The sequence below is a fragment of the Dendropsophus ebraccatus genome, chromosome 9, assembly GCF_027789765.1.
Source record: "Dendropsophus ebraccatus isolate aDenEbr1 chromosome 9, aDenEbr1.pat, whole genome shotgun sequence".
Taxonomy (NCBI): Eukaryota; Metazoa; Chordata; class Amphibia; order Anura; family Hylidae; genus Dendropsophus; species Dendropsophus ebraccatus.
Window position 1 is genome coordinate 74162286 of NC_091462.1, and position 230251 is coordinate 74392536.

The following is a 230251-nucleotide window of genomic DNA, read 5'->3' on the forward strand; positions in this document are numbered from 1 at the left end:
ATTAAATTCTTTTATTCGGCATCTGAATGCTGCCCATGAGTTGATAGAATTTACGCTGGAGATACATAATACCACAGTTCAATATTTGGATGTTGAGTTGACAATACAGAATGGCCAAATAGATACTAAACTGTACACTAAAGAAATGGATAGGAATAACCTTTTGCACAGAACTAGTCACCATGCCCCCATGACGTTTAGGGGGATTCCAAGAAGTCAGCTTATGCAAGTGAAACGTATCTGTAAAGATGAGACAACATGTGAAATGCAAGGGGTTAAGATGGTGCAGAAGTTCTGTGCGAGAGGTTATAACAAGAGTGAAGTAAAGAAAACATGGGAAGAGGTTAAGGTAATACCAAGACAGGAACTAATGAAGACACGAGAAAAAGATAAAAAAGAGGGACAAATAATGTTTCAATCTAAATATGACAAACACTCTAGAATGGTGAGAAAAACTATTCTGAAATACTGGAGTATGTTGAAACATGATGATAAATATGGTAAACTGTTTGGGGAACCACCAATGTTTGTATACAAAAAAGGACAATCAATAGCTAATATGGTAGTTAAATCTGACATAAAAGGGCCGCAAAAGACTAGACAAATGAAATTAAGAAGCTGTCGCAAAGGGACCTTTGCGTGTCTGTCCTGCCAGAACTGTAATGGGATTATTAGAGGAGACAGTGTTAATCACCCTCAAAAAGGGAATAAAATCATGATTAAAGGCATGTATACATGTAGGACGACTAACGTTGTCTACATGTTGCGATGTCCATGCGGGCGTGTGTACGTAGGGCAGACTACGAGAGAAATTAGACTGAGATTAAATGAGCATAAGTCTGCCATACGTACATATGCACAAAAACCACAAAAAAACGAGGGATCGGAGGATACTAAAAAATTCGGGGAGACGTCAGTGGCACGTCATTTCCACGAATTTAATCATAAGGTTTATGATCTTAAATGGCTCATACTGGAGGAAGTACATGGGATGAACAAAACGGAGATAAAAAAGAAATTGTTGCAGAAAGAGACATACTGGATATACCTGCTAGAAAGTTTGTACCCGAAAGGGTTAAACGAGATGTGTAATTTTGCCGTATTTTTGTGAGTGGGGTGTATATACCATCTTATATTGCCTATGAGGACGTTTAAATAATGGTGACTTATACTATAGTGAAAGAAAGAGTTTTTATTAAAAGTGTAGTAGTCACCTTTATTAGTGTATAACTTCTAATTTTTATATTTGATTGTTTTTAGAGTAAATGATATGCAAATGATCTACTAGTATAAATTGGTGAAGGGTGCACTACTGGACTATGCTTGAAAAAGGGGGCGGACCCCGAAACGTAGCAGCACGCTCAGTCGTCATCATACTATCTGAAGAGAGTGAGAGTCTCAGAGGAGGAATGGAGCCGGCCAGAGACTTGGCATGAACATCTGAAACTCCTGAATCCTGCGCACTGTGGTGATTTATTTTGTTATATTTTTGTATAGGAAGATTTGTTATATCGCATAAGCAAAAAGAAAAAAAGAAAAAAAGTAAAGTAAGGAAATTTCTGAAGATTTAAGTGTCCTGATTACTTTATTTTCACTGTTGGATTGACCAAGGGAAGGCGACTTGGTATAGGACTGTGCACACACAGTGCGATTAGGCACATGATTTTTTAGTTTTTGTGAGTATTCAAAATTGGACACTAAAAATGAAAAAAATTAATTTTTCTAATAATATGTTTGTTTAGTTTGAAATTTCTCAATTTCACGAGGAACAGGAGAGAAAAAGCAGGGTCTCCTGAGTATAACGGTACCCCATATGTGGGTATAAACCACTGTATGGGCACACAGCAGGGCTCAGAAGGGAAGGAGCTTCATTTTGCTGGAGCAAAACCGCAGCTAGTATCAGTTATTAGAATAGCGCAGTTGCTAACATTTTTTTACAGGTATTCTGGGGAGGTGACGGGCAATCTGGGGGTGTTTACTTGCTATCTGGGGTGGTGACAGGCAGTCTGGGGTGGTGACGGGCAATCTGGGGTGATACGAGCAGTCTGTGGCAATCTGGTGTGTTTACTGGCTATCTGGGGTGGAGACAGACAATCTGGGGGTGTTTATTGGCTATCTGGGGTGGTGACAGGCAATCTAGGGGGGTCACAGTCAATCTGGGGTGGTGATGGGCAATCTGGAGTGGTAAACTGGAGTGGTTATAAGTAATCTGGGGTGGTTACAGGTAATCCGGGGCACTTTTGTGGTGATTTATGGTGACTGGATAAAAAGTGCCGGCAGCATTTGGAACAAGTGATCAGTGGTATATAGTATATACTGCTAATCACTTGTACCAGGACCACATTGGGTAGTCCTTGATCATTGCCCCATGCTCTCCGCCACCTCTGGTGGTGGAGAGAATGGGGCTTTAATCTTTTTTAGGACTCCATCCCTGTGAACACAAGAGTTAATCCGGGGGGGCAGGGGGGACATGTATTCATCTCCTCATAATGTGGATTCGCGGTGAGAGGAGATGAAAGCGTGCAGTGGCGACGGCAATGCCATTTTCCCACGGCCGCCTTTATACTGTTAATAACGGCAATTGCTGGTGCGGGGGCGAGCCAGGACTGAACCCACACTCTGCCCCAACCCCTCAGCCACCGGAGGTAGGGGCTGCGGCCTTACTGGTGCTGCTGCACCAATCTGTGCCATCACGGCTGGATTAGAGGGGGGGCACAAGGGGCACTTGCCCCTGGGCCTCCACCACTAGGGGGCCCCCACCAGCTGGAACCCGGAAGGGGAGTTCCGGAGCTTTTTTTTTTTTTCTCGGGCGGTTTGGGGGGGGGGGCTCAGGGGAGTGATGGGTCGGCCGGGGGATCAGGCAGGTACAGAGGCAGGCTAAAAAGGTCTCCCCCATGCAGGGCCGGTGTGAGCTTGCGGTACAGACAGCCCGGAAGCTCACAGTGCAGCCCCGCGATGCCCGAACCTCTCTCCTGTTTGGCAGCGGCGTGATGACGTCACACGCACGCTGCTGAGCAGGGAAGTTCGGGCATCGCGGGGCTGCACTGTGAGCTTCCGGCCTGTCTGTACCGGAAGCTCACGCCGGCCCTGCATGGGGGAGACCTTTTCAGCCTGCCGCCCTGCTGATCCCCCGGCTGGTCCCCCTGCCACCCAGCTGATCCCTCAGCCCCCCGACCGCTCCCTCTTCCCTCCCTGCCTGTCACCTCAGCTGCCCCCACCCATCCTCTCCCCCTGCCACCCCAGCTTACACCGATCTTCTCCCCTAGCCCCCCGATCTTCTGCCCCTGCAACCCCAGCCGCCCCCCATCTTCTCCCCGTGCAACCCCAGCCGCCCTCCCATCTTTTCCCCCTGCAACCCCAGCCGCCCTCCCATCTTTTCCCCCTGCAACCCCAGCCGCCCCCCATCTTCTCCCCCTGCAACCTCAGCCGCCCTCCCATCTTCTCCCCCTGCAACCCCAGCTGCCCTCCCATCTTCTCCCCCTGCAACCCCAGCCGCCCTCCCATCTTCTCCCCCTGCAACCCCAGCCGCCCTCCCATCTTCTCCCCCTGCAACCCCAGCCACCCTCCCATCTTCTCCCCCTGCAACCCCAGCCGCCCTCCCATCTTCTCCCCCTGCAACCCCAGCCGCCCTCCCATCTTCTCCCCCTGCAACCCCAGCTGCCCTCCCATCTTCTCCCCCTGCAGCCCCAGCTGCCCTCCCATCTTCTTCCCCTGCAACCCCAGCTGCCCTCCCATCTTCTCCCCCTGCAACCCCAGCCGCCCTCCCATCTTCTCCCCCTGCAACCCCAGCTGCCCTCCCATCTTCTCCCCTGCAGCCCCAGCTGCCCTCCCATCTTCTTCCCCTGCAACCCCAGCTGCCCTCCCATCTTCTCCCCCTGCAACCCCAGCCGCCCCCCATCTCCCCCTGCAACCCCAGCCGCCCCCCATCTTCTCCCCCTGCAACCCCAGCTGCCCTCCCATCTTCTCCCCCTGTTGCCCCAGCTGTTCCCCAGGTTCTCCCCCTCCCCCAGTTGCCCCAGCTGCTCTTCCTGCCCCTCAGCTTCTCCCCCTGCCACCCCAGCTGCCCTCCCATCTTCTCCCCCTGTCACCGCAGCTTCTCCCCCTCCCCCTGCCACCCCAGCTGCCCTCCCATCTTCTCCCCCTGTCACCCCAGCTGCTCCCCCTGTTCCCCAGGTTCTCCCCCTACCCCGGTCGCCCCAGCTGCTCCCCCTGTTCCCTAGGTTCTCCCCCTCCCCCGGTCGCCCCAGCTGCTCTCCCTGCCCCCCAGCTTCTTCCCCTCCCCCTGTTGCCCCAGCTGCTATCCCTGTCTCCCTTCCCCAGTCACCCCCAGCTGCCTCCCTTCCCCAGTCACCCCCAGCTGCCTCCCTTCCCCAGTCACCCCCAGCTGCCCGCCTGCAGATGAGTTGTGGTCGGAGAAGTCTTCATGATGCTGCTCCAGATGGAGAAGAAAGCGACCCCAGCCGCTCCCATCTTCTCCCCCTGCAACCCCAGCCGCCCCCCATCTCCCCCTGCAACCCCAGCCGCCCCCCATCTTCTCCCCCTGAAACGCCAGCTGCCCTCCCATCTTCTCCCCCTGTTGCCCCAGCTGCTCCCCCTGTTCCCCAGGTTCTCCCCCTCCCCCAGTCGCCCCAGCTGCTCTCCCTGCCCCTCAGCTTCTCCCCCTGCCACCCCAGCTGCCCTCCCATCTTCTCCCCCTGTCACCGCAGCTTCTCCCCCTCCCCCTGCCACCCCAGCTGCCCTCCCATCTTCTCCCCCTGTCACCCCAGCTGCTCCCCCTGTTCCCCAGGTTCTCCCCCTACCCCATTCGCCCCAGCTGCTCCCCCTGTTCCCCAGGTTCTCCCCCTCCCCAGGTCGCCCCAGCTGCTCTCCCTGCCCCCCAGCTTCTTCCCCTCCCCCTGTTGCCCCAGCTGCTATCCCTGTCTCCCTTCCCCAGTCACCCCCAGCTGCCTCCCTTCCCCAGTCACCCCCAGCTGCCTCCCTTCCCCAGTCACCCTCAGCTGCCCGCCTGCAGATGAGTTGTGGTCGGAGAAGTCTTCATGATGCTGCTCCAGATGGAGAAGAAAGCGACCCCAGCCGCTCCCATCTTCTCCCCCTGCAACCCCAGCCGCCCCCCATCTCCCCCTGCAAACCCAGCCGCCCCCCATCTTCTCCCCCTGCAACCCCAGCTGCCCTCCCATCTTCTCCCCCTGTTGCCCCAGCTGCTCCCCCTGTTCCCCAGGTTCTCCCCCTCCCCCAGTCGCCCCAGCTGCTCTCCCTGCCCCTCAGCTTCTCCCCCTGCCACCCCAGCTGCCCTCCCATCTTCTCCCCCTGTCACTGCAGCTTCTCCCCCTCCCCCTGCCACCCCAGCTGCCCTCCCATCTTCTCCCCCTGTCACCCCAGCTGCTCCCCCTGTTCCCCAGGTTCTCCCCCTACCCCATTCGCCCCAGCTGCTCCCCCTGTTCCCCAGGTTCTCCCCCTCCCCCGGTCGCCCCAGCTGCTATCCCTGTCTCCCTTCCCCAGTCACCCCCAGCTGCCTCCCTTCCCCAGTCACCCCCAGCTGCCTCCCTTCCCCAGTCACCCTCAGCTGCCCGCCTGCAAATGAGTTGTGGTCGGAGAAGTCTTCATGATGCTGCTCCAGATGGAGAAGAAAGCGAAGTGTGAGCGACGGCAATAGGAGAAGACATCACCTGTGAGTCATTAGTAACTGCACTATAATTACTTCTATAGTGTGCAGAGCCTGTGTACCATTGGGGTCTTAATGGGTCAGTGCATCGTTTGCGGTAGTGTACTGACACAGCCCCGGGGTCACTACAGTACACTAGCGCAAATTTTTAAACTAGGACCCAACTACAAGAGCTGCAGGCACTACAACTCCCAGCGTATGCTGAGGGCTGCAGACTGTCAGTAAATGCTGGGAGTTGTAGTGCCTGCAGCTGTTGTAGTTGGGTCCTGGGTGCATTATACACTGGATGCTTTGTGGGAGATCAGAATACAGAGATCTGTGGGGGCTCAGTGCAGGGAAGTGACCCTAGAACATCACTAATATGGATAGGGGGAGATATTTTTGTTCTATCCCCTATTAGTGATGTTCTGGGGTCACTTCCCTACACTGAGCCCCCACAGATCTATGTATTCTTATATGTCACAAAGCATCCAATGTATGATGCACCTAGGACCCAACTACAACAGCTGCAGGCACTACAACTCCCAGCATGTACTGACAGTCTGCAGCCCTCAGGATATGCTGGGAGTTGTAGTACAGCAGTACAATCCTCTCATAACTGTAGACAGATTTATCGCTGGACCTTCAGGGCTGATGGTAGTCACCCACAGACTGCAGCCACCAGGACACTCTGCACACAGTGATTTATTCAGAGACTACAACTCCCAGCATACCCTGAGTTTTAGTTCGACTGAAAATGTTATTTACAAGGGATTTGTCACAGATACGGATGAATCCAGGAAAGGAGCGGGTCAGCATGTTGTGTCTCACTGGTTCTATACTGGTGGGCCCCAGGTGCCCCAGTCCGACACTGGACAGAACCAGTCCCCAAATTAAGTCCCCGGCCTCCTTCCTTCCTCCATCACGTCTGTTTGATGAGAAGAGCTGGCATCAAGCAAAGCGGCACCCCAGTACCTAGTACTACTGCCAGCCGGGGGGTGCCGCTCAGTAGTACTGGGTGCTGGAGTGCGGGCCTCCAGCACCCAGTATACACCATGCAGGTAACCTGTCAGTGCCGAGGGGAAGGGCCTCAGCATGCAAAGTGCATAGGGCAGCATGAACTCTAAATACAGGCCTGGGTGTAGGGTTAACTGTGTGTTGACACATCTCCCGCCCGGCAGGCTCCTCAGACTTCCCCCTGATAGAGGCTTCCTGGAAGGTCCCGAACAACACTCTCCTGCTGCGACCCCCCTCCTCCCCTCTGACCTCACTGAGGAGAGGACAGCGCGCCGACGGGACCTCAAGTGGTAGGAAACCTGATTTCTCCAGCTGCAGCAGGGAGGTGACGTCACAGAGCCTGCTGGACGATCTGTCACAGCGGCTGCCAGGCTGAAGGAACCAGGAGAGAAGAGAGAAGACCCATCCCCCGCCCAGATCAGGTGAGTATGAGTGAATGGGGTATATTTACTATGGAGGACATTACAGCAGGGGTATATACTATGGGGGACATTACAGCAGGTGTATATACTATGGAGGACATTACAGCAGGGGTATATACTATGGAGGACATTACAGCAGGGGTATATATAACATGGAGGACATTACAGCAGGGGTATATATACTATGGGGACATTACAGCAGGTGGTATATACTATGGAGGACATTACAGCAGGTGTATATACTATGGAGGACATTACAGCAGGGGTATATATAATATGGAGGACATTACAGCAGGGGTATATATACTATGGGGGACATTACAGCAGGTGGTATATACTATGGGGGGCATTACAGCAAGGGTATATATACTATGGAGGACATTACAGCAGGTGTATATACTATGGAGGACATTACAGCAGGGGTATATATACTATGGAGGACATTACAGCAGGGGAATATATACTATGGAGGACATTACAGCAGGTGGTATATACTATGGGGGGCATTACAGCAGGGGTATATATACTATGTATGGGGACACATATCAGAGCAGGAGGTATATACTATGTATGGGGACACATATAAGAGCAGGAGGTATATACTATGTATGGGGACACATATCAGAGCAGGGGTATATACTATGTATGGGGTCACATATCAGAGCAGGTGGTATATACTATGGAGGACATTACAGCAGGGGTATATATACTATGGAGGACATTACAGCATGGGGTATATACTATGTATGGGGACACATATCAGAGCAGGGGGTATATACTATGTATGGGGACATTACAGCAGGGGGCATATACTGTACTATGTATGGGGTCACATATCAGAGCAGGGGGCATATACTATGGGGGCACATTCGAGAAGGTGGTATATACTATGGAGGCACATTAGAGCAGGGGGCATATTCTATGGGGGCACATTAGAGCAGGGGGTATATACTATGTATGGGGACACATATCAGAGCAGGGGGCATATACTATGTAAGGGGACATTACAGCAGGGGGCATATACTATGGGGGCACATATCAGAGCAGGGGGTATATACTATGTATGGAGACACATATCAGAACAGGGGTATATACTATGTATGGGGACACATATCAGAGCATGGGCCATATACTATGGAGGCACATTACAGCAGGGGGTATATACTATGGGGGCACATTACAGCAGGGGGCACAGCAGGGCTGGACATTATTACTATATGATGACACAGCAGGGGGCAATATTACTATAGGTGGGCACAACATGAGAACTTTATTACTATACGGAGGCACAACAGGAGATATTATTACTATATGTGGGCACAGGGGACATTATTACTATATGGGGGCACAGCAGAGGATGCTACATACAGGGGACAACCCACACACTCATTAAGAAAAAAGGGAAGGAAATTGAAGGAAATATGCGGAGCCTGAGATGTTTGTCTTGCAGGTTGTGAAGAGAAGAATTGTAGCTGCAAGAAATCATCCTGGAGGTCCAGGCCAGATGGAGAGGAAAAGGAAAGTGACACCTGAGATCAAAGAAGACGTCACCTGTGAGTCACTGAATTACATGTTTTTTCTTTGTTTTTTTTTGTAGAAAACTATTTGGTAGGGGGCCCTGAAGTGAAAAGGGAAATATTGCTCTTTGCCATAATACACACGCTGCTTTTTAATAGCAGAGTTTTACTGTATCAGCTGAAATTGTGGCAAAACTGCATGAGATAATAATTCTGTAGTCTGTGTGCAGCATATGGTATATACTGTATACAGTCTGTGTGCAGCATGTGGTATATACTGTATATAGTCTGTGTGCAGCATATGATATATAGCCTGTGTGCAGCATGTGGTATATACTGTATATAGTCTGTGTGCAGCATATAGTATATACTGTATATAGTCTGTGTGCAGCATATGGTATATACTGTATATACTCTGGGTGCAGCATATGGTATATACTGTATATAGCCTGTGTACAGCATATGGTATATACTGTATATGGTCTGTGTGCAGCATATAGTATATACTGTATATACTCTGGGTGCAGCATATGGTATATACTGTATATAGCCTGTGTACAGCATATGGTATATACTGTATATTGTCTGTATGCAGCATATAGTATATACTGTATATAGTCTGTGTGCAGCATATGGTATATACTATATATAGTCTGTGTGCAGCATATGGTATATACTGTATATATAGCCTGTGTGCAGCATATGGTATATACTGTATATAGTCTGTGTGCAGCATATGGTATGTACTGTATATAGTCTGTGTGCAGCATATGGTATATACTGTATATAGCCTGTGTGCAGCATATGGTATATACTGTATATAGTCTGTGTGCAGCATATGGTATATACTGTATATAGTCTGTGTGCAGCATATGGTATGTTCTGTATATAGTCTGTGTGCAGCATATGGTATGTACTGTATATAGTCTGTGTGCAGCATATGGTATGTACTGTATATAGTCTGTGTGCAGCATATGGTATGTACTGTATATAGTCTGTGTGCAGCATATGATATACAGTATAGCCTGAGAGCAGTGGATGATATATAGCCTGTGTGCAGCATATGATATATAGCCTGAGAGCAGTGTATGGTATATAGCCTGTGTGCAGCATATGGTGTATATCCTATGTATGTCATATGCTGCACACAGGCTATATATGCCATATCATGGGCTGCACACAGCTGTGTATTTTAATCCTTATGGTACGTTCACATGTACCATATCCGCTATATATTTTACACAGCCTTTAAGTACTTTCTGGTCGCTCCTTACTGCTTCAGGTAGTGTACATGGTTGGGAACTGCAGATGGGGCTTAGACTTGCATGTCCAGGTTCCTTCAGCGATTCACATCTGCATATGCTGCTGTGGGGGCTAACACAGGGGGCAGGAGAGCACAGAAAGTACTGAAGTGCTATGTTCTCGCATTATGTATTATTAACATAAACACAAAGTGGGAAAACACCCCAAGTGGGAATACACCCCTCCCCGTCCTGTCTCTAGGGCCTGGCATCTTCCTCTGGACTGCAGCCTGTAGTGACCATCACATGCAAAACAGAGGGGGATGCTGAGCCACACAGCCAGGAGTGAGGAGGGGTAGGTGCTAAGTCTGCTACAGTAAGTAGCCACCTGTATAGATTGCTGTATGGGATATATTTGGGGGAAAAAAATGGGGGACCCCCCAACAAAATTTTTGCCCAGGGCCTCCACCAACCTTAATCCGGCCCTGTGTGCCATCTGATGGCAGCAGAATAGAGCCTATTAGTGACCGCCGTAAAAATCCATATCAGCGGTCACTAATAACACATGTATATTACAATAATACATGTATTCTCTGGGTCACTACGGTTACGGCGATACCAAATTTGTATAGTTTTTTTTTTTTTTAACTATTACCGCTTTGGCTCAATAGAAACTATATCCCTAACAAAAACCCACAAAAACTGTCGCCACATTGCAAGATCCATAGCGTTATCTTCCTCGCGACAGAGCTGGTTTTTGGCTCATTTTTTGCGGGAAGATGTGTTGTTTCTATTGATACCAAGTTTTACATATATATGACTTTTTGATCTCTTTTATGACGTATTTTCTAAAGTAGATTGATAAAATACAGCAATTCTGGTGTTTTAAATTTTTTTTTTTACAGCGTGTGTCGTGCAATATAATAATTGATATAGTTTAATAGATTGGTTTGTTACGGACATGGCGATACCAAACATGTATATGATTTGTGTTTTTGAGCTTTTTTATGTAACGGTTTGTTGTATATGGGGAATGTAATGCATTTTTACTATTGTGTTTTGGTGCACTTTGTTTTTTTACTTTTACACTAGTGTAATACTTTGATCACTGATACAATACACTGCCCTACTACTGTAGTGCAGTGTATTGTATTATGTTAGCATCCTGCTGACAGGCAGTCGGCACAGCCATGCCTGTCAGCAGGATGGCATATCCATTGTGAGCCCGGGGGCCTTCATTAGGCCCCCTGGATTACCATGGAGACATTGGGGGACCGGACGGCACGACAGGGCATAGCGATCATGTGAGTATGCCCATGGCGCCCACCGAAACCTGTTAAATGCAGCTGTCATGATTTGACAGAGGCATTTAACGGGTTAAACTACCCAGAGTGGAGGATCCTCTGCTCCGAGTAGTTTCAGGGAGGGATCAGCTGTCACAATGATACATACATCATAAAAAGGCGTATGTATCGGAATAAAGGCCATTAGCGACCGCCGTAAAAATACGTATGGGCGGTCACTAAGGGTTTAAATATAATTTAGTATTTTAATGTAAAAGATGTTTACATGCTGCTAGGACTACTACAGTTTGTGCGGCTACCTGCACATAGTGATTACTGACAGTTCTTTATGTATAATTTTGTACATAAGGATAGAAAAATACCACCAAAATATTTGTGCAATTTGACTTTAGTCTCTCGGTCATGGATGCTCTAGGCCCCTCCTCTTTGACACCACATCACCTAAATAAAAGACATTTTTATGCAAAAAAAAAATGGCACCAGGAGAAAAATGAACCCCAGGACAGGACATGGATTGACCAGGACTACGCAATGTACCAGCGGTTTGGGGGGTGTCAGGGTGGCTACATATTCTTTTACAGTTAGGATATTTTTTCTTCTTTTGGACACAGATTAGACCCATTCAATAGGGTTAATCGGTGCTCTTTCCCATGCAATATGCTTAGTATAAGTGACATGTCACTTAATTTGGCATATCTGGAAATACATGCTGCAGTTCACAGTATAAACTGCAGTTTATATCTCGATGAAAACAATAGCACTTGTGTTACATGTATTGTGTGGCACATATTTTAGCACTTAAAGCGGCACTATCATCAGTTTCTGCTGATGTGCCCCAGAAGTTCTTTACCTGATGACTGCAGGGCTGTGAATCATTCTTTTCTTCTCCCCCGCATTCTGTAGATAGCTCCTAATTGCCCCTATACTAATAATCAGGGGCTTACACACATAACCAAAGAAATTTTACAAATAATCTAGAAATATAACAAATCCTTTATTTACATATACATCATATACAAAATATTAAAAACTCGACAATTTCATGGGGAATGACACAGATAACACCAAGGCCAGAGGGGGAGAAAGATCTCAGTGTGGTAAAGCAAATGAAAATATATTTAGGTGCTATAATATATGTGCCAATACAGCACTGGTTTAGCTGGTCATTCTATGTACGTGTGTTTTTGTTCAACACCACTATTAGTTTGTTCTCAGTGACCACCAGATGGCAGCGTTACAATTGGCACATATATTATAGCACCTAAATATATTTTAATTTGCTTTACCCCCTTAATTTATCTTTCTCCCCCTCTGGCCTTTGTGTTATCTGTGTCATTCCCCATGAAATATAGCTATATCATAAAAATGAAAGTCCGTCTGTCCCCTATAGACTTCCAAACGCCTCAACCGTTTGACCCCAAATTTGGCCCACAGATACATAGGGTGCCCAGGAAGGTTGGAGCGAAGGTCCCGTCCTTACCAGATATACAGTAGGGGAGGGGGAAGAGCGACCCATAGAGATGAATGGGAGAATCTCCACACTGCACACACAGGTGATATAATTAGTGCTGCAGCTGTGCCCAGCAGAAATGGCAGTTGAAAGCCTCAGCAACCAATAGGATTACTACTTTAATTTCAAAGGGAGCTAAAATTTGATTGGTTGCTAGGGCCAGCTACATCACAACATATCCACAGAAATAAACAAAGTGACAGTGTACAGTGTATTTACAGTAAGGGGCTTACCTGCCGGGTGGTGGTGTTGGGGAATGGGGGCTACCTAATTATAATAAGCTGCAGGTTTTCTGCACACACACCTTATTTATGGTCTGCAGTCAGCAGGGGTGGGTGACCCCACCAAACTATACACTACAGGTATACAGGACCTCCACCAACCATATACTACAGGTATACAGGACCCCCAAACTATACCCTACAGGTATACAGGACCTCCACTAACATTGTCAATGTTGTATATAACCAGGCTCAGCATAACACTACCAATGTTGTACATAACCAGGCTGTATATAACACAGCCAATGTTGTATATAACCAGGCTCAGTATAACACTGTTAATGTTGTATACCAGGCCGTATACTGTATAACACTGCCAATGTTGCATATAACCAGGCTTTTTATTACACTGACAATGTTGCATAAAACCAGGCTGTAAAAAACACTGACAATGTTGCATATAAACAGGCTCTGTATATAAAACTGCCAATTTTGTATATAACCAGGCTCTGTATACAGTCTGATCACATGGTATCTCAGTTTGGCTATTAGGTATTTAGGATGTTTAAAGTTTTTAGTTTATTTCTAATGTCTACAATTTACAGAAACAGTGCAGAACTGTCGGGCATATAGTGTATAAAGGTGTATATAGGGCGCCTGGCGATTTCCCTTTGAACAAAAAAAAACAAGGTCACAAATTTGCCTTCTCGGCGACCTTGGAACAAATCTAATTAACACACTGACACTTTATACCCGGGCAGCGCTGGGTACACTTTCTAGTATATAATATTTGCATTAGGGGATATGGGGATTATGTGTATATTTCACTTTTTTTTTTTCACTTGATTTTACTGTCCCAATAAATGCACAAAATTCATCATATGTTGTACAGCAATATGCAACCTAGAAAAGCAATAATTGTGGAATTAACAAGCATTGTCTTCCTGAGAAATGTAAAATTCTGAATTTCTAAATGAAAACAAATTAATACTTTCCTTGTAAAGCACCCTAGTGCTAGTAATGGAGTCTAATAATAGAAGCGAGTATACTGTACAGATGGATGAAAACACTTAAGTTATAGGTTTACACCTTGGTGAAGGCGTAAATTATAGTAAATGGTGCGTACGGGTAGAATACAGGTAGGGTAGGATCAATGCAGTGCCCCTTCCCGTGCACTTGCAAAACAGGGAGAAAGCCTTCCACATGTGAACATAGCTTAAAGTGCAATTTCAGCAAAAACATAAAAAATTCTTATAAATTTAGGTCTTGAATAGAGATTTTACAGTACAGGCCGAGCAAATTGCTTTGTTATCTGCTTATTAACCGGCTGCCTTTGAAGTCCATGCCACTCCGCCCTAGGTGCCTGAAAAAGCTGGATCCTTTCCTGGGAGAAGTTTCCCAGGACTAGATTCAGCTTTTCCAGGCACTCGAAGTCAAGCGGCATGTACTTCAGAGGCAGCCGGCTGATAAGCAGATAAAGCTAACAAATCGATTTGCTCCGCCTGTACTGTAAATTCGCTCATCTCTAGTCTTGAGCCATTTAGGAAAAATGCTATTGGCTTCATGTTTAACTCCTTAAGGACGGAGCCCAAAATGGCCTTAAGGACCGGACCAATTTTCAGGAATATGACCTGTGTCACTTTATCCGTTAAGAACTTCGGGATGCTTTTACCTATCCGGCTGATTCTGAGATTGTTTTCTCGTGACATGTTGTACTTTATATTTCTGGTAAATTGGAGTCAATACTTACAGCCTATCTTTATGAAAAAAAACCAAAATAATGTGAAAAATTGCATTTTTCTAACTTTTAAATTTTCTGCTTGTAAGGAAAATGGTTATGCCACATAAATTAAATATTAAATAGCATTGGCAACATGTCTACTTTATGTTGGCAGCATTTATTAAACTTGCCTTCAATTTTTTAAGACAATAGAAAGCTTCAAAGTTTAGCAGTATTTTTCCAAATTTTCACAAGAATTTCAAAATCAGATTTTACAAGGGACCAGTTCACGTTTGAAGTGGATTTGAGGAGGCTGTATATTATGAAGCCCCACAAAGCACCCCATTTCAGAAACTGCACCCCCCAAACTGTGCAAAATCAAATACAGAAAGTTTTTTAACCCTTTAGGTGAGTCACAGAAATAAAAGCTAAGGGGGAGATTTATCAAAGGGTGTAAAATTTAGACTGGTGCAAACTGCCCACAGCAACCAATCACAGCTCAGCTTTCCTTTCAGCACTGCCTAAAGCTGAGCTGTGATTGGTTGCTGTGGGCAGTTTGCACCAGTCTAAATTTTACACCCTTTGATAAATCTCCCCCTAAGTGTGTAAGAAAATTGAAAATTTCAATTTTCTTTGCAGAAATTATATTGTGATCCAATATCTTTCATAATAGAAAACCTATTTCCAGAAAAATGCACCACAATTTGTATTGTCCCGTTTCTGCAGTTTATAGAAATATATGATATGTGGCCCTATTGCGCTATTTGACTGAACCACAAGCCTCAGATGTAAGGAAGCGCCTAGTGAATTTTGAAGCCTCCATTACAATTGGCAAATTTTCAAAGTACCACTTCTGGTTGGCGGAGGCTCTGGGGTGCCAAAACAAACACCTCTAAAGTGACACCATTTAGGAAACTGCACCCCTCCAGGAATGTAACAAGGGTTATAGTGAGCATATGGACCCCACTGGTGACAGGCAGAATTGCAGAACAATGTGACATGAAAATGAAAAATGTTATTTTTTACACTAAAATGTTGGTGTAACTTAGAATTTTTTGTGTTCACAAGGGGTTAAAAGAAAAAAATAAAGTACCCCATATGTGGACACAAAGTGCATAGCCGGCGCACGGAAAGCCTCCAAAGGGAAGGAGCGCAATTTGGATTTTGGAAGCTGGATTTGGCCAGAATGGAGGACAAAGGCCACGTCAGGTTTGCAGAGCCCCCGAACGGCCAAAACATTGTAAACCCCCCACAAGTGACCCCATTATGGAAACTAAACCCCTCAAGGAATGTAACAAGTAGTATAGTGAGCACATGGACCCCACTGGGGACAGACACAAATGTGGAACAATGTGCCGTGAAAATGAAAAACTAAATTTTTTTACACTAAAACGTTGGTGTAACTTAGAATTTTTCATGTTCACAAGGGGTTAAAAAAAAATAAACCCCTAATCATGTAGAGCAATTTCCTCTGATTACAGGAGTACCCCACATGTGGACACAAAGTGCAAAGCAGACGCATGGAAAGCCTCCAAATGGAAGGAGCGCAATTTGGATTTTGGAAGCTGAGGAAGCTGGGCAGAGGACACTATATCACCACCGATCCAGGGGAGAGAGTGGCAGGAGGGGGTGACAGGACGGAGGGTAGAGGGTGAAAGGACGGAGTGGAGAAGGACGGCAGGACGGAGTGGAGAAGGACGGCAGGACGGAGTGGAGAAGGACGGCAGGACGGAGAAGAGAGGGGATAGGTTGGCAGGAGATGGGAGAGGGTGGCAGAAAAAAGGAAAGGGTGACAGGAGAGGGGCGGCAGGATGGAGGGGAGAGGGTGGCAGCAGAGAGGGGAAAGGGTGACAGGAGAGGCAAGAGGGGCTGCAGGACAGAGGTGAGAGGGTAGCAGCGGAGAGGCAGGCAACGGAGAGGGGATAGGTTGGCGGGAGATGGGAGAGGGTGGCAAGAGGAGAAGGTGGCAGGACAGAGGAGAGGGTGGCAAGAGAGGAGAGGGTGGCAGGACAGAGGGTGGCATGACAGAGTAGAGGGTGGCAAGAGAGGGGAGCGGGTGGCATAAGGGGCGGCAGGATGGAGGGAGAGGGTGACAGGATGACAGAGGGAAGCAGGATGACAGAGGGGCACAGGGGAGCAGGATGACAGAGGGGCGCAGGGGAGCAGGATGACAGAGGGGCACAGGGGAGCAGGATGACAGAGGGGCGCAGGGGAGCAGGATGACAGAGGGGCGCAGGGGAGCAGGATGACAGAGGGGCGCAGGGGAGCAGGATGACAGAGGGGCGCAGGGGAGCAGGATGACAGAGGGGCGCAGGGGAGCAGGATGACAGAGGGAAGCAGGATGACAGAGGGGTGCAGGGGAGCAGGGTGGATGGTGATGGGCGCAGGGGAGCAGCTTGGATGGTGATGGGCGCAGGGGAGCAGCGTGGATGGTGATGGGCGCAGGGGAGCAGCGTGGATGGTGATGGGCGCAGGGGAGCAGCGTGGATGGTGATGGGCGCAGGGGAGCAGCGTGGATGGTGATGGGCGCAGGGGAGCAGCGTGGATGGTGATGGGCGCAGGGGAGCAGCGTGGATGGTGATGGGCGCAGGGGAGCAGCGTGGATGGTGATGGGCGCAGGGGAGCAGCGTGGATGGTGATGGGCGCAGGGGAGCAGCGTGGATGGTGATGGGCGCAGGGGAGCAGCGTGGATGGTGATGGGCGCAGGGGAGCAGCGTGGATGGTGATGGGCGCAGGGGAGCAGCGTGGATGGTGATGGGCGCAGGGGAGCAGCGTGGATGGTGATGGGCGCAGGGGAGCAGCGTGGATGGTGATGGGCGCAGGGGAGCAGCGTGGATGGTGATGGGCGCAGGGGAGCAGCGTGGATGGTGATGGGCGCAGGGGAGCAGCGTGGATGGTGATGGGCGCAGGGGAGCAGCGTGGATGGTGATGGGCGCAGGGGAGCAGCGTGGATGGTGATGGGCGCAGGGGAGCAGCGTGGATGGTGATGGGCGCAGGGTGCATGTGATGGGCGCAGGGTGCATGGTGATGGGCGCAGGGGAGCAGGGTGCATGGTGATGGGCGCAGGGGAGCAGGGTGCATGGTGATGGGCGCAGGGGAGCAGGGTGCATGTGATGGGCGCAGGGTGGATGGTGAGGGGGATCCTAATGCCGAGGGGGGAGGGGGGAGGCAGAAGAAATGCGCTGGCGGCACGGGAGTGGCATGGGGGCAGCACGGGGATGGCGGGAACAGTTACCGGGTAATGTAATTCATGGATCGGCGAGCAGTGAGGGATCAATGAATCACATTGCCCGGTTCACCCGAGATTGGTCGGCCGGAGGCAATAAGCCAATCCGGGCGATCGGGCACCCGCAGATCGGCAACTCACCCCCTCCAGGCATGATGCTGATTGGCGGTGTCACGGACACCGCCAATCACAGCAGAATTCCAGGTCAGCAGCATCACATGACCCGGAATTCACATGCATAGCTGTGATTGGCTGTCCAGAACTGGGCAGCCAATCATGGCGATCGGTGTCATTGGGGGGGGGGGGGGGGGGGGACTTCCCCCTCTGTGTGAAGGGAAGATGGCCTGCTGTAGAAAACAGCAGCCATCCTCCTGCGATCGCCATGTGACGTCACGCGGCAATCGTTTAAAGGACCCGCCGGTACGTCATGGGTCCTTAAGTGACAGGGATCCATGATGTACCGGTACGTCATGGGTCCTGAAGAGGTTAAAGATACCCAATATTTGCTCGCCTGGCAACCAGAATGTTCTTCCACCCAGTTTTCCTAGACTCCTGTATGAAACATAGACACAACCCTGTCCCTTAACTGGAATTTTTACAACTGTGACTGGATAACACCGCCATACCAGACCTTACCAATACCGACACACTGTGACTGGATAACACCGCCATACCAGACCTTACCATTACCGACACACTGTGACTGGATAACACCGCCATACCAGACCTAACCAATACCGCCTTACTGTGACTGGATAACGCTGCCATACCAGACCTGACCAATACCGCCTTACTGTCACTGGATAACACTGTGATAACAGACATGATCAATACCGCCATACTGTGACTGAATAACACCGCCATACCAGACCTGACCAATACCGACACACTGTGACTGGATAACACCGCCATACCAGACCTGACCAATACTGCCTTACTGTGACTGGATAACACTGTCATACCAGACCTGATCAATACCGCCATACTGTGACTGGATAACACTGCTATACCAGACCTGACCAATACCGCCATACCCCCCCTCGAAAAGACAACAGATTTTCTGGCAAGTCTGAACGGGAGGTGGGAGACAAGAAATATAAAAAAAAATAAAGTTGTTTCCTTCCCCCCTGCTCCCTGGTACTGCCCTTCTGCAAGGTGCTGCCCTAGGCACCAGACCATGGGTGCCTAATGGTAAATACGACCCTGCAGGTATACAGGATCCCACCACCTATATACTACAGGTATACAAGACCTCCACCAACTATACATTACAGGAATACAGCACCTTCACCAACTATATACTACAGGTATACAGGACCCCCGAACTATACAGTACAGGTATATAGGACTTCCCAAACTATACAGTACAGGTATACAGCCCCCTACCAACTATACACTACTGGTATACAGGACCCCCCTCAACTATACACTACAGGTATACAGTCCCCCCCACACACCCCAACTATACACTACAGATATACGGGACCCCTAAAAACTATACACTTTAGGTATACAAACTATGCACTACAGGTATACACTAATTCCACTGATTAACTCAGATGAAATAATACCTTTTAAAAGACTGCAGTTTCCTGTTAAGCACCATTTGCAATGACAATAAACAAGGCCCAAGGCCGATCACTGCAGGTGGCGCATAAATCTGGATTCTGCATGTTTCTGCATGGACAATTGCATGTTGCTGCTCCAGAGTTTTATCAGGTAAAAATCTTTATGTCTATGCACCTGGCAATAGCACTGCCAATGTTGTATATAACCAGGCTCTTTATATAACACTGCCAATGTTGTATATAACCAGGCTCTTTATATAACACTGAAAATGTTGCATATAACCAGGTTGTATATAACACTGCCAATGTTGTATATAACACTGCCAATGTTGTATATAACCAGGCTGTATATAACACTGCCAATGTTGTATATAACCAGGTTGTATATAACACTGCCAATGTTGTATATAACCAGGCTCTGTATATAACACTGCCAATAATGTATATAACCAAGCTCTGTATACAGTCTGATCACATGACATCTCAGTTTGGCTATTAGGTATTTAGGATGTTTAAAGTTTTTAGTTTATTTCTGATGTGCATAAGCTACAATTTACATAAATAGTGCAGAACTGTCAGGTATGAAGGGCTACTGGCGATTTCTCCTTAAACAAAAAAAACAAAGACATAGATTGGCCTCCTGGGCACCTTACAACAAATCTAATTAACACACTGACACTTTATACCCGGGCAGCGCCAGGTACATTTTCTAGTATATAATTATTTCAGGAAAATGCTGTAATGTAATAACATAAAACTTTTCATAGCGTTTTTACACAAGACCATTTTAATTTAACAAAACACACACAGAAATAATACATAAAGGGGAAGGGTCAGTCTCTCCATCGGTGGCCACACTGTGGATTGCAACACTTGTAAAATGTAGTCATTGGCTCATCGGCTGATCTGGTCTGGATCTGCATGAAATAAGCCCTGGGATGCTCGCACTTCGGACAGGTTTCTGAAATGAAGAGAGCATAAACAAATCACATGACAAACAAAAAAATGTCAATCCTAATTTGATGTAGTCTTTATGCTAGGGTTTATTATACATACATATATATGTATGCATGTATAGTACTGAAGTACGGTCATAAGTGGCCACTGGCTCTATGGCACTGTGTTACTGGCCATGAAAAAGTCAGTCTATTACCTGCAGGTCACTATTCAGCAGGACGGTAAACAGCAATTCATGGTCATGTGATCTATTCACATTATTTATACAGGTGGCCTGCAATCCCATAGTTGCCAAAAATCTAGCAGCGAGACCCCATTCAACTGTATGAGTAAAGGGGTTGCGTGGTAGGGAGTGTGACACAGTGATTCCTGGTTGTGTGATTTCCAATCGCCATGGAGCTGCAGCCTTAGGGTATGTGCACACTACAGAATCCCGGCGGATCACTCGCCACAGATTCCGCAGCTTGCCACCGCTTGCATCTCGGCTGGCCCCATTGGCTCCATTCTATGCACAGGTAGAACAGGTTTATTCTCTGGACGGACGGCGGAATCCATCCATGCATAGAATGGAGTCTATGGCACAGACAGAGATGCGCACAGCTGAGAGCGGGAGCGAGCTAAGGAATCAGTGGTGGGTAATCTGCTCGGATTCCTCAGTGTGAACATACCCTGGAGTGTTTTCACATCCCTCTTCACAATGTGTGTGGCTGCTCAGCTGCAGGTGTGGTCTTCTCATGTGATCAGAAATAATATATAAACATCTCTTACCAGCAGTAGAGTCCACATTCTCCCATGCTGCTGAGCCTCCAAGTACATCATCAACCTCCTTGAGTTTTGGATATTTTCTGCTAGTTACCTAAAAGGGAAACACAAAACACCTAAGACTAATCTGGCAGTATATCACTTGTGACTTTTTCACCCCTTTGATACTTGCACTGTCTACTTTAGGCTTTGTTATAATTGCGCAAAACTTATCAAATTGTCACAGGACATGTGAATCTGGGGATTTTGTGTCATGCACTTTCTCAGTCACCCACTGAGTGACGCTACATAAGGCACATATATTGGCCAAGATTTATTTATCTGACACATTTAAGCAGAGAACAACAAATTACAGCCCAGCTTCTGTTTCTCAGAATGGGCTGTGATTGCTTGCTATATGGCTGGTTTATGTCTCAAAGATAGATAAATATGGGTCAATGAGTTAAAAAAAAAAAAAAAACAGTAAAATTTTGAAAAGCTATACAAACATACATATCACTGTACTCAGACTGACCTGTAGAATAAAGATGTCATGTCAGTTTTACCGTAAAGTGCATTACGTAAACAGGGAACACCCCAAAATTTGCAGAACTATATTATTTTTCCAATTTCACCCCATAAATGATATTTGGGGGTTCTGTCATACAAAAAAGATGTAAGCGTAAAAACTACGAATAAACGTAAACGCAAAATGAAAATTGTCACTGTCCTTAATATCATTTTGGGGTTAAAAAGTAAATAAAATTCCAGTTACAAAATAAAACAAAAACTATTAAAGTGTGGCATTATTATTATCCAGTAAACACTGTAAAAAATCTTATGTGGTGACAGCTTTATTTATTTTTTTATAGTTTTTCTATTTTGTCCAACTAGTAAAACAAAACACTTAACAAAATCTTTACATTTGGTATTGCTAGATTTGTACGGTTATATATTGTTATTTTTTACTCCATATTGAACAGTATCATTTTCCCATCTCAACTAATATAGTAATACGGTGCTTGTAGGGTAACCCACCCCCCCCCCCCCCCCCCCCCCCTCAACTGTGATCCCTTCATACAACATTTCTGACAGTCTGGATGGATACAAATAGTGGACCAGTGATGCAGGACATTGGCACATATAATGTATGTATAAGCCCCTGCACACTGCCTGTCTGCACGCTAGTTCTGGGGCAGTCAGGACAGTGCTCCAGACAGAGCGGGGCCCACAGTAGTCACTTACTAGCTGTAGGGACTGTTGCCAGGCAACAGAAGATCCAGGAAATAGCTGCCTAGCAAACACAGCGAAAACGCATGGCATTAATGGACAGCCAGAAGGGAGAACTCTGGAGTGTCCCTCTAAATAACACGCACGTAAGGTACAAGGTTATATTTCACACCGATAGACAACATACCTTGCGATTAATATTGTGCACATAGGGGCAGGTATTGCAGGCGAACCTATAGCACTTCTGCCCCTCCTCCACAATCAGCACATTGCCACAAGTTGGGCAAAACAGCAGCATGCTCACGCTGCAGATCAGAAGCCGGTGACACTTCCGCCAGTAGGTCGCACGTTGTGACGTACTTCCGCCAGCAGGTCAGCACGCTCCAGTCACGAGATGGATTAGACAGTTCAGGTGTTCACGTGTTTCCGCCCTCAGGTCACGCTTAGGAATGTGCTTCCCTGGTGGCTGTTGTGCTCGATACGAAGCCCTTACTGTGTGAGTGAGCTGAGAGTGTGTACTGGGGCAGAGGATTGGTTGGATATCACGGGTTGTGTATTGTACGGTAGGGGGCGCCCGGCTGCAATGCCCCGAGCGTATTGACCACTCTCAATGCTTTACCATCATTGTACTATGTGCGTCTTATCTCCCAGCAGCCCTTGCACCTGCACCCTGCTCCTCTCTTTGTACATCCTGAGTCACCCAGGTACATCTGCTCCTCCTGCTCCTTCATTTTCATTGTCTCCTCTGCCAACCCTTCATCCTCCTGCCTACTGCAGCCTCTACTAACCTCTTTATCTTTCTTAGGGTATGTGCACACTACAGAATCCACACGGATTATCTCCAGCGCATTCTTTGCACACTCCCGCTTGAAGTTCCGCCCGTCCCATAGGCTCCATGACAGTTCTTTGGGCGGACAGCGGAATCTGCCTGCGCATAGAATGGAGCCTATGGGACGGCTGTAACTTCAATCGGGAGAGCGAGGGGGCGAGCGACTGAATCTGCTGGAAGTTATCCGCACAGATTCCGTACATTCCGTCACCACCCACCTTCCTTTCCCCAGCAGTTCTGTACAGGGGGTGAGGCTTGGTGATGCTGCTGCTGGAGGACAGAAGGAGAGCAGGCACGCGGCCCCAGGACTGTCACTGACTTGTCCTCAGTGACAGCCCCAGACCGTCCTTTCCTAGCTTTGTCTCTACCAGTCTCATCCTTTCTGCTTCAGCACTTTAAAGGGGTTATCCAGTGCTACAAAAACATGGCCACTTTCTTTCAGAGACAACACGACTCTTGTCTCCAGTTCAGGTGCGGATTGCAATTAAGCTCCATTCACTTCAATGGAACTGAGCAGAAAAACCCCGCCCAAGCTGGAGACAAGAGCGGTGCTGTCTCTGGAAGAAAGTGGCCATGTTTTTGTAGCACTGGATAACCCCTTTAACCCTGGCTGCAAGGAGAGATGTATCTGGCTCCGAGGGGAGGTATATGGCAGCAAGGGGACATGTCTGGCTGCAAGGGGGCATCCCTGGCTAGCGGCATATCCAACTCCATGGGTTATACCTGTTTGCAAGAGGCATATTTAGCTGCAGGGGACATACCTAGCTAGGGGCATATCTGGCTTTAGTGGACATTCCTGGCATAAAGAGACATATCTGATTGTGGGACCATACATAGCAGAAAGGGGCATATCTGGCTGCAAGAGGCATATCTGACTCCAGGGGACATATTTGGCTGTAAGGGGGCATACCTGGCTTGAGGTATATCCAGTTTCAGGGGGCATACCTGGCTAGGGGATCATCTGGCTGCAGTGAACATACCTGGCAACAAGGGGCATATCTGGCTGCAGTGGGCATACTTGGTTTTATGTTTCAAAACTGGCTACAAGATCTGGGTCCTACAGATTTACATTGTTATGGAGGTATCTGATGTGGGAATCAACTGCAGACAGAGACTTTATACAGATCCTATGGCTGCAGTGTGATCTTGGCCTTATTAAGGCAACGTTTCTAATCGGGGTACCTTGGAGGTACTTAACTTAAAACACTGGGTTACAGTAAGCCTGCGGTTTCTGAAATAAGATAAAATCCTTTACCTTGTATGGACAATGCCCATCTGCCCTGTCTGAGGCCTCATGGCTGGACATAGTATGCCCCCCCCCCCCCCACCCCATCTTGTTCAGGCTGTTACTAGAGACAGATTTACCCAGTTGACAGGCTGTGGATAACAGATTGTGGGGAAGGGAGACACCTAGTGGCCAAGACTAGACAGCTGCTTTGCTGGAAAAAGGAGTAATTTTGACAAATGAAGTGATTTGCAATGTGATATGTTAGCAATCACATAGGATATCAAATGAAGCAAAGTTGTTTAAAATGACAGTGACCATTTAAGGTGGATGAACAGCTCAGAAGAAGACAGAACATGAATCAGCCAATACATGTTATGTAGGAGAAGTAATATCCCCATGGGTGAGTGAACAGAACATACACAGCAGTCGTCTTCATCTACTTGAAACCTTGTAGTTGACTAACTGGTTTCTGGAATGTAATAGGCCTCGTAGGACATAGGATCTAAGATGATAGAATACGACCACCAAGTCTGGTCAGGCAGTGGCTTGTGGCAGATCCTCTATATTGAATAAGAAACGGGTTGATATTTTTCTTTAATAGTTTTTCCTAGGAAATGGACGTAAACATAAAAGAAGAGTATGAGACAGGAGATGGAATTAAAGAGGAGGATGCAGAGGAGGAGCTGCCACATGCAGAAGTTGTAGACATATTCCAGGAAGGGCTTGCAATGTTAGTCCAGGACCCACTATTATGTGACCTACCTATACAGGTAAGGAATCAACAGTCTGGATGTCTGACAAAGCACAGTACTCCTTCCTAGTAGGTGCCCTTCTAAAGGAGTTAAAATGCTGGTTTCACACATGGCAGTTTTTTTTTTTTTTTTTTACCAAAACCAAAAGTGGATTTAAAGTAATGGGTAAAATAAAGGAAGCGCTTATATGTCTCTTACGTGCCGAATCCACTTCTGGCTTTTGCTCAAAAACTGCAGTGGCTAACAGTTTTCAACAAACTGCAGTGTATGAAACCAGCATTATACAACCCAGTATAGAGCCATTGTAGAGGCCTGTACAGCTCAGAGTCTCCGCACTCTCAGCTTTCATGCCTGCAGTTACATATGTGCATTGGCAGTTGCATTTCCTATCATTTTTCCTTCCTAAGGCCTTCACATTTTTGGTTTGTAAAAACACCCTGGTTTTTGTGCATTTTCTATGAGGCATCGGTTTATATGCATTTTTAAAAAAATAGAAGTCTAAGAGAATCTATCTTTCTGACAAAAAAGTGTTCATAATATATGTAATTTCCAGTGTATTTCCTGGTCTGTGATTTCTCCTTACTTATTATTGCAGGTTACATTAGAAGAAATAAATTCACAAATTGCTCTGGAGTTTGGTCAGGCAATGACGGTCCGAGTTTGTAAGGCTGATGGGGAAGTAATGCGTAAGTGCTGTACATGATGCAGAAAAAGATTCTGTGAAGTACACTTTAACTTTCCTAATTTTGAGGTAGAAATATAGCCAGGTTTCTTGTCTTTTTATTGTTTGCAGAAAGAAAAAAATATATATCTCGCAGTTTAAAGATTTACCACTAGAGGGCAGTCCAGTAATACTGTCATCAATATCTCACATCCACGTATTGCATAGAAATTATCATCAGTTTGTGTATGAGGCTTTTGCAGTGTGAGATGAAGCTGAGATATATAATATACACAATCTACACAGATATTACACTTTACAATCTAGTGGGCAGTTGCGTACCTCCTTATCACAGCCATTTTGTATTATTCACTTACATTTTTTTCCTTCTGTACCTCCAAAGATCTGAAGTGTTTTTATTTTTACAACAACAGAGCATAAAAAAATAAAACGGATTCTAGGGGACAGAATGCTTTGTGTTTATTGGGAGCATTTTGGAGTAGAATAGGATTTTTGATCTTTTTCTCTTCCTTTTCTTTTGCAGTTTAATGCCACTCAAAAAATCACTGGCATAATCAATAACATTATGGGGGAAACTTATATTTTTCAGCTTTTTCCTACTTTTCTTCCCCAGCTTGCACTTCCTCCTGACTTTTTAAATTAAGAAAAAACTATTAAATTGTCTCATGTTGTATGATGAATTTGCAGTTTTTTCAATCTCCTTCTTCCTTCTTTCTCCTTCTTTCTTCTCCTCCTTCCTTCTTATTTTTGCAAAATGGGCTTGTGTAAAAGTTGTAAAAAACAAGCCCTGATAAATTTTCTGCTATATTTTGATTTTTTTTTTTTTACCTTTTCACAGTTGTCAATACCAAATGTTTTCAAATAATCGAAACTGAAAACAAACAAACAAAAAAAAAAACTATTTTGTGAGATTTGATTTTAAACAATTTCTAAACATTTCTTTTTTTCTAGTCTTTTTGGGGAATTTGTAGGTGCAATGTTCCGATTGCTTGTACACTACAGTAGGTTTTCATTCTGTGATCAAATATTAATGCAGGCTGTAATAATAGATCTATCATGGCCGCCATGTCAGCTAATTGGCACCTTGTAGTTGTATTGTCTTGTCATGTCTTTGAAAGGCATCACAGCGACATAACTTCAAGGGGCCAACTGTTATTGACTGTGGTATTGGACCAGCTTTGGTATGAAGTCTGTCGAGTGGTGGCTGTTAGCCATAGGTGGAAGCCAGCACCTGCAGGGTATGGATGTGATGACTTTCTTAGTACAATACAGTGGAATATGTCAGCACAATTTGAATGAATAAATAATGTAATCATATATGAATCTGCTCTAATGTCTAGGGTGTTTATCCCCCAGTTTATGGGATCTTACACATGTGATATACATTAGAGGCTTATAAAACAGTATGGCTTGTTGATGTAATAACTCTCCAGAGAATAATGTATGTACAGAAGGGACTGCACTGTAGTTGTATTGGTACAGTCTGTAGCAGTTTACTTTCTTGTGGATGATGCCATATTCTGTACTGTAGTCTGGCGCCATCTGTTGGTAGATGAGTGTAATTCTGATGCGATATCTCCTATATATTATATTAAGCTGATACATCATTTATTCTTTTCTTCAGCTGTTGTGGTTGTCCAGAATGCTACGGTTATGGATTTAAAAAGAGCCATTCAGCGATATATTCAGCTAAAGCACCAGAGGGAGGGAGGAATACAGCATATTAGCTGGTGAGCCATCTATACGGTGTTAGTGAGGCCGTCCTCAGATATGTAATGTCTTAACACAGGTTTCCCTATCGTCCCATTGGCATCACAACATATGGGGTATTATCGCCCCTGCGAGCCCCTGGGACGAAGGAATTTTAATGAAAAAAATAAGTAAGAGCTTTTATTCCCCTCCTCCAGGAAGTATAATAAGCCCCACCTCCCCACACACCTCAGTCTTTTTTTACTTCGTTTCTGAAAGCCCTATGGGACTCTCTCCCTCCTCCCTTATTTCAATTTTTGTTCTAGGTACCGGTGGATTCAGGGTGCCAGAAGACTCACGGTAGGATCCAGCATCAGGCCGGTAACAGGGGTCCCGGATTTCGCATCCGGATGACCATTACATTTCATTAGATCATCTTTTAAAACTTTGGAACGCAAAGTGCGTTCCATTGCGGCGGCACGTCATTTCCGGTTCCGGTTTGTGGAACGCATGACGCTTTGCGTGTCAGCGCTGCGTCACTTCCGGTTTCCGGGTTCAGCTCGTGGTGCGCGCCTTCGCCACTGCAGAGCTGTATTTAGAGGGGCCAGAGCCCATCAGAGCAGGTCTGATCTAGGTTAGATCTTGGGTGCTGTAGCCCAGCTTCTGTTATCAGGATCAAATACAGTGCAATTCGGCTTGCCCTTCCTACACTAAAGTAAGTACTCTGCTGCCACCTAGTGGTTTTGTTTTGAATTACTGTCTGTTATTCCCTATAGACTAGGTCTATTGGAACTCATGATATACTCTTCCTTAGATGTCTGGAATGGAGACTAGTCCATCCAGTAAGAGATCTGGAAAAAGGAAACATTTTGCTTGTGCGGATTGTGAGACTCCGTTGCCGGACGGATATGAATACCGTATGAAGACCATCGATTTAGATAAGATTATTCCATTTTTTTCTTATTATAAGTTTATATATATATATATATTATATATATATATATATATATATATATATATATAGATACATATATTGCAGTTCGCTGTGAGTCTTGCAGACCTAAACCTAAGACTAATGATGAACCTGACGTCCAGGACGTCGTCATATGGGTCAAGGAATATGTGCAGAAATCTCTGGCTGCTAAGCAGGTGGTTCAGCCTAGCTCTAAGAAGAGGAGTAAGCGAAGCATATCTCCTTCCACTTCTCAGCCTGTGAGTATAATTTTTCTCTGGCTGAGAAATACAGTATCTCAGTTATACTGATATCTATATTATTCTACCCTAGGGGTCGGTATTCTCTATAACCCAGCAAGAAAAATCCTCCTCCTCTTCCGAGTCTTCTTCTACATCTGAAGATGAGAAAGAACTATTTCAGGGTATAAACCCACACACCGTATATGCAGCGTATTTACTGCTGCGATACGCAGCAAACTCGCAGCAAAATCGCAGCAGATTAGATCTAAATAACTGAACACAGCATCAAATCTGTACCAACAAATCTGCTGCGTATTTGTTGCATATCTGCTGCATATACGGTGTGTGGGTTTATACCCTAAAGGATACTTTACGACCGATAGGATCTATAAGTTAAGAAAGGCGGTACAGGCAGAGATCCATCCAGAAGAGTTAGAGGAAGGTCAGTCCTCCAGCAAAAAGCCTAGGGCTTTTCATGTTGGAGAGACATCAATGAGCATGTTGCAAACAGAATGGAAAAAAACGGAAAAAGCTCCGGTCCTGAGCAAGAGGTTCAAAACCTTATATGTCCTCAAGGAGGAACAGTGTAAGGAGTGGTTGGAACCTCCAAAAGTCGATACAGCCATTGCCAAGCTATCTAAGCGCACGGTTTTACCTGCGGAGGATGGCTCAAACTTAAAGGAGCCTATGGATAGAAGGGTCGAGGTGGCCTTTAAGAGATCTTATAGCCCAAGGGGCAGTTTCCATATCCTCATTTGAGGTTTCTAGAAGCCTCAGACGTTGGCTGGCTAAAGTCCAAGAAAACTTGGAATCTGGGGTAAGCAGGGATAAGATTCTTCGCTCCTTTAAGAAAGTAAATATGGCCATAGATTTTCTCTGCAATGCAGCATCGCAAGGGACAAGGCTGGCCTCTAAGTCGATGGCGCTCTCTACCCCAGGTAGGAGAGCATTATGGTTGAGGCCCTGGTTCGGTTGATGGTCCTATTTCGGTTACAAGGGATAAAGATCATCCCATACCTCGACGACTGGTTGATTATGGCTCAGACTCAGAATCTTCTGAATCATCAGTTGAATTATGTCCAGGACATACTTCAACAGTTAGGTTGGCTCATCAACCACGAAAAATCGGACCTAGTCCCATCCAGAACCAAGGTGTTCCTGGGATATCTAATAGATTCTGCACAAATGAAACTATTTCTTTCAACGCCCAGGGTGGAACGTATCCAGGCAGGTGCTCAATTTCTTATTCCTCCTCGTCAGGTCTCCATAAGAACCTTAATGAGATTCCTAGCACTCCTCTCTTCAGCAGCGGATGCAGTTCCTTGGGCAATGTGGCACATGAGATTCCTACAGACAGAAGTCCTATCTGTATGGAATCGGAGACTGGAGGACCTGGACACAGTCCATGCCCTGTCTACACGAACAAGACAGTCCCTGATGTGGTGGAGGCAAGTCAAACATGGAGTTTTGATTTCAGAGCCACACTGGATCACCATAACAACGGATGCTTCAGGCACAGGATGGGGAGCCCACCTATTAGACATGACAGTTTCTGGAGTATGGAGCCCGCTAGAGTCCAGTCTTCCTTCAAACGTGAGAGAGCTGAGAGCAATTTATCTTGCTCTTCTTCATTTGTCTCTGAGTATAATGCACAAAGCTGTAAAAATCAGGACGGACAATGTTGCCTGCGTTGCTTACCTGAACAAGCAGGGAGGTACCAAATCCCCCTTACTTCTCAAGGAAGTGGAGAAGATTTTCACATGGGCAGAAACCAGGGTGACCAGGCTATATGCCATTCACATCAGGGGTATACACAACACTCTGGCGGATCGACTAAGTCGAGGACTTACGGTCCCAGGAGAGTGTTCACTCAGATAACACTCAGATGGGGACTCCCTCAAATCGATCTTATGGCATCAGCAAGCAATGCCAAACTGACAAGGTTTTACTCTCTGTATACGTCGACCTGACCATAGTCGATGCGATGACCATACCGTGGACATTCCAACTAGCCTTGATACCCAGGGTTCTGACGAAAATTCGGTTGGATCAAGCGACAGTAATAATTGTGACACCCTTCTGGCCGAAGAGGTCATGGTTCACACTGCTCATGAATATGAGCAGAGGAGAATTTTGGAAGCTCCCTCTGTATCCAGATCTGATATCCCAGGGACATCAACTGTGCAGGGATCTAGCCAGCCTCAGCTTAACAGCTTGAAAGCTAGAAGGGCCATACTAAATACAGGTTTCTCTGAGAAAGTTTTGCAGACTCTTTCTCATGCTCATAGCAGTGCTACAAATAAATCCTACCTCCGAATTTGGAAGATTTTTCAGAACTGGTGTTCCTCTAAGGAGATTGATCCAATTAAACCATCTACTCCACAGTTATTAGAATTCCTGCAGGAGGGATTCGATAAAGGTCTTAGACCCAGTTCTATTAAGGTGCAGATTGCTGCTTTATCCACTCACCTAAATTGGCGTCTCTTTCAGATACTGGAAATAAAAAACTTTGTTAAGGCCTTGACCAGACTAAGACCTAATATAGTGAGACAGGTAGACACTTGGGACTTGTCCCTGGTGTTGACACGTTTATGCCTTCCGCCTTTTGAGCCACTGGAGGAAACAGACTTCAAGTCTCTTTCATTTAAGGTTGCCTTTTTGTTGGCAATTACTTCTGCCAAGAGGGTAGGGGAGCTCCAAGCGTTTGGCTCTGCCCCTCCTTATGTTATATTTTCTCAAGATAAGGTCATTCTGAAGTTTCTTCCAGGGTTCCTTCCTAAAGTGGCGTCTCACTCCAACATTAACCAGTTGGTAGTTCTTCCTGTCTTCTCTCCTACGTCTTCTACTGAAGAGGATTTAGATCTCTCGTTGTTGGACGTTTCCAGGTCTATCAGAATATACCTGGATAGAGTAAGTCCATTCCGTAAGGAAGAAAATTTTTTAATTCTTTTTTCTGGGAAGATCAAGGGTAAAAAAGCCTCTAAACCTACAATATTACGCTGGATTTGCGACTCTATTGCCCTGGCCTATACTTCGGCTGAGTTATCTCCACCTGAGTTCACTAGAGCTCATTCAACTAGGGCAGTAGCTTCTAGTTGGGCAGAACGGACATCTGTACCCTTTGAGGACATATGCCAGGCGGCATCCTGGTCTTCAATATCTACCTTTGTTAACCACTATAGGTTGGAATCTATATGTTCAGCAAGAACTATATTTGCTAAGGCTGTACTCTCTGCTGCTGTTATTGTTAACCCACCCAATGAGGAACATGCGTGCTAGTTCCCCATATGTTGTGATGCCAATGGGACGATAGGGAAGTGAAAATTATTATGTTACATTTTTTTTCCCCTAAGACCCATTGGCATCACAAGACACCCGCCCTGTTTTTGTTGTATTCGTTATAATTTGACTGAGGTGTGTGGGGAGGTGGGGCTTATTATACTTCCTGGAGGAGGGAAATAAAAGCGCTTACTTATTTTTTTCATTAAAATTCCTTCGTCCCAGGGGCTCGCAGGGGCGATAATACCCCATATGTTGTGATGCCAATGGGTCTTAGGGAAAACAAATTAACATAATAATTTTCACTTTTCTGATGTCTAGGAAATATGTCTGGAAAACCTACCAATTGTCCTTTTCTGGAGAGAAGCTCGATAATGATGAAAAGTGTCTTCGAGAGTAAGTAGTGGGCTATCTTTGTGTGTTATACGTATTGACACAAAAACGCTGTTATCAGAATAGAATGTAATAATGATATATGTAAGTGATCACAATATTAGAATTGACAAGATATGTTAATTTGGGAAAACCATTGAATGGAGGTCACATGTAGCCTAAATACAAGGTATGGTTGGCATGGGGTCATTTAGCTTCTGAATGGCATTGTGCAGCACATTTGTGCCCAGATGTTATAGCTGTAGGTCCTGCACACTCATAATTACTGAAGCTGCTGATTCCATAAATGCTGGATCAGTAATAAATCTGGTGTAACAATATGGTGGATATATTCCTGGTAAACCCTTGCTGTATGTGGCCCAATAGGAAGCCTTCCATGAGAGACAATGTATGTGTTTGCAGGATGTCCGGTTCATATTGCCAGATCATCACATCCACAGTTTCGCTCCACAGCAAAGACAGCATTGGAGCGCTCACCATGAGGCCTCCATACTGAAACCCGACAGTCAGTGGCACAGCTATAGGGGTTGCCCGCTGGGCTGCCTCTCTGTTCTCAGCTGTGTTAATGGCAGCAGATTCGGGAGAACTGTCTGCACTGTAAGCCTGCAGGCTGCTTAACGCTGCAGTGTTGGGTCCTGATTCCTACTCCCCTCTGCTGTCCGTGCGGAGGGGGAGGGGCGGGAGAGCATGGTCCGGCACCAGGAGGAAGAGGGAGGCATGGAGCTTCTGAGAAAGTGAAGTTTCCTCATAATAAATAAGTGTCTGTGCTGTGTGTGTGCGCGCTCGCTATCTGCTGTGTGTGTGTGTGTGTGTGTGGGGGGGCAAGCTAAAATTTTGCACCAGGGCCCATCAGCCTGTAGCTACGCCCCTGCCGACAGTCCTACTGACACCAAGCTAAACTGTGTATCAGGAGGCTGGCTATAGCCAGTATAGAAGAAGCCTGTGTTTCCCCATGTGAGACAGCAATTTTGATCTGACCACCAAATCATTTCCCTGCTGTCTTCCTGTACAGCAAGTTTGGATAGGAAAGCAGTGGTGGGATTGGTTGCTGTGTCTGCTGTACTTCATTTAGGTGTCCATTGTTATACTTATCATGGAAATACATGATGTCTTTTAGGTATGGTATTAAAAACCGAGATGAAGTGGTGTTTGTGAAGAAACTGAAAAAGAAGTGATCTGGTAAGTGTCATATCCAGCTAATTTAAAGATGAGAGTTATTCTGTAACTAAACTTTTTACATAGGCCGATAATTGTCCGGCTCTAATGCTCACTGCCAATAATCTGCTGGCGAATGAAAAATCACTAGTTCAACAGCTCCTCACATCTTTTGCACAGCCATTAAAATCATTGCTAGTTGGACGCTCATCTTCCTCAGGTTGTATGTGATAGCACAGGAGAGGTGCTGTTTCTGAAAGAGAGTGGCCATGTATTTCCAAGCCTGGTTAATCCCTTTAATGGGCCGCATGAATGATCCAGCACTTGTTTGTGTGGCCTTGCTGCACATGGATTGAGTTTTGTATAGGCTCCGCATTGGGATATGTTCTTCCAAAGTGGTGGTGTTGCCTGCCAATTCAGTGGAATGCATACAGTTGCCCATTATCAACTAGTCGGATTACCCATTTGCCCATTATTAACTAGCTAGATTTCTGTACAGAAAGTAGTTATAATAAATTGTTTCAACCAGATAGTAACCAAATATATGGGTGACTATATAAAGTGAAGCCAAAATTATGCCATCCTATCTAAAAGCAGGATATAGGAGTAAGCTGTCAGTCATCCTGTTTGGGTGGGGCAACTTGAACTCCCGCTGTCTCTCCTAGGAATTCTAGTTACAAGTACAGTGGTACCTCGGTTCTGGAACATAATCAGTTCTGGAAAACTGTTCCAGAACCAAGCTGTAAGTTCCCATAGGGAACAAGAGCACCTCGCCCACAGAGTGTAAAGACTAGCAGTAAGTAATGCTGCATGTTGCACCACTACCTACTGTGAAGTGCGGGGATTCCCGCTCCATTTTCCGCTGCAACAGTGAGAGAGGCTGGAGCGGACGGCTATTTAAACTTGCCGCCCTGTTCAGGCTCCTCTCAGCTGCGGGGGACACTCTGTAAAGTGGATTTCCCTCATTATGATGGGATTCCATGCTTCCTTTTTTCCTGTAGGTGAGAGGCGCAGGGCAGCAAGTTTAAATAGCCGCCTGCTCCTGTCTCTCTCTGGGGGAACCCCCTGTTAAGAAGCCCGCACTGCTCCCTGTCAGCACTGACCTGTCTCCCCAGCACCCACTCACCAACTTCTTAGCCGCTTGCTTCTGCTGCCTCTGCAGATTCTCCATCACCCTGCAGAGGCGGCAGGGAGCAGTGGAAACGAGCGGCTAAAAAGTTGGTGAGTGGAGCGGCCGGTGCAACAGCAAGGGTGTTGGGGGGGGGGGGATCTGGGGAGACAGGTCAGTGCTGAGAGGGAGCAGGGGGAAGATGATAAGGGAGGAGGTTTCCCCAGAGAGGCAGGAGCAGGCCGCTATTTAAACTTGCTGCTCTGCTCCTCTCAGCTGCGGGAAATACCCTGTAAAGAAGCAGGAATCCCATCATAATGAGGGGAATCTCCCTTTACAGGGAGGAGCAGAAGCACAGGGGCAAGTGCCTCTCTCACTGTTGCGGGGAACAAGAATCCCTGCTCTTGTTCCCGAACACCTCTTAGTGTCTGCTGAACATTAGTTCAGCTGACCGTTATCCCCCCTGATTTTGTTCTGATACCGACAAAACTTGAGGGGGAAATTTAGTTTGAATACCGAATGGTTTGAACACTGAGGTATTACTGTATATTAATAACTGCCTTGCTGTACTGTTTCTTTGTAAGTAGACTAAAGGAAACTTCTGCAATGTGAAGTCTCAGGAAAACTAACTAGCTGTTGTCTTCTGACAGACTCCTTCATGTGTGAACAGCATCCAGTGATGAAACCATTGATGGATGTCCGGCCATAAACATTGCTGATGTCTGCTGGCAGATCAATCACAACTGATTCTTATTTATTTTATGGTTTTTTTTTATAGTTATATGTAATCTTGTAATAAAAATGCTGAAAATATTTAGTCATTTGATTTTGGAGGTTTCCTACTAGGGCTCTGTGTAAAATTATGAGATTATGGGTTAAACACCAGATGAGAAATCAGGCACTAAGGAGTATATAAACTGGACTGTATCGGAAAGACTGGGGGAGAGCTGCTTTGCATATCTTCCTAAAATTCCTTGTGGAGTATGAAAGGTCTATAAGTTACTATATGTCTTTATTACATTCTCCTCAAAGAGAAACATTATCCCTTTCCTCCTATCAGGTTTGTGAAAAGGAAAAACAAGAAAAATAAGTCAGATGAAGTGTCAAAATTAAATAATTTTATTTATTACAAAACATTACATGACTACAATAAATACCAGTAACAGAGCAATAACATTACAAAACCCATTTATTCCAGTTCACTTCAGAAGGGAAGATCCCACCCAGCCTCAGCGTGCAGTCCATGCTAGGTTCATAAAATACGGTTAAGTCCTCGGATATTTTGCTGTGTTTAAACACTTGAGGGATTGTAGACTTTGAGAAGAGAGAAGCTTTGGTTGGTTTTTCAATGTAGCTCTTTTTTATACAGCCTATATGTTCCAGGACCTAAAGAAACAAAACATGTCTGTTGTACACTAACTCTCAATACTATTTACTAAACTGCAAAGGTGGCAGATTGGTAAAAGTTATATAATCTGCAGATGTGCATCAAATGACATGTTAAAAGCAGGTTTTAAAGGTGAAGGTCCAGGAATTCAGAGTAACTGAGGAAACAAACAGGTACAGTGCAGGATGATGCCTTGGTGTGGTTATTTCCTCAGTTACCCTAAATGCGTGGACCTCCTCCCATTAAACCTGCTTTCTATTGCTTCTCTGGTCTAACCAAACCAAGCAATGGAAAAAGTAACATTCATTCCTGTCACACAGACTTCAAAAGTTTTGATTAATTGGGATCTGGGTGTTATGTCAGCATCACCTAACCATCAGTGGGCGTCCTAAGTGCACTGCTGTGCCTCCACTCGGCTCACTGTGTAAGGGCACCATAGGACTTGCTGCAAAAGTTAGGTTTTGCAGTAAGTCAAAGCATCTAATGATCGGTAGGGATCTAAACAACCAGATCCAATCAAAACATTGCAGAGAGTGAAATTTGGCTTTGTTTAGAAGTATTATAAAGAGTGAATGGAGTGCTGGTGCAGCACACATGCTGATTTTTAGAGAACCCCCTTTCCATTAGCTGCATCTTTCTAGCTACAAACGTAGGCCATACCAGCACTTCCCCAATGCTACAAACTGTTTAAGTGAAAGAGCTGCGTGATATAATGGATCTAGTGGGGCGCTACTTGTCTGAGATAGCAAGTTCAAGCAAACTGCAAAAATAGTAGAATGACAGTGCACTCACCACTTGTCCTTTTATTGTATCAATGTGTAGAAAACATCAAAAATTTGCAAGCCACAAGGACGCCGAACACCTCACTGGTTTGAACACATTTTTTAATGTTTTATTCACGTTGATATAATAAAAAGACTACAAGTGGTGAGTGCACTGTCTTTTTACTATTTTTGCATCTTCCTAACTACTACTTGTTTATAGGGAGTCTATCAATTGGGGAATTTCACAGCTGAAAATAAGAGGAAGTGGTGGGAATGAGCAGACCCCCCTACATCACAGATGCAAAACTACAATTCCCATTGTGCTGCCTGGACAAAGTTTGGCTGTTCAGGCATGATGGGATTTGTAGTTTTGCAGCAGCTGGAGGACTGCAAGTTTTACATCTGTGCCCTTTATTATACAGAGAAATGTGCTGTAAAAAAGTCTGTGAGAAGGAAGAAACAGGAAACATTGTTGTATTCTTATTACCTGCAATAACTCAAGTATGATGACAGGCTGCAGCACATCATTGTAATGCTGGATCAGGCTCTGCTGTGTAATCCCTGGTTTGGTCATTACTTGGTACAAAACAGCCTCCAGCATGCCTTTGCACACTGGTTTATTCAGACTTCCATCTACAATCCTCCATGGCCTTCCAAGAAAGCAACAATCCGAATCCCTAGGAGGAAAAAAAAGATTTCTAAGGGTAGCTTCACACGTACCGTATCGCTGTGTGTTTGGTGCGATTTTTACATGTGAGTTTTGATTTTCACTTGAAAATCATGTGAAAATTTAAACTCGCATGTAAAAATCGCACCAAACACAGCGATAAAAACGCAGCGATACGGTACGTGTGAAGCTACCCTTAATCCATCCCTGTTGTTATGGAATTGACACCAGGTAAAGGGTTAATTTTTCTTTATTAAAAGAAATGGGCAATTTATGGCAGGTAGCTTATACTACTATACATGATGCAAAGCCAGCATACACTCTAGGCCATATACCACTTACCTCTCATTTAATATCCCCATAGACTCTCCTAAAAGAAAGAAGTTAAATATTAGAACAACTTTAAATAGTCACTCTTATTTCAAACATCTTCCCTCCATGTTATATGTGACTTCTATAATATATAAATCACTCTATTTACCAGAAATCACTCCTTATCCCCAACAAAAAAAAAGTCCTAAAGTCTTGGCCACTTGTCTCCCTTCCCTGGATTCTGCTGTTCTCTGTAAATTCTGTTTCTAGCAGAGAGACCAATGCCGAACACAAGATGTAGAGATGGGGCTTAGAAAGTCCAATGTGTAGGAGAGCGCTTGACCAGGAATGTGACCAGAAGCTGAGCTGCAGTAACCAGGCAGAACTTTACATAGTGAACAGAGGCAACTGCTTCCAACCCCATTAACGGCTTGGATTTAACTGCAGCGGCCTGCAGAACAGCTGTTGGTGGAGGCGTTGGGTGTCCGCATGCGCTAATTAGATATTGATGGTCCTTTTTGTGGATTTATGCAATAGGAAAACCCCTATAATTTCACACGCTACAAATGATAGCAGTAATGCAGTTCAAAATAATTCAGATATTTAATTGGTACTCTGTGAATTTGTCTTTTCAAATCAACAGGAACTATCCAGAGCAGGAGAGGTTTTCTATGGGGATTTGCTACTGCTCTAGACAGTTCCTGCCACAAGCAGATAAGGCAGCAGAGAGCACTGTGTCAGACTGGAAAAAAATAAACACCAATACCTGCAGGACATACAGCAGCTGATGAGTCCTGGAAGACTGGAGATTTTTAAATAGAAGTAAATTACAAATCTATATAACTTTCTCACACCAACTGATTTGAAAAGAAAGCTTTTTCACTTGTGTACCCCTTTAAGGGTGCGTTCACACATACAGGATCTGCAGCAGATTTGATGGCCCAGAGTTACTTTGCATTGAATCTGCAACTTCAAATCTGCACCATCAAATCTGCTGCAGATCCTGTCCATGTGAACGCACCCTTAATATGCTGGTATCCCATTATAGCACAGGCATCTGGGGAGCAACAGAATTCTACTTTCTTACCTGTATTTATTTTTGAAGTGAAGATGTCACTGTCAGAAACTCTTGGTCCTACAGGAACCACAGTCTTTTCGGCATCATTTGAGTTTTCAGAATCCACAATCTCAAGAAGTGCTTTCTTTCTTGGCAGCTCAGAAACACTTATATCACTATTAACCTGGTCATCAGAGGCTTGCTGTGCCATTTCTAAGCAGTCAGCATCTTTACCAATAAGGGCTTTGTCTTGTTCTTTTAAGCTGTATGAATGCAGAACCCAGGGATCAGCGTTGCTTGTGGCTACCAGTCTAACACAGGCTCCTCCAACTTGTAGCACTTGTCTGTATGTTAGAAGGTCCTAAGAGAAAGAAAGGTCTTATTAGGACAACCTTTGTCCATATACCCACTTGGGGACCCCCACTCCTATTTAAACCTTTGAGCTGTGAGTTTTGTGTAAAAGGGCTGTACATTAAGAAAGGCTCCCTGTATATCTCTATTCTTTCTCACTAAGTTAGGGGCTTGTGGACCCCCACCACAGATTTGGACACTATTTTTTTTCTAAGCCCTCTGGTTCCTTAGCATGATTCAGTTAATCTGGATGCCCAATATGGCCCAGAACACCAATGGGGTGGTCACCACTGCTCTTTCTTGGCGACCACCCTCTTTGCTGTCTAGTTTCGCATATTGGATGGAGAAACTAATGTCACCAATACCTAGGGAACAGGAGCGCTGAGAACAAAATAAAAAGCAGCAGCTCTGCATAGAAGAATGGAGCGCTGGCACCTACCTGCACGTACTGCTGTAAAGATTTTGTCCTTCCATTTTCTACATCTTCATATTTAATAAATCTTTCTCCAAGATCTAACATTTTCATCCCAAGATTTGAACTGGCTTCGACTGCAGAAAAGATTTCCAGTGCAGAGTCCACATCATCTGGGGTGTACCCATGGCTCTTGGTGCACTGGCTTATGAAGGTGCTGATGTTCTGATCTTTGGTGTTTACAAGCTCCGTGAACAGAGGAGGAAGGGAAGGCATTTCCGCAAGAAAATCACTAAGGGAACCTAGAAAGAATGGATCAGTGATTGATCAGAAACAGATACATGACTGATACCTGTCACCCCCATTTGCATTTTGACTGCTCTCCACAGGTGTAAAGGGTAAATGTTACAGCTTTCATTACTTATTTTATATCACGCCTCATGGTGCTTGTTCTGGTAAAAAGTAGTTTTTATCACCTGTGGATTGGTTTATGTGGGCGGGGCCTAGCACCCTATGTGCCACATCACTCCGCCCCTATCGCCACTTAGCCCCGCCTCATCCGTGACGTCATTGCTGCATAGGCCCCATCCCCTCAGCGGCCATTGGTGTGGGACAATCCAGCGGGGTGGGGCCTAGAGCTTTAGGCTGGCCTTTCCAATGGCTGCTGAGGGGACGGGGCCTATGCGGTGATGACGTTACGGTGTTAGCGATGTGGCACATAGGGCGCAAGGCCCTACCCACATATACCAATTCACAGGTGATAAAAACAACTTTTTACCAGAACAAGCACCATGAGGCATGATATAAAATAAGTAATGAAAGCTGTAACATTTACCCTTTACACCTGTGGAGAGCAGTGAAAATGCAAATAGGGGGTGACAGTGTCACTTTTAAGTGTTACTGTCATTTGTAATACCTTCTGGCATGTCAGACATGTTAAATGTTATTGATTGTACCCGAGACCTGTGGTGATCCTGCTATACAGGAGATCCATACTTCTGTCTAGCATAATTTTCTGGGTGAAGAGCGTGCCATTTTGACACTTGTGGTGGTGGCAGTAACTCGAGCATGGAATAGTGTTTGTCTCTGTCATGCAGGCTGCATGACCCGTTCCTGATATGATTCCACTCCTATCTGACGTCCTAATGGGCTGTCAGCAGTTCAGGTAGGTAAAAACTACTGATTTCCTTAAGCTGGGTTCACACTACGTTTTTGCAATGAAAAACTGATGAAAAAAACGGATCCGTTTTTTTTTTTTGTTTTTTTTTAACGGATCAGTTATGATCCATTTTTTTAAATGGAAAACCGGTTAAAAACAAATGCACACCGTCATCAGTTATTCATCCGTTTTTTGCAAAAGACAAATTGCAAAAACGTAGTGTGTACCCAGCTTTAACATGTTTATGGAATGGTAGGTTTGGGTCATCTTCAACTTGAATTAAAAGGACAGCTTAGCATTCAAGTTTACGGTCTAGTTCATGGGTCTCCAAACTGCGGCCCTCCAGTTGTTGCAAAACTACATTTCCTATCATGCCTGGACAGCAAAATCCAAAGCTTTAGCTGTCCAGGCATGATGGGAGTTTTAGTTTTGCAACAGCTGGAGGGCCGCAGTTTGGAGACCCATGGTCTAGTTTATTAAGGTATCCCACAACATAGCCCAATCATACTGAAAATTAACCCCATAATTTTTTTGTAGACGTATCTGGATGCCACTTGAGTGAATAATATGCCCCCAGAAACAGAATATTCCAGATTGTATCATTTTCCAATTTAAAATTAAAATACCATAACAGAAAGATACAAATGGTTAAGATACAGCATAATGGAAGCTGACTAATTCCAAATAAATAAGCATATTGTGTGTCTGGGTTAAATCCTTGTTTCCATGAGTTTAATTGGAAGTCTTGCTATGTGTCAGCAATGTGAGATCATCACTGACTCACTCCATTTGCCTCACACAGTTTCATCATTAAACTGCTCAGGTAAGATTACATGCATTACCTGTTTTATGAACGCTCTACTTTATTTAATTTAACACAGACTATGTCAGGACTTATGTTAAATCTGTAAACATAACCGATTTGGACTGCATTGTAGTTCACTTACTAGAACAATTTAACCTTCCACTTTGAGGGGTATCCCTTAGCTTCAGACGCACTTGACAGGAGTTGACGACCACATTGTCATTCGGGTTCAGATTCCTTGAGCTGACTATTCCTGGGGCGCAGTAACCTCTCATCAGCAGATAGTTCGTATGAGATGCCTGACGTGCTTTCACTTCTATCTTCCGCTTGTTTCCTAAACTGTCGTCATCTTCGTCATCAAAATCTTCATCGTCTAGTCCATCTTTTCCAAGGCTGCAGCAAAATAGGATTAAAGAATTAAATAAGATAACAGAAAAGTAACGTAAAACGCAGGATACAACATTATTACATATGCATTCCTATGAAGGTCAAATATTCCACAGTATTTGGTAATCTGGAAGTTAGATTCTTCTAACTCTGGATTAAAGGAATTTTAGCAGAGATGTGTTTAGTTCCAGGTCTACTAAGATGGACATCAGTTACCTTTTCATAACTTCATTCTCAACCAAAGTGCTGTCCACCACTACAATCTGGTCAGGGATTTTCACATGGACAGATAAATATCCCAGAAGCAAGAGAGAGAGCATGGTTACACAATGGCCACCCGGTCCATCCAAAGGAAATACCAGCGCGTCTGTTGCACACTCATTGTTTTGCTCGCCAAAGCAGAACACGTCTTTTTGATCAGAAAAGCCACAAACTTTCAACTTTTCCAAAAACTGGAAAGATTCTGTACAAATTGTAGATGGAAAGCGCCAAGTGAAAAGCCTATGGGAAGAGGGAAGGCTTTGATAAGCTGTAAACCATTCACTGAATACAATGAGCTGGCAGGAGATTACTGGAAATCTTACCTGTAGTATCCCTGGGATAACTGGTAGGACATTGGCACAAAAGGTAACGCACGATTTTTCTTTGGTCCTAATGTATGATTTCCACGACGTCGGTTTACCAATCGTCTCTTCTGAAATTCCCGAAAAGCCTTTCCTAGAATGTCATCACGATACTGTCTGTATATCCGAAATGTCTACAAGAGGAGAAAATTGTCAAATAAAATCTAATGACTGTGGAATCTCTTGGCGCTCTACAAATAAATATTATTGTTATTATGACTAGAGATGAGCAAACCGGGTTCGGGTCCATCCGAACCCGAACGATCGGCATTTGATTAGCGGGGGCTGCTGAACTTGGATAAAGCTCTAAGGTTGTCTGGAAAACATGGACACAGCCAATGACTATATCCATGTTTTCCACATAGCCTTAGGGCTTTATCCAACTTCAGCAGCCACCGCTAATCAAATGCCGAACGATCGGGTTTAGATGGACTCGAGCATACTGGAGGTTTGCTCATCTCTAATTATGACCCTTTTAACTTTATGCAGTGGGACCCCCACCAATCCCGAGAACGGAGATGCAATTGTCCCACCCCTGCACAGCCACAGTGGCCTGAGCTCCATTCACCCTCTATTGGGGTTCCAAACATTTCAAACTAATATGTAAAGCTAAACTGGCCCAAAATGGCCTTAAGGACAGTGACAATTTACACTTTTTTACGTTTTTTCAGAAACAGGTGTACTTTGTAATGCAGCCTTTCAATCTACCATATAGTTAATGACAGAACCCTCAAAATATTTGGGACAGATTATGCAAAGTCCGGGGGGGGGGAGGGAGGAGTCCGTGTTTATGTAATGCACTTTACAATAAAACTGACATGATATCTTTATTCTATAGGTCAGACTGAACACAGTGATATAAAGTTTACAGCTTTTCTAATGTTTTACTATTGTTATTAACAGTAAAACTTTATTTTTGCAAGTAGGTATATTTAAAATGGCCCTATTGTAACTTCTATTGCATTTTATTTTTTCACCTATGGGGCTGTATGGGGTGTCATTTTTTGGGCCATGATCTCTAGTTTTTATTAGTACCATATTTGTTAACCAGAGATGTAATAGAGCGGACGATTCCACATATAATATGTTTATTTATTTTATTACTTTTATGTGTTTTATTTATAAAATGGGAAAGGTGGTTTCCATCACCAAGGGGCTAAATGGCCCAGGAGAATGGCAGGAGCAGAGGTGCGCAAGCCCTCCAATAGAGATACTGTGGGATTGGACTTGAAAAGGGGAGAAATCCCAGTCTTTCCTTTAAGACCTGTTCCGTGTTTATAGCCTGTTCCTGGCTTTGGCTTCAAAAATCTGTCAGATAAATCTCTCTATGTAAAGGCAGTCTAACTCATCAAACAGATGGTACTAGCAGTTTGGTGGGGTGGGTTGGTGGATACAGAGTCGCTTTAATGCTTGCTGTTCTCCATTTTACTCTTAAGTCGGTGGTCATGCCTTTTTTGTAAATGACATTTGCCTTAGATAAATTAGCGCGCAGCAGTGCACGAAGGTTGTGTGTACAGCTGCTGGCCAATCAGCATTCATCTTCCTTGGGCCAGTCTGTGCAGAGCAGAGGGACAACTGACATCCCTTCCTGCATTTGGTCTCTTTTTTTCTGTTACAAAAGACCAAATGGCCTTAGTGATGGAGCCTCAGCTGCATTTTCCAGCAAGTGAGACATCTAGGGGGAGATTTATGAAAGGGTGTAAATATACACCTGGTGTAAACTGCCTACAGCAACCAATCACAGCTCAGCTTTTAGCTCTGGTAAAATATAAGAGGAGCTGTGATTGGTTGCTGTGGGCAGTTTACACCAGGTGTATATTTACACCCTTTCATAAATCTCCCCCTTCCCCCAGTGTCAATTTTATAGCATTGTTTTTTATATAGAAAACAAGCAAAAAACATTAAAAATAGTAAATTGCAAAAGATGTAGTATATCGACTCGCCTGCAGATTTATTATTATTTACTGGTAATGACAGTGCCTGGTTAAATGACAACAGAACGTACTGTACTTACTTGTAGAGATCGACAGGACTTCATCTGCATATCAGAAAGTGCCAGCGTGCTCAATATGAGGTTCTGTAACACTAACACCTGAATATCATCCACACTTTACAGACACGAGAAAAAAAAAAAGTGTCTCAGAATGGCTTACAATGAAAGGAGGATCAATTAATAGACATTAAAGGGTACCTGCTGTTAGAACTTTCAAAATCTAAATCCGAAGATTTAAAACAAAGCTATATCTACTTGTATCCTGGTCTAGTCTCCTGAAGGCAGTTTTTTAGCCTTGTGCTGGTTGGAAAAAAACCCCCCACAAAACACTAAACACGTGAAGTCCCGGCCAGTACAATGTAGCAAGGCTCAATACGTCCATCAATCAAATGACTGCCTTCTCTGTGAACGATCAGATGACCTGGACTTCCTGTGTTTAGTCTTTTTTCGTTTCCAACCAGCAGAAGACTAAAAGCTGCCTTTAGGAGACAGGAATTTGATACAAGTAAGTACAGCTTTATTCTAACCCTTTCCCGCAGAAGAACCTAACTGCTGCGGTTGGGGGGTGCAGAGAGGGGTCGTGCTGCGCCTGCTAAATGCAGCTGTCAATCCTGATGTCTAGTGTGTGTGGGGGGGAATCAACCTCCCCCCCACCATGTGATTGTGGAGCGGCCGTCCCTTCATCTTACCCCACTGGGCCTCAGCGTCGCAATGATGCTGATCCCTGCTTGGTAATGGATTGCAGTGGGCTTTTTTTAGCAGCCCAAAGCAATCCAGCAACGATCTAATCGATCAGTGCTGTTTAAGTATAGTGCACTGTTCTCTATAAAAGTCCCCCAGAGGGACTAAAATTTCAAGTATTAAAAAATAAGTTTTTTCATTAATAAAAAATCCCATGATAAAAGTTTAATTCATTTTTATACATAAAAATAAATAAACAAACATATTTGGTATCGCCGCGTGCATAATCATCCAAACTATTCAATTATTGCATTCCTGATCTTGCACGGTAAAAAGCATAAGGGCAAAAACCCGCCAAAACGCAAAATTGCTGATTTTTGTCACATCAAATCCGGAAAAATTGTAAAAATAAGTGATCAAAAAGTCACATATATGCTAACAAGGTACCAATAAAAAATACAGATCATGGCACAAAAAATTATACCTCACTCAGCCCCATAGACCAAAAAATAACAGCGTTATAAGGATGGTACACATGGAACACATTCACGTTTTTGGGGGGGGGGGTTTTAGTTTTTTTTTTTTTTTTTTTAATGATTTTTTTTAAAAAGCCGTGAGATAAAATAAAAATCATATATAAGTTTCCTATCATTGTAATCGTACTGACTTGAGGAACATAGATAATATGTCAGTTTTACCGTAGGGCGAATGGCGTAAACACAACACCTCCCTAAAATTAAAAAAAATAAATTTCAATTTCCCTGCGCAAATATTTCTTTCTAGTTTCACAGCATATTTAATAAAAAAAAAAAAGTGTTGTTGCAAAGTATAATTGGTGTTGCAAAAAATAAGGGCTCATGTGGATCTGTAGAAGAAAAAAATGCACGCGCTATGGCCTTTTAAACATTAGGAAGAAAAAAGAGCAACAAAGAAAATGACCCTGGTCCTGAAGGGCTTAAAGCATGATAAAAAAAAACTCAAAACATAATGAATGTAAATAGCAAACTTGCTTTATATCACATCCCCTGTTAATTTTGAAAGTTATAACGACAGTGACAAGTTAAAGAACACAACAAAGCAAATCTGTAATAAAATGTGTAGATGGCTTCTTCCCTTTCTCTCAGAGGTACAGGCCTTATGCCCGCCGTGATGTCACTAGCCTTCCTCTTGTGGCAGAATGACTTGGTTTCAGGGGCACTAGAAGGAACTGATAAGAGGAAACAAAACTGTACAGACATTTATGGCAATACCTGTTGATGATCTCCAAGCCCTTTTCTTGGTTCGATTCATCGCCAACAGCCAAGACGCGAAACCTGCCAAATAAAGATTGTGTTACTGATACGGATAAGTTTTGATGAATAACTCTGAGACATAAGAACTGAGACCTAGAAATGTACGCAGCTTCATTTATATACTAAAAGCAGCTTATGGGGAGCATATACAGCAGTTATGTAGAAGGGCTGGAAGCCAGTAAGATTGATGGTCCTGTTGTCAGTCATACCCGCAGAAGCCTACAATTGAAGCATTGCTGGAGAGGGTTCTCTTTACTTCTATTTAATTGTTTCAATGTCTTTTTGTTATTTTGAAGCCATAATAAATATGTAACTGCTTAATCTATAAGCCCCATCTCATAGAGCTTATGGCCCTGAACTAGTCACAATATACAGTGCATAGGAATAGCACATTACACTCTTAAAGAAAGACCTGAGCAATATGGCCTAAAATTAAAATCTCAATTTTTTTTCAATCTTAAGGACAATTCTTGGTTTTAATCTATTTTTTTTAAAGAAAGCTAAAAGCAAACCAAACCACACCACATTTCTGCACCCTCAGCTTTTTATCAATATACAGTATATTGATCATCACTAGAGATGACCTGAAGCGCTCATCAAGCGAAGCGAATCGCTTCATTTGATCGGCGCTCTGCTGATCACGCCGCCGGGCTTCCCGCACTGCTCCGCTCCCTGTCACTACTCCCAGGACGCGGGAAAAAGCTGGATTCAATCTTGTGAAACTTCTAATAATTTCCCAGGATTAGATCAAGCTTTTCCCTGGCACCCGGAGTGGTGCAGCAGAGATGGGCCCAGAGATCCTATACTTGCTGAGGTTCCATATATTTATGTTTTATTGTGTTTTTATAAAGATTTTAATGTATTCATTTACTACAATACATTTTTGCAGTTAACAACAGCATTATAACAGACTGTTTTAGTATTTATAAGCAAAGATGATGTAATCCAAGCTCTTACCTTTTAAACAGCTCATTGACAGTATCTGGGATTTCATACATCGGGTCCCCCCCAGCAGAGCTGAATTTTAACTTCAACCTGTCCACAAATTCTTTAAACTCAGCAGCACAAACCTTTGTGATAGAAAGAACTGGAATTAACAAGGGAGGATCATGTGTGATCTTTCGCACCCTCATGTACAGAATAGACAGATGCTTACAATATATAGGAGATTACGTATTCTAATGGGTAAAATGGGCATCAGAATATTGATAAGTTAACTATATGCAATTTAGCTCTCCGGCAGCAAGAGAGCTTACTCTAAGAGTCGTATTAGATGGCCTAATGCCTCTGTAAGCGAGCACCAATCTGTCTATTACACAGCTCGATAATCGTTTAGTAAGTGCTGCATGGACATTGTTTGCGATATCTGTGCAGCCCTTGCCATTAAATTGTATACATTACCTGGCCTTGGTTCTGGAGTTCTTCTGTCCTTGGCTGTGGCCGTAGCTTCAGAGTGGGTGTCTAAACTGTAAGGCTGTAAGGCTGCTTAGCCAATCACTGGCCGGGACCACCGCAGCCAGTGATTGGCTGAGCAGCCCGTCAGTTCAGACACCCACAGCCACTGATTGGCTGAGTGGGGTGTCAGGGAGCTGGGAGCCCGAGAAGCAAGCCAGGTAATGAATTAAGGGAAAGGGCTTTACATACTTGTAGCGGAATGAAAAAATCTGCTGCGTATGTAAAGCCATAGAAAATGACAAGAATCACTACTGCAGTGGATTTAGCCGCTGAACTTGCAGTGTGAAATCTGCTGCGATGTGTGTGTGTGTGTGTGTGTGTGTGTGTGTGAAACCTGCCTTAAATACATTGTTATCAGCCACACACCTCCTGTTAGAAAGAGAGATGTAAAGCCGATAATGAGTCAGTTATCGGATAAATGAGCATTCCTAATGATAGATGCTCTGTATTTTCATATAATTTCGGACAGGATCTGGCGGCCTATTATGCAACCCCCTGTGCATCTTTACACGTCACGACAGAATATTTGGCATGTCATCCCAAGAATCATTTAGTTTACATGCTGTAAAATATCTGATTTCTGAACACTGACTCCATGATCAGGATGCACACCACTCCTGTACATCCACATAATTCTTACCTTAGGATCCTCATAGTTTTCTTTTCTGTTCATAAACTCTTCACAAAGTCCTTTATCCTGGTACACCTCTGCCAGGCACACTCTACAACAATATACATTACATGTGTCACTTATGTACGCAACCTGGTTCTGTAGTTCTAGTAGTAATGTGTATTAGATTCTATAGACATCTACTGCCATCTAGGCTGCTACACATAAAAATAAAGTCCTAAGATTAATTTGAGCATATGGCCACGTTAGAGGATGAGATAATAAAAACAGATTGCACCAAAAATCTGGTGCAATCTGTGCCCTAGCCTTACAATTTTAATGTGTCATGTTTGCACCTTGCTTTATAAGAGGGTGTGGAATGGGGTCTGGACTGAATGTGCCACTCTCTAGGCAGTGAAGGCACCTGTGCTGCTTGATCCCAGATAGGCAAGTTTGACAGGTTTGCAAAGAAGTAAGACAACTACTGCTCAAGGCTTTAAACGGGAACAGATTTTATATGAAAAAAATGTATTGCCTACTTTATGCGCAGTATTACACTGCCCTATATACTGGGCAAGTGAGCTCTGATCTACTAGATCAGCACTTGCATACAGAGCCTATTATATGGCTTAATTATTGTACAGTTAGGGATGTCTGTCCAGCCATTGCTTTAACCCCTTAAGGTCAAAGTCAATTTTCGTTTTTGCTCTTTTGCTTTTTCCATTTTATTTTTAAAAGTCCATAGCGCTTGCATTTTTTCACCTAGAGACTTATATGAGCGTTTATTTTTTGCTAAACCAATTGTACTTTGCAATGACAGGCATTATTTTTCCATAAAATATGCTGCGAAACCAGAAAAAAATCATTTGCGCTGTCAAATTGAAAAACAAAAAACTAATTTGTTTTGATTTCGGGAAGTTTTGCATTTACGCCGTTCGCCCTATGGTAAAACTGACTTGTTATGCATGTTCCTTAATTCGTTACTTGTACAACGATATGTAACATGTATAACTTTTATATTATGTGATGGCTTTTAAAAAATTCAAACCATTGTTAACAAATATATGTTCCTTAAAATCGCTCTATTCCCATGCTTACATCGCTTTTATCCTTTGGTCTATGGGGCTGTGTCAGGTGTCATTTTTTGCGCCATGATGTGTTCTTTCTATCGGTACCTTGATTGCGCATATACGACTTTTTGATCACTTTTTATTACATTTTTTCTGGATTTGATGCGACCAAAAATGCGCAATTTTGCACTTTGGGATTTTTTTCCGCTGACGCCGTTTACCGTACGAGATCAGGAATGTGATTAATAGTTCGGGCGATTACGTGCGCGGCGATACCAAATATGGTTATTTATTTGTTTATTTATTCATTTATATTTATAAAATGGGAAAAGGGGGGTGATTTGGACTTTTATTAGGGGAGGGGATTTTTTATTAATAAAAACCCTTTACATTAACTAGAAGTCCCCCTGGGGGACTTCTATATACACAGCACTGATCTCTCAGAGATCAATGCTGTGTATATACACAGTAAAGATCGATTAGATCGGTCATAGATTGGTATGGACTGCTGCAGGCCACAGCAATCTATTGCCGAGTCTGGATCAGCGTCATTGTGACGCTGAGGCCCGGCACGGGCAGAAGAACGGGGGGAGATCCGTCCCACTAGACACCAGGGATATTGTGTATAAAGCCCTTCAATGCAGCTGTCAGGTTTAACAGCTGCATTGAAGTGTTTAATTAGCCGGCGCGGCAACGGGACCCGCGCTGGCTAATAGAGGCACTGCCCGGCTGCAGATTGCAGCCGGGAGCGGTGCCGTTCAGAACGGGGTCCTGGCGGGACCCCGCTCTGAACACCCCCCGCGGCACCATGACGTACCAGGTACGTCATGGGTCGCTAAGGGGTTAAAGGTGTAAAATAATAAAGATATACTTACCTGCCCATGTTCCCTCTGTGTCCCTCAGCCTTGTCTGTGGGATTCCCCGGTCACTGCAGCTCACTTCTGGTCCCAATCACTGACCGAGACACTGAATCTGATGGGCTAGGAAGTGCCAGAAACAAGCCAGGAGGACACCGGGGAATATTGGCAGTAGGGCTGGGCGATTAATCGAATTAATACGATTAATTCGCCCAGAAGGTTAGAATCGATTAGATTTTTTGTGAAAATCGTAAATTCGATTTTCACAAAAAATCATTGCGGGCAGAGAAGGGCAGAGAAGTGCGGAGAGTCAGTCGGGCGGGCGGACGGGAGGTGCAGGTGCCGGGCGGGAGATGGAGGGCGGGCAGCACTGCGTGGAGGTGCCGGCCGGGCATGAGGTGCAGGTTACGGCCGGCGGGAAGTGAGGGGGCGGCGCTGCGTGGAGGTGCCGGGCGGGCGGGAAGTGCGACGAGGTGCAGGTCGGTCGGCAGTCCCCCAGAGCCGCGACCGACCTTCCCCAGCTGTACACATAGCGTTCCGTTCCCCTACCGGCCACACATGCAGGTCCCGGTCTCTGCAGGAGGCTGCAGGGACTGTAGTGGTGATAGCGTCGCTGCCATTACTGGAGCTGTACAGCAGGATCTTCACCCCTGATCCCGCTGTACAGCTCCAGTAATGGCAGCGACGCTATCACCACTACAGTCCCTGCAGCCTCCTGCAGAGACCGGGACCTGCATGTGTGGCCGGGGTGAGGGGAGGAGGGCTATGTGTACTCCTTTCCCAATCATTCCCAGCTGCCCCAGCCCCCCTCCATCTCCCCCAGCCCCCCTCCATCTCCCCCAGCCCCCCTCCATCTCCCCCAGTCGCCCTCCATCACCCCCAGTCGCCCTCCATCACCCCCAGTCCCCCTTCAGTCACCCCCAGTCGCCCTCCATCACCCCCACTCCTCCTTCAGTCACCCCCAGTCGCCCTCCATCACCCCCACTCCTCCTTCAGTCACCCCCACTCCTCCTCCATCACCCCCACTCCTCCTTCAGTCACCCCCAGTCCCCCTCCATCACCCCCAGTCGCCCTCCATCACCCCCACTCCTCCTTCAGTCACCCCCAGTCGCCCTCCATCACCCCCACTCCTCCTTCAGTCACCCCCAGTCGCCCTCCATCACCCCCACTCCTCCTTCAGTCACCCCCAGTCGCCCTCCATCACCCCCACTCCTCCTTCAGTCACCCCCAGTCGCCCTCCATCACCCCCACTCCTCCTTCAGTAACCCCCAGTCCCCCTCCATCACCCCCAGTCACCCCCAGTCCCCCTCCATCACCCCAGTCACCCCCAGTCCCCCTCCGTCCCCCCCAGTCGCCCTCCGTCACCCCCAGTCGCCCTCCGTCACCCCCTAGCTGCCCATCTATACCTGTACTACTACACCCCTCATCTGTACCTGTACTACTACTACACCCCTTATCTATACCTGTACTACTACTACACCCCTCATCTATACCTGTACTACCACACCCCTCATCTATACCTGTACTACTACCACACCCCTCATCTATACCTGTACTACTACTACACCCCTCATCTATACCTGTACTACTACTACACCCCTCATCTATACCTGTACTACTACTACACCCCTCATCTATACCTGTACTACTACTACACCCCTCATCTGTACCTGTACTACTACTACACCCCTCATCTGTACCTGTACTACTACACCCCTCATCTATACCTGTACTACTACTACACCCCTCATCTGTACCTGTACTACTACACCCCTCATCTATACCTGTACTACTACTACACCCCTCATCTGTACCTGTACTACTACACCCCTCATCTATACCTGTACTACTACCACACCCCTCATCTATACCTGTACTACCACACCCCTCATCTATACCTGTACTACTACACCCATCATCTTTACCTGTACTACTACTACTACACCCCTCATCTATACCTGTACTACCACACCCCTCATCTATACCTGTACTACTACAGCCCTCATCTCTACCTGTACTACTACACCCCTCATCTTTACCTGTACTACTACTACACCCCTCATCTATACCTGTACTACTACTACACCCCTCATCTGTACCTGTACTACTACTACTACACTCCTCATCTATACCTGTACTACTACTACTACTACATCCCTCATCTGTACCTGTACTACTACACCCCTCATCTTTACCTGTACTACTACACTCCTCATCTATACCTGTACTACTACTACTACTACATCCCTCATCTGTACCTGTACTACTACACCCCTCATCTTTACCTGTACTACTACTACTACACCCCTTATCCACTATACCTCCACTACTAAACACACAAAGAAGATCTCCTATACTATATGGGGGCCCAGAATGGCACACAGGGAGCTTGTCTACTACAGGGGAGCACTGTTACAGTGAGAAGCAATACAGTTGTCTCAAATGTCATTAAAATAGTATCTGATGCTGCAAGGACAAAACTATTCTGTTTATTTAGCAAAAAGGAAAAAAAAAAAAAAATCGAGATTTAAATCGAGAATCGTCCAAAATTTTTTAAAAAATCGAGATTTTATTTTTTGGCCATATCGCCCAGCTCTAATTGGCAGGCAAGTATATTATTATATAACAAGTATATTATAGTATTATTTCCTTTAGCCTTGCATCACAAATATTACAAATAGCTATCCGTGGCTGACGATTTTTAGACATTGGTGAGAATTAGTCTGATTCGGCATATAATTGCTCCGTGTAGTAGTGATTTCTTACAATATGCTCAGAATCCTGCCACCTATATGTCAGATTGGATCACCAAGCTCATCCAGGATATACATGTATCTTGGAAAGGGAGCCATGTATTGCAGCAAACAGTAACTGCACGGTTAAGGTTTACTTGTGGTGACTGTGGTGAAATGAAATTCGATCAGTGGAATAAGTGCAAAGGCTGTGGTTATGGCCTTCCAAACAAACAATGCTATTAAAGGAGAAGTCCAGCGAAAATTTTTATTAAAGTATTGTATTGCCCCCCCCCCCAAAAAAAAAAGTTATACAAATTACCAATATACACTTATTACGGGAAATGCTTATAAAGTGCTTTTTTTTCCTGCAGTTACTACTGCATCAAGGCTTCACTTTCTGGATAAAATGGTGATGTCACAATCTGACTCCCAGAGCTGTGCGGGCTGTGGCTGCTGGAGAGGATGATGGCAGAGGGATGCTCAGTGTTCCTTCCAGTGCCCTGTGTCCCTCAGTGTCCCCCTGCCATCATCCTCTCCAGCAGCCACAGCCGCACAGCTCTGGGAGTCAGGTCGTGACATCACTAAGTTATCCAGGAAGTGAAGACTTGATGCAGTAATAAGTGTATATTGGTAATTTGTATTACTTTTGTGGGGCAATACAGTACTTTAATAAATTTTTTTGCCAGACTTCTCCTTTAATGTAGCGGTAAAATTTGGACGAGTGATCACTTATCAGCCTAGCAGGCTCAAGATTTGTACAAGGGAGATGAAGGAATTAATGATAACTTACTTGTAGTTCAGATAGGTCTGTGGGTTTTTGATAATGTATCGAGCTCTCCTTCCAATGGAGTGTGAGGTTTTGTCCAGTGACTCGTCCATGCAGGCATGCATGATATCTCGAACAACTTGCCACGGAACAAAAGGTCTGTTCACCTAAACAAAAAAACATATATAGAGAATACATGACACTGCTTGTGCAGCTGTGGATGTACTTTAGTTTATCCTTCTCTTACCTTTCTGTTTAGAATGTTACTGGCTATACGGCACAGCATTAGTAATCCATCTTCCTGTGAAGTCCAGGCTACTCGCAGGCGGGTCATTCTTTGTAGCGCGCTCTGATCAGCTTCATCATGATATCGGTTTCTTTTGATCTTCTCTACATTTATATCCTCTACAAAAATAGCATTTTAACATATTAACATCTTAACATGGAAATAATGAATGCTGGTTTTGGTGCAGACACAAAACACAGTAAAAACCGTGTAGAGACAAGAATAAGCACCTTGCGAGACATACAGGGTGAATCAAAAAGGATGGTGCAACAATATGGACGCAATATTTATAATTGTGACACAAATTTACTAAGATGAAAAGACCATATACCAAGATCTATATACCAAAAACTTCTAAGGAATTTCTAGTGATGACATGGAAGATAAATAGGAGGTAGTTCAGTTTTGTCCAGACACATATCCAGCATATCCTTGGAGGTGGACTCCACTTTTTCAGTGAGACATTGTCTCAGGTCGTTCCGATCCTGCAGCTGTGGGGTAGAGGGGCAGATAAACCTTGATTTGCCCCAACAGAAAGAAGCTGCATGGTGTTAGAGCTAGAGATCTAGGAGGTTGGCACAACAATATTGAATGGTTGTTTACAGTGCAGCCAATCCAACATTCCAGTAGAGTTACATCTAAATATTTGAGAACATCCAAATGGAAATATGGAGGTGCACCTTCCTGTTGTGAGACTATGTTTGGCAGAACGTCCTCTATCTGTGGCTTAAGTCATTCTTTTTACATGACCAGATAAGAGTGGTCAGTGACGGGGCGTGGCCTGCAGCCGGAGCGGATGGTCCTGTGAGAGAAGAGCTCCCGGCCCATAGAAGCTACAATAAGCGACTAAGGACCCGTAAGCCGAAACGAACGGCACCAATCGGTACCGGAACCCCTTCTGGATCATGGCAGCACTTCGCAGGGGCAAAAGAACTTTTCTACCCCGCAAAATGACAGAGTTTTTCTCCTCCTCAGCAATCCAAGATGGCGCCCGCGACACTGCAGGAAGAAGCGCCGGCGGCTCAGAAGCCACACAGACACAGTCTTCAGCTCCCCCGGGTAAGAGCTGGGGGCCAGACACTAATAGATTTTCCCCACTTTATTCTTTGGGGACTGAGGGGAACTCAGAGGACACTGAGGAAGCACGGGCTTCCAGCCATATTGCGGACAGAGAACAACAGGGAGATGCTGCGTGCTGTGAATCAGCAGACTCTCCCCCTCCTCTGCAGGCCCTGCCAAACAGAGACCTCGCTTCTCTCATGCAGTTGAGGAACAAATTGATATGCCTATAGACTGCTTTAAATCTATACAGCCTCTATCCGAGCCACTAACCCACGCAGCTATGATTGATTTGCTTTCTATGCTGAACACCACTATTCAGCAAAGCTTTACCAATGCGGTTAACCCCCTCCGTGCCAATGTAAATCATCTGGAGGAAAGAATACACCACACTGAGAATAAGATGACTGAGATGATTTTAATTCATAATGATATGGTGGACTCTCATTCTGACTTAGCTGAGGAAGTACAACTTCTGAGAAACAAAATCAACGACATGGAGGACAGATCCAGGCGTAATAACCTGAAGATAAGAGGCATACCTGAATCTGTATCTCCAGACGAACTGTCACAATTTGTTCGGCGCTTTATTAAAGAGGTTCTCCCTGACTCTACCAATAGAGACTTGATCATAGACCGAGCACACAGGGTGCCTCGCCCACGTCACCTCACCTCTGATGTGCCTTGAGACACTTTGGTTCGGGTCCATTTCTATCATATTAAAGAGGCTATGTTACAAGCCACAAGAAAGAGAGACTCAGTTCCAGACAAATATAAAGACCTCAGTGTCTTTGCAGATTTACCCTACAATGGAGACGCTCACTAATCCCCATAACCTCCACATTGAGAGCTGAGCGCATCATCTACAGATGGGGTTACCCAAACAAACTGATTGTTTCCAGAAACGGATCGACTTCCATTATTCAAACTCCAGAGGATGGTTTTGAATTGCTACATTCTTGGAACCTGTTAACAGAACCTTCAGTATCTCAACTAGCTCCTAAACCGCAGATGATTCGTCCAGACTGGGAAACCGTCACACGTCGCAAGGGTCGAGGCGGCAAGACTTAAAAGGGCCACTCCACAGGATCATCCAAAGTTTTCTTCACTTCGGTCTAGACCAGACTTTGTGCCCCACACCTATTTGGGTGTTGGTGTTAACCCGAATATTCCCCCTTTCCCGTTTCTGCCTTGTAGGCCTATTACAGCCTGATTTATGTTCCTGTCTCTCTCTCTTTGTTTTTTGTTTTGTTTGTTTTTATTTTGCAGGCAGCATCTCCAGCTTATGTCTCGCATATTACTTACCTGGTCGCTGAATACGTGGTGTAGATGGCGGGCAACCTGCTTTGTACTCTTTCAGGAGGGTAATACCACCATTAGCTTACTGTTTGAAATTTTGTTATGGTTTTAAAGTTTGTATCTTATAATGTACGTGGGCCCAACACCCCTAGAAGGCGATCATACCTTTGGTCTGAGGTTTCTAAGCTCAAATGCGATATTCTATTTGTTCAGGAATCTCATATTCGAGCACAGGATGCCTTCAGAATCAAACACTCAGCTTTCCCTATTATTGCCCACTCCCATTTTAATGCTAAAAGTAGAGGAGTGTTTGTAGCCTTTAGGAACTCAATTGCTGTTACAATAGACCACCAAATAACTGACAAGGCTGGGAGATACCTGATCCTCATCTGCACAATTAACAATGTCCAATACACATTGGTCAATGTATACGCTCCTACTAGTGGCCAAATTAACTTTTTCTGGAAGGTTCTCAGGATAGTGCAGCGACACCAGAAGGGCCTCCTAATTATCGGTGGCGACTTCAATGTATCACCCGACCTTCAGAGAGATGTATCGAATCCGCCTACCCGCTCCCGACCTTCTCTAGACCACTCCCTCTGGCAGGAGGATCTATATGATGTGTGGCGAGCCCAACACGCACTAGAAAGGGATTACACTTATTATTCCCCTGGATTTAATTCTTATTCTAGAATTGATCTGTTTATTACTAACCTTCCCACCTTACTATTGGTTACAAACTCTACAATTCTCACACGCACGTGGTCAGACCACGCTCCTATATCCATAAATATTTCAGAACATAGTAATGCACCCAAAACGTTTCTGTGGAGGTGTAATGCATCTCTCATTTCAAACAACCCTCATAAATCTGAAGTGGAGGAAGGGTTATCGGAATACTTTAATACCAACGCCTCTCCTGACATCTCTCCGGAAACCCTATGGAATGCCCATAAGGCAGTTGTTCGAGGTATCCTCATAAAATTGGGCACACAAGTTAAAAAAGCTCGCCAGAAAGTGATCACTTCTCTCCTAGCCGACATTAACAAAGTGGAGAGTATCCACAAACGCTGTCAGACTGCTTCCATTACTATGGAACTCAGGTCGTTAAGACTCCGCCTGAGAGAGGCATTGCTATCGGATTATGAATATAAACTACGTAAACTCAAGAGTGTATACTACGCACATGGGGACAAAGCAGGTAAAGTGCTCGCAAAGAAGCTCAAAGCCCAACATACAAAATTTCGTATCCCTTTCCTGATTGATCCTATATCCCAGGGGAAATTGGTAACTCCAGCAGATATAGCTGACTCTTTCCGAGCATTTTACTCGAAACTCTACCCCCAAATCTCAGGTATTAAAATTGGAAATAAAATGCATACCATATCATTATATGCCGATGATGTTATACTTTCACTGAGCAACCCTGCCGTCTCCCTAAACCGGGCCCTCCGCCTGCTAAGGTCCTTTGGGGCCCTTTCCTACTACAAACTAAATGAGTCCAAATCTGAAATTTTACCATTTCACATTTCCTCCCCTGAATTGATCTCTCTTAAAGCCAAGTTCCCCTTAGATTGGAAACATGACTCACTTAGATACCTTGGCACCAACATTACCGCTCAACCTTCTCTACTCTTTCAGAAAAATTTCCTTCCTTTGTTGACAGAGCTTCAGACATTAACAACGCAATTTTCTAAAACAGAGACATCTTGGATGGGCCGTGTTGCGGCGTTCAAGATGCTTCTACTCCCTAAACTTCTATTTTTGTTTCAGACCCTCCCTATTGTGATTCCCCAATCATTCTTTAAATCTATTCGCAAATTGATCTCCACCTATATTTGGGCTAATCGCCCCCCCAGGATAAAATATTCTGTTTTGGTTAAGCCACCTGATTTAGGCGGGTTAGGGGTCCCTGACCCCTTCTTTCATTATTCAGCTACCCTCCTCTCCCAGCTCCGCCACTGGTGGAATGATCAATCTTTGGCGAACTGGGTGATTATAGAAAGATCATATGTCCAAGGTAGTCTACAAGATTTCCTTTTTGCAGTAGTGTTGGATCCTGGGGTCGCTCCCGGATGCCTCCCACCGCCTATGGTTGCTAGTTTGAAGTGCTGGAAGCTCTGTCACACAAATAAAGGTTCCTCTCATACCCCCTCTTCTTTACACTTTCCTATTACAGCTTTTACTTCTCTTTTGCATACAGCAGCCAGATCAGTCCTAGAGACCTGGAGGGACTTGGGCATCACCAATTCTGCCTTCCTATTTGATGGGCCTGTTTTGAAAGATTTCACTTCTCTGAGAGACCAGTTTCAACTGCCAGCTCATGACTTTTATGTATACTTACAAATACGCCACTTTTCCACTAAATCTGATTCCGTACTGTTCTGGGATTCTTATTTGCCCCTACTGCTGAGTAGGAAACAAAAAGGTCTAAAACCATTCTATGGTCATGTTGGTGACCTTAAATTCTTCAACAAGGACTCTTACGTCATCAAATGGGAAGTGGCATTACAGACCACATATACATCCGAAGAGTGGACGCAGGCATTTCGTTGGTCTCTCAGATCTGTGATAAGCATTCCACAAAGAGAAAATGTAGTAAAGTGCCGTTTACATTGGTATTTTACGCCTCAAAGGTTGAGCGTGATGTACCCATCATCAGACCCCAGTTGCTGGAGACATTGTGGCCAACCTGGCACATTATTTCACATACTTTGGGAATGCCCTTTGCTCCGCCTGTTCTGGAGCCAGGTGTCAGATTTAATTACTTTACTCTTTGGAGTACAAATAGCCCTATCCCCGGAACAAGCCTTACTATATCTCAGACTACCTCAGATCCCCTCACGTCACAGGCCTCTATTCTGTAAAGTTCTAACTGTAGCCCGCTTATTGATCACTAGAAAGTGGAAATCACAAACTCCTCCTCTAGCTATGGATGTAATCGCGGAACTTAGATTAGTCCATGCCATGGAATTATATATAGCCCAGGGTAGAGGCACTGTGAGTTCGTTCTCCGTGCAGTGGGAACCCTGGACTAATAGCAAGTATTACACCCCCCCCCTGACTCTGGATGTTGCTATGCCTGATGTATCCCCTCTTGTCCCCCCCCCCCCACCCCCCTTTTCTCCCACCCCCTCCCTCCTCCCTCTCTCCTCCCCCCCCCCCGATTCTACACCCTTTTGCTTATAGAAGTCATATATCTTTCAAGTGATATCGGTTAACACTTTTATTGCTGATTCTGTAATTTGATTGTTTCTGGAGATGCTGCCCTGCCTGCTGTTTAGGTTACTCTTTGTGCCATGTTGGCCTCTAGGTTTTGTTACCTTGGTTACAGTTGATATTTCCACATTGCTACATGCTACCAATCTGGATCACCTTGACGGAACCATATAGCCTTACCTACACCACTACCTGGATTTATACATTCAATTGAATCGTCCCATTTGCAGGGGGGCATCTTGACCTGGACTGTGCTGGTCCTTGGACTATATACGTACCTCTGATCTGATACTTGGTGATCCATGTTACCCTCCCCCTTTATGTTTATGATCTTCCATAACATGTACCAATGTCCTTGCTTTTGATTTGTTATACTTTACCTTTGTCTGTGTAATAACTTTCCTTTATATGAAAAAATTCTCTTCAATAAAACTTTTGAAACATAAGAGTGGTCAGTGACAGCAAAAACAAAGGGACCAAATACTTTGCACCTGTTCTTTGCACAGAACAAAATTACTTTGGTTGAATCTTCCTGTTTTTTGTAAACCCCAAATTCTATCGGGCCGCCCAGCCAATCACTGGCTGTGGCCCCTGGCTTCTTTCTTATGAATACAGCCGTTGGTACGGCACATGACCTGTGCCTCTATTCATTCCTATGGAGCCACCGGAAAGAGATGAGTGCTATACTTGGCTCTCTCCTGTGGCTCTAGTCATTCTCTATGGAGCTGCCAGAAAGAGCCCAGTACAGCACTCTGCTCATTCCAGCGGCTCAATATGAATGGAGCGTGGGTCACATGTTGTACCCGTGGCTGTATGTTTAACAAAGAAGTTTGGGGCTGATCTGGAGATCATTGTGCTGTGACTGCTTGGTATGGGCAGCTAAGCCAGTTCTGCTTAGATTTTCAGCCTTTGAACGTTTACCGCTGATATTTTCCCCCAACCTTTTAGAATCACCCTGTATATTAAAATAATACAAGCAAATCCTTTAATCTGTTCTTCAATGTCACAAATACCCCGATGAACACTAAGGAGGCTCTCTCTAGGTGGCTGTCCTCTTCCCTCCAAAGCACTGTCCTATGTGTCCTGTCCTAGAGTAATTACAGAAATGCACTTTTATACAAAGCTGTGGGTTTTCGGCCTCTCTCTCACTTGTTTCTGTGCTTCAAACTCACAACAAACGACAAAACATGGAACCTGAAAACATGGTATGTGTGAATGTTTCCTACTTTTTTATGGGAATCATTACTGAGGTGGTTATATTTGAAGTCATTTTCACCATACTTACTTTTCATCTTCTTTGCTTTCGGTTTTTTCGGCTCAGTTTCTTTCTTTGGCCTTTTTCGCTTCTGGCATCTTCCCCCTTGAACTCGCATGTTACGGTTTGCTGTGGTTTCCTTTACCACCTGAACCAGCTCTCCGGTCTCTGACATAGATATATCTGCAAAGACTTTCTTCTGGTCACCTAAAAGCCACAATGATAGTTTCCATTACCTAGGAAGCTCTATCTATCGCTCTCTCTCATCCGGTGTACGATCTCCTAAATATGATCCCTTCCCCCGCAATCTCAAGAATGTGGATTCCAAAATCCTGCTCCATTCATTCTCTATGGTGTTGGATTTCAGGGTCCCGGTTCTTAAGATCATGGAGGGGCAACAGTTGGACCTCCCGCATTCTTTTAGTTATGCGCTATTCTGTGGATAGAGCATCACTTGTCCAGATAGGAACACTTCGAATCCTATTGATATAGTATAATATATATTGCTTTTTATTATATTTCTATACCATTGCTCCCAGTGTAATCTATCCTATATCATTATTGCGGGCATAAGCCTATACTAGTATACAGACACCGGCATTTTGTAGAGTCATGATCTGAATGCAATAAATAAAGCTTTTTTTTTACTAAAACTGGAAAGGCCCTTTAAGATGATCATGAAATAGGAGTGAAGTATTTTACCTCTTGAGCCCAAGGGTAGTGTATGCTTGTTTACAAAGGTCTGAAGTCTCATAGTAAGGCCGTCTTTTGCCGATGAATTCTATGAAAGAAAAAAAATACAATGTTCTCCAAAATTGTGCGTCTGTTCATCACATATAAGCAGGAATAAAATGTATGAATTCAAAGCTCTAGGGAAACCAAACTAACCTTCCTACTGTTAATAATATAGCTAATCCAAATCCAATTTCTCTTTAGATGACTGTAAAAACTGGAGTCAAGGCCTCCAGCTCCTAATCCATCTCCAGGAATGGTTCCATCATCCACCACTTCCCTGCTGCCGCTGCAAAGGGAAATACTCGGAATTAGAAACAACCCATACACCTGCTCAGTTCTGTATTCAACACAAAGACCAATCCGCTTTGCACTAAAAGGTTTTAAAAGAAATCAAATTAAAGATTTTGGGCACCCAAAGCTACCAACCACCACTGCGAATGCCAAGGATGCAGACTCTTCATACTATGTACCCAGAGCTTTGTGCACCAAGGGAGAGATTTATTAAGAGCGGAATAGGAGTATGCCGGTCTTAAATAAAACCTCACCCACATTTACTATGTGTACGCCTCTTCGAGCAGGTGTAAATTTTGGCATGGCTTACGCCTGTTTTCATGCATAAAACTTCATAAATTATTAAGCCACCAAGCATGTAGTCAGACTGCCACCATCCTCCTACCAGTCAGCCAGGCTTGACTGGCACCCTGAGCGCTGTGTACATCATTCACTTAGTCAATCTACCCTGAGTGGCTCTGCTCAAATGTTTACTTCTTGGATGCCGGAATTAAACATTATTTTGAAAAGGTCTCCTCACAGCAGACTACCAGACATGATGCCCGAACACTGTTCACACAACTTAAAGGGATTGGCCACTTTATAGTAAAATTGTTCAGGGTACAGTATTAATTCTACTCACTGCCCTTACTGACAGCAGCTCTTTGTGTACCTCATAGAGCTAAAATTAAACTCCCCTCCTCCAGGCTTTGCTGCCCTGCTCTGTGGTGTTTCTGTGCATAAGATGGCTGACATGGAGGAGCATGTGATCATGCCCCACCCCCAGCATGCTCCATAGACATATACAGGTGGTGGACAATAAGGGGCAGGGTATGGTCACATGCTTCTCCATGTCGGCTATTTTATGGACAGACTCACCACAGAGCAAGCCTGGAGGAGGGGAGTCTGATGTTAGCTCTATGAGGTACACAGGGAGCTGCTGTTAGTATATACAGTAAGTACACTTACTAATACTGTACACTGAACTATCTTACAATAAAGTGGTCAACCCCTTTAAAGGATGTGACCGGTTCCCTTAAATAAATGTAAATAATTTTTTTCTCTATAATTCTGCAAAGTGTAAGTGCTCATCCTGGTATGAAGGGGGAGTGCAGTAAAAGTGACACTGTCACCCCCTATTTGCATTTTGACTGCTCTCCACAGGTGTAAAGGGTAAATGTTACAGCTTTCATTACTTATTTTATATCACACCTCATGGTGCTTGTTCTGATAAAAAGTCGCTTTTATCACCTGTGGATTGGTATATGTGGGTGGGGCCTTGCGGCCTTTGTGCCACATTGCTCAGCCCCTAACACCACTTAGTCCCGATCCGTGACATCGCCACATAGGCCCCGCCCCCTCAGCAGCCATCGGAAGGGCCAGCCTAAAACGCTAGGGACAATCTAGGGGGTGGGGCCTAGTGCTTTAGACTGGCCCTTCCAATGGCTGCTGAGGGGTGGGGCCTATGTGGCAATGACGTCACTGATGGGGGCGGAGAGTTGTACACATGCTATTGACTCTAAAAGACGGGTATAGCAACAAAAGTAGAAAATAAAGCCATACGGGACACTCTCCAGGATGTTACATTTCCGCTCAAGATTCTGTCTGTCTTCCTGTTCTGTCTCCATCTCTTGTCCCAATACACTTTCATCTTGGGAATTTGTCTTCTTTGCACGAGGACATCGAACGACACCTGAAACCAAGTGTAATATAAAGCAATGGTCATTACAAAGACAGACTGACATTTCTAGGTGCCTATTACTACGGAGAACATCGCTTACCTAGGGGTGTATTCAGACATACAAACTGCAGATCAAACCAGAAATTCTCCACATCTTGAAAACTTTCAAAACTATAGGAGCGCTTCTCAAAAGGATGACTCGCCTGTGCTATATTGTAGTGAGGCTCACAAGCCGTTGTGTCCACAATGGTTGCATTTCTCCTCACATACACAAATGCCTAAGGGAGAAGAATACACAACAGCTTTAAGCAACTTACTTCAAGTAATGTAATTTTAAAAACAAATTTGACCTTAAAGGGTTATTCTGGAGGTTTATTTTTTATTTTTTATCTGTGTTTACGGTGGAGTTACACAGATAGAAAGTCTATACTCGCCTTCTATTCCCGCACTGTTACCACAGTTGTGGTGTCTGTCCCTGCTGAACAGTACTTCCTTGTATTGGTAAACAACGGACAGGTCCTTCGGCTGGCAAAAGGAAGTACTGCACAGCAGGGAACACCACCATGACAGCAGTAGCTGCAGGGGAGCGTATAGGATTTTTTTTTCTCTATCTAGGCTATGTTCACACTACGTATATTTGAGGCTGTATGTTTGAGGCTGTATAGCAACCAAAACAAGGAGTGGATTGAAAACACAGAAAGGCTCTGTTCACATAATGTTGTAGTTGAGTGGATGGCTGTCATTTAATGGCAAATATGTGCTGTTATTTTAAAACAACGGCTATTGTATTGAAATAATGAAAGTTATTTACCGTTATATGGCAGCCATCCACTCAATTTCAACATTGTGTGAACAGATCCTTTCTGTGTTATCAATCCACTCCTGGTTTTGGTTGCTATGAGGACCTGACATGAGGACCAAATACAGCCTCAAATATACATAGTGTGAACCCAGCCTTAAAGTGTACCTGTAGTTGAATTTTTCTTTTTTTGTGCAGAAATCAATAGTACAGGCGATTTTAAGAAACTTTCAAATTGGGTTTATTAGCTGAAAAATGCATTTTTATCATGAGAAAGCAGTTTGAAGCTTTCCCACCAAAGCAGGACAACAAAGAGTTAATTTACAGCTACATCACATGGCTATCTCCTCTGACGTCAGCACTGACCTCTGAATAGAGGCTTTCACACAGGTCCCCTGTGTAATCCTTTGTTCTCTGCTGCCCACTAATCTCCCTCCTTCCTCCTCCCCTCTCCATAAAACAGACAGGGGCACGTCTGATGCAACAAGACTAGAGATGAGCGAACCAGGTCGAGTCCATCGGAACCTGAACGTTCGGCATTTGATTAGCTGGGGCTGCTGAACTTGGATAAAGCTCTAAGGTTGTCTGGAAAACATGGATATAGCCAATGACTATATCCATGACTCCCACATAGCCTTAGGGCTTTATCCAACTTCAGCAGCCACCGCTAATCAAATGCTGAAAGCTCTGGTTCGGATACACGAGGTTCGCTCATCTCTAAGCAAGACGTGATTTCCTGATAATGAGCAGTGAATGGGGGGGGGGGGGGGGGGTTAACCTGGGAAAAGTCTTTTTAAATGCAGAAAATGCCATATTTTCCTAATAAACCCAACTACAGAGTTTTTTTTAAAGTGCCTGGACTACTGATTTCTGCAAAAAAAAAAAAAAAAATATATATATATATAATAATAATAATAATAATAATAATACAACAGTAACACTTTAAGCATGACAAATACCCCACAAATACCCCTTGAAATAGGACCTTATAGCTCTCCTGAGATATTTTCATCTTGAGTTTAAACCTAACATTGTGCCATTTCTTCGGGAAACATATGAATTAAATGACTGGAAGTTACCCTTGTCTAAAGGGTGTCTGAAAGTGTCAATTTAGGGTCTGATCACATTGGATATATGGCATACATTCACTGTACACATTGGCAAACTGAAGGAAGCCTATGCTGATGTATTCTACTAGTCACTTCTTTCAGTTTATTTCTGTAATTGAACACTGTAATTTTGAGGGAGTCCAAAGTGCAGATGGCAATAAGTTCTGCAATATGTCTGCAGTTTGTGCTCTGACACTAAGTGAATGTAGTCACTAGTAGACTACGTTGAGTCCACTGAAATGAATAGTCAGGGCTGGGGTACAACGCATACATAAATGGAGGTAATTTACCATAAAAACAAACCACATTAAAATGGATAGTATTTTTTAGCTTATGATACCCTTGGGTCTCATACCTCTCTGTATGTCTCTTCTCAGATGATTTACATCTTTCAATATGTCTACACTTTGTACAAGATACAAACATGTTGTAGAACACTTATTGTCCATACTAATGACTAGTAATGTATACATTTTTGGATCCAGCATAGCATTTAGTCCCTACTTTATGAAATGGGATTACCCATGTAACACAACGTGATAGCATATAGCTAGGTTATTCCATAATTTTAGAGCTAGTGAAGGGACTAACCAATCATGTCAATGTCTATGGGAAGCCTAGGAACTTGTGCCATTAGCTAAGGTCATCTAGCCCAGAAGACATGGAAATACAAAGCATCTACAAATAAACAGGAATAGTAATTCTATCATACCTGATCTTTGTCTTGAAATTTTTCAGTTGGGCCGAATTGTAGTAGACCCATACAACTTAATTTCTGTAGCCCTTGAAATACAGAAAAAACGTATCTCCTAAACAATAAAAAAAAGGTGTCAACTATAAGAAAAGAAGGCAAGACAGTCGTTTGAGTACATTAGTTCTGCATATAATTGCATATTCATTGTATTACGGGAAGTTTGCCTGCAGAATCTTATATGGGTAACTGTTTATTGGGTTCTTGCATAGATTCAACATATATAACAAGCAGCCAAAACAGTAAGGGGAGTTTGTAGATCCCCAATAACATCTGCATGGAAAAAGATGGTAACAAATAGCGGACAAGTTGGTTAGGCAGCATGGACATATGGTAGGTGAGAGTCCAGTGGTAACGTATAGTTTAGCAGTATTAGCTGGATTGGCTAATTCCCTTGACAAGCAAGGGTTGATCTGTTAGGTTATGGTGTCAGCCGCATTTTCAGGTGGCAAAGTTCCAGAAAACCAACAAGGCCCTCAAGTATATATCAACAAATGAATTTTTAAATATATTGAAAGAAGTAGGAGAAAGAAAGAGAGGGACAGAAGAAAAGAGGGAAGGGAAGATGAAGGAGAAGGGGAACTGAAGAAGAGGTGAGAGCGCATTGTGGAGTTAGGCTATGTGGAGTTAGGCTAGCTAATTAGAAAAGAAGAGTGCCAGTTTTGTGGTTGATCTGCGGAATTGTTGGGCATATGTCTCCCCAATGTGTTAGTTCTTTTTGTGATAAAATATCTAGAGGTGAGAACGTTAAATACCTTGGCCATATGTAAGCATATACCTTTTATACAGCAGCTGTTGTCGCATGGATCGGGGCAGGTATCTGATTAAAGTGTGTTTTCTAATGGGATCATTTAGATAGTCCTCAAGGTCATCAACCTGAACAATATACAGAATATCATTACAATAAAACACGACACACAAGTAGGGGTAATGCACAGCCAAATCAAGGGTGCTCATTATGTAGCATACAAAACAACAGTACTATAACATACAAGAAAGGACAGATGTATGCTATAACACACTATAGGCACACCACTATTCAGTCAGATAAAGTAATATAAACTTTATTAACAATATAAAGTACAAAAACAAAACACAACCCTATACAGACCCTACATTAAAAACATTTAAAAACATATACAATTCAATGGGGATCCACTCAAAATATATGGGATGCCTAAGACACCACTCAGCTCAATAGAATTAGAGCCACACTCTACCAGTAAATTATTGCTGTAAAATACAGCCAAATGAAGTATAGATATCAAAGTGCCAAGTGCAACAGTGCAAAGATGTCAAATGTAATACGGGTATGCATATACAGCTAAAGTGCACACAAGGAAACAAATCACCAAGTAGAGCGTGGTCTGCTGAGTGGGTCCAAAAAGCACCCTACGCGTTACGTCCCGTGACCGGAACTTCGTCAGGGGTACATACCAGTTGTACAGGGTTGCTTATATATCCAAAATAATAAACATCATTATGTAAACCTGTGGAATAGTTTATCAAACTTACAGGTGAAGGGGAGGGAATCATCCGGAGCTCCGCACACATCCAAAATGGCGCCTACAGCGTTCTTGATTCATTACTGCGCCTGCGCCAGAGCTGAAGTTACAACCCAGTTTTACAAAAGGCCGCAGTGCGCATGAATGTGCTGTTATGCCATGAACAAATATGGCCGCTAAAGTTACTTGTATCCTATGCGCATGCGCAGCCCGCGTCACTGGGGGCGTCCACAAGTATTAATCACCGGAGTGGTTGCCGTACTCTCACTATTATTAAAGCCTATGTACTCTTACCATACATAAGTTACAAGATGTATATGTGATTAGAGATAAGTGCTACAAATCATTTACCAAGGCGACAGGAGCAACAGATCCCCAATACCTGCTTTAGGAAATTTAGTGGAACAATGCTACAACACTGCTCATATACAAAAAATATAGCCACTGTGAAATCCATTGGTTATAAAAGTAAGTGATGATGGTACTACGTACTTGTACCTGGTACATACAAAGTGAGATGCAATTAACACCGTGAACATTAGTGAACCCATCCTAATAGTGAAAGAATATATAAACAACCTTATCCCAAAATTACTAAGAACGGCGAGTGCATAATTAAGCTCAACGCATATATAAGTCAATTAGCCTGGAGAAATACCCAAAAATGTACCACTATGTTCAACTTCGTGTGACGCTTTATCCCCCCTAAAAATCATATGCCGCATGCTCACTCTATGGTTCTTGAGTCATATAAACAACCTTATCACCAAAACTACTACGCCGATCATAGTAGTTTTGGTGATAAGGTTGTTTATATGACTCAAGAACCATAGAGTGAGCATGCGGCATATGATTTTTAGGGGGGATAAAGCGTCACACGAAGTTGAACATAGTGGTACATTTTTGGGTATTTCTCCAGGCTAATTGACTTATATATGCGTTGAGCTTAATTATGCACTCGCCGTTCTTAGTAATTTTGGGATAAGGTTGTTTATATATTCTTTCACTATTAGGATGGGTTCACTAATGTTCACGGTGTTAATTGCATCTCACTTTGCATGTACCAGGTACAAGTACGTAGTACCATCATCACTTACTTTTATAACCAATGGATTTCACAGTGGCTATATTTTTTGTATATGAGCAGTGTTGTAGCATTGTTCCACTAAATTTCCTAAGGCAGGTATTGGGGATCTGTTGCTCTTGTCGCCTTGGTAAATGATTTGTAGCACTTATCTCTAATCACATATACATCTTGTAACTTATGTATGGTAAGAGTACATAGGCTTTAATAATAGTGAGAGTACGGCAACCACTCCGGTGATTAATACTTGTGGACGCCCCCAGTGACGCGGGCTGCGCATGCGCATAGGATACAAGTAACTTTAGCGGCCATATTTGTTCATGGCATAACAGCACATTCATACGCACTGCTGCCTTTTGTAAAACTGGGTTGTAACTTCAGCTCTGGCGCAGGCGCAGTAATGGATCAAGAACGCTGTAGGCGCCATTTTGGATGTGTGCGGAGCTCCGGATGATTCCCTCCCCTTCACCTGTAAGTTTGATAAACTATTCCACAGGTTTACATAATGATGTTTATTATTTTGGATATATAAGCAACCCTGTACAACTGGTATGTACCCCTGACGAAGTTCCGGTCACGGGACGTAACGCGTAGGGTGCTTTTTGGACCCACTCAGCAGACCACGCTCTACTTGGTGATTTGTTTCCTTGTGTGCACTTTAGCTGTATATGCATACCCGTATTACATTTGACATCTTTGCACTGTTGCACTTGGCACTTTGATATCTATACTTCATTTGGCTGTATTTTACAGCAATAATTTACTGGTAGAGTGTGGCTCTAATTATATTGAGCTGAGTGGTGTCTTAGGGATCCCATATATTTTGAGTGGATCCCCATTGAATTGTATATGTTTTTAAATGTTTTTAACCCTTAGACGACCCTGGACGTAGGGTTACGTCATGGAAGTCTGTCCCCAGACGACCCATGACGTAACCTTACGTCCTGGGTGTTTTTCCCGCTATGAAGCGCGCTCCGGAGCGGAGCGCGCTTCATAGCAGGTGGGGGCCGGCTGCAATCAGCAGCCGGGACCTCACCGGTAATGACACGCTGCAGCGATCGCGCTGCCGCGTGTCATTAACCCCTTAAACGCCGCGATCGCGGCGCGACCGCGGCGTTTAAGTGTAAGTGACAGGGGGAGTCCCCTGTCACTTACCGATCGGGACCCCCGCAGTGTGACTGCGGGGGTCCCGATCGTTGAAACGGACTGCCGGAGGTCTCTCACCTGCCTCCGTGTGGTCCGATCGGCGATCTGCTGCACTGAGCCTGCACAGGCAGGCTCAATGAGCAGAGCGCCGATAACACTGATCAATGCTATGCCTATGGCATAGCACTCATCAGTGTAGAAATCAAAGTAATGTATGTACAAGTCCCCCAAAGGGACTTCAAATGTGTAAAAAAAAAAAAGTTCAAAACACTATTACACTACCCCAAAACCCCTCCCCCAATAAAAGTCTAAATCACCCCCCTTTACCATTATATAAATAAAACATATAAAAATGAATAAATAGATAAACATATAATATACCGTAGCGTGCGTAATTGTCCGATCTATTAAAATATAACAAGCGTCATTGCGACCGGTAAACGGCGTACACGAAAAGAGGGGAAAAAGTACGCAGATTACCGATTTTATGTTACATTATATATTTAAAAAAATCAATAAAAAGTGATCAAAACGTCCGATCTTCACAAATATGGTATTAATAAAAACTAGAGATCATGGCGGAAAAAATGACACCCCATACAGCCCCGTAGGTGAAAAAATAAAACTGTTATAAGCGTCTCAATGTGCCCATTTTATTAATATTTAATTGCCAAAAAAAAGGATTTCATAAAAAAATACATATATAACATTAGGGAATCTGTGTAACCTGCATGTGGTTGTGTTCGGACTGACCTATAGAATAATAGTGTCATGTCGCTGTTACCATATAGTGCATTACGTAGACACAGGAACCCCCCAAACGTTACCATATTGCATTCTTATTTACGATTTCACCTATTTATATCTTCATAAATAATATATTTGGAATTCCATCATACATGTTATGGTAAAATGAATGACGCCATTACAAAGTACAACTATTCCTGTAAAAAACAAGCACTTACATGGCTTGTAGATAGAAAACTGAAAGTGCTGGAGCTCTTAGAAGGGGAGGAGGGAAAAACGAAAGCACTAAGATCAAAATTTGCGCGGTCCACTGGGTCATTTTGGGCCTGGTCCTCAAAGGGTTAATGTAGGGTCTGTATAGGGTTGTGTTTTGTTTTTGTACTTTATATTGTTAATAAAGTTTATATTACTTTATCTGACTGAATAGTGGTGTGCCTATAGTGTGTTATAGCATACATCTGTCCTTTCTTGTATGTTATATTACAATAAAACACAGCAGAAGTAAAATTAGAACTGATGTACAATATGATTATTTTATATTACCGCCTCCTTGCAGATCACCTAAATAGTAAAGGAATATTAATCTTTATTTATATATCCTGCAGCACTTTACAATACAGAGGGTCCAAGTACAGACCATCAGACAGGACATATTAACAAAACGATAAGTAAAGGGAGGCATAAGAGGAGCGAGGACCCTGCTTACAAGACTTGAAAGTAGGAATGATGCAAGTGGAGCGAGGGATTACTATTTACAAGAGCTTACAATCTATGAGGAAGCTTAGGTGACCCAAGAGGTAATAAGTGCTTGTTTGTAGAATTAACCGATCATCTTTTATACTAACCAGGCTTAGACATATAAAATTGTAGCCAGTATCGGTGTATAGAAAGACGTGAAGTGTATTACAGGGCGCAAGGAGTAAAGGGAATCTGTAAGCAATATATCATGCATTGAGCTCAAGTGTCAAGGGCACCCCCATTCTCCACAGAGGTGGGGCCCACTTCTATCAGACATCTGCAGCATATCCTAAGATGTGCTACCAGTTTACTGGTATTTAAAGCATAACTGTCATATATTTTTTTTATTGCAGAAAACAGTAGTATAGGCAATTTTCAGAAACTCTATAATAGTTTTTATTAGGCAAAAAAGCCTCTTTCTGTACTCAAAAAGCAATTTCCAAGCCTCACCCCCTAACTTCTTATCTGTGCATTATCAGGCAAACACGTCTTCATTACAGAGAAGCCAGTGAAGACGGGCTCTGCTGTCTCCATTATATCCCTATGGAGGGGGGAGGGGCCGAGGGACATGAGTGAGCAGGAAGAGGAGACATAAAGGTCAGCTGTTTGTAGACTGTCTGGGCACCTAAAACGCTGGATTCAGGGGTCAGAAAGGTCAGTGCTTATCTAGGAACTTGCTGAGAGAAGATTGCAGGGTGTTGTGCTATGCAGGACTGCTCCGTGCTCACTCCCTCCTCTCAGCCCCTCCTCTCTCCATAGACACATAGGGGGCGATTTATCAAACATTGTGTAAAGTGAAATTGGCTCAGTAGCCCATATCAACCAATCAGATTCCACCTTTTTCCAAAGAGTCTGTGAGGAATGAAAAGTGGAATCTGATTGGTTGCTAGGGACAACTGAGCCAGTTTCACTTTACACCATGTTTGATAAATCTCCCCCATAATGTACACAGAAATCCTGCTTCATCTGCAGTGAGGGGAGTGCTAGAAAAACAGGTTTTTTAGTACATTTTTGGTACATAAAACCTATTACAGAGTTTCTTAAAATGACTTGTACTATGGATATTTATTGTTTTCAGAAAAATTACCCTGAAATGACAGTTACACTTTAATATGTTTATAGAAGTGTGACAGGCTTTTTTAAAGAAATTGTAAAAGACTGGCATTTGAGTGTGGATTATGGCTGCCACAGTCAGATCACTTGGATCTATGTAACCAGACTTACATCTCTGCTGGGTTCTATGGTGATTTAGGTTTGGTTCAGTTTGGTTGCTGCAGCCATAATATAAGTACAAGAAGGCAGCTATATTATAGTTGTATGCAGGCCCCCCTTAGTGCCTCTATATTGTGATAGGAAATCGGTTTACCTTGTAGCTGACTTGAACTATTTGAATAAAGATGGAAAGTGGCAGACAAAGGAGGATATCACTAACAAGAACCCAACCTGGTCCATATTCAGAGTGTATTGTGGCGGGTGGAACACACCTCACCCATGACTCTTTATCCACATAGACTAAAAAAGATGAAGCACAATGAAACAAGTTATTAGCTGCAGAGGTATAGCACAAGAAACACTGCTCCAACACAGGAAAGAATGGAACAGAGGTAAGACAATGCTGCTACTCAATACCTATTTCTGTGCTCTGTTCTGTTCCTTGGTCCGACATGTACTGTGACAATTCATCAGCCTTACTTCGGTGTCTTTTAGGACCCCCACCTGAGGTGCTCTCTATCGGGCACCCATCTGGGGGTATGCTATTCTTACATTCGGCGGTGGATTCAGTGATTGTATCATCATTCGTTTTGGGCTGCTGTTGTGTTTTGTAGCATGGATGACCATAGACTATATACCACAAAAACATGTGGGTTACTTTTAAGCGTGGCATTTTAGGCAGATACCCAAGTGTGCGGCCAAGTCCAGGGACTGTTAAAGAAAAAAAAACCAAAAACACAAGAATGTTACTGCTCTAAATGAATGAAAGAAACAACAAGACCCTAAATTGTAAGTAGAAAAATTAAAGGTATCATCTCCCAGAACAGACATGTAGCACAGGCAGTTGAGGCCAACCCACTCCAATGTGGTCACTTCAAATTCGGCTTGACTCCATATGAGATCTGAACATTATATTCAGTGTCACACGCTACTGATCCCTCCAATATGATAAACAGCAGACATGGAAATGTCCGAATACGAGCCAGAAGCACAGTCTGTAAAATGCTAGCTACAGAATGCTTATAAAATCATTACTATAGCACCTCATACAATACTAACGACCCTATAGTACTAATTAGGATGTCGCATGCCAGTATATCTCCATACAAAGTCCTTGTATAGTGCTGCTATCCCTGATAAAGGCTCGGGTAGGCTGAAATCCAACATGCTCCACTCTACCCCCTCCCAACACCCATCATCTGCCATCAGTCTAATTATCCCCCACCACATACTAGATACACTTAAAATACACACATTAAAGAGTATCTGTAAATAAAAATAACTTTTGACATGTCATCAGGCATATGAAAAGTTTTTGGTCATGTGAGACTGTAAATCTATGAAGCTTCATTGTCAGAATTAGTGAGCGCTTGGGGAGCAGATGGCATGGGTGCTATGCTCTTTCCCCATTTCCTGATCACAGTGAGACCAGCCGTGGTCAATAACTTTTGACATGTTAAAAGTTAATTGTAATGACAGGTACTCTTTAATATTATTCCTTATACTGCCCTATTACATGATTCCTTACTTGGGCATTTTGTTTACACAGGTCATATACATGATCTTAAAAGATAATGCACTAAACCTTCTGTCGAACAGGTTTTGCCGCAGAATTATACAATAAGAATATCACCAGCAAATGACATGTTGTCTATGAAGGAAAAAAAAAAAAAAAAAAAACTAAACTTAAAAGCGTACCTATGACAGGATGGTAGTTCTTTAATTGTGTCACCTCCATGGGATCAGTTGGTTTCAGTGGATGCTCTGAAGAGTTACTCTGAGATGCACCATGGTGTTTTTCTTTGTGCTTCTCTTTAGATGGATCATCTGCGTCTGTCTTTCCAGGTGCAGACTGTCCTTGAGGTGAGCGTGTCCTGTACAATGTCCCAGAGAAAATAACACACACACCATGTAAATAGCAAAGTAATGTGTCCAAGAAAAGAAAAAAAAATACTTTTGACATGTAACAAGTTTCTAAAGAATTTATCACCTGTTATTAGTAATTATAAAGAAACAATTTTTCTCCATTCCATATAACTATGTATATTTTCTAGTTGTTTACATAAGTATGGAGGGTGGTATAGAAATCTCACATAAATGACTTATGTAATGGAATTGGATACATTTTTATCCACCTACCTTTCCTGAAATACGTTTGCTCCTCATGATATGACTTACCGATTCCCTGAAGTAGAATTTGAAATGCGAAAGCGAATTTGTTCAATGGCGCTTTTCACTAAAGGATCCTTTGGATTGATTGATGGATGCACAACGAACTCCACCTGTCAATCAGTTTTTAGTTATTACCGCACAAAATGTGAAGATGGTCGAACACATTATATCAGCAAGGCAATGTCTTCTTTATGTTTTAGCTGAAATGAATACTAGAAATAGAACTCTCTCTGTGGTATCCAAAGTGTCAATGTGCACAACGTGTCAGTGATAGCTTATACTTTTTGCAAGTCTGATACGGCTTTAAACCCCTGACTTAAATGAAATCTTTAAGCAATATGTTGTTGTAGATTCTCCTGAGGATTAACAATGGATCTGAAGCAAAAGTCACAATTACAAAACCATTGACTTTTTTCAGTTTTGTATAATCCACAGGAAATTTCCACACCAATTTCCACACCAGTTCTATGTGGCTATAAGAATCTGTATATTGAACAGTGTTTCAATTAGGTATATTAGGTTAGCTTACTACTACTACTACAACTACTATCTAACAAAAAACAGCACTTGTCATGGTAGACTCAAGCCATTGCAATGAAAATGTATATCTGACAATGTTCCCTGCCTGAATCCACTATTTTATGGGGGTGATAGAGGCCAAAAGACGTTTTTGTGTGGATCAGTATCTTATACGTCAGTATATGAAGCTTGTAAAGAAAACACTTTAGGATAAGCAGAACTGGTGGACATACTATAGGTGATTCCAAAGAGAAAAGTAAAAAAAAATACCTTTTTACTGATCCCATCTTGCACTACCACTGTATGGTACAGTCTAACAAGCCCTTCCTGGGAAAGCCTCTGGACCAATCTCCGGATGGATTTTTTGCAGCATTTTGTAGAAACTCCTTCCTGTTTCTCCTGTTCCACGATCATTTTCTGAAGACTACAGACAGAAGACTGAAGCTTAGGAGATTTTATTTACCTTCATCTGCTCTAAGTATTTGCTGAAAAGACAGTCTAACACCAGGCCTTGAGAAAGCACCAGAGGGCGTGAAACGGTTGTAGGCAAGGAGGGAGCAGTCTCTATGTTCCTACTTAGTGTGTTTGATATGAAATAAAGATGTTTTCTACGGAGAAACCCGATGGAGATTTCTCTTTTTTTAATACAGTCTAACCCCAAACCTCAGGCCCCAACCTGTGCCCATCCCCAACAGTGATAGTTGCTATCCCTGATAGTTGTATCTATCACACCCAACTACAGCATCTTTCAGTACTAAGCCCAAACTGTATTTTCACATCCAGTGTGTTTCTGCACCAAAATCTACAACTGTAGATAATGTTAATTTTGTTGTTACACAAGAATTCCGGCGGGGCAACAAATATTTACTTCGGGCAGGGGTTGTAGGGACATAAGAACCTATATTTATCGCTCCCCACTCCCGTGTTGCACCGCATCCTGCTCCAGGAGCACCCGCCGACACTCTCCAGCTCTTCCACGTCACGACCCAGTTAATGGATACCGTGCTCAGTCGGTCAGTGACTGGACCCGCTGCAGTCACTCATTGGTTAATGGGGCATTCATGAGCCGGGTCAGGCATTTTCCTGAGTTGTGACGTTATCAGAACTCGGGGAAGATGTCTTCCAACGGGGGTCCCCGACATTTTGGCATTGCGATTTGCGGGCACTGGGAAAGGCAAGTAGTTGTTCCTTACAATGTTCCCCCTGCCAGATTAAAAAACAACAAAAAAAAAAAAAACAGACTTCTAATGAAATCCACAGTTGCGAACTTGCAGAAACTGTGGGCGGTATTAAATTTTCATGGCTTCATGCTTCCCATCAATTTTAAACAGAATAGATAATGTTATGTAAGTGCTTTGTAAAGGACACTCTTTATAACAATGCTCTGTACAGTTGGGTAATATTCTCGTTTCAGTCACTTTCCGTTTTTGCAGTATCCACAAGAGGTTTACACTACCAGATAACTTAACTGCTTTATTCCTGAAAATCCCAAAGAACAAAGAGAATAAAACATGTGACTTTACGTGAACAAGCTCTCCACTAAACGCAGATTCTTCACAGCTTCCACTATTATGTTTCTTCTTTTCAAGAGACGATAGGTTTCACGGGATCTCTCCAGTGTTCCAGACTTAGATTTTTTACCTTTTGTCTCTTCCTTATCCTAAGATTGAGACATAAAAGTAAATTACTTAAAGTGTAACTGTCATTCAAAATTGTTTTGCAGAAATCAACAGTACTATCGATTTTAAAAAACTCTGTAAAAGGTTTCTGTGCTCAAAAAGCTGTTTTGCAGATCCCCCTCACTTCTTATCTGCTCATTGTCAAGCAAAGTCACCTTGATTACAGAGCAGCAAAGTAAAGATGGGTTTTCAGAGTCCATTACAACCTATAGGGGGAATGGGGGATGAGTCAGCAGGAAGAAGAGAGAACCAGCCTGTGCAGTTTGGAGACTATCTGGGCACATAAATTGCTACATTCACAGGTCAGACTGCTCAGTGCTGGTCTGAAAACTTGATGAGATTAAATTTCAGGATGTTGTGCTGTGCTGGCTCCTATACACATGCTGTTTCCTTCATCTCCCCGCTCACTCACCCGCCTCGACCCCTCTATATACCATAATGGCTGTAAAACCTTTTGAGTACAGAAGGAAATACTTTTGCTTAATAAAATTATCACAGAGTTTCTTGTACTATTGGTTTCTGCAAAGTGACAGTTAAATGGCAGTAAAGGCAATATTACATGGCACGATTCTGAAGAGGAAGCAAGCACCAAACTGTAAGGTCAGCACTCACTTCCTCTTCGTTTACGCGCAGACAGCAAGTGTGTGGAGGGCTGTCAGGAGCTGCCCATAGATCGTCCAGATTAAAGGCCCATTAAAGAGAGCGGCGGTGTGATGTGCAGCAGACTGTCACTGTCAGGATTTTTCAACCTGAAGAAAGACCATGATCAGCTGACATTGTGCATGTCGGCCGATCGTGGTCTTTTAACAGGAGTTATTACATTAAGTGATTATCTGCCGAAACGGCCTGTAATCAGCCAAGTATGCTGATAATTGTTTGGTGTAATAGGGCCCTTACACTTTATTTATTGTGCAAAGAATTTGAGGGGAAAAAAAAGAGAAGGTCATCCCAATCATGTGGATGACACCATGGGACAGCACACAGGTATGTCACTGTATGACATTGGATAAATAAAGAAACTGTTAATTAAAGTATGTGAATCAAGGATATTCACTACCCCCCCCTCTCCTCCTGTAATTAATTGGATCAGTTGAAGCTCACAGTCACAGAGACTCAGTGCAATCTAAACTTTTGACATAGCTGGACAACATGCAACTAAAGTCCCTGGGACCTTTTCGTAATAATCTGTCATGTCTGTGTACATGAGGACTTGGAGTATTTCTTTCCATTATATGATCAGAAGTAACAGCAGCACCAGCCGTGTATATGGGTAAGATTCTACAGCAGCAGAAAAATAGTAAAAAACATTACCAAGGATGGTCGTTGAGAAAGTTGCATAATTTTACATTAAGGAAACAAAAAAAGTTTTAAAGTATCACTCAAGTCTTAGACTGTCATTTTAATAGAAGAAAGAAAATGTAAAAATTAAGAAGTATGAAACAAAAAAAATAGGAAAAAATGGCAAAAAGACTTACTATGACTTCCTCAATCACAGAGACCTCATCGTCATCCTCATCAGCAGACTGCACAGAGAATGCCGACAGATTGGATTCTAATTGGAAACCGTCCAGACTACAATCATTTTCAGACACCGGCAATTTGTCTACATCCACGGAAAAAGTGCGTTTCATATGAATTCTGGACAGACCTACAAGGACAACATATATCATAAATACCTAGATTCTCTCTCTTTTTTTATGTCTGTTATATATGGAGACTTACTTTGATAAGAACCAGACACAATGGCCCACAGTTACTAAAAGTCTCTTTACTAAGGGCCAGTTCACATGGAGTAAAACTGGCGGGATTCCGCGGCAGAACTCTCCGCCACAAAATCCCACCAGTCTTACTTCGTGTGAGTTGGCCCTAAAGGTGCAAACTTAGACAAGACAATCATAAAATGTGCCAGATTTATCAGGCTGTATGATAATTCTGTCCCACTTAAAGGGTGGTGTCATGAAGAAAACTGCATTATATTAAATATAACATATTTTAAATGTATCGTTTGAGAGCTATAGACTCACTAATCCCCCATGTGTTGCTTTGTTTGATAACCTGTTGCCTTCGGTTATGACCCGCAGGGCATCTACTTTCTTAGGTCACTCATACATAGGTTTAATTGCAGCCAGATGATTGGTCCCATTAATACTGGCAGCTGGTCTCCACTTCACATGCAAGGGATTGTGGATGTGTCTTCATTGGTACATGGCAACAGCAGGGTCATAGTTCAGAGAGGAAACCAGGAAGAAATCAGATGCACATTTACCTTTAAAGGGAAGCAGCGGAGTGCTTGTGGTGGCAGCACCACCCAGAAATGAACAGCCTTCTGTTTCAGGCTGTTCATTGCTTTTTACTTCTTCCCAGTCATCCTCTGAGGTCTGAGGTTCCTCGGATGGCTTGTTTTCAGGAGATACTTTTTTCTCATTTCTAGCACTTTGAAGAGGTACCAAGTTAAGCATGGACAATTTCTCACTTTTTGCTTTTTCCTCCAGAAACTGTTTGCGTAACTCACTTTCCTCAACAAATACATGGGAAATAAACTTTGTTGTCCTTTGACGCCCCTCATCCTCCATGAAACCCTAAAAGGGACAGTAAAATAAAATAAAAAAAAAAAAAAAAATATATATATATATTTGGGTACAAGGAGGCATTACTGTTTAGACATGCACATCAGGTGGTAATATAGAAACTATGGGCAGTATTTCCTCTTATTATCTTAGGATAGATATATGTATACACCAGGCATGTTTAACCCCTTAGCGACCCATGACGAATTTGATACGTCATGGTGCCGCTGGGGTAGTTCAGAGAGGGGTCCCGCCGGGACCCTGCTCTGAACAGCGCCGCTCCCGGCTGATATCTGCAGCCAGGGAGCGCCTCTCGTAGCCGACACGGGTCTCGTTGCCACGCCGGCTAATTAAGCCTTTAAATGCAGCTGTCAAACCTGACAGCTGCATTTAGAGGCTTTGCGCCGCACGTCCCTGGTGTCTAGTGGGTCGGATCTCCCCCCCGATCCTTCTGCCCGTGCCGGGCCTCAGCGTTGCAATGACGCTGATCCCGTCTCGGCAATACATTGCACTGGCCTGCAGCAGGCCAAAGCAATGTATCACCGATCTCACTGATCATTGCTGTGTACATACAAGTCCCCCAGGGGGAATTCTAGTTAACGTAAAAAAGTAAAAATGTTTTTTTTATTAATAAAAAATCCCCTCCCCTAATAAAAGTCAGAATCACCCCCCTTTTCCCATTTTATAAATAAACATATTTGGTATCGCCGCGCACTTAATCGCCTGAATTATTAATTTATCACATTCCTGATCTCGCACGGTAAACTGTCAGCGCAAAAAAAAAAAAAAAAAAAAAGTGCAAACTTGCGCATTTTTGGTTGCATCAAATCCAGAAAAAATGTAATAAAAAGCGATCAAAAAGTCGCATGTGCGCAATCAAGGTACCGATAGAAAGAACATATCATGGCGCAAAAAATTACACCTCAATCAGCCCCATAGACCAAAGGATAAAAGCGCTATAAGCCTGGGAATAGAGCGATTTTAAGGAACATATATTTGTTAATGGTTTGAATTTTTTACAAGCCATCAGATAAAAGAAAAGTTATACATGTTACATATCGTTGTAATCGTAATGACTTGAGGAACATCTATAAGAAGTCAGTTTTACCCCAGGGCGAACGGCGTAAACACAAAACTCCCTGAAATGAAAACGAATTCCTTTTTTTTTTTTCAATTAGACAGCGCAAATGATTTTTTTCCGTTTTCACAGCATATTTTATGGTAAAATAAAGTCTGTCATTGCAAACTACAATTGGTGTTGCAAAAAATAAGGGCTCATGTGGGTCTCTAGGTGAAAAAATGCAAGTGCTATAGACTTTTAAACAAAGTGGAAAAAGCAAAAGCGCAAAAACTTTGGCTTTGACCTTAAGGGGTTAAACTCTGTTATTGTAGATTTACCAACCACATCTGATAGTTTGTTCCAAGCATCTACTACTCTTTCATTAAAGTAATACTTTCTCGCGTTGCTTCTGATCTTTCCCCCCTAACTAATCTCTCACTGTGTCCTCTTGTTCTTGAGTTCAGTTTTTTTCTAAAAACACTTCCCTCCTGAACCTTATTTAGTCCTTTAACATATTTAAAGGTTTAAAGACAATACAGATTCAAGTCTTTCCTGATTTGTTTTATGTCTGACACCCTCCACCATTTTTGTAGCTCATCTTTTCGGCCATTCTATTCTATCAATATCCTTTTGTAGGTGAGGTCTCCAGAATTGGACACAGTATTCCAGATGTGGTCTCACTGGAGCCCACTAGACACTGATGCATGTGCAGGAAAACAATCATTCTATTGCCATGGCTGGCACCACGTATGTGCTATTTATTGCCCCCTTAAGGACCAGGCTAATTGTCACTTTTGCGTTTTTTCCTCCTTTCCTTCTAAGACCCATAACACTTATTTTTCCACTTTTTTTTCCACCTTTTCCATCATTTATGGGGTGGATTTGGGACGAAAAATGCGATTCCACAACTTTTTTTGGGGGGTTCCATGTTTATGTAATGCACTTTATGGTAAAAAAGAGGATTTTTTTGTACTCACCGTAAAATCCCTTTCTTGTGGCTTCATTGGGGGACACAGCACCAGTGGGTATAGGCTACTGCCACTAGGAGGCGACACTAGACAGAAGAAGAAGTGACTCCGCCTGGCAGGCTATACCCCTCCTACAGGCACCAGGCTAACTCAGTTTAGTCACAAGCAGTAGAAAATAGTAACAAAAAACAGGCAAAAAAACAGACTGGTCCCGGGAACGAAAACCCCAAGAACAGAACAAGCCCCGGGAGCACAACCTCAAACAGGGTGGGAGCTGTGTCCCCCAATGAAGCCACAAGAAAGGGATTTTACGGTGAGTACAAAAAAATCCTCTTTTCTTGTGCCTGTCATTGGGGGACACAGCACCAGTGGGACGTACAAAAGCAGTCCCAGAGGGTGGGGAAAGAAGATTACAATCCCCATGCGGCCCGCCTAACGCACAGCGGCCTGTAGAACCTTGCGGCCCAGACTGGCGTCAGAGGAAGCCAGGATATGGACCTGATAAAACTTTGAAAAAGTGTGGACTGAAGACCAGGTGGCGGCCTTGCAGACCTGGGACACTGAAGCCTGATGGCGGACCGCCCAAGAGGCCCCCACAGCCCGAGTAGAATGAGCGGTGACCCGAAAGGGAGGAGCCCTGCCACGAACGCGGTAGGCCTCTGCGATGGCTGCCTTGATCCAACCCGACGGGACCACAAACAAGGAATCCGAGCGGCGAAAGGAAGCAGTGACGGACAAGTAGATCCGTATGGCCCGGACAAGGTCCAAACAATGCAGGGACCGTTCCCTAGGATGGGAGGGCGCAGGGCAAAAAGAGGGGAGAATGATGTCCTCATTAAGGTGGAATGCAGACACGACCTTCGGCAGGAAGGAAGGAAGAGGACGAAGCACCACCTTGTCCTCGTGAAGGACCAGATAAGGGGAGCGACAAGAGAGCGCTGCCAGTTCAGACACCCTACGGATGGAGGTAATCGCCACCAGGAAGGCGACTTTCCAAGAAAGGAAACAAAGAGACACCTCACAAAGAGGCTCAAAGGGAGGACCTTGTAGAACCTCGAGGACTAAATTAAGATCCCAGGGCTCTAAAGGCTGTCGAAAAGGAGGGGCCAAATGGACCACCCCCTGAAGAAAGGTCTTCACCTGAGGGCGGAAAGCCAGAGCCCGCTGAAAAAGAACAGACAGGGCGGAAATCTGCGAACGCAAGGTGGAATGACTGAGGCCTTTATCCAGCCCGGATTGTAAAAAGGAAAGAATCTTGGGCGTGGAACACACCAAGGGGTGAAAATTATTCTGTTCGCACCAAGAAAAGAAGGCCTTCCACACGCGATGGTAGATCCGAGCTGACTGAGGCTTACGGGCCTTAAGCATGGTTTGGATGACTGGTTCCGAGAACCCACGAAACCTCAATACCGCGGCTTCAACAGCCACGCCGTTAAACTCAGCTGAGGTAAATTGGGGTGGAATATTGGCCCTTGTGAAAGGAGGTCGGCCCGCAGGGGAAGTCGCCAGGGGGCGTCGGCCAGGAGGTGCACTACGTCGGCGTACCAGGATCGGCGCGGCCAGTCTGGAGCGACAAGAATGGCGGAAACGCCGAGTGCCTTGAAGCGCTTCAGGACTCGTGGGAGAATGGGCAGAGGAGGAAAGGCGTAAACCAGGGAGAACTGCTCCCATGGGGTCACCAAGGCGTCGACCGCGAACGCGCAAGGATCCCGGGCTCGAGTCACATAGATGGGGAGTTTGTGGTTCAGCCTGGAGGCGAAGAGATCTACGTCTGGGAATCCCCACCGCCGGCAGATTTGAAGAAACACCTCGGGATGTAGAGCCCATTCGCCCTGATCCAGTCTTTCGCGGCAGAGGTAGTCCGCCGCCCAGTTGTCCACCCCGGGAATGTGGACTGCCGAGAGGGCTGGAACAAAACGCTCCGCCCAATGGAGAATGCGAGCGGCCTCGGTCATGACAGAGCGGCTCCTGGTGCCGCCTTGACGGTTCAGATAAGCAACGGCGGTGACGTTGTCGGTCTGAACACGGACCGGGTAACCCCTCAGGAGATCGGTCCACTGAGACAGGGCGAGAAAGATGGCCCGGAGCTCCAGGATATTGATGTGAAGCCGAGCCTCCATCGGCGACCAAGAGCCCTGAGCTGTGTGGCTCCCGAAGACAGCCCCCCACCCGGACAGGCTGGCATCCGTAGAGACGACCAGCCAATTGAGGGGGAGGAACGAGCGGCCGAGGAGGACCACCGGAGACGTCAACCACCAAAGAAGCTCCCTGCGAACAGCAGGGGACAGGAGGATCTTCTTGTGGAGAGACAGAGGGGACCTGTCCCATTGAGACAGAATCGCCCGCTGCAGAGGGCGCGAATGAAACTGAGCGAAGGGGATCGCCTCGAAGGAGGAGACCATCTTGCCCAGGACTCGCATGCAAAGGCGAATCGAACAGGGGGCGCCCGAGCGGAGCAGAGAGACTGCCGAGCGCAGGGAGGCAACTTTGTTGGGAGGAAGGAGGACACGGGCCGTCTCGGTGTTGAATAGCATCCCGAGAAACTCCATAGAGCGGGAGGGAAGTAGGGAAGATTTTCGGTAATTGATCACCCAACCGAAATTGGTCAAGAGATCGAGTGTGATCTGGAGGCTGGACAAAGTGTCCTGTTTGGAGCGGCCCTTTACCAAGAGGTCGTCCAGGTATGGCAGGACAGCCACCCCCTTTGACCGAAGCAGAGCCATCAAAGGTGCAAGGATCTTTGTAAAGACCCGAGGCGCCGTGGCGAGCCCGAAGGGCAGGGCAACGAACTGGAAATGTCCAGAACCGACGGCGAAACGTAGGAAACGTTGATGACTGGCTGCGATGGGAACATGCAGATAGGCGTCGCGGATGTCTATAGATGCAAGAAATTCGTCCTGCTCTAGAGACGCGACCACCGACCGCAAGGATTCCATGCGGAACCGCCGAAGGCGAACGAACCTGTTCAGCCGTTTCAAATCCAGGATAGGACGGACCGAGCCGTCCTTTTTGGGGACTGTGAACAGATTGGAATAGAATCCCTGGAAATGCTCGGAGGAAGGAACTGGGACCACAACTCCTTGAGCTAGGAGATTCTGAACCGCCCGAAAAAGCTCGGAAAGCCGCGCCGAAGAGCGTGGGAGATTTGACGGGAAAAAGCGAGGAGGCGGCATGGACGCGAACTCGATTTTGTATCCTGAAGACACCACCTCCCGTACCCACACATCGGGCACATGGGCGAGCCAAATCTCCTTGAAGGAGAGCAGACGACCCCCTACTTGAGGGAGAGACCCGACAGGGAAAGGACCATCAGGAAGAAGACTTGGGGGCAGGACCTTTAGAAGGGCGAGAACGGGGCTGCCAGGAGGGGCGGGGTTTGAAAGAGGGCTTCCTAGAAGGAGCTGGAGGCGCATCCTTAGCCGGGCGACGACGCGCCGGAGGCTCAAAGGAGCGGAAACGGCTGGAACGCCTGTGAGGCTGAGGGCGCCGGGACCGGTTTTGAGGGAGCAAGGAACTCTTCCCCCCTGTAGCGTCCGAGATTATTTTATCAAGCCGCTCCCCGAAAAGTCTGTTCCCTGCAAAGGGAAGAGAGGTCAGAGCCTTCTTGGAGGCGGCATCAGCTGACCAGCATTTTAACCAAACAGATCGTCGGATGGCTACAGAGTTAGCCAGGGACCGCGCAGACAAACGAGCAGCTTCCTGAGAAGCGTCGCACAAGTATTTGGACGCATGCAGAATCTGCGAGGCCAGAGGCAGGAGATCCTCGCGCGGGGTGTCCAGGGAGAGGTCATGGACTAACTGCCTGGCCCAAGAGGAACAAGCCTTGCTGACCCAGGATGCAGCAAAGGTAGGACGTAGGGCCGAACCGGCCGCAATAAAGACAGACTTCGAAAAAGCGTCGATTTTCTTGTCGACTGGGTCAGTGAGTGAAGCACCATCTGCCAGAGGCAGAGTAGTTGACTTGGAAAGTCGAGAAACCGGAGGGTCCACAGAGGGGGGCACTGTCCATGTAGTGACCAAGTCAGGGGAGAAGGGAAACAAGGCCTCGGCACGCTTAGAGGATGGAATCCGCCGGTCAGGGTGATTCCACTCCTTTGCTAGAAGATCTTCAAAATCCTTATGGTTGGGGAAAACCAAAGGCTGTCGCTTATGGCGACTGAAAGAGACTTCACTCCTGGAAGTAGAAGGGGACTCTTCTGCAATATGTAAGGTGTCCCGCACTGCACGGATCAAGGCCTGCACTGCAGAGGCCAGCTGATCCTCCCTGTCGGACTCTGAGGCAGAGTCAGAGGGGTCCCCCGAGGTGGCGGAGAGGGGTCGCTGGGAAGCGGAACCGCCTGCAGTGGATCTGTCCGGAGAAGGGTCTGAGGAACACCTAGAAGGTGACCGTGAGACAGAGAGTCTAGATCTCCTAGAAGGTGACCGTGAGACAGAGAGTCTAGATCTCTTATGAGACCGTCCTCTGGAAGGCGAGTCAGGAGATACCCTGGAGGGTCCCGCCGCTGGAGGCGCTTGGGAAGGCAACCGCTCAATGGCATGGATCATGACCTGGGACAGCTTAGAGAGGTCACCGATCGCCTGGGACAGGGATCTAGCCCACTCAGGGGAGGCTGCATCTGAACCTGCAGGGGAGGTCTCCTGGGAGGTGGCACTAGGGTTAAGGCATAGCAGACAGAGGGGGCCAGGCTGACCGCAGGGGAACTTTTTATTGCAGCGAGCACACGCAAAGTGTGTCGCCACAGCCACAGGAGCGAGCTGCCTAGGGGGGTCGTCCCGGGGACCAGACATGGTAGCTAGGGCTGGTAGCCTGGAGAGTGGAGGAGGGGAATATCACCCACTGGGTGAGCCTACCCGACCCTGGAGCTGCTGCCGCACTGGATGCTGGAGCTGCACTGGATGCTGGAGCACGCTGGATGCTGTGGATTCTGAGCTGCTGCTGCTGTGCACATGGAGCTGAGGCTGCTGTACTGGCAGGCAGAGAGAACAGCAGGTGGCCACAAGCTGCTGCGCTGCAGAGACGAGAGGAGGAAGGGAGGGGGCACAGGAAGGAGCAGGTGGGGGCTACAGGAGTAGCCAATAAGAGCGGCGGGAAGGGTCGAAAACGGGCGGGCGCTCCGCCCCCGTGACGTCACTCGTGTGCGCCGATGCGGCCTAGCTCCGGCAGAAGCCGGGGGCTAAATTTATGGGCAGGCCGGCGGCAGCAAGACGGCGGCGCGGAGCGCTGAAGAACGCGGCCGCCGGCAGAAAGGAAGGGAGAAGAGCCCGGTAAACCACCCGGTCGCCCCTATGGAGCTGCTGCATGCGGGCAGGAGCTCCAGAGACTCCCTCCACCCCCTCTCCCTGAAGAAAGAGGCCCGCACAGACCATCTTGCCCAGGGCCTCTGAGAGGGAGGCAGGGAGGGAGAGAGGCAGGGAGGGAGAGAGACAGGAGGGGAGTAATTAGGTGCCCTGGTAGGATGACCCCCCCAGATTCCAAAGAGGGCTAAGGACAGGAATACTCACCTGTCCGGCGTCTTCAGGTGCGCGCAGGGTCACCCCTTCGGTCACCTCGCACCTTTGTGGGGGACCGGTATCCTGCCGCAGGGAGCGGGCGTTGGGGGACGGGTGACCGGCGCAGGGAAAAGAAACTTTCCATGCACCCTCAGGGGGAACTGCGTCTGATGTGGCAGCCCACGCCGACGGTCCCCCTGATAACCTAAAAGATAAGAAAAAGAAATAAAAAATGGAGGTGCATGCACCTGTGTCTACCTCCTACGGACACTAGACTAAAACTGAGTTAGCCTGGTGCCTGTAGGAGGGGTATAGCCTGCCAGGCGAAGTCACTTCTTCTTCTGTCTAGTGTCGCCTCCTAGTGGCAGTAGCCTATACCCACTGGTGCTGTGTCCCCCAATGACAGGCACAAGAAATGACATTTTTTCTTTATTGTATAGGTCAGTCTGACCACAGCGATATGCATGTTTACTAGGTTTTCTAATGTTTTACTATTTTTATTAGAAGTAAAACTTTTTTTTTTGTAAAATAGGTGTATAGGTGTATTGTTAAACACCAGGAGCTGCATATCAAACTTTCTAGAAGAATAGGAAACCTTACAAAAATGGGGAAAAGGAAATAAAGAATAATAGAAATAACAAAACAAGAGCACAAATCTAACCTTAATAAGCATATATCGCTCTAGTAAACGGCACAGCATTCTGGCTTCCAGCTTCCCTACATTCAATGCTACTTTGATTTCTCTTTGGGAAATTCCTTTGGTTCCTCGATTTTCAACTGCAAGAAACACAGACACAAAAATGCAAGATTTGAGGGCAAGGCATTCCGCAGGACATAAGAAATCTAGGACACAGTAACAGAAAGTAGTGTCTTTATATAGAATTCCGAAGGACAGCTTTACGGTCTTCTGTCACATAATCTCTGTCTCTTCTGTTGCCAGGCAAGCTGTAATCACACTAATTACACCAATCAGGGAGCTCCTGGCCAAGGGGTGGGTAAACAACAGAACAGTGACAGCCTTCTGAGCAGTATAGGGGAAAGCAAACACAGTTTTTAACTTTCTCCCTCTTTCTCATCTATATAGATAGATATTTTGCTTACATTGTAAAGCAGAAGCAGATTGAGCCGAATACTTGGCAGTCGGCTCTGAGGTGCAAATGATTCTGGGAAATGTAGTTTCCCAGCCGGCGCCATCTTGGATATAGGCTGGGTTTTAGAAAAACTTTTGCGTCAGGAGCAGCGGCAGCTAGAAAGATGGGAGAAGGCTCAAAATACTCAGGGTGACTTGGTGGGTAATGGTGAGTTTACACTGACAGATTTATGAAGCCAAAGCTAGGAATGGTTTCAAAAAGAGGAGAAATCTAAATCTTTTCTTTATGACCTGTTCTTTGTTCCTGACTTTGGTTTCAAAAATCTGTCAGATAAATCTGTCTGCGTAAATACACCTTAGGACCAGCTAGGTTTGGCAGAATTTTTTTTTTTTTTAGCTCTTGGGCGCAATACGCTCTTAAATAGATTAACTGCAGATATAAAAAAAAATGTAATATTCCTAAGCTGAGCACTGATTTCCAGGGCCAACAGATATAGACACTTCTCTATTACTCTACTTGGCCTCGACAGGAATATCATTAAAATATGGATTCAAACTATTCATGATACATACTGAGTTCATAGGTCTGCGTTAACATATCCTTCTCATAAATAATATCTACTGGAAGAGACGTTTTGACATCTTCTTCATCTTCATCATCCTCATCATCACCTTTTTTCTTATATTCTTTGATAAGCTTTGCACATCGGACCATTATATCGGTACCTGTTAAAACACACGCATGACATAATATTTAATGTTTTGTGATGTTTTAACAGTGTCTCACCAACTTTCCAGAAAGTTTGTGCGAGCGGTGCAACACAGGTAAAAAGACACACATTTTCCATATAAACACATACACACCTCTCTTAGTCTTGCGGTGTTCTGCAAGTGGCTGAATCTCATGTAATGGTAAGGTGACTATTTTCACAATTCCAGCATTTGCCATGTAATGATAAAGCCTCTTGAAAAATCGCTCAGGCACGCCCTTAAATTGAACAATGAGAACAATGTATAAATTAAATTGCTTACTTACACATAGATATAACATTTGGATAAAATAATTTTTAATCCTGCAGATACAAACGTTAGGAAATGTCTTTGATAGCAACTCCCCGATATACAAGGGTGAGTCAATATTTATCTTCAATGCAATTGCCTTTGGGACATAGCTCTCAGATCCCCAGGCGAGTCCTCCTTGACCAGCAGGCCCGGTTGCCGCAAAGCCTGGCTGCTGTGGCCCTAAATTGGCTCAGCATTCCAGACTTCTGGACTACTATGAAAGAAAAGAAGGGCGCTGGTTTGGCTTCAGGTGACTTTATAAGTCAAATGATTTAAAATACATTCATATGAACTGCAGTCAGTAGTCACATCAGATCAGACTATTATACGCAGATTGGTTGAGGCTGGTGTAGATGCACCCAAAAAAAAAAAAAGAGAGAGAAGGAGACAGCACATCCAAAGCTATTGGGTGGTTTAAAGGGAACCATTCACCCCCTGGCCCCAGGCAGAAACTGACATACAGTGACATAAAGGTCAATATACTTACCACATCGCTCCCGGTCCCGTCCCGAATCCCGTTGTTGACACGGAGAAATTGGCGATTCTTCTTCTCGCGCCCATTATGGTAATGAGCGCCGCCGGGTCCGAAGTCCAGCCTTCTCCCCGCCTCCGACACTTGATTGACGCCGGGTCCTCTTCCTCCTCGTCTTCTTTCTTCTCGCCGGATCCCGCGCAGGCGCCGTGACAGTCGTTTTCGGCGCATGCGCAGTTCACAATTGAAGCCGCTCCGCAGCTTCACTGTTTACTGCGCGTGCGCCGAATGCCTCGAACACGTATCCTGTTTACCGCGCAGGCGCAGAGAGGTGATGAGACCATCGCAACGGCGCCTGCGCGGGAATTCGTCAGAAGACTGAAGACGTCAATCAAGTTCCAGGAGGCGTGGATGGGCGGCGACGAGAAGAGGACCTCATGAATAAGTTGGACTCGTCCGTCGTTTCCTATGGACGTTGGACTCATCTCAGCTCATTACCATAATGGGCGGGAGAAGAAGAATCGGCGATTTCTCCGTGTCAACAACGGGATCCGGGACGGGACCGGGAGCGATGTGGTAAGTATATTGACCTTTATGTCACTGTATGTCAGTTTCTGCCGGGGGCCACGGGGTGAATGGTTCCCTTTAATATCACACCAGTGCGCGACGTTTCGGCATATGTCAGCCTTTTTCAAGCATATGTCAAAAAATGGTGTTACCAAACAATAGATGGATAAATGCAATATTATTGAATCTGCAATATGGAAAGTATTCCTCTATATACATTACCAGTTCTTCTCGAAGGTTCAGCAATGTTTCCATTTGATTTGGATGTTCACTCAACATTTGTGAGACTCTCTCAGATAGCAAGTCATACTTATTTCTTCTAAGGTTGTAAAAAGAAGAAAAATAAGATAATAAGGAAAAACCTGATAAGTATTTATAGATAAGCAATTTAACATTCGGTCTAAATTAAAATTGAAAAGACACTTTGCACCAGAGAATAAAAATCCATTTTTCTCAATCATGGTATAGATATAAGACACATTATAAATAATTGTTTTCAAATCAACTGGTTGAAGAAAGTTATACAGATTTGTAAGTTAATTTTATTTTAAAAAAATGCAAACCTTCTAGTACTTATCAGCTGCTGTATGTCCTGCAAGAAGTTCTTTCCAGCCTTACACAGTGCTCTCTGCTACATCTCTGTCTGTGTTAGGAACTGTCCAGAGCAGGAGAAGTTTTCTATGGGGATTTGCTACTGCTATGGACAGTTCCTGACACAGATAGAGGTGGCAGCAGAGAGTACTGTGACAGACTGGAAGGAATACAGTTCTTCCTGCGGGACATACAGCAGCTGATAAGTACTGGGAAACTTCATATTTTCTTTCCCCACTATAGTACCCCTTTAACACGTACATATAACCACCATTCCGGCAGCTATCACCTAGTGCCCATGATAATCTGTCTGTAGTGCTTATATGTGAAATTTTAGTGAACCATACATTTAGGAATAGCAGAGGGAGCTGTGGTTAGCACTGTGGATGAAGGACACCTGCTGTCCATGTGTTGAGATATACACCATGCAGCTTTGTGCCTCGAATACCCCTTTGACCCATGTCAACAGACCTCTCACTAGCCAGCAAAAACTCTGCTCTGCACTGATGAGGGGCAAAAACCCCAAAACAGCTGTCTGCAGATGGGAAATCATTCCTTTTGGAGAGATTGTTTGGCTTGGAACAAAAATCCCCAAACAATGTTCTAAGACTGCTTGATTGAGTGAGACTTGACTTGAAGGGGTGCTTAAGACTTTGCTTAAAGGGATGTAAGAGCTATTTTGCATATCCTTTCTTCCCAGAATTCTCAGTGGAGCAGCAATGGACTGTAAGTCTCCACACATCTTTATGACGAGCTCTCCTTAAGGAGAGGTTAGTACCCCTTTGACCCTCTATAAACACAGTCACCCAAGATAGGCACAACCCTAAGCTGACTAGTGGTGGAGTCCTGACGTGCTTCTTTTGTTATTTGTTCTTTGGCTGCTTTCACACTGCATTTTTGTGTAGATTTAGGGGGAAGATTTACGAAGATCGGCGTACAAGTATGCAGGTCTTATATTAGGCCCCACCCCCCTTTCTACCCGGCAGAATACACAAAGAGGCGCACGCCTCTTAGTGAATCCGGCAAGCTCGGCAACCGAACCTGCGCCCGGCGTACAAAATCGACACCTGCTTCCAACAGGCGTAAATGATTATAAATGAGGCGCTGGGGGAGGCCACGCCTTCTCCCTGGTGTAAGCCTGTGGTGTACGCTTCGTAAATTCCTTCCTTAATGTTTGTTTTATACTGTTGAAAGGACAGAGACAGGTTAAACGTATGCTGCCCCATAGAATTAAAAGGGCTATAACAGTGTACATTCCTGTTTTGTATAGTTCAGGCTACAACATATTGTTTCTGAATTAGAAATAATGATAACATACCTGTCGACATGAAATCGCTTTAACAGCAAAAGCAGTGAATGCTGCTGACTTCCATTGGGAAGCTTTACCAAATAGGTCTGCATTGTGATAAGGCCATTCTTATCCAGCACACGTCTAAGGTAATGGATCTTCCTTGCATCCATTCTGAAATATATAAGAAAGCAAAGTAAATACTATATTGTAGAAGTATTTTAACTTAGGGTATGTTCACACTGAGCAAATACGGCGGAATTCCACGGCGGTGTGAATTAGAGGGCGCGCGCTCCTCTGCTGCCGCCGCTCAAGGAGGTAACACGTCACTTCTTTGAACGGAGAGCGACGGCTGCGGAGGAGTGTGCGCTCTCCCATTGAGATGATATGACACACTGAGGCACTGTTACTGTGTGAACACCCTTACTGTATACTGCGTGTGAATAAAATGGTTACGAATGACAACAAAATGTAAGTAAACAGTTTAGGATCTTCTATCCAGACACAAAATAAAAAATGACATATAAATCTCCCATATTACAATAAAAAAATAAGTCACCTACTTGTATATACCCTGCAGGTCCTTCTGAATTTCTCCTTGCCATCGTGATCTTCCGACTTTCTCGAGGATACAGTAGGAATAGTCTGGTAGCTTTAATGAAGGATCGACTTCCCATCCGATGAGAGCGCGATAGCGCAGGGACTGAGAGCCGACGATTACAAGCTTCTCGCCCCATCTGAAAGCAAGAAACAGATAGATCACCCTTGTAGCTAGATGCAATGTAGCCAGATATGCCGGCTTTAGAAAGAAAGGCCTTCTCTGTTGTATGTCTGCTGTGTGGCAGAATGGAGGTTGGTTTGTGTATTAGAGTGTAGGCTCTTAGGACTGGGGTATTGTAGTGTACATTAGATTGCAAGCTCGTCGGGGCAGTCATATTAGCCTGTAAACTCTTTAGAGGAGGGCCTGTAAGAGTCAGTAAACTCTTAGGAGCAGAGATTGGATTTTACATCAGATTGTAAGCTCTGAGGGCAGGACATGTACTGTATACTAGATTGTAAGCTCTGTGAGTAGGACATGAACTGTATATTAGATTGTAAGCTCTGTGAGTAGGACATGTACTGTATACTAGATTGTAAGCTCTGTGAGCAGGACATGTACTGTATATTAGATTGTAAGCTCTGTGAGCAGGACATGTACTGTATACTAGATTGTAAGCTCTGTGAGCAGGACATGTACTGTATATTAGATTGTAAGCTCTGTGAGCAGGATATGTACTGTATATTAGATTGTAAGCTCTGTGGGCAGGACATGTACTGTATACTAGATTGTAAGCTCTGTGAGCAGGACATGTACTGTATACTAGATTGTAAGCTCTGTGAGCAGGACATGTACTGTATACTAGATTGTAAGCTCTGTGAGCAGGACATGAACTGTATATTAGATTGTAAGCTCTGTGAGCAGGACATGAACTGTATACTAGATTGTAAGCTCTGTGAGCAGGACATGTACTATATACTAGATTGTAAGCTTTGTGAGTAGGACATGTACTGTATATTAGATTGTAAGCTCTGTGAGCAGGACATGTACTGTATATTAGATTGTAAGCTCTGTGAGTAGGACATGTACTGTATATTAGATTGTAAGCTCTGTGAGCAGGACATGTACTATATATTAGATTGTACATCTTAAGAACCAGACAGATTGTAAGCTCTTAGGAGCAAGCCATGTATTTCTACAGAGACAACATATTTTGCAGCATTAATGTCTCTTTCTTTTGTTACAGGGTGGAGTCTCCTGATCCAGAGCTATACAGCTGTATGCAGCAGGCTAGTTGTGATCCAGAGAGATATCCAATCGTCATTTCTGGGGTCAGGAAGGAATCCCCCCCCCCCCCCCCCCCGAGGTAGAACTCTCCGGGGGTTTTCTTCACCCTCCTTTTGATCTTTAGGTCCTGTGACTCTCAGATCAGGGCAATAGTGGACGAGTGAGAATGACTGCGGCACATTCTGTGGACTCCACCAGACCTGACCTGAGAGTCACCGGATCAGCTAACTTTGCGGGCTGTATGTACAGGGGACGGAGGGTACAGGGGGATGTTTAGGAAGCATGCTGGCTGATGTACCAGCACGTTTCCTTAGCTTTATGGACAATTTTTGCGTGATTGGTTCCCTTTAAATTTTTATCTATAGAAAAAGTTTTCCATGAATACTACTGACTGATCTCAGATATCAGCTGGGCATCAAAAAGAAATTATCAGCAGGTTAGAAGAATATAACCTGCTGATATGTCCCTAGAGCACATGGGGTGCTGAGAATCCAACCTCGATTCTCAGTGCAGCTTTAATTTTTTTTCTGGTCTTAATGCATGTAATGGGTTAAACTGCCAGGACTGGCGGCATTTAGAGAGGGAGCCCAGCTGTCATGCGAACCCATTTAACACAGCAGCCTCGCTGAAGAAGCCTTATGGTGCGTTTACACGGAATGATTATTGTTCGAATTTTCGCAATAACGATTGCATTTGAGCGATTACGGTTCTGTGTAAACACAGCGAACGATCAAGCGACGAGCAAGAAATCGTTCATTGTGATCTTTCAACATGTTTTCAAATCCTCGTTGGCTAAAAATTCGCAGATTGCTTCGTGTAAACAGTCTTTTAAAGATTTACCCTATGTGTGAGATGGGCTTAAGCGATCTTATAAACGATCGCAATAACAATTTTTCTAACGATTTATTTTTCTAAACGCTGATAGTTAGAAAAACCAAATCGCTGCTCCAAAATCGCTAAACGATCGATTGGGCGAATTATTGCTCCGTGTAAACGCAGCATTTGTGTTTTTATGTCTGCCACTGATAGTCACTAACGAGTCACTAACGGGTTAATCAGAAGATTAACCAAGACTGGGGCACATGTAGGCCAGTCTTAAATCCCTGCTGACATTTCCCATGGCAGAGGAACACCTTTCAATATAGTATAGTATAGTTGGTGGAATCTACAACAGGTCTGAGCTGGTTCACATTTTTACCATTGTAAGTCACAAGATGACCCCCTCTATGCCTTGCCATGCCCCTGCACTCGCACACAGGATGAGCAGGGCGCACAATGGCAAGATTCCTGTGCAATCTGACTGGTTTGCGCATAAATCTGCTACTTTCTGCTGCTTGTACACTGGGTACACTGGTGACACACACAAGGGGTGGAGAGGGCCCCAAATACAAACCTTGTACAAAACCTGTAGGGACTCTTACACTGGGGAGCGGTAGGCTTGCCTGAATTGGTGGTGCAGATACATGGCCCCATTGCATCCATATACCTTCTCCTTATAGGCAGATACATGCCCCCTTGCTGCTATATATATCTTGTAGGTAGGTACATTTACTCTTGCAGCCACCTTTGCAGCCGGACTGGAAAGGCATAAAGTGAGTTGCAGTTTTGCAATAGCTGTAGAGCCACATCATGGGTAACACTGGCCTAAAGTATTATTTGGGGGCGATCTAAAGCACAATATGCATTACTGGATCTAACAATTGACTTCATGTCTTTACGGACAGTTTCTCCTTTCACATTAGGGTGCTCAGCTATGTGTAGGTCCACACAGCCTCAGTCTCACCCTAAATTATCACAGTCAATTAAAAAAAAATGTAAAGAACTCCCCATCTCTCTCCTTGTTGCAGAAAACGGGTTCAATAGACTTTCTATAGAACTCCTTCTCCTGCAGCGATAATATAGACAGGGAGAGAAGTGCTCAGCTGGGTGCTTTCCCTGCTCTTTCTGGAGATCATTACTCAGTACCCAGACCTTGACCCCTCAAGAGTTTTGACACATCTCAAGGACATTTTAAAATTCATGTCTGATGTCCTTTCACCATGTTCTAGGATTGTGTGATCTGATACTCACCTGCCAATGGCTTCTTCACATGTGATAGACTCATCTTGTATAATGGCAGAAACTAAAATTCGTTGCTGAAAATACTGGCATGAGCCCTGAATTCCATGTTTATTGTCAGCCACTAAGTGAAATGGATATATGTCTTCAGAGGTTGATTCTCCATCGACACTGACGGTACCTGGATCGTCCCCCTCATACCTGAAAGAGCCACATGCAGGAAAATACAACCAATATTAATAACAATGTCTTGTCAGGATGTTTATAAACACTGAGAACTTACTATGTCTATGTGAAATATAGGGAAGACATGCTAGGAATCCATAGAAACTGGACAAGGAGAGGTTTTTAGGAGATTCCAGACTCTATAGTTACAGTATTTCTCGCTTTATTAGACACACCTGATGATAAGACGCACCTAGGTTTTAGAGGAGGAAAAATAGGAAAAAGCTGTTCGGTGCCACACTACACAGTGAAGGGAGTCTGTCTCCATTCATAGTGTAGCAGTGATGATATTTAACTGCAGCTCAGCCCCCATTCAAGTGAATAGGAGCTGAGCTGCAGTTACAGCTGTATATTGCTATGGGCGAAATGTATCAGGTTGTTCTGGGAGCAGTGGTGCAAGGGAGTTAGCCCTCAATGAGCTGTAAAAGTGTATAGGTCATTGAATGTTAACTCCCTGGCATCACTACTCCCCGAACACTGCTTGTGCTTGCTAGCTTACTAGAGAGTGAGGGTGGGAGGTAGGAGGTGTTCGGAGAGACCCCCATGGGCAGGCATTATAGGCAAAAAAAAAATGACTGCACAGATATGAGATATACAAGTGTCAGCTGAAGCAGCAGCTGCTGTCAGATCATTGCAGCCGCTGCAGAACATCCACTCACCCACTGCGATGATCTGTCAGAGGCTGATTCAGCCAACACTTGTTCTTTCTCATGCTGCCAGTGAAGGCTGGAGGAGTCTTCACTAGGCTGGGGCAGGCCGACGGGCATGTCCCCAGCGGAGGGGGGGGGGGGGGGGGTGCAGGGGGAAAAGTGCGTCTTATAAAGCGTAAAATACGGTAAGTATCATGCGAAAACTTGGTGATAACCAATGCAACCATGTTTATAGCTCTGTGGCAAAGAGAGGTGAAGCAGCTGTAAATGCCAACCAATCAGATCACTGCTTTCTTTTCCTGAAGTACAATCTAATTGGTTGCTATAACCAGCTGCACCACCAGGAGTCATGTATAAAGAGTGGAAATTATAAGTATGATAAAGGGGTGTATTGCAAAATTGCAAACACTGAATTTTCTTAAAGAGACTGTACCACCAGGCCCAGGCTGAAGCACTGGAGGCGGGCTGACCCACCCTTAGTGGGAAGAAACCCCGCCCCTCCATGACGTGACTCCATTAGAATCAATGGAACCCTATCATAGAGGTACTAGGGTTTCCTCCCACTAAGGGTGGGTCGGCCCGCCTCCAGTGCTTCAGCCTGGGCCTGGTGGTACAGTCACTTTAAGAAGGAAGTGGGAGAAAGAAGTCATCTGGAAGGCCATGCCCCATTTTTGCAGTCAGACTAAAAAGTTATACTAAAAGTTAGGAGAAACATCTAAACATAATGGGGGAGATTTATCAAACATGGTGTAAAGTGAAACTGGCTCAGTTGCCCCAAGCAACCAGATTCCACTTTTTATTCCTCAAAGATTGTTTGGAAAATGAAAAGTGGAATCTGATTGGTTGCTAGGGGCAACTGAGCCAGTTTCACTTTATACCATGTTTGATAAATCTCCCCCATTGGGTTCATTCTAAGCATTTATTTAAACCAACAAAGAAAATCACTTTTATGCTGCCTGAACCATTAGTCATCAGGGTTGGTCCTGTAGCTTCTCCCCACCATGCTGGCATTAAGTGACCTCACCCTGTTTGGGTATAGGGTGAGATATATCAATTAAAACTGGTAAGTTGGGGAGAAGCCACCACAGATCACTCCAATGACTGGTGGTTTAGGCAGCATGAAAGTGACAACAGGTTCCCTTTAACGCATTCCTGTCACTACAATTAACTTTTGACATGTCGAAAGTTATTGCTCACAACGGGTCTCACTGCTCATCAGAGAGACCTGCTCTGATCAGGAGATATAGGCATCAAGAGATTGCAGCAGCTCGATTCACTCCCCGGCCAGCCACCCATTCCATCAATATTTTTCAGTGTAAGTCTATGAGAAAATATTGACAGAATGAGCAGCTGTCTGGGGAATGGCTCAGGCTGCCGCTATCTCTCCATGGCTATATCTCCTGATCAGAGTGGGTCTCAGTAGTGAGACCAGCTGTGATCAATAATTTTATTTGTAGTGACAGTTCCCATTAAAGTACTGATACCAGATTAGAGAAATAACTGCATGGAATCCAGACTGACCAACCCCCTCCCCTTGTGTTAGATCACTGAACGTCAGGCTGGGTTTTTTTTTTTACATTATTTGGCTCAGTAGTTTTGGTATAAGAGAATGGACAGGAACCATAAAGATGGTCATGCACATATGCCCATAGTGGAGTCTGACACCTATAAACTTTCCATAGGACAGCTGACATGTTAGATCAGAGGGCGGGCTAGGTGAGCTAGGGACGGGAGCACTACCCCATTACAGTCTATGGCAGTGATCACCAACATGTGGCTCTCCAGCTGCTGCAAAACTACAATTCCCAGCATGCCTGGATAGACCTCCCCTCCATACCACTTAGCACGGTTATTATGGCATGCTGGGAGTTGTAGTTTTATAACTGCTGTAGAACACAGACATAAGGTTATATAATACCAAGCTATGGACTGATGATGTCACCTGACTGCCCGAGCCTACAGCCAATCATAGAGAGGAATCACAAGGAATCCAGAAAGATTTCAGCTCCTGCAGTACAGGCTGCCTCTGGTACACATCCCTTGTGCACAGCCATGTGACTACTATAATGCAGCCGGACAGGTGTGAGGGACGAGCTGGGGACTGACCTGTTACTGATCACTAGAGGGCGCCTCTCTTTGGGGAGCTGGTAAAAGTGCAGCTCAGGATGGCACACAAGCGCCTGCCATAGAAACTGCTTAGTGGCAGCATCAAGTGTAAGGGGGAAAGCAGGAACCCGAGCCTGAAGCCGCAGCCACAGAGCCGGGAGAGTGATCCCGTCCAGGCCTTCCAGGGCCACCTCATCCAGCACGGCCTCCAGCACTTCCATGGCTCTGTCAGTCTCCGCTGAGATGCATGGGAAAGGCGCTGGCACTACTGTCCAGCCAGCGGTGATCTCCCCCTCATTGGTCAACAACTCAAACTAGCCGAACAGAGAGACACGTTACGGTTCGGACAACAGAGGCCGCAGTACTAAGCTGTATCATTGTCCTCATGGTACGAGCCATTTTGTTGAGGACAAGTATTCGTAGCGAAATAGAAGCTAGGCTCCACAATCATGGCCGATAACGTAGCGCTAACCTCCAGGAATCATAGACGTCTAGAGCCTCAGCGATTGGAACTGACGTTTACGTGCACCTCTGATCATCTGAGCGGCCATTGGTTGCTGTAAAGAAGGCAACATCGTGATTGGTTGTAACAAAGTCCGCTCCGTCCCGGTCAGAGAGGAGCTGATTGGCTGCCGTGAACCCCGAGCCTTATTGGCTGTTTGCAGCTAGGTAACCGGAGAAAACATTTGGGCACAAATAATTCGGTGTTGATGTGTGACAGCGGCGGGTGCGGTCCTCTGTATCATGCACAGTAAGTGATGGGCTGGAGGGCTGCGCCTCTATATGTGTCCCGGGTACCGGGGAGGGGCTGCACTAACTGACACTAAGTCCCTCAAAGTGTCAGGAAATCCATAGAGGTCAGTAGACTCCTCAGCCGGTGCCCCTGCCTGCAATTTACCGGACTTTCCCAGGTCCTGTGATCCCGGCAGCACAGGCAGTGTAATGCAGGAGGAGTACTAGAACTTAGAGATGTTATAGGGGAATATAGGGAGGTGATAGAAGGGGAACAGGGAGAGCGTGCAGCATCTGCCTACATTATAGCGGATTACACACCGCATCTGCCTACATAATAGCGGATTACACACTGCATCTGTTTACATTATAGCGGATTACACACTGCATCTGCCTACATTATAGCGGATTACACACTGCATCTGCTTATATTATAGCGGATTACACACTGCATCTGCTTATATTATAGCGGATTACACACTGCATCTGCTTACATTATAGCGGATTACACACTGCATCTGCTTATATTATAGCGGATTACACACTGCATCTGCTTACATTATAGCGGATTACACACTGCATCTGCTTACATTATAGCGGATTACACACTGCATCTGCTTACATTATAGCGGATTACACACTGCATCTGCTTATATTATAGCGGATTACACACTGCATCTGCTTATATTATAGCGGATTACACACTGCATCTGCCTACATTATAGCGGATTACACACTGCATCTGCTTACATTATAGCGGATTACACACTGCATCTGCTTACATTATAGCGGATTACACACTGCATCTGCTTACATTATAGCGGATTACACACTGCATCTGCCTACATTATAGCGGATTACACACTGCATCTGCCTACATTATAGCGGATTACACACTGCATCTGCTTACATTATAGCGGATTACACACTGCATCTGCTTACATTATAGCGGATTACACACTGCATCTGCCAGATAAACGAGTGCAAAGGCTCTGCCATACATTGCTCTCCCCCGTACGTTGTCCTGTCCCATAGGTTGTCCTCCCCCGTACGTTGACCTGTCCCATAGGTTGTCCTTCCCCGTACGTTGTCCTCTCCCCCGTACGTTGTCCTCTCCCATACGTTGTCCTGTCTCATAGGTTGTCCCCTCCCGTACGTTGTCCTCCCCCGTACGTTGTCCTGTCCCATAGGTTGTCCTCCCCCGTACGTTGTCCTGCCCCGTACATTGTCCTGCCCCGTACGTTGTCCTGCCCCGTACGTTGTCCTGCCCCGTACGTTGTCCTGCCCCGTACGTTGTCCTGCCCCGTACGTTGTCCTGTCCCATAGGTTGTCCTCCCCCGTACGTTGTCCTGCCCCGTACGTTGTCCTGCCCCGTACGTTGTCCTGCCCCGTACGTTGTCCTGCCCCGTACGTTGTCCTGCCCCGTACGTTGTCCTGCCCCGTACGTTGTCCTGTCCCATAGGTTGTCCTCCCCCGTACGTTGTCCTGCCCCGTACGTTGTCCTCTCCCCCGTACGTTGTCCTGTCTCATAGGTTGTCCTCTCCCGTACGTTGTCCTGCCCCGTACGTTGTCCTCTCCCCCGTACGTTGTCCTGTCCCATAGGTTGTCCTCCCCCGTACGTTGTCCTGTCCCATAGGTTGTCCTGTCCCGTACGTTGTCCTGTCCCATAGGTTGTCCTGTCCCGTACGTTGTCCTGTCCCATAGGTTGTCCTCCCCCGTACGTTGTCCTGTCCCGTACGTTGTCCTGTCTCATAGGTTGTCCCCTCCCGTACGTTGTCCTCCCCCGTACGTTGTCCTGTCCCATAGGTTGTCCTCCCCCGTACGTTGTCCTGCCCCGTACATTGTCCTGCCCCGTACGTTGTCCTGCCCCGTACGTTGTCCTGCCCCGTACGTTGTCCTGCCCCGTACGTTGTCCTGCCCCGTACGTTGTCCTGTCCCATAGGTTGTCCTCCCCCGTACGTTGTCCTGCCCCGTACGTTGTCCTGCCCCGTACGTTGTCCTGCCCCGTACGTTGTCCTGCCCCGTACGTTGTCCTGCCCCGTACGTTGTCCTGCCCCGTACGTTGTCCTGCCCCGTACGTTGTCCTGTCCCATAGGTTGTCCTCCCCCGTACGTTGTCCTGCCCCGTACGTTGTCCTCTCCCCCGTACGTTGTCCTGTCTCATAGGTTGTCCTCTCCCGTACGTTGTCCTGCCCCGTACGTTGTCCTCTCCCCCGTACGTTGTCCTGTCCCATAGGTTGTCCTCCCCCGTACGTTGTCCTGTCCCATAGGTTGTCCTGTCCCGTACGTTGTCCTGTCCCATAGGTTGTCCTGTCCCGTACGTTGTCCTGTCCCATAGGTTGTCCTCCCCCGTACGTTGTCCTGTCCCGTACGTTGTCCTGTCTCATAGGTTGTCCCCTCCCGTACGTTGTCCTCCCCCGTACGTTGTCCTGTCCCATAGGTTGTCCTCCCCCGTACGTTGTCCTGCCCCGTACGTTGTCCTGCCCCGTACGTTGTCCTGCCCCGTACGTTGTCCTGCCCCGTACGTTGTCCTGCCCCGTACGTTGTCCTGTCCCATAGGTTGTCCTCCCCCGTACATTGTCCTGCCCCGTACGTTGTCCTGCCCCGTACGTTGTCCTGCCCCGTACATTGTCATGCCCCGTACGTTGTCCTGCCCCGTACGTTGTCCTGCCCCGTACGTTGTCCTGCCCCGTACGTTGTCCTGTCCCATAGGTTGTCCTCCCCCGTACGTTGTCCTGCCCCGTACGTTGTCCTCTCCCCCGTACGTTGTCCTGTCTCATAGGTTGTCCTCTCCCGTACGTTGTCCTGCCCCGTACGTTGTCCTCTCCCCCGTACGTTGTCCTGTCCCATAGGTTGTCCTCCCCCGTACGTTGTCCTGTCCCATAGGTTGTCCTGTCCCGTACGTTGTCCTGTCCCATAGGTTGTCCTGTCCCGTACGTTGTCCTGTCCCGTAGGTTGTCCTCCCCCGTACGTTGTCCTGTCCCGTACGTTGTCCTGTCCCGTACGTTGTCCTGTCCCGTACGTTGTCCTGTCCCGTACGTTGTCCTGCCCCGTACGTTGTCCTGCCCCGTACGTTGTCCTGCCCCGTACGTTGTCCTGTCCCATAGGTTGTCCTGTCCCGTACGTTGTCCTCTCCCGTACGTTGTCCTGTCCCATAGGTTGTCCTCTCCCATACGTTGTCCTGTCCCATACATTGTTCGCCCATATGTTGTCCTTCACCATACATTGGTCTACTACAGTTTCATCAAAGTGTGTAAAAAAAAAAGTAGCGTGTAACCTGCCCACATTAACCAATCTCAGCTCAACTTTCACATTACCAGAGCCAACAGCTGAGCTGTGATTGGTTGCTGTGGGCACTTTACACTATTGTCTATCTTACACACTCGTATAGATTGTGTACGGTGCCTTGACCCCTCCTGACCTCGTGCTGCTCACAATATGCAGTATCCGTGCGTCCGAAGCTGTCAGCTGAGCGTCCAGGAGAGGAGATGTGATGGCCCGGACACAGACTTGTATATACTGCTTGATCACTGGATTAGGATCAGCCGGCGCCTGATATCTTGTGACAAGTAACACTATACCACATAGTGGCCACAACCTGGTCAGCTGTCAGATAATTTGTTGACCTCTACATTTGCCAGAGGTGGGTAAACAGGGTCACTTGAGTATCTTTGACCACAGTCAGATTGTTGAGGCCTGAAGGTACAATGCCAGTATTTCTAAAATAGCTGCAATTGTTGGCTGTCCCCAAACCATGACATCAAGCAGGTTTAAATACCAGACAAACCATGGACAGTCATGTTGGGCTATATGAGATGTCAGTGGACCCTGGACATATGGCAGATGGTTGTGTGGAGTGCGGAGTCCTGTTTTCTGCCGAACCGAATGAAGGCCGACTCTGCATCTGTTGTAAGCAGCATAAAATCTTACCCTGTGGGTGCACTGTCAGCGTTTACCCAGCCTGTGATGGTAGAGTCATAGTCTGGGGAGTGTTTTCCTGGCATACTCTCAGACCATTGGTCATCCTATCATTATCCTTGAATTCTGAACACAGTTGGGACCTGTCAGCTGACCATCTGCTCTTATATTATATGTGCTCGGTGCTATCATCTGGCTCCGATCACTAGGGAGTGGTTGCAGAATGGCGGCAATGAATTCTCCACACCTTCTAGGCTACAAACTCACCGGACTGTAACCCCATTGAAGATGTTTTGGAAATGCTGGAATGGATGTCTATAGGCCAAGACGTACCCACCTGTTATTTAGTAGATGTTCCTAATGCAGTGATTGTTCAGTATATAGAGTATATGGTGCTGATGCAACAGATTTGTCCAGGGTCGGACTGGGACTGAAAATCAGCCCTGGCACTCACACCCCTCCAGCCCACATACCATATCACACTTAGGTCCTTAGGTTGTTCTTAGGTTGTGTTGTGTTGTATTGCAGCTCAGTTCCATTGACGGGAATGGTGCAAAGTCTATTTATCTATCTATCTATCTCCTATCTATCTATCTATCTATCTATCTCTCTATATCCTATCTATCTATCTATCTATCTATCTATCTATCTATCTATCTATCTATATCCTATCTATCTATCTCCTATCTATCTATATCCTATCTATCTATCTCCTATCTATCTATCTCTCTATATCCTATCTATCTATCTATCTATCTATCTATCTATCTATCTATCTCCTATCTATCTATATCCTATCTATCTATCTATCTATCTATCTATCTATCTATCTATCTATCTATCTATCTCCTATCTATCTATCTATCTATCTATCTATCTATCTATCTATCTCCTATCTATCTATATCCTATCTATCTAAACAGCAGAATGGAGTGCACTCACAGAAAAAGTGATTGGAGTGCCAACAATGGAGACTGGAACCACGTCCCCTATTCAAACAAATCCAAGAATTCGCAGCGCTTCCATATGGTGAAAAAACTTGTGGTATTTTATTTAAAAAAATCATCAGCTAGTGCAACATTTCTGTCTCATCATGAGACCTTTCTCAAGAATGCTTGAGAAAGGTCTTATGATGAGATAGAAATGTTGCACTAGCTGATGATTATTTGAAATAAAATACCACAAGTTTTTTCACCATATGGAAGCACTGCGAATTCTTGGATTTATCTATCTATCTATCTATCTATCTATCTATCTATCTATCTATCTCCTATCTATTATGCAACAACAGGCTACAGCAGCAATCAGAGGTGTAAGTAGGGTCCTAGGAAAATAGTAGGGCACTGGTAAGACAATTTTCTATGCATGATAATACTGTATATCTCTAAATAGCTGTCATAGTTACCAACTAACACCAGTATACAGGAAGCGAATATCATCATTATACATATTACCGCCATACTGTTACTGACCAATCCTTTATAAAGGGACTGATACTACCATTATTACAGTATACAAGTCACAGACAATATCTCAACACTGTGACCACCACCATCATCACAACAACATGACTAATACCACTATGCTGTCACTGAAGAAAATCCACTACGTGAACACAAGTATTACCAATAAAATGAATATACACAGGACAAATAATACCATGACCACCGCCGTCATCACCATACAGTGACTGGATAATACTGCTGTACTGTCTATTAATAATATTCCCTTTATAGCACCAGTATATAAAATACAATATTCTACCTCAGCAGGATTTGGGTTAATGTGAACCTAAACTTACTGTAAGGTCACTCATCTCTAGCCGTGACCACATAGAGGTAAAGATCCAGCTATACAATGGATCTACAGGCCTTAAGAGTGTGTTCACACATATAGGATCTGCAGCAGATTTCATGCTGCAGATATCTTTGTTACTCAATGACGGAACCCAGCATCAAATCTGCTGCAGATCCTGTACGTGTGAATGCACCCAAAAAGTGATTATGCATGATTGTGCAGTTGCATCTAGTGACTTACAGGAGGCGTCTTCCTACATGAATCATAAGTGACGTTCTTGGTAGTCAAAGTTGTCTGTTTTTTCCTTTTCTTTCCATCTGGCTCAGCCCATCATGAAGATTTCTTGAGCCATGACTCTTCTCCCCAGAATCTGCGAGACAAACACTTTAGGCTCCATGCTCCAGCACCATCCTAACCTTATACCTCATCATAAACCTATATTCCCCATTGCTTTACACAGTAACAGTGCCCCCTCTGATCTCCCACATAAGCAGTCAGGCCCAATATGTGCCTCCAGATAGTAGTCAAGCAGCTCCGTGTGCCTATATAGTATTAGACCCTCTGTGCTATGTCATTATATAGGCAACTTCAATGCTCCCCTATAGTAGGCTCCCCTGAGCAGCAGTCCCCATATACCATAGGTCCCACTGAGCAGAACTTATATATAGCAGAGGTCCCCATGTGCAGCCCATAAATAATATAGCCCCCCACACATAATATAGATGCCCTGTGCAGTCCCACATAATATAGCCCTTTCCCCTGTGTAGCCCACAAAGTATATCCTACCTTTGTAGCCCCTACATAGTATAGGTCCCTGTGTAGCCAGCCCCCACATAGCATAACCCCAATATATTACCCCCTCCCCATGAAGCCCCGCACATAGTATAGGTCCCTGTGTAGCCAGCCCCCACATAGCATAGCCCCAAAATATTACCCCCCATGTAGCCTCCCACATAGTATAGGTCCCTGTGTAGCCAGCCCCCACATAGCATAGCCCGAATATATTACCCCCTCCCCATGTAGCCCCCCACATAGTATAGGTCCCTGTGTAGCCAGCCCCCACATAGCATAGCCCCAATATATTACCCCACCATGTAGCCCCCCACATAGTATTGGTCCCTGTGTAGCCAGCCCCCACATAGCATAGCCCCAAAATATTATTCCCGCCCCGGTGTAGCCCCCCACATAGTATAGGTCCCTTTGTAGCCAGCCCCCACGTAGTATAACCGCAACCTATTATTCCCGCCCCCTGGAGCCCCCCACATAGTATAGGTCCCTGTGTAACCAGCCCCCACATAGTATAGCCCCCAAGATATTACCCCCCCCCCCCGTAGGCCCCACATAGTATAGGTCCCTGTGTAGTCAGCCCCCACATAGTATAGCCCCCCAACATATTATCCCCCCCCGTGTAGGCCCCCACATAGTATAGGTCCCTGTGTAGTCAGCCCCCACATTGTATAGCCCCCCCAACATATTATTCCCCCCCCCCCCCGTGTAGGCCCCCACATAGTATAGGTCCCTGTGTAGTCAGCCTCCACATAGTATAGCCCCAACATATTACCCCCTTCCCATGTAGCCCCCCACATAAGATAGGTCCTTGTGTAGCCGGCCCTTACATAGCATAGCCCCAATATATTACCCCCCCCCATGTAGTATAGGTCCCTGTGTAGCCAGCCCCCACATAGTATAGCCCCAACATATTACCCCCTTCCCATGTAGCCCCGCACATAGTATAGGTCCTTGTGTAGCCAGCCCTTACATAGCATAGCCCCAATATATTACCCCCCCCCCCACATAGTATAGGTCCCTGTGTAGCCAGCCCTCACATAGAATAGCCCCCAACATATTATCCCCCCCCTGTGTAGCCCCCCACCATAGTATAGGTCCCTGTGTAGTCATCCCCCACATAGTATAGCCCCAACATATTATCCCCCCCCCCCATGCAGCCCCCCCCCATAGTAAATGTGGCCTTCTGTACAGCCCCCACATTGTAAAAAAAAAAACAACAAAAGTATACTCACCTCGGATCCAGCAGATTCTTCCTGGTCCTCTCTGGTCCGGTGCCGTTAGCTGCTTACATATTCCGTCATCAGCAGCCCGATGCAGACCGGCCCCGGAGTCTCCCAGCTCCAGCCCCGCGGCGCCTGCACCTCTCCTATCTACTGCACGTCGGCGGACGTGTGACGTCATCCATTACTGCCGGCCACAGAGCAGTAGATGAGGGTGCAGGCGCCGCAGGGCTGGAGCTGGGAGACTCCGGGGCCGGTCTGCATCGGGCTGCTGATGACGGAATATGTAAGCAGCTAACAGCAGCAGATGCAGAGCGGACGCACCAATTCCTTGACCTGTGCGACGGCGGCGGCCGGTAGGGCTAGCGGAGGGGGGTTGGTCGGCGGCCCTCGGATTGATAATCTGAGCAGCCCAGCGGGCATTTGCCCGGCCTGCCAGATTATCAGTCCGGGCCTGGATTTGTCCTTCCCTTTACTCCTAAAGGCCAGTGTTAGGGCGATATTACATGGGATGATTATCGTTTGAAAAATTGTTAGATCGTTCAGATTTAGATGATAATCGTTTAGTGTAATAGCAGGCAAGGATTGGTTATGCTTGGCTATTGGGTGTTGTGTTTTGTATTTTTATATATAATATTTGTATATGATTGCAGGTAAATCAATGGGAAATGATAAAAGAAAGCAATTCAAGTCCAAGCCAAACAGTGTGGTAAGTGATTATCATCAGCAATTCTAACCTGCTGCTAGATTCCAATAGGTCAGAGGATGGGGAGTGGGGCCTTTCCTTCATATAGAAGGTCTGCTGCTCCATGAATGGTAACAGTCGGTAATGTAGTTCAGTGAGAACAACTCCATATGAGTACTCATAATGGCTGTCTGCAGTGACATTACTCTCTGCCACTGCTCACTTCACAGCACTGTTGTGAATATTCATAGGGGGGTGCTGCAGGATCGGTGCACTCTGCCTGTTTGTGGCCCCACAATTTCTGATGGCGGGCTTGCAATGATCCTAAGCTGCAACACCAGAAAAAGACTAGTTATAGGTGAAGATACCTATGTAAGAACATTGCTATGGTATTCTAAACTCATACAACTGCTGTGTAGAGGCATTCATTGTAAGGCATCTGTACCCAGTAAGTGGCTTGCTATTTATTGGGGTTACAACATAACACCACCTGATTTGTCTTTTTTTTTTTTTTTTTTTCAGAATGAATTGACAAACCAAATAGATTTTGATGAGAAACATGACGAGTATTTGATTTACCTGCAACAAAAGAACAGGTAACTTCAGATATTATCTAAATCAGTGGACATCTATTGCCTCTTTATTATTGTCTATTATTTGGGATGAGCTTTTTGACACAATTTAGAATGGAGAATGCTGGGCTGGGCTGGGGTGATTTTTGACAGAGTACTGGGGAGGGGGAGGATGAAAAAAGTAACATGGTCTCACCTCCCCCACTGCAGTGCTGATGCCGGTATCCTGCAGCTCCAGTCCGCCCGTCCCCAGTCATGGAGTGGGGATGGGCAGCATGGTGGCTCAGTGGTTAGCACTGTAACCTTGCAGTATTAAACCTGGGAAGTGACCTGCCAGGCCCGCTCAGCCAGTCAGCGGTCGAGGAGTTACCTTGGTTTGTTACGGCTGCTGACCAGTAGCCCTGGTACGTCATGTCCCAGGTTTCCTTCTCTTACCAGGAAGTGACCGGGGGACCTAAGCTGCGGGATAGCACCATCAGTGCTGCAGCGGGGAAGGAGAGAGCATTGTTACTTCTTTCATCCTCCCCTTCCCTGGCACTCTGCAAAAAATACTAAAAATATTTTTTCTGAGCTCTACTATTGTAATTTTTTAACCAAAAATGACCCTGTTTCCCTGAAAATGAGTTATCCTCAGAAAATAGGGAATAGTGGAGGACTTCATCAAAATAAGGCATTCCCTGCAAGTAAGACCCCCACTGCCACCATGCCGCTAAAGGGAGGGAGGTGGTGGGTTGTCTGGTTATGCTGGTTTGTGATGACAACTACTATATATATATATATATATATATATATATATATATATATATATATATATATATATATAAAACCACTTATAATAAATGTTCATTTTTTTCCTGAAAATAAGACATAGGGCATTTTGGGAGAAAAAATGTATACAGTATAAGACAAGGGGAAACACAGTATTGAAGGCTTTGACCGTTTCACCACTTCGAAGTTGGTTTATAGTGAACTTTGATGTGGTCATACATTCGCTTAGAAGTTTCTGCAGGAGAAAAGGCAGTGCGACAGGGTGATTACTGGTCACACAGCCAAGAATCCCCATGTAGAACAGAGTTATTATAGAACAGCTCACGCAGCTTGGTCATGTAGGAAGTTCTGGCTGAGATGGCGACCTCATTGAAAGTACAGAAAAACATGTATTTTCCAAAAGGTCAACACAAGATCACATGACCCTAGGAAAGGATTTTGGGAAACTTCATGTAGAAGAGAACAACTGAATGAGGTAGCACTAGCTTAATTATGTATATTGCCTGACTAGCTGAAATAAAGAGTAATGAAAGAAATTGCAGGAATGTTACTTTAAAGGGGTTATCCAGGTTTAGATAAAAAAAACACAGCTACGTGTGTGTGGTTATTACAATTAGGCTTCATTCACTTCGGTCGAGCTAAACTGCAAAACCACACCCAAACTGAGGACAGGAGAGGTGCTGTTTCTGGACGAAAGCTGCCATGTATTTAGCATAGTAACGGTAAAGCGGTCTGACATAATTTCTATCTTTAGGGCTTTGAATAGCTCCAGGACAAAGGATCCTACACAAGTTAAGCTGGAACATCTGGAGCAGGGATTTTCTCTGTACATAAATGGAGCAAATGCTGATTTGAAGAAACAGTACAGCACCCAGGATTTAGCCAGAGGAGGCTTTAAGACACCCAAAGTCAAAGGTGAGATATTACCATGTACTCGCTTGATACATGTACTTGCTTCATAATCAGACCAGTACACTGAGCCATACTAAGGGCGCCCGAATTAACAGTGTTGTATTTATTATGAAGACTTGATATATTGATTGGATATAATGTACATTTATCATTATCTCTGTTCTGTCTGTGTGAGATCACCTGCACTGGCAAATAGGACAGTTCTAAAACTCTGTATATACTAAGGAATTGATGTGCATGTGATTCCCTTATGTAAGAGAATGCCATGTCTTTAATGGCTCCTCTGGGGATGAAGTCTCCTTTCCTGGGTACAGTCTTTACCACACAATTCATTGTCACACAATTTCCCTGTAATCCTGGCTACTCATTGCTATATTCCTCACTCTTATATCATTGTGTATAGCTGCCTGATTTGATTGTTCAAAAAAGTGAAAAGATTGGGTGTCAGATCTGTGAACACTGAGTGAGATGAAGATGAATAGAATTTTTTATTTATATGTGTTTTATGTCTTCATTTTAATATGCTTTAAAAAAAAAAAAAAAAAAAAATTATTCAAATATTTTTATGCATTTTATATTGGTAGATGATGGGTTTGCTGTTCTTCCTGGGAGGAGGAATCATACTGCTCCTGGCAAGATTCAAAGGAAAGTATGGACACAGGTATGATTTCAGATATTAATACATGTTATTACTGGTAGTATTATTGTTGGATATCATTCAGTACAACAAGTGTAATTATCCCTGTCATTGTAAAACAACTTTTGACATGTTACAGAGACATATTGTGATCAGAGTGTTCAGTGCCTCCATCGATCCCTAGATTTAGCTGGAAGCTGCATGAGGCTGGACACTTCCATCCTCGTCTCCTTGTCATGTCAATCTCCCATCCAAAGTTTTCCTATAATGACAGGGACACCTTAAAGGTGAATTACCATCTAAACTAACATAATTATACTTGTAGGGCTCGTCAATTTTTTTTTTTGAGGACTTTTATAGCAAAGGGGTGGCTGGCAACCTAGACAATGAGCTGTCAACAATGGGAGGGAATGTGAACTGTGCCAAGTTCACACAGAGTTTCGTGTGTAGAGCAAAAGTCACTTTCTCCCGCCCCCCCGACAGAGTGACATCACTGCAGAGCGTCCCCTCAGTATTCATAAGGAAGTGCAGTGCGGCGTCCCTGGCACAGTGGGAACCTAATTACAGGTTAGAGTTATCTAACCTCCTGTTAGTTTCCCTTTAAATATGATACAAATGATATCCCATACATGCATATATTCATATTTGTATATGTGTTTGATTCATTTAATAAAGAATGTGTATGTATATACATATGTAGACTACTGAATTATGTATTGGTAAGGTATATTTTTTGAGATATATTTATTTATAATTGTAGAGCTCCATAAACATTAAATCTGAAACTGGATCACGACTGCATATTGGCCCGAATGTGAAGTACTCTGAGGATTTTGAGACAGATGAGGATGAAGTTAATGATGAAGAGGGTGTGAAGTCTGGACAGCATTATGAGAGGGTAGAGGAAATTTATCACAGATTGTGTATTATTGATTTTTTTACCACTCCAACATTACTTTTTATTTTCTATAATAATGTGTCATAGAAAATGAATTATTCCGTGTATACGGCTTAGAATGCCAGATTAGCTCCAGCGAATATGTGCCAATCTTCTGATATGAGCGGGCATCACCACCTGACCTGCTTCAAAAAGTAGTATGGAAGAAACATGGCCCTAGGACACGAGGTTTTTGTCCATCTTGACAAGATAGAATCACATAGCTGCTGCAGGGTCCCCCCACCCGCAGATTAGATGTGGACGTAACAGGATACACATTGCCTGCAGTAGGTGCGGCATTTCAAGAGAACTTTCGTCACATTGATAAATTTCACCAAATTGGTAAATTGTAAATTAGACCAGTAGCCAAGGTATTTCTTTTTAGTAGTGCAAACATATGCCAGGGAAGTGAGAGAAAAGTGAAACTTTTAGCAGCATTACTATAATATAAAATACATACTCTCCTTTTAATGGACCGCGCTTCAGCACAGCTGCTCCATGCTCTGACGGTATATAATAGAGTGGTACCTCAGTTCTCAAACTACTCGGAACGCAAACAGTATTTTCAAGGAAAGTTTGCTTTGGTTCTCAAACTCTTGCTCGAATCTCAAACACTTTTCGGGCAACAAGTTTTAAAGTACAGTAATACTGCGGTATTCAAACGAAAATTTAGCTGGAAGTAATGTTCAGAATTTAAACTTTGCTTGCTCTCTTCCATACTGTACTGTATAAGGTTGCTGGAGTGCATATACAGTACAGTAGTAGTACAGTCAGTGCACCACCATCTTCCATACTGTACTGTATAAGGTTGCTGGAGTGCATATACAGTACAGTAGTAGTACAGTTAGTGCACCACCATTTCCCATACTTTATACTTTTTACAATGTATTGTACAGTATATAGTGCTGTTCTGTAATGCCCTGTACAGTATAGTGCTGTTCTTGACTGTAGAGATTACATTGGGCACTTTTCAATGTAATATATGGGTACTGTAGGTAATTATTGGAGGGTGCTGGAACCAATTAAACACATTTACATTATTTCTTATGGAAAAAACACTGCTCGGTTCTTAAACTGCCTTCCTGAACCAATTAAGTTCAGGCCACTGTATATGGTGTTTTTTTTTTTCTTTAGTTAAGTGATTATCTAATTTACCATTTTTGTAGACTTTTACAGATTTGGATGGAAATAGCAAAGAAGGAAAAAAGAAGAGACTGCTATTAGATGCTTTTGATGTTAAGGTATGTTGCTTTGTATATCTATAATGTATTTTTTTTTTTTTTTTTTTTGCTAGTCCCTTCTGTTCATCAACTATTATTTTATCTACTGAGGGCCTAGACAGCCATAGGGCCCTACATGGGTGATGGCAGTGCAGGTCCAGTGAAGAGGCAGCTGTTCCTTTTTAAAGGGAACCAATCAGAAGAATTGTGTTCATATGGTTTCCAGCTGCACAGCATAGATCTACTCTGCAGCTCCCTGAGGCTATCCGTTGTATCTGCAGCAGTAGTCACGGCTCTCTGCCTGCCAGCTCTTAGTGTGTGGATGATTGGAAGGCACGGAGACCCGTTAGTGGCCTCTCTACTTGTCAATCATCCCTGAACTGAGCCCTGACAGGCAGAGAGCCATGACTAGTCACCCACAGTGGCTCCAGTTGACGCCCCTCTCCCGTCCATCATTTTCCACAAAGTTATATATCAATCTGCTCAGTTCTTCCTGCTCTATAATATTATGGCGATAGATTAGATATCATTGTCTTGGTGACAGGTTCCCTTTAAAAAATATATTGGACATGTATGTCTCTACTGTGTTATGGCACTGAGCATGATCTGTCATAAAGCTCTCATTGATTTTAATGGGGTGTGTGTATTTTATTTTTTCTTAGATTAGTAAATCAGTGTGGTTTTCATGTCAAACTACACATGTTTTTTGCCCATGTTCATGAACCTTAAGTTTGTTTCAAGAAAGTTTCTATGTCATTTGGGAGAAAACAGAAAGTTGTGGTTTCTTGGGTCAGCATTAGAATAGTCCCATATGTACCACACTTCTGGGAGAATAAGCAGAAGCAGGATTGTGTGGTCCTTTGGCTGGGTAGCAGAACACAGGAGAAGGGGGTTAGGTATCGTTCTAAAAAGGATGTGTTTTTCAGTTGTGGGCATTACTATACAGTACAGTGGTACCTTGGTTTAAGAGTAACTTGGATTAAGAGCGTTTTGCAAGAAGAGCTCACAGTTCTTCAAAATTGTAACTTTATTTAATAGCATTGCTTTGGTTTAAGAGCTCCCTGCACTGGGTAAGAGCGGGAGTGGGGGAGGGGCATAGCCTGCACAGGGTGGTCTACAGCACTGTACTCTGACCCAGGAAGTCTCCTTCACCTTCCAAATCGTATAAGATCAACTTCAGGCTGGGGCTTGCATCAGGGGACAGGACTGTGGAGGTAATCTCTTCATAGCTGTAACCCCTCTCTCCCCAGAAAGTGCTGCTCATTCCTTCATACTCCCTGCAGTCTCTGTCAGCCCCTGTGTTTCCTATCCTCTCTATTCCTGATATGTTGTGCCTGCACTCACACTCAGCTATACACACTGCTGCTATAATCTGCCCGCACTTAAACTCTTACACTGCTGTATATAAGGTTTCTGTCTCTGTGATCCTGCACAGTTCTGTGATTCTCACTTTCTGGGTCCATGCTGAACTGAGCAGCCTTGATTCTCTTTTCTAGCCTGTTGTACTACGCTACTGCATTATAAACATCTTCAGTTCAATCCAATATATACAAACTGCTGCTGTGTTATCAGATTTAGGCACTTACTATACATTATACTCCACACACTATACTGTACAGTAATTTATAATATCACATATTCAGCTATTTGTCATTGTTTGTTTCATCTGGTCTACATGTTATTCAGAAAAAAAAAAATATTTTGGGCGTGTGAAACCAATTGTCTGCAGATCAGTGATTTCTTAAGGGAAAATTTGCTTTGGTTCAAGAGTGGATTTGGATTACAAGCAGGGTCCTGTAACAAATTATACTCGTAATCCAAAGCACCACTGTATTTGTTTCATTTGTTTAACCTGTTACTCAGAATTTAAAAAAAAATCATTATTTTTGAGGTGTGGAAACAATTTTCTGCATTTCTATGATTCCTTATGGGAAAATTTGCTTTGGTTTAAGGCTTCGTTCCCACTGAGCAAAACTAGCGGAATTCCGCGGCGGACAATGCCGTTAGCCTCCCTCTCATAATGGGAGTTTATGGGAGGCGCACGCTCCTTCTCTGTCCGCGCTGAAGAATAAACATTCCGCTAGTTTTGCTCAGTGGGAACGGGGCCTAAGAGTGATTTGGATTCCAAGCACGGTCCCGGAACGAATTATGCTCTTAACCCAGGGCACCACTGTATATCACATACACACTTGTGTTCTTTGCTGTGCTATTCTCTACCTATTTACTATATACTTTACTGCAGAAAGGGGAACTAACAGCAGTTTAGACTGTAGAGCATGGGACGCTGGGAATGGAAGTAATTTTCATACCTTTCTGCTCCATTTTTGCCACTCCTTCATGTTAATCAGTATGTAAATTAGACTGGTACACTGGGGGCAGGGCTTGGTGAACCCTACTCTTGTTTTGAACGTAACTCGTCATTGTTTAGGACATTTCCACAGCAACCCAAACTTGTGTCGCACAACGAGGTTAAAAGTATATAAGTATATCAGATCTAGAGTACTTTGGCGTCTATAGGAGGGTCATTTTCCTTGCTGCCTTTGTAATATAAGCGGTATGTTTATGTGGATTGGCAATTTGGTGTAAGTGCCGATGGCATACTATATAATACCTGTTTATTATAGTGTAATTTGCACATGCTCTAGAGGAGCGGTCCAGACTGAGATTATGTGTTCCCCGATGGCAAGCTGCAGTATACCCTGCTGCTGGAAGCCCCTGAACCAGCTATTACCATAGAAGAACTGCAATAAAATACTTATTACCTCTGCAGCAAATAACTGGCCTCTGTGTTCCTCCACAGCGGAGAGATGCAGCCAGTCTTTATTAACTCAGCAGGTTCTAATAGGAATTTCAAGTGTGGAAAACAATGTTTTGTGTTTATTTCTAGAAATGGTAAATTATAACCAGTAGAGGGAGCTGATGAACCACATAGCACTTGTCATAAATGGTCAGAAGGATTATGTATATACATTTATTACATCTATAGTCTACATTACAGTCAGCAAGAAAACAATGGCTTTATGAGGCCACATTAATGCCACCAGAAATAAATCACCCATTTACCATTTATTGTATCGGCAGGCCTTGCGAGAAAGCCTGGAACAGAGTTTACGTCTACAACATGGCAGCAATGAGAGTTCTGCTGATGAGTCGGATTCCATTGAAGAAGAAATTGAAGATGAAACTCAAGAAGAACCCAAAGCTTTAACCTCTATGAAGTCAAGGCCTTTTGATGCTGAACGTAAACTCCTGCTTCCTGGGGACTTAGTTGTACTAGAAATTAATGGTAATGGTATAAAACTTCCTTTTGATCAAAGATGGGCAGATTGTGATTGAAATCCCACTAAAAAGAGCTGTCACATACGGAGTGTATTACAGGGAATCTGTCATTCCCTTTCACTCACTAATCACAGCGTGCGTTAGGGATTACTAGCATGCCCTGATCTGTGGGCACTTACTGCTTTTTGCTTGTATAAAAGTATACAAATTGCCTGGCCCACAAGCAGAAATTCACAGATCTACAGGTATACTGTATTTATGCCCTGCGCTCACATACTCCCTAAATCCTTTCCTGTCAGGTATTCCAGAACTAAGTGTTCTGCTGGCACAATGAGTCGCTTGGTCGCTGAATTTTATAGACATCTAGACATCATGGGGAGAATATTTCCCCCCCCACACGTCTTCAGGTTGGTGTGGAGTTCACAAGGCACTGCTCGTCTTAAGAAGCTGGTGGGCTTGCAAAGAAGGGGCAAGACCCTAAGTGACACCAGATTTATAAATATCAACATTTTAATCAAATAGAACAAAGCTGTTTAAACTGACATTGACCGTTCAAGACTAGACCTATTTCTAGTACAAGCAGGTTCGAAGGCTATAATATTTCTACTTGTTACGTCCAAATATTTTTTTCCATGATCCATAGGGAATTTCATATTAGTATTTTTTTATTTTGTGGTATGATGGGGAAAAATAAAGTGTCTGCTTTTCACATATTTTTTAAATGGCACAAACTTAACACTGCAGTGATGCATAAATATTCATGAAGAGGGATGGGCAAGCGGGGTGGATCAGTGCACTGCTCCCAGCTGTAGTACTGCTCCCAGTGCCCCAAACCGCCTACTTTACATATTTTAACAGAGGCATTTACCATCACTGTATCAATCGACCTGTTTTTTATTTTTTATTATTTTCATGATGATTATTAGCCCCATGGTGCTTGTTTAAGTAAAAAGTGATCTTTTATCAACTGCAGATTGTGCTAAGTGGGCGAGGCTTCATGGCAACAGGGCCACTTATCCCCATACACAGCGCCACCTTCCACGATGTCATAGGCGCATAGTCCCCGCCCCCTCGTCGACCATTGGAACAGGCTGGCCTAAAGGTCTAGGCCCCACCCCCTCTAGGTCGGCCCATACCAATTGTCGTCGAGGGGGTGGGGCCTTTGTACCGACAATGTGACAGAGGGGCGCCCACTTAACACAATCTGCAGTTGATAAAAGATCACTTTTTACTTGAACAAGCACCATGACGTATGATATAAAATAAGGTATGAAAACTGCCAAATTTACCCTTTACACCTGTGTAGAGAAGTCAGAATGCAAAAAGGGGGTGACAGTGTCACTTTAAAGCAATATTATGAATCCATTTCAACCTAGATTAATGTATAGACATTTAATGCAATGTAAATTGATAAGGCATAAATTGACACATGGAAATGCTACAAAAATACATTATGTGCTGAGGTCCCTTAGTCCTGGCCAGATTCTTTTATGTCAGTGTTTTCATCATGTAATATATAGTTTCTTTTGTGCTGTTCATAAGGCTTTCTTCTTACACTGAGATGTCATATGTATATTAGAAGCCTATTATGAGGCCGCCCTGAGCCGCTATAATCTCTACATATTTAGCTGAGAATCTCAACTCCTGACCTTTTTCTCCTTCAGCGAAGTGTGGGTACCAATGCAGTCTAGCATAGCCCTTCTTAAAGAGCACCGTCATTTTATCTTCGACCTCTGACATTCTCTGAATATCTTTCATTTTGCTCTCACTGAAACCTTCTTAGAAAAAATTACTTTAATAGTAACCTGCACACGTTTACAGTTCAGATCCAGCCCTTGGACTAGTTGACACTGTCACATCATTATGTCACATTATTTCTCTCATTGCCGACTGTACCTGACTAATTGGGTTTTGTTAAGCAAAATAAATGGCTTACTGACTCGCATTATTTTTAACAGATTCTTCATTTATCTTTGTACAACCTTTTTTTTTTATTTTTTTCTCTAGCTGTTGAAAAGAAGGATGGGAGAGTTTTGTCTGCAAAGCGGAGAGACAGTGCTGACCTTTATATTCCTATGAAGCCTGTGATGGTGAAAAGTAAAACGCAGAGAAGCTCGCCAAGACCAGAAGAGCAATGCACACCACGTACGACATACACAATTGTTTTCTAGTACATAGTAGTTGATATAGAAAATGTGTAATGTGAATCATTCATACATAAGGACATGTAGTGCATTTGCTGTGTATTGTCTGGCCGGTCGTGCCTAGATCACCAGATTTTATTAGTAATCAGAAGCAGATGACTGCAGTAAAAAGAGTAACAAACATTGATTGAGTGTAGTGCTTACTATATAGTGGTGAATGCTGTATGTATAGTTGAGTATGGGTTATTTCCCTTTGTCACTGTGTGTTTAATAGTTTACTGTTACGGTGCCTGTTAGATGAAGCAAACCTCACTATTTAAGTGGGAGCATCTGATTTAGACTAACCGCAGATAGTAAGGGAAGCGTGGAGAAGAAGGATCCAGCATGTTTTTTATGTCTGTTGACATGCACAGACCATATTTTACCAACATGATTATCAGTATGTCATCTAGACACCACAGAAGCTATTTTTTTTTAATACTTTTATTCAAATCCCTTTGTATCTTAATGACCTGATGATTGCAGGCAGCCTTGCTGAAGCCCACTGCAGAGATATCTGTGGCTCTCACTCACGGCTTCCTATAACGCATAATTACTGATCCATTTTGTCCTGAACTACAGTGGTTTGCAATAATTTAGAATTTCAACAAAAAGGTGTTTGTTTGTTTTTTTTGCAGTATTTCAATTCAAAAAGTGACCTTATATATTCTATAGAGTCATTACTTACAGAGTAAACTTTTTCAAGTGTTTATTTCTGTTAAAGTTGATGATTATGGATTACAGCCAAGAAAAAAACAAAAGTCAGTATTTCAGAAAATTTTAATAATTAACCCAAAACACCTGCAGTGGCTTCCTAAGTGTTATAAAAGGTCCCTTAGTCTGGTTCAGAATGCAACACAATCATGGGAAAGACTGCTGACTTAATAGATGTCGAGAAGGCAGTCATTAACACTCCACAAGGAGGGTAAGCCACAAAAGTTCATTGCTAAAGAAGCTGGCTGTTCTCAGAGTGCTGTATCAAAGCATATTAATAGAAAGTTGAGTGGAAGGAAAGAGTGTGGTAGATAAAGGTGCACAAGCAACCGGGAGAACCGCAGTCTTAACAGGATTGTAACAAAAATGTCATTCAAACATTTGGGAGAGATTCACAAAGAGTGGACTACTGCTGGAGTAAGTGCTTCAAAAGCCACCACATCCAGACGTCTGCAGGACATGGGCTACAAGTGTTGCATTCCATGTGTCACTCCTGACCAATAAACAACGCCAGAAGCTTCTTATCTGGGCCAAGGAAAAGAAGAACTGGACTGTTGATCAGTGGTCCAAGGTGCTGATTTCAGATTAAAGTAAATTTTGCATTTCATTTGGAAATCAAGGTCCCAGAGTCTGGAGGAAGAGTAGAGAGGCTGTACACAATCCAAGCTGCTTGAGGTCTACTGTGAAGTTTCCACAATCAGTGATGGTTTGGGGAGCCATGTTATCTGCTGGTGTAGGTTCACTGTGTTTCATCAACACCAAAGTCAACGCTGCCGTCTACCAGGACATTTTAGAGCACTTCATGCTTCCCTGTGCTAAAAAGATTTTTGGAGATGGAATTTTCATCTTCCAGCAGGATTTAGCACCTGTCCACACTGCCAAAAGTACCAATACCTGGTTTACTAACCACAGCATCACTGTGCTTGATTGGCCAGCAAACTCGCCAGACCTTAACCCCATAGAGAATTTATGGGGTACTGTCAAGAGGAAGATGAAAGACACCAGATCCAACAATGCAGACGAGCTGAAGGACGCTATCAAAGCAACCTGGGCTTCAATAACACCTCTGCAGTGCCATCAGCTGATCACCTCCTTGCCACATTGCTGCATTGATGCCGTCATTCATGCAAAAGGTGCCCCGACCAAGTATTGGGGGCATTTACTGTACAGACTTTTCATTTAGTTGACATTTCCGTTTTAAAAACATTTTTTTCAGTTGGTTTTATATAATAATCTAGTTTTCTGAAATACTGACTTTTGAGTTTTTCTTGGCTGTAATATATAATCATTAACTTTAACAGAAATAAACGCTTGAAAAAGTTCACTCTGTATATAATGACTCTACAGAATTTATGAGGTCACTTTTTGGATTGAATAACCGGGAAAAATTTTTTTTGTTGATATTCTAATTTATTGCAAACCACTGTACTTTGGCATCTGAGTAAGAAATCTTTCCTTAACTGAATGTTGTGCTATCCAGCAGATGGAGTACAACTTAATCCATTTATACCAGTTATTACCATAGTCGAATCTTTGAGCAGTTTTCTATGCTGGCTGTAAAGGCTTCAGGTCTGGCCACTGCTGTGTTCTGGAGAACCCCTGATGGGGCTCCTGTGAACCGTGGTTTGCAAACACAGGCTTGATGCTCCAGAGGCAGCATAAAGGAGAACATCATTAAAGGGTTAGATTTCAAAGAATGGGAGAGCGGGCTAACTACTACTAGCGTATATGCCATTCTCCTGTATACTGTATAAATGCAATGGAATTGTAACATTTGAAAGAAGAGATTTGCATCCAAATAATGATATCTCCTGTTTGTTAGGACCCTCTAGTCGGAAGGAGAGACCACTATCTGCAACAAGAAAACACATTGCAGAAAGTAAAGATCCTGAGCATTCAGCGTCTCAGGTTATGAATGCTATGCAATTGGAGAATGAGGCTGTTGCCAGAGCAAGTAGCAGACTTGAGGTAAGATCCATGCCAGCTTTTGCAGTGAGCCATTTATAATGTTAGTCTTAAAATGTGTAAAAAATAAATAAATAAATTGTTGGAACTATTTGAAATTTTGGCATACAATGGCCCCAACAAAAGCTATAGCATTAACAGTCAGTGCCCCCTCAAGTGTTCTCTTCTTAAGGACAATAAGGGAGGAAATGCTTAATGTGCATATACTGAAGATATGTAATGGGGCAGTAAAGTCTGTGCATTTCATTCAGATGAGTGTCTAATTCTTGCTAATGCAGAGGTGCAGACTATGGTATTGTAGTACATGCTCAGCCACCTACTCATATAACAAGGATGCTTTTTTTTTCTACAGATATATTTGGACACCTATAACTTAGATGTTAGAGTACAGGAAACTGATTGTCAAAATTGTGACTTAATGTCACTTTCGTATAACTTTCAAAATCTAAATCAACAATAGATGTGATATAAAGCAAGTTTGCCATTTACATTTATTATTTTTTTCTTTTTAGTGATCATGGCACTTCCTGTTTTCTGCCTCTTTTTTTCTAAGAAGAAAGGAAACAGTCAGGAAAACAGGAAGTCCTGTGTATCCCAGGACATCTGAGCGCTCACAGAGAGAAGGCAGTCATGTGCCTTTTTTAGGCACAGATGGGCCCGATCGGCATAAAAATATTTGCAAATGGTCTATTTGCGAATATTTTTTTTCACCAGTGGGGTGGAGAGGGGGCGTTACTGGGGCTGCGGCAGCACGCAGAGGGGGTGCGGCCTCTGTGTGCCCCACATTTATATTTTTTCCAGTGAACCCTACGCCAGCTCTGAGTTGGCGTAGGTTTTAAAATTTTTGCACATACGGGCTCCGTGTGCTCGGGATTTATGTAAAGGCAGTGCGCCTCTACATAGATCCCCTGAGCTCCGGAGCGGCACAAGTCTGTCTTCAGGAAAATCTGCCTTCAGGAGACTGGACCTGGATTTCTGGGACGTATAGCTTACTAAAGTTTTACAGCATGATAACAACAACAAAAAAAATTGATTTTGAAAGTTATAACGATAGTGACACTTTAAAGGGAACCATTCACCCCGTGGCCCCCGGCAGAAAGTGACATACAGTGACATAAAGGTCAATATACTTACCACATCGCTCCCGGTCCCGTCCCGGATCCCGTTGTTGACACAGAGAAATCGACGATTCTTCTTCTCGCGCCCATTATGGTAATGAGCGCCGCCGGGTCCGAAGTCCAGCCTTCTCCCCGCCTCCGACACTTGATTGACGCCGGGTCCTCTTCCTTCTCGTCTTCTTTCTTCTCGCCGGATCCCACACAGGCGCCGTGTCAGTCGTTTTCGGCGTATGCGCAGTTCACAATTGAAGCCGCTCTGCAGCTTCACTGTTTACTGCGCGTGCGCCGATTGGCTCGAACACGTATCCTGTTTACTGCGCAGGCGCAGAAGAGGTGACAAGGCCATCGCAACGGCGCCTGCGCGGGAATTCGTCTGAAGACTGAAGACGTCAATCAAGTTCCAGGAGGCGTGGATGGGCGGCGACGAGAAGAGGACCTCATGAATAAGTTGGACTCGTTCGTCGTTTCCTATGGACGTTGGACTCCTCTCAGCTCATTACCATAATGGGCGGGAGAAAAAGAATCAGCGATTTCTCCGTGTCAACAACGGGATCCGGGACGGGACCGGGAGCGATGTGGTAAGTATATTGACCTTTATGTCACTGTATGTCAGTTTCTGCCGGGGGCCACGTGGTGAATGGTTCCCTTTAATGGAATCCAGCACTTTTTTTTATTTAAAAACTAATTGCAGAATTATTTTACTTCACATACTATATGCAGTGCACTAAATATATGTAAAGGTCTCCATGCCCTTTAAAGCCAGGACCATAAAAAGTACATTCACTAGGCACAAACATTTTGCTGCACTATAATGTCAGCAAAAGACAGGACCTTGATCTTTTTTTTGTCCATACTTCAGATCAGTGAGCTGTATATCTCTTCCTTGGTCATTTCTAGTTTTATGATGCCTTAAATTCTTTCTCTAGTGTCCTGCTCTTTTAACCTTCACAGCATCCTGACACATCTTCCCATGGTGGTACTGTACTATGGTAACATGGCTGTCTGTTGAAATTACAACAGATTACAAGCAATTCAGGCCTTGCTTCATTCTCTGGACTAATCATCAAGTCTCTGAATCAGTGCTGATTAGGCCCCTTTCACACATCAGCTAAATCTGCCCGGATTTGTGGACCCTCAAATGTGGGCAGATGTGCACTATTCATGTCTATGGCCCCATACACATATCTATATGTTGGTGCTGGGATAGGATCCCCTGTCTTGAATGAAGGGGTCAGTGCCCTATCAGATGCACATTTGTGGTCCTGCACATATCTGTGGGCTACCGGCAGGACAGTGAATGTGTGAATGTGGCCTTAGAAAATTTTCACCTATATAGTTTACGCTAAAGTGCTGCAACATTAGGCTGTTTTCACATGGAGTAAAACTGGCGAAATTTCGCGCCAGCCTCCGTGTCACACTGGCCGTCTATGGGAGGCTTGCCTGCCTTCTTTCTCTGCTCGGAAGAATTGACAAGTCAATTCTTCCGTGCGAAGAGAGGAGGCGTGCAAGCCTCCCATACACGGCCAGTATGACATGGAGGCTGGCGGGATTGGAATTCCACCAGTTTTACTCCATGTGAACTGGCCCTAAAGCAGGAAAAAAAATGCACCAGCTGCTGCCATTAAGAAAGGTGGACAAATCCCATAACCTGGCAAATTAGCAAAAAAAAAAAAATCGAGCCATGGAAATTTCATGTGACAGTCTTTGTTATGTATTACTACTAGAATCAGCATAATTTGGCATCTGATAAATCATGGAAAAAAAATCATAATTTTTTTCATTCCATATGAATGGCCAGTATGGACCCAGACACTTACAGTAGGTGTTTTATTATGCTCTGTCCAACATGAAACCAAAAAACAACCAAGTGTATAAGACCTTATCTTCAACGCCCTGCCTAAACCATAAGCAGTCATAGAGAAGGATGCAAAATATATCCCTGGCTTATTTGAATTGCACGACTAGCAGTGACAAGAAAAAAAAATCCATATACTTGTAAATTCAGAACATATTTCTTCTATTTTAACAGTCTTCATCAACTTCGCAAGAGAAGAAAGGCGTTGTCTCTGAAGCTATTAAAAGTATCAACCTTATGGAGTTAAGGTAGAAGCTCGATTCTGTCGTTTCTAAAATTGATTTTTTTTATGATTTTTCATAAAGTTACCATTGTATGAAAGAAGCTACATTTACTTTTTCTGTACGGGTAATTTTGATGGTTTTGCAAAAAATATAATTTTTATAGCCGTGGCTGCCTTTTCCCCAGCACAACCAATTGCCATGTTCACTTAGTCTCTTGGTAAATACACCTTGCCAGTAAAGCTCCTGAAAAATATAAGAGCTCCTGGTAAAAGAATGGAAGTAATTGCAAGTTATTTCGACTGCAGCACTGTATTAAATATAGTCTAGTAAAACTGCTCTCCTCTTATTACCAAAAACTGCTGCTTTTTCCCTAAAAGGTTTCAGAGCTGACTGGTGTACAATGTCCTGAAATGAAGGAAGCAAAATTGCTTCAGTTCAAGGAGAAAGACATCCCCAACTATCCCTAAATTGGTCCCCTACTATTGGATTTATAATGAACTTCCCATGGAACCCCCACTTATGAGACATTGGGGGACATTTATTATTTATTATTTACTTGTACCCTGTACTTAAATGAAGCTGTGCCCCCATTGGCGTCTGCCTCTTATTGAGTCTGGCGGGACCTGTGAATGTCGCAGGGTAGACGCAGAAATCTACTCCTTCACCCCCACCCCGAGCAGGGTCCCTGCATTCTCAGACACCACTCTTTATCAGACTTAGAAGGGTAGCCAAGTGAATTGGGTTGTTAAAGGGAACTAGGGTCCCTTTTCTTGTAAAGTCCCAGCAGTCGGAAACCCATAAATCAGGTAGTTACGTCCTTTGGTCAGCTAAAAAGTTAAACTCTTAGGGTCCATTTACACAGAAAGATTATCTGCCAAAGATTTGAAGCCGAAGCCAGAAACTGGAAACTTGTATCCTACATTTCTAATGTAACTATCCTCTTCTTTTCCCTGAAACTTTCTCCATTTTCCCCTGATTTACATTCTGTTTACTTCATAAAACATCTCTATCACAGCACTGCCCTGTGTGCGGTGTTCCTCCTATTAGGGAAACCGTTTTCAAAGCTTCTGGCAAACTGAAGGCTATACAGTATAAGTTAGAGGACTATACCATTTTATTTTCCTAGCTATAAGGCCATCGGAGCACATTGTCTCTTATTCCTAGGAGACCTTTTGTTTGAATGTGACTGGATTTTTTTCCCTTAGACTCGAGCACAGTCTTCTCACTCCTAGTCCCCATGCATTCCATCAGTTACATCTATTTGGATATGGAATGTAAATGCACAGCAGTGAAGGTTTATTTGCCATTCATGGTCTGTGGTAGACTTTATAGGCCCTATGGGCGCTCTGATGGCATCTGTTACTTATATAAGAGGTAAAGATCATTCTGAGGCAACTAAACAGAATATTTGCACAATAGCAAAGACTCCGGGACTTACTGTATGTTTCCAGTTAAAGTGATTTTAAATACTTCAAAATTGTTTTCGAAAGCTTTACGTTCAGTAAGATCAGTCATATAGTAATGGGGTTGTTCGGAAGCCTAACATTTGAATCGGTGTGTGGTAAAAATGAAAACTTATGAATACTTGCCTGCTCAGAACCCTTAAGCTGCCATTCCAACAGCTCCTAGTTTCTGCTGTTCTTTGCTGCTTAGAGTACCTGTCATGAAAAATGACATCAGACATGTCAAAAGTTATTGACCCTTTGTTATTTGGAGATATAGCCAGGGAGAGAATGCAGTATTTCTGTAAAAGCCAATTCCAACAATGTAAGTCTATGGGGATCCATTGTCGGCATTAGTGGCCGGCAAGGGAGTGGATGGTGCTGCTGACATGCTCTCTCCCCAGCTATATGTCCTGATCAACAGTGAGACCTGCTGTGATCAATAATTTCTGACATGTCACAAGAATCAAAAAGCAGAGGGGGATTTGGGCATGTAAGTATGTCATGTTCATCTTCTTCTTTCTTCTCTTAAATACACTGTCTGTAACTGAAGTTTTCTTCAGCCAGTCTCACATGTAGTTGCATGGTTGAGTTTCTGGTGTTTGTCTCTTACTTGCCTGTATTCTCAACATGTGGTTATGACTTCTTTTCTACTTTTTGTAGTCTCAGGAGGAATTGTGTTTGACATGCTGGGCAGCAGACTGCATCATCAGAGCTGTCTCTCAGTATCTGTGTTGTATTTTTTAATTACAGTGAGTATTTGCAGTATTCCCTCAAAGTGTCACTGTCGTTAAAAAAATTTTTTGCAGAAATCAATAGTACAGGCGATTTTCAGAAACTTTGTAAATGGGTTTATTAGCCGAAAAATGCATTTTTATCATGAAAAAGCAGTTTGACGCTCTCCCCCTTGTCTTCATTGTTCTCTATGAAGAGGGGGAGGGGTGGAGGGAGATAAGGCACCAAAACAGGACAATAAAGAGTTGATTTACACAGGGCCGGCGTCAGCACCCGGCTAAGTAGGGCAAATGCCGGGGCCCCCAGCTCCTCTAGGGGCCCACTCCCGTTTGTTACTACATTTTTTTTGTTAGTAAAAAAGAAAAAAAAGTGTAGTAACAAAGGGGACTGGGCCCCTAGAGGCCGCATGTGACAGTTAGGGGCCCGCCGATCCATACTGGGGCCCCCGAGCACCTGTCTTCCATCACAAATCTTCCCTACAGCCGAGTAGGAAAGAGGACCTTTGAGTCTGAAGGACCTTTGATGATGTCACGGGTCATGTGATCGGACACATGACCTGATAGAGGGTAGGCTCTGCAAACTAAGTGTCCTGTATGTGCTGGTTCTTCTACTTGTTTTGTGTATAGAGGTCCTGCTGTAATATATCTATATCTATTACAGCAGGATATATATATGTTACAGCAGGACCTCTATACACAAAACAAGTAGATATCTGTATCTATCTATCTATCTATCTATCTATCTATTTCCCTATCTCCTATCTTCTATCTATCTATCTATCTATCTATCTCCTATCTATCTATCTTCTATCTATCTATCTATCTATCTATCTATCTATCTCCTATCTATCATCTATCTATCTATCTATCTATCTATCTATCTATCTATCTCCTATCTATCTATCTATCTATCTATCTATCTCCTATCTATCTATCTATCTATCTATCTCCTATCTATCTCCTATCTATCTATCTATCTATCTATCTATCTATCTATCTATCTATCTATCTATCATCTATCTATCTATCTATTTCCCTATCTCCTATCTTCTATCTATCTCCTATCTATCTATCTATCTATCTATCTCCTATCTATCTATCTATCTATCTATCTATCTATCTATTTCCCTATCTCCTATCTCCTATCTATCTATCTATCTATCTATCTATCTATCTCCTATCTATCTATCTATCTATCTATCTATCTATCTATTTCCCTATCTCCTATCTATCATATGAACATGGTGAGACCTCTAGTTCTCCTATTTTCAGGCCCTGCAGTGATATACAGATATATATATATATATATACACACACACACTGTATATCACTGCAGGGCCTGTATATAGGAGAACTAGAGGTCTCACCATGTTCATATTATAAATAAATATATATATATATATATATATATATATATATATAATATGCTGGTGCTGCTAGTTCTCTAGTATACAGCTCCTGCTCTGTGTGTGTGTGTATGTATATACACACACACACACACACACACACACACACACACACAGAAGGAGCTGTATACTAGAGAACTAGCAGCACCAGCATGATATATATATATAATCCTGTGACTGGGTCTGACTCCTCCAGAGTCCTGACTACTGCAGAGATCAGGAGATACAGGAGGAGAAAGATATGCAGCAGCCGCATGTTTCTTCTGCTGCAAATCTTTCCTCGCCTGTCTCTCCATGATTTGCTCCTCAAAGGGGCCCGCCGAGGCTCTGTCGCCCAAGGGCCCACAAAAAGCTGGAGCCGGCCCTGGATTTACAGCTACATCACCAGGCTCTCTTCTCTGATGTCAGCACTGACCTCTCTGACCTCTGAATAGGGGCTTTCAGCGGCTCCCTGCTGTGTAATCCTTTGTTCTCTTCTCTCTGCTGCCGACTAATCTCCCTCTTCCCTCCTCCCCTCTCCATAGGTTACATAGGGCCCGACTGATGTAAAAGAGTCAAGATTTCCTGATAATGAGCAATGAATAAGAGAGAGGGGGGGTGGCTGGAAAAAGTCTTTTTGAATGCAGATAATGGCATATTTGCCTAATAAACCCAATTACAAAGTTTCTTAAAAGCACCTGTACTTGATTACTGCAAAAAAAAATTTACGACAGTGACACTTTAACACTTAGTAATAAGTGGAGAGGAATCTCATGCCTGATCACAGCATTAGAACAAAAGTAGTTGGATTACATAATAATGGAAAAAAAAATAACAATATGACATGAGTATGATTTATGCACGTTAAATGTAAACCCCATTCTTTATACCCAACAGCTTTTGACTGATGTAATTGTTAGATATGTGATGTAGTTTTTCACTATCTTACCTTACTTTAACGCCATACAATACAGAACAATGCAAACTAGACTTTTTCTGTATGGCACCCAACAAAGAAAAGAAAATGTATTGCCAAAATATTTTACTCTCATGGAATTAGTGACTAATGGATGTTTAATTGAATATTGGTCTTCTTATTTAGCCAGCAGAAGAAATTATTGAAGGTTCTCCAGAATATTGATAATGAGCCAGTTTCCAGGATTGATCCAAAGGTAGGCAATGAGAGCTAGTGGATGGGCAGTGCATGTGCATGTCATATATTAATGGGGAATGGTCTTATTGAAGTGCAATGAAACACATCTCCACAAATGTGCTGTCACACATTACCATGCAAAAAGGGACATCTGTGGAAAAATCTGCATCTTAAGCTCTGGGATATGTATTTTTTTCTTTTTTTTTTTTTTTGGACATATCTTGGAGAGACATCTGTATATGGCTTTCTTCATATTTCTGCTCTGCAAGTACAACCTTCGGCTGGGTTCACACTACGTACATTTCAGGCAGTATTTGGTCCGCAAGTCAGGTCCTCATAGCAACCAAAACCAGGAGTGGATTGAAAACACAGAAAGGCTCTGTTCACATAATGTTGTAATTGAGTAAATGGCCGCCATATAACAGTAAATAACTGTCATTATTTTAATATAACAGCCGTTGTTTTAAAATAACAGCAAATATTTGCCACTAAATGACGGCCATCCACTCAATTTTAACATTATGTGAACATAGCCTTTCTGTGTTTTCAATCCACTCCTGGTTTTGGTTGCTATACAGCCTCAAAAATACAGCCTCAAATATACGTAGTGTGAACCCAGCCTTCATCTGTAATGTTTCATTGTCCGGGAGCTAGTGGTGTTTGGTGGATGTAGGTTGTTTGCCATACACTGCGCACACTAAAAACAGGAGATCCTGCAGTTCTTTGTCTAGGTACACACCCTAGGAAGCAGAAGCAGCATGAAAGACCTTAAGGAACACTAGTCAACAGTCTAAACCAGTATTTGTCAACTCCAGCTGTCAAATTACCCCAACAGGATCATTATATTCAGGACTGGAATTCAGAAACACTGGTCTGAACTGGGGTGACATCTGCTACTTGCAGTAACTCCTGTGTAAACTATTTGTAGTTTGTCTGATCTGATCTTGTATTGGTAGCTTGTAATATTATCTTAGAGTGAGGTGCAGGTCAGTTTTGTAACGCCAGAGAGAACTGAGCTGTTTTTTGTGATGGTTGAGTGTTTGTTTGTGTGTGTGTAGCGTAGCCTGATAATAGGAGAGAGAAACATTGTTGTCTGATAAGATATATTATATTTGCTTGTTCCCTTGCTCTACAAAAAGTCCCCACCAATCTCTAAAATAAGCAATGAGTAGCACAAGGCTGTGCACTTCACTCCCTGGCTTGCACACTTTTCCGACTCGCTGCACAAGATGGGCTCCAGAGCCTTACAATAGGGCTCATTTTGTGTTATGAGACAGAGACTGGAGTGAAGTACATAAATGCGTGCTTCTCCCAGCTCATTTTACAGATCGGTGTGGGTCTAAACGCTGACAAGTGTTTGACGTGTTTCTGCAACATTTGACAATGGTAAAGTCCAAGAGCACAACTGGATCCCTATGTAGGCACTGTTTTAGATGCCCACTGGAAAAACCCCAATCCCAGAGTGTGGGTAACAAAGCTGGAATATCAAAACTATAACAGCATCCAACCTTGGTGAATCTTCAAGTCTTTATTGTGCACTCAAGCATAGATATGATGTTTCGACTCTCCATGAGTCTCCTGACAAGTCGAAACGTTGTATCTATGGTTGACTGCACAATAAAGACTTTAAGATTCACCAAGGTAACCTGTGGGGGAAATGTAGTTTTGTCAGAATGGTCAATCACAGAGCAGTTCTGTGTGATGGATATAGAAAGCGGATCCGTGCTAGGACCCCCTAAATCAGGGGCAGGGAACCTTGGCTCTCCAGCTGTGGCAAAACTACAACTCCCATCATGCCTGGACAGCCAAAGTTTTAGCTTTGGCTGTCCAGGCATGATGGGAGTTGCAGCTTTGCAACAGCTGGAGAGCCAAGGTTCCCTTCCCCTGCCCTAAATCTATATTGTCCTTAAAAGATGTATGGAGAAGGCTTGTGTTCATGAGCTAAGTCCTTTACACTGTCTCACTTGTTGTTAAAGAAGGATAAAGCCTCTTCTTCTAAATTCATTATATTAAGTTGTAGGAGCTGTCTTGTTTGTCGACTCTTCCTAATAAAAAAAAATATATGTATTACATAAAAGGATACATAAAGCATGTGTTGAGTTATGCACATAAAAAAAGCTATTTCTTTTTCAGAAAACTTCTATGTTCAAGATTAACATTTTTATTTGCTCAAAAGGTAGAATTAATATTGAACATTGCCATGTGGGGGTTTCCAGACGAATTGGTTCTGTGATATGAGTGCTGTATAACCAATGGCTTGTCAGGTTTCTGGTGTGAAAAAGGGGGGAAAAGACCATTTTTCACCTGAAATGAATTGTCATCCCTTTTAGTTAGTGTTATACTTGGCTGCAGTTTGACTAATGGTTGCCCAGCAGTTGCTGACTGGTTATTATACAGCAAGGGCTTTTTCTGATAGCAATTCTCATAAAAGTATGAAAACATCCAGCCCGGAATAGAATATGCTGACAGCCACTTCTGCCTTTATGGTACTAGAGACTAATGGAGATTCAGTGTGTTCGGAATCACACAGGCAGAATGTGCTCTGCCCCAGAGGTATACCCAAAGGACAGTGGCATTGCAAAGCAAAGGTCAATGTTATAAATACAGAGCATACATATTCATTATTCCGTGAACATTCAGCAGAGTAGGCAGGATTTTATGCCTTGCGATGGGAGAAATGCTGTGAGTAAATAAAGGCTCAGGACAATACTATAAATGACAAATGCAATAAAATATGGGAAGACGCAATCACCATTTAGTCCTGTCGTGCATGCAAATATGCTTTCTATGATTAGAAGAGATTTCCCATAGAAATGGCTTGTAGATTGTCCTTCTAAGCCAAAATGGCCGAGACACGGTAACATATTTATTTACGACTTTGTAAAACGTGTCTTGTTTCATAATTTGAAACTTATAATAAAATCTGTTTAGAAAAAAAAAAGGCCTAAATGGCCAAGACATTACTGGTATTTGTCAGATTGTTAAAGGGTTATCCTGAGATTTTCGTCTATTTAAAGGCATAACTCTTAACAAAGTATATTGGTATTCTGTGTCTATAGCTCCTAGTCCGCTGACCCCACTGACAGGCGCTTAGCTAGGATTAATAGAGCCCCATAGCAAAAAAATATACAGGGCCCATGGATCCTGTATGCCCACCTCCCATTCATGGCCAGTTCCCGAACACAAACAATAACGCACATACAGTATATACACACACAGAGGCACCATTAACATGTATATAGATCCACCACTGACATACATAGATTTACACTGGAATGTGATCACCCTAGTGCAGATGTGTACACCATGAACAGATCGTACCAGGGAAATCATCTCCCAAGTATAATAAGAACTATTAATCCAGATCTAATATCTGCTGCAGAACATCTTTGTGAACAGATCTGTTCACATCTTTGTGAAGAGATCTGTCAGTCACCAGATTGTTGGAATGAGAGGCAGTATAAGCTGGGAAGCATTTTCTTTTAGTGGTGGGTTCTCTTATAAGAGCCCAGCATTAAAGGGGTAGTGCGGCGGTAAAAAATTATTCACAGAATAACACACATTACAAGGTTATACAACTTTGTAATGTATGTTATGTCTGTGAATGGCCCCCTTCCCCGTGTCATCAGCCGCTGAGCCGCGATTGGCCGAGCACAGTTATGCTCAGCCAATCGCGGCTGAGCAGCTGATGACGCTGCCGGCACTCGGGAAGATCGGAGGTGTTCGGGCCGGCCGCCCGAAGATGACGTTTGGCACAAGATGGCGGACGCGTGTCGGCACGGATCAGGTATGTATAATGCATTACACTTCCGGGTACACGGGTGGGGGTGGTGGGACACGGGAAAGGAGGCCATTCACAGACATAACATACATTACAAAGTTGTATAACTTTGTAATGTGTGTTATTCTGTGAATAATTTTTTACCGCTGCACTACCCCTTTAATAGAAGCTGTTGCAGAACATCTTTGGAAGCAAACCTGTCAATCACTTGACACACTGCTGACATACACAAACACACACATATACACCAGTGTTACAAACACTACACACACACACACATATATACACCACTGTCACAGACAATACTGACATACACACACACAAGACACATAGATAGCTAGTAGGTAGTAGATACACACACTGACATATACATATATACCCACAGATACATACACTCACTGACACATACATATATACCCACTGATACATACATACACACTGACATATACACACATACATACATACATACACACACAGACATATAAATATATACCCACAGATACATACTCACACTCACTGACACATATACATAGACACAGCGATTACAGCTCCCAGGCTTCCCCATCCTCCTACTGTAGTCGGGCTGATCTTCACAGAGAAGTATTTAGGACCTTTGGGTCATCTGATAAGTCCTTCATCCCTCTCCGAGTGTACAGGACCTTGGCAGGTCCTGCTTCTCTGTTCCTCTTCTGTTGTTTAGCCGTTTCACTCTGCACTACAGTGAGCAGGCTGAAAAGTACGGTGGCAGGTCCCACTCCCTCTCCGGAACCCTGGGAAGGGTATGCTGTCAGTGGCATACCATGGAGGCAGAGCAGGCTTTCCCGGGCCCCTTTATTGCACGGCCCCATAGCAGTCGCCTTCTCTGCTTCATGGTAGCTACGCCACTGCCCACTGAAGTGCGTACTAATACAGTCCACAGAAGGTTTTCCCGGACTCCCCTAGAGCTGTATCCAACTTCTCCAGCCTCCAGGGGTCAAATGCCGAGTGTTCAAGTTCAGCCAAGCCAAAGTGTTCGACAAGTTCGCTCATCACTACTGCAGGATAATCGGCTAAACTACATGAATGGATGTCTTTTTTTCAGCTTTACAAGCTATGTAACAATGTTAGCTTTCAATAGCTTTTCATGATATGCAGGTAAAAAAGAAAAAAAAACCTATGGCACTTACCAGCTCCTATGTGTAAAACACAATCTTTATTATTCCATTAAAATATGGTAGCAGGTCGGGTGATGTAGTTCCCAGACAGATGGGGCAACGGCTGTTTCATGGTGTGTGCCACTTTTCATGATATACCTGGATGCCATTACAGCCATTGGGTGATTCCTGTGTTAAAGGGGTTGTCCAGTCAATACATTTACAGGCTAGCTCAGTAATCACTGACTGGCTGGGTTGTCTACACCTGACTCCTGCACTGACCAGCTGTTCAGTGCCCACATTACACAGTGAATGGGGCTGGAAGCACTTGTCTCTGTTCACTATGTAGCAGTAGCAGTAGCAGTGACCTGTAGCTACTGTTCAAAGCAATGGCAGCTGAGCTGCAGTAACCAGTTCCGGCCACTACAAAGTGAACAGAGTCAATTGTGTTCACTGTGTAGTGTGGGCTGTGAACAGCTGATTGGGGTAGGTGTCAGGTGTCGGTACCCCTCCAATCAGTGGCCAATGAGCTTTCCTGTAGATATCTTGTGACTTAAGTCTGTATTGGGGGGGGGGATCTAGAAAATAGAAAATTTCTGTTCCCTGTACAGAAATCTCCTCTGAGATCTCCCATTGTGATGTGGCTGATGTACAGTATTACATGGCGAACATGCAGATGTAACACATAGATTGCATCCTCCTGAGTGCCATAGCAACTCTTTATTAGAGGCTTTCAGCTGATGCTTATGGGCCTCCCTCCCTGCAATTTCCGTTCGCTCCTATATGATATATGAAAAGTTAACATCTGACAACCCATTTAAAGCATTGTACAATAAGCAGCAGCTTCAAATACATAGAACAACGCTGCGCTTAAAGGCTGCTGGTAAGCTTAACATTGTGCTGGGATTTCTTGCTTTGAGTAAGAATTGCTAATTTCTTCTTTTATTGTTTTGGTGATTTATTTATAGGGATGGTGCAATGGTGGGCAAAATGTTCTATTGATAAAGTAAGAAAAAAAAATAGCATGAAGCGAAGTTTAACTCACATCATTACAGGGGAAAAAAAATATGTATATATTATCATAATTGGCATACACTATATTTATCAAAATGCGTACCTGGAATACGCCACGGAAAAGGGGTAGATTTCTTCCCCATGCCTGTGCCAGGTGCAGAGCCAGCCATCTGTCAGGTAAACTGTGAACGGGCTTTATTTAAAGGGAACCTGTCACCCTGGGAGAGCGGGCCAAACCCACCCTATCCCTAGATAGAGCCCCTAATACTTACCTCCTCTTGCCAGTCCCGCTCCTGATGCCGGTCACGCTCCCAATGCCAGTCCTGCTGCCCGGAAATCCCTACTGCCCTTCTGCGCACTCGTTATGCAAATGAGCAGAGATGAGTCTGTTGCCCATAGGAAAACACTCATCTCTGCTCATTTGCATAATGAGCGCGCGGGGGAGTGGCAGCGATTTCCAGGCAAAGGGACCAGGACCGGCAGGAGGTGGTAAGTATGGAGGCTCTATCCAGGGGTGGGGTGGGTTTGGCCTGCTCTCCCAGGGTGACAGATCCCTTTTTAAGACTGGCATACTTGTCTGCCAGTCTTGATAAATGTTCCCCATTGTGTATAACCTTTTCCCTTGCTAAATGTTAATAGTACTTTGTTTTACCTGCTTTAGGTCTCTTCACCACCAGCAGAGAAAGACGCCATATACATCACAGTCGAAATTCTATCTAACTGGGGAAATCCTCATAGTGTGGGATTGACTGAGATTCAGTTCTTCAATCTGAAAGATCAAAAAATATATGTTTCGCCTCATGATGTGGATATAAGAAATGCAGATTTTCCTGGAGACCTTCATTGTTTGGTTAATGGAAAATTTCAGGTATTGGTTAATTAATGGTACATACTAAATAACCATCATCTTCATGTTCTTATTATTGGTTGATTCATGTCCAAGGCAGGCAACACTTTAATCTTTAAAGAAAACTAACACATTAGAAGACTCTAACCTGCCTATATGTTCCCATAGTGAACAGGACACTGAGAATGAAAGTCATTTTCTTACCTTCATCCTCTGTCATTTAAAAAAAAATCTTTATGTTAATCAATATGTAAAGTAAGCGGTTTGGGCACTGGAGGCAGGACTACTACCCTCAGTGCTCTGATCTGTCCCTCCTTATGAATATCCATCTGGCACTCCGCAGTAATGAGTGCCGGAGTGACGTCAGCGGGGCGGATTGCTGCTCTGAGGGTGGTAGTACCAGAGTTAGAAAACTATGGGAGGAATTTATCTTTTTTTTTTGTAGACTTATTGTTATTTTGCACTGTACAGTTGTGGCAAAAGACTTAAAACCTTGCCTTAATACACAAGTTGCAGTGATCTTGTATGATTTTTTTTTTTATATCCTAACAAAAATAACTGCTATTTGATTAGTAAATGTTTGTTTAGGCAGTATATATACAAGAAAAGAATACAAAAAACATACACAAAAACAGTACACCATGTTCACCATGTCCCCCATACCTAGGCCACTTTACCAATGTACACTGCTTTCAACTATCCAGTGTTCTTTCTCACTGCTTGCTAACATGGTCTCCAAGGCTAGTTTTTATGATAAAGCTTGGAGCAGGGATAAAGGGAACCTTGGGCCTTCAAGCTGATGTAAAACTACGATTCCCATCATTCCTGGGTAGCTAAAGCCATATCATTGGTGGCCTAGGCATGATGGGAATTGTAGTTTTGCATCAGCTGAAGGGCCAAAAGTTCCCCATCTCTGGCTTAGAACAAGGTTAAGAGTAGCTGCACACACATATAACATTGTCTGTATTTGTTGCCATTAATGTTCCTGGCACCTCTATTAATATCACTGTTTGTTTCAATACAAAACCCTTATTTGCTTTTATGTGTTTGTGTTTTATTTCTGGTATAAGTGCTTTCTCCATGTAAAATACTGCACAGAACCCAACTTGGCTCAAAATGTCTTGATACTTGTCTTCTTCAGACCACAAAGGAATGCTACATGTGGATGTGCCCATTCCACCCTCCTGTACAGCTTTACTTTGTGATACGAAATCCTTCTAGGTCATGTGATTTTGACATATGCAAGATAAAGATCTGGAATTATAACAAGACGCTCAGTGTAAGTAGTCTCAGCTTATTATCTTATTCGCTGACCTGCCTTTCCTTCATGTACTACCAGAAATAACACTCTAAGTAAACCGCTAGTTTAATGCAATATTTTTAGACCTTAGAATTAGATTGTGAACAGCTGCAAATTTTGAAGAAAAGGGTAAGTAAATTCAGATTATTTATTACAAAGCTTTTAGCTTTTTTTTTCAACTAATATCTTAAAAATTAAAAAAGGTTCTAAGTGATAGCTTTTCTATTAGCTTTCTGGTTATCTTCCATTTTCACTCCATAGTCCTAAATAATCAGGATCAGCTTTTCACTAATACTATGGGGGACATTTATCAAACTAGTGTAAAGTAGAATTGTCAATCACTCAGATTCCACCTTTCATTTTCCTAAGAGTCTGTGAGGAATGAAAGGTGGAATCTGATTGGTTGCTAGGGGCAACTAAGACAATACTACTTTACACCGGTTTGATAAATCTCCCACTATATATGTAAGGGCTAATGTATTCTGAGCATTTTATGTATACTGGCTTCTCTATATATAGGGGGAGATTTATGAAACTGGTGTAAAGTAGAATTGATTGGTTGCTAGGGGCAAATAAGACAGATTCCACCTTTCATTCCTCACAGATTCTTTGAAAAATGAAAGGTGGAATCTGATTGGTTGCTAGGGGCAGCTAAGACAATTCTACTTTACACCAGTTCCATAAATCTCCCCCATAGAGTTTAAAATTGCTCTGATGTGATCATGAGCAAAATCACTAAATTGTGAATTGTTCAAGAACAATATGTAAAGGTTTTCAGATAGTGGAACATTAAACAAACGCATGGACTAAACATGATGCCAACACTGTGTGATGATTATAGGATGATGGAAATAAGCAGAGGGTTGTTAGACTTGTACAGGCAAATAAACTGCAACAGGCACATAAAGTATGGGGCTTATATATATATATATATATATATATATATATATATATATATATATATATATATATATAATATATATATATATATATATATATATATATATATATACATACAGCGACTCAGTGACCCACTTGCCAGGTCAATCTGCAAAGCTCCCAGCAAACTTGTCAAACACCTCTGTAGGCCCCAGTTCACTGGAATAGATGCCAAAAGTGAATCCTGTATGTTAGTTACTATGCTTTTATATCCAAAGGCACCCAGTAAAAATGGATACAATGCAATTCTTTTAGTACTTTACATAGATCAAACTATTGCTGACTAAAATAGCAGATGTGTTACCCTAATATATTATAGTATACAGTAATAAATCTAGCAGAATGTAGGTGTGATCCAAGCTAAGTTAAAAAAAAAATCTCTATGGAGAGAGAAAATAATATAAGTAAATATGATAAAAGCTCTTGATCAAATGGATTACACCCAATGGTTTGTCATTCAGTACCCCCCTATTATAATATTTAGAGATTCTGTGATGACTTTCAAAGGACTGGTACAATGCAAATGTAGTGCCCACCTTGTGAAAGGGTTCCAGGTCTTACCCAGGTAATTATAAACCAATAAGCTTAATGTCTATAGGGAGGAAACTGTTTGGGGAGCCTTCAAAGGGGTAGTCTGTCCGGGACCCCTTTTTCAGCAATGCCCAGGGAGGGGTGTGCGTCAAAACAATAACGTCCAATAACATCCACTTACCTCCCCGGCTCCAGCGCTGTCACCCGCATTCCGCCACTCTGGTTCCTCTGGCGATGTCTGGCCCCTTCCTGGTCTTGAGAAGGGACTTTAGATGTGACCTAGCAGGACTGCTCAGCCTTTCAGAAAAGGTGGGACAACACTACTGCTGCTGAATGGCTAAGTGAACCTGCTATGTCACATCTCAAGACCAGGAAACTGCTGGACACCGGGGGACCAGACCGAGTTGTTTGGCCGAATTAACCCCTTTTAAAAGGAAATCTGTCACGTCTTAAACACCAAATAGGCCTAGAACACCACCACCACATTGCACCTGTTAAAGCTTGTAAGTGCCAGGGTGGCATGTCAGAGCCACAGGCCTGCCCTGCAACACCTCCCCTTTTGTACTCACTGCCCAGCGCTTCCCAGCCTTGTTGATTATCAAGTAAGACAGTGAAGTCGTCAGGGAATCTGGGCAGATCACTGTAACACACGACCATTGTATCACATGGCAAACAAACGGCACACACTGTAAAATCCCTGCTTTTCAATCAGCAAGTCCGAGGGTGAACTTGGCTGCATGCAGGAGAGACGTTGCAGAGTGGGCCAAAGGCTCTAACATGCCACCTTGGCGTATACAAGCTCAAAGGTTCCTATGCAATTTATTCAGCAGGTGCAATGTGATGGTATTCTTGACCTTTTTATTATTGTAAAGTTCCCTTATGTGTCTACATACAAGAGTATCAATCAGAAAATAGTATTACAAATGATAGCCAGTATGGTTATTACTAAGAACAGAAGTTGCCAAACCAACCAATGTGGATATTTTGTGTTTGTCTGGGGAAAAGTGTTATTTTTTGTTTGTTTGCTTTTTACATGGAAATGCCCAGCCTATTCCAGTATTTGAGCCATTACTGCTCAGTCAATCACTGGTGGGAGCCAGGGCACTGCTAGAGCTAGTGATTGGCTAAGCTGTAATGTTTTGTGCTGACCCCAGCAGAGGTAACAAATAAGAGATAATAAATGTTTTTCTATACAATCCCTTTAAGGTCTATGGAGAGAATTTATCAAGCAGCACCTGGCATACTTCAGAAATAAAAGGCATACATTTTTGCAAAGCCAAGAGGTTTGCGAAAAATTCTTTGTCTTTTTCTAAAAGTGCACCCTGTGCGCCTGATAGGGGGATGCAGGGAGAAGGTCTGATTTTTCCTAATTCACTCCTGCTAGCACGTGTAGCTCATAGCTGGGTATTTGTGCGACCGCCCGACAGCAGCTTTTGAGTTGCTGGACTTACCGAGAAACATGTGCCTTTTAGTAAATCCAATGTGGAGCATAGGGGGCAGGTCTTGATAAATCCCCCCCCCATGGGTTTAGAAAATGTAGTTTGTAACTAGATTGAGAACTGTACAGAGGATGGGATTAGCAGCACTGTTTCTACTTTTCCTTATGCGCCAAGCTTTGTAGTAGAGTACAGCCTATGGACGATGTGCATAAATTACAAACTTGGACACTAATGGGGGAATTTGTCATCTCTATTGTGCTATAAAATTGGCTAATCCTGCGTTTCTTCATGTCGGCTTAAAGGAGAAGTCCGGTGAAAATTTTTATTGAAGTATTGTATTGCCCCCCAAAAGTTATGCAAATCCCCAATATACATTTATTACAGGAAATGCTTGTAAAGTGTTTTTTCCCTGCACTTACTACTGCATCAAGGCTTCACTTCCTGTATAAAATGGTGATGTCACGACCCGACTCCCAAAGCTGTGCGGGCTGTGGCTGCTGGAAAGGATAATGGCAGGGGGATGCTCAGTGTCCCTCCAGTGCCCTGTGTCCCTCAGTGTCCCCCTGCCATCATCCTCTCCAGCAGCCACAGCCAGCACAGCTTTGGGAGTCGGGTCGTGACATCACCATTTTATCCAGGAAGTGAAGCCTTGATTCAGTAGTAAGTGCAGGGGAAAAACACTTTACAAGCATTTCCCGTAATAAGTGTATATTGGTGATTTGTATAACTTTTGTGGGACAATACCATACTTTAATAAAAAATTTTGCCAGACTTCTGCTTTAATTTGTAACATTTATAAATTGTTCTATAGTAGCATTTTACTTATGTAAACTGTACTAATCATTTACTTACCAGACCACTCTGGGACAGCACCGTTATAGCAAATGTGTAGGTCTGGGTGCACATGATGTCCTGAAAGATAAGACCACCCCAAGATGTGCAAAAATTCACTGTCAATTAGTTTCAACAGTATCCTAGCATGCCATCCTATTCCAATGCTGAAACTACATTAATTTTTGCACATCTTGGAGTGCTGCCCCCTTTCTTGATTTGTGTGCTAATAATTAACTCAATTTTAGCAGGAGGTCCAGGGGTGCGGTTTTGTTGGGGTAGCACTTTAAGCCTTAGTTTACCAACTAGCATACCCATATCTATTTGAGTACACACATAATCCAACATAGCTACAGCAAATACATCATATGTTTAGTGTACATTACAGTACAGATAGTAAATCCACGTCCATCCAGCATACACTTGGCAAATAAGGTTCAATGTGGATAAATGTAAAGTAATGCATCTTGTTAGTAATATCCTGCACCCATCAGATGTCCTAGGGGAAGAAAAACTGGGAGGATCACTGGTAGATTAGGACTTGGGTATACTCATAGATAATATAAGCAACTGAATAACATTGCGTGCCATTCTGTAGTCTAAGGGGCCTATTCCAGGGAGTGATAATCGGTCCGATTCAGCCTATTATCGCTCGGTGGAATAGAGAAACGATCAGCCGATGATCGTGTCATCAGCTGATCGTTTATTTAGGCCCAAACCTAAAATCATCGCTTTGTGCAATAGCAGTGCGCGGCGGGCGACCGTCGATTTGAGAAGCACCATACATTACCTAGCAGGGCTTCTCCTCCACTCCTTCTTCCTCCCCGGGTCCCGCAGCACAGCATCAGCTTCTGTGCTGCCTGACTGAGCTGTCAGACCGCTCAGCCAATCACTGGCCAGGACCGCCACGGCCAGTGATTGGCTGAGCGGTCTGACAGCTCAGTCAGGGTGCTCCGGAGTTGATCACGCCGCCGCGGGACCCGGGGAGAAAGACCGAGTGAAGGAGAAGCCCTGCTAGGTAATGTATGCTGCAAGGGCTGCAAGGACATAGGTAACGATGTCCCTGCAGCCCTCGCTAACGATTGTTGGGTCGTGGAACAGGCCCAGTAAACGAGCGCCAATCTAGTTGATTGGCGCTCGTTTACATTGTTGATTGGGCCCGGCTCAGCCCGTGGAATAGGACCCTAAAGCCAGCAGGATATTGTCATGTATTAAAACAGGCATGGACTCTCAGAAGAGGGATATGATATTACTGCTTTATGGTGCGTTCACACCTACAGGATCTGCAGCTGATTTTCTGCAGCAGATTTCATTTAAATAACTGAACACAGCATCAAATCTGCTGCAGATCCTGTAGGTGTGAACGCACCCTTAGGGTACAAACACACATAGCGTATACGCAGCAGATTTGATGCTGTGTTCAGTTATTAAGATCTAATCTGCTGCCTATCTGCTGCGTATCGCATTAGTAAATACGCAGCGTATACGGTGTGTGTGTGTGTGTGTGTTTGTACCCTTATAAAGCTTTGTGTGACCTCATCTGCATAGTTCTGTTCAGTTCTGGGCCCCAATTCATAGAAAGGATGTCCTGAAGATTAAAAAGGATACAAACACATACAACCAAACCAAAGGGGAAGGGAGCATCTCAAAGTAAAGAGTAAAACATGTAGTTTCTTTAGTTTTTAAAAATCTGAAAAGATATGGGGCACTTTCTCCACCTTCTCTATCATGAGAACAGTGAATCTGTGGAACACAGCAAAAGCAGTGAAGGGCTTCGCAACAGGCCTAAGGCCCTATTACACAAAGCGATTATTGTCCTTATTTGGCCGACTATCGTCTATTACGACCAATAGTTGCTTTGTGTAATGAAAGGCAGCGATCAGCCGGCATGAACGATGTCTGACCGATGATGTCTTTGAACGATGATGTCTTTCCTTGTCTTTCAACATGGTGGAGGGCAACAATCGATCCGTGTGATAAAGCGATGGCAGCAGACTGCCGCTGTCTCCGATGGCCCTCCACACACACACACACACACGCACGCGCGAGCAGGCAGTACGGAGCAAGCGATCGCTGACCTGACAGGTCCTCCCGGAGATCGCCGGTTTATTAAGGGCTTTAGACAAGTTCTTAGACCAAAATAATGTTAACTGTTAAATGTTAATAATTGCCACTTGAGATTGGGGCAATTTTTATTTTCTTAGACCAAAATAATGTTAACTGTTAAATGTTAATAATTGCCACTTGAGATTGGGGCAATTTTTATTTCCTTTTTAGGCCATGTTCACACATTATTTCTGTTAGTATTTTTCAACCAAAACCAGGAGTTTATTGAAAACACAGAATGGCTATGTTCACACACTGTTGAAATTAAGTAAAAAGGTTATCATTTAACGGGAAACAGCCATTGTTTGCCGTTAAATGATGGCCATCTTTCTGTGTTTTCAAAAAAACTCCTGGTTTTGGTTGAAAAATACTGACAGAAATACTAAGTGTGAACATAGCCTTAGGGTGGATTGTTTCATGCCTAAGGATTTGTTCACGCTGAGTAAATCAAGCGGAATTCTGCAACAAAACCGCCATTCGCAGTGTGCCATAGCTTCTCTATGGGAGAGCGGCGGCATCTGAGAAGCACACACTCCTATAGACAGGCTATGGCACACTAAGGGTACTATTACACCAACAGATCTGACGAAAGATTATCTGCCAAAGATTTGAAGCCAAACCCAGGAACAGACTATAATCTGAGAACAGGTCATAAAGAAAAGACTGGATTTCTTCTCTTTTCAAATCCACTCCTGGGTTTGGCTTCAAATCTTTGGCAGATAATCTGTCGTCAGATCTGTTGGTGTAATAGTACCCTAAGACAGGCGGGATTCTGCAGCGGAAAGTTCTGCCACGGAATTCCGCCTGATTTACTCAGTGTGAACATACTCTTATGGAGGAACCAAGTTTCGAAGTTTACCTATACACCTTCACTCACATTCTCTCCCATAACCTAGCTGAACTTGGTGGACATAGGACTTTTATTTCCTATAATTATGCTCTCAACCAGAAGGCAGAACTAGAGTGTTTAATGTTCTGAACATGGGAGCACAGATCAGTGATATAGCATTTTTCAAGACAAGCAATATTATAAATGCACGAAGGTAAATGGGGATAATTACAGCAAAACACTCAATGTTCATTGTACACTAACTTACACTAATGCCTTAGTAAATAGTCCTGAGAACAAAGCTGGCACTTAAGCTGGTAACATGCCAGGTTCTTGTTCTGTTTAGAGAAATAAATGCTATTTGCAGTCATGATCTTGGATAAGAAATAAACACAGACTCTGCAGGGAAAACAAGTGAAAGAAAACAGACTTATTTTTTGTAAAAGCAGGTGGTAAATAACGAATATGTTCATTAGTTGGACGCTCATAATCACTTACGGCCATTATTCTGTACTGTGTGTGCACTGCCAGCCAATTTCCCATTGACTTCAATATAGCACATTGTTATATTGAAAATATTGCTGTATTTTTACCCAAAAATTGCGGCCGTATTTAAGTATTATTTTACGGCATATGATCATAGTCTGAATGTTAAAGCACTGTTATGGCTTATTTGCAAAAATGAAAAATAACATTTAGGCTATGTTCACATAATGTACCGACAACGGCCGTGAAGTGGCACTCAGAAACAACGGTTGTTGTATTGAGTGTCAAACAACGGCTGTAAATAACTGACATATCAATTATTTGAACGGCCATTGTTCAGTACATTGGACCTCAATGCAACACATTTCTCTATGAACAGAACAGCCATTGTTTTAAGTGAAAACGTCCGTCCATGTCATAAAATGTACATTGGGTGAGCATAGCCTTAGTGTGTACACCCTGCAACTATCTCAGTAGTAACCCTGGTCTTCAACTCCTCTAGCAGAACCACAAGCAGGCACAAAAATAGAAAAGAAAGCAAGACTTAGCATAAAACAAAAACACAGAAACCAAGTAGATAAACTGATCCTATAGCAGTAACTTTACAATACAGAACAGGCTGCACATGAAAGTACAAAGAACCAAGTGAAGACACAAGGACAAAACTAGACTAGAAAGAGGCAAAAACCACAAAACATTGTAAATAAATGCACAGAGGATATGCTATATTTTGCATTATACTACAAAAGCCAGACACATGCCAGGAGGATAGATTTCGTAGATTTTATTTTCTGCCTTTCAAGGAAGTTAAAATTCACCAAATTTATTAGGAAGTGTTAGTCATTTTTAGGAAATTCAGAACAGCATTCCAAATACTTCCTTTACTTCGTTGGAAAAATCTTTCAGCCTTAATAAAAGTGATCCAGTGATCTAAAACATACACCAAAATCAGACTAAAAATGAATAAAGGGGTATTCCACTATGTTGCTGCCCATTGTGAGACAAAAAATTCCTTCTATACTTATCTATTATCTTATATTATCTATTATCTATTCAGTCTACTTCCCCCAGTTCTGAGCTGGTGGTTTCTGCTAAAGACGCAAAAATCTGTGTGTGAACCTTTCTCTCTGTCTTCCCCTCCTCCCCCCCTCCCTTCTGAGACAGCTGGTGTAAATAAGTCCCTGACTGGCTTCATCTGTAACATTTTAGCTTCTTTGTAATGCTTTGAGAATTAATCACAGTGAGTTCATTAGCAACTTGACCTCAGAATTACAGCATTACAAGGAATCTACAATATTGCACATAAAGCCAGTAAGGGACTTGTTTACATCACCTATCTCAGAAGGGAAGCGCTCCATAGTGTAATTCAGACAGGGCTGAAGTGGTGAAAGTAAGCACATAGAACTCTCACCTGGGCAGGTTGTGCTGATGTAAGGCACAACTCTTACTGATAGCATGTGAATGAACCGCAGCCACTCCCGACTAATCCCCACAGTGATTAAAGACAGTCAGTATCCTCCTCCACTCCAAGGCGGGTAAAACAGGCGCAGGTCCAAGGGGTAATAGCGATATAAAATATCATAAAATTTATTTAAAGAATTATGCCAGCGACACAACGCGTTTCGAGACCGGTCCGGTCTCTTTATCAAGTGTCTTTTATGATATTTTATATCACTATTACCTCTTGGACCTGCGCCTGTTTTACCCGCCTTGGAGTGGAGGAGGATACTGACAGACTTGAGTACCGGCCGGATGATCTGTCCGGCCGCAGAGCTCTGATTCTCCGGCCGCTCGCTTCATAGTGTGAACTGACAAGGTTTCCTACGGCCGCAATTCATTGAATGTCGGTTATTTGCGGGGCCGCATGGGATCCCGGACGGAGCGTATACGATGTGTATACGCTCCGTCCGGGATCCCATTGAAACTAAGGCATTGTTCCACCCCGCAAACGTGTAAACAGTTGGAAAAAAATGAGCATGTTCATTATTTGGATGGTTAGAAATTATGGCCATTTATTCAGTGAACACTACTGGCCACATTATAGTTGTTAACAATACAGGCTACTGCTGCAGCAGTAGCTTTAGTAGGCAGAAAAAAGTTTTATTCTGCCATGCAAGACGGGGGGGGGGGGGTGGGGGGGGGGCAACTAGGTGATTAGTCGCCCCGTCTCCCTGTCTTGTGGCCGGTACATGCCACATCTGCTGCAGTAGCTCTGTACAGTGCTTGAGGGAACCGATATCAGCACAATCAAGCTGATTTTGTTCCCTTTAAGACATCGAATAAAACAAGTGACATAGTTTGGATGGTGGTGTAAGATTGAGGCTTTAAATCATACGTTCATTTAGAGTGGCACTTTAGCTATACATGTTTTAACATGTTATTGCATACAGTCTAATTAATTTAAATGGGAAAACCCAAATGCAGTGGTGAGAATGCAGGCACTCGCTCTCTTATAATACAGACTTTCATGCTCTTTTTATTTTTTTAATATCTAGAAATTTCTTTCATCTTTCATTAAATCATTGAGGTCGAATTTTTGCTGGTGTGTAGGTGATCAAATACGTATTTCATTCAATAAAATACTAATTGCTTAAAAATAAAAATGTAATTTTTCTAGAATTTATTTTAAAGATTCTGTCTCTCACAGTTGAAGTGGACTTACAATAAAAATTACAGACATTCCCATTCTCATTTTTCCCCACTGTATCTTGCTCTAGAATTACAAAGTGGGTACGTGTGTGGTCTGGATCCCATAAGCCCCAAGTCATCTTGTCAACAATCTGGTGATCGATGATCTAGTATGACGGAGGTGCAGTACTGCAAGAGTCCATGAAGTGTCACACCTCTTTTTCATTGTTCTGATGGGTTGCAATTGTGGGGTCTGAACTGATAACTCATTGCTGTCACAGTCAGGGGATTGTAACAATGCTGGTGGGTTGCTAAACTAAAGAATAAGGCTATGTCTATAGCACCCACCCTCCTGGGGTCCCAACAGAGGTTTCCCTCGTTTAGATGCTCCCAGGACTTATGGTAGGGCAGAGTAGGAAAACCACTAATAATCTTGCAAGAAATAGATTCAAGCTTGTTTTTTTTTTTTGTATGATAATGACATGGGGGTGTCAATCTACCATGCATGATAATCAATGTCTTGGGCCTCACAACCTGAAAGTGTTCCATTTCATTCTCCTTTGTTCCTCGCTTTTATTGTAGAGCTAATAACACAGTGACGAACGCTATTCACCAGGAAGGCTATAGACAAGATGAGAATAGTCTCTACTTTTTGACAATGGAACATTCCCCTGTTTCTGTATATTAAATATAAAAATTGACATACAGCAAGAATCCCCTTACGCCTTGGAGATGCATTAGTAGCTAACACCGTTTAGTGGAGGATCACAATCCTGACATTTTCTGCTGCTTTCTTCTATAGTTCTGTGCAAATATTTCATACTGAAAATACATTAGGTTTTTCCTTTAGTCTGTATTCCAAAGGAAATGTATTATGTAAATGTATGTATTTCAGGAAGAAAAAGGGTTCATTTATCCAACTGATTTTTTTTTCCTGCTTTCATTGGAGCTTATTAAAAGGAAGATTTAAGATAATGCCACACACAGTCTTTCATTTTGTGGATTTATTATTACAGATTTATCTTGAATTCTTCTACTAATCTTGACTTAGGTATTTAGATGTTCCACATCACAAAGATAAGCACAAGGAATATATGAAAGCTTAAAAGAATCTTTTATCTAGCAATCTCTTACATGCACAATTTTATCTAGATTTACATAGCTTTGACTCTTAAAATTAACAATCAGTCCCATTTATTATTAGTTAATGTATTATTATGTGAGAACAGGTCTACATTAATAAAGTATTGTCAGTTTCTTACCTAGTTATGCATGGCTGCTGTTTTATACAATAAAATATTTTAGCACAGTGTAGCTATCGGCCTGTAGTAGCTAAGTGCATGGCTGTTGTATTTTTCATTATGCTGAAGATACTGCTGTGAATGGGCTGCTACTTTCCAGAAGCCCCCTTTGCTCTGCTGGATAGTTGGATGTGCCCTCCTAATCCTAAACATTGGACTAACATGATTAAAAGCTGTCCTCTGAAAGATTAGTTCCACCCATAATCCTAAGTATTCATTATTATTTATTTTAAAGCACCATTAACCATTAGGACATTTTTCTTTGAGCACAAACTGTGAGATTCTCACATTATGGTGCATCGGTGATGTCCTTATATTACATCTGAGTGGACATCAGTTAGTATTGCATCTTTGGCAGTCTAAATTGTGGCTATGGCTTTCACTAGTGAAATCAGTTGTGTGCTGGACTAATGCACTGGCTGCAGTCTGGTTAATGTCTCGGATGAGCAGAGGGTGGAAGCTGCTCACGTTGTAGTGTAACTGTGGTAGAGTATGGCTGGTTGTAAGCTTTTGGTGAGTAGGTGGGTTGTGGACAGCTTTGTCTTCCTAGTCTAGGTGTTAGATGATTAGAGCATGTAATAGAATTTTTGTTATACGGTTATACGGAGCTATAATCTGCCAAATCATTCTAATTTGGTCAGATATTTTTCTGTGTAATAAAGACAATGATCAGCTGAGGAACTGACCGTCGTCTGATTGTCGTCTTTGAACATGTTTAAAAATCTTTGGCCGCTGGTAGGCATGAGCGAATTTACAGTAGGAATAAAGCGAAGCGCTTTGTTCCTATCTGTATTCCACTCAGCGGGCTGCGGGACTTTGAAGTGTGCTCCTCTTCATGCTGCTTCTCCCCAGGTGCTGGAAAAAAGATGTATCCAGTCCTGGCAAACTGGGAGAAGTTTCCCAGGATGGGATACATCTTTTCCTAGCACCTGTGGAGGAGTAGCACGGAGCAGAGCACACTTTAAAGCCCGCAACCTGATGAGCAGAATGCCAGTGGGAACAAAGCACTTTACTTCGTTCCTACTGTAAATTCGCCGATGTCTAGCCGCTGGCCACACATTGCTACCTGTAATAGTGATGTGCAGATGATCGCTGAGAAATGTGTAAAGTAAATTAGTAAACTTTATACTTACCTCTTTACTCCCCGGTACCTTCTAGCTTCTCCCTGCCGTCCACAGCTGCTGCTAGCCACATCTGAAGCCATCTGTGCAGTTACAGCCGGCTCAGCCAATCACTAGCCATGGTACTGTCTCTTTTTGGCCAGTGATTGGCTGAGCAGTCTGTCACTCAAGAGACAGCTCCAGCAGTGCCAGCTGCAGCTGGGGGGAGAAGCTAGAAAGAAACTGGGGAGTGTGGAGAGGTATATACTTTAATATTTACTATATACAGTAAGGGCTGCACAAACAACTTGCTTTGCGGGGTTGGCGGTCACTGACCGACACAGTGTTATTTTTAGAGTAGGGACTCAAGTGGGCCAGAAGACCTGCACGCGTTACATGAGGCAATGTGGTTTTATTAAATTATATACCAACATTATGGCATTGTTTTTTAAATATAACCGAGAGGCATAAGTGTTAACCATGGGTGTGAGGTGCAGCCACTCCTCTTTCTCTAGGCTGCACGAACATCGCCAACTATGTCCATGCAGCTCTTGCTTTATGATCATCAAACTGTATAAGAGCCAGTTCACATGAAGTAAAACTGACAGAATTCCGCAACGGAACTCTCTGCCACAGAATCCCGCCAGACAATTCTTTGAGCGGAGAGGCGCAGAGATTGGAGGTGCACGAGCCCTCCCAAAGACAGCCTGTATGACACTGTATGAGTCTGGCGGGATTATATGGCGGAGAGTTCCATTGCGGAATTCCGCCAGTATTACTCCCTTTGAACTGGCCCTAATGGGCTCAGTAAGTGAGCATCGATCTAGCAGATCACTGCACACTTACATTAAATGTCTGGCCGGCTAATATGGTCCTTAGAAAAAAGGGTAGAGGACAGTATAAGGTGCACATATTGTTAAAGGGATATTGAGACTACTAAAAATAGTACTGTGAATAACACGGAAGTAGTATAGTTTATTTTTTAAAAATCCAATCTTTTTTATTTAGTCTTAAAGTGTCACTGTCGTTAAAATTTTTATTGCAGAAATCAATAGTCCAGGCGATTTTAAGAAACTTTGTAATTGGGTTTATTAGCCGAAAAATGCATTTTTATCATGAAAAAGCAGTATGAAGCTCTCCCCCTGTCTTCATGGTTTTCCTATGGAGAGAGAAAGTAAAGGCAGCAAAAACAGGACAACAAAGAGTTAATTTACATTCTCATCATGGGCTCTCTCCTTTGACAGGCACCATGGAGCTATCTGACCACTAATTAGGGCTCTGAATAGCTCCTCCACTGTGCAATCCTTTGTTCTCAGCTCTCAGCTGCTGCTAATCTCACTCCTTCCCCCTCCCCCCTCCCCTCTTCATAGACCAGACAGGATTCGACTGATGAAAGAGATGAAAAAACAGTCGAGATTTCCTGATTCTGAGGAGTGGACAGCAGAAAGGAGAGGAGGGGGGGACCTGGGAAAAGGCTTTTTACATGCAGATAATGGCAGATTTGGCTAATAAACCCAATTACAAAGTTTCTTAAAATCGCCTGGACTATTGATTTCTGCAAAAAAAATTTTAACAGTGAAACATTTTTAGCTTTATGCTTTACATTAGAAGAAAGCATCTCCATATCCTCCTGCCTGACTGTACCTCCATTCCTTGTCACTTCTCTTTAGACCTGTCCTACTGGTTTCACATACAAGGTTAGCGGTATTGCTAGGAAAAACTCTCCCCTTGGATATTGTGGCATTTTGTTATTTTTCTGATATAGTTGTAATATGGGTATAGTAGTTGTATGCTACAATTTGTACAAGTATATTGTTAACTGTTAACATTAAAACTAAAATTATTTCCTTTTTTCAGGATCTGGACATTGGTGTGAAGCATGTGAAGATCTATAAGAATGAAACGTTGGTGTTTGATGGTATTTTAGAGAAAGGGTGTGGTAATCCAGTGTTTGACTATAGCAACACTATTGACTTACTAAGAGGGCAGATGAAGACCGCCACCCCACCTCCTCTCAGCCCTCAGAAAGATCAAAGAGATGAAGTTGATGGTGGCCGCAATAAGAACACGTATGATCAGATATTGTCTCAGTCCAGGTCATTTGGGTTACCAGAGAATTCTAACCCAGGAAGTTCTTCGAAACCAAAGGAATTTCATTTAGCTGAGGATTTAAAAATGATGGCACCAAACAAATCTATAACATATGAGAGAGCTAGAGAACATGGAAACACTTTATGCCGAGAATTGGACGACTCCTGCAGGGATGAAAATAGGTCTACTAATGAACTTCTTCAATTGCCTGTTAACTCCAAACTACTTTCAAGTACAGAAAGCAACACATCTATTGAACTGTCTCATTCTCTATCAGATTCTGATGATCTAACAATAAAAGAGCAGCTGGAAAAGCTTACTGGCAGAAAGCTTAGTAATTCAGCTAGTAAAACCCCTCACTGGTTAGAAGCTTCTTCCAACCTTCAACAGAAGAACTATGTCCAAGCTTCTGAAAAGCCTCTCTACATTTCCACGCATTCTATCAATAAAGACTCTTTAAGGAATGAAAATAACACTGCTAATGACCAGTTCATTGAAGAATTTCTTAGAAATCCCAGTATAGGCTCAAGGATTCCAAGTAGATATGACAATAGGTCAGACTCTTCAACGTTACCGACAAGGAACGTATATGATGATTTAGAAAGCTTTGGCACAAAGATTATTTCAGATCAAAAACGTCCAATCAGTGGAAGGCGGGAGGTGTTAAGATCTAAGGAGAGGGAATTGGAAAGTGAAAAACCACAGGATCTGAGCCTTCCATTGATGAGTAAGTAATAACATGGCTATTGACTACAAATTTGTCTAGAAAAACATGTAGAAAAAGGAAAGCACCAACATAGAATTTTTGATGACAGCATTTAGAGGAAACCACACTGGTATGAGGTGGCTAGTGACTGAATGATTTTACCAGTAATACCAGCATAATTTTCCATCCATTTGGCCCACCAACATGTGACAGCCACTATGCTAGAACATAACTTGTCCTGGTTCATGTTTTAGTTAATTGATTGTTGTGGATTCAGCAGATGAAACTCATGATAATGGTAAAATGAGTAGCTATGCAATATTTGTTTGTACTTTCCTAATTTCTGGCACATATTGCCACATATTGGGCAGCCTATTGTTTTCCACTCTCAGACACAATTTTTGCTGAGGCTGTCCGATGTGGTTTAAGGAATAGGGGGCCAAACCCTTTTGTCTAGCCCATTTGGTGCCTTAAAAACATGTCAGTGCTAAAAAAAAGACAGTGAGGGTAAATTTTAGTCATTTTTAAACTTAATGGGGGAGATTTATCAAACATATGGGAAGATCAAACATGGTGTAAAGTGAAACTGGCTTAATTTCCCCTAGCAAATCAGATTCCACCTTTCATTCCTCATAGACTCTTTGGAAAATGAAAGGTGGAATATGATTGGTTGCTAGGGGAAACTGAGCCAATTCTACTTTACACCGTGTTGTAAATTGTTTATTGTTTATTTATTTGTATAGCGCACACAGATTCCGCAGCGCTTCACCTATCTGTATGTCTTTGTAAAGTAGAATTGTCTTAGTTGCCCCTGGCAACCAATCAGATTTCACTTTACATTTCTCACAGATTCTTTGGAAAATGAAAGTGGAATCTGATTGGTTGCTAGGGGCAATTAAGCCAGTTTTACTTTACACCTCTTTGATAAATCTCCCCCGATGTGACCAAAAGGTCCTTTTATACGTACAGATAATTTAACAGATTTTGTTTTCTTTTAAACAATAGGCATTTAGACAAGGAGATAAATCACTATGAAAAGTCATTAATGCAATTGTAATTACCATCTTAAATATGATTGCAATTGTGTTGTTATATATACTGTGAATGATATTAATTGTGTTTGTATATATATATATATTGTGAACAATAATTGTTTACACTGAAAGACTTGAGAACGATTAACATTCATCTTGAGGTCAGCTCAAAAGATGCAATCAACGCATCTGAACAAATTTTCATTTGTACTTTGGTTGTTGCCGCATTTACATCAGATTATCGCTTAGATTCTAACATTTTTTTGCACAGTGATCAGCCTGTGTATAAGCTGCTTAAAGGGGTAGTGTGGTGCTAAGAAATTATTCACAAAATAACACACATTACAAAGTTATACAACTGTAATGTCTGTGAATGGCCCCCTTCCCCTGTTCCCCGACCCCGCCCGCGTACCCGGAAGTGTAGTGCAGTATACATACCTGATCCATGTCGACCGACCCCATCTGTAATCTTGCCAAAGACGTCATCTTCGGGAGGCCGGCCGACCCGCTCCTGCCATCCCTCATGCCGGCCCCCCTCTGCCGCATCATAACTGTGCTCAGCTGCGATTGGCTGAGCACAGTTATGCTCAGCCATTCACGGCTGAGCACCGTTATGACGCGTAGCTATAGCACGTAGATATAGACGTTTATATATTATATAGACTGCATTACGGATGTGCATCCATAGTTGCCATAATGTATGGACCTATTCATAGATGAAAAGGTATAGCATATAGCAATTTCCTTTAACAGATGATGACACTTAGAGAGATGAGATGCTCTGAGTAGTTGCTCTCTGACCTGTCTGGTAGTTAAGGGGCCCGAATAATAGACTTTCATCTTAAAATTCTCTAATAGGCTATATATATGCATAATCTTTGGCTTAGTGTTTTTGTTGAAACAAGGTTTTCTAATGTCAACTTTTATTACCAGGTAGACAAGGGGGTATTAAAACAAGGCCTAGGTGGAACAGTGACCAGGAGAATAACTTGATGGAGTCATGGACGTCTTTAATAAAATTTAATCAGTCACACCGGGGTCGGATCTCTAATATGAATTTTGAAGGAGATATTTTTGATGAATTTTTACATCAACAAAAGTTTGCAAAACAAAATACAACTGTTAAAAAGGAACAAGTGCATGAAATGCCTAAATTGGCTGAACACAACATGGTGGAAAATGACGGAAATGATGGAAATGACTTTGAGATACCAGTTTTGCCATATGGCCAACATTTGTGCATTCATATTTCTTCTACTTGGGGTGACAGACACTATGTTGGGCTCAATGGAATAGAAATCTTTTCATCCACAGGCAACCCTGTGCAGATCTCAACGATTGACGCAGATCCCCCAAACATAAATATTCTACCAGCATATGGCAAAGACCCTAGAGTGGTAACAAATCTGATTGATGGGGTGAACAAGACGCAGGATGACATGCATGTTTGGCTTGCACCATTTACTCCTGGAAAGATGCACTTGATTTACTTAGACTTTACATCCCCCTGTAAAGTGGCAATGATCAGAATTTGGAATTATAACAAATCGAGAATCCATTCATTCCGCGGCGTAAAGGACATTGAAATTCTTTTAGATCACACGGTCATTTTTAAAGGAGAAATTGCCAAGGCGTCTGGTACACTTACTGGATGTAAGTAGATATTTAGCTTCCTTAAATACCACCTTGTAATATTTAAATGACCTACTATTTTATGAACATTTCTTTATTCCACCTTCTCTCTCTTTTTATTTTTTATTTTTTAATAAAAGTTTTCGTGTGACTTTATTTTCAGGACCATAAATGTTTTAAAATGAAGGTATAGCATCGATGAGGTTTACCTGTATTGTTACCTAATCTATATCTATATTTCTTTAGCAACTTTCTTTACCGTTTTTATTTATTTTTAGTTCATTGCTTGTAAAGTTTTATTTGCTGTCAAAGCTGACAATACTTTGCTCTTGACTGATCTGTTGTAATTATTATGTGTCTCTTAGTACTGTAAGTACATAATGGGATACTGTGGTGAAAATTACAGCCATGAGAAGAGGTAGCAGCAGCAACTACCTATTGATAGCTATGTAGCTGAATATATTTCCCACTGAGCATACTAAAAAGAAATTATAAGTAAAATTACAAAAAAGGTGGTAAAGATAAGATGATAGACAGTATATATGCTGCGTATATACATTATATGTAGGTAGGGGTTTATTGTATTGCTGTAAACTATAAAAGCTGCAGACATGAAATTGTCATGTAAAGTATGTCAGCTAAAAGCATTTATTATGTATATACTGTTTTGGTGATATATATTAGATCAGCTATTGGGTTCTTCACTCAATTGAAAAGTTTGGACCCCTCTTTTTTTTTTTTAAACAGAAAAGATTGTCGGCAGAAACAGGCCACTTATTCCATCTAGTCTGCCCGTTTAGTAATTACTTTCTTATTATCTTAGGATAGATATATGTTTACCCCAGGCATGTTTACTTTCAGTTATTGTAGATTTACCAACCACATTTGTACTCATTCAGTAAAGTAATATTTCCTTGTGTTCTTTCGATTCTTTCCCCCAACTAACTTCAGAATTTGTCCCCTTGTTCTTGTGTTGTTTTTGATTAAAAACACTTCCCTCTTGAATCCTATTTAGTCCTTTAAGATTTTTAAAGATTTTGATCCTGTGCCCCCTTACCCTTCTTTCCTCCAGACTACAAAGATTTAGATCCTTGAGTCTTTCCTGATATGTTTTATGCCTGACCCCCTCCACCATTTTTGTATCTCATCTTTTTACCTGTTCTATTTTATCAATATCCTTTTTTAAGTGAGGTCTCCAGAACTGGACACAGTATTCCAGATGCGGTCTTACTAGAGCTCTATACAGCGGGATCACAATCTCCCTCTTCCTACTGGTTATACCTCTAGCTATACACCCCAGCATACGATTTTCTTTTTCCACCGCCTGGTTGCACTGGTGACTCATTTTAACCCCTTAACGACCGCGGGCGTAAATGTACGCCCTGGCAGCCCGTGCCTTAATGCACAGGTGGTAACCTTTATTCAGTAGTGGGAAGATCAGTTCCCAAACTATCTTCCCACTAACTCCGAAGATGGGGGGGCATCTGGGGGCTGGATTCGGGTGTCCCTTCCTTCACACACTGCGAAATGGCGAAGGATAACCCTTCTTGCATTCCGCAGCTGGCACCTGCGGGCGGACTGATGCGGGCGCGGGCGTCTTCGCCCATGTCATAGACTCCATGTTATGCACGGGCGGATTCTGTCGTCCGTCCAAAAAATGTACACGTTCATTCTTTGGACGGAAGGCGGAATCTGCCCGTGCATAGAATGGAGTCTATGACACAAGCAGAGACGTGCATCCACATCAGTCCGCCAGCGGGTCTGCCGGATTTCGAGGGCTATGTTGCATTTAAAAGTCCCCTGTGTTGCCAAGACAGTTGAAACCCCACAAAAGTGACCCAATTATGGAAACTACACCCCACAATGTGTAGTAGAATGTAACAATGGGTGAAGTGAGGATATGTACCCCACTGGTGACGGCCACAAATGTGGAACAATGTGGAGTGAAAATTAACTATTACATTTTTTACACTATAATGTTGGTCTAGCCTTGAATTTTTCATTTTCACAAGGGGTTAAAAGAAAAAAAAACAAAAATGTGTAGAGCAATTTCCCCCGAGTACGTAAATACCCCACATGTGGACATAAAGAGCCATGTGAGTACAGGGCAAGCCTCCGAAGGGTATAGCGCCATTTGGATTTGGGAGGCTGGATTTGGCCAGAATGGATGATGAACGCCATGTCACATTTACAGAGCCCTTGTGCTGCCAAGACAGTAGAAACCCCCCAAGTGACCCCATTCTGGAAACTACACCACTTAAGGAATCTAACAAGGTGCAGTGAGAATATGGACCCCTTGACTACGGGCACATTTGTGCCGTGAAAGTAAAAAATAGAAAATTTTCATTTTCACGTCACTTTATTCCACATTTTTTCCCCTCACCAGTGGGGTCCATATGCTCACTGCACTCCTTGTTAGATTCCTTGGGGGGTGTAGTTTCCAGAATGGGGTCACTTGTGGGGGGTTTACACTGTTTTGACAGCACAAGGGCTTTGTAAATTAGACATCGCCCTTGAAATCCATTCCAGTGAAATTCAGCTTCCAAAAGCCAATTGGCGCTCCTTCCCTTTGGAGGCTTGTCCTGCGCCCGCTTGGCACTTTATGTCCACATGTGGAGTATTACCGTACTTTGAAGAAACTGCACTACACGTTTGGTGTTTTTTTTTTCTTTTATCCCCTTGTAAAATGAAAAATTGAAGGCTAGAACAATGTTTTAGTGTCAACATTTTTTTTTTCTTTTTCACGCTACATTGTTCTGAAAATCTGTGAAGCACCTGTGGGGTCCAGATGCTCACCGCACCCCTTGTTACATTCCTTGAGGGGTGTAGTTTTCTAAATAGTGTCCCTTTAGGGCTGTTTTTTATGTTTTGGCACCCCAGAGCCTCTGCCAACCTGAAGAGGTACAGTCAAAAATGACCAAATATAACTGAGGCATTGAAATTCACTAGGCGCTCCTTTGTATCTGAGGCTTGTGGTTGCATCAAATAGCGCAATAAGGCCACATATGGGGTATTTCTATAAACTGTAGAAACGGGGCAATAAATGTTGGGGTGCATTTCTCTGATAATAGGTTTAGAATTATGAAAAATATTGGATTACAATAAAATCTCTGCACAGAAAATTACAATTTTTAAATTTCTTACACACTTAGCTTTTATTTCTGTGACTCCCCTGAAGGGTTAAAAAACTTTCTGGATGTGATTTTGCAGAGTTGGGGGGGTTGTTGGTGCAGTTTCTGAAATGGGGTGCTTTGTGGGGCTTTCTAACATACAGGCCCCTCAATACACTTTATGGCTGCGTTCACACTACGTATATTTCAGTCAGTATTGTCGCCATTATTTCAATATAACAGCCGTTGTTCTAAAATAACAGCAAATATTTGCCATTAAATGACGGCCATCCACTCAATTTCAACATTGTATGAACAGAGCCTTTCTGTGGTTTTAATCCACTCCTGGTTTTGGTTGCAATACTGACTGAAATATACTGACTGAAATATACATATACTGACTGAAATATACGTAGTGTGAACGCAGCCTCATGAGGCTGGGTTCACACTACGTATATATCAGTCAGTATTGTGGTCCTCATATTGCAACCAAAACCTGGAGTGGATTAAAAACACAGAAAGGATCTGTTCACACAATGTTGTAATTGAGTGGATGGCCGTCATTTAATGGCAAATATTTGCTGTTATTTTAAAACAACGGCTGTTATATTGAAATAATGGCAGTTATTTACTGTTATATGGCGGCCATCCACTCAATTTCAACATTGTGTGAACAGATCCTTTCTGTGTTTTTAATCCACTCCTGGTTTTGGTTGCAATATGAGGACCACAATACTGACTGAAATATACGTAGTGTGAACCCAGCCTTAACCTGAACAGGTGCCTAAAAATATCTGATTTTGAAATTTTACGGAAAATTGCTCCTAATGTTTTAAGCTTTCTATTGTCTAAAAAAATGAAAGATAGTTTAATAAATGCTGCCAATATAAAGTAGACATATTGCTTATGCTATTTAAAATATAACTCATGTGGCATAACGGATGGCGCCGTCTTATCCCTTTGTCAGATTAAAGAGGATGTACCTGGTGGTACATCCTCTTTAAGGCCATTTTAGACTCCGTCCTTAAGAGGTTAAGGCTGGCAGAAATCACTACCCCTAAATCCTTCTCTTCTAAAGTCTTTGATAATAGACTTAGAGGATTCCTCCTCCAAAGTGCATTGTTTTACATTTGGAAACATTGAACTGCAGATTCCACTTTAGAAAACATATCTAGTAAAGCTAAACCATTTTCTAAATTACTGACACCTCCAGAATTATAAACCCTATTTCACACTTTTGTGTCATCAGCAAACAGACAAACCTTACCTACCAAACCTTCTCCTATGTCACTTACAAACTTATTAAAAAGAATATGACCCAGAACAGACCCCACCACTTGTATTCAGTCTCTGCTCAGAATAGACACCATTAACAACAACATATTGATATCTATCCTTTATCCAACTACAAATACACTGAACTATCCAGGGATTAAAGTGAATGTACCATAAGGTACATCGCTTTAGGATTTTTACATGAATTGACTGGGGCTGTTGTGCAGATGCCAGTGGTGCTGTTCTTTGAACTGCGGCCCGGTTCCTATGCATAGCGCTGGTCTATTCCCGGGCACCGGCCTGAAGCACTGGAGGCGAAATCAATATGTATGCTGCACTGGGATAGGGACCAGTATTGATACCTCTTTTCCCCGCTATTCAGAAACTAATGCCAAATACAATCATGGTTTTGCATACATATAACGGCTTTCCAGCTTTCCTGTAGTATCTTTTTTCCTCTTATATTATTGTTATTTTTCCTTTTATTTCTAGCGGCAGAACAGTTTGGGGACACAATTTTGTTCACGACTGACGATGACATACTGCAGGCCATGTCTGTGTATGATGAAACATTTGATGAGGATTTTGAGAGCACAGATCTCCAGATGGATGAAGAAATAGTCAAAACGCGCCCAAGGACGGCAGACAGCGGCGAGGAGGAGAGACCTTATACACAGGCTGGCTCCAGTGAAAAATTACAGGTAATGATATAATACAAATAGTTTTCTGTAATATGAAACGTGATGAGAACTGAATGTGCCTGGAGAAACTAGTAAATAATATTGTGCCTACAATTGGCATCCCCATGTGTCTGACACGTCTAAATAACCACTTCTAGAAGGGGCACCTTTGTTTCTGAAAGACTTTTCAATGTGAACCGATCAGACTGTGTATAAAATATCCTAATTTCTCCAATACATAGATGCATAAATCCTTTTCATGTTATTGTTTTATGTGTTAATTTCCTTTTACTGGTGAATATGAAGATTTAGGTTATGTATTGGACTTTTGGCCTGATTATGCCCTCCTTCAGGCCAAAAATAATAAAAAAATATGTATTAATACTATAATATAAACCATTATCATTAGTGTTAATCTTTATTTGTAAAGTAGTAGCAGATTACACAATAAAGTATGTTGTGTGACAAATAGACTTCAGCACAGTTCATGCAAACATATTATACAAGAGGATGAGTGAGCTATTATCCTGAATAGAGATGAGTGAATCTCGAGCACACTTTGATTTGTCTGAACCTCTGCATGTGCAATCTGAATACCAGTAGCTGCAGAAGAATACCTGGATACAGCTATAGGACTCCCAAAGGCCGCATCCAACTTCTTCAGCCACTAGTAATTGAATGCCACATGCTCTGGTCGGACGGATCACAGTGTGCTCAAGCTCAATCCTGAACTAGTCATGTATGCCAACCATCATTGATAGAATTTGGTCAGCAAGTACTGTGAGTTTTGACTGTATACACCAGAAGCTAAGATCAAACTCTTCTTTTTTTTTTTGTTCTGTCAGACAGCATTGGGTCAGACAGGATGGATTTTACTTTATGTTCTTTTGCCCCAAAAAGCAGCCACAAAGGTTTCTGGCTTTCATCTTTCCCTACTTGGTTTCAGTCATCTTAATTAAGTGCACAATCTACCACCGATCTGTATTGACTTTGGACTAAACTCCCAGTGTGGGTAGTGGTGGCCCAGTAACCAGGAGACACTGGTGTGAGGTTCTGAGGAGTCAGCTAGAAGCAAGTCCAGGTACAGGCCAAGGTTGTGAGTAGGCAGTGTGGTAGCTTAGTCAGAGACGGGTAGAATAGCTGCAGCAGGCGGCTCAGGGTTGTGGTCAATAGAGATGAGTGCAACTCGAGCATGCTCAAATCTCATTGTTCAGGATTTAAATTCTGGTGGATGCAGATGCAGCCCTAGGAAGTCAGTGAAACATGAATACAGTATGACCTATGGCTGTATCCATATTTTCCAGACTCCCTAGGGCTGCATCTAACTTCTTCAGCCACCAGTATTCAAATGCTGAACGATGAGATTTGAGCATGCTCGAGTTGCACTCACTAGTAATCAGCAGACTGGGTAGAGGTAGAGATAAAATCAGTAAGCTAGCTGTGGTCAAACACTGTAGTGAAGCCACATGCAAACAGTTTCACAGGAACACTAAGGAACCTTTGCTCAAGCAATGGTGGAATAAGTGTGACTTCTTTAAAGTGACTGTACCACCAGGCCCAGGCAGAAGCACTGGAGGCGGGCCAACCCACTCTTAGTGGGAGGAGACCCTAGCCCCTCTATGATAGGGTTCCATTGATTCTAATGGAGTCACGTCATGGAGGGGCTGGGATTTCTTCCCACTGGGGGTGGGTCGGCCCGCCTCCAGTGGTCAGCCTGGGCCTGGTGGTACAGTCACTTTAAATAGGCAATGACAATGGTGATTTGCTGGGGAATAGGTCTGGGTGCACCCTCCGGCCCAAAAGAAACAAAGGATGTCTGTTCACCCTATGGGTCAGCCTGGTAACTACAAAGACGACAGAAGCACAGAGGGATTATGAGGCCCCGACTGAATTGTCGGCAGTGTTTGTTTGCTGGAGGCTCTGTCTTACGGGAGGCAATGCACACCAAACAGGAACAGGCCACTGGGAAAACAGGCAACAATTGCTTTATGATTTGCCATCTTTACACATTATTAGGAAGGGAATTGTTTGTTTTACAGATCACTTTATAAAGGACATTGTTATAAGAATGTGACCTATTGTTTAAATCAATTTTTTATATTATAGAAACTCTGCCACTTCTGAACCCCTGCCTCCCCCCCCCCCAAACTACAATAACTGGTTAATAGCATAAAAACCTTATAAACATTATACCGCTGAGCTTAGTAGTCCTCACTATGCATCAGCATGCCCCGTTTGCAAGCTTACAACAGCGAAATGCTAGTGAATACAAATATCAAAATTACTGATTCAGAATCTGCATCATTCCACCTATTTACTGATTACTGTAGTTTAGGGGGTATCAGAGGTGACAAAGTCTCTGTGAACAAAATAGTTCAGACTTTTTAGTGGCTTTAGCTTTCATACATATTACATGACCCCTCTAGATTGGAGCTCGCTTACTGAGCCTATACATGGCTCAATTATAGTGTCTGTGCAGCCCTTGCTTTTTACACAGAAAATGGTAAAGCCCCACGTCCTGTGATTGGCTGAGCAGTCATTAAAGAGTCAGGGCCAGAAGTGGCTGCAGTGAGATGATAACCGGTAGCAGGTTACCCGGGGAGCATGGACACCGGTAAGTATACATCTTCTTTGCACAAATTTTAAACTTCGTAAAAGACAGCTTTTCAGCCAATCATTGTCTTTATCACACGGAATAGTCCAAGGACCCTTAAGCCCCTATTACATGGGACGATGTGGAGAGCAAGTGAGGAGAAGCAGGTAGGAGTCGGGGGGGGGGGGGGGGGGGGGCGCAGGGAGCTGCGGGGAGGCTGCCCGGGTAATCGTCAGCCCATAGGGGGCAGTGGCGGTCTGCTGCTGCCGGTTCTATTGCACAGAGCGACAGCAGCAGATCGTTAATAGGCTCATTGTTGGCATTTCAGCCTGTTGAAAGACAACGATTCGCCGACATTGTGCATAACGACTGATCGTTGTCTTCTATTACACGAAACGATTATTGTCCGTAATGGCTGATATCGGCCAAATACGGCAGATAAACGCTTTGTGTAACAGGGCCTTTAGCCTTACAATAAACTGTCATTTCCTGTTCTGTACAGATTTACACCTTACAAGTACAAAGGATTACAAGGAAAGGAACCACCTATGTTATAAAGTTATTGATAACCGCATAATCCATGAAAATAAAATAAAAATTCTAGCTCAGCTGCATGTACAAATTTTATTACTGCTGGTGGGTCATGTGACCAGGGCCGCTGATAGGGCAGTACAAGTGGTACTGCCGTATGGGGCCCGGACCCTAAGAGACACGGGGGGGGGGGACGGGGGGGGGGCCCGGCGGCCGCCGCCCCCCGACCGCTACGCTAGGGGGGTCCGCACGGCCCCCCTTGCCACCTGTTTTTGAGCATCCCGAGAAGCTGCGGCCACGCACAGCGGGTGGAACATTAAGGCGATCAGAATACAGGAGAAGGACCTGTCAGCGTCCTCCTCCTGTATTCTCTCCCATAGGCTGCCGGCACTTCATACCAGCAGCCTATGGGAGGCCGGGCCGTGATCATGTGCCCCTCCGGCAGGCGTGATGATGTGACGTCATCACGTCTGCCGAAAGTCCCGTCCCTGCGGCTCGCAAGATGGAGCCCGAAGAGGAGGAGGAAGAGCTGCTGCCTGCACAGCGCGGATTAGGTGAGTAGGATGTTTTTTTTTTTTAGGGGCACCTCTGGGGGCGTTATTAGTGTATGGGGGCACCTCTGGGGGCATTATTAGTGTATGGGGGCACCTCTGAGGGCATTATTAGTATATGGGAGCACCTCTGGGGGCGTTATTAGTGTATGGGGGCACCTCTGGGGGCATTATTAGTGTATGGGGGCACCTCTGGGGGCATTATTAGTATATGGGGGGCACCTCTGGGGGCATTATTAGTATATGGGGGGCACCTCTGGGGGCATTATTAGTGTATGGGGGCACCTCTGGGGGCATTATTAGCATATGGGGGAACCTCTGGGGGCTTTAGTAGTATATGGGGGCACCTCTGGGGGCATTATTAGTATATGGGGGCACCTCTGGGGGCATTATTAGTATATGGGGGCACCTCTGGGGGCATTATTAGTATATGGGGGCACCTCTGGGGGCATTATTAGTATATGGGGGCACCTCTGGGGGCATTATTAGTGTATGGGCGCACCTCTGGAGGCATTATTAGTATATGGGGGGCACCTCTGGGGGCATTATTAGTTCATGGGGGCACCTCTGGGGGCATTATTAGTTCATGGGGGCACCTCTGGGGGCATTATTAGTATATGGGGGCACCTCTGGGGGCATTATTAGTATATGGGGGCACCTCTGGGGGCATTATTAGCTCATGGGGGCACCTCTGGGGGAATTATTAGTATATGGGGGCACCTCTGGGGGCATTATTAGTTCATGGGGGCACCTCTGGGGGCATTATTAACTCATGGGGGCATCTCTGGGGGCATTATTAGTGCATGGGGGTACCTCTGGGGGCATTATTAGTTCATGGGGGCCACCTCTAGGGGCATTATTAGCTCATGGGGGCACAGCTGGGAATCCTACATACAGGGGGCACAGTAGGGGATCCTACATACAGGGGGCATCCCACACAGCACAGTTACTATGGGAGCCTACAGGGGGGAGAAAGGAAAGGAAGTTGCTAGAAATGTGCGGAGCCTAAATTGTTTGTCTCGCAGGTTCTAAGGGGATGAAACTTATCTGGAAGGAATCATCATGGAGGTATGGGCCGGATGGAGAGGAAAAGGGAAAGTGACGCCTCAGATCAAAGAAGACGTCACCTGTGAGTCACTGTATGACACTTTTCTTATTTTGTAGAACATCATTTAGTAGGGGCGCCCCGAGGTGACAGCTACTACATTATCTGTATTTAGAGATATCACTGTGTTATCTGTTGTGTTACATAGGACTGCAGGTGACTACTACATTATCTGTACTCAGAGATATCACTGTGTTATCTGTGCTGTTACATAGGACTGCAGGTGACATCTACTACATGATCTATACTCAGAGATATCACTGTGTTATCTGTGCTGTTACATAGGACTGCAGGTGAAATCTACTACATTATCTGTACTCAGAGATACCACTGTGTTATGTGGTGTTACATAGGACTGCAGGTGATATCAGGTGATTTCTCCAGGTTGCAGAAGTTCAAACTTCATCGTGCCCTGGTGTGCTGGTGTCTGTATGTCTGTATACATGTGTGCTGGTGTCTGTATACATGTGTGCTGGTGTCTGTATGTCTGTATACATGTGTGCTGGTGTCTGTATGTCTGTATACATGTGTGCTGGTGTCTGTATGTCTGTATACATGTGTGCTGGTGTCTGTATACATGTGTGCTGGTGTCTGTGTGTGAGATCAATTCTAGAGAACTGGCTCATATATCCCATTTTCCCCAGTGGCTTAAAATGTAACCTCTGTTATACAGTTATAAAATTGTAGAACCTAAATGTGAACAAGGTGCAATTCAAACAGACACTTACTTGTATAGCTGCCTCTTGTGCTCTGTATGCAGTGCATTATATTCACCCTTGCAACGTACAATTTATAGCGTGTCTACAAGCCCAGCGGGGCTCATTATGATGGAGACTAAAACTTATACAAGAGTGGGGTAGGGGTTCCCCTGTATTCAGAATGCTGTTGAGTGCTAGGCAATGCCCTGTCTGGGATTATTGAATTTCGAGGGTCTATGCAGAGCAGGATAAAGACACCTCTGCTGCACAAACAGGATCTCCTAGAAAGCGTTCTCACCGCCATGTATTCGCTATCACTGTCTTGGGTGAGCTAAACTAGTCTGCCTGTGGGGGGGATGATTTGTATATGCTCACTAACATGGAACAGCCTCATTATATTAGCCTTATCAACATATTCTATGTTAGTGAGCATACCGGGGGGGGGGGGGGGATATTGGTGAACATATACAAATCAAACAGCCCCCCCAGACCCTCGAAATTCAATAACCCCAAACGGGGCATTGCCTAGTACTCAACAGCATTCTGAATACAGGGGAACCCCTACCCCACTCTTGTATAAGTTTTAGTCTCCATCATAATGAGCCCCGCTGGGCTTCTAGACACGCTATAAATTGTACGTTGCAGGGGTGAATATAATGCACTGCATACAGAGCACAAGAGACAGCTATACAAGTAAGTGTCTATTTGAATTGCACCTTGTTCACATTTAATTTCTACAATTTTATAACTGTATAACAGAGGTTACATTTTAAGCCACTGGGGAAAATGGGGTATATGAGCTAGTTCTCTAGAATTGATCTGAACCAAATTATACCTCCCAGCAAGGCGTGGGGCGAACACACTATTTTTTTTTATTAATGTGGGGGGCCCAGACACTTTGGTTGTATGGGTCCCCGAAATTCCTGATGGCGGCCCTGCATGTGACCACCAGGAATCTACATAATATGTAGACAGGATGTCAGTCTATCCTATGCTCCTGACTTTCTGTGAAACACATGAGACTGCTTTCCTGGGTGTGAGAGCCATAGTAACAATGAGAAAAGGAGATAGGCTGCAGTTGTATTATATATAGTTCTGTATAGTGTAAGGGGACAAAAGTTCCATGTCACTGATCTATCATTTACTGCACATAGATGGGCCTCTTCAAGCGCAGTGATGAGACTCCACCCTCTTTGACTCATGGGAAATTTGGGCAACATTAGGAAACATATCAGTGTGAAAATACGTATGACAGACAGACAACCTGCGCAAGCTAAATCTATTAAAATAGGTGTATACAATGAATACTCTATTTTATTATTTAATAATAGCTTATGCTGCACTTAATAAAAAATCCCTGTCGTGGCAAGTTGCTCTTTGCAATAATTAGTTAAATGGAAAACAAAATGGTTTTCTTTTCAAGGCATTTGTGTTGTTTGCTCAGTTGTACATGCTGTTTCTGTGCCATCTCTTAGCAGGTAGGTCATGTTCATAGAGTGCTGTAACACCTAATGTTGTTTACAATGTCTGCTATCTGGAAATAATAAAGTGGCATGTCATGAGCTCCGGGATGTCACATGGAGCACTTTTCCTGCGCTAAGATAACTACAACAACGTTCCACAAGTGATTAACCAGTTACGGAATAGATCCCAAATTACTGGCATCATTCTGCAGGAAGACCATGTGATATAGCTGTATATAAGTGACTTTAAGCTGTGCAGAGCACTCTCCTGGGCTCCCATTAGCTATGTTGTGGTGCATACATTTATGCTTCTCCGTAGTTGATGGCATTGCTGATGATGATCAGGTGCACAGTTCACGCTGAAGGCATGGCTCTGCTGCTGCCAGAGTGCCGTACTCAACATCACTGGTTTTATAGAGACTCACCCACAGCAAAATGCATCCCTTATCTGCCAAGAGGTTAGGACGGAGGTGTGGGTAATATCTGTACACTGCCTGATTTTTTTAAAATTTGCTGGGTACTGTGTTTGGGCTGAGAGCCGGGTCACAGAAAGGCGATTACGAAGGTGAAGAGTACTTGATATCGCACATTTATGTTTTAGAACATGTTTTAAAATCTCATTGTTCATCCTTCCACATCCTCATGGCTAAGGAAATGTCTGGAATCCATCTGTGTAGAAGTTCTCATATGATACAAATGTGCAAAAGATAGAGCCGACGGATAGATGGAGCCCTGGATTTAGAACTGCTATCAACAAGGATTTTCAGAACTACTGTATATTGGCCCATCTGATACATATGATTGTTTATTAATCAATCAGGCTTTTTTTGTCAAGCAACCTATCACAGCTCAGAAGGCAGTGGGCAGGCGGAGCATATGGGTGCATTGGGGTGGAGGGCAGTAGTCCACTCCCCAGTGCACCTAATTTACATATTATTAACATGGTGGATTTAACTAACACAATGCTGAGGATGAAAGTAAGAAAATTACCTTCATTCTCAGCATCCCTGACCCTATGGGGACATAAGTTAGAGTCTTCAATTCTGTTCTTAGTTTCCCTATAAAGGAGTATTCCTATTTCAGACATTTATAACATATCCTTAAGATATGCCAGAGGGGCCCACACCTACCTCTTACAAAAGACACCCATCCTCCTAGATTCAGGGGTCGGGATTCCTAAGACTGTTTAGCTTTAAAAACTTCCCTAGACCTAGAAGCTTTTATGTAAAAAAAAAAATGCTTTTATTTGTATCGCACCAACTGATTCCACAGCACTTTACATAGTTTGCCAATTTTGGCCCCTATCTGTATATTTTGAAAGGAAACCGGAGTACCGGAGGAAACCCACACAAACTTTTTGCAGATGTTGAACGCAGGATCCCAGCGCTGCAAGGTTACAGCAATAACCATTGAGCCACCGAGCTGCCCACAAACAGTGTGCACCGCCAGTTACGTAATATACGTAACTTCTGGTCACTTTTGTGCGAGTTACGGAAACGGCAAGGATCAACCAGCCCAGCTGTTTCTGCATTGCTAGTCACTTGTGCCGCCTCAGACAGGCCGAGGGCATGGGGAGGGATGCCTTATTCTACAGATAGAAAAAGGCCTTACCTCTAGGACCCAAACCTTCCAGACATGTATGGCATATTCTGTGGGTATTTATACATGTCTGATATGGGAAATAGCCCTTTCAGTTGTGGAACACAATATATATTTTTGGCTTGGTAATCGTACTTATTCTCAATAAGCCTAAATCTAAAGTCTATCGGCCTTTCACATGATATGTAGCTGAAACAGTTTGCCCATTCAATTTTAGTATTATTTTCCATGGTTTTTATAGCATGATCACAAGTCAAACCTTCAGATATAATGGGAGATGCCTGCCAAGTTGTTCATCTTTTTGATATGTAAATGGCCCTCGTATAGTCGTGCGGTTGTATCGATGTATGCCAGCTGTCTTTTTTTGTTACAAATGTAGACAGGGTGAAAGAAGCAGCTGTATTTCAAGACACATTTAAATAATGTAGTAAAAATCTGCATCTGCAATTTTCCAGTGTTTTTTTGATTTGCAGCAAAGGACATAAGTATATTATTCCCAGTTAGAAGTTTTGGCTCAGGTACATATGTTTTTCCTTTTTTATCTAATGATGCAGAGGCCACAAATGAAAGGAGACAATCCTGTGTAATAAAAGTAGACAGACGTTTGCCAATCACGAGGTGCTTCCCCAATGAATTAGCAATTGTCTTTTTACCTTTAATATCTGATGCCCCCCTTTCCCCTCTTCTTTGACAAATGTTTATTAGGGTGCATATACCCCCTTAAAGTCACAGTCATTGGTCAGTTGAGGTCCTATGATTAGAGATGATTTAACGGGGTTCGCGTTCGAGTCCATCCAAACCCGAACTTTCGGCATTTGATTAGCTGGGGCTGCTGAACTTTGATAAAACTCTAAGGTTGTCTGGAAAACATGGATACAGCCAATGACTATATCCATGTTTTCCACATAGCCTTAGGGCTTTATCCAACTTCAGCAGCCCCCGCTAATCAAATGCCGAAAGTTCGGGTTCGGATGGACTCGCTCGAGGTTCGCTCATCTCTACCTATGATTCAACAACACCGCTTGTAACTAAACAGACTCACAGAATGGGGTGTATACATATCTTTTAATGGGATACTATGATGCAGCAAGCCACCAGAAGCCAAACTATGTAGACACACAGAGACTTCAAAATATTAGGACTACAACAAGCCAAATAAGAAAGGGAACGTAATCTCACCAGTTCTAGATGTCTTTGTTCTAGTCATAGGTATTGTCTAATGACTGTGTTGCAGAGGTAGGTATGTTGCCAGTTCAGGTTTCGGGACACACTGACCCTGTTGAACCTTAGAACCTCCCTCCCGCTCACTTCAGAAGAAGCAGGATTTCTGTGTCCATTATAATCTTTGGAGGGGAGACGGGCGGGGGGGACAAGTGATCACAGAGAGGAGAATAAACAGTTCTGCACAACACACCATCCTACAATCTTATCTCACCAAGTTCCCAGAGCAGCACTGAGCTTTATGACCTGTGATTCCGGCATTTTATGTGCCGAGACTCCAAACTGCACAGGCCGCTTGTCTCCTCTTCATGCTCCTTCATCCCTCTCTCGGACCCTCCCCCCTATAGGTTATAATGGACTCAGCAAATAATGCACAGATAAAAAGTATGGAGGGGGCTGCAAAACAGCTTTTTGACTACAGAAAGAGGCTTTTTTGCCTAATAAAACCTATTACAGAGTTTCTTAAAATCGCTTGTACTATTGCTTTCTGCAACAATATTTTAAATGACGGTTACACTTTAAGAGCGGCCAGTGTAACAGCAACTGAGGGACCCAAAACTGACCTGAAAGCAAAAGCTTTATTTGCATACAATGTGATTGCTGTTAAAGATACAGAAAGTTAACAGGAAAAGAGCCATTTACCCACTCTGTAAGGTACTGGGGCTGTTTGGTTGGCACAAATATGCTGGCAGGTTCTCCTAAATATAATATATAATAAATGCTGGCCATGACCAGAGGTGTAGCTAGGCTCTCCTGCACCCCGCCCCCCCCGTATGCGCAGCACAGGGGGGCCCATGTGTGTGTATATATATATATTTTTTTTAATGAAGTTTAGATTCGGTCATCTCTACCGCCAGCACTAGTGTGGTGTTCACAATATGGGATACGTAATGTCATATTTACTGTGTACCTGGAATAACTTAACAAAGAAAATGGGGCCTGCAACACCAAATAATGAGAATAACAAAAAAGGGGGAGGGGTGCTTCCTAAGACAAAACAATGCAAAAATAGTACCATAAAGAGAAGGAAATGTCTAATATAGGAGCACACCCAAAGTCAAATATGTCAAAAAACACAGTAAAGTTTATTAAGCATATATCAAAAAATACAAAAAACATACAAAAATGGCAAAGAAAAGCAGATCCCTGCACATTAAAAACATTTAAAATTCCCAAAGAGGGAAAACATGGTGGGACCCACACTGTAGTGGGGGACCCCGGGGCCAGCAAATGGTCATACAATACAGCTCAAATTACGCTCAGAAATAATAATCCAAAAATATATAAACCACATGAGATAACAAACAGTGAAAAAGTAAAAAATCATGTCACCGAACATAGAGGGAGAAGAGCGACTCGTGTTACGCGTCACTTTTCACTGGAACTTCGTCAGGGAGATTTTTTACTTTTTCACTGTTTGTTATCTCATATTGTAGTCACCATTCACATTATCCATATATTTTTCCACTTGCTTTGTTGTGTTATATTGGGACACTTTATACTCTTTATTATCTTTTCATGTGGTTTATATATTTTTGGATTATTATTTCTGAGGGTAATTTTAGCTGTATTGTATGACCGTTTGCTGGCCCGGGGGTCCCCCACTACAGTGTGGGTCCCACCATGTTTTCCCTCTTTAGGGATCTTCTTTTCTTTGCCATTTTTGTATGTTTTTTGTATTTTTTGATATATGCTTAATAAACTTTATTGTGTTTTTTGACGTATTTGACTTTGGGTGTTCTCCTATATTAGACGTTTCCTTCTCTTTATGGTACTATCTTGTGTACCTGGAATGTTCCCATTTAAAATTTGGTCCCTAAGTACCTCAACGTAGGCGCCGATGTCTCCCCTCCCTGCTGTCTGTACCTGAGGAGGCGCCGTTGTCTCCGCTCCCTGCTGTCTGTACCTGTGAATTAGGAGGCGGCATTGTCTCCCCTCCCTGCTGTCTGTCCCTGAGGAGGCGCCGTTGTCTCCGCTCCCTGCTGTCTGTACCTGTGAATTAGGAGGCGACGTTGTCTCTGTTCCCTGCTGTCTGTACCTGACGAGACGCTGTTGTCTCCGCTCCCTGCTGTCTGTACCTGAGGTGACGCCGTTGTCTCCGCTCCCTGCTGTTTGTACCTGTGAATTAGGAGGCAAAGCTTCCTGATCTATCTCCAGTGTGACACCCAGTGTAATGTGATTCTATGGTGCCGTCTCCTAATGCACAGATACGCTCAGCAGTAGAGTTGATCAAACTTCGGGAAATCCTCGGTTCGATTGAACTCGAACATTCACAAACCTGCCGCATTAGATTGCTGATGCCTTCCCGGTCCATGGGTAAGGAGGAGAGTACCCAGCTATTACAAAGGCTGAATCCCGGAATTTCAGTCGGTACTCGGGCACTCTCCTCCTTCCCCATGGACCGGGAAGGCATCACCAATCTAATGCGGCAGGTTCATGAATGTTCGAGTTCTATAGAACCTAGAATTTCCCGAGGTTCGATCAACTCCACTCAGCAGCGGAGACAACAGCAGTAACACCTCCAGTAAGGTATGCCATCACCAAATTTAAAATAGAAATCATTTAGAAAAATGACTCTTGTATCATGGTCGTTGTATATACAGATACAGGTGCTTTATAGATTGGCATAGGGAACCTTGCCTCACCAGCTGTTGCAAAACTACAACTCCCATCATACATAGACAGTCAAAGCTAAAACTTTGGCTGTCCAGACATGATGGGAGTTGTAGTTCTGCAACAGCTGGAGAGCTGAGCTTCCCTACCCCTGCAGATACTAGGTAAGGTTTATATAAATGTGATATATATTTGGATAGGGCAGTTATTAAGGGGTTAAGTATGGAATAATGTACAGCCAGACCCCTAAATAGACATTGGACCCCAACTCTCTTGTGTGCCCCCCCCCATCCCAGACAAGTGTCACCCTCCCCTCCCCAGACTGTACACCCCTGATTGTCCTCCCCTTCCCACACACCTGTATCTTCTTTCTTTCTCCTCCATAGTGCAGTGTACATACAGGACCTGCGGTGACATCATAGTCATATGTCAAGGTCCTTCACCATCTCTTTACTGTACTGTCTCCTGGCTGCTGTTTAGCCCTAATTTGCGCAAAATCGCGGTAAAAACGCTATTATATTAATTATAGCTAATCAGGAGACAGTACAGTATGGACAATTCCTCTTTTGATGAAGTAAAAACTGTCCCCTGCCTCCTCACAATGAACGCAGGAGGCTTCCAGGCTGCCTCATCCACTGTGATTCTTCTCTCTCTGCCCCCTGTGGTGGCGCCCCCCCTGGTCTCTGCCCCCCCTGCCCCCTCCAGCTTCGGCCCTGCCATGACAATACCCTATAATTCCAATTTAAACCATTAAAAACATGAATACAAAAGAATAAAACATACTAATTATTAAAAATGCACCTAATGCTGCTGGTATTAATCTGTGTCAGATCATTATGAATCCACAAAACCTTTATTGCTTATTGTGAAATCATTAGTAAAATCCCTTCTTATTACCCTGCATTAAAGTATTCATTCAGGTTTTCATAGAATATCCTCAGTCGTACTGGGGAAATCCACCCAAAATGTTCAGTATGTTTTGTTACAACATAAGAAGTCCTTTACAAATCTATTTAACTTTATGACACCAGTTAATTGGAAAGAAAAAAGGTAACATTCTAGATTGGTACTGAACTGGTTTGATGGTTTGGACATTTGTTTTAACAGATATTTATAATAGAATATAAAGGAGAGCAATGAGACTTCAATTGTTTAACCCTAATTTTCCTGGAATAACAAAAATGGCACAGCCTAGAGTTATAAGGAAATCCTATGGTGAACAATTGTTGTTTTAAAGGGAGATGTAACTAGACATGACAGGAGAGGTGACAAATCTTTAAAAAAAATTACACATTTACTTGCTGCTAACGGACACTATTAGATAGAACATAAGGGGGCTGTCCCATTGGAAGTTATCATCTATCGTAGGATTGAGGATGACTGCCTGATCATAGGGGTCTGAGTGGAGTAGAGCGCATGGCTATTTCCAGCAGCCGCTAGAGACTGAGTGGTGTCCCAGACAATCAGACCCCAAAAATGGGACATAGTTAAAAAAAATAATGATTCTGCGTCATTAAGGCAAGCTTCCTGTTTCTTCCTACTATATCTTGGACAGGTCCCCTCTTTAGGCTTTGTCCATACTTGTCTTCCTTCTTTTCCATTTTTTGAGTCCGAATATCATAGCATGTGGCATTGTTCTCTCCAGCGGAATTTTTTTTTAACCTAACAGACCCATTATATGTCAAAGAGAGCCATAAGCAAATCAGTTTGACTCTTTAAAACCATTTATAGTGTCCTATCTGTCATGGATCTTGTGAACATAGAAGCCATGATACAACAGTATGAAAGTCGTTTCTATGGTGATTTTCTTACTTGTTTTACTTATATAACACATTTTACATTTAAAGGGGTGTCCCAGCATTACAGAGTTACTGGTAATTAGATATATAAACCCAATATTTCTAACTGTTATGTTTAGTTGTCACCAATAGCAATGCTTTCTGCCTCGTTTGGTACACTCCCTCAGGCCCAAAAGTTTAGTACTTCTTTACATCCACATATGGTGTCATCTTGGCTGTTTCCCCCGACCCCTGAGATGACATCGTCCTTATCTAGTCCCAGGGGGTTTGACTTGATCCCACTTCCTGAACAACATCACCATCTCCAACCAGCCCCAGATGTGTATAAATGTTTGACCAGTCAGGGTCTCAGGGCCCACTGATCCTTAGATATAGCTAGGAGAAGCGTGTGGCAGTGCGCTTCACTCTCTGGGTCTCTTGCAGGATTTGTGCTTCATAGACTTATAATTGAGCCCATTTCTTGCAATCAGATGGACTGAGCACCAAGAAGCGAAGGGAAGCGCTACATCAATATCCTACATCAATATCTGGTGATCAGTGAGGGTTTCAGCACTGAGACCAAGACAAAACTTTTTAAAATGACACTAACACTTTATTCATTACATTTCTTATCTTTGTAGGCTTTAGATCAGAAAACCATATCATCTTCTCCCCCAAGTCTTTCCCATGCCATACCAGGAATTTACACTGGTAAATGTAAGTGTATTTGATTATTTGTATTTTTTTGCATGTCTTGATGCTGATAATGTGAATCTCTATGTGTGACTATATATACAATTCTAGTGCTCTTTTACTGTTAGCTTTCTCTTATCATAGTTAATTTACGTCCTGCAGTAGTTGTCAGGCAGACTGATACGTGATAGCCTGAGGGTAGGCTCTAGAGGCATAGTCTCTTACTAAGGTTATTATTGGTAGAATAGAACATAACTGAAACAGAAACAAGGCTGCAAAGACTGACCTTCAAGGACATAGATTAGTATTTATGGGTGCTGCTCTTTTTGCCAGTTTCCCCCCATAAATGAATAGGACAAATATATGCAGCAGTTTGCAACAAATCTGCATAACCGTTTTAGTATCACAGTAGATTATACGCTGCACTACGGATTATGTCTATGAATAAATGTCTATGGTACCTAATTTTTTGCAGCAGATTGTTATACCACTGCAAGCATGTAGTGCCATAGTATTGAAAAACATAAGATATGGTGCTGGTGTTTTAGTAAAAAACAATAAAGAAATCATTCTTACCTCTCCGCGCTCCCCCGTTGTCCTTTGGTGGTGTCATCAGGTCCCTCACCTACTGACAGCGCGCTCAGCTAATCACTGGTTGTTTCTGGACAGGGCAGCGACTTCTTTATGCCAATCTAAGTGGCCCGGCTGCGCACCATTGTTGGTTCAGTGGCACGGATCAGCTACCTGCTGTGGGATTACAGGAAGCCGATCCATTCTACAGGCAGTCCAGGGCCTCTTCTAGGCCTCCCAGGGTGCCTGTACTTGACAATTGCTACAGGCTGCCGAGATAATGGATCAATGCAGTACACATGTGCTGCGTTGATCCCTATCAACAGGTAATATTTGCTGATATATATATATATATATATACACATCCCATAATAAAAGTTTAACTCACCCCCTTTCCTCCTATTTACCTACAGTTTGATTTGTTGGCTCACCCAGCTTGCATCCACTCTCTACGACCAGGCCATATTGTATCTTATTCCCTGGTGCTGTCAAACTTTTTCCATTGGCAGACTCCCCTGGTGGCTGGTTATCTCCCCAAGAACAAAGGGGTGAGCAGGTGAAATCCATTATGCCCCCAAGTTTAAAAGAGTACCTGTCGTTATAAATATCTTTTGACATGTCATCAGGCATTTCAGAAGTTATTGATTGCAGTCTCCCTGCTGAGACCCACTGCAATACAAAGATATAGCCAGGGAGAGAGCGTGACACTTTAGCCTCATAGACTCATAGAATTGGTGAGCGGCCAGGGAGTGGATCTTACTGTTGCCTCGCTCTCTCCCCGGCTGTATCATCGTATCGCATCACAGCGCAATAACACTGTAATCAATAACTTATGACATGTCAAAAATTATTTATGACAACAGGTACTTTTTAAGAGTTAAAACTAGTAGATCTTGATCTTAAACCACCAAGCTGTTTTTGGCTCACTTCAACAACAAAGTGGGGAAACTGGATTATGCTTGCCTTACTATTAACACATTTCTATCTGTTTATATTACTATTTGTCTGCAGAAGTATGCATTAATATTATCACTGTCTTCTTTTAGGTCTTCAGTTAAATTTTACCATGACATGGGGAGACCTGCATTACCTTGGCCTTACAGGACTAGAAGTTGTGGGATCCGATGGGGAAGCTTTACCCCTAAACATGGATATTATGACAGCCTGCCCCCGAGATCTCAGTGTGCTTCCTGAGTACCAAGATGACAGCAGAACTTTAGACAAGTATGTTGGAACGCAATGTTAAAGTGTTACTGTCATTTAATTTTTCCCCCTCGACATGACAGCACCACGGAGAGAGGGACCCCGCCCCCTGGGACAGGAAGTATAAAAGGATTAGGCCCTCCTCTCAACCTCAGTGTGGTTTCCTGTGCCTACGGGAAGCCTGGAGTTGGGAGGCTCGGTGTAGGTCTCCTTAGGATTAGTGGGCCGGGGTTCTTCTCACCTGCTGAGGCTTTCCGGTGGGATAGCCGGAGGGGGACTTTAGGAGGTGCCGGTGTAAGCACCGTGTAAGCACCGCTTAAGCCCGACTTCACCACACATACCGCATTCAGGAGGCGGTAGGGCCGGACTGGAACCCTCAGAGTTTGCCAGTGGCAGCCGGGGGGTTTTTCCTTTTGCAGGGGACTGACCGCAGACCGAGGCGGGATCCGTCCGGAGCGTGCGTTCCACGCTGTATTCCACTTCCGGTTCGGCGTGCAGGACTTCCGGTGACGTCGCGTGGTTACGTGGCGGGGAGTTCCGCGGCGCACAGGATGTGACGTAGGACGCCGGATAAAGCAAGCCATGCGCAGTGGTGAGGTCGGCCGGCAGACTCACAGCTGATGCAGCCATGAGTTCCAGCAGCGAGGCAAGGAAGGATTCATCTGGTGCTCCTGCCTCTTCCCGGGTACTGACTCTCCTCCCCTGGTAGGGGTGGTAAGATGTGGAAATACTGCAGGCCTTAAGCCTAATAGTTTGTTTTTTTGTTTTCATTACATGTGTAGGAATCTTCCAGAAAGTCTAAGACTTCCCATAAACATAAGGAATGTAGAGTTTGTAAAGGACGACTTAGTTCAAGCTATGAAAAACCAACTTGTGAGGACTGTATTAATAAATTAGTGGCTGCTCAGGTGCCCTCTTTAGAGTCTATCCTATCATCAGTTAAAGACATGATTACGGGAATGCAAAGTTCTTCTGGGAGCACTCCTACTGCGACTCCAGTATGTACCCCGGGGCCATCTCATGGGGTTTCCACCGTTTCCATTTCTGACCAGGAGGAAGGGGCAGCTAATGAGGAGGAAGCAGAAGAGGCTGAGGAATCTGACACGGATATTGGGATCAAATCCTTATTTTCTTTAGATGATGTATGTACGCTGGTTAAGGAAGTTCGCTCCACAATGAACATTGAGGACCCTAGGGAGCCTAAGTCCATACAGGACATAATGTTCGGTGGTTTGGAAGAAAAAAAGAGGAAGGTCTTTCCTGTACATAAAAATGTGTCAGCCCTTATACAAAGGGAATGGAACAGGCCAGGGAAGAAAGGATTCGTACCTCGGGCGGTTAAAAGAAAATACCCTTTTGACGAGTCAGAAAACCCAGCTTGGAATAGAGCTCCAAAGATTGATGTTTCCATTTCTAAGATATCACGCAAAGATTCATTACCCTTTGACAACATAGGAGTACTCAAGGAACCCAAGGACAAGAAGGCAGAGGGCTTCCTTAAAAAAACCTGGGAGGCAGCAACAGGTGGTTTTAAACCTAGCATTGCAGGTACTTGCGTAGCAAGATCAATGATGGTCTGGCTCTCCCAGTTGGAGGAAGATCTCCAGTCTGACAATTTCAGAGATAAATTTACGACAGCATTGCCTCTCCTTAAAAAAATCTGCATCTTTTCTAGCTGACGCTTCTACCGATGCACTCAGATTTTCTGCTCGCTCGGCAGCCCAATCCAACTCGGCTCGTAGAGCCTTGTGGCTAAAGAATTGGTCGGGTGATGCAGTTGCTAAGGCAAAATTATGCACCATTCCCTGTGAGGGAGAATATATATTTGGATAATTTCTAGATGACTTACTTGCTAAAGCCGCGGATAGGAAGAAGGGATTTCCTATCTCCTACCAATCGAAACTATTCCAGTCCTTTCGTGGACAAGGAAAGGAAAAGTTTCAGAGAAGGAACACAGACAAGTCTACTCGAGGTAGAGGCTACAACAGGGCCAAAGGATATATGTTCTCCCAGAAGTCCGATCCTTCCAAGAAATCCTCTACACAATGACGCGTCATTTCACACAAGAATGGGAGAAAATCTGCGCCAGCACTTGGGTGCTGTGGTCTATTCAAGATGGCGTACGCTTAAATTTTGTATCCCGACCTCCCACTCGGTTCTTCATAACCAAAGGACGTCAAGAATCTTTAAAAACAGAAGTCAGGTCTCTCCTGGAAAAGAATGTGCTTATTCCGGTACCAGAATCGGAGAAAAGTCAGGGTTTCTACTCCACCTTGTTTCTGGTGAAAAAGTCGGACGAAAGCTACAGAGTAATCATAAATCTCAAACCCTTAAATCCGTATCTACGGTATCAGAGATTCAAAATGGAAACCATAAAGAGTACAGTAAACTTGCTCTTTCCAGGTTGTTTTATGGCTTCAATAGATCTCAAGGACGCCTACCTACACGCAGTGGTGGTCTTTGGCACCAAGCACCCCAAGCGATCGCTTGGGGCCCCCAACATCCAGGGGGGCCCCCACGCCCCGCTCTTGTGCTCAAGACCGCTGGACAGGGCTGCTGCCCCGCTCGCTGCTGCCATCTGAACTGTAACTATGAGCACTCGTAATGAGCGCTCATAGTTACATGCAGCAGCACTGACAGGGCGGGAGGCATTGGCTCCCTTCCTGTCAGTCACTCTTGTGGCCGCAGGAAGGGTTTTCCCTGCGGTCACAAGTGGCAGCTTTGTCCTTGTGGTGCCGGCGCTCCAGTGACATCACTGGAGCATCGGCGCCAGGACAAGGGGAGTGCGGCCTCTTGTGATCGCAGGGAAAACCCTTCCTGCAGCCACAAGAGTGAAGAGAGGAGGAGACGCCCGCACCCAGGTGAGTATAAGTGTTTGTTTTATTGTGTTATATACTATATGGGAGGGGGAGCACACAGGGCTCTGTTTAACTGCGGGAGTGCACATCGGGGGTCTATATAAATGGGGGGAGCACACAGGGGGGCTATATAACAGGGGGGCTATAGACTACTGGGGCTTCACAGAGGGGTCTATATACTACTGGGGGCAGCACACAGGGGGTCTATATACTACTTGGGGCAGCAGAATGGGGTCTATATACAACTTGGAGAGCACACAGGAGGTCTGTATCCAAGTGGGGGAGCACGCAGGGGGGCTATATACTACTGGGGGAACATACAGGGGGTCTATATACTACTTGTGAGGCGCACAGGTGGTCTATATATAACTGGGGAGCACACAGGGGTCTGTATGCTACTGGGGCAGCACACAAGGGGTCTATATAATACTGGTGGGGCACACAGGGGGTCTATATACTACTGGGGGAACATACAGGGGGTCTATATACTACTTGTGAGGCACACAGGTGGTCTATATATAACTGGGGAGCACACAGGGGTCTGTATACTACTGGGGCAGCACACAAGGGGTCTATATAATACTGGTGGGGCACACAGGGGGTCTATATACTACTGGGGAAACCACACTGGGGGTTTATTTACTACTGGAGGAGCACACAGGGGTCTATATCCAAGTGGGGGAGCACACAGGAGGTCTATATCCAAGTGTGGGAGCACACAGGGGGGCTAAATACCCCTGAGGGAGCACACAGGGGGCCTATATACTACTGGGGGAGCACACAGGGGGTCTATATACAACTGGGGCAGCACACAGGAGGTCTATATACTTCTGGGGGAGCACACGGGGGGGCTATATATAACTGGGGGAACACACAGGGGTCTATATACTACTGGTGGAAGCAAACAAGGGGTATATACTACTGGGGGCAGGACACAAGGGGTATATACTATTGGGGGCAGCACACAAGGAGTATATATTACTGGCGGTAGCGCACAAGGGGTATATACTACTGGGGGCAACACACAGTGGTCTATTGTTTTGGAACGCATGTCGAGGGGGGGGGCCCAGACATAACTTCGCTTTGGGCCCCAGAAATGCCAAGACCGCCCCTGCCTACACGTCCCGATCCACAGAGACTTTCAAAGATACCTGAGGCTGGCGATCTGGATCGACGACTCCCTGGTCCACCTACAGTTCCAGGCACTGCCCTTTGGCATCTCCATCGCTCCTCGAGTCTTCACCAAAATAGTGGCGGAAATGGCAGCCCACATAAGGGAAGAAGAAGGCATCTTTATACCATATTTAAACGATTTTCTGTTGGTAGCAGAAACAGAGGAAAAACTTCTGATAATGTTGGAAAGAACACTGTCCATCCTAAAAAAGTTCGGCTGGATTGTAAATTTCGAGAAATCTTCTCTGATTCCAGAAAACAAAAAGCTCTTTCTGGGGATCACTCTGGACTCATTGACCCAAAGGTCGTTCCTGCCCAAAGAGAAGATAGAGAAACTACAGAGTTTAACGCAACTTCTTCTCAAAAACCCGGTGACATCTATAAGGAAGGGTATGTCTCTGCTGGGATTATTCACAGCTACCATTCCAGTAGTCCCATGGGCTCAGACTCATTCTAGACCTTTGCAGGCTCAGCTCCTCGAGGCCTGGGATGGATCTCCCAGGGGTCTTGACAAGAAAATCTCCCTGTCCAAAGCTACATTAGAGAGTTTTTCCTGGTGGCTATCTAGGTCTATTCTCCTGCAGGGTCTTAGTTGGACTATTGATTCTCCAAAGGTGATAACTACAGACGCCAGCCCATCGGGTTGGGGTGCACACACCGGCCGATACAATTTTTAAGGCACCTGGGACGATGAATTTTGCCATTTATTTTGCACTTACTGTGGCAGAGTCTCGCATTAGGGGCTCTAATGTTAAGATTTTTTCAGATAATTCCACAGCAGTTTCAGTTATCAATAGACAGGGTACCACTAGAAGCCCTCTGTTATTGGACTTGTCTTATCGCATTTTTTCTTTTGCAGAACACAACCTTTTGAGTCTGTCAGCAGTCCATCTGAAGGGGGTTCTGAATATAAGAGCGGATTTTCTCAGTAGACATCAGCTTCTACAGGGGGAATGGCGCCTGAATCCTTCTGTCTTTCAGATGATCACAGATCTTTGGGGGAGGCCGGTCATAGACCTGTTCGCAACCAGGGTAAACAGACAGGTGAGACAGTTTCTTTCCTTGTCCCCAGCGGACCGGCCCCTAGGTGTAGACACTCTAAGTCAGGCCTGGGAGTGGAGTCTAATGTACGCCTTTCCTCCACTGGCCCTAATTCCCCGGGTGCTAAAAAAGATCAGGCAGGAGAAAGCTCGAGTGATTCTCATAGCTCCCTTTTGGCCTCGCAGAGCCTGGTTCTCAGGTCTCAGATCAATGTCAGTGACAGACCCTTGGGTCTTACCGGACCGTCCGGATTTACTCTCTCAGGGACCGATTTTTCATCAAGATACGAAGCAGCTGCACTTGACGGCCTGGCTTTTGAAAGGCTAATCCTTAAAAGTCATGGACTCTCGGACGAGGTCATATCTACCTTACAGCGGAGCAGGAAGCCTGTAACTTTAAAGATCTATTTTAAAATATGGAAGGCATATTTTTCCTTTTTGGGAACTAAAAAGGTTGATCTTCATTCTCCTAACATAGTGCAGATCCTAGACTTCCTACAGAAGGGTTTAGGAAAGGGCCTGAAGCCAGCTACCTTAAAGGTACACGCCTCGGCCTTAGGAGCCTTATATAACCAACAAATTGCTACTCATCCTTGGGTGGTCAGTTTCTTTAGAGCAGCAGCTAGACTCTCCCCAAGATTATCACCATCAGTTCCTCCTTGGGATCTTAGCCTAGTTTTAAAAAGTCTAACAGATGCCCCTTTTGAGCCTTTGTCTAATATATCCTTAAAGGGGTTGTCCGGCGATAAAAAATTATTCACAGAATAACACACATTACAAAGTTATACAACTTTGTAATGTATGTTATGTCTGTGAATGGCCCCCTTCCCCGTGTCCCACCACCCCCACCCGTGTACCCGGAAGTGTGGTGCGCTATACATTACCTGTCACGTGCCGACCACGGTCTCCGATCCTCAGCAGTGACGTCTTCTTCGGGAGGCCGGCGGATCTTCCCGAGTGCTGGCCGCCCTCTGCAGCGTCATCCGAAGCTCAGCCGCGATTGGCTGAGCATAACTGTGCTCAGCCAATCGCGGCTGAGCAGCTGATGACGTGGCCACGTCATCAGCCGCTCAGCCGCGATTGGCTGAGCACAGTTATGCTCAGCCAATCGCGGCTGAGCTTCGGATGACGCTGCAGAGGGCGGCCGGCACTCGGGAAGATCCGCCGGCCTCCCGAAGAAGACGTCACTGCTGAGGATCGGAGACCGTGGACGACACGAGATGCGGTGAGTATAATGCACCACACTTCCGGGTCTAGCGTGGGTGGGGGGAAACACGGGGAAGGGGGCCATTCACAGACATAACATACATTACAAAGTTGTATAACTTTGTAATGTGTGTTATTCTGTGAATAATTTTTTATCGCCGGACAACCCCTTTAAAAAATCTTACATTTAAGACCGGGCGTAAGGTCTCACAGGCTATAGTCCCTCCCTAATCTTTCTTTCATCTCTGGTATTCTCTCCGTGGTGCTGTCATGTCGAGGGGGAAAACAGGAGTTACTCACCGGGTAATGATGTTTCCTCGAGTACATGACAGCACCATTACTACCCACCCTTTTTGGTTCTTTCACGGTGTTTCACTTGGGTGTGCAGAAAAAAAAAAAAAAAAAAGAAAGTAGTAGTATAGTTGGTGATGGTCCTTTTAAAGATTAAACAATCCTGATACTAATCATGGCTGTCTCCGGTCTCTGGAATACTCACTGAGGTTGAGAGGAGGGCCTAATCCTTTTATACTTCAGGTTTCCTGTCCCAGCGGGCGGGGTCCCTCTCTCCATGGTGCTGTCATGTACTCGAGGAAACATCATTACCCGGTGAGTAACTCCTGTTTTTTTCTTTGTAGAAATCAATAGTACAAGTAATTTTTAAGAAACTCTGTAATAGATTTTATTAGGCAAAAAAGCCTCTTTCTGTGCTCCAAAAAGCTGTTTTGCAGCTTCCCCCCTGCCGTGTTTTTCTAATGCTGGATAACCGCTTTAAGAGTAATAATTTTATTTATATAGTGCCAACGTATTGTGCAGCACTTTACAATTCTGGGGTTACACGCCTAGACAAAAAATAGTCATTACGGAATCAAGTTAAACATAAGAGTTAGGACCTTGCTCGCAAGAGCTTACAATCTAGTTCCCTTAGACATTTGTTGGCTAAACATATGTGTAAGCAGAGTAGTAGTGGTTTGTATTTTTATCACTGTAAATAAGCTCTAACTGCATACACAACTAACGTATGCAGTTGGCAGAGAGCCGGCGAGTCATGTAAGGACATACTACAGTAATAAATTTTGACTGATTCTTTTTAAAAGCCACTTTATTTACCTTTTTATGTCCGTCCGATGATCCCAAATGTGTAATAATCTATGTCTGCCGCATCCTATTAAATGAATTCTGTTGATGTTTATTCCCAGCAAGCATCTGAGACCATATCCCCTTTTATATGTTGTTTCTCTAAAAGCTTTAAACATGTGGTAATAGCATACTATACAACACATATATAAGAATTTCCATTAGCTTCCTTTTCTGTAGCATTCTTGTGCTTTTTATGTTCTAGGCTCATTGATGGTATGAACATCACCAATGAGGATTCTCACATGTGGCTTATCCCATTTACCTGTGGAGAAAATCACACACTCACCATCAATTTTGATAAAGCTGAAACTGTTGCAGGACTGAGGTTTTGGAATTACAATAAATCTCCTGAAGACACCTACCGAGGGGTAATGCTTTTTAGGTTTGGTTTGTAAATGAATATAGTATCATGAGGACCCAGGGAATAAACTGTTATGAGAACCTAAACTTTACTTTCCATAACATCTCGCAAACAGCAGAGAATATACCTGCAGTGAGCACTAAAGCTTCAGCACTGCTAATGGTTTCTTTTTCCATTTTCTGGAAGCTTTTTCACATTCATTCTATTTCATTCTAATGGTTGATTATAACTTGGGGTCCACCAAGTAATTTCCTTCTACTCATTGGTTATCCTGTATTAAAAGAAGATATTCATATTTAATCAGTTTACATACACTTTTTCATTTTTTAAGCTGGGTTCCCATATGTCTGATGATCTGGCACCACCACGCCATCCAAGATCAAAGCAATGCTCTTAAACCAAGTTGCAATTTTGAAAAACTGTGAGCTAGTCTAGCTAAGTGCTCCCAATCCAAGTTACTCTTAAATTGAGGTACCACTGTATATACTGTATATAGTGTGTGTGTAAATAAATATATATTGTGGGGATCTTTAGTAGGGAGTAGCCGTGAGATAAAGCAGTCCTTATGTCAGTTCAACCAAAAACTCCAACCTGGCTTTATTGTGGCATATAAATGTTCAGGCAAACACAAAACATGGCAAAACTGTGCAAAACAGGACACAAAATAAACACCTGCCCACCTGGGCTCTAATTAAACACAGGTCTCGCCTTACTCAACAAAACAGGAATAGATAACAGCAGTGTCTGAACAGGTCAAGTGGCTTCCAGGCTTTCAGCAACCTCCAGCCTCCTGAGCTGCCTTTTCTGTGCTGGAGCAATTACTCCTACTTACACCGGTGGGCAAGGTGTGGACTGGAGTGTGGAGGGGATGGTAGGTCCCTCTACCAAACCTACCTGCCATTCTGGTAAAATCCAGGCCCGATAATACTTAAAGAGGACCAATCACCTAAATTTAACTGTCCCTGTTGTAAAAGTTCCTCTCTCCCTAAGTCTATCTCTGAACATACCGACTGTCTTTGCAGTCTGTATCTTTCTAATTTACCTAATCCATCCTAGCGGCGCAGTAAGGCCGGGCGCGGCCATCTTGATTATGTCCCTTGCGTTCCAATGGTGCGTTCCACCGTCGGACCGCAAGTGACGTCATCAAGATGGCGCCCGGCTTTACTGCACCGCTACAGAGGACTGGGTAAAGTATAAGATACAGACTGCAAAAGCAGTCTGTATCTTCAGTAATAGACTTTGTGAAGATACAGACTGCCTTTGCAGTCTGTATCTTATACTTTACCCAGTCCTCTGTAGCGGTGCTGTAAAGCCGGGCGCCATCTTGATGACGTCACTTGCGGCCCGATGGTGGAACGCACCATTGGAACGCAAGGGACGTAACCAAGATGGCCGCGCCCGGCCTTAGTGCGCCGCTAGGATGGATTAGGTAAAATATAAGATACAGACTGCAAAGGCAGTCTGTATCTTTAGAGATAAACTAAACTGTCAGTTAGGACATTTATACACAGCGATCTCGCACTGTATAGTGCGGGATCACTGTGTATTTACAGAGCGGCGGGCAAAGGCTCATGGGAGCCCTTCCCGCTGCTCGGCATGCCGGGAGTTTCCTGTCGCGCGCCAGCTCTTTTGAAAAGAGCCGGCGCGCGACAGTGAAGGGAAATGCAAATATATTAAAACCCCGGCAAAAAAATTGATTAATTATATTTACAAAAATTGATTAAAAATGAAACCTTATTAAATGGAGCAATAAAAAAAATAACATTTGGCCGTGATTGGTTCTCTTTAAGAAAAGTTCAACAGAATATCTCTACTGAACTACACAATTTTCCTGGAGTTTACCATCTCATCCCAGTTAGCAGCCTGGGTAAGATGTACACCCCCTCCAGTACCTTACCAGTCATCTGTCCACAATAAATACACATACATACATACATACATACATACAACCACTGAAGGCATAGAAGATTCTAAGTTTCACTTGCTTTATAATTAATTTGTGGAAAAGAAGGGTCTAAACAGCCAACGAGATACTAATCACCAATAGTGAATAAGCCATACATTACCAAGTACTGCATGTTATAGAGGTTACCCAACAGGTTTCCTGTCAAGGGCCAAAGTGACATTAATCAGGGACACACATAGGGCATCTGTGTAGTGCAGACGTACTGTGTTTTGTTCCAGTGCCCGGTCTGTTTTGTGTCCCTGCCAGGAAACATGTTGGGTATTCTCTATGACGTGCGATAACGTATGGCCTTTATTTTACCGTATCCTATACTAGGCTATTTTTAACATACACTGTTTAGACACGAGTGATGAATGTTCTTTTCTACTAATTAATAATAAAGCAAGTTGCGATTAATGCCTTGAGTGAATTTATTTGGCCATGATAATTTAATCTCAGTGAAAAAAAAATATATAAAAAAAATAATAATATATAAATTCTGATGTCATAATATATTTTTTTAATAAAAATTTACATTTAAGAAGAGGTACCAGTAATAAATCAGACGAGGAGAAATTAGACAGGATATGTGAATGTAAAAACAGTGTACTTGTATTGGTGGATTTTTCTAGACCTCAGACCTTCTTTGACTCTGCTGGTGAAGAAGGTCATAGTGGAGACTTTTAGATAAGTACTGTATTGTATGCTTGGGATGTAATAAAGGGTTAGAGTTAAAGTGAGAACTGTGAAATCCACTTGACAGGTGTACATTCAGGGGAGTACAGGCTTCTCTTCATAAATGCTGTTGTCAGGAAGGCTTCTCAGAGATAATAACCAATTGTTTCCAAATGATCAGTTACTTTAAACTACGTCATTGTAATTTTGCTGACAGCCACTGTTTGATTTCATGCCCAGTGAGATACTATTGAGTTATATCATAGCACAGAGAAATGAATTATAGATTTCCTGTAGAGGAAAATTCACATGAGTGTTCATCTTTGTGCTAAAAAAAATACGAAAGGACAAAGCTGTCTCAAAGTAGATTTGGCCCTTTCTTCATAAATACACACTTTATACATGTGTGTGATATTAACAGTATTTTCAGGGAAATTATTCTAATGATCTTTCCTAAGGATAAGCCATCACCCCCTTAAACAATAGAAAGAAGACTGCAGCACCATATCCTCCTCCATGAGACTATGTCTAGGACATCACTGTGTCAGTTTTGTTGATTAATGGGAGTCCCTAAGGGTAGGCCATCAATACTATATCCCAGAAGACCCTGCACTGTATATAGTTCTCCATCTCATTCTGTCAGAATAGTACAAGTGGATACTTCCAGTTTTCAAGAGTTAAATGTTATTTTTAGCACCATAAAAAGGTATCATTTTCCAATATACCTGATGTTATTTAATAGGGATCTTTATTATAAAAGATTTCTCCAGATCATGTTGTGACCACACGGTTGCCATGTAATTTCCACTCTGATCAGTAGTCTCTGCATTAGAAATACTGAGCATTTCTTGAGTCAGTACTTTAAAATGAACCTGTCACCAAGACAATGCTATCCAATCTATCGCCATCATGTTATGGAGCAGGAAGAACTGAGCAGATTGATGTACATCTTTGTGGGAAAAGATTCTGTATAACTTGTAATTTGTTGATTAATTTCCCTGCTTATTCTGTGATAAGGAGTCCAGTGGGCAGTGTCACTCAATGGACTGGACTCTTTTTAGCATAGAAACATCAGAGATTTCAATCCATAAATTACAAGTTATACTAAATCCTTTCCCCTAAAGATATATATGAATCTGCTCAGCTCCTTTTGCTCGATAGCATGATGCTGATAGCTTAAGTAGCATTTTCATGCTGATGGATTCCCTTTAAATTGTTACTGTGATTTATAAAAATGTCATGTAAACATGTCAAAAGTTTTGATCCGGCAAGTTCTGGGTGCTGAGACCACCAACAATCCCTAGACATAGCCAGGGGAAATGCAGCGGTGCCCTTTACTTCCCAACTCAGAGCTAGAGCCAACTTATTGTCAAAGAAAGTGCTGAGCTGGGAGGGAAGCGCTCTGCCTCATGCTTCTCCCAGCTATATCTAGAGATCGGTGGAGATCTTAGACTCAGACCAAACAACACCTTTGACATGTCTGCATGACATCTCAATTTTTTTTTTATAAATAGCAGTAACACTTTAATACGCTTCATAAAATCACGTTCTGTTTTCATACTTTATTACAATTTCATATATAGTTTTAAAGCAGAAAGATATCACTTTTCTGTCACCTAACAAACACAGTAGGTACTGAGGTGACATTGGTTTAGCATTTCCTGAAATGGTGCATGTGTATAGACCAACATTGATGAAGTCTTCTTCCCCTTATAGAGTAGCGTCATGTATATGTGCAGAGTGGGTGGATTTGTAGACGCAGATACTGGTTACTTTAAGTCTGTATACTTCTCTAAGAATCAACATCTGGTCGGTAACTAGAGTGCTGTGAGGCCATAATAGCAGGAATGGGAAATGTGTGCTGTGGTTTGTCATCCTAAATGACTTGGTTATTTTCTGTTTACTTATACGCGTACTACTTCTTATGATTGTTCCGCGGCAATTTCCCTGCTCTGTACTTAATGTTCTATGCTAATGTTTCCTTTCTTCAACACTTCATAAATGTAATGAAAACAGTGTTTATATGAATAATAGATATATGTAGGTTCCCATATAAATGGAGGATGTGTTATTAGTCTTCTAAAGGGGTTTCCTCATAAAGGTTACTACTTTTCATTTATGCTTTTATAGCATGTTGAGGTGATGGGTGGTCTTCTATTCAGTGAGCCAGTAGAGCTCTCATCTGTGTGCCACCCCCTGCTTGTTCTAGTGAGCAATAGGGGTTTGGGCGTTCAGACCTCCACTAATCAAAACTTTTGACATTTAACATTTCAAACTTTTTTTTTTTCCAAATGGCAGGGACACCTTAAGAATAATGCCCATATTTCTGTTTTAATCCTTGCAAATATACGGTATGCTTAGAAGATGTGAATGGAACCATTGGTTATTGGCCTTTTAACCTATTTGGATAATGTCTGATAAAATCTGTATATGCAGTACATTTTGGTTTAATTATACTATTATGTGTAATATATATAGTATATACATATATATTAATCTAAATGTTATAGCTAAAAGGTAAAATAAATGTGATTTTGTTCACTGAACCAAAATAATCCATTTTTTTTAAAGGCTAAAATTGTCCATGTAACGCTTGATGGATGTCGCATCTCTCCACCTGAAGGATTTCTGATCCGGAAGGGTCCCGGCAACTGTCACTTTGATTTTGCTCAAGAGATTCTTTTTGTTGACTACGTTACAGAACATCTTACTGACAAACAATCAAGGTAACTTTCTGAAATGTCAGAAGAATTCCTTACTTTATGTATATTATCTACCACTAAAGCCAATTTTATATTAGCGAGTTAGATATTTTATTATTAAAATCTTCCATTTTAGCTGTAGTGGTGTTCTGGTAATAAACTGACAAGCAGTGGCACTGCGTTCAGACTATAGACTACCATAGACAGCAGTCTACATTCTGCTGACAGATCACTGTGAATAATGAATATATTATAGATCATAGACAGTCACTGATGTTTACTTTTACTTTAAATTCACCTTCTTCAAAATTTCTAAAAGATGACCCTGGGAAATATTTACTATTTTTTGTATTTGAATTTGAAGTTTTTTTTAAATAATTATTTTGCTTTAATGTTTATATTTATTTATTTTTTATCCATAGCAATTTGAAATGCATTGAACCTGCCACCATGGATTATGAGGCGCCATTGATGCCCTGTGGCTGTATCCTTTTCATGCTGTAGCTATCACTGTGTGGCCAACTACCTACTAATTAGCTGTATGTTTCTCTGTGTATGTTGGCACATCCAAGGATTCCAGGATTGTTTTTACATGTAGTCAAATTAGGCCTACTCCCTATAGACAGGTGCGGTGAAGGGTACCTGCAAAAGGGAATGAATATATATATATATATATATATATATATATATATATATATATCGTACTAAACATTGTGTCCGCCTCTAAGAGGTATGGTTTTATCAGTGATCGACAGCTATCTATGTATACACATGCTTAGGGGAAAACTGTCAATTACTCAATAGGACTGCCCACTGGACTCCTAAGCCTAAAATAAGAAGAGAGATAAATAATTACTAGTTGTTGTGGAAATGTATATCTCAATCCCGGAGGGATATCTGGCTAGTCCTGTGTTTTGAGACTCATTAATGAGGCTCCACAGGCTCTTCTTTTGCATATTCATGTTTCCCAGGGGGCAATGCACCTAGGACTTCACTGCGTTGAGCGCTTTCACTAGCAGCCGGCAGTGTTGCCGTTTGGCTGGTCTCCCTGAGATCAGCGATCTGTTTCTCTTACGGCTCTACTAGGCATTGCTCCCACCTAGCCAGAATCCTGCTCCACACTGATGAGGGGCAAAACCCCGAAACAGCTGAATGTGGATGGTTACCTGGCCTTGGTTTATCCCTTGTCATTACATTGATTTATAGGGCCACTTAATTTGGTGGTTTTGGTGGTTTCCTAACAGGAGCTGCCCCTTGGCTGGGTCCTTCTGGGAGGGATATCTGGCTAGTCCTGTGTTTTAAGACTCTTCAATGAGGCTCCACAGGCTCTTCTTGTCACGAATGGCTGGTGAGAACAAGACACTAGACAGTGGGCCCTGAATCTGACCCGACCCATTGTCACCTGCCTACTTGCCGCGGTCGACCCTAGGCGGTCGCGGACAACCACGAAGACAATCCCTATGCTGAATACGTGCAAAACATAAAACGCAGACAGACAGACAAACACAATGCGGAAAGGTCAACTAGCCAAGTCAGAAACCGAATGAGCAACGCAGTACCAAATCAGGAAGAAGCGGGTAGTCAGAGGGCAGGCAAAAGGTCAGAATCCAGGCAAGACAAAACAGGAGAAAAGAGCAGAATACAGGGAACTGGGGAGCTGGGATCAGAACAACTAATAACCAGCAAAGAGAGCTGGCAGTGATTACACTTTATACTGGGTCAGGAGGCCGGACCAGCACACCATTGGTCCGACCCCCTGATCCCAGATACCTAGCAGCTGGCCTGCCACAGACCGAGTGGTGGAGCAATCCGCCCCTCAGCCTGAGCCTGATGCCGTTCAGCTGCACAGGCTGGGCGGCCGGCATGAGTGACACGGAGCCGCGGCGTCCCTGGTTACCAGGGACGCCGTCGGGTCTCCGTGACGTCACCCTCGGCTGCCTCGGCGCTGGGTCCTAGCGCCAACAGAAGAAGCCGGGACCGAGGAGGACGCCGCAGGAGCCCTGGCAGGTGAGTTCCTAACACTTCTTTTGCATATTCATGTTTCCCAGGGGGCAATGCACCTAGGACTTCACTGCTTTGAGCGATTTCACTAGAAGCCGGCAGTGTTGTCGTTTGGCTGGTCTCCCTGAGTTCAGCAATCTGTTTCTTTTATATCAATCTATATCTATATCTTAAGCTCTTCTGTTCTTCCTGCTCTGTATCGTGATGAAAGATCGGGTTGCATTCTCAGTGTGGCAGGTTCCCTTTAAGAACAGGGTCACCTGTTAGGTTTGGTCTTACTGCCAGGTAATCTATTCCTAATTCACAAAATTCACAAATAACGTTGTCATTTCCTTAATACATTGTTCAGTTATCTTCCAGTTCCAGCTTCTCACCAGCTGGGGTGATCCCTATTACATTGGTCTGAATGGCCTTGAGATGTACAATGAGCACGGAGAGAAAATCCAACTCACAGAGAACAGTATCCTTTTTTTATGAATTTATTTTTTTATAGTATAGTTATTAGATTGGTGCCTGATATAAGAGGCATAAATATTCCTACGGTCGCTTGTTCTTATGTTTGATGAATGGAAGTTTATCTAATTTTAACCTAACTATGCACATTGATTTTCTTCACATTATGATGCTGAAATGGGTTTTATGCGCTATAATCTTTTTTTTTTAGCTAAAAGAACACAAAACATCAATTTTGGTAATGACTCCTATCGCAAAACCCTGCATACAGAATTGACAGCATGTACATTTATTCAGGTCATCATTGGTTTAGCTATTAACTCTAAAAGTAGGCACTGACATATCAATAATTGTCATCGATTCACCAGAGCTAGCCCTTACTTCTAGGAGTCTAAAATGATCATGTAGTATTTTTCATTGTCATAGTCTAAAAAATCTCTGCACATGAATGCCATACTAGCTTATGGCATGCACTTTATGACATCCATCAAAACTTTTTCTTTGCATACACTGAACGGACACAGAAAAGGAGATGTGAGCAACACCTAATAGGGTAATAGGCCTTTTGTCCCATATCCAAAGTACATGGTTTAGCTTCCTGGACTGTATAATCGCTCTGCCCTGGTTGCTATTAGGCCAGTTTCTTATCTTGTTAGATATGCAGAAGCTAAGCATCTTCTTATGCTTCTAGTTGTTTCTAGCATGTAAACCTTAACTGTCCTGGACATTAGGGACTTTACTATTAAAGGACAACTACAGCCATTTTTTAATTACAAAGTTATGTAACTTTGTAATGTGCTTTAATTACCGGTCTGGTCCCCTTCCCCAGAAGGATTAAAAAGTTTACCTACGTAGTTGCTGTCGACCACGAAATATTCAGCTGCCGCCATCTTGTGTCAAGGATGTCAACTGTAGAGGGAGGCTGGCCTAACTAGCATCACCAGATGTCTGGCAGCTTGCTCCGCTCCAATTGGCTGAGCAAGCTGTAAGCCATCTGAGCGACTGAACGGAGGAGGGGCGGGAGCTTTAAATGGCGGAACCAGGAAGTGGGAAGAACAGAAGATTTTGATCAGTGCAAGGCGGGGCCCGGGACAGACTAATTTTGAGCGGCAACAGGCTCTACAGTGAATGTAAGTATAAAGACTTATTGAAGTTGCCCTTTAGATTACTTTCACTTACAATTTGGCTTCTAAATAGGGATATGGAGTAGTTGTTATCCACGTTCCTGACTGCTCATGTCTCTGCATTAGGAGATGGAGTTGGTACAAGACCCACAGATCTAAAATGTAATTTAATTGCACAGAGCTGGGTGTCACACTGGTTTCAGGTGCTGTGGAGACAAATCAGGACGTTCCGTCTCCTAAGGCATAGATATGGGCAGCCGGGAGTGTGGCTACTCTATACACCTATTAAGAAGCCAAATCAGAGGTTAAATACATTTTAAAAAATTGATACAGTATAATAATTTTTCCTCTTAACCTACACTTCTACGTTAACCCATTTACTTTTGAAATATTGTAGGATTGCATTAGCGGTTTTATTTAGATCAAAATACAAGGATCCAGGAGTATCACATTGGTATTGGCAGCTGAAGACACAATGTATCCTGTCTGTTCAGAATCAGTGATTTTCTCTAAACATTTCTTTAGTGATTTGAGGTTTGGGGGAAAAAAACAGCGCCAATTGCTTCTTTTTCTTACTGCGGTGAATATTCTCTGTGTGCTAAGTAATTGTCAGATACCATTTATATCAGTTCTGCTGCATATTCCAGTAGTGTCTTGTCCCCTGGGCTAAACTGCTATTAGCATCAGTTCCCACCAGCTCGCTAGAAGAAAATCACTGGTGTGACACCCTCCGATAAGATCTAATGGATGTCTGTGGGGATGGATTTTGCTGTTTTTAGTCATATAATTGCTGTAGAAATTTGCCTGACTGACCCCCAACCTCTTATTTTACTTTCTGTTCAAACTTTCAGTACAGTTAAACTAGTATGTTATATTACTGCATTGTAAGAGCAATGCTGATAGTAGGCCCACAGAGCTGTAAAGAATGTGGTTATGATATGCTGACGGCCATTGGAGTGATTCCTGTGAGTGGGTCTGGGATGAGGGATTCCGCTGACAGTAAGCAAGGGCATAGCATTAGGAAATGCCGTTTTTAGACCTAAGCTGGTGCATGAGGGACCTCAAAGGCTCCTTCTACCAAATGGTAAGACTCCAGTAATATAAATGGCACATGGTAGGTTATAAATTGTGGAGTGGGACCAGCAAGCTTTGGCTTTGTTTTTGAACAGAATTGTTTTTGCTTGAGAAAATAGCAAATTCAGTAAAAGCATGGTAAATAATAATAAAAGAGCAATTCCAGTTGTATAGTAAAAAAATTGTATATCTTAGGCTCTGCCCTATTGGGTTGCTGGGAGATTGCTGCTGGACAGATGCTTTGCGTAGATGGGATACTCCCACTGGTGGGCCCATTATGTATTTTATTGGTTTTAATACAATAAGCCATCTTTTCTTTTAAAGTGTCACTGTCGTGAAAATTTTTTTTGCAGAAATCAATAGTCCAGGCGATTTTAAGAAACTTTGTAATTGGGTTTATTATCCAAAAAATGCATTTTTATCATGAAAAAGCAGTTTGAAGCTCTCACCCCTGTCTTCATTGTTCTCCTATGGAGAGAGCTAAAGAAAAGACCAAAACAGGACAACAAAGAGTTAATCTACAAATCCCTCACCCGTTATCTCTTCTGACCATCACCAGTGACCTGTCTGAGCTCGGATTACAGCTGTCACCCAGCTCCGTGCCTGTAATCCTCTGTTATCTGCTTTCTGCTGCCGGCTAGCTCCCTCCTTCCTCCTCCCCCCTCCCCTCTCCCTAGAGCAGACAGGGTACGACTCCTGCAACAAGTCACAATTTTCAGATTTTTTTGGAGTGGATGAAAAAGAGGAAGGAGGGGGGGACCTGGGAAAAGGCTTTTTACATGCAGATAATGGCAGATTTGGCTAATAAACCCAATTACAAAGTTCCTTAAAATCGCCTGGACTATTGATTTCTGCAAAAAAAAAAAAAAAATACGACAGTGACTCTTTAACTACTACTTGCCTTGGGCATTTTGGGCAGTGCCAGGATCTGACTTTGTTTCTTCTCCTGGTTTTATTGGCTATGTAGCCTGCTTTTTTTGTTAAAGAAGCACTCTGCTTTTTTTTTCTTTTTAATTATTTGCAGCCTGGCTGCAGGCTTCCCCATATACTCACCTGTGATAATTGCTTTCCCACAGCGCTGCATCATTCCAGTGCTATGAGGCCATTGGACCCTATGAGCCCACTGCCTATGTGACCTCTTCTCCGTCTGTCACTCTTCTAAAGAGGCCAGAAGTCAGTTTCTTCAATGTATCTCTATTAGACTTCTAGTCTTCAAAAGCCCTGGATAAAAAAGAGGGGTCAGAAGACATGTGAATCCAAACAGCGTCTGGTCACTGCAATGATGCTCGGTGATGGAAGAGCGATCATCTCAAGGGAGTATACCGTAAAGCCTGCAGCCAGGGAGCAAATAAAAATAAAAAGCTGCAATGCATAGGTAATACAGCTTCAATACATAGGCAATACACAGCTGCTTGGCTAAGAGCGGTGCGTTTTCTTTCTTATTAAATCTTAATCCCTTAGTGACCGCCATGCTGCCTTTTAACGGCGGTCACTAATGTACTTTATTACTTTTAACGGCGGATGCATCGGAATAAATTGCCGCCCGGCGGCAGAGTGGGGTATCAGCTGTCAATGTGACAGTTGACCCCCCCCCCCCCGAATCCGGTGGGTCCCGGTCGGCGCCGTGGGTCACTTACCCGATTGCGATGTCCCGCAGGGCCGTCCTGTGTCCCGATTTCTCCATGGTGATCCCAGGGTCCTAATGAAGGCCCCCAGGGTCACCATGGAGATGCCTCATGCTGACAGGGGTGGCCGTGCTGAATGCCTGTCAGCATGAGGCATGATACAATACATTGCAGTACATTAGGTACTGCAGTGTATTGTATCAGTGATCTAAGTATTTACACTAGTGTAAAAGTAAAAAAAAGTGCACCAAACACAACACAGCCCCCCCCCAATAATAACCATACATTACATTCCCTATACCCAATAAAACATTTCATAAAAGTGATCAAAAACACGACCCAATCTATAAAACTATATCAATAATTATACCGCACGACACACACTATAAAAAAAAAAAAAAAAAAAAAGAAACAGTATCAGAATAGCTGTATTTTATCAATCCGCTTTAGAAAATACGTCATAAAAGAGATCAAAAAGTCATAAACATATAAAACTTGGTATCAATAGAAACTACCGATCTTCCTGCAAAAAATAAGCCCAAAACCAGCTCTGTCGCTATGGATCTTGCAATGTGGTGACCGTTTTTGTGGGTTTTTGCTAGGAAGATAGTTTCTATTGCGCCAAAGTGATAATAGTTAAAATAACCTATACAAATGTGGTATCGCCGTAACCGTAGTGACCCAGAGAATACATGTAATATGTTATTAGTGACCGCTGATACGGATTTTTACGGCGATCTTTAATGGGCTCTATTCTGCTGCCATCAGCTCTTTATGGCGATGGTGCAGAATAGTGCAGCGGTGCTGTTAAAGCCCGCAGCCCCCTCCTCTCAGCTATCGGAGGTCGCTGAGGGGTTGGGGCAGAGTGTGGGCTCAGTCCCAGCCAGTCCCCTCACCGCCGATCGACGTTATTAACAGCATAACGGCGGCCACCGGTAACGGGCATTGCCAGCGCAGCTGAACGCTTTCATCTCTTCTCACGATGAATCCACGGTAAGAGGAGATGAGAACATGTCCCCCCCTGTCCCCAGAATTAACCCTAGTGACCCGGTAACTGACCCTTCCCTCCCTGGGCGGCCATCTGATCCAAGATGGCCGCCGCCATCACTGTGAACAGACTCTGATCACAGAGATGGGTTCCTAAAAATGATCAAAGCTCTACTCTGTCCACCACCGGAGGTGGCGCAGAGCATGGGGCAATGATCGGGGACCACCCGGTGTGGTCCCAGTACAAGCAATCAGCGGTATATACTATATACCGCTGATCGCTTGTTCCACTTTTTTACCCCTATCACCAAAGTCAAGTGCCCCATATTGCCCGTCACCTCCCCAGATTGCCCGTCACCACACCAGATTGCCTGTCACCACCCAGATTGCCCGTTACCACCCCAAATAGCCAGTGAACACCCCCAGATTGCCCATCACCACCCCAGATAGCCAGTAAACACCCCCAGATTGCCCGTAATCCACGCAGATTGCCCATAACCACACCAGATTGGCACAGACTGCTCGTAACCACCCTAGCCAGTAAACACCCACATATTGCCTGTAACTAAAATGACACTCCTTCTCTTCTGAGCCCATACAGTGGTTTATGCGCACATATGGGGTACCATTGTACTCAGGGAAACCTCCGTTACAAATTTTGGGGTGCTTTTTCTCCCCTGTTCCTAGTGAAATTTAGAAATTTCAAACTAAACAAACATGTTATTGGAAAAATTCAATTTTTTCATTTTTACGGTTTAGTTTTGAATACTTTGCTCTAATACCTGTGAGGTCAAAATGGTCACCACACCCCATGATGAATTCTTTTGAGGGGTGCACTTTCCAAAATGGGATGACTTTTGGGGGCTTTCTATTCTGCAGACACTACAGGGGCACTACAAACGCACCTGGCGCTCAGAAACTTCTTAAAAAAAATCATGCACTGAAAATGCTAATCGGCGCCCCCTTCCTTCTAAGGCCTGCTGTGTGCCCATACAGTGGTTTATGCCCATGTATGGGGTACCATTATACTCAGGAGAAACTGCGTTACAAAATTTGGGGTGCATTTTCTCTCATGTTTATTATGAAAATTAGATACTTAAATCTTAACAAGTATATTATTGGAAAATTTCTATTTTCCATTTTTTTCTGGCCTAATTGTGAATACTTTACTCCAGCCCCTGTAGGGTCAAAATGCTCATTATATCCCTAGATTAATTCTTTAAGGTGTCTAGTTTCCAAAATGGGGTCACTTATGGGGGTTTCCAGTATACAAGCCTCCTAAATCAAATTTTGCCACTAACATAAAGTACCATATGTTATGAAAAAACAATCTCAGAATCACTAGCATACGTTAAAGGACAAGTGCCATGAAAATTTTTTTCCCAGTAATTGAAGCACATTACAAAGTTATATAACTCTGTAATATGCTTCAATCACCTATCTGCCTCCCTTCCCTGTCTTTTCTCCCCTCCACCCCCCACCAGGAAGTGTCCTAACTCGCACAGACCTAATAACTGTCGTCACCGTCACCAGGCAGCTCCTTCTTGTGAGGATGAGTCATCAGCAGGAGGGCTGCTCTAGGTCGTGTTACAGCAGTCCAAGTGATGGCGTGCAGTTGTTCAGCCAATGGGAGCTGAGCAAGCTGAGTCACCTGACAAGGCAGGGGAGGGGGGGGGGGCTGCTGTAACAGGAGAAGGAGCTGAGGGAAGAGCTTGGTGACGGTGACGACAGTAATTAGGTCTGTGTGAGTTAGGACACTTCCTGGTTCGGGTGGAGGGGGAAAAAGGCAAGGAAGGGAGGCAGATAGGTGATTGAAGCATATTACAGAGTTATATAACTTTTTATAAACAATAGTTCCCATGGACACTTAAATACTTGTTCTGGTTTCTGTTTAACAGAATTAATTAACCACAATTAACTTAGTCCAATATATCATATGATAGCTTTTCTACAAAACAATTATACACTACAAAGCTAAACTTTAAAATATACTTTTTATTACCATGATTAAAAAATCTCATAACATTAACCCATAGCCGCACCTGGACGTTATTGTACGTCCTGGCAGGAGGTTACTTTCCGCACCAGGACGTACAATAACTTCCCGGCTCCCGGTGCTCACTGTTTACACAAACAGTGACCGGGAGCCGCAACTAAACTGTCTGTCTTCACAGATCCACCACTGCCAGCCTGTATGGACGATCATCAGCTTCCCCCCGGTCCCGGTACTCACTGTGAGCTCCGGGACCCCCGGGGGAAGCTCGGGGCCGGTGACACAGAGGATTCTCCCCCTCGTGCAGCAGTGTTAGACAGCTGGCAACTGTGGATCTATACAGATCCACCGCTGCCAGCATGTGTTCAGTGCTGCACAATACCCCCGGTGCCGGTACTCACCGTGAGCTCCGGGATCTGGAGATGGCCCCCTCCATCCTCAGCATGTGACCAGCGTCTGTCCAATGACGCTGGTCCATGCTTATCTGCACTGTGATTGGCAGCTCTGTGATCAGAGCTGCCAATCACAGTGGCCCATGTTTACAGGGGGAGGGCAAATGCCTGGATGCAGGCTCTGGTCCTTCAGTAGGTAAAATCTTTGTGAAGAGATCAGAGCCTGCATTCTGCATTCTGTAGTAAAAAAAGTAAAAAACACATAACACACATTATTTTCCCAAATACCCCCTCCCCTGTGATCTCCCAGTAATAAGGGAGATCTAAGTTAGCTTTCCGTAAATCCGTCCTTTTAGTAAGCGTCCGTTAGTGTCAGTCAGCACCCGTTAGTAAGCGTTAGTCAGCGTCGTTACTAAGTGTCAGTCAGCGTCCGTTACTAAGTGTCAGTCAGTGTCAGTCAGTACCAGTTAGTAAGCGTTAGCATCGTTACTAAGTGTCAGTCAGGTTCCGTTACTAAGTGTCAGTCAGCGTCTGTTAGCGCCAGTCAGCGTCCGTTACTAAGTGTCAGTGTCCTTTAGTTAATCAGCATCCATTACTGTCAGTCGGCATCCGTTAGTAAGAGTTAGTCAGCGTCCGTTACTAAGTGTCAGTCCGTTAGTAAGAGTCAGTCAGCGTCCCTAAGTGTCAGTCAGCATCAGTTAGTGTCAGTCAGCTTCTGATACTAAGAGTCAGTCAGTGTCCATTTATAAGAGTCAGCGTCCGTTAGTAAGTGTCAGTCAGCGTCCATTATAAACGTCAATCAGCGTCCGTTAGTAAGCGCCAGTTAGCGTCCGTTAGTGACAGTCAGCATCAGTTTTAGTGTATCAGTGTTAGCGTCAGTCTAGCGTCTCTTTGTGTCGGTTGTAAATCCGTCACAGTCAATTGTGTGTTTTAGTGTAAAAATTTTTTTGTGAATTTGTGACAAAAAAAAGCATTTAAAAAACCCACATTTTACACAAAATCTAATCCTAAATACCCTCTCCCCTGTGATCTCTCAGTGATAAGAGATATATTAGATAGCTTTCTGCCAATCTGTGGTGTCAGTGCTTACTAGTGAGTGTCAGTGTCAGCTAGTAAGTTTCATTCAGTGTCCTTTAGTGTCACTCAGTGTCTTTTAGTGTCTGTGCGTCAGAGCGCGTTGTGTTAAAAAAAAAAAGTAAAAAAAAAATAAAAAATTGTACTTCTGTTTTTTGTGATTTGAGACACCTGTACATACCGCTATGGCAGTGAGGGTTTATAGTGCCGAGGAGGCGTATGCCATGCTTGCGTCTGATTCAGAAACACTAAGCGCAGAAGATTTGGATTATCTTCTTTCCTCCTCCTCTTCCTCTCTTAGTGACAATGAGGAACCTCCTCGACAACGAAGGAGACTTGCGGCCCGGGATCCTCACCTTGAACCAATTACAGACTGGTCACCCCCCACAAACTACACCCCCCAAATCCCTGCATTTACTGCTACAGCAGGAGTGCACGCTCAGACAGAGGGGCTGTCTGAATTGGATTTCTTCCAATTATTTTTTTCGGCAGATTTGCTTCAGTTGATGGTAGAGCAAACAAATGTATACGCCGAACAATTTATTGCAGCCCACCCTAATTCCTTCCTGGCCCAGCCCAACCGATGGCACCCTACCAATTGTGCCGAACTTCTAAAATACTGGGGGTTGGTCCTCAATATGGGTCTCAACAAAAAACCAGAAGTGAGATCATACTGGTCGACAGACGTTTTATATCACTGTCCTTTATATCGTAACACTATGACCAGACCCAGATTTGAGGCCCTTCAAAAATTTTTACATTTTTCGGACAACTCCCAGTGCCCTCCCCAGGAAGACCCCAGATTTGATCGGCTAAATAAAATCAGGCCGGTCATTAATATTTTGGCCCGGAATTTCTCCAGTTTATACACCCCCAAAAAGGAGATTTCAGTGGACGAGTCATTGGTGAGCTTTAAGGGCAGGGTAAAGTTTCGCCAATACTTGCCCAATAAGCGTGCACGGTACGGACTCAAGCTGTACAAGCTATGTGAGTCCGATACCGCCTATGTGTACGCTTTCCGGGTGTATGAGGGGAAGGACAGTCACATTGACCCCCCTGGCTGTCCTTCCTTTATTTCCACCAGTGGGAAAATTGCCTGGGACCTCCTGCGCCCACTGTTTGATCAGGGGTACCACTTGTATTTAGACAATTGGTACACAAGTGTACCCCTGTTCAAATGTCTCTTGGAAAAAAAAACAGTGGCATGTGGGACGGTGCGAAAAAATCAAAAGCATCTCCCAAAGACCCTCATCAACCAACGCCTGACAATTGGAGAGAGCAGAGCGTTGCTTCACGATGGGGTCTTGTGTCTCAAGTACAGAGACAAGAAAGATGTGTGCATGCTCACATCTATTCATGATGATGCTAGCACCAGTGTCCCCAGACGTGGCTTCACATCAGCCAAGATCACCCCTGTATGCATACAGGCATACAATAAATTCATGGGTGGGGTTGATCTGAACGATCAAATTTTGAAGCCATATAGTGCCATGCGTCGGAGCAGAATCTGGTACAAGAAATTGGCCGTGAACCTTGTCCAGATGGCACTATATAATTCCTTTGTGCTCTACAGGAAGGCAGGCAACCATGGAACGTACCTGGAGTACCAGGAAAAAGTGATCAAGAGGCTTATACTTGGAGAAGAGGTGGGGGAAACCTCAGCTTCTTCAAGCAATGTGGGCCGAATAATTCCTGGGCAGCACTTCCCTGGTTTAGTGCCTTGCACAGGGAAAAAACGCCAGGCACAAAAAAGGTGCCGCGTCTGCTTCAAAAAGGGTATTCGCAGGGATACCATATACCAATGCGACACGTGCCCATCTAAACCTGGACTCTGCATGAAAGAGTGCTTTCGCATCTTTCATACATCACTGGATTAGAAACCCCCCAGCGAGCCCACACCAATCCACAGTGCTTTGAAACCCCCCAGTGGCCTCACACTCATCACTTTATCATTCTGAGCTTTTACCCCTATTTAAAATTGGACACAACAAATAACTGAAACAAAACTAAAAATCTCATTATACCCCTAGATGAATACAACATACTTTTGAAAAAGTATATGGTCTGCACAATCGTTTAGACCTACGCTGGACCCAACAAAACTAAAAATCTCATTATATCCCTAGATGAATACAAAATACATTACCAAATGCTCCTTCTCTTCTGAGCTCTGTTGTGTGCCCGCACAACACTTTACGTCCACATATAGGTTATTTCTGGATTCATGAGAAATTGCATTACAAATATTGGGGGGCTTTGTCTCCTTCAAGCGGTTTTAAATTTGAAAAATGGGGGGGTTCACCAACTCATAAGTGTGAAAAATGTGATTTTTTATTTTCACGACCCACTTTTGCAAAAAACTGTGAAAAACCTGTGGGGTCCATATGCTCAATGTACCCCTTGTTACATTCCTTAAGGGGTGTAGTTTTCAAAATGGGGTCACTTTTGGGGGTTTCTACTATCTAGGCACTAGGGGGGCTTTGTAGACACAACATGGCCTCCATTATTCATTCTTGCTAAATCCACTCTCCAAAAGGCAAAAAGTGCTCCTTCTCTTCTGAGCTCTGTTGTGTGCCCGCACAACACTTTACGTCCACATATAGGTTATTTCTGGATTCATGAGAAATTGCATTACAAATATTGGGGGGCTTTGTCTCCTTCAAGCGGTTTTAAATTTGAAAAATGGGGGGGTTCACCAACTCATAAGTGTGAAAAATGTGATTTTTTATTTTCACGACCCACTTTTGCAAAAAACTGTGAAAAACCTGTGGGGTCCATATGCTGAATGTACCCCTTGTTACATTCCTTAAGGGGTGTAGTTTTCAAAATGGGGTCACTTTTGGGGGTTTCTACTATCTAGGCACTAGGGGGGCTTTGTAGACACATCATGGCCTCCATTATTCATTTTTGCTAAAGCCACTCTCCAAAAGCCAAGAGGTGCTACTTCTCTTCTGAGCTCTGTTGTGCGCCCGCACAACACTTTACGTCCACAAATGAGGTATTTGTAAAAACTGCAGAATCAGGGGAATAAATGTGTTCATTGCATCTTATTGTTTATAGCTGTGTGGTATTAAAAAAATAGGATTGAACTGAAATCTCAGCAAAGAAAATTGAAAACTTCACGTTTTACATTTACTTTGCAGTTATTTCTCTGATGTGCCTATAGGGTTAAAAAAACTGTATGAATGTAAATATGAATACTAGAAAGGGTGAAGATTTCAAAATGGGGTGAATTATGAGGGTTTCTAGTATAAAGGCCTCTAAAATATACTCCAAAACTAAACTGGTCACCAAAAAATCCTGAATTAGAAATTTTCACAACATTTTTGAAAAATGCTACTAACCGTTTACGGCCTCTAACATCCTAAAAATGTAAAAGCATGTTCTGCAATTGCTGCCAACATAAATTAGACATGTTATATATATGAATTAATTTATAATTTATGGGGTATAACTTGCTTCCGTATTAGCAGAGGCTTTCAAATATAGAGAAATGCCATTTTTTTTATTTTTTCCCATAATTTTGGAGTTTTTCACAAAAAAATGCTAAAGGTATCGACTCAAATTTATGACTAACATAAAGTAGAATATGTCACGAAAAAACACTTGGAATCACAAGGATCGGTAAAAGCATTCCAAAGTTGTTGATGCATAAAGTGACACATGTCAAATTTGAAAAATTTGCCTGTGTCATAAACGCCAAAACTGGCTGTGTCCCCTAAGGGTTAAAGTGCAAAAAGGATCCAGTAAAGGCAGGCAGATACCACAATAAAAAAGTCACATAATCACATAGACAAATTTGGGTAAGCGTGTTACATTATAAGTATACGCACATGTAGTGTATCCACATGGCCTCAGGGCTGCTAACGCGCAGACAAACATAACCTGTGACTAAAGTGCAGCTAACGCTTACCCATGGTGGAATCTGACGTCCCAACCCCTAATAGAGTTATATAACTTTGTAGTGCGCTTCAATTACTGGGAAAAAGTTTTTCATGGCACTTGTCCTTTAAAGCAGCACTGAGCTATAAGTGCATAAAGTGAGACAGGTCAGATTTTGAAGAATGAGCCTGGTCATTAAGGCCCAAATAGGCTTGGTCCCTAAGGGGTTTAGTAGAGGTTCATTCTAAACAGTTTTTTTTTTCTTGCAAATGTTTTTCATTTATTTTCTCTCAGCACAATCCCACAATATTTTTTTTGTGGACCAGAATTTTACTTTAGTTAAAGGTTGAAATCCCACGCAGAGCAGCCCTGCTTCAAAGACTTAACCATATGGACAACTATTGGGAATTAAAAGTGACTGTAGTGAGAAAATTGAATGTGATCTGTTTATACAAAACGCTGAAAAGAGGATTTGCTCTTAAACTCTTGAGAAATGCATCAGAGAAGCTTAAGATAACATAAGATAAAACCTGATTAAGTCTCTATCTGGCAACATTTTCACTATGTTTCTATGATTTCACGGTACAGCAGATATAATAAAAGTTACATAACATCTTTAAGTAAAATCACCTGATCCAACACAAATTGGCAACATTTCTTTCTTATATATTTTTGTTGCAACTTTATATTTGCTAAAAGTACTTTTCCAGAATTTTTTTTTTTTTACATGGCTCCATGCTTTGGGGAGTGGCAGAGCTAGATTAGAGCACACAGCTTCCTTTCGGTAACATGGGAGCTCATCGGCAGATACCTAGCACAGCCACTACTCTAGGTTTGGCGCTGTCTGCTACATACCTGGAAGCAGTGTGATATGGATGTTGCAGCGTTTCAGTGAATGCAGCCTTAGAACATGGCTGAATTTCTACCTGTAGCTTTTTCACAGCAAAACCCTGGAGAAAATTTGCACCAAATTGTTCAGACATGTTGTTCATTTGCAACAACTGCAGACTTATTGCGGATTTTGTCTTCTTTATTAACCCCTTAACTCCGTTGCCCCCTTTGGCCTTAAGATCCAAGGCCTGTTTTTCAAATCTGACCAGCTTTGTTTTATATGCTAATAACTTTAAAACTTTACCTTATTCAAGTGATTCTAAGTGGATGTTTTTTGTGACAAAATGTACTTTACGTTGGTAGTAAATTTTGGCCAATGCATTCACCATTTTTTGTGAAAAACTCAAAAAATTTTATTTTTCTACGTTTGAAATTCTCTGCTTATAGCAAAGATACTCATGAAACACAGATGACATATTCACAGAATTCACATTTACAATATGTCTAGTCTATGTCAGCATTATTTGCTAAAGGTCCATACTTTTTAGGGTGTTATATGGCTTTGAAGTTTACCAGCAGTTTTTTTTTTTTTTTTTTTAAATTTAACAAATCATAACAGGGGAATGATCAGGTATTCTAATGGAACAGGAGTGATGGTACAGGAACAGGAGACGAGGATGACTATCATCTAAAGCAACAGGAGATGGGCGACAATTAGGGTAGGAAGGGAATAATTTGTGTTTTGTATTGTGTTTTTTTTTCCCCACATACTTTAAAGGGGTTATCCGGTTAGGTAAAATATATATTAAATCATCCCCCCTCCTTGATACTAACAGTTAGTTCATGTCCCTCATCTCTCTCCTTTCCTGATTTTTAAGCTGCTGCGTTCTGCTGAAAACACAAAAATGTCTTGCAAACATACACTGTAAATACACTGTGTGAAGCCTGGAGTGTACTCTGAGGTCAGAGTACTTGTAATCTTACTGTGATCCACTCTTAGGCCCCGTTCCCACTGAGGAAAGGTAGCGGAATTCCGCGACGGAATTGTCCGCCGCGGAATGCCGTTAGCCTCCTGCTCATAATGGGAGTCTATGGCAGGCGCGCGCTCCTGCCCTGTCCGCGCTGAAGAATGAACATGTTCCGCTACCTTTCCTCAGTGGGAACGGGGCCTTAATGCTGTACACAGAGAATAAACAAAGAGCTGTTTACATGAGGGTTGAGAGCAGAGACAGACTTTTGTGTCTTCAGCAGAAAGCAGCAGCTCAATAATCAGGGAAGGAGACAAATAAAGTAATGACATGTATAAAATAAAGTGGGGGATGATTTAAAGTGTCTCTGTCGTTTTAATTTTTTTTTTTGCAGAAATCATTAGTACAGACAATTTAAGAAACTTTGTACATGAGTTTATTAGCTGAAAAAGGCATTTTTATAATGAAAAAGCAGTTTGAAGCTCTCATCCCTGTCTTTATGGTTTTCTATGGAGAGGGGTTGAGGGAGATGAGGCACCAAAAGAGGACAACAAAGAGTTAACTTACAGCTACATCAACAGGCTATCTCCTTTGAAGTCAGCACTGACCTCTCTGACCTCTGAATACTGGCTTTCACACAGTTCCTACTGTGTAATCCTTTGCTCTCTGCTGGCGACTAGAGATGAGCAAACCTCGAGCATGCTCGAATCCATCCGAACCCAAACTTTCGGCATTTGATTAGCGGTGGCTGCTAAAGTTGGATAAAGCCCTAAGGCTATGTGGAAATCATGGATATAGTCATTGGCTGTATCCATGTTTTCCAGACAACCTTAGAGCTTTATCCAACTTCAGCAGCCCCAGCAATCGATGTGCCTATCTCATCGATCTATTCTGCATATCTATGCAGCATAGGGCTATGTTCACACTACGTAAAACTACGGCCGTAGTTTTAGTGCAGCGGAACACAGCCTATTAAGCTATGGGATCCCGGCCGGAGCGTACACACATCGTGCACGCTCCGGCCGGGATCCCATACGCCGCCGCAAACAACTGACATGTCAGTTTTCTGCGGTCGGAATTCAGTGAAAGACCTGTCAGTTCACACAGTGAAGCGAGCGACTCCGGCCGCTTACTTCACTGTGTGCTATGGGAGGTTCTGATGCGGGCGCGTGCTGATGCGCCCGCATCAGAACCCTGCGGCCGAAAGATCATACCGGCCGGGATGATCCGGGCAGAGACCGGCCGTTCCGTGACCCGGCGGGGTCACGGAACGGCCGGTCTCTATACGTAGTGTGAACATAGCCTAGATCTGTATGAGAGCTCAGTGCACTTATACTAGAAGTCCCCCAGGGGGGCTTCTATTAGAAGTGTAAGGGTATAAACCCACACACCGTATATGCAGCGTATTTACTGCTGCGATACGCAGCAAACTCGCAGCAAAATCGCAGCAGATTAGATCTAAATAACTGAACACAGCATGAAATCTGTACCATCAAATCTGCTGCGTATTTGTTGCGTATCTGCTGCATATACGGTGTGTGGGTTTATACCATAAAAGTACAAATAAAAGTATTGTTATTAATAAAAAGCCCCCTCCCCTAATGAAAGTTTGAATCACCCCCCTTTCCCCATGTTATAAATATAAATAAATAAACATGTTTGGTATCGCCGTGTGCGTAATCGCCCAAACTATTAATTAATCACATTCCCGATCTCGTACGGTAAATGGCGTAAGTGCAAAAAAATCCCAAAGTGCAAAATTGTGCATTTTTGGTCGCATTAAATCCAGAAAAATTGTAATAAAAAGCAATCAAAAAGTCGCATATGCGCAATCAAGGTACCGGTAGCAAGAACGCATCATGGTGCAAAAAATGACACCTGACACAGCCCCATAGACCAAAGGATAAAAGCGCTATAAGCCTGGGAATAGAGCGATTTTTAGGAACATATATTTGTTAACAATGGTTTGAATTTTTTACAGGCCATCAGATACAATGAAAGTTATTCATGTTACATATCGTTGTAATCATAACGACTTAAGGAACATATATAACAAGTCAGTTTTACCCCAGGGTGAACGGTGTAAAAACAAAAAAAAAAAAAAAATAAATGTGTGTTTTTGTTTTTTTTTTCAATTTCACCACACTTTTTGAATTTTTATCTGGTTTCGCAGTGTACTTTCATAAAAAAAATCAGCCTGTCATTGCAAAGTAAAATTAGTGGCGCAAAAAATAAGGGCTTATGTGGGTTTCTAGGTGAAAAAATGCAAGTGCTATGGCCTTTTAAAAAACGAAAACTTGAAATTAGCCCGGTCTTCTAAGGGTTAACATATATTTGACAGATAAACATCTAATTGCATCAATTGATGAAGTTTCAATTTCAGTTTCAATTCATTTTTTGTGAGTTTCACAATCATATAATGTGTGTGTGTGTGTGTATATATATATACTGTGTATACATATATATATATATATATATATATATATATATATATATATATATTATAATATATGTAGGCCATTGTGGTAGTGAAAATCTTTAGGTTTCAATACATTTATACTAGCCGTTCTAGTGTGTCTTAAAAGTCCCAGTGCAGATGCCTATTTCTAGCTCCTGTAATGAATTACTTATATTTCTCCTTTCTCTCTTCAGAATCTCCACTTACAGAAAAATAGTCTGTAAATATAAGGGCTTGCATTTTATACTTTTGAGAACTTAAATACATCTATTCAACCATTTCTTTAGTTATATTTAATTCAACAAAAACTTGACATACGCTAGATAACTAGGCAGGGTTGGCAGGATTCTGTTGAATATTGGCTGTATAGATATGGTTGAATAAAATTCTAAGGACCAGACAAAAAAGATAACATCACAAAAAACTATATTTACTGGTATGGTCTTTTTTATTTAAGGTTATGTTCAGATGTGCAGATTTTGAGTATTGTTCTTTAGAATTAAAGTTCCACTAACACCCTTTCCAAACCACAATGGGGCACCTTTATCATTCTATATTTTTCATTGAATTGGTGTAAATTTTGCTAAATTTCGGTGAACCCTGGCACATATTTGGAAGTTTTGATGACAATGTGTTTTAGGGTTCTTAAAGTCACACTGTCAACCCTTTTTTGCATTATGACTTCTCTGCACAGGTGTAAAGGGTAAATTTTGCAATTTTCATACCTTATTTTATATCATACGTCATGGTGCTTGTTTCAGTAAAAAGTCATCTTTTATCACCTGCAGACTGTGCTACCTGGACGGGGCTTCACGGGCGAAGCGCCACTTACCCCCGGCCACATCACCACCGTACGCCCCACCCCCGTGACGTCATTGGCACATATGCCATGCCTCCTCAGCGGCCATTGGTATGAGGGGTTGGGGCATAGACCTTTAGGCTGGCCTGTTCCAATGACCATCGAGGGAGCGGGACCTATGCGCAGATGACGTCACCGGTCAGGGCCTGTGGTGGTGATGTGGGCAGGCTAAGTGGCGCTTCGCCCATGAAGCCCCGTCCAGGTAGCACAATCCGCAGGTGTTAAAAGATCACTTTTTGCTGGACCAAGTACCATGATGTATGATATAAATTAAGGTATGAAAACTGCTAAATTTACCCTTTACACTTGAGTAGAAATGTCATAATGCAAAAAGAGGGGTGACAGTGTCACTTTAAACCCCTTTATCAAGTGCAAGAGACATCCATGTTTCTCTTGTACTTGGTAAAGGGGTCTAAGAACCCTGAAACACGTTGGCATTGAAACTCCCAATAAATAGTCTATTTACATCTATCTGTGCTGATTGATTTCTATGACACTATAGCAGCACGGATGCTTCACCCAGATCTTTGGAAATACCACTGATCTTCAGCACTATACCTGACATTGTCTACCTGGCTACTGAATTGGGCAGACCACAGATTGTGGCTACATAAGTGTCCCATACAGAGGAACTATTATTTCTTGTTCTATTTTCTGCCTTGTTCTGACATTTTTTATTTATTTTTCGTAAATTATTATGGGGGCAGCCATCTTACTTTTACATTTCTAACAGCATTTAGAAGTTTGCTTTACAGCATAAGTACTGTAGATTAGAGCGAACCCTATTCATTAGAATGGGAGAGTTTTCTAGGCGTGATCTGTGACCTGTGCAGAGGTTAGTGTGCAGGGAGGGGCCACAATGAAAATTGCAAGATTTTATTTCATAAGATAGACCGTAAATTGAAAAAAAATAAAAAATAAAATAAGAGGAGATGTTTACCATACAAACTTGATTATAAAATAGACCATTTTCTGTTGACACATTCCTTTTAATAAAGCTGCATTTCACTGCATTTTGAGGGAATTCATGCTGTCCTGTATTAATTATAGTAGTTGTCATATATTATGAGATCAGGCCATCCGATTCTTGCTGGAATATTGTTTGTACGCTAAGCTAGACTTGTGCAAGGATAATCCAGTGGCTTTTGCTGAGAAAGTGGCCATATGTGAAGAACCTCATGCTGCTTTTCTCACATTGAGCAATGAAACATCAGGTTATGGGGTCATCTACCAATCATAGAATGTAATCTCTATTGCAATGGTTACAGCTGGGAACAAAAAATGCTTCTACAAAATGGCTAATACACAGTAAATTGATTGGAACAGCGCTGAATGTTATATTCAGACAAGCTGGTTTTGAGCATAATGTGGGATTAATTCTCTTACAATTTTAAAGAGGATTTCCAGGGGGATATAAAAATCTATAAAGTGCATACTGAAAGTCAGCCATGACATTTTATTTGGAGAGCACTTATCATACCGGCCAATAACAGATGTGACCTCAGGCTGTGATCTGCCGTCCCAGCTGCACCCTGAGACTTATCCAATACCGGACATCATAAGGGTCATGGGAAATGAATAGAGCTGGCATGCAGACTTATATCAAGTCAGTTTTATGAATCTGCTCACTTACTCTATGTAAGTTTATTATTATTTTTTTCTCTATGTAAAGCCACATTTTGCTTTACTTAACTGTACAAACATAAAGTACTGCAATTGTATGTTATTGTATATAGTTCATACTCTGTATTGATTTGTTTCCATAAGCCTCATACCCCCTGAGATGCAGTGCCAGTGTGATAGAAACCTGTTCTTTTTCAAACAGTCTATATATTTATTAGGTACACCATGCTAGTAACGGGTGGTCTTCAGCTGCTGTAGCCCATCCGCCTCAAAGTTGGACGTACTGTGCGTTCAGAGATGCTCTTCTGCCTACCTTGGTTGTAACGGTTGGCTATTTGAGTCACTGTTGCCTTTCTATCAGCTCGAACCAGTCTGCCCATTCTCCTCTGACCTCTGGCATCAACAAGGCATTTCCGCCCACAGAACTGCCGCTCACTGGATGTTTTTTCTTTTTCGGACCATTCTCTGTAAACCCTAGAGATGGTTGTGCGTGAAAATCCCAATAGATCAGCAGTTTCTGAAATACTCAGACCAGCCCTTCTGGCACCAACAACCATGCCACGTTCAAAGGCACTCAAATCACCTTTCTTCCCCGTACTGATGCTCGGTTTGAACTGCAGGAGATTGTCTTGACCATGTCTACATGCCTAAATGCACTGAGTTGCCGCCATGTGATTGGCTGATTAGAAATTAAGTGGTAACGTGCAGTTGGACAGGTGTACCTAATAAAGTGGCCGGTGAGTGTGTGTGTATATATATATATATATATATATATATGTATATATAATTTATAAATCTGGAAAAGTTGGAGGTCTTCTTATACGCCGGAAAATTGTGTGAACTGACCGGTTCTGTGCGGCCGCTAGTCAATGAATTTCAGTTTTTTGTGCAGCTGGATGGAATCACAGCCGGGGCGTATACTATTTGTAAACTAGTTTTTCCCTTTGCATGTTACCCTATTGTTAAGAAAACAAGGGATTGAGATGGCAAAACACATGTGTGACTGATGGTCATTTTACAACAATTCCAAGGATTTTGACCCATCACCTTAAAGAAGAAAGGCAGGGCTAAGGTAGTATTGTGTCATTTTAACTATTTAAACAACTCACAGTAAGTTGTATGATGAAGATCGCAGCTTGTAGCAGCCACCTTCAGTAAATGGCTATATTGGCAGCTTTCTGCGGATGGCTTGTGAAAAGCTCTTTTACATAACGGCACTGACCCTTTCTAAAGAGTCTCTATTGTGTTTATATATTCAGTACAAATGATGTTCCCACACACCTACTACCACTCACCACTTATTATATAGTTACAATGACCTTGGCTCTCATTCGCTACTATGTTATATTCAGTGAAACTACAATTGAGTCATTGGAGATACATTTTGGAAGCAATTTTCTAGCTGAACAGTATTGTTTGTTGCAGTATCTTTTGTTTCGGTTAAAATGATTATAACAGTTAGTGTATGGTATATAGTTCATTGTACATTGTATTATGTCCTGTGTTTTGTACTGCATCTTTTTTGAGGGTAATAATTTTATGTATTACATATTGACTATCCAGACAAAAACCTTAAAGGAGAAGTCAGGCGAAAATTTTTATTAAAGTATTGTATTGCCCCAAAAGTTATACAAATCACCATATACACTTATTATGGGTAATGTACATAAAGTACTCTTTCCCTGCACTCACTACTGCATCAAGGCTTCACTTCCTGGATAACTTTATTAAAGTATTGTATTGCCCCCCAAAAGTTATACAAATTACCAATATACACTTATTATGGGAAATGCACATAAAGTGCTTTTTTCCCTGCACTTCCTACTGCATCAAGACTTCACTTCCTGGATAAAATGTCGATGTCACGACCAGACTCCCAGAGCTCTGCGGCTGTGGCTGCTGGAGAGAATGATGGCAGGGGGACACTGAGGGACACAGGGCACTGGAGGACACTGAACATCCCTCTACCATCATCCTCTCCAGCAGCCACAGCCCGCACAGCTCTGGGAGTCGGGTCGTGACATCACCAAATAAGCCCTGATTTGTGCAAAATTGCGTTAAAACAGCCTAAGTTTTTTGAAAATCATGGCAGAACTTTAGTCAGGAGACAATACTCTACTGAAAGTAAAAGCCTTTTTGGGTGGCCATGGTCCCCCCAGGAGCTCAGGGCCCCGGGCTACAGCCCAAAATGGACCTATTATAATCTGCTACTGACGGTCATTTATTTTGGCCCTCCCTGGCCTAATAATACCAGCCTGCTACCGCCCAGTCCAGGAGCGACAATTTTGATGCTTCCGGACTACTGGTACCCAGCTCTTACCAGTATCCCTGGTGTGGTGGGTACTGGGGTAATAATAGGGGGGTTATTGTTAGCCATTTTTTACCGGCTAACACTGGGCCCTGACTTGGTAATGGATGGCGTCTATCAGACAGCTTCCACTACTAAGCCTGAAAGAAAGAAGAGAAAAAAAATAAACACACAACACAATTGAGAGAAGTATTTTATAAAAAAAGAAAACACCCGCACACCTGTCTCTAGTGATTAAATTAAATAAAAAATCACAATGCTGGTCATTGACAAAGTCCACCGAGTCCGAAGCAATCCTCTGGATACAAATATGTAAAAAATCACAAAAAAGGCAGAAACGCCCATCATTTTGACAGGTGTTCTGCACCTTACAGTGTGCAGCATTTTACCATATGCTCCTTACAGTCTGGCACTCAAGGGGTTAAGTAAGGATACTTGCCACCCACACTTAACCCCCTGGGGGCCAGGATGATCTTACACTGTACCCATCTAAGTAAGGAAGGGGTTAAGTGCCCCCCTTCCTTGCTGGGATGGGTGCAGTTTTAGGGAGAAGGAGGGTGTTTATACTCACCACTGAGGTCTATATTCTTCACCACAGCCTGGCACACTGAGCTAGAAGTGTTCTGAGCTCTGTCCCTTTAAATATTATATCAGCCAATCGGTGGCTGCAGCTGGGACATAGCTGGAGCTGCTGATTGGCTGAAATGACACTGCACAAGTGTCATCTCAGCCAAGTTGCTGCATAAGCAGTGTGCCTGCTCATCCATTGATTGCAAGAAGACTGGAGGTAAGTTAACCAGCCCCCACTGTGCCCCCCCCCCCCCCCCCCCATTGAAGCACAGTCTGGCCCACAGACGGTTCATTTAACCCCCTGGGGACCAGACTGGTGTTCTGCTCCCTTCCAGCATCCCGACACACAGAAAACTCTGTGTGGCATGTGCTTCAGCAAGGAAGGGGTCGCTTAACCCCTTCCATTCTGGAGCGGGTGCATTCAGGTGGGCATTTAGACCCTAACACAAACTCCAGCAGTGAAGTCCATGTTCGGGTAAAAATTCCGACCCAAAAAATGCCAAAAGGTTTTTTTTTTTTTAATTCTTTATTATTTTTTTCACATAAAAATCCAAATACAGTTTCATTACGCATAAATCAAATCATACATAGCCTTCATAAAAGAACATATATATATATATATATATATATATATATGGGTAAACTAGACAATGTAAACAGTATTCCTTCCCCAACCATCCCCAATCTTCCAGCCCCTCCCTCTCTTCCATCCCCTAACCCAAAGCAAGAAGAAGAGGAAAAGAGGAGAAAAAAAAAGGAAAAATCTAGACTAATTAATAAGATATACACCAGTTCTTCCATATGTTATTTATCTTTTTCTCCCCATTCATGCTCCCTTTTACTGAAATGATACCAAAAGTTAAAACAATACATTCACACTTAAAGTCAAAAACCCCTAAATAAATAAATAAAATAAAAAAAAGCCTTGCGCCGCATTGGTCTATGTGAGGGCACCTCGAGAAAAGATTATAATTTTCCCCCCACCATTTTTGTATGGAAAAAAGGCCAATTCTAAAGGCTGGAAATACAGTGATACTTCCATGTTTGAATGATTCTGAGTTCCAATTTTTCGGTATTTAAACTAAGATTTGCCCAGAAGTTACGTTCAAAACTTGAACTTTACTTGATATCTGAGCATGCTGTTTTCTCAAACTAGTGGAGCAAACGTGCCAAACGTTCTAATTTGGACGAACGTTGCTGAACCCAAACATACCGCAAGCTCACCCATCAACAGCATTGTGCATTTTCACATGCAGCTTGTCTGCCCCTTCATCTTTCTGGCATCCTGACTCCTCCTGTCCCCCTGAACTGTTAAATGGTGCTGAGAACTGCACACATCGATAGAGGGGTGACAATATAACCTTTAATTCGAGAATAGAGGTACCACTGTACCAGGGCCGGCTCCAGGTTTTTGTGGGCCCTTGGGCGAGAGAGCCTCAGTGGGCCCCTTTGTATAGCACATACTCGGGGCACACCTACCAAATAAAGTTTGACAAAATACCGAAAAAAAACGTAATTCAGTAACTCACAGGTGTCTTCTTCTTTGATCTGAGCCGATCGCTCTCCGTTTCCTCTCCATCTGGCCCAGACCTCCATGATTCTTCCAGCTACAATTCATCTCTTCGGGACCTGTCAGACAAACGTTAGGCTCCGCACATTTCCAGCAACTTCCTTCCCTTTTTCCCACCCATAGACTCCCATACAGTAGTAACTCCACTGTTTGGTGTCATGTGCAGTAAAGTAAGGAGGTTTGTGGGTCCCGTGCTGTGCCCCCCATATAGTAATAATGCCCTCTGTCCCCATAGTAATGCCCCCTGCTCTGTCCCCATAGTAATGCCCCCTGCTCTGCCCCATAGAAATGCCGCCTGCTCTGCCCCATAGTAATGCCCCCTGCTCTGCCCCAAAGAAATGCTCTCTGCTCTGCCCCATAGAAATGCCCCCTGCTCTGCCCCATAGAAATGCCCCCTGCTCTGCCTCAGCACAAGAAAATAAAAAAAGAAAATCATACTCACTAATCCGGGCGGGGGACGGGTCCTCTTCTCCCTTGTTTGCACCTTGTGGATCCACCAGCTGGTGTGATGACGTCATCGCTCTGCGCCTGTTGGTGAGAGCGCATCCATGCTAGAATGGAGGTGCTAGAAGGAGGTTGTTTCCCTGGAGTCTGTATTCTAGCTTCTTCACCATAGAGCAGGCTAGAATGGAGTTACAATAAGAGACATTACATGAGGTATACCAGGGGGAACTACAACTCCCAGCATGTCCAGCCTGTTATTATGGGATATCAGAGGACATTACAGGAGGAGATATAATAGGACTACAACTCCCAGCTTGTCCAGCCTGTTATTATGGGAGATCAAAGGACATTACAGAAGGAGATGTAAGAGGACTACAACTCCCAGCATGGACAGCCTGTTATTATGGGAGATCAGAAGCCATTACAGGAGGAGATATAATAGGACTACAACTCCCAGCATGGACAGCCTGTTATTATGGGAGATCAGAGGACATTACAGGAGTAGATATAATAGGACTACAACTCCCAGCATGGACAGCCTGTTATTATGGGAGATCAGAGGACATTACAGGAGTAGATATAATAGGACTACAACTCCCAGCATGGACAGCCTGTTATTATGGGAGATCAGAGGACATCACAGGAGGAGATATAAGAGAAGGACTAAAACTCACAGCATACAGAGGGAAGGTATTAGTGAGCCCCGCCTCCTCATGTCACATGACAATGATCACAGGTCCTTCATCCATATGCAGCCTCTCCCGTTCTCAGCCCCGCCCCCTTATGACGTCACCACAGGTCCTTCCCCAGTGCAGCAAACACTGCAGGTCCTTCCCCAGCCCCTCCAGCCCTCCCCCGGACATGGGGTTGACAGCACCTGCTCCCCCGGGGGTCGGTGATGCGGCGGGCGACTGTCTCACTGCTTGGGCAAGTGTCGGGGGCCCCTTGGGCAGCCGTGGGCCCCGGCACTTGCCCGAGTATGCCAGGTGCTGACGCCGGCCCTGCACTGTACTGACCATAGCTGTTTGCCTGTAAATGGACAAATTACCTTGCACTTAATAAGTAAAATGGCAGTGTGTGTGTGCACACACAAATCTATGGTCAAAAAAAGTAAAAAAAAATAATAATTAAGAAAAGAAACAAAGTGTGCACATAGTCTAAAAGGTACACTTACACAGATCCAGGAAAAGAATGTTGGAACAGTGCTATTTTTGAGTGACAGGTGTCGTCAAAGGCCTTCCTCTTTTAGAACATCAGTTCCAAACTCTCTTTGCCGACACCCATGTCATCCTTATGGCCGGCTTTTGGTTTTAGATCTCGGATGAGACTGATGGAATTTAGTGCTCTAGTTCATTTTTACTAGTGCATGTTAGGGGGCCTGTCCTTGTGAGCAAGAGCAAGATGGCGGAAAGGTTAATTTGCTTCTCTGTAAGGAACACTAAGTTATAAATATTTACAAATCTGCCGAAAATGCTGAGACCAAGTTTTTTTTTTCTTTTCATATACACTTCCACAAAGTCTGCTGTTAGGATTTTGTTAACTCTCTATCAGATATTGCTGCTTTTCCAGAAAGTATCAATGTTTTAGAAGATGTGTCCGGAGATGTAAGAACACCAGACAAGCTCATAGATAATGTGAATGACACCAGTGATGGTAGACATGCATGGCTCTCCCCAGTTCTCCCTGGCTTGGTAAGTGATGTATGAAAGCATTGCGTTTAGATCCAGTACAGCAGCGTAGAGCTTTAACTGTTACAGAATGGTCGGTGGTCACTGATTGGCTGTAGGGGTCACAGTGGTCACATTTTAAATGCATTAGCTGCTGTTTTTCTTTTTTATAAACCAATGACCTGATAAGGAAAATTGCATTATATCCTTTTTGTATTTCCGTAGTATCTAACCCTCACTTAAAGGGGGACATGCAGTTAATATAGCCAGCACTAAAGATTAATGGTAGATAGATAGATAGATATTTGACATCAGTTGTAGGATGATTTTTAGAAATTTTTGTCTTTTCGCTTGGTAAAGCATTAGCTGAGCTCTTGTGTAGCAGAGTACACAGTAGCTTCAATTAGGACGACGGCAGTATGTAAAAGCTTTTATCTTTTTAATTGAAACTGTCTTTTTTTTCATTAGGTTAATCGAATCTATGTTGTTTTTGATCAGCCAACCAAAGTGTCTATGATCAAACTATGGAACTATGCAAAAACACCGCTAAGAGGTGTAAAAGAGTTTGGTGTAAGTATAAAACATTAATTATTTTCTGGTAATTGAAGTGAAATTCTCTTTAATCAGCGATTTAGCTAAAATTGTGTCAGTATAATAAAGTATATAAAAAAATAGTAATATTAATTTTAATGTTTAGAATCTGGTGATACCTTGTATTATTAAACAATGCATTGTGTAAATGGGAATCGAAAACCTTTTATAAGACCTTACGCATAATTGTTTAGTTTTGTCCTTTTTTTTTTGTATTTTTAAGGAAGCCACTTTGTTAACCTTTAATCAGTTCTTTATAGATTCAGAGAATAGGATTTCAGGCTAGTTGACTTATAGTTCTGCTTCTGGCTTAACAAGATTTATTGCAATATGTGATGTCTTATGACCAAGAGGTATCAATCTCAAATATTGATTTCTGTCAAACTGTGGAATAAAAGTGTTATGGTCTTGTACTGGAGATGTAGATTCGCTAAACTTTAATCTGCCTTTGTTTAAACTCAGGTGTGGAATCTAGAGGATTACCTGGTCCTCCACCTTTGCAGGAAGGTATTGACTTTGCTGCTAGATGATCTGAGATTTGAAGTTTTCAGAATAGTCACAGAATGGTTGCAGCAAGGCTGTTGGAGCAGTAGTGTAGTAAGGATTAGAAGTCACCAGGAGATTGGTCAGTATAAAACAGGCCAAAAAATGGGGCAAGTCAGGATGACTGACTCTGTTACATAGGAAGCTAGCTTCAGTAAATCTATTAACCCTTAGGTGACCCTGGACATACCCGTACGTCCAGGACTGCCTCCATGTGTTCAAAGTGGGGCTGCGCGGCGGCCGCGCCCTGAACCGCCGCGGTGCCCTCCTTGGACAATAGGCAGAGAATCCACACTACAGTGACAATACAGAGCTGGATTATCAGTCAGTGACTCACTTACCAGGTTTTGGCACATTGATGATCTGCGTGTCATTCTGCAAGACAGGCAATACGCTACTGACGGTATATCATTGTAGTACTGTCTTAAAAATCTAATTCTCTTTCATTGAAAATGTATTTCTTCTTTATTATCCTATTTGATTAGGTAATAATCTTGTTTAGTGTTTGTCTGAAGTGAATGCGACTCTATTTATTCAGTAATTGACATATGTTTTATGTACAGAATTGATGGCAGACAGGTTCTTTCTGCTTCCTAGGAAGCACATTTTCCAGCAGCGCTTATGACGTTTAAAATGATATATTGTCCTGAGACAAGTTTATAATATTTTCCATTTCTTTCTTCATTTTCACAATTATTGCTTTACAACCATGTATCATTTCATTATCCATAATTGTTTGCTGTAAATCTATTAATGGTTTGGTGAGAATCCTGTCCCATCTTACTGTTATTACTGAATCTTTTGCCAGCTCCTTGTGGATGACCTCCTTGTGTACAATGGGATTTTAAACCAAGTCAGCCACATTTCTCATGGGATATTGCCAACATGTGATCCTGTAGTACCATATCACACCATCCTCTTTGCAAATGACCGAAAAATATCAGATGCAGAAAGAAGAACAGTCTTGAGGTAAGTTGGCAGGAGAAGCACTGCAGGGTTGTTATTTGCCCATATATGCCCTCTTACTACTTCTACACAGTGCCATCTGTTTCATTCCAGCACAGCTGCCACCATAAAGTAAAGTAAAAGGCCATTACTTTAGCTGTGTCATGTGACCAGCAGTCAGACTACCAGAAAACTCCATGGATTTATTTGTTTCAGGAAGTTGCCTATTAAGGGTCTGTGAACGACAGGATTACAACATCAACTATTGGATGCTTACTGGCTTCTCACTTTAGTTATAAACCTCCCCTCAGGTTCTGTATTTTGCCACATTTTTCAGCATTTCTGCCATGACTTTCCTGAAATCACAGAATATTGGGGCTTTTTCACTACAATTGCACAAATTGTGCTAAAACTTTTTTTTGTTATAATGCTCTTAAAGAGGATGTACCACCAGGGATTGAACGGCGACGTCACGGGGAAGTCGGTGCCGCAGTCCGTTTTTCGGACTGCGGCCCGGTTCATGTGCACGGAGCTGTTCTATGCACCGGAACCGGACGGTGCTCAAGCACTGGAGGCCGTCCGGCCCGCCCCCAGTGGGAGGGAATTCCCTCCCCTGTATGACGCGGCTCCGTTCATTCTAAGGGAGCCGCGTCATACAGGGGAGGGGATTCCCTCCCACTGGGAGCGGGCCGGCCTACCTCCAGTGCCTGAGCACCGGCCGATTCCGGTGCATAGAACGTCACCGTGCACGGGAACTGGGCCGAGGTCTGAAAAACGGACCGCAGCACCGGCTTCCCTGTGACGGCGCCGTTCGATCCCTGGGTTCAGGTTAAAGAGGATGTACCTGGTGGTACATCCTCTTTAAATTACATTGTGGAAACGTAGCTGCAACATTTTATATCTTCATTACACACCTCTGTTGTGATTGTGGGTCAAATCACTTTCTTCTCATGGCAATGTATTTTTTTCTTTGAATAAAAAAAGTGTCAAAACTACACATAGTGTGAACTGACCCTACCCCACTTATGTCAGCAGTTCAGGGTGCCGGAGTTTAGCCAGGTGATTTATGTTTATTTCATTAGAGAAACTGAAGTGATGAAACTCTATCCCCTCTCTCTGCCAAGCCAAAGACTTTCATGAAAAATGTAGACAGCATTAGAAAATCATTTCAGTGTGATAGGAATTAGGAATCAGTATGGCTGAGAACCCATGGCTGAGAGCCTTTACATTGATATATATGTATATTACTAGTCTGCACATAACACTTTACCTATGTTTATCACTATGATAATCTGTCCATTTATTTCATTCTACATTTGCATATGGAGGCTATTTGCGTTTTATTACAAGCAATTTGGTTGTTGGCTCTAGGGACCAAGTGTATTGGTTTGGTACCTAATAGTGGGGATTTTCTAAGTGTTTAATTGGTTATAGGGACTTGTCTTTTGTTGTCCTTTGTCGTGTGTTTTTTGCTATTTGTATTCCTTGGTGTGCTCGATATGTTTATGACATACCACTTTTTGTGTTTTTGAGAACCTACGCCTTTCACATCAGCTACAATCGGCTGTACTGCTTTTTTACTTGTATTGTATAGTACATATGTATAACCAGCAAAGGTAAATGTTGCATCTGCTGTGAGTATTCATTGCAGCATGTTTTTATTTTTGAGTTGTTTATCACATTAAATGAGGGGGAAAAAAATCTGAACGCTAGTCATGTCATCCTTAGTGTTGAGGCCTGCTTGCTTGTTAAAGTGACACTGTCACCCCTTTTTTGCATTCTGACTCCTCTACACAGGTGTAAAAGGTAAATTTTACAGTTTTCATACCTTATTTTACATCATAGGTCATGTTGCTTGTTTAAGTGAAAAGTGATCTTTTATTATCTGCACATTGTGCTTAATGGGCGGGGTCCGCCCTTCTGTGAGGTCATCGGCACATAGGGTCTTAGACCTTTATGCCAGCCTGTTCCAATGGTTGGCGAGGGGACGGGGCCTGTGTGCCAATGACCTCACGGATGGGCAGGGCCTACATGGCACTGTGGGCGAGGCATCTGCAGATGATAAAAGATGACTTTTTACTTGAATAAGCACCATGACGTATGATGTAAAATAAGGTATGAAAACTGTTAAATTTACCCTTTACACCTGTGTAGAGAAGTCATAATGCAAACAGACTAATTACAGACTGTCACTGTGCTCCTTTAAGGCCCTGTTCACACTGAGCAAGAACGTTTGAATTCCGTGGCGAAATCCCGCTGTGCTCAGTGTCCTGCTTTGAGTGTATGAAAGGGGACGCGTTCCTCCGCAGCCGCCGCTCTCCGCTCAAAGATGTGACATGTAATTTCTTTGAGCGGAGAGCGGCGGCAGTGGAGGAGCATGCGCACTCTCAATAGCTCAAAGCAGCACACTGAGCACGACGGGATTTTGTGGCATAGACTGTAAGGTTTGGGAAGGAAGACAATTTATTGTCCCTTGTGAGTGAAAGAAGTGATGCTTGGAAGAAGTAGGATGCAGCTCCCGCAGTTTTGTTCAGTTGGGGTCAGGGTGTTTAGACAGATGGGTTACATAGAAACATGGAAGATTGCTGGCAGAAAAAGTAGTATTTTATTTGAGAAGCCTTCACAATTTGTTGCTCAATTGTCTTTTTCCCAGAGTCTGCATTAAAAGCTTCCACATGTTCAATCGCTCCCTGATCTAAGACAGTGATACACTGGATGAGGGAAGAATCAGTCAGCTTATTTACCTGTCCTTTTTTATTATGTACTGTCAATTGTATCTATGTCATTGGTTCTTCCATTACCATTTTTTATAGTGGGGCATATCACTGTTGTTACAGGACACAACTGATTTCCCCTAGTTGGTTGCATAGTTATTGGGAAATAGTAGACAGGCAGAATTAGAGATGGAGATTTTAGCTTATGTCACTAGAGAAGGACTGTCAGCATTCATTGTATCTATCAAGTATATGATGGTGTCATTGTCATAGGATAATGATGCTCAGTGAGCTAGAGAATCCCAGGGTGAACATGTGACACCTGTAACAAGTATAATATAGATGATAATCGTGAGGGGGATGGAAAGCACTGTCGATATGTGTGGTGCTGTGGTAATATAATACCAGTCAGCTAATAATATAAAAAATCTAGTAAAGACAAAACATATCAACATGTCACTGGAATCATTTCCCCGGGCTGAACTGTTTGCTAATCCTTAAAGAAGGATTATTGAATGAGTGATATAAGGGGATTGAGTGCATAAAAAGACATAGTCCCTCTATATGACTGGTAGCTTGGAGCTGTACTTTTACCCAGAAATTACGATTTGAGAATCAAAGAACCAAGCCTTTACAGAACACTGCAAAGAACTGCATTAAAGATATATTGTATATATTGTTATGCTATCAGCTGTATGCATCCAGTGGGTGGGGACCAGTGCCTCTCTTACCTTAGCATTTTTTATATTTTAATTTAGAGGAATATTGTATCACTGTTGCTTTGATTACATTTTAGCCATTTGATTCTGGTATTATGGCAAAGATTGGCAAACATTGTACTTGAAAAATAAGGCCATGTTCACACAACGTATGTGTTGTAGAAATCACAGCCGTTGTTGCAATTTGTGATTTATACAAATCACATGTATAAGAATGAACTGAATCCCGGCCAGAGTGTATACACAGGGGGACGTTTTTTACGCTGAGCTAACAAATGTCTCCGGAGCTCAGGGGGGATTTATGAAGAGGCGCACTGCCTCTACGTAAACCCTGATCACACGGAGCCCGTCCGTGTGAAAGTTTTGAAACCTACGCCAGCTCAGAGCTCGCATAGGTTTCAGTATCATTTTTCCACCAGAAAAATTATAAATGCTGCGTATGCAGAGACCCCGCCCCTCTGCGTGCTGCCGCACCCTCCGTAACACCTCCTCCCGCCCCACTGGCGAAGGTGGGGAAGATGCAAAAATACCATTTGCGAATATTTTTTTGATTTGCCCCATCTGCGCCTAAAAAAGGCATTTACATCTTTTCATACATGTCCCCCCATAGTATACACGCCGGCCGGGATAGCTACTGGCGACGCAAAAAATTGACATGTCAGTTTTCTGCGGCCGCAGGGAACCTGTCAGTTCACACAATGGAGCGGGAGGCTCCATTCGCACGCTCCATTGTTTGCAGCGGGGAATTGGGATGCGGGCACACACGGATGCACCTGTATGCCAATTCATCAGAAATGAAGATCATCTGGCCAGTACTGCAGTACCGGCTGGGATGACCTTCAGTAACACCAGCCATTCTGTGACCCGCCTGGGTCACAGAACAGCCGGTGTTATACGTTGTGTGAACATGACCCAAAAGTGCAGCCAAAACAAGCATTTTAAAAGAGCTTAATTTTTAGCCTGTGTGAGACTCCACCTTAGCTACCCCCTCATTCTCTTTCCCACCCAAATCATCAGTGGGACAACCAGTAGTTTCAGAATGTCTGTTGCAAAGTTATTAGAACTGATCATTAGTTTTTTGTAATTCTCTAAGTGCAAAGCTGTGAAACACCTGTCTATACCTGCTATAAGACCCTGGCTTTGTTTTGGGGGAATAGGGTGGGAAATGGCAGGTAGTCGCCTCTCCTCAGTCTAACCACTTAAAAAATGTAAGGGTCGTAAATGCTTTTATAGGCATGCCCAATCCTACTTCATGATTATTATTCACTGTTATATTACAGCAACCACGTAGAAGATCAAGACGTAAGAATGATGAATGATAATAAAGTTGTTGTCAACTTTAAGAAGAGCCATAATGCAGATCCAGGTCTGTATTGTAATTTGTACACATCATAGTTGTTAAAGAATTTTTTATTCAGTTTTAGTTGTTTTTTTTTTTGTTTGTTTGTTTAAGCTAATCTACACAACTGTATTTATACAACTATAAGAACAATGCAGAAAACATTGTTGTACTATTCCGCAGCAGCCTTTTAGATATACTTGTCAGGCATTGTAAACTTTTACATGTTTATTCTAAATAGATTCTTTGTCATGAAGGTTCATTTAATAATTTTTCTATAGAAGTCCAAATCACATGAACTCAAGCTTAACCCTTCATGACCGAGGTCATTGGTGCTAGGATGTTCGGGTCAAAATAATGCAATGTTCATGCCCGCCTTCTAAGAGCCATAGCTTTTAGAAGCTTTTATTTTTCCACCTACAGGGCTGGTTGGAGTGTAATTTTTTGGCGCCATGATCTCTAGTTTTTATTAATATCATATGGTTGAAATTTTTTTAAAAATCACCAGTCCTGTCACTGACTACCTTAAACGCCGCGATTGCCATAGATCGTGGCGTTTAACGGGTTAATGACAGGCAGCTGTGGGATCACAGCTGCCTGTTATTATGTCCAGCCCTGGACACACTGATGTATGCAGGACCGCTCTCACTGCAGAGGTCCCACACTCATCAAAAGCCCCTGAAGTCAGGAACATTTATATACTTTCCTACTGCACAGAGTATGTGCAGCAGGAATGTATATATACGTATGGCTCGTATGGCTGACGTAAAGGGGTTAAATTATAAAAGTGTCTGTCCATAGCAGCCACCTGGGGGGTCGTACACATGCAGGCAAAGCTGTCAATCACTTTCCTGTGCGGGGAAAAGCAGAACTTGTGGCCCTCTCTATTAGTCCCGATGATAGCTTTTTCTATAAAAATAGTAAATCAAATGATAGAATGGTCAGTTTTCATTCTAAAGACGACACGGCACATGCAGTTTTATCAGAGGGCTATTTGGGCCTTCAGCTGCACACAGATTGCTGGATTATAGTGGGTACTAGCCAGTGAGTGCTCACAAAGGAAATCTAGATTCTAATTCAGGGTCTAAAGCTCTATATCTTGCTAGGAGTGGTAGAATAGTAAAAGGTGGTGATGGAGTGTTTTATCACTAAAATACTGTCTGCCCATAGCTGCCATAAGGGAGAGGATGGAAACTGATCTATGACAACATTTTAAGCTTCTTATGTAAAAATGATGAATGCTGCAGAAAACTATACGTTCCTGACCTATAGTCTCTGCTTTTATCCAATGCTGCCCTCGGGTAACTTAGAAGGCCCGACAGATCTATCTAAAATAACAAAGTTATTAATAAGTTTTTCTTTAGTATTTCCCGATACTGCTGCTCAGTTTCCTTGGCATAAGAACAACAAAGCATATGAGCATACTAGCTATTCACTGTGTTCTACAGTGACTTGTCCATAGCTACATCATATATAAAAGAAAGCTAGAGGTTTGGAGCGTTGTAGGAACAAGGCAAAGTTCCAACCCTCATAAAGATTTCTAAAAAGAGAATGTTGGAGCTCGAAACATCTTTTAAAAAGGTGGAGATTCACTTTAATTAGGCTGGGTTCACACTACGTATATTTCAGTCAGTATTGTGGTCCTCATATTGCAACCAAAACCAGGAGTGGATTAAAAATACAGAAAGGATCTGTTCACACAATGTTGAAATTGAGTGGATGGACGTCATTTAATGGCAAATATTTGCTGTTATTTTAAAACAACGGCTGTTATATTGAAATAATGGAAGTTATTTACTGTTATTTGGCGGCCATCCACTCAATTTCACCATTGTGTGGACAGATCCTTTCTGTGTTTTTAATCCACTCCTGGTTTTGGTTGCAACATGAGGACCACAATACTGACTGAAATATACGTAGTGTGAACCCAGCCTTAGGCTGCGTTCACACTACGTATATTTCAGTCAGTATATTTCAGTCAGTATATTTCAGTCAGTATATTTCAGTCAGTATTGCAACCAAAACCAGGAGTGGATTAAAAACACAGAAAGGATCTGTTTACACAATGTTGAAATTGAGTGGATGGCCGCTATTTAATGGCAAATATTTGCTGTTATTTTAAAACAACGGCTGTTATATTGAAATAATGGCAGTTATTTACTGTTATATGGCGGCCATCCACTCAATTTCAACATTGTGTGAACAGATCCTTTCTGTGTTTTTAATCCACTCCTGGTTTTGGTTGCAATACTGACTGAAATATACGTAGTGTGAATGCGGCTTAAATAAGTTCTGTGTAGCTCAAGCATTTACCAGATTAACAAACAAGAACACAGAGCAAGAGTAATAAAATAGGGAATTGATGGAAAAGGACAGGGCTTAAAGTGGAAATTAGATTAAAAATAGAGGAATGAGACACCTGGAGAAATAAGAGGAAGCCATGAAAAGAAAGTAAAGCGTACATTCTCACTTCTTATTAAGCTAGGGCTTCAGTGATACAGTCTTTCTAGAGTAACAATCAAGGAATGCCTTGCAAATCTCCCCCCAAATATCAGACTTTTTGAACTGGTTTCAAAGTGACTTAATTTCCAATAGGGAAACCATAACTCCCCCCAACGTCGCAAATTTTAGCTTTTTTTCTGCTTATCTGCTATATGAAGTCAGAAAAGTTGATCAGAAATTTAGTGATTATAATTGGAAAACAAATTGCATTAACAATACAGTAAAATGGCTCCAAAAAATACCAGACTTGGATGATTTATCTTTTATTTGTAGATGGATTTATTTTTTTTATTTATTTTTGCTTTGTAAAAACCCTTTTCTTATGAACCTATAAGGGCCTTTTATGAGCAATCAATGAAATGCATATGCCTTGTATTGATCTATGCTATTGGCACTCTGTTGGTACAACCTGCCATAAGCAGACTGTATCAGCAGATCGGTCACAACAGGTGCAGAAGCCCCAGTCTGCCATGACAACCGATGGCACAGATGCCAATGGGACCAGTGCACCACCAGTGATGGATGTAAAAACTTTTTAGGTCCAGCAGTCGTTACTTATAGCAACATTTAAACAGTTAAATGACCGTCATTAGAGTAATCTATGGGGTTTTTTTGTCTTTTTTTTTTTTTTTTTTTAATTCACATTACAGTCCCAGTATAAGGATGTTGACTTCTAAAAATATAACTTCCTTTGCCTGCATCTTTTGTTTTACAGCTTTACGTCCAAAAACCTGTATAACTGACAGACAGAGCGGGAGACAAAGACGATACTGAAGACCAACCTTGTTAGGGAACAATGGCCATAGTTATTTATTTATCAGAATTTGTATAAATATTTAATACATTTTATGCTCAAATATTTTTTTACGTGTAAACAATAAATATCTAACAGAAGCTTTTGGAATAGTCGTGTGGTTCATTGCTCAAGCCTGAGAATTGTATGACAAACATCTTCCTGTGGTTCTTTATTCTTCTTCCTTATGTTTTACTAATTCACATAAAATCTTTAAGTGTGCCCTAGTTCTGTAAATCATCTTAAGTGTGATGCTCCTTCCTATAATCTCAGTGCTTATTTAGCAGATGTCAACATTTACAAAAGTAATGTTTCTGTCCCTTTGACAATAGCCAAATACATTAGCATTCCTTTACAGGAAGCACATTGTCTAAACCTATAAGATTATTAAGTCTGCAATATTTTTAAAACAAACATGTTTTCAAGGTCTAGAATCCTACATTTGACTTCACCATTTCAGAGGCACAGAATGCAATCTGACTAGGATACGTGTCATCCCCCCCCCCCCCCATTTTATATGGCCACTGCAGAGATCATATACCAGTAGTGACCCACCTGTGAATCACCAGGATAAATACACACTAGACTGATCTGTTAAGGATTTTCATTAAAGTACCAATGAAAATCCACATAGCAAAAATTTTGCTGACTAAAATTAACCTGCAATGCAAATGAAATTAAAATCTACAGATTCAATTGTTGTGGATTTGTCTCGATTTTTAATATTGAAATCAATAGGGAAGGTAAAATCTACAGCAACTCGGCACCAAAATCAGTACTGCCATTTTGGGCAGCCACACATACAGTAGTTAGAATATTGCAAGACAGAAACAAAAATACAAGGAACCATTAGCAAATCATGAATAAAAGTCAAGGTGATTGAAGGCTGTGAATTTCAGTACCAAATATGTGCGTTCCTATGGCCACAATAAAAATATTTGATAGATCTATAAATATATAATTGCTAGAAAGGAGTTAAGGTGAGGTAGAGATGAGCCAAACTGCTGCAGTACGAAACTATAAAATGAAAGGCATTGTGGGTAGATTTGTTCTGTCTAGAAAAATATGTTCTGCTTTCAAGGTACTTTATTACAGAGAGAATTTCTCCTTGACAGAATTAACATATTTTTAACCACAATGACCCTCATTTACTAAGGTTTTTTTTTTGGTTTTTAATAACCCTAGACCTCAGGGTTTTAGTTTCCCAAACCGACAGATATTCGTATTTGGTTTCCCTTAAAAAATTTGGCAGGTTTTCACATGACAAAACTAAACTCGACCTTACCGCCACAATTGTTGCAGCTGATTTTTAGAATGCAAATCCTGTTAAAAATGATGGTTTGTTTAATAAATATGCTGGTTATGGTGGGTTTTAAAAGGACAAGTCCTTTTTTCAGTTTTAAAACACAAAATTACAAAATTGGATTTCGGAGTTCTTTGTGGCTCACAACATTAGAAAAAACTGTAAATGTTAGTTTAATGACAGAAATACATTAGTAAATGAGGGCCAATGTGTTCGAATTACAATAGGATTAAGAGTTGCACCAAAATGTGCCAACCTTTTTATTGGTTTGTCTGAGGTACTATATGCTTAAGAAACATTCTACTGTATTAACCCCTTCCCCCAATATGACGTCCAGGGACGTCATGAAAAGCAGTGGCAGAATGCATCATGACGTCCCTGGACGTCATGCTTTCCCTGCCTCCCCCCTCTGTCCCTAGATGCGATCGGGCAGCAGGAGGAGGCTGTGTCACACAGCCTCCTCCTGCTGCCACTGCCCGGAGGGGAGCCGCGCTCCCCCCCGGGCAGTTAACCCCATAAACGCCACGGTCAATGCGACCGCAGCGTCTATGGGGAGATTCAGTGTCCCCCGCCGATCGGGCGGCGGGGGGAGGCTGCAGAACGCTGCCTCCCCCCACCGCCACTCAGTCTGTGTCCCCCGGCCCCCTCCCCTCGTCCTCCGATACCGGTGGATCGCCGCTACTACCGTTTTAGCGGCGATCCGCCGGTACCGGGCATTACCGGCGCCGCCGATAGCTTTCATCTCCCCCCACCGTGAATCCACGGTGGGGGGAGATGAAAAATGTCCCCTCAGACCCCAGATCAGCCCCCCGATCACCCTACCCGGGCGGCCATCAGATCCAAGATGGCCGCCCCCATCCCT

General features: G+C 43.4%; 4 protein-coding genes across 6 annotated transcripts; 2 read left to right on the forward strand and 2 right to left on the reverse strand.

Moving 5' to 3' along the window:
* Positions 1–20145: 20145 nt before the first annotated feature.
* On the reverse strand, positions 20146–22696 carry POLR3K (RNA polymerase III subunit K). Its single transcript, XM_069983652.1, has 3 exons — positions 22503–22696; positions 21113–21200; positions 20146–20348 (listed from the first exon to the last, which is right to left on the reverse strand). Exons 1-3 carry the CDS (start codon positions 22611–22613, stop codon positions 20221–20223), a joined length of 327 nt encoding a protein of 108 aa, XP_069839753.1. The 5' UTR covers positions 22614–22696; the 3' UTR covers positions 20146–20220.
* A 6-nt stretch (positions 22697–22702) lies between these two features.
* Positions 22703–35425, forward strand: SNRNP25 (small nuclear ribonucleoprotein U11/U12 subunit 25). 2 transcript variants are annotated; one of them, XM_069983650.1, is made up of 7 exons: positions 22703–22811; positions 24974–25142; positions 25720–25810; positions 27431–27536; positions 32290–32364; positions 33479–33540; positions 35275–35425. In XM_069983650.1, the coding sequence occupies exons 2-6, from the start codon at positions 24987–24989 to the stop codon at positions 33534–33536; spliced, it is 486 nt and encodes a 161-aa protein (XP_069839751.1). In that variant the 5' UTR covers positions 22703–22811; positions 24974–24986; the 3' UTR covers positions 33537–33540; positions 35275–35425. The 2 variants fall into 2 exon arrangements, with proteins under 2 accessions (XP_069839751.1, XP_069839752.1); XM_069983651.1 differs by lacking the exon at positions 22703–22811 and adding an exon at positions 22845–23019.
* Positions 35426–35722: 297 nt separating this feature from the next.
* On the reverse strand, positions 35723–99710 carry GTF3C1 (general transcription factor IIIC subunit 1). The gene is made up of 37 exons (XM_069983653.1): positions 99292–99710; positions 96323–96511; positions 92991–93164; positions 92458–92601; positions 90771–90867; positions 89312–89435; positions 89021–89173; positions 88019–88134; positions 79539–79851; positions 78748–78920; positions 77117–77253; positions 75864–76017; positions 75081–75184; positions 74601–74776; positions 73320–73613; positions 73057–73202; positions 67249–67346; positions 66432–66528; positions 63912–64089; positions 63694–63823; positions 62014–62146; positions 61828–61906; positions 61156–61332; positions 54255–54412; positions 54032–54174; positions 48610–48691; positions 47472–47584; positions 46473–46535; positions 44563–44656; positions 42510–42682; positions 42142–42426; positions 41681–41931; positions 39602–39876; positions 38842–39172; positions 37785–37812; positions 37263–37452; positions 35723–36010 (listed from the first exon to the last, which is right to left on the reverse strand). The coding sequence occupies exons 1-37, from the start codon at positions 99510–99512 to the stop codon at positions 35801–35803; spliced, it is 6003 nt and encodes a 2000-aa protein (XP_069839754.1). The 5' UTR covers positions 99513–99710; the 3' UTR covers positions 35723–35800.
* KATNIP (katanin interacting protein) lies at positions 99383–228178 on the forward strand. 2 transcript variants are annotated; one of them, XM_069983654.1, is made up of 28 exons: positions 99383–100042; positions 108400–108455; positions 108954–109027; positions 110526–110686; positions 111268–111344; positions 112081–112218; positions 113424–113498; positions 116559–116763; positions 118764–118901; positions 121476–121621; positions 124766–124839; positions 129479–129548; positions 136119–136325; positions 137446–137583; positions 151652–152612; positions 154559–155278; positions 160135–160343; positions 175116–175191; positions 176784–176961; positions 184557–184722; positions 189907–190061; positions 190460–190521; positions 192388–192498; positions 217825–217964; positions 218409–218510; positions 219883–220043; positions 224733–224818; positions 228009–228178. In XM_069983654.1, the coding sequence occupies exons 1-28, from the start codon at positions 100036–100038 to the stop codon at positions 228065–228067; spliced, it is 4752 nt and encodes a 1583-aa protein (XP_069839755.1). In that variant the 5' UTR covers positions 99383–100035; the 3' UTR covers positions 228068–228178. The 2 variants fall into 2 exon arrangements, with proteins under 2 accessions (XP_069839755.1, XP_069839756.1); XM_069983655.1 differs by having other exon boundaries at positions 99920–99960.
* Positions 228179–230251: the final 2073 nt, after the last annotated feature.

What these genes read in the sequence shown, in the direction of transcription:
- POLR3K (XM_069983652.1), bottom strand. Translation starts at nt 22,613, where the DNA reads ATGCTGCTGTTTTGCCCAACTTGTGGCAATGTGCTGATTGTGGAGGAG. An exon ending in TGCACAATATTAATCGCAAG is followed by an intron (nt 21,201 to 22,502) that starts GTATGTTGTCTA and finishes TTTCCCTTTTAG; the next exon opens with GTAACTAGCAGAAAATATCC. An exon ending in GAATGTGGACTCTACTGCTG is followed by an intron (nt 20,349 to 21,112) that starts GTAAGAGATGTT and finishes TCTTCATTTCAG; the next exon opens with AAACCTGTCCGAAGTGCGAG.
- SNRNP25 (XM_069983650.1), top strand. Translation starts at nt 24,987, where the DNA reads ATGGACGTAAACATAAAAGAAGAGTATGAGACAGGAGATGGAATTAAA. An exon ending in TATGTGACCTACCTATACAG is followed by an intron (nt 25,143 to 25,719) that starts GTAAGGAATCAA and finishes TTATTATTGCAG; the next exon opens with GTTACATTAGAAGAAATAAA. An exon ending in GGAATACAGCATATTAGCTG is followed by an intron (nt 27,537 to 32,289) that starts GTGAGCCATCTA and finishes TCTGATGTCTAG; the next exon opens with GAAATATGTCTGGAAAACCT.
- GTF3C1 (XM_069983653.1), bottom strand. Translation starts at nt 99,512, where the DNA reads ATGGAAGTGCTGGAGGCCGTGCTGGATGAGGTGGCCCTGGAAGGCCTG. An exon ending in TGTGAAGAAGCCATTGGCAG is followed by an intron (nt 93,165 to 96,322) that starts GTGAGTATCAGA and finishes TCTTGCTTTCAG; the next exon opens with ATGGGGCGAGAAGCTTGTAA. An exon ending in AACATCCTGGAGAGTGTCCC is followed by an intron (nt 62,147 to 63,693) that starts GTATGGCTTTAT and finishes TTCCCTTTGCAG; the next exon opens with CGGCAGCAGGGAAGTGGTGG.
- KATNIP (XM_069983654.1), top strand. An exon ending in GCTCCAGTGAAAAATTACAG is followed by an intron (nt 160,344 to 175,115) that starts GTAATGATATAA and finishes TTATCTTTGTAG; the next exon opens with GCTTTAGATCAGAAAACCAT. An exon ending in AGGAATTTACACTGGTAAAT is followed by an intron (nt 175,192 to 176,783) that starts GTAAGTGTATTT and finishes GTCTTCTTTTAG; the next exon opens with GTCTTCAGTTAAATTTTACC.